A 284,470-nucleotide genomic window follows, 5' to 3' on the forward strand; every position below is an offset into this window, starting at 1 on the left:
TCCTAAATTACTCTGAATAGAGTCTTCGGAGTGGGATGCAGAAGAGAGGATCAGTGTATGTGAGAGCCTCTGCTGCTGGAGGGCTGTATGCAGAGTACTGCACACCATGGGATTTTCCAAGTGAGCAAGGAGTTGAGTACAGCAGTGAGGGCAAGTCTTGGCACCCCCAAAACTGAAAGCAGCTGTAGTTGCCTCAGTCAAATGGCCTTCAGGGATAACCGGTTGGTTTTTAGCAGTCTGGGCTTTTATGTTACAGAAGTGCATAGTTAAAGTTTGCCTTAGAGGAATGACTACAATCTCCTTCTTAACCAAACTTCTGCATTTACATAACAATAAAAATGCTTCCTATCTATTTTGTATCTGCCAGTTCCAGCTCAGGGGGTTAGAAAAATTCTGATGTGGTAAGTGTTGGAACAAAAGCTGGACTTTGGTACAGGTGGACAGGCTGTCTGAAGTGTGTCATGAATGTGTTTGCATTTCACCGTGGTAATTTGTTTGAAATGTCTCCCATGAGAAGAAAAACTGGTATATGCTGCTTATTGTTCTTTAAAAAAAAAAAAAAAAAGACGACAACAGGCTCTCATATTAAGTGTGTAGTCAACTTTGTTTTCCTTTTTTTTTTTTTTTTTTTCCTTAAGATCAGCTGCCCAGTTTGGAAAAGGTGGTTCATAAAGTAAGATTTGTGATGTGCTTAAAATCTCAACTCCACTTCATCTCACTTGGTTTCTCCTTGTCTATTCCCAAATGTCCACAAAACAGACTTTTTTTTTTACTGACAAGATTTGAAGACTTGATTGTTTGCTGCAGTGCCAGATTTTCCTTAATTCCGCGTTTTGCCTCTGAGCAAAGTACAGGCTCGCGTTTGCAGCATAAATATGTCAGTTTAGATTGTCAAGTCACAAGTGCTGATTTGTTTGCCTCTGTCCTTAAAGGATATCTTTCTGTGCGGTAACAGGGTGAAAATAACATGAGTAGTTGTTTTATTCCACAGCAGTGAAGAAATGCATCTGTTTGGAAATGTAGTTAAGTATATGTTGGTCAGAACTGTGGTTTGTGGGAATCGCTTTTAAAAATACAAAGATCCTTTCCTCACTGTGCTTATTGCTTTGCTTTAAGGAGAACTAGGGAGCAGGGGAATGAAGGTCATTGTGGTAGCAAAGTGGAGGCTTATCCAGGGTTTTACCCCCACCATGGCTTTGGTTGGCCTCCCTCATCCTCAGTGTCTCAGGAGTGCCGTAGCTGGCTGGACATTGTGGTGACAGGTCAGCAGGAACCCTCTCTATTCCCACAACCTGCCGATGGAGAGGTGATGCAGGCAGAGGCTCTGCATAAAATATAAATACACTATGTAAATTCCTGCTACCTACATAATAAATACACCTGCTGCTGCCCTGCTATGGAACCAGTGCTGCCAGTCTCTGCCATTATGTATCCTGGCTGTAATGTCACCATGAATTTTGCGTTGCTGTAGCTAACTTAGCTTTTGGGAGGATGTTATATAATTGAGTTTCAGTTTGAATAATTCATACATACACACTGCTGAAACTTGAAAAATTCCTAGTGTTTCTTCCTATTTTTATTCAGTTACATCATGGAGTGACTGACTTTTGATGAGTCTGCATGTTTTTAGCCAACATAAATTGTTTTTAAACACACTCCCGTTAACAGCCATGAATTTAGCTAAAAGTTTAAACCTCTATTTAGGCAAGATTCTTACTGAAGTTAGAATAAATCTTTACCAAGAACTTGTTCTGTTGAAACTCGATCTTTTTTTCTTTTTAGCTGGTTTTTTTTCCCTGAGCATTGAAGACTCCATTTGCAGTTCAGTCTGGTTTAGCAAAGCCTACATTTTTAAGGCTCTGAAGTGCAGAGCTGTGCTACGTGGCTCAAAAAGGGAGTGTGCAAGTAAAGATATATATCAAGAGCATTTCAATAAAACATAATGTTTTGTGCCAAAAATTCTCTTAATATGCAAGATATGTAATATGGAGCAGGGAGAGTGGGAGAACAGCGCACAATTGAAACTTCTTTGCCACAGTTGTAGAAGAATCCAATTTTTGTTTCGTATTGAGATATGACATCTAGCTTTATAAGTGTCAATTAATTATATTTTTCCATGACTTGCTTATAGAAGCTTGTAGGGATCTGTCTTTCTTAATGCATTGTAGCATTATATATTAAAAGCTCTGGTTTGATTGTCATTATGAGTTTGGATCATGAGACATCCCTCAGTATCTGTCAGTTTTATTGCCACTCTGTGCTAATGTAGAGCAATTAATGTGATTGCATTAATATGCACCAAATCAAGTCTCCTCCTTTCTGTGGAATAATGGTTGTGCGATCTGAGACTTCTCTATTTTGTGACAGAGCTGTGAAAAGGCCTTTTTATAAAAAGACCTTAAAATACGTAATCTTTCTTCTTGCTTCTTTTCAGTTGAGCAAAATAGAGTATTTTGATTTGAAGCCCATATTGTCATCCTGTTAGGCCTTGTTTAAAGGGCCTCTGGTCCCTTTCAGTTTTGCATTTTACTGCTAGTTCACAGGATGGTTTTGGTGTTTGCGGGTTTTCTATTCCTATTTTCAGTGGGGAGTTCTCGTTATACCTTTTTCTGTCATCCAGGAGCCCAAGATAAAGCTGAATCTTGCACCTAAACTGAGTTTCACAAGCAGCTGGTTTCATCTAGCTCAGTAGGGATGTGAAACTTCATGTAACGATAACCACTTACCTGTAGCCACCTATGACTTGAAACTGGGGAAGGTAATCAATGGTGTGAGGAGCCTTTACTGTAGAGCAATGTCCCCTCTACCGTTCACATCTCCACAGATGTGTTGGATGCTCTTTGCCGGGCTGACGCCTGCTCTGCTTATGTAGGTGGTGCACTGCCTCACTGAAGTGTGCCTTCTTGCAGGGAACAGATTCCCAATGTCCTGCCATGGATGATGAAAGCCAGGATGAACTGATAAACAAGAATGCTGCGCTAGGCAAGGGCGAAAGACAGAGTCTTGCACTCCTCAGTGAAACAGGTAAATGCAGCCTCTCTGCATGTGCACATTTGTAGTTCTAGGTCGGAGAATCTATTGGCTTAACCTCCAAAGAGAAGTAAAGACATATTTGTGACCATTTATTTCTTTTTCCTTGATAATTTTTTGGGTTTGCTTCCTAAATTCTATATCTCAAACTGCTGGTGTGCTTCCCTTGAGTTTCTCAGAACAGGTAGCTCTGATACCACTGAGGAAATCTGGGTTTTCATTTCATATATAACATCCTGACCAGGAGTTCTGGTATGTCCTTCACTGTTCTGCCTGTCTGTCTGCATTAAATAGGTATTTCCTCTCGTCTTTTCTTTTTAAGAAAGCAATGGTGGAAATAGCTGTGATTCAGAAGATGATACTGGAAGTGAGGAGGAAGAAGATGACACTGAGGAAGAGGGAGGTGAGGAGGACAAGGAAGAAAGTGAAGATGAAGAATTAGAAGGTAGGTCTGTTAATGTGCATTAACAGACTTTTTTTTTAATAATTGGAGGAAGAGTGGGGTGAAAGCTTTTCCTCTAGAAATTAACCATGTCATGTAAATCCACAGATGCTGCTGTGTCAGGCTGATGCCCAAATCCTTCAGTAATAAACAAACAAGTAATATTCCCCAATTTCTAAGTTTTTAAAGCATTTGTATGTTTGAAGACTATCCACTAGCCAAAGTGGTGTCGTTACAGTCAGGAGTGAAGTCTGGCCTAGCATGCGTGGAAGAAAGTCAAAACTGCAGCAATGGCTTATGCTATTTTTTCACTTATGAAAATCATGTTTGTTTGCTTTTGCATGGGGCTCAAAAGTGAATGTTGTGATAGGGAGTTTTTTAAATAAATTACTGTTGCTGTTAGGCTTAGTGAGGGGGGAAGAAGACTTGGCTAATTTCTCTTTGAAAAAGGACTGTGAATGTTACTTGGATTTGTTAATTTTACTGAAAACTTATTCTGTAGATGCATGTACTTCTGAAACTGCTGCATTCAGATGATTATTTGGATAGACAAAAATAGAGGGTTTTTTATAACATCTTAAAGCTTGTTGGGAAGGCAAGAGCACAGTTTTCCAAGTTACTAATTAGACTGATTTGAATACACCAAGTTGATGCCAGGTGCGAAAAAGCTTTATTAATCCATCATTTAGAGTATTCTCTGCTATGTCCAGACTGGGGAATTCAACAGAAAAAACAAGACAATTTTCATTATTTAAAAAAAACCCACAACAAAACAACAACAGCCGCCACCACCCCACCCCCCCCAAAAACCCCAAACCAAAAACAAACCAACCCCAAAACAAGTGAGAGTGTTTTTAGGTAACTTTTTGTTGCTTCTTGAAAATGTCAACTTGATTCACAGGTTTTAGGGAAAGACTAACACACACCTCTGTATTTTGTACTAAAAATAAAAACACCTCTTTCAACAGTGTGTGCTGAGTGTTTAAAATTTTACTCAAACCCAAGCTTCTTTAAGCTGCCTCCAGCCAGGCACCCAGCTTGCTTGGCTCTCAAAATCATATTTTACTGGTGAAGTCTTTAATCTGTTCTTCTTCAAGTGAGTGTACTGCTGCTTCCTGTCCTCTGGAGTGTCTATTTAAAAAAAAAGTTGGATACATGATAACTTTATTATAACTTTATTTTTTCACCTCAGTGTTCAGCGCTAGCCTGATATATCCTACTGTCTTGTTGTTTTGATAATCTGTTATTTTTCTGCTGTCTGTCCTTTTAATCTCTTGCAAGAGTAGTCACATTATCAGGCTTTATTTTTCACCAGAGTAATCCATTGCTTTTTAACAAAGGGATTTAGGAAAAAAGAAGATAGCAAAAATTATTGCTTCAAACTGGGGGGGATGTGCTTCACCCTTGCAGACCCATAAAATAAGCTTACTTGGAATTTCTCTGAAGTGGTACCATCCTGTCCCTGCGCCCCCCACCATCGCTGCTGAAGCCCTGCAGCACACGAGAGTTGTTTTTCATCTCTCATTTTTTAAGATTGCGAAGATGATGATGAAGAGGAGGAGGAAGAAACTGAGGCTGCTGTGGGCGGAATGACTGATTCTCTGAAATTAGAGCCACACATAAATGGAGCGAGCATTTCCTCTGATGAGGACGGTGAAAACTGCCCCATTTGCCTCAACACGTTTAGGGATCAGGCTGTTGGGACTCCTGAGAACTGTTCCCATTACTTTTGCTTGGACTGCATTGTGGAGTGGTCTAAGGTGAGCTTGTTTATCCCTGATGTCCTGTGGCCCTCTCGTGTGCTCTGCTCTCTCCCCTCTGATCATGCTGTTCTGCTGTAATGAGAACTAAACACTGTCGTATTTATATTTGCTATCTTAAGCTTTTTTTTACATAGACTTGGGTTACTGCTCTGTTAGGCAAGATTCATGTTTGAAGTGTGGATATGTTTTTCTTGTACCTGTCCAGATCTGTTCTGTTCTCTGAAAGCCGTAATGTCATAAGCAAGTGTGTTTCCAGGCATCTAAAATCCTTTTTTTTTAAGTCACTACACCAGTAATACTGGTTTTCTCTGTGTGTGCATATTTTTCTGTATATCTGTCTTTATCTCTTGTTGAGTTTGGTGTTATGGCTGTTGGGTGTGGGTCTGTTTTGACAGTGAACACATAAACACAGAAGAGATATAAAAGAATATTAACTAAATCAGCACTTTGTTCTGAATTCAGTTGTTAGTCAGAGTCCCTTGCTCTCTAACTGTATGGTTCCCATAATCATAATCCAGGGTGAGAACTACAACAAAACTTACTGTGCATGCAGCAGTACCAGTGGTAATTAAATTAAAAAAAAAATCACTATTACTGAATATATTTGTAAGTCATTTCCAGTTGCTTATTCATCCAAAAGAAAATGCCCTAAAACATGAGCACTATTTCAAGGCAATGTTTGGAAGAACTTTGATGTTGCTTTGGTAATTGAATAATACTTAAATTACTTTAGTATAATAATGCATGTTTTCTCTGATACAATAGGTTGTCTGTAAACCAGATAAGTCAGATTTAAGTACTTAAAATGTCAAGACCAATAGCTGTTAATACGATTATTACGTTAATTTAATGCTTGTTACATTAATAATTGAAGATTTCCTTTTTAAAAATTGAATCAAGAGATGTGCTCATTAACTGTATGGGGAAATTTTTTTTTTCTTTCTAGAATGCAAACTCCTGTCCAGTAGATCGAATCCTCTTTAAGTACATTAGCATTCGGGCACGTTTTGGTGGTAAAATCTTAAAAAAGGTAAGCTTTCCACTGCAGCAAACAACAGAGTCAATTGCCACAAAATAGCCATGCAAAGGTTTACACTTCTAGCATGTTTATCTGATATTTGGTATCCAGATGAATTATTTCTTTCCTATTTTGACATTGCTTTTTAAGGAACTGTTAAAATTTTTTGCCTCCTTAACCAAGTTTCCTGCAGTATTGTGTGTGGATTGAAGCGTGACATCATTTCGGATGGCAAAAAGGCTGGTTTTGGTAGCTGCCTTGTTTGCATAATGGACATTTGCCTCTAAGCTGTCCTGCATTGATAAGCCTGTCCACATGGAGAAAATGCCCCACGTACTGCAAGTGCTGTTATAATATAAATAGGAATAATCTGGGTTATAGATGATCTCTTCCTTACGTCTTGCTATCAGCTATACTGTGTAGCAGTTGGGTTTGTAAGGGGACAGAGACACAAGGCAATAGTAGAGCTCTTAAAGGCACAGGTTGAGTGTGCTAATTAGTCTCTCAAAAAAGAATATTGAAGAGTTGTCATTGCTCTTTGTTACTAACAGAAACGTGTTGGTTTTCAGGGGACGTTTAGGAGTTTGCTCTGTTTTCATAAACTGATGGTTTATTATCGAGTGTTTGCATTTTAACATAAGAGTGAATTAACATTTAAGTCATAGGGGTGGGGGGGGAAGCTAAGCTTGCTCTCTTTGTCTTGTGTTTGGGGGTGTCTTGTTTGACTACTTTTGATCTTATTCAGGAATTTTGATTTCGGCTGTTCTTAAAATGCAGTTTCCTATAGTTGTTGGTGTTTGACAACAGACAAGTTCAGATGGTTTTAAGCATTTGATCATGTTCTAGATGTGTTGAATGAACTAAATGAAGGTTCAGGTATGTAACAGCCTCTTGCTTTATTCACTTTTAGATTTTACTGCAGGTACTGTTAATGTGACAATGGATTTTAAAAAGTGCCAAATTCTGCATAAAATGTGAATCTCTCTTTTATTTAGATTCCTGTTGAGAACACGAAAACTCAGGGTAATGATGGAGAGGATGATCCAACCTTCTGTGAGGTGTGTGGCAGAAGTGACCGTGAGGATCGCCTGCTGCTGTGTGATGGCTGTGATGCAGGGTAAGAAAGGTTGAAATGAATGTAGCAGCTGCATGATTGCAGATGGCTCTGCAGGGCTGGCCAGTGTTTGGTCCACAGTCGCTGTCTGGTCTGCAGGCTGCCCCTTGCTGCTCTCTTCAGGCTCATCCTGTGGCCAGACTTACCCATGTGCTTATAGAGCAGACATCCCTGTGATGTGATGGATCCTTTTCTGGTCATGTAGCAGTGTATGCCCAGAGCGTTCTACACACATCAGTGCTGCTGACCACCAAAACAGGTGACCATACATTCAAGTGATGAAGGATATTTGTGCTCATCCATGCAACATCTGGGTTCATGGAGGGTAAAAAACATATATCCTTTATGTCTCCTTGAGAGGGTGCATGACTTGTCCCAACTGACTGGGCATTAGTGCTGTGTGGGAGAAGTGCTTAAGATGCACAGTTTTGTGAAATTTTGAGGTCTTTTCTTTATAGCCATAGATACTAAATGATTCCCCTACTCTTCCTTACTTCTGTGTCTGCCTAACATTTTTTTTCCCCTCCTTCATTAATAAAGTGTTGAAGTAGAGGCATACAGATACTTGAACACAACTTTGGGCCTGTGGTCTTCTGCTAGAATTTAAAGGTCTTATGCTGTATAATCAGTCTTGCAGCATTGTCAGTTTGATGTCAGAAGTTACCCGTTCAACAGAGAGAGATACTTGCTTGCAATGAATATGTAAAATAATCTTTCAAAAATGACTTCTAGCAAGCTAATTAGACATCTGGTAAATCTAATTTTGTCTTAGTGTATATGGACACCACAGAACACAGATTCACCTTCTGGAGAAGAAGCAAACTTCAGGAATGCTAAATTTTGTTAAGCATATCATCAGAACACTGAGTTTAAAATACTTAAAAACAGTGTTTCATAGGTCTTACCTGAAGTCATGTCTTTCAGTTCTTTCTGAACTTTCATAAGCCTTATCTGAACTCCAGATTTTCCTTTGTGATCTTTCAGTAGTTCCTCTGATTTTTTTAAATTTTTTTTTCAGTCTGATACAGTTTTTGATTTTTATCTTATTTTCCTAAAATAAGTTCCTTATAAATGCTTGACTTCTAGAGTTAGTGCTTCCAGCAGCACTTCCTGAAGAAAGAACTTACAGTCTTGATTGCCTCTCCATGGCTGAAACTAACACTAGAAAAATGTAGAATAGCTTGCTTCAACTACTAGTTTTATTCCTCTACATTCTCTGTCTGACCTGACACTGGAGTGAAAATTTCATGTTATTTTTGCCAACAATTCTAAAGGCAGTGGAGTCATCCTGTCTTTCCATTGCTTTTAGGTAGTTGTGGCTTTCCACAATGTTTAAACTGTGTGGTATAATGCTATTATCTTAGGAATTTGAGTTATGGTTTAAGTAATAAAATCTTTTTCCACTGAAACCATTTTTAGGGAAGACTTATTGGAATGTGACAACCTAACTTTCTGAACTGTGTAACAGTAGCATTAAGATGTGCATGTCTAGACACTTGAACAAACAATTGAAAGAAGGTTAATTGCATTAATGGTGTGACACATTAATGTATGACTTCAGAGATAGGTGTCAAGAAGATGAAGGACAGGGCTACCTTGATGACCAAAATTCCTTAATTTCATAGATCTCATTTTTCTTATTGTTTGTGAGGACTGAGACAAAATAATGAGGCAGAATGTCCCCCAAAGCATCCGTTCATTCTTTAAGGGTACAAGAAAGAAGGCTGAAATCAGTTCTTCACTGCCAGTCACAGAGCCCAAGAGATGTGTTGAGAACTTGATGGCCGGTGTCTCTTGCCCTCTGCGTTGCACACAAATAAGCCTGGGCAGACCCCTTGGGCACACAGAATCTTTGTGCTTGTGAGTGTGTGGGTACAAGGGTGCAAGTAAATGAACCTGAGAGAATGAGTGTGAGTAAAATCCATTTACTTTGAGGGGGTTTTTTTGTAAAACAAGGATCACCTTATCCTTCTATAAGATTTGGCATTGAGTTTTGTTATGGTTTTCTGCATGATGAGATTCTTTCCCTATCAAAGGGGCTCTAGATAGCTGTTGCAATAGGTTCTCCAGTGTCCAAAGTTTTAGGGCTGGAAGTCTTTGCTTGTCAAGTGGGTCATAATGTGACTTCAGAACTCCCAGGGGTAATTTGAAACGTATGTAATGGAGTTCCTGCTGCAAGTACTTTTATTATGACTTTGGCCTGAACCTAACAATATTACTTGTCAGAATACTACTTCGGGGAAATGATCTCATTCCTGGTAGCTGGCAATTGGAGAACAAACTATTCTTTCCCAGAGAAGGAAAATACTTTGCTACTCTAATTTTAAAGTAATGATTTATTTTAAACATTATCTTTTAAATTCATCTTCTTAAAGTCTCTGAAAGAGTGTAAAATCTCATCTGCTAAGGTGTAGTCTTTCATACAAGAAGGACATGATATTCCATTTTGTATTGACAAGTCATATATTTTAGTATAAAATATTGTTGGTTTTGACAGTTTAGCTGCAAATTGAATTTATCACAGTGTGGTTGGAAACAGGTTTGAAAGACACAATCTGAAGTTGGGGTGATGGGTGGAAGGTGGATTAACAGCTGTATTTTCTCTGTGCTTTTTTTGTACTGCTATAAAATGGGATTAGAGCAGCAGTTGGATGTTCTCTTTCCTTACTCTGTGGCCAGGCAGTGAGATACGTTATCAGGTAGTGAATTTTGGCATGGGAAGGTAAAACAACGCTTCACTCTTTTTCCTTTATTTATCTCAGAGTTAAACGCTGTACGACATCAGAAATAACAGTAGGGTTTCCCCTTTTAGAAAAAGAACAAAGTAGGTCATAGAAATGTTGCTAAATTGAAGCTCAAACTCTTACTTGAAGGCTGTGGTCTCTCTCCTTGCCTAGGGAACTTGGTCTAAGCACTTCGTTTTCATGGGAAGCATCTAATTTACTTGGGAAATCTGTTTTAATTCTTGTTAGCGGTGTAACTTGAACATGAGTTGCTTAAAAAATTTTGTGCTACCAAGACATGTTGCTTTGACTGAGGTTTAATTGCTGAAAATGGAATTGAACAAATTACAGAACCCAAGTTGGGTAATGTTGAAGGGCTTTCCTGTGTAGCTTCTCTGCAAGTGGCTGGTGAGACTGTTCAGTCTAGCTGCTCAGCCTGTTGAGTAGAGAACATTTCAAAAGGCCTACCTAAGGGAACATCATACTCTCTTCTTTCTCTTTGAGATTTAATAAGGATGCGCACAGTTCTCAGTCAGGTGGTGTTTGGAAGTCAGTGTGGTTAGTCTCCCATTCTACAAGCAGTGGTATGAAGCCAGTGGCTGACCAATGCCCTGTAATCTAGTTTGTGCAGTTACGCAGAAATCCTTATCACCAGTTGTCTTAATCATAGCAAGTATACGTGGGATGCAATGCATTTATTCAACGTAACAAGGCATTGCAGTTGACCTGTGTGTAGTCATGCAAAATAAAATGTTCGTAAGTACCGGTAATGTTAATACTATGTTGGTTTGCAGGAAACTGATGTTGTTTCCCAATTGCCTGTCTTGCCAGCACCTCAGTACTTCTCTCCTTTCTCTTTGCCACCATCAGTTTTGTCTCTGCACATTTCTTGCAGCTTAGGTTCAAAGACCAAGTGATACACAACATGGTGAGGGAAAAATGCTCACTGTTCTGAGCTTTTTTTCAGCCTAAAGTGATCAAAATACCATCTAGAGTTGAAGACCCTTATGTAACTGTCAGGTAGCATCGTTTCTCTGAAGCTTGGTGAAAGCAGATGCATGGACCATAGTTTCAAGCTTAAGAAAATGCGTCGGCCTTATGTAGCATGTGGATAGAGGTAAAAGGCTCCCTTCCCTTGGTAAGGAGCACATTGATTTTTATGTTACCTTTTTTTTCTTTCTCAAGGTATCACATGGAATGCCTTAATCCACCTCTGAGTGAAGTCCCTGTAGATGAATGGTTCTGTCCAGCCTGTGCCCCCATGGGTGTCAGTGCTGCTGCAGGTAAGGGTTTTGTGGTATCCACTGAAAGTAAATATTTTTCCTCTGACTTAAATTATGTGAAGCATGTGCTGTTTTGAAGAGATGTTTAACTTCTGGTTTTATCTGTTTTAAATAATTGTTTTGATAGGCATTCTGTCTTGAACCTGAAGAGTTGACTAACTTGAACTGTTGACTGATAAGATGATCTTGTTTATTAAGATTTTCATCTGCAGTTCCAACATGTGGAGCTGCTTCTTACAAGCATTCTTTAACCTTCCTGAGGGAAGCCCACCACCTTAGTGCAACTGCATTGTGTTACATTGGAAAGAATTTATTAGTATCCTGACCTCAGATTGCCAAGGTAGCAGCAATATCTGTTACCTAGAAAATCTTCTTTCTGTGTAACAGGCTGAAGCAGTGGTGTCTGTGCTCATTTCCTTTTGAGAGGATAAAGTCTGCCTTTGGAGGTGATTGGTTTGAGAGGGAATACTGATTTTTTTTTTTTGTCCAAAATTCTTGAAATGCTTTCACCTGTAGAAAGACAAGTGACTTGGGCATCTTTTCTTTCAAGATACAGATCATGTCAGTGAAGAAGAGGTTGCTGCCCTCATGGCTGATGTTGTTCCTACCACCAGTAGGCTACGCCCACACGTCCGAACGCGAGCTATAGCCAGGACTCGGCAGAGCGAACGAGTTAGGGCAACAGTGAACAGAAACCGGATAACAACAGCACAACAAATTCAGGTAGGGAATTTGGAAGGGCCTTGTGGAAGAGTTGAAATAAGTCCGCCCCTTAAGTAGCTCAGCTGTCTTGTGTTGACTGTCCATAGCATGATGGTTAGTAGTTGTTGAGTTCTTTTAAATTGAGATGTAGAACATGTGCAAATTGAGTGCAGCACATGACCAAGACTCTCTATTTTGAAATCTGTGGTAGCTTCCTCTCTTAATCTGCATTTTTATCACCTCAGCTGTGAGCAAAGTCGTATTTTTATTCCCAGTGGCTATTAATGCACAGTTTATGCACCACTTCTGGCGTTTTTTTAGCATGCTTTTTTGCAGAGAGAGGGCATGTTTATTTGACATTTGTGTATTTGCTTATTTATCCTTTTACCCCCTTTACCATAGCAGTAGAACCTGTTGGCCACCTTCAGCCAAACTGGAGAAAAAAAATTAGTATTTTTAAGGTTTCTATGTTTGAAAAGGTTTAAGACTTCTATGATGAAAATCGGCCTCTTGGTGAAGAGAAAAAACCCGGATATTAGTATCCTCAATGATGTGGCAGTGTGATTTCAATGACATTAACAGGTACCAGAGAATCTATGCAAGAAAGTATCCCAAATACCCAAGGTCCCTCAAATCCTTTACTCATTAAACTGTTTACTGAGGATGACTGCAGCTAGGATGTTTCTGGATGTTTCTGTTGGCTGGGATAATTACGATCCTTTAGGTAACAATTAGTATGCTGAAGACTGAGAACTTTCAGATTTGGGGATCTCCTGCCTGCTTTGCCCTCTGGTTTTAGCCAAAGCAGTCTACCTGTCACTTGCATAAATATAAAAAGCCCTAAACTGCACAGGAGCATATGGTGACTTAGTGTGGAAGTAGTAACTGCCATGGGACTAATGATATGTTAATTGGTTCTTCATTAATGCTGCTGTTGAATTTGGTAGAAGTGTGTGAAATTCTACAACTTTTGAAAGGAAGAGGAGGATCTGACTTGAAATAAGAAAAACTGTTTTTCCTCTGGGGATGGTCAACCATGGGAATAGGTTGCTTGGACAGTTTTTGAAATCTCTATCTTTGGTGGCTTTCAGCACCTGCCTGAAGAAAGGCCTAACCCAAGCTGGTTTGAATTCAGGGTTGACCAGTGAACAGAAAGGTCAGACCCTTCTGAGGGACACCCTGAGAACCCTTCCAACCTGAATTATTCCGTGTTTCTATGAAAATAAACTTGGTTTCATCTCTCAGTAACATGCCATTTTGGTTTTGATTGTATTAAATCAGTTTTTTTCCAGAGATAGGAAAATATGGAGAAGAGGGAGAAGGGAAGGGTGGATAAAACTTAAGTATTTCTTCAAGTCGGCCAGTTGGCTGTGGATTTCAGGTTGGGTCTACTATAAAGGCTTTCCTTGGAGTGTGAAGTGCAGACTGAGAAAAGACTGAGTTGAAGGCAGGAGGTCTGGCAGACTAGCTTTCCCTTGTACTCCAGTTGTAAAGGTCAGGTGAGAAAGGAAAACGAAATGCACTGGAGATTGTGAAGTGCCTCAGCTTCATAAGCTACAGTTTTATATGCTGTAACTTCAGGCAGAAGAAATAAAGGTAAATAACGACAGGTTTAAGGGAAGCAAACCAAAATGCTAAAATCTGGCGGGGGGGAAAAGTGGAGTTTTTCCATTATTTTACCTCCTTGCTGGTTGGGAAGAACAATCTACTATTAATTAGCTCCCCAGAGTTCACCTGTTAAATTTCTCATCAAAGTCATTGTAAGTGGGAGGAGAGAAATTTGTAGCGAATCCCAAATGATGGGAATTACAGCAGTAAGTACAGTTTGAAATAGGTGCTATGGACGAAGATCTAGCTTGCCTTAAGTTTTTAGCATGTTATTTTTCATGTTGACTTAAGGACTCCCCAGAGTGTTTTAGTAGTCCTTAAATTCATTATGTCCTCCATAGTGGAAGTCATCTTATTTGGCTGCCAACCTACCTGTCTCCAAACCCAGACTATTTTATTTCAACCTTGAAACGAGTAATAATATAGAAGAACTTGATGAATTATTTGATGCATTGTTGTTAAGCAATCACATCTGAGTTGTCAGGGCAATATGTGGAAAAAAATAACTGTGGAAGAGTGTTGTTTGAGGTGAAAGGCTGTGCAAGGTAACTGCTAGCATTTTTCTTTCTGTACCTGTTTTAGAAACAGTGGGTAGCTGTCTCCTGCAGATGAGAGAGGTGGTGCTTGGGGACTGTTGCACAGTAGTATAAGCCTGGGAGCACAGTTCTTCCCATTCAAGAAGCCATTCCTAGCTCCACTTCTCAATCTGCAGAGATTATTACAAACTATACCTAGAAAGGCACTGTTACTTATTCCCTTTATCTCTGAATAAAAGTGCATCTTATTCTAGCTCGTACCTTGAGTTGACTGAAGCTTAATTCCACTGTTTAAGGAGTGTGTAAGCTGTTGTCCTCAAAGCATAGAGAGATGCTGATTTCAGATCCTTGGAAAGCTTTAGTATTTGGGCAAGCAGTTTTGTGTTGTAATTCATCTGTTGTTCAGTAGGTGGTGAAACTAGTGGTACACTATTTTAGGTCCTTCTAGAAAAATAAATGTTTAGGCTAATTTTCAGGGCTTTCCTTACTCCAAATCAGAGAACCTTATGTAGTATTTATTGGCACCCATGATACTTAAAACAATGGTGTTCTAATAAAACTAGCTCAGTGAAATAGTTAGCAGCATGCATTAGTGACACTAACAGAGAAGCCTGGTGAAATTACTTCCATAGTAAGGTGAACTGAAGCATATATTTCTGTTGGCATATTCTATTTTCAAACATTTTGCAGTTTGAAGCTTCTTTGCCACTGCAAGATACTCTAAAGCCATTCTCCTCTAGTGTTTGTGCCACATATACACTTTGTAAATATACAAGGATCTGATGCATATGCTCTGGTAGAAAGTAAGCATGGTGAATAATCTGTAACATATCAGGTGCATCTTTGCATCTGCTATGCTCATATGAAACTTCATCAATTCTTAATGCATTGTAGTTGCTTGAAGAAAGGAGAGGGGGTAGGGAAGATGCTCCTGCCCTTGGCAGAGGGGTTGGACTAGATGATCTTTAAAGGTCCCTTCCAACCCAACCGTTCTGTGACATTTTAGGAATATGGTTGGTGTGGGCATGACCAACTTAACATAGTTGTTGAGAGAAACCTGCTTTTAACATCTTTGCAACCAAAGGAAGGAACAAACCTGTGCTATGTTTGCCCAGCAAGGAGGCTTTGAGTTCACATTCTGAGGTGGTGGTTCAGAATACGTATGCTTCAAATGTGTGTGTTTAAATGTGGTTGCCCCTTGAGTATAGAGAGGAAAAGGAGTTTGAACCTTGTAGGAGCAGCCCCTGCATATTGCAATGAAGTAATACTCTGGAGTGGGGGGACTCACCTGCCTTTTCATTGAGTTCCCCGAGGTGTGTGTTTGAAATGCTGCCTCTGGACATGTTTCACAGCAATAGATAAATCTGACCTAAAGAATGAGGAGTTTAAGACAGGGGACCTGTACTTATGTTGGCTTTTCAGTCTTTGCTCATCGCACTTCACTGCATGAGCCAGAGGTCAGTTAGATGGATTTGGGAAAGTTCTTAAGTGAACTTTTTAATAGAGGAAGTGTCTGTCTCGGGGATTGTTCTCATTTAAAGAGCCGGAGTTAGGCTAACCATGACTTGTAATACTAAGAAAGACTGAAGAACAAGGTCATATTCTCCTTAATATGACAGCCAACAGGTGACATAATTGCTTAACTGGCAGCTTGGTGACATGAGTGCGTCTCATTCAAATCTCAAATCCATTTTTCATCAAATGCTTCTGTAACTAATTTGTTGCTGACCTTTAAATATCTTTATCATGTAACTTCTAATCCCCCATGCAGCACGTGCCAAGGTACCTCATGTCCTCTCTTCTGGATGAAACGATTGAGGCAGTTGTAGCAGGCCTAAACACAGCCATCTACCAGCGTCCTCTTACACAGCGGGGTCCTACTAGGCAGAAAAGAAAAACAGGTAAGGGTATCATATACCTTCTGTGGTTCCCATCTGGAAGAATAAAAGCTTTGGGAAGATACATACAAATCATACAAAATACTCTATATCAGCTATATGCTGCCACACCTGTGCAGGTACAGAAGTATACCATGTGCATTTTCTTTTCCCATACCACCTCTGCCCAGAAGTATATTTTAAATAAATCCTAACGATTTCACTTTCTATACTGTTGCAGCTCTCTGAGCTGTTTTGTGTGCCATGGGGAAATGAAAAGCGGAATACAGGGGAAAATGCAGTGTCAGCACTTAGTCAGATACTTGGTTGTCTTTTGTCCCATCAGGTAGGAGGAAGAAAGTACAAGGCAAAAAAAGAACTCACACAAAATCTCCTGCTGGGAAGAAGAGTTCAGGGACACAGTTGAAGAGACACAAGCGACTGATAAAGAAGAGAAGGGGGAAAAAGATGAGAGTAAGATCACATGTGAGTTTCTACCAGTGAAACCATTTATCAGCCATTTTTCAGCTGTCTGTAAAAGCACTGTAACATAGGATTCAATGGAAAAAATACTGTCTCATAGTGATAGCAGATCACTTTTTTTTTTCTGGTGGGAGTATGTGCAGGATGTGTCCAGTATATTCCAGAAAGATGCTGCACATGGAAATGAATTGCAACTTGCAGGCAGGCCTGCTGAGTTTGCTGACAAATCCTGTTACCTGAACTGCAGGGATCACACTGTAAAACATGTCCTGCAGGCTTTGTGTTATGCCTTGCCATTCAGCTGTAGTGTTTACTTGGTACTAATGCAAGCTCAGTTAAAATTGCCACCACCTATTGTTTCTAATAGGCAATGGATGTTTGTGTCATTGCAGTTAATCAGCTGTAAGGGCTCAAAATTCCTCAGTTGTGGATAGTGTTCTCATGTGAACTATACTGAATATTCTGCACCAGCTTGACATTTATCCTCAGCTACCTTAACTAGAGTTTACATCCTACAGCTAGAACTGTTCCTCCAGCCTTTAATAAGGAATTGACAATTTTGAATGGCATTATTAAAGATTTTTAGAAACTTAACTTACCTGGTCACTTAAGTCTGATACATGCAGTCTCTGTATGAAGTGACATATAGGCTGTAGTTAGAAGTTTAATAAATGCTTTAAAACAAATATAGACAATAAATGCACACCACTTCTGCTACCAATGGTAGTAACCTGATGACTGCACTTAGCCTAAAAGAAGAATTTGTGGCTTTAAACCCGGGGTACGTACCTGCCCTAACATACAAATAACCCAGTCTCTTTATCTGTGCAGGTGAAAAATGAGGTTACTACTCGCTCCCGTATTGCAAGAACTCTTGGTCTTAGTAAACCTATGCGTGGGGCCTCACTTCCTTCCATGTACAAACCAACAGAGCCCTCACTTGGTCTGATGAGAGCAGATATTGGTGCAGCTTCTCTGTCTGTGTTTGGAGATCCATATGAGTTGGATCCTTATGAGAGGTATGATATCTCTGGATTATGACCTGGTAATTTCACAAGTGTCAGGTTGTTTGTACATGTGACTTTTTGCAGAGTGTAAATCTTGCATCTGAAGACAGCTTTGGATACACAACTCATAACAACACATTGGCCTGTTCTTTCTTTCCTTCTTGGCTGAGTTGCTGAGCTCTTAAAGAATCGGTGTTCTGTAAAGAGATTTGCTGAAATAATAAACCTCATGAAAAACCTTTAATAAGATCTATGAGGTTATTCAAAGGCTATAATCTGAAGGAGTTGGATCTTAATCAGTCATTTTCTATTTATTTATTTTAAGTGAAGGTAGCTATTGTATTTGGTATACAATAAACAGTGACTTCACATAGAATTAAATGGACCTGTGGAATCTTTCATGTTTCTCCTTTTCCCATCTTCACTTTTCCAGACACTTTAAATTCAGGAGTAATCTTACTATGCCATAGTTTGTGTCACTCTTTGGATTTTGGGGAGAGGACATCTGAAATTATCATTGATGAAATTTGATTTTCCACTGAATAATTCTTTTTTGATCCTTTCATAAAAAGTAATTACCCATTTAATATTTTAAAAATAAAAATTTACATTTGAATCTCGGTGGCTGAGTTATACTGCTCTAGCCACAGAAAATAAGTGTATTGCACAAACCTTTTTTTAATGCATCATAATAAAACAAACGATGTTCTGTAACCATATTTGTCCTAGTAGTATTATCTACTTCATCTATTTGACATGAAAAACATTCAGACAGTTTCAGGGTTTGTGTGTGTGTTTTACCCACAGTAACGAAGAGGTTCCAGCAAATCCAGATTCACCAGTAAGTGCCAAAAGGAGAGTTCTCTCCCAGTCAGCATTGAGGTCTCACCGTCCTGTAGCTAGACCTATTTCTGTGGGACTTCCCAGGTAAAAATCCATGAAGTTTTGTTTTTTTTTTAAATTGTCTTATGACCTTAACAAAAGACCAAACTGGGTCATCATCCTGGTTTAACTCTTTTCTTAGCCTGAGTATCTTGAAAGAGTGTGTGTGTGCATGTGCCTGCACATGTGTAGATGAATAACCACAGTATTTTATGCATTTTTATGTTGAAAGGCACACACTTAATCTTTCATAATAGCTGACTATTGCACTGAAATTTCAAATTGGTATTTCCACCGTAATCTGGCTATTCTTGCTTTCTGTTTTGGGATTGTTTAGTAACCCCATTAGTATGTTTTAAATCCCAGTCTCATTAACCTTTAAAAAAACTCTTGCTTATTTGAGGGTGCCAGGGAATCTAATTGCACATCCAGAAGAGGAGATGATGGATATACCCACCTCACCCAATTCCTTTGCTATTTGTTGGAGCTCAGAAAATTGAGAGAAAACTCTTTGTTTGATCCTGGAATTTAACAGTTGCTGCTGTCTGACAAATGTCTGTGTGTGTGCAGATTGTGTGCCCCTGTGCCTGCCAGGGCCAGGGAGTGTTGCTGGGTGCATCCAAACCACTAGCAGCCACAGCTGGTTTTCAGGACTGGGGTGTAGGATACAGTGTAGAGGGGTAGGACACAGGGAGCAGGAGTATGTCAAGAAGAAAAGGGATGGGGAAAGTGACTGAGGCAGGTACCAATGAAGTCACGGAAAACTGCCAAGGCTGAAGGAGCTGAGGACTAGGAGAAATGGAGGGAGCTCAGCTTAAGTGATTAAAGGCATGAAAGGTTTACATGGCTGTCCTCTAATGCATCTGGCTTGTGGCAAAGGTCGATTTTTTAGGATTAAGATTTCTGTGATAACTTGGAATATTAATCTACCTTTCCCATCTCAATCGTGAAGAAAGCCTTTTGGGAAGCTTTGCATATCCTCAGAGTTACTTGAGTAGCACATTGTTTAGAAGGTAGAACTGTTTAGCTGAAACTCACCTTTTCTGAAGGCTTGGTTTGCCTGGACTACAATGAGTTTCCTGGTCCGTTCTGGGCAGCCAATTCTCTTAGCCTTCTCATTTTGTCTTTTTGTTGTATGTTATTATGGGTTTTTGGTGTACATTATGTTTGGAAAGCTTGCTTTGTTGTCATACAGAAATGAAGTGTGTAGCTCTCTTGAAGACCTGGGTCCGTTGGTCCTTTTGAAGTTTGTTGTTCAAAAAAAAAAAAAAAACAACCACCGAACAAACCCCAAAAGCCCACCAACACAGAAGCAAAGAAAGAAAAACAAAAAAGCCCCACCAACACCAGAAACACTCAAACGTTTTCAGTCCATATTTCAAGAACAGAGAACTTAGTTAAACCATTTTCATGAGACAGAGTAATGCATAAAGCGGAGTGCTTGTCTTATCCCATGTATGGAAGCATTGCTGTTGTTTTTCAGTGTAATTCCTCCCGTGCCATGCTCTTGGCTACCGTACCAGTAGGCACCTATGTGTATTCTGACTGGTCTTAATCACTGGTTCAAGCTACATCAATTTTTTTAGATAGCAGTGTAGGCCTGAGGAATACATTTGTGGTCATGATTGGTGAGGGGAAGAGAGGCAACTGGGATGGAAACACCTCTGAAGTGCTGAACAATGGTTTATGCTTCAAAAATGCATCTTAAATGCACTGGAAAGTTAATCTAGATACACAACACAGTGAGCACCACTCTTAAATAAGATTAAAAGCATTTGTTTAACCAAAGGTCTAGTATGATTATGTGCTTTCCTATCCTGTGGTGTTCCTGTGGGAAGTCAGTAAAAGCTTCAACTTCTGTTTGTCAGAGAGAGATGGGGGCTGAATGACTTTAGTGAAGCCAAAACTACAAGTGAAATTCCCTGGCTGACTTCTGTTTATGCCCTTGATTTTGGTTTCTTTTTAATGTAATGTGTGTGTATAGAACAAGTGCTGTAAGAGTAAAGGAAATATAACCCCTCTGAAACATGCAGAAGCAGTGTACCTGCCTTGAGTCCGGATCAAGAAGCAGAAGCTGCTCCTGTGCCTGATCTGTTGGGAAGTATCCTGTCTGGACAGAGCTTTCTCATGATGAGTAGTTCAGATGTGGTCATCAACAGAGATGGTTCGCTGACGGCAAAGAAGGCGGGTAAGGGTTTGGCACTTCATAGTGCAGTAGCCTCTTTGTTTCATCCATGTCTGCCCTGGTCCGACAGACTACATAGCTTCAAAATCAGGGATGCTTTTACTGAGCATTTGAATATATAGGATAGAGTCAGTAGTTGCCAGCAGTAATCTCTCTAATAAGATTCTTACGTATGCTCTGAAATAGTGTTACTTGTTGCTGTTTTAACTACAGAGCTGAGATGTTACTGGAGGATTTTGGTTTTCATAGGTAGTTTTCTTCTTTCAAAAGTACTGTGCTGTAGTTTCATGCTTTGTTATAAAAAATGGAGGAGTCGACAGAGCAGAGATACCTTAGTACCCAATTCTTCTGGCATTTGTCATGCATTGCTGCCATGCTGTGAACTGTACATTGGTTTGGGTTAGCTGTGAACTATGTGAACTGTACATTGATTTGAAGAGCAGTGATGAGGACTTTGGCAAGAAGTTTCTTTGTAAAGGTAGAGCTCTAGAATACATGCTAGCATCTTCAGCTGTGTCTTCCCTTAGCATGGTCTAATTTGGGAGGAATCTCTTCAAATTGAAACTTAGAGCTTTATTCTTAAAATAAGTACTTATAACATCCTCTGCTATAGTCATTTTTATCAATCAGCAGCTACAGGATAATAAATACAAATCTGGTGATATCTACAGAACAGAATAATTTATTTCCTAAATATTAGTGTTTACCTCAAAGATGCAGTTGTCTGGCATTAAACATTGAGCATCTGACCAAAAGAACTACTGGACTGCCTTATTACTGTGCGGTATGTCTGCAAACCAAAATGGAACTTAAAATAATTATCCCAGTACTTCTTTTAATGTTGGGGGAAAATGTACAGATACATACGGAAAAGCTTAATTGTTTGCTTGTATGTCATAGCTCCACTTCATAGAAAATCAGCAAATAACTCGAGAGTGGATGATGGCTCAGGACAGAACACCCAACCGAGCACAGTGCACTCAGGGACTACAGCAAGCAGCTCCATTGCTGGACCTTCGGTTTCTTCAGGGCTGAGTACTCATACCAGACCTTCCTCCTCAAGCTTGTTTTCATCGCCTTCACCCTCCCGGAGCAGGATTGAGCCTGCAGCAACTCCTGCACAAACTACATCAGAAAAGGCGACTGTAAAATCAGAATATTCAATGACGCCCAGGTCTGTTCAGACTCAGAATATAGCTACTCTGAGCAAGCATGGCTCCAAGTTAGATGAAATGCCCAGATTTAATGGCAACTGTAAAAACTTTGCACCCACTGACTCATCTTCAAAGCCCCTGAGCTGTAACTCGAATTTTGGCTCAAAACCTGTAACAGTGAGGCAGCCTTTAAAACCACCTCCCAAGAGGATTGACATCTTTGAGCTTCCCAGGATACCAAAGATTAAAAAGGAAACCAGCAGCAAGCAGGTGGAGCCAGAACCCACAGGAAGCCAAAGCTGTGACATCCCCAGCTCCTGTATAACCCAGCTGACTGGCAAAGAGAGCATTAATCAGCCGGGAAAGGGTAGCAAGGTGGAAAGTCAGAAGTCAAATGCCAAGGAACCTCAGCAACAAACGTGTACAAGCGGGGCATCTTTTTCTACCAATACAGGCATGTATAGTAGTTTGTCGCTACTGGGCACTTCAAGGAGCAAAGGTCCAAGCTCTTTCGAGAGTTTTAAAATCAATATTCCTGGAAACGCAGGGCATCCCAGCAGACTGTCTAACCCAGGATTTTGTAACACTTTCCGCCCTGTGGATGACAAAGTGCAACAGAAAGAGAGTCCTTCACCTCTTTTCTCAGTTAAGAAAAAGCAGGTCAAAAGTGAAATATATGATCCCTTTGAGCCAACAGGATCAGACTCAAGTTCAGCAAGCAGCAGTCCTGAAAGGCTCAGCTCAGGCATCCCACTAACTAATATTACCAGGACTATTTCCATTGAAAATCCAAAAGTTCAAACATTTCAAACTGTCCGTCGTTTTACCCCTTATATGGTAGAAAATATATTTGGATCTGGGGCTGATTCTGACGTACCATCTAGTAACATAGAGTCCCATGATGACATGGTGTTAGAAAGCAGGATTGTGGAACAGATCTCCGATACAGAGGAGCGAGACAATATGGATGAGGAAGACTTTCTAAGCAGTCCTTGCACTTCATCTGCTGTTAAGCAAATTTCTAATGCAGAGTGTTTAGAGGAAAGCAGAGAGGGCCCTAATGTGTTCTTTAATGCTGAAGAATTGATTAGACCTAATATTAATGTGAAACTAGAACCAGATAGTCCCCCAAAGAATGATGGGCAGCAGAAAGTCCAAAAGGTAGAACAAACAGAGAGGCGATCACGTTCCAGGTCCTGTTCAAACTCCAGCTCCCGTAGCAAGAAGAAGATGAAAAGGAAAAAGGCGCTTGCCAAAGAGTGTAAGAGATCCCGATCAGGGTCTAGGGACAGAGCGCACTCAAGGGACCGAAGCTCCAGATCTACCTCTTGGTCAGGTGAAGAGCATAGCAAAACACACTCATTGAAACCCAAGAGCAGGAGGTCTTCTACTGACCGTTCTAGCAGTCACGAACGATCTAAAAAAAAGAAAACTAAGGATAAAACCAAGGATAAAAAGGTAAAAACTTCTTGGTCTAGGGAGAGAAGGAAATCTAGGTCACGTTCATGTAGTCCTGAAAGTACTTCTGAGTTTCATGAAAATAGGAAAAAGAAAAGACGGTCTCGATCAAGATCAAGGCGGAGGGAACGTTCCCGATCAGATAGCATTGAGAGAACTAAAAGGCGGAAACACAGGAGAGAGAAAAGCTATGAGAGGTATGATAAAGATAGTAGCTTGAGGTCAAGGGACAGAAAGAGATCGAGATCCAGGTCTCGGGAGAGGAGAAAGTGGAGGTCTCGGTCTCGGTCTGCATCTCGATCTCGGGAGCACAAAAGCAGCAAATCAAAGGAAAAAAGACCACGATCAAGATCATGTTCCAAAGAAACAAAACACAGATCAAAAGAGACCTCGCTTCTTTCTCCACCAGAAAAAGATCAAAAGCCTCCAGTTGAAAATGTGTCCAGGTGCCTGGAGCAACCACATTCCTTCAAACAAGAGCCAAAGGAGGAGCTAGTACTAGAAGAGCTTTCCATAACCATCCAACCAAATGTTAAACTTGAGGAAATACAGGCTGAGACCCCGGTTCAACTGAGAGAGGCCCAAGAAACTATAAAGGTAGAGCCCATCTGTCAGGAAGTGACCAGTGAAACTACATTCCCTGTGCCAGAGATCACAAACATTTGTGTTCCAATTGGCAATGTAGATTCTTTTGCTGAAACAGAATTAATGAGTAGTAGTGATCCAGCAGTGCTTGGTAGCTGTAGCAATACAAACCTTGAGATTACAGTTAAAATAGAAAATACTGCATTATGTCCATCTCTGATGGAACCACCCCCAAAGAAGGAAGTTATCATGCGTGTTCCAACTGAGGCTGCACCAATTCAAAGCTCGTTCAAAAGCAAAATAACAGATTGTGTGAAGGAGGCTAAAGATGAGTGCCTTGTGTCAAATGAGAAAACCGGTCATTTCAGTAAGCCTGATCTGGAGGTGGTACCTCAGAGTCCTGTGTTGAAATCAAAAGCACCAGTGAAAAGAGTTACCTGGAACCTTCAAGAGGAAGAAAGCGGCATATTGTCTGCTGGAAAAGCTCCAAGTAAGTGTCTCTTTTTGGAAAACAAACAGCAGTTGAAGCAGTCTGTATAAGGCTTAGGGTTTCAGTGCCTGGCTAAACCTAGTTGTAGTGTAACAGCTCTGTCATCTGAACTGGGGTGATCCTGTGGTTTCCTGTCCTGAGATCTGGCATTTTGCACTTGTTGAATTCATGAGGGGAGTTGTGTTAATGAATTGGAGAGGACATGCTGTGAGCACAGATCAGCTAGCGAGCAGCAGCTTGTTCTGCCATGAAGTGCGTATTGCAACCCAATTTCTGAACCAGCAGCCTGCGTTCCACCCTTTCTGCAGTTAACTAGAATGGTTGCTTTGCCTTCAGAATTTATAAATATTTCTTGGAACCAAGGAGTGTAACAAATCTCTGTACCTCACTCCTGTGAGCCCTGCTAAGCTAAAGGTGCTAGAAGCAGTTTGGCTTGGGACCCTGTGCTATGTGTGTTGACAGAGTTGCTTGTGTGGTTCTCGTTGGTTACTGTGGTGGATACCCAGTAAAACGCAGTTGCTCAAGGGGATGGCAAGTCCTCTATTATCAGAAGCTTTAAAATGTTGATGGCTGCTAAACAAAATCCTTCTATAGTTAGCATTGTAGTTAGATTCTTTTTATTTATTTTTTTAATATAATTGGCTTTGAATCTTTGACCCGTTAGGTTTATTTTGTTCTTAAATGTTTTCTTTTCCTTCTCTTGGGGAACCTAGGGGTGCCGTTTTACAAACTTCAGCGAGCAAAAGAAGGGGCCTGGAGAGCAGAGGACTTGAACCAGACGTTAAATCAGGTGCAGTTAAATGAGCCTCCTCCAACCAATTATATGATTCCTGAGCCTATGTTTCCTGATCTAGATTCCTCTCAGGTTGGTTCCTATTCTGGCACCCAAGTGTCATGGAAGGCATCCCACCTCATCTGTGCCCTCGTTGTGCAACACCTTCCTCTCATGGCAGAGTTTGCCGCCTTCTGCGTGTGATACATTTCATATAGCACATACACCTCAGTAATCCTCTAATCATTTAATCTCTCAGGTGGTCCTTACAGTTGAAGCAGCACATTTTCTTTTAATTCTGCTCTATACATGCAGCTTCTATTTTCAGCAGTAACTTGTGGAAAGATGGTGCTGTTTGAGAAGCTGTGAGCTTCTCCCTGATGGTGATCAGGCTATAAAAATTGGCCTGTTGGCATTGGTCCGTGCCATCAGTCTGTGCTGTCCACCATTTAAAAGGTGAGTGGGGCAGGTGCTAGTTCTTGATGCACAGAGACCTAGCTGAGGGATGGGATGTTGGCCTCCCTGATTTAAACTAGTAATTACTTGCCTGGGTAGATAAAAGGTGCTCTGAAAAGCCTGATCCGATGCTCTCTCTTGTAAGTACAAACATTTACAAAATTATATCTGTTTCACAGGTGTACTGTCAAAATATACCTTTGACGCCACCTCTACCCTCAAGCCTTCCCCCCTATGCCCCTGTCAGCCAGCCCACGGTTCAGTTTATCATGCAGGGTAGTCTTCCAGCACTTGGCTGCGTGGCAGGACAGAACCTCACTCCAGAGCCCGGCAGCCTGGCAACTGCATCTGAACCAGGAATCCAAGCTGCTTCTGTTGGAAATGCAGAAGAAAAGATCAAAGCACCCAAACTTCCAGTGGATAAAATGAAAAATGAGGAGGTGAGTGAATGCTATGAAGTAGCAAATGCATAATATTAATAAGCTGTTTATTTGAACTTTTAAAGTTCGAGAGTTTTTAACTTTCTGTGTGCTGTATTTTCCCAGCCCCTGTTGTCACTATTGTTTTTAATGACTAACTATGCTAACCCAGGAGCAACAGGCAATTCTTTCTTTGAATTCTTTTGGGATTTACTCTATTTGATGGTTCTACTTCCTACTGCTTCATCACAATAAGACAGAGAGGGATTAAAGCATCTAAAATACATTCTTAAAGTTCTGAAACTTTGTTGCATGAGTGTTTGGAAGGGACTTTCCAGGAGCCAGAATGTCCAAATTTCTCTGAACACCTAGTTTTCTCCTTTCCCCTCCCGCTTTGAAATGAATATCATTCTCATAACAGTCCTATGCAGAAGTAGGACTGTGCCTTGCTGCTTATCAGCACTGAAAATGCAAAGATAGCAAAATACTTTGGAGATTTTGCAGTGCTAGTCCCTTACTGATGAGTTCTGGGCTTGCTGTGTACAGACCATCTGCTCCAAGCATAGTGAATGTTAACACAAGAACAAAAACCTCTTAGCCAATTATTTTACTTTATACCACTAAACAAAACAGTAAGATACTTTTTCCACCAAGCCTCTATTTATAAGTAGCAGTTTTTATGAACTTGTTTTGGTAGAAGATGTTCTGATGTCATCTGTAATCCTTAATTTATAGGCAACTCTGCAATTTTCAGAATGCCTTTAGAGCTACCTGGAGCTTTATATTCACAGCTATGACTTGCTGCTTTTTAGAATCTGATGCCTTTGGATGAATGTGTGTTTACTTCAAAGCTGTTGGAAGGGAAGGAAGAGACCAAAATTAATAAGCAGACATTGTAGTCACTTGCTTGAAACACGTTCTTTAAGACATAGAGTAAAAGTTACACAAAACAAGGGTTCTGTGTAGCACAAACTGGTACTTGTTTCAAGGCTGCAATTTACAGTAAAGGAAATCACTTTGAGGCTAGCTGTTACTTGGGTCCTTGAAATTATGAAATGAGTATTTTCATTGTTAGACCATTTCTAAGAAAAATAGATTCAGAAACCATTCCCAAGATAGCACAAAGTAATGAACTTCTCTTTGCTGTGCAGTACATGAAGAAGCTTCACATGCAGGAAAGGGCTGTGGAAGAAGTGAAACTTGCTATTAAACCTTTTTACCAGAAGAGGGAGATTACAAAGGAGGAGTACAAGAACATTCTTCGAAAAGCAGTGCAAAAGGTAAGTTGACAGTGAAGTGGAGGAGCTCTGCAGATCGTTAAGTGGCAGTTCTTTGGATTGCACTTGCCAGCTTCACCAATTACATGCTGTAACTGAGTAGCAGATCTTTGGACTCTGAGTCATACTCTGCAGTCCACTGGTGAAGCAATAGTTGCTTTAAGCAGGACTGAGTGGTGCCATTGATGAGAGCTGTCAGACTGTTCCTTTTAGAAGATAGTGTACACCAGAACACTGCTAATCTTAAGCTGCCTGAGCTGAAATGTTACATCGTACATGCCTTGGGCAAGAATGGTCAAATCTCTCTCATTAAGAACTTCGGCCAGAATTATCAAGCTGTTTCTGATAAAGTGAGAAAATACTTTGTGCTTTAATTCCTTGAGCATCTGTGGTGTCCCTGGACTTTGGAAGAAGGCCTTGCAATTTGGCTGATGTTGACTTTTGTCTCCAATCTTAATGATGACTAGATCATGGTTAAAAAAGACCTGATCAGCAGGGAACTGTTGTCTTGTGAGAGCACATGGTCGTCAAGGCAGTTAAATGATATCCTGGAGAATTGTATTCTCTCCCTGCTCTGCGTTCTTGCTATCACTGAGAAATTCCATCATAAATCAAAATTCTTGAGATAATAGCTGCAATTTCATATCTTCTACGTGACCCATATGAATCTCAAGTGTGGTTTGTAGGAGAGCTGAACAACACCAATTGCTGCTGAAGTAACTGTGAACTCATCTCTGAACACTGATAAAGTTCTTTGGGAAAAAAAGAAGAGACCCTACATATCTTAAAATGGGCCCTCAAAACTGCCAGATTCTTCTAATCTGAGCATCACTTCCTCAAAATCATCAGAAAAATGGGAAATCAACACTTGATTACCACATATTGCGTAAAACTATCTGGACAGAAAAGCCTGTAGTAAAATTGAATAATTCTGCTTTCAGAGATGCTTCTGCATTCAGTTGGTGCTCAGTAGATAAGCCCTGGGCTGTTTCTGGAATGCTTGAATTAAAATATTACTCTTATCTGTGTTGAGTTTTCTGCTTTATATATCCTGCTATCAGACTCAAGGGCCTATGGAAGAATCGATTCCCCTTAAGCTTTGGGTTAGGAAGCTTTTTGGGTTTTTTGGGAAGCTTAGAGTTTCTCCATCATTTGTCTGTTGTCTGCCTGAACTGCTGTAATACTGTTAATTGACCGAGTGCCTTTTCTAATCCTCGTAGATCTGCCACAGCAAAAGTGGAGAGATCAACCCTATGAAGGTAGCTAACCTGGTGAAGGCATATGTGGAAAAATACAAACATATGAGGAAACATAAGAAATCTGATGGTGAAGATCCACGTGAAGTGGAAAACTGAGAGCAAGCCACAGCCAGCATGACTTGGACTGAACTTATTCTGGCTGTGAACACCTATGCCAGAGGGAATAATAGATCTGCAGTTGCATCTCATTGAAAATAAAGTGCAGAGAAGCAAGATTCTAATAGGACTTACCGGCGGAATGTTCTTTTGAATTGTTTCCATATGGGAATGAACTTGGGTTTTGGGTTTTTTTGATTACCTACAGATGTAGAACTAAATAACAATCAAATGCCTCAGACCAGCAGAGTAATTTGAGGGGGAACACAGAAGAGATTAAAGTTTGGGACTCCCAGATTGCTACAGTTTTCAGCGTTACTTTGATCACATTTTTGGGCTGTGCACCTGTCTTGCTAAAAGTTTGAAACTGGACACCACTTTTCATATACAGTATATTGAAAGCTGTATACTGTTTCCCTTGTGTTTGTTTATCAAAATATGGGTTGTCTTTAGAAACTTCTGATTTAATACTTGAAATGTTGTATTTTTAGCCCGTTCGATGGTGAGCGAAGCTTTATTTGCTCTGTCATTTGGGGATTACAGAAATGAGTTAACCTTTATAAATTGACTTCAGAAACACTGCTCAAGCTGTGGTGTTTATTTACGTTCTGTTGGAAGTATCTTGTTAGTGACAAGTTTAATTTCAGGTGGGAGGCTGTGTTGCACTTCTGTAAATAACGCACTGATGGCTGGTTTTGTGTCTGCCTTTCAGGAAAAAATTAAACAAAAAGCAAGCATTGTGAATTTTCAGTAACAAGCTGAAGGGATAAGGTTGAACTGATGTACAAAGCAGAAATGTGACAGAATTTATAAAGTTATTTTGAATGGTTTTAGTCCTATAGAAGGTGTCATTTGTTTGTCTTACAGCTGCCTCTTGCCCTGGTTATTCTATATAAACCTGCACGCTTGGCTCTCGCGTAAGGAATACTGTGTTTCTAGAAGAGAACTGGAGTTGCATAAGTAATTGTTCCTCCTCCCTCTGTAGGAGGACTGCTTTTCCTATCGCGAAGCAAAGGAGTCTGGCATACATACTGACTTCATCTTGCTTTATTTAAAAGCACTCCTTGTCTGCATTGTACTGCAGAGCAACCAATCTTGTAAGTGATCATCTGAAATACAGTCACTTACTTACATTCAGCACCCTTGAACCTGACAAAAAGCATCATTCCCCATCTAACCATGTTAGGGAGAAGACATTTAACAGGGAAGCTGAAGAGAAAACTGGTAAGTTACAAACAACTTTGGCTTTCCCTTCAGTGGGGACTAAATGTCCTGTTTGACTAAATGTCCTGTTGGACCAGATGGCAGCACCATCTCTTATGTGGGGGCTTTCCTAACCTCTGAAGAGTGCACTTGGGAACTGCTGCCTTTGAAAATAGTCTTGCTGCTTGTCTTCAAAGGGAAAACAGGCTCTCTGGGGTGAGTTTTATAAAGCAAATAACTGCAGCTCTTCTTCCCCCGCCCCGGTGAGCACAGGAAAACTCAAAAATAGCAAGACTTTTGATCCCTTTTTGGCATTCCTAACTTCAGTGACCACAGATTTTGAGCATAAGATTTTTGTCTGCATGCTGTAATTTTGACTGTGGTTCCAAGTAGCTGATTTGGGGACTTTTTATTTAAGCAAAACAAGCCCATATACCAGTGCTGTCTGGACTGGCAAAATGCTTCACTCCCATCTTCCAGCATCCTACACAAGTATTTATGGATGAGCTCTGAGCATTTTGGCGTTGATCCTCCTTGGCTCTGTTTGCTTCCCCTATGAAAGTGCAGCCTGAATGGAGTATAAGGGATTGATAACTTACTTAGGCCTTTCTTTGAAGATTTTGGAACAAAGGCTTGCTAAGATTACAGAAGAATAGCTGGAAGAGAAGCTTTAGTTTTAAAGCTAAATTGTAGCTAGAATATATACCTGGCAGATGGGTGTGTGGTTGTAAATACACTGCTGATGGATTTCTTGACAAAGTTCAGAAACTTTTATGGCACTGTTGGCACAAGGAGAGAATGTGATCTAGTTGTGAATACACTTAGGCTGGAAATAGGACACCTTTGGATGTATCAGAGGAACAATTTTGCAATACTCTGCTTTCATGAGTGAAAAAGGGTAGGTGGTGGTAAAAAACAAAGCTTGACCAAATAATGGAAGCAACTGCACTGTTGACCAGGAAGACAATGTCAGTCTGTTTTGTTCCTCAGACTGATCACTGCTTTAAATACTTGGTTGGTGTTAGCCTTGAATTAGCAGTAAAGATAACAGTCTGTTGCAGGATATATGAGGAGTGCATGTACAGTGAGGACTGTTAAATTTCAGTTACCTCTGCACCTGCCGTTGCCTGGAGGAGCAGTGAAGCTGAAAACTGTACCTTCTGCACGTGCTTTCCCCTTAAGTTACATGAACAAGAATCCTCATGCCTTCATTCTGTCTACCACTAAAAAGAAACCCATCAAACTGTAAACTGCCCCTTGGCAGAAGCAATGAGAAAGATAGATAGCTAAAAATGCCTCTTCTGGCATGTTCTAGAAAAGTCTTTCTCGTATACGGGGTATACTATGTGCATTCTCTCTTTTTTTTTTTTCTGGTTGACCCTGGGATCACATGCTGCCACCTGTTTTAAGGGGAGAAATCTTATTTATTCAACACGTGCAATAGTTGGGGAGTAGCATAACCTCTTGTTAGTGTTCTTTCCCTCCTCTGCAACAGTGGTAACACCAAAAAGCTCCTTTAGCCAAAGGCAGGGATGCTACTGTAAGAATTTGACTTGGGAGCTACTCTGCCACCATCTTCGTCTCGTAGGTGACCTCCAGAGCTGCTTTTGGGACATAGCCATGGCCCTGGTATCTGTCCAGAGGTGCTTGGGTGGTTGGGAGCTGCTCTGAGGATGGATAAAGAGAGGGTGGGGTTCCCAGGCAGCGCTGTGGGAGGCGGGGAGGGAAACCAGAGGAGGAAACGAAACGGGGAGGCTGAGTGTCCGGGAGGATCCAGCTGGTGCCACGCTGCAGGGCCATGACACAGCCCGGAGCCTGTGAGTAGCTGCCCCAGCTCTTTACTGCTCTGGTTCAGAGCAGTGGTGGGAGCCCTTTGGCTTGTCTCTCCGATGGTGCTGGAGGAGAGACCGGGTGTTTGTGAGCGGGGGAAAGCTTGCTTTCCCGCTGGGCTCATTGCATGTCCCAGGTTTAGGCGGTGATGCTGAGAACCGATGATGACTCGGTCCTGAGCAGGGTGCCTTGCGCAAGGGGATACCGTGCTTGGCATCATCTGCTGAGGAAGTGAAACGAGGGAGAGGAAAGCAAATCGGACTGTGTTCTGTTCTAGTATCATGTGATCCCTACCCCACATCCCCCAGCACTCTTCTCGCCTGCAAACCTCTCTGCTCTAAACACCCTCCTTTGGGGGATGTTCTCGGCCATCAGGGTCCCTTCTTGTGCACCCTGTTCTGCAGGGAACCCCACTGTCCCTGCGCTATTTGCCCAGTCTCCTGGGACTGGGAGCATCTCTGTGGGGAATTGCAGCATGCATCTGGAGCGGGGGGAGGATGTGAGAGAGGAAGTGTCTGAACTTGCTAGCCCCGGCCTCAACACATCTCCCCAGCTGTGGTCGAGAGCTGAGGGAGCACTGGGCGAGTTACGTGGAGAGCAGCTCTCCTCCTGATGTTGGCTCTGCCCTGCCAGCCTGCTGCTGGGATCAGAAACCTGCTGGTTCTGGGGTAGATGCATCTGCGGCTGGAGCTCTCAGTGCTTTCATGAGAGCAAAGCTGTTGTTAACGTGAATGCTTGGCCTGCAGGTCAATGTCTGGTGGGCACCATTTCTTCCTGTGTCTTCAGGCCCAGCCAAGATCCTTGTGCCATGGCTTTGAGAGGACACAGGAGCTGCTCAAGCAGCAACTCTGTCTGCGCTGTTCAACCAGCTCCTGTGTTTTGCCTCTGCTTTTTCTTGCTGGCTGAAATGATCCCGAAGTCATGCATAGCGCAAGGGGGGAAAAAAGGGTCTGCAACCCAAAGGGTGAAAGTCTCTCTTAACCACCTTCCCTGTCCCATGTGTCCAGGTCAGGAGCAGGAGGACGGTTTGTGTGAAGTGACTCTTTCCACCCAGAGGCTGCGTGTGCTGCCTCCAGCGGTCCTGAGCAACCCCACGCTGGAGAGCCTTGATCTTGACAGGAACAAGCTCAGGAGCATCACCGGCATTTCTAAGCTTTGTAACCTGAAGAAGCTGATACTGTCCAAGAATGAGATAGTGGACTTTCCCAGTGAAATCCAGAGCCTGGTCTGTTTAGAGAAGCTTGAGCTGAATCAGAACCAAATCCGGGTCATCCCAGAGGGGGTTTTCTCCCATCTCCCTAGGCTTAAACACTTGCGGCTGAACAACAACCGTCTCTGTGCCCTCCCCAGGGACCTGGCAGCTTGTCGAGGCAGCCTCCAATACCTCAACATCTCCAACAACCTGTTCCGGACCTTCCCCCAGTCTGTACTGCAGCTGGCACACTTACAGGAGCTCCACGTGCAGAATAATGCCCTTCGGCAGCTCCCTAAGGAGCTCTTCCAGGGGCAATCCCTGAAAATGTTCAAGGCCAATGGGAACCCTCTCCGGAAGCCACCCAGTGAAGTGTGCGCTGGTGGCATCCAGCAGATCCGGAATTACTTCACCCAGCTTCAACATGGTTTGGGGCAGGAAGACAAGAGGGTCAAGACCATGTTCCTGGGGGCCTCGCTGGCAGGGAAGTCCACCATCTGCAAAAGCCTGAAGCAAGGGCAAACCAAACTGGTACCCAAGGAAGAGCGAACGGTTGGGATAGAGATCAGTGAGTTCCGGATTGAGGACTTCACCTTTCTCTTCTGGGACTTTGCTGGCCAGCTGGAGTACTACATGACTCACCATGTGTTCATCACCCCACAGGCACTTGTCATCCTTGTCATCAATCTCCACATGTAAGGGCTGAGCTGGTTGGATCCAAAGAAGTGGAGTGGGAGAAGAAAAAAGGGGCTGGAGAAGGTTTCCCCTGGGTGGGTTCACATCATTTCCATTAGACTTCAAAGCTTGGTATTCTCACCACTGTAGTAGCTAGCTGTCCCTCTGCCCCTTTCTGCAGATCACTTTCAATTAAGCCACTAGATGTGTCATCACCTTACCGAAGTCCTGTTTTGATGGGTCAGATGAGCATTAACTCCTTATGTGACAACTGATCCTTGTCTAAACGGCTTTGCTTTCTGCCTTGGAGATACCTCTATGAGCCCTCCTGTGGTGCTCCCTGAATGTGGAGGGAGCATCAGGCTTCGGCTTTGTGGTACAGAAGGATGCTCCCACCCACAGCAAGGATGGACTCTGCTACACCCCTGGTTTAGCTTAAGGATGGGAAACTTCAAGGGTGAGCTTGGATACTGCCCATGACAGCTTAGGACATCTGAGCTCTTCTCCAGTAAGCCCCTGGGACAGTACAATGTGCTGTCAGGGCTCTAAGGTCAGGCCTGTGCTGGTGGAAGTTGGCTAGAGATCCAGAGGGTTTAGATGTGAATTTGGGATTTTCTTTCTTTCCCTCTCCAGGTACCAAACTAATGACAAGACTTTCAAGGAGCTCATCGGTTTCTGGATCAACAACCTGTCCATGCGAGTCCCAAACTCGGTGGTGCTTCCTGTGGGAACCCATGTGGACTGCTGCCGGGAGGAGGAGGTGGAGGAGAAAAGGTGCGACATCATGGCCAAGATCACAGCCATGCTGGCAGAGAGAAAAAGCAACCTCGCTCACTTCATCGACAACCTGGAGGGCAGCGAGGAGCCCGAGTTTTACGTGGACCAGTGGGAGAGGCTGAAGGAGATGGAGAGCTGCACATTAACCGTAGGACTGACCTGGTTCCTTGCTGTCTGTGGTAATCTTGTTGTCTCTGGCAGCCCAGGGTGCTACTGGTGACGGTGACCTGGTGCTAATGCATCAGGCTGCTACTGCAGATGCTCCCTGGGGATGGGCTGGGTGTGGTAATCCCTGGCTGTGACCTGCTGGGTCCTTGTCCCTGCTCAGTGATGGGCATCTCCTCCTGTGGCTTGTAGCAAGTGCCTGGGGAGGAGTGTGAAGGGGAATTTACCATCACCAGATGATTTTCCAGGAGCTGCAGAGGGGTGAAGGAAGCACCCTCTGAAGCTAAGCCAGCAGTGTGTCCCATCCTTGGTGATGCTCCTTGGCATTAGGTCCCTTCTTTACCTCGCAGGCCAAAAGACTCCTCTGGATGTGCTTTTGGCAGGTGCGTGCTTTCTCTCTTCCAGATCTTAAACTTAGTTGCTGTCAACTGCATGGATAACCGTGATATCAAAAAGCTCGAGGCTGCTATTCTGGAGCATGTGAAGAATGAGGAGCTCTTCCCCGAGGTCGTCCGAGTGCTGCCGCCCATCTACAGGCAGGTGGAAGCTGCCATCGTAGATATTGCACAGAGCGAGGAGATGGCATACCATGGTGAGTGGTCCATCAGCCCCACTGTACCTTCCTGGGAGGACCTGCTGTCCTGCTGCTGGGACAGGCTCTCCAGTTCTTGCTGCACCTTCTGGCCCTGCTCATGTGGTGGGGGGGTCACTGCTGAAGACCTTGCACTGTTATTGCTGGAGCATTGATTGCTACGACCCAGCTCGGTCATTACAACCATCTGCCCCCAAGGCAGGTACCTAGGGAAAAGCATAGGAAAAAGCAAACTGTGTCTTTACCAGGAGGCTCTGCCAACATCTACCAGCCTGTGGCTGTAGGTAGCCTGAGCTGGCCTTCTTGTCCGGTTTGTTTCTTCCCAGAAATGTTGTTCTTTCTCCCCTTTGCCCTATATAAGCAATTAAAAAATCTTCCAGGAAGGAGCTCCACAACTTTAATCCTTCTGTGTGATTTCCAAACCTATGTCCTGCTAACTTTATTTAACAGCCCCTACCCCTCCCTAGCCCCTTCTCCATGTATCCCGTGACTTAGCAGGACAATCCCTGGCTCCTCTCTTAGGTACCTAAAGCAAGTATGAACACCACCAGTGCCCGGCGTCGTGTCTGGCTCCCCTGGCCACTGTAGGATTAGAGAATGAGGAGCAAATGCTTTTCCTCCATGGAGATGAGATAAGCCAGGTTTTGTTGCCTGTCTCACTGCATGACTAAATGACAACCTGAGGTTTAACTGGCTGGAAACAAATCTGCTCTCTCTAACAATGAAAAAACCCAGTATTATTAGCCTAATTTTTCAGATGCTCCATTGAGGTCCTGGCAGGCTGTTGGCACTGCTGAGGCAAGGCAAGACCATGGGAGCTGCAGGGTGGCAGTGGGAAGCTGAGGATGGGCAAAGCATTTTGGGCCACAGCCACACGAGCATCACGCTGGCCCCAGCTGCTTCCTCAGGGACAGCACGGATGACACTGGGTGCTGCTGGTGTTTGTTGGCTCTCTAAAGCATCTACCTTGGAATGCTGGTGTCCAAGAGATGTGTGCTGAGCTCCTGCGTCTCCCTCTAGGCATGATGGACCTCCAGTACCTGCTCAGCAAACTCTCCCAGTGCGAGCACCTGGCCAACCTGGGCAGAGAGCTTCTCCAGGACATCTTGCGGTACCTCCACCGCATTGGGCTTGTCGTGTGGTACGAGGAAATCAAGCACTTGGAAAGCACTGTTTTTCTACAGCCTACCTTCCTAATAACTATGTTCAAGGTGAGCGTGGGGATCAGGACTGTCTTCCCTGCAGGGCCCAAGCTCTGCAGTTTTGATGGGCTCCTCTTATTGCCACCTCTTCTCTCCTTCTCTTCCCACCCAGCTCCTTGTGAGGTACCGCCTAGTACAGCAGCTCGAAAGCATCTCTGTGGACACGCTGATTGGAGAACATGCCACCATCAGAGACAGGTCCAACTGGGTGTGGACCTTCACATCAAAGGCAATGCTGTGCCACCGGGCTGTGCGTGCCCTGGTGAAGCACCAGCTCTGTTCAGAAGGGATGCGGGATGTATTTGAGGAAATCATGGGACACAGGCCCCACAGAGGTAGAGGGAAGCTCTTCAGCCTCCTGGAGCACTTCGAGCTCTGCCTGGAGGTGAGGCACGCTGAAGCACTCAACCCACAGGCCAGTGAGTTTGTGCCCGGGAAGCCGTGGGCAACAACACGGGGCCAAGGCGAGTCCTGGTACTTGTTCCCAACCTATCTGAACCAGACCGAAGAGGTCTCTGAAGTGTGGGGAGGAGATCACCCCGAGGACCTCCACATCCGTGCCTACTTCTCACCTGAAATACCTGAGGGTTTATTCCAGAGGTAAGCAGTAGCTTCCAGCCCTCGATGAGGTTGCGTGGTTCGGGATTTGCTTGGCACAGCACCAGTATGACTGTCGGCAAGTCCTTGGCTGTTGAGACCTTATCAGCTGAAGCATGAAGCCGGGACTCAGGATACCAGGGCAACTTCTTAGATCTGCCACAGATGTGTGGAGCCCTGGATGAAAGATTTTGACGTTCGCAGCCTGGACGTGAGCAAGGACCAAGCTCCTTCTGGTTCACCTTTCATCTGGAGTGCTTTTTGTCTAGTGTGTGCCTGTCCAGGCAGTCTGAGGTCTCCCAGCCCCACCTGAGGATGGTCCAGTTTCTACGGGTGCTGGGACTGTTCCAGTTTCTGGAAGGTCTCCTGTCCTTGTGGGATTCCTGACTTGTGTCCAGAGTTTCATCTGATGGCCAACTCTGGAAGCAGCTCTTGGCTTAAAAGGCTTCCTCTGCTGCTTGAGCTTTCAGTAGGTCCTCATTAGGTGTCTGCCTCTGTTTCTACTGAAATTGGTTTCATATTTTTCAAGTCCACCTGGTGCCATGCTTTCTCCCAGTGTTAGAGATGATAAGTGGGGAGGAGGGTGGTGAAAGCCATGGGCAATCTCCTTGCAGGTTCCTGGTGAAAGCTTGTTCCTTCTACTCCACGCACTGGGTGGCCAAAGAAGCCTGCCTGCTCATATGCAACGGCAAACCTATGCTGATCAAAGAGAATAACCAGAGGGCCTACAGCTACCTGGAGCTCCGGTGCAGAAAGCCAGCAGGAAGGACAGGTAAGGATCCCTGATCCTTATTTCATGACTCCCAACCACATGTCTCTCCTTAGCTCCACCCCTCTTTGGCAGTGTCCTAGTCTGGCCAGGGTCCACCAGCTGTTCAATTGAAGATTTCCCCTTTCTCCATGCAACCTGGTCAGAATTCTTCTTAAGGTATCACATGAAAGTAGAAAGTCAAGTTTTCAGTCTTCTCATGGAGCAAATGGGTTATCCTTCCCCAAAAGGTCCCAGCAGAGTACACTCTCATGCTGGGTCCTCAACTGATAAGCAAAAGGGCCATCTGAGTTGGGGAGCTCTTCCAACATATCTTTAAATTCCCTTTGAAGGCTGATGGGCCTTGGTTAACTTGAGAAATGGAGCTGGTCCAACTGTTGTGGCTGTGGTGTGGTGGGCTGGAAGTGGTGCGTGCATCGCCACAGCATCTCCTGGGCTGCCATGGTTGAGTGGCTGTAAGTAAGTGAGACATTCTCCTTTTGCCTGGAAGGCTTCCAGTTTGCCTGGGACTTCCTCATGGCAGTTGTGTTCATCGTCCAGAAGCTCGCTGAGGAGTGGCCGGGGCTGCACATGTGCATGAAGACCCCCTGCCGAACGACTGGCTGTCCTGCAGAGCTCATCTGGCCAGACATGGATGGCACAATCGCCATGTACGTAATGTGCTGTGACCCTCCAAGCCAAGGGCTGGAGCCGGGTGGTTGCTACTGCAATGCTGGAGGGGCTGGTCAGCTTCTAAAAGCCATGTAGAGTTAGTTGTGAAACTTGCCGGGCGCTATGTTGCCCTTCTCCTGACCATAGCAGCCTGTGTCCCACATGGTGTTAGCATTAACATGGTGGGAAATTCGATCATGGAAAGAAAGGTGAAAAAGCTGAGACTCTGGGGCTCAGGCACATAATGTCCACTCTGGTCAGGTGCCCCCATGTCCCCCATTTCATGAAGAGCTGAAAGTGCTCAGGCACCAGGGAAAGCAGCAGCTGTCCCACCAACAGTGGGACCTCAGGTCAGGGTGGAAAGAAGGAGCCTATACCATCATCTTGGCATTGTCTTACATGGGAAGTGCTGAGGGCAGCTCCTGCTCCTTCTTCTTCTTGGGGCTTTTTCTTCCACAGGACAAAGGAAGATGTTAAAACATGTGGGACATGCGGACATCGCTTTGGCGCAGAGCTGCTCCTGCCCAAAGGTGAGCCCAATGGTCTTGGGTTTGCACTGCAACAGTGCTCAGGGGGGAGGAGGGCTGAGGGTTTCATGTCGCTGAGGTGCTGCCAGTGTCCTCCCATCCCCACAGTGCCCAGGCAGCTGGAGGAGCCCCCAGCACAGCCTTCCGCTCACTATTATGTGACAAGCTATGGGACCACCACCTTTGGGCCCAGCAGCATCCACGTCAATCAGCAGGTAAGGAGGCTGCCACCTCCCCTTGCCCAGGGTCCAACACTGATAGCCAGGCTTGTCCTCTCCCCTCGCTCCTGAAATGAGGGGGTGCAGCTGCTTCCAGCCCAGGGAGGGGACACCCCATCTTGGGGCAGCACCCTGGTTACCACACTCCTCCCCGAGCTACCACCACATGTGCGCCCCAAAGCTGAGCTCTGGCTGCTTCATGTTGTAGTTACTGCCTTATTTTTCCAGAACATCTCAAGTGAGTAACTCTGGGCCATCGGGGAGGCACTCACCAAAGAGAGAAGAATTATTTTTGTTTAGCCAAAGCCAAGCTGTCCTCAACATGCTTTGCTTTCAAGTCACGTTTGCAGCCTTAGTGCATGGAAATAAATGAATCAATAAATGCATCCCTTCATGCATGGGAAGTCACCTTGTTTACACAAATCTAAAGCAGAGAAGGTGCTGACAAGTGCTCTGGTACAAGCCTGCTGCCAGCAGAGGCTTTGGGCCGAGGCTGGCCATGGACCCCCATGGTTTTGAGGGATGAGGGGGGTGAAGGTCTCAGATTGATAGTGGGGCAGATGTCTGGGCCACATCAGCAAGCAGGAAGCACCTTTCTATACATATATATTTAAACTTAGAAAATTTAAGAAAATAAATCTGTAAATGACCACACTCCACAAAAACAAACATTAGCAGCTGACAGAGTCGAAAAGCAACGTGTCAACTCTGGGACCAGCTGGTGAAGCTGTCCTTGGGGTGAGGGGAGTGGAGGAGGAAAGGTCCCCACCATAGGCATCCTGCCACAGCACTCCTGGGGGGGATGCCAGTTTTCCTGGACCCCCATGACCGGCGGTCGCACGCTGGCTGGTGCCTGTCCTGGGGGGCCACTGGGAGCGGGGGTCAGTCCATCTGCATGTTGCATTGCTCGATGAGCTCGAAGAGGCTGAAGGAGTCGGAGAGCTGCAGGCTGATGGTGCCGCTGTCGAGGGAGGAGGCTCCCTCCCGCAGCACCTGCTCGTGCCAGTACTCGCAGAACTTGGGCACCAGCTGTGGAAGCAAACCGCTGGGGTTAGGGGCAGCCGCCTGGTATGGCTGCAATGCCCTGAATGGCCCTGGCCTCCTGGAGTGGAGGAAAGAGGTGTGCAGAGCACCCTGTATCTCCCCCAGCCCCTGAAGCTCCCCATCCCTGGGCAGCTGCCTCCCACCCCATCCTGCCCACCCACCAAGGGTCCCCATCTAGGGTGGCCCTCTCTGGACTCCTGGCCATCAAGGGTCCCCTCCCCAGGCACCTGCCACCCTATATTTCCCCTGCTCCCCATGGGTTCTTCTCTCTAGGCATGCAGCCCCCATCCCCAAGGGTCCTGCTCCTTGGGCACCCAGCCTCCACCAACTCCCCGGGCCCTCAAGGGTCCCCCTCCCCTGTCACTCAGTTCCCCCATCTCTCCCTGGGTTCCCAGATTCCCCATCTCCCCTGGACCCTGAGGGTCTCCTTCCTCAGGCACCCAGAGCCCCATCTCCACTGGTTTCCAAGAGTGTCCCCCTCCCTGGGCAGCAGTGGAGCAGTGGTAGGTGTTGGCCCCTGCAACCTTGACCAGGATGAGCTTGGACTCCTTGGGCTTGGCCTTGGAGAAGGACTGCCCAAAGCAGAGGTAGATGGTGAAGTCGGGGGACCGCTGCCTTTGGCCGTTGCGGAAGTCTCTCAGCTCTGCAAGGGGAGACAGGGCTCAGTTTTGGGGTAAGCCTGGAGGAAACGGAGGGGCTGGGAGGGTTCGGATGCTTGTGACATCCTGGAGCTGGCTCCCATGAGCCCCAAAACCAGGATACCGGGGGGGACCACCCCTGCCCACCTGTGCAAAACTCATTGAAGTCAAAGATGGGGGTTTCTTGGTCCCGGTAAAGCAGGTTGGAAGGGGGGTCCTTGACACCTTCGAGCTGCTGGGACAGGGCCCAGAAGACCTTGCACTTCTTCAGGCGGGTGGCAAAGAGCTTGCGGGCGCGTTGCTCCAGCTGCAGCCCTGCACTGCCCAGCAGCTCCTCGGTGAAACGCCGCTGCTTGCTGTCGGCCAGCTCGGCAGGGCTGGGGAAGCGCACCAGGCGCCCGGGGCGCAGGGCCACCGCCGGGTCGGAGGACTGGTACGCCAGCAGGCACCGGCTGCCCCCCACCTCTTCCTGGTAGAAGAGCTTCCCCCGGTAGTAGATGCTGACGTCCAGAATGGGGATGATGCCATCTGCACCAGGCAGTGATCAGCAGCTGCATCCCCCAAACCCAAACACTCCCCGTCCCCAACCCCCCCCGAGCATTAATAACTATTAATAAGTATATATAATATTAATAATAATAATCATAATGATTTATATCTATTAATTATTAATCACCCTCACCTGTGTTATCCTCTGGCGGTGGTGGTGGCGGCACAGGGCTGGTGGCAGGGGCAAAGAGCATTGCCTCCCCTGGGGATGGCACAGGGACTGTAACCTCTGGTGGGTGGCATGGCAGTGGCATGGCCCCTGTGGCGGGAGATGGGCAGCATCGGTATTGCAATTCGGGGGGCAGAGGGTGGGGGCTGCTTTGGCATGGCGTGCACATAGCAGCACCCCAGCCTCTTCCCACCCCATTATGGCCTTCCCATGCCTGGGGCTGGATCCTGCCCCATAGCACTGACCTAGGTCCTCCAGCAGCATGGAGTCCGGGGGGCTGTAGGCGCCCAAGGGAGGTTGCTCCGCCACAGGCACCCATGGCTGAAATGCTGGCAGGGGGAGGCAGTTGTTTTGGCTGGGGTCTGGGTGAGGCTGGGGCAGGGTGTCCTGGTGGGGGGCATCCCCTGCAAGAGAAATCACCAGTGGGAAGGGGCCGAGGTCACCCACCCTGCACCCCGTGAGCGAGCCAGTCTCACCTGCAGGCGCCCAGGATGGGGTCGGGGAGCCAAGGTTGCGGGGGGAGATGTCGCACTGCTGCAGCACCCACTGCAGCAGCTCCATGTCCTCCAGCGGCGGGGGCCGTGTGGGGTCGGTGCTGCCTGGGGGCGGAAGGGCACAGCAAGTGGGATGTCTCACAACCCCAAAACCAGCCCTGGCTGAGCCTACTAGGGTGCTCCCCCAAAAAACTGGGGGACCAGTGCCTACCTGGGGGGACGACTTCTGGGGCTACATCTTGGGGATTGAGCTCCAGCTGCGAAGGGAAGTGGGATCGGGTCTTACTGCTGTGGATGAGGGGCACCCAGCTTCCCCCTGCCCTGCGTTTCAGCCAGGTGCTGGGTTCCAGTTTGGGAGCACCCCATGGACACGGGGGAGCAATGGCTGAGCAGTGGCAGTGGTGAACCCTCCCAGTCCACCATGCCCACACTGTTACCTGTGGCTGCTGGTGCAGCGGCTGCTGGTCCACCGTAGGGTCAGGGCTGCCGAAATCTCCCTCCTCGCCATGCCAGAAGGCGTCTGGAAGAAGAGTGGCATGACAGGGGTACCCTAGGTTCACCTGCCCCAACCCCAACACAGGCCCCCATGGGGCCAGGCTCACCTGGGGCGATGGCGAAGACCTTGTGCGGGTCATCACCACACTTGGAGCGGTCCTCCAGCAGCATGAACATGCGGGTGCTCCTCAGGGCACAGCGGAAGTTGGTCTTCCACTTGGCTGGGTCCTCGGGGCACCCCTCATACCGCCCACTCGCCTTTGCCCAGGCCTAGGGGTGCAGAGGGGTAAGCATGGAGACCTTGTTTCAGGGATGCCTGGTCTTCCCCCCTCCCCAATTCCCACATCCCATCCACCTTGAAGGCTTTGAGCTTGCTGCTGGTCCCCTCCATCCAACGCATCTTGAAGACCTCAGGGTTGCTGCTGGTCACCCCCATCCCACCCACCCTGAAGGCTTCAAGTTGCTGCTGGTCATCCCCCCATCCAACGTACCTTGAAGACCTTGAGAGCGCTGCCGGTCAACCCCATCATACCCACCTCGAAGGCCTCGAGCTGGCCCCCAGGTCAGCCCCCATTCCACTCACCTGGACGGCCTCAGGGTTGCTGCCAGTGACCCCCCCCAACCCACACACCTTGAAGGCCTCGAGCTCATGGCTGGTGAGCCCCATCCCACCCACCTTGAAGACCTCCAGGTCGCTGCTGGTGACATCCTTCCTGGCGTTGTGCTTCCAGGGGACGCGGAAGGCGCTGCGGGCCGGATCGGTCCAGCGCAGCCCGCGGTAGCTCCCGCTGCTTACGGCGCTCACCAGCCAGGGCCCGAACCGCAGCTTCTGGGCCTCCCTGCGGGCGCGGAGCCGTCACCGGGGGGCACCGGGGCCACCCGGGGACGGCGGCCCGGGGGGGCCGGGGGTGCAGGGCCGCCGCTTACCCCTCGCTCCGCGGCGCGGTCATGGCGCCGCCCGGACCTGGCCTCGGGACGCGGCCGCCACCGCCCGGCCCTTTTATCCGCCCCGCCCCGCGCGCCCGCGTTCCGGGAAACCGCGTCACCTTCCGAAAGTGAAAGTGTCGCCGGCGGCCGCCCCCGCCGGGGGAGTGGGGGGATACCGGTACCGAGTCCCGGCGGTACGCCCGGGGCGGGGCGTGCTCTAGCCCCAGCCCGGTCCACACTCCCGGGGGGTGTCGGCCGCGGCGCCCTGCGCAACCCCTCCCCAAATTAGTAATAATTAGCGGAAATAATCCAGGTTTAAACCTTGCCCTGCAGCGGCGTGGGGCGCAGGCCTCGGCGGGCGACGGGCAGGATCAGGCCCCAGGTGGGGCGGGGGTGGCTCCGAGAGGCCGGTGGTCCTGCGCTGGGGCTGTTCCCCGCGGGCTGCTGTGGCCCCAGAAGCGCTGGGGTGGGACAGCTGCACCCCCAAATTAACGCAGGTGTGACAAGAGCAAAGGGCGGGCGGGCGGCAGCAACACCCCGAAATGCTGGGGCTTGGCCCAAAAGCGGCTGTACCCACCGCCGCTGGGGCTTTCCGGGGTGCAGCGGGGGCACAGGCCAGGCACGCAGGGCTCAGCCTCAGGGCTGGAAACTCCCGCGCCTTCCTCATTTATTCATTTATTTACTTAGCATGTTTATTTTCATCCTTCTTCTTTCAGGCTGCCTTGGTTTCCACACTAAGGGTATGCTAGGGGAAAAAAAAAAAAAAAAAAAGCAAGCAAAGCCCAGGAGAGCAGCGTGCGCTGGCCGCGCCCAGGAGCCGGTTTTCTGGGTGCTCCCTTTTCCCGTAAGGCCAGGGTGCTCCCGTGGGCCTGGCGCTGCTCCTGGCACCGCACCTGCTCCCGGTTTCTCCGGCTGAACGTCCAACAGAGGCAGGCGTCAAGCACCCGGCCGCCCTTGGGAGCCGCTGGCACACGGCTTCAGCACCTCGCAGCTGCCTCGGCGGGGTCTGGGCCCCACTCCGGATGCTGAATGGGCATCACGAGCGTCTCTGGCCCTGCTGTCCAGCATGGCGGCACTCTGGTTTTATGCAAAAAAAGAGGGGGAAAAAAAAGGAGGAAAACCAACCCCAGGGTCATCCATCAGTCCCATGTCTGCATTTCAGGGCCGGCACCACCCTTGCAAAGGGAGGAACCCTTGTGGGGGTCCCTGCTGGCCATGCCAAACCCCAAAAGCAAGGCACGGAGCAGGCAGAGGTGGGAGCGGGGTCCCGGTGTCCGCTGCACAGCAGCGGCACGTCCCCCACCCCAGAAAGGGGAAGCGGCACCTGGCCCGGGCTACAGCTGGTTTCCAGTAACCTGGGTCCTGGGCCTGGCTGCCCGTGATGAAAGTGGTGAGCCAGTGCCTTGGACCAGTGTGGTGCAGGTTATGTAGATTTTTGTATTAAATTAGAGGAAAATTAGTGAATAACCATGGTATCAGGCAGGTCACGTGTGGCCCAAGCACCCATTTGAGCTCTGCGGGGAGCAGTAAAAAACACCAAAAACCCCCCAGATTTCCAGGAGTTTTACAAATCTCTTAGCCAAGGCCTTGGGTGGTGGTCATCGGGGCTGAAGCATGGGCTTTTGGCCTCTTCCCCCCTACGCTTTTGAGGAAATTTCCCCTTCTTTTCCAGGAACTTCTCCCTGTTGCTTACTAGAAATCCTGCATGGTTTTCCAGGACATTGCCCTGTTGTTTCCCAGGAAATTTCCCCCTTCCTTCCTGAGAAATCCCCCTATCACTTTCCAGGAAATTTCCCTGTCCATTTGCAGGACATTTGCCTCCCATTGCTTTCCAGGAAACGCCTCCCTTGCTTCCTAGGGAATTTCCTTGTTGCTTTCTAGAGTCCTCCATTGTTTTCTAGGAATTTTGTCTCTGCTTTCTAGGAAATTTCCCCTCCCTCGGAAGCAAGAAATTATTTCCCAAGAAATCTCATTCTTCCTGTCCAGGAAATCTCCCTTTTGCTTTCCAGCAATTCCTCCTTTGCTTTCTGGGAAATTTCCTCTCTAGGAAATATCACTGTTATTTTCTTAAGGAACTTCTCTTTTGCTTTTGAGGAAGTTCCCTGGTAGTTGAGGAAATTTCCTCCTTGCTTTCTAGGAATTTTCATCCTTTGATTTCTAGGCTTTCCCCTCTGTGTCCCACTAGCAAGGTCCTCCCTTGCTTTACAAATTTCCAGAATATTTCCCCCTTTGCTCTCAAGGAATTCCCCTTAGTGCTCTCATGGAAATTCCTACATTGCCTTGCAGTAACTTTCCCCTTCGTTTTCCAGGGTATTTTACTGTAGCTTTCTAGGATGGTTTCCCTTTGCTTTCCATGAATTCCCCTATTGGTTTCCTACAAAGCAAAAGGGAAAGTTCCTGGAATTTTCCCCCCACAGGGCTTTAGGAAATTTCCTCATTGTGTTCTGAGAAATTGAACCAGCCAAAACCAACCCATCTGCCTGAATCCACAAGGCAATGCGGCACCTCCACCAAAATGCATTTAAGGGCAGTACACACCCCACAACCCAAACAGGAGGTACAGGAGCCGCAGGCAGGGCTGGAGCAAGTGCCAGAGCTGACATGGGACAAGGTATGACTGAAACAGTCTGGGTACACAACCTTGGCCCCCTGACCCCATGCCAGAGGGACTAGGTAGGACACACAAGGAGTTGACCCCATGCTGGCTATTGTCCCCAAGGCTAGGGACAAGTGGCACATGCAGGGAGGGGACCAGAGTTGTGTTTCTCCAAGCACATTTATTTACCTTTATTCCTCAATACTGCAATCGATTCTTAGAGGTTTCTGCTCGTCAGTGATTAGTTAAGTCGAGGGGAAGTCTCCCATTTTAAACTCTTATTTTTTTGTCCAGCACCACCCTGCCTGCCTGGGGGGTCTCATGGGGCCACAGTCACTGCCTCCCTGCCCATATCCTCCTGACTCCGGGACATGGCCAAGCAGCTAAAAAAACCAGCCCCATTCAGGTCACCAGCTCTAATGAGATAGAAGAGCTGGAGGTTTCAGGATTCATCATCCCTTTCACAAAGAGGTTTTTAGAAGGACAAGGAGAGCTTTCCCTGAACTTCAGTCCTTCACTACAGCAAATTTTCCTCCAAATGTAACCCCACAGTACAAACTTGCACCACACACACACCCCCCTGCAAGCTGCAAATGACCCAGCTTCTGGGGGCAATCCTTGTAGGCAGAAAAGCAAGCAGAAAACCCACTACTTTTCTCGGCAAGGTTTCTTTTGGGGATCCTCCTTGTAAATCACAAAGCAGCAAGGAACAGGGTACCTTAAAAAAAAAAAGTCTTTCTCTTTTAATCCACCCAAGGGAATTCCAGAGCAAGAACAGCATCACAGCACTACACACAGCACAGACATCATCATCATCTTTGCACAGATTCCTTCCCAGATACACAGAAGTCATTAAGAAGAAAAATAAAGAAAATTATTCACATATGCAAAGTGACAAGTAACAAATCAGCCACAGAACAACTTTTTCAAAGAGAAAAAGGACACATCAGAGAAGAAGGTTTTGCAAAAACATAGCCCAAGAATGTTGAAACAGAGGTGGTTTTCTTTTAAACATTAAAAACAGGGATTTTTTTTTTTTAATTAATTTAAATATACATTTGAAACACAAACACCAAGCAAGCGCCTGGAGAACAAAGCAAAAAGAAGGAGGAATGAAGAGTGAATTCGACCAGTTTAATTTAAACACCAAAGTCAGGTGGGTTGCACCAAATGGAATAAATAATGGAGAAGATGACACTGGGCTGTTAATCTCACACTTAAGATCATTTAAGTTAGAATTAATTACACAGCCCAAGAGAGCACTGAACAAGGAAGTCCTCTGACAAGTGATGTTAGCTGGGGCAGCATCCCTTTGACAGAGCAGGTTGTAGGTGTGGATTTGCCCCCTGCCACCCAACGACAGTCACCACCCCAGAAGCGAGCAGGATGACAAGTTTCTGTGATCCAGAGACTCCACCCTGCTAATTGTGTACAGACAAACAGCTCCTCGCTCAGGATGCGGGAACCCTCTGCCTCTTTGACACCTGCTGGCTCAAATATCAAAGCCCAACTAAACCTTGCATTTTCACCTTGCAAGGTGAAAGGCTGTGCCCATGTGCTCTAGCGTAGCTCCCCAAGGCTGGGCACCGCAGAAGCAGAGCAGGCCCTTCCTTTCACCCACCTGGGGCCAGGCTGGAGAAAAGAAATAAATCAGCTAATCTACACCTGCAACCACCACTTTATAACACCAGGAGTAGGCAGGCTGAAGGAATGTAAGTGGTTTCTTGTTGTTTGGTGTTCCCTCCCCACAACCTCTGCATTAAAAAACAAAACAAAAGCCCCAAACAAAACAAACAAAAAAAAAACCCCAAACAAAAATAACTTGATCCCAAGTTTCTCTCCCTCCCCTGCCTGTAGCCAAGCAGTCAAGCACCTTTGGACATTCATGTGATCCCACAGACATGTTCCCTACAGAGCAGACATCTCATCTCTGCACCTCACCCAGATGTGCCTGTGACACCTAGTTAGGAGGGACATCCCTTTGCTTTAAAACAAGAATAATTACAAAATCAATAGTAATGATCTCCTTTCTCTTCCTCTGGTCTCCAAGAAGTTCATCTAAAGTCCAAGTCATTTGTAAGAAAGGAGGGGTGAAGGTTTACAGGCCAAGGAACTTGCCAGATCCAGCATGAGCCCCCTTTGCATGGTGCCTGCTCTCAACCTGGGGCCAGCAGAGCTGAGGAAGGGCTGAGGGGACACAACTGCCCCTCCAGCTCCTCTTCAGATAGCTGGCAACTCCAGGAAGAAAGAGGGGGACTGGGGTGGACAAGGGTCCAGCTTATTTCTTTCCCATCCCTTTTCCTCCCCAAGGCTGAGAGAAGACTTCTAGGTCTGCAAGCCCAGTCCATGCTTACCATTACTTAAGAATGACAATTTAAAAACAAAAAAGGAAAAGGGGGGGGGGGGGAAGAGATATGCATAATTAGGTATTGTCCGTGGAAGGAGTGGGAGAGGGCGGGTTCCAGATCAAGACAGGAAAGGAACTCTCTCCCTCCCCACGTTTGCTTGTCTGGAGACCACATCCCCTCGGCACCCCTGCGCGAACACTTTGTGCTGTTGCTCTGACATCAGTCGACACAGATGACAAACACGGGGATGAATTCAGTGCTGCAGAGGGCAGGAGGGCACAGACAGGTGCACTGGGGCTAGGCCCGGTGCTTGGGGAGCATGTCCAGCAGGAACTCCGCGATGCCGATGAAGTAGACAACTTGTGCGATGCCGAAGAGAGGAGCAATGACCAGGGCTCGGCAGTATGCCCCTTTCAGGAAGGCCATGGGCCCTTCCTTCTGCCAGATCTTCCTGGGGATAAATGGCACAGACAGGTAAGTGTCCATCCCACCCTGTCACCATGCCAGGAGAGCCTCTGGCCATGCCCTACAGGCTTTCTGCCTCCCTCCAGAGCCTAAACCCAGGCAAGCACTGTTGCCTGGCACTGCTTCCACAGCAGATCATCCACCATCCCCACCATGTGCTCTGCAAATGGCCATACAGGAACATACCCCATCCCTACATCTGGCCAGGAGCAGGAGCATCTGCTTGGGTCTGGGTGTACAGCTAAGACAACCCCATGCTTGCATCAAGAGGCCCTCTGTTCAAAAGTTGGGGCCAACTCCACCCCCAGTATGGGACACAGCCAGATGGCAAGAGACTCTGGCTACAACAGCAATACAGAAGCAGAGCATTTGTGTTTTGAAACTCCCTTCAGGTTTTGAAGCAGCCAGACTGCAGTTTAGCAAAGGGTCAGAAGAGAATGCAGCTGAGGACAGCCCACTCAGACAACACTCCTGCAGCCACTGTTCAGAGCGGTCCTGGGAGGGATACAAGACTTAATGCTGGAGCATTTTCAGACAGCAGGCCTTGGGAGAGACAACCATAGCATTGCCTCCCTTTGCAGAAATAAAATCTCAATGTTACGACTTTTGGGGTTCAGACAGAAACATTTAAATATAAATTCTATATTTACCTTACTCAAAATTGGATGAAGTTGTATCTCTATATATGAACAGTATATATCTGGTCATATATCTATATATCTGTCTATATAGATAGATAGATAAAAGCACAGGTTCAGAGGGAACCTGAAGCAGAGAAACTGCTGGTTGGGTCTAGAAGCTGCACTGACTTCCTGGCAGTGTGCAGCAGCAGATGCCATACATCTGATGTGGCAGCCTGCTTCATAAGGAGTCTTACTTGGTGCAGTCCAGGATTCCTGAGTAGGTGTCCTCATTCACTCCCCTCTGCAAGGACTGCAGCCGTGTTTTGATCACTGGGGAGAAAGAGAAAAGAGACAGTGGTGAGCACTGGGAACGTAGCATGCTCTTCAGCAGGCATGAGCCACCCTGAGAGTAATGTGTTTGGTCTGTGTTCTTGGTGATCTCCTTTTGACTGTGTTTCATTTTCATGTATTTATCAGCAAAACAGGGGAAAACAAACCCATTCCTTTACAAATAGATAAAAGAAAAACACAGCCAGCCAAAACCCAACCTCCTCCCCTCACTGTGACCAGGGTTTTCCAAGGCTGACTTAAGCTTCTAAACTCAGGTACCTTTCTGCAAGGTAGGAAATTATTTTCAAATACTCAGCTGCTTCTGGAAGAAGTATCTAAAATATACAAAAGTGCTCTTAGATTTCTTCACACCTTGGATCATATGCAATGTTGGAGAGAGAGGAGTTACTGTATCATGTGCAATGTTGGAGAGAGGAGTTACTTTCTGGTGTTTCTCATAGCAGAGAAACCGAGGTGGTATTTAAGGCAGCTGCTATGGAGCAGGAGAAAAGGACACAGATCTTAGGCTCCCCCTGGTTGTCCATGACCATATGCATGTGGTGTGCACACTATCACTCCACATGGAAACATGACTTTTCAGGGGCACGTTTGCAGTCATTCCTGCGAAGAATGACTGAAATGAATGACACCCTCTTCCTGACTTATCTAGCAAGTACTGCAAAGATCTGTGTAAGCTGTGGCCAAAGGTACAGCTCAGCTGAGGGAAACATCATCTGAGCTGGAGGCAGCTTAGACAGCAGAGCTCCTCTCTTGTACCTTCCTATGAGCTCATACTGCGAAGAGGCTGGCATGGTCACCCTCCTCCTCACCTAGCCCACCCTGACTCCTGGTGCCAGGCCACAAGCACAGGCATCGGACTCACCATCACAAGGATTGACAGCCACTGCAGCTGTACTACCAGCCACACATCCAGAGAGGAAGGACACGTAGAATGGAGCCTTGACATTGGGGTCTTTCTGGCCCAGCTTGTTCAGGTTTGCAAACAGCGGGAAGTAAACAATGGAGAATGGGACATCCCTGCAGTAGGGAGGGAGGAAAGGGAAGAAAGAACAAGAAGGAGCAAAGTCAGAGTGGGACACCAACAAACTGAGCATTAAAGGAAGGGCTGCAAGCATCAGGCACTGGCAGCAGAGCCACGAGTACAATGCAAACATCCCAGCTCTGCGATTGCAATGCAGACAGGAACCGAAACTTAGCAGGGGCAAAACTGACTGCACAAAGGACAACAGGCCCATGGGAGGCATGCAGTCCTGCAGAGTCAATGGCCTCCCCCTGATTTTTCAACACTCAAACCAAACATCCCAGCACATTCAATCATTTCATACACTTTAGTTAATTACAAGAGGTTGGCAACCTGCCCCCCATCCCACTGGGCATTGCTTTAACTCTGCCATTGTTAAAACTAGAGGAGAATCACTCTGTGAAAGCCCAGGTAAAGTGTCAGAGCAGGCACCAGTCCTTGTATCCAACATGGTCGATGGGCCAGAACCCATTTCACACTCTGGAGACTCAGGCTGACAGCTTTGCTTTGCTAGCTCACAAGGACTCCCCTACAGTATTAAAATATGGACCATGGGGGAAAGAGAAGCCTTCCACAGAGAACAGCAGAATTAAATCTTCCAGGAACAAAAAGGTAGCCTTTCTCACTTTCCTGACCTTCTCTTCTTTAATGAGCAAAACCCGTGCATGGAAACCAAACCAAATCAAACCCACAACCTTGAAGCCAACACCCCTTTTGTAGGCTTATCCCCTGGATGGCTGGTGTTTTAGGATCAAGACTGGGAACACCAGTGCCCTGCGTTTGAGCCCACACCATCCTACCTTAGCAGTGTGGCTCCCAGGCCCTTGTAGAGTCCCGCAATGCCTTTGCTCCGCAGCAGCTCCCTTGTTATCTGTGTTGCTGTGGTGCGTGTTTCCATCACTGGCTCTGCTGCCCCCACCGCAGAGGAAGAGGAGACCTGGGCCTGCGCTGCCATCAGCTTCTTCTGTGCCGCTGGGGAGGAGTAGAGAGAGCAACTGGTCTGTAAGATGCTCAACAGCCGTTTCTTGCTGCCCAGTGCCATGGGACAAGGAGGAAGAGGCAGATCTCCAGGTGCACAAAAACATGCAGACAAAGGCCAGCCGGGTGCCCTGCAAGCTTTTGCTCCCAGTCTGCCCATCTCCCTCAGCCTGAGACAACCCAGCGTGTCCCAATCTCAGAGCTGGCTGCTGCCACACCACAACACTGTCTGGTGCACTCTCCTAGTAACTGGTTTTACCTAAGCAGGAGCAGCCTGTCACACATGACCTCTGCAGTGCAGAGAAAAGGAGCTGCCGTAAGCAGGCAGATGACAGTACCTGCTTTCAGCTACATCCCTGAGGCCCCAGTAGGGCAAACTAAAGATATTCATAAACAAGAGCGGTTCAATAATTCTGTTCTTTGCTTCCTTCCCTTGAAAACCATCATGGACCTCAGCCACATTTATAAACACAACCTGGTTTCTCCCAACCTTTTCAAACTGAAGCACTTCTGGTCTTTGGCCAGAAGATGGAGAGCACATCAACCTGCAGGCAATCCTCTGGCTGCCACCAGCACACCACAGGTCTCTTGCCACACAGAGAAAAGGTTGTTCACAGCAGCAAAAACCTCTTCTGAACCCTCAAACCATGGCTTAATGCCTTCAAACATTTTAAAATAATACATGCAAAGAGGATAAGGTCTGCATTAAAAACAGCAAAGAGACAAAAGAAAAAGTAAATTTGTGATTGTTCAGGAATGCCACATCAAAGGAGAGATAAAGGACAAATTGGTCCATTTTCCCAAAAGGGCCACAAACGTGGTATCTGGCAGTGTCATGCAGGGCTCCTGGGGAACAAGGCCATACCCCGGGCTGACCTCTGGAAGAGATTAATGAGATAGCAAACAGCTCTTTCCCCCAGAGTCTCCATGCCAGACTCTCGTCTCCATTCTCTCTAGAAATGCCCCACAGTGTTTCAGGCAAAAGGCTTGCACTCCCTCGTGCCTCTGTCTGCCAGCTCCTGCCCACAGCCCCAAGAGCCTGACCCCAAACCTCTTCCAAATGTAGTGCTCTGGGTGAATTTCATTTACCATCTCAGCTGAGACAACTGCTGTTTTTGTCAGGAGGAAAAAAAGAGAGTAAGAGGGGAGACAAGTCATTTAGAAAGGACACATCCACTTGGGAAGCTGTTAGGGAGGTGTTACAGGGGGGTAGAAGAGAGAGAATAGACATCAGAAAACATGGAGATGGAGGAAGCACCACAGGAAAAGCACTGGAGGATGCTAATCCCTTCTTGTGAGCACAGTAACAAGTTATAATCACTCACAAGCTGACCACCCAGTCATCTCTCCTGCCTCTCTCCATCCATCAGCAGCATTTGCTGTTTCACTTGCCAAGCCTATCACTCTGAGAAAAAAAACCATCACTTTTTGTAACTGCAAGGGCCTCTGCAAAGCCAGGTGAGCAAAGGGTGAGTGGAAACAAGATGGGAAGAAGAGGAGAAACTTCTGCTACAGTCTGAAATACCTCTGACTTGGTAGAGCAGGGGCAAAGAAAAGGATTTTCTCTGCTCTTTACTTCCCCCTCTGCCTTGACAGCCCAGCCCCAGCCCTTTTCCCTCTGCCTGCTCAGTGCACAGGGAAGAGAAGCCCACATACCAATTCGCCCTGCATCTTGCAGCTGGATTTTGAGCATCTCCATGGGAGTGGTGACAATCACCTGGCAGGTACCTGCGCCGCAACCTGCCAGCATCTCCCTCATCAGTGTCAGCTTTTTCCTGCCCGAAGAAAAGAGAGAAAGAGTCAGTCAGAGGAGGCGGCCTGGAGTAACACCGGGGCAGCGGGCTGCAGGGGCTTGGGGCACACCTCTGACCCTGCAGTTACAGGAGAAGCAGCCCAGGAGATGGGGGAACCTGCTAGGCTTGACAGTGCCGCATAGGCCAGGCTTGGCACCTCTGCCAGCATCACCTGATCTGGAGGAAACGACCCATTTTGGCCCCAGAAACAGAACATTCAGAAAAAGCCACAAGCCCAGCCAGAACAGCCCCAGTCAGGATCACACAACCCTCTCCATCCCCAGACACAGAGCTGCAGCTCCCTTCCAGCCTGGCATTGCCCCTAGTCAGGGCACAGCCTTCAGAAACGGTATCCCTTCAGAGGGCAGCAGAGGACCTGAGCATTAAGGGGGATAAACAGCTTTCCTTTTGCCAGCCTAGTCTTTCAAACACCATCAACATCCCCACAAGCAAACAAACATAGACCACAGGACAAGGAGCAAGGGGGCAAAATATTTGAGTTGCTGTTTTGGAGTTTTCTGACAAAAGCAAAATAAACAAACAGCAAACATGAGAGTCAGGTAGGCAGTTCCCCTGTGGTTAGCGGCTTCTTCACCTCACTAGCCTTTCCAAAACTGAAAAAGAGTAGCCTTTGCATTAAACTGATCCTGCCTAAGAGAGAAGGGATGGGATAGAACCACAGCACAGCAGCTTTGTGCATCCTCTGCACTGGAGAGCAGGGATTATCAGCGACATGTTCTTGCTTAACAAAATGCAGCATTTCATAGCTCCCTCCATCCCAAAGCCACAAAACAGCCCAGCTAAGACTAAAAAGAAGAACTCAGGATGCAAATGCTCAGAAAACCTCAAATTTCAGAAACTGATGAGTTTTTGCCCTGTAAAAAAAATCTCACACCAGAAAACACGAACTTGATTTTTAAAAAAAGTACCTCTGATCTGCTCTTTTCTAAAAGGGCAAAAAAAGAAAAAGCATATATAAAAATCACACAGCCAGAGGGAAACAGCGTCATCTTTTTTCTGTTTTAAATGCAAGTACTATTTTTACTCCCCTCAGCCTTGCTCCTACAGCAATACCTCATTTTAACCCACTCAAGTCCCTACACTATGGAGAAGACAGTCCCACAATGATATGCTCTATTCCCTTGCAAAACCAAGCCACACTCCCTTACCAGGGGGTTTCATATGCATGCACACACAGCACAGCTGTGGCACTGCAGGCCAACAAAGAAGCTTCAGTGCCAACACTATGGGAAAGGGAGAGGAGATGCGCCATAATCCTGCTGCCCCACCACGTCAGCCAGGCCGATTTCTCCACCTCTCATCTTCTCCAGGGAGGATATCAGAGCAGGGGATTAGAGGCACAGAGCCACAACGGAGATTATCAGTGACTAAATATAGAGATGTCCCATGAGGCTGAAAGGAGGAACATTTCACAGTCTCCCCTTTCCAAATTCCCCCATAGATGAGAAGCTACAAAGAACAATCCCTCCCACAGAGTTACCCGAACAGGTGCTGAAGCGTGCTCAGCAAGCTTTCCTGGAGGTACGCAGGTATCAGGGTATGCAAATCCAGAGGTCCAACTGGTACTGACACCTGGAGGTGGCCAATTTGTGCCTCTTGGGTGGCCTGAAGCACAGCGTCAGTCTCTGCACAGCTTGATACAGTCAGCAGCAAGGTTGCACAACCCCTAGCCCAGCCATGGGAGGAAGTAAACCACCCAAAGAAGCTGGCTGCTAGTCCCCCTCTATAGCACACTAGAGCATCTCCCACTTTAGCAAGAGCCCTGGAGCATCCCTGGAGTACACGTCTCCTGGCTTTCATCCAGGGCAACCGCTTTGATACCCAGTTCAAAAGATCAGGAAGATTTGCCGTATGTGTTCGTCTGTGAACCATTATTCCAGCCAACAAAATCAGCCTGGCTTGATTGAACTCCATGGATCTATGCCAGTGTGACCCAGCAAAGGATTTATGTGTGTGGGTATGTTTTAAATATGTCAAACAGGTACATCAAAAGCATCTACAACAAGGGCTTTCAGCTTTTGGTTTGCATATCCTGGGAACTGGGGGGAGTCCAAGAAAAACACAGCCTAAGATAAGCAATCTTTTGTCACGTTTAAAATTTGCCATACAGCGGTCAAACTCCCTTTGCAAAACCTCATCAGCCTGCACATAAAAGGAGTTTGAAAATGGCTCATCTCTAGATGACAAAGGGGTTTAAATATTTAAGGCACCACAAGCCTTATCTTCCAGTGGTTTAAAAACTGGAACATCTCAACTAACTTCAAAAGCTGCCACACCAGCAAGGATCTGGTCCTACAAATGCAAAAAACACCTTTTATCACAGCAAGAGGGTGTTAAATATAATATATACACAATAGTCCCAAATCCTGCACTGGCAGGAATCAGTTGTTCCACTTTAACTGACATGCAATTAATTGACATGACAAATCAACAATGTCAAATGTGGAGGAGAGAAGATTCATGCTCGATCTAAATTAGAGTTTCAAACTAGAGCTGAAAGAAAAGAAAGTAAAAAAGCAGGAACTAGAGGTTTATGGAGGGCTTTTCAAGAGCAACACATGAGTCCAAAGTTAGCATCTCTGAAAGCATCTGTATATTCATGCCACAAGGGAACAGAGTAGGAAAGGGAAAACCTTGACCGTGTAGGAGTTGACTGTGCTTGGGCAGGGACCAAACCCAGCCATTTCAGAATAAGGATGATAAGATTTCCAAAGACAGAAAATCTTTGATCTAAGGAAACATCCATACGAAGCCATATGTTACTATTTGCTACCCAAGAGGCTACTGTCCCCAGCTTGGACATTGCCTTCCTCACTCAAAATAACCACTGCCTCTGGTCTGTCAACTGAACAGATTGTAGAAAGCTCCCCAACAGTTTCAAAACAGAGTCTCAGCTGCTTTCAAACAATTTAAATAGTGGGTTTTTGATATGGCTTAGGGGACCAACATACAGTTGTCATCCTTCAAAGGGAGGGCAACCTGTCTGCCACAGCCACATGGGGACGTGCACACAAACTGCCAGTCAGTCCCTTTAACACAATCCCTGGCCTTCCAAGAGGGAACAACAAGCTATTGCAACTGCACTTCAGATCCTGGAAATGTAAAAGCAAGAAAGTTCCCATTACAAGCTCCCTCTCATTTCTAGTGCCAGCTCAAAAATGCCTCCAACAGGCAAAACAAAGCACTGATGCAGGACAGATCCACCTCAAAGTAATGCCACCAGATTAAATATTGCTCTTGCAGGCATTACTCCAAGCATGGTACAACCTGCATCTGGCTGCAGGAGCTCTGCATTTTGTGTTTGAACGAAGTCAAGAGGAAGAGGACTCTGTACCTGCACCCATTACATCAGGTTTGCCCTGGTGGGAGATCCCAAGTGTTTTGTTCCTATACGAATGTCTGTGGAAGTGAACAACAGACTGAGTAACACATCTGGGCATGCTGAACCGACACAACCCATGTCTTCTCCCAAGACATGTACCTGGAATGGAGACAAGGGCAATACTCCTCTCATGGGTGTATTACGTGATTAAACAGCCCATCTCTAGCTCCTTCTAGATTAACAGCTGAAAGTGTATTTACTTTCTGGCTGACCTTTGATGTCTACAACTTCAACCCACTGTAATTCCCTAAGCCTCTGTGTGCTAAATAAAAGACACACCCCCCCCAATAGCTATCCCTGAATAGGCACGGTGAGATTATCAGCTCTTAACTCGCTCTTTCTCTAGGGGAAGGGCTGGATTCCCCCACCTACAACCCCTGGTGGGTTGGATGAGGGTTATCTGCATTAAAAAGTGTCTGGACATCCAGTGGATAACTACAAGAAAGGCTGCCGTGGCCCACAAGGGCTCCTGCCCAGAGAAAGACCAAAGCACAGTGTGCGCAAGGTGACAGAGCAGCTCGGCACCAGGACTAGTAGCAGTATCCCTCCTTCCTAAATCAAGAGCCTCACTTCACAGCCTTGTCTATGAGCATTTTGCAGCTCAAGGATCAAACAGGCCACGCAATGGCTACTTAAACAGATGCCACAGAAGAGATGGTCCAAGTATTTTAGGAGAGCCTGAAAGAGAAGCAGATAAAGGAAGGAGCCCTCAGGAGATGTATCAGCTGGGAAGAAAAAGGAGAACAAGCTCCAGTCTCCACATGTGCATGGCAAAAAAGAAAAAGTGCCTTGCTTGTCTCAGGATTACAGCTGGCTATTTCTCTTCTCTGAACAAAGCTACAAGGCAGGGGGAAGCAGAAAGGAAGAAAATTTGCTGGCATCAGCAAAGACACAATTAACACAATTATGCCGGTCCTCCTAGGAATCTGAGCTGCTAAATCAGCAGACTGCCAGCCTTTGCCCCAGAATAGCAAAAAAAAAAAAAAAAAAAAAAGTATGAAGGTCAAGATTAAAGAGGACAGGAGCCATAAGGGAATAACACACCTTGGAGAAGAACAGCAGGAAACTCATCCAGTGACACTGGAGAGTTTTTATGAGCAAGAAATAGCTTTTATAAGAAGCCACAAGACACGTTTTACTGCAGCCAAAGTACAGTATTTAATCAAGAACTTGAAAAATGAACAACAAAATCTAACAAACATGCCACACACAACAGTTGTCTGGCACTCAACACTTTGGAGATAAACATGAAACTTTGTAGAACACTTTAAAGGGACTGGTTTTTATGAAGTGTTTAACACCCAAATTCAAAGAGGACACAAAGTAGGCAATACTTACATCTGTCAAAGAGGCGTCACACACTGAGCACCCAAAAACGAACAATATATTTTAAATGCATGCTTGTGTACTACCAATTTAAACTGTTTTCTTAGCTTCATACCCAAGTGCTTCACACTGAAGTGCTTCACTTAGCCCTAGTGACTCCTCTTCTCACATCCTCTGCTCTGGACAATGAAGCTGCTGCTATTTTAATAGCAGCTGTGAGATTATGGGTCTCTCAACACATCCAGCTTCAGAAATCCAGGGGAAAAAAAAAAAAATCCTCTCTGTTTCCAGCAGCCTGAAGGTTTCTCTTCTATTTCTCCTGGGAATTGCAGGGGCCCTCAGACCAAAATCATCACAGGACAATGTTTGACCCTTATTGCCTTTCTTAATTAGGGTCACGGGGTGCCCTTCAGGTTTTTCAGTACCTTGGGTTTCCTTCTTTCTTCCATGGCATAGCAAGGGGGTTTCCAGCACTCTCACAACTCACACAGGCCTTCCTTGTTCCTAAATGTCCAGGACAGCTTGGGAGGACCAGCACAGTTTTGTTTCCTCATGAAACAAGAGGCTGTAGCAGTAGGTTGTCATAATGGTCTCAATATCAGAACAGAAACAGGCAAAGAAGCAGAAATCAAGCCCCTTAGCCTGTGAACACACATCCTTCCTGCACCAAAAGGAGGGGAAGAGCATTGTACAGGCCGGAGTGCCCAACCAAGCTACTTCCAGGGTGGAGAGGGCTGGAGGAACAGACATCTCCAGACTCAGGGAGATGGGTGCACCAACAAGGGCATGAGGTCCCACATGAGGTCCTGATGCCTCAATACTCTACCTCCAGCAGCATCCAAGAGCATGGCCAGCGAAAAGGGAGTCTAGCACAAGCCTGCAGTGATACATCCCCAGAATATTCTTCCAGCAATTTGCAGGCAGGAGCTTCCTACGCCACAGGTGTTGTTTTCAGTCTGGCCTTTCGAAAACAGGCTTTATGCCAAGTTTTTTCTTAGCAGTTTAAAAGCAAATTCATTTCAGAGGATTAAAAAAAAAAATATATGCCTGCACACTAAAAGTTGTTGTGTAACTTGAGACTATTTTGGGTCATGCTGGATTTGCTAGACTCTCTCTGGTCCACACGTGCTTCTTCCACTTGCACATGGAGGACATACTCAGCATATTTTAATCAGCAAATACTGATAGAACACACACAGTTTTTTGGACAAGGATCTCCAGTTCATGCAACACATTTCAAGCAAGACAAGTGACAGAAGCTTAACAACAACGGCATTCAGAGTCAAAGAGGACTAGAAGACTTTCGCAGCTCTGAGTCAGAAAAGCATCTTTTGGGATGCTGGCCTAAGAGCACAACATACTATGAACACACAGCAGATGGTTCAGCTCCACCAAAAGCCCTTTTTGCACAAGCCAGACTAAGATCTTGGTGGCTCACCATGAAAAAACAGACCCCAGCCTTACACTGAGCCTAAGTCCCTCCGCTGTGCTTTACACCATATAATACCTTGACTGTTGCAATTACATATCCAGAAATGAAACCACATTGACATGCCAGGCAGCTTGAATCGTCACCCTTCTAACCCTGGGCTGTTTTGTTGTTCATACCTAGGCTTTGACTGGAGTTATGAAATAAATAGCCCAACCTTGCTATGTGCTAACAGGTATGTACCCTGTTTTGCCCTGGCTAGGAGAAGTGTTTGAATTCCAGCACCGCTAATCCTGCTCTGTCTTACAAACACAACTGGAGTGGACAGAAGCATCTCAAGGGAGAAACCTGCAGACTGCAAACAGCTTGGAAAGAGGGAGCAGGAGCAAGGCAAACCCTTGGGTGACAACACAGCTTCATGACTCAATGAAATGGCCCCTTGCCATCACTCCTATTTGCTGCACGTGCTACACATAGGAAAAGATTCTGTGAACTGCTAAAGGCAAAGTAGCATGCAACAGCTACAGCATGGCCAGGCACAACCCCTCCAACAGGTTACATACACCATCCCCAGGCCTGGGATTTCGCTAGCATGGAAGAAAACGATAAGCAGCTGTCCTAGAGTTTCTAAGGGCCATTATCCTCACTAGTAATGTCATGCTCTTTTCCATCATCCCCTGCTCCCCATATACTAAGCAAGATCACAGCATGCACCAGACCTTCCAGCTAGATCTTAGGTTCATAGACTATGCCAGCCACAGCCAATCTGCAAGGCATCTTCTTTCACATCACATCTTGGAGTGACGTTTCTAGTTAGAAACACTTTAAACCATCTATCACAGCAGTATCAAGGCTCTGCCTCTCTGTTCAGCTCACACTGGCTATTCTCATGAGCAGAGTTGACCAGATTTCATTCATCCAAGCCACCCATGGTGGTTGAATGAGATGAGTGACCCCAACTCCACATGCTGCCTAGCTATTGTCACCTAACTGTGGAGGAACCTTTCTTTTCTCTAAAGGAGTTAAAAATGCTTCATGTCAAGACACAAAGGCTCCCCACTATGGTATCACACTCGTGCTTCAGGTTGCTGTAGTGCCAGTCCCATCAGGGCATACGTTTTAGGAGAACAGAGTGTCTTACTCTTGGCAAAACTCTCTAGCTCCTTCCTTCTGAAGGAAGCACAGCACATGATCCACATCATGTGTGATCAGCCAGGAACCCAGAAGTCAAACTGGAAGAGGTCTGGGTGAAGACCTCAGCTATGGGAACAGCTGCATGCTGCTTACCCAAACACCTGCTCAAAGCCTGCCTCAGCACTGAGAGGCAGACACACACATTTGTCCTATGAGGATGGTATCATCTCTCATGGTGCAGGACATCTATTGACAGGCATGTCATGTTTTAATGGCTGAAACATCACAGCAGTGATTGCTCTCACAGAACACCAAATATGCTGCAATGCTGCTCTAATTTCTTCCATGAGCCACTCTCTCAGTGGTGGTACAAGGCATGGCAGCTTGCCTTGCCTTTTGTCTTCCCTGTACAGCCTACTAAGTCCTCACTTCGTAGGTGGTGGCCATGAGCTAGCTGTGCTCCTGTCTACTGCAGTACACCAGGGCCCGCTGTATTGTCTGCTGCAGAGATCAGACCCAATGCTCGGCAGAAGCGATGAGCAATGAGGACATCATTACCTCCCACTGTCTGAGCAGAGCACAGAAGAGACACTATTTTAAGAGACACAAAAATCACAAACAGCTGCGAGCCAATGAGTCACACAAATGTCTGTTAGTTGCTACTTTGAAAGACTCCGGAACAAAAAAAATAGGTATATGAAAGAACTAGATCCTCAACCTGTGTCAGTCCACCGTCTCCACTGAAGTTGTTGAGCCACTGATCTGCAGCAAGCCAAGACTGACACGGTATGTTATAGGAAGTTGTTTAACCCATATCATGGGTAATCGTGGCAAAGCTTTGCATTTTCAGTGAGGCTCCACCCCATCACTGCTGATGGGAACAGTCAGGATCATATCCCAAGCAGGCTGTTTTCTAACTACTGTCACTGAGGACTGGAGACAGTGCCCTTCATTGGCTGTCTCTGGAGAAAAGTCTCATTCTGAAGGCAGACAAAATTGTTTTCCAAATTGCAAGGGAAACATCTTGGTGAAAACAGCATTAAATATTCAGGGCCCAGTCCCTCTCAACTGCTCACCTAGCATCTTTTACTCACATTTAATTCACGTGAACCAACCCCAACTTGCAAGCTAAACAGATCATTTTATTCCTTCAGCATTTATTTGCAAGTCAGCTGTTGAGAAATGCTACAAGTGTCCTTTGTCAATTCAGATTCACCACCTCTCTACAATTATTTTCAAGCTACAAAAGGACAAGAGGGATGCTAAGTTTGGGGTCTACAGAACTTGACTTGCCATCTGTTCAAGCCAGAAAGAGCATAACAGCTCAGGATGATGAGGACAAGGGTCCTCCCAGCAGCTGCTTCAGCAGTGATCCATGCCATTGGGCTCCTCTCAAATGTTTTGCCTACAAATTCTGGATCTTCTAACACTGGCTTAGATCTGGGACTATTTTTGGAAGCTTGAATAAAAAGCAGGCATCCAACCGAGTGCTTTTCAATTCCCATTTTAGACATTACATCCTTAGCCCAAATGTAACCACCAGCTGAGCTGTTCAAGGTCAACTCATATTTCAGTCATCACATCACCCTATTCCACCTTTGCCCTGACATTTCACCAGACTTGTCCCAAGAGCTGGTGTCTTTGAAGTTGAACGCGAAAGGTCTGCACCCCCTACTCACCCATCTTTGGAGAGGTGATGCCGGAAGAAGTCATTGGCTGCCAGTTTGATAGCCTTTTCTGGTGTCACTAGAGTCAGGTTCACTGCAGCCCCTGGGCAAGAAAAAGAGGAAAAGGCCATTGGAGACAGAGAATAAAGGAACTGTTAACTCCATCTTTCACGAATGAGTTGTAACTCCTGCTCAAAACCAAGGACTGCTGAAGGAGATCTCCTAATGCACCAAAAGGGTTTAGAAACACCACTGGAAATTAATAGGATTTCTGCCTCCCAACACCTTGGGTTTTTGAAAACATTCCCTGATGTGTTTCTACTCCATTTGCAATATGTTTCTGGTTATTTCTTTAGCTTCACTACTACCTCCCACCATGCATACATGCATCCTCTTCTCTCATCCAAGGATGCATTCCTATGAATCCAGAAGAATGCAGATAAGACCTTCAAGAAAGGAGTACAAGTTGGATTAATGGCCAGCCCCAACTCTTTTGCAAATATTTTGCGATGCTGAGAAGAAAAATCCCCCCGCCCCACCTTCTTGCTACTGTCCCTGCCCAACCACCACCAAAAGCAGAGCAGCTTGCTTACCAGGCAGCGCAGAAAAGGCAGAGCCATGGAAAGACCTGGAGGCTGGCTGAAGTCAACTTGACTCATCTACACAGAAGTCAGCCAGCTCTAGACCAATCCTTGGAGTTAAGTGGCTTCCCTTGTATATCACCACTGGGTGTCACCCTCAGAACAGCCAGGGCTGAAGTGGCTTTTTTTGTCCACCACAAGCTGCATCCTGCAGAAATTCCCCTAATGAGCACCATGGCAAAGCTTGCTGGGGAACCTGGGGTGTAAACAAGTCTTGGCTCCCCCACCACGTGCTGGAGTGTCCTTTTGTCAGGAGCAACAAACAGCAAATCCCTGTATTGTGCCTGCCACAGTGAGAGGTCTGTGTGGCCTGGTTAGCTGCTGTGGGCCATGGATGCCAGCATTAGTGCAACACAGCAACTTGGGGGCAGCTTTCAAGCTGCCCTGGGGGAAGTGGCATGAGGGGAGGGCTGGTCCCTTCTGAGCATACTGGGTTTTGCATCATTAGCTTAATGCTCCAGAACATTCTCCTCCCATTAAATCTTATGGCTCAAAAGTTCCTGCAGTGGATGACCAGAAGCTCTCCCTGCACTGAAGCGTACTGAGCCCCAAGCCCTCCAGAAGAGCTTCACTTGAGACTTGCTAATGGCCTATGAACACCTTTGCAAGGACAAACACAAATACTAGGGTATGCCTTTTGCATTTATGCTTGCTGTAGAGATTTAAACAATTTGTCCCAAAGCTCCGTATTCCAAAGAGAAGCAAAGAGAGAAGCCTGCACTCCCACTAGGCTCCAAAGACCTGGCGGGGTTCATTTTCAGGGAGGTTTGAACACAAGTTGAGAGGAGCTATAAAGGCTCAACACACCTAAAGAACAGCAACTCAATCCTCTGTTCCACAAGGATAGACTCCTCTCCCTCCAAACAATTATTGAGGAACTCCTAATATGACATGGAAAGACATAGGTTTAGGGGGACTCTCCTCAGATTAGGAAGCAAAGTTGCAACTGGGACTTCTGGGAACAGGATAACTGGGACCAGGACACGGGAATCCTTGGCTCCACATCCTCTGCTCAGAGGACACTTCTCCATCACACAGGAAATCGCAGCAAGAACACAGACAGCCTTTGCTGGGCAGGGCTTGGTAGCCCAACACGTTTTCCCCTCTTTTGAATGCCCTGTTTGGATTTTGCAGGAAATACAGAGTAACACTGCCTCGTGGCAAGCTAAGCCAACACATTCATTCCACACAGGCCATGATATCCAACAAATGCCATCTTCTACAGGAGCCAGGGAGCAGGGCAGCCCTCTCACACTCCTGAGCTTTTGCAAACTTTTAAGTGTACTAGTGATTGTGCTGCTTCAGTTTGATGTGCTACCTAAACATCATATCCCCACCACCACGTCTCTTGCATGTGATGAGAAGCCACACAGACATGACCTTCATGCTCTACCTTTTAATGTCAATCATATCAGGATCTACAAAGCAAATCCACACAGCCCAATTTTTAAGTGGAAGTGGCTATCCGTGAAGTGTTTCCTCGAATGCCAAGTTGATGACAACTTCAACCCCACTCCTAATGGCTAGAAAATAAAACAGCTGTACGTTACTGACATGCAGCATGAATAACTATTTCCTTGGAAAAACAAGGAGAGAAAGAAAGAATAAACCCACTACCCTAACACCAGTGCGAAGGATTCACTGAAAGAAAGAAAACGAACTCCAAACCATCAAGCAAGAACTTAAGCGAGAAGTATGCTTCCATGTGCTGACCTCCTCCAGGAATCAAGAGGCTTTCACAGTAATTTCTCCTTCAGTTGCAAATAAAGTAGAAAGTAAAAACACATAATATACACAGAAAAGTTAATGAACCTGGGTCTTCTCCTACATCTTTGATATTTTCAGTAAAGCAGCTTAGCAGAGAATGGATAATCCCTGTCCTCAATGATCTGTAACAGCTTCAACTGACTGGAGGAAAAGAAATTAGCTGCTGGCTGTACGCTTTCCACAGCGTTTTCTACCTTTTTACAAAAATCACATAGCTCTTCAATTCTAGCTGTGCCAATGACTATTTCCCTAACTAAAGCTAACCTTGGCCTATAGGCAACGTTACATGTACCAGAAGCAATGACAGACAAACAATGCAAAAATAAATTGCAATCATTAAAAAACAAAGTATTTTGAAAAGAAGTATGGAATCACTACAAAACCCAAAAATCAAATAGAGGCAAAACCACTTGTTTGCCAACTTAACTTGTAAGTGCCCTCTTCTCACCGAGCCTTGGGTTTTGTTATTAAAACACATTTCTCATAGAAGCCCTTATAGATCACCAGCAACCTACATAACAGGGGGATTGAGTCATCCCCCGTGCGGCACTGGTGTGCATGTGAGGTATTATTAGCAGAGGCCAGGGAAGGCTGCCATACTACTGTAGTTAGACTGCTGCTATCCTCCAAACGTCATCAACAGCAAAGGGCATTTCCCCAGCCTGATCTAGGCCTTTGGCTCCCTTTAGCTAGGCTAAACAGCTGGTCTGCAAACAGCAATGGGACTTTCCAGGACATGCGCTGGGATCTATAGGCAGCTTCTGGATGGACTGTAGCAGAGAGCAGAGACAACACCTCTCTGAGGTCCCCTTCCACTGGTGTCCACAAGGTCCAGGAGCACACAGGCACCACGGATTCATTTGCTTGGCATCACGTCTGAAGGCAGCACAGTGTCATCCTTTGAGCATAGACAGGGTTAGACAGCACCACGCAGTTTTGAGGCACTGCTGCTACCTAAAAAAATGTTAAAAACCCCTCCTCCTCTTCCTCCTCCAAACAAACCCAAGAACCCCTGTAACTTTTTGGAGAGAACTTGACAAATGTTGGGACTGCCTTATACAACACACAGTTCACTATGGTCTAGTCATACAGAGCAAGGACTGTCTGCCCACACACCGCACTTAAGAGATGATTTGCCAAAAAGCATCCTACAAGCTCAAGCCTCTCTCTCAAGCCTCTGTCTGCATGGAGGAGCTTTGATTCACATGTGAAGGAGACCTGAAGTTACACAGTGGGAATGCCTGCACCCAAGCAGACCCTTTCTGTCCTCCAACAGAGGCCAAGTGCCCTGCAGGGATGACTGATGCACTTGTGACTCCTCCATGGAGCACAGCAGCTGCCACTTTAGCACATTAACATACAATCCTCCCAGTTCAAGCTTAAAGGCTGCAAGTAAGAGCTTGCATCATACAGCAACTTCTGCTGGGAACTGGGACAGACAGAGGGAACAGGAACCAATCCCACCATCTGATTTCCATCTGCCCCTGTCCGCAAGGCTGAGCCATCTCTTTACCTTCTACCCAGAAAAGCACTCACATTCTTCATGAATCTTGGATGTATTTTACCCACCCATCCTCTCTCTTAGAGGGAGGGAAGGGCTGTTAACGTCAGCTCACAGAACTGAGGCACAGAGACCAGGACTGCTGTACTTATAAGAGTCACTTTTGCACCCTGGCCATGCTGAAATATCTATGTATTTCTGGAAGGAGCTGGAGCTATTCACAAAAGCCCTCTTTAAACCCAGCTCCCTATTTAATAGTCAAAGGTGACAAGTAAATTCAAGCCACTATCAGCTCCCTGAACAGAGGGGGTACAAAGTTAGTGGGTCATGGACCAAGCTGACCAGACTCATTATAGCTGGGAAAAGTAAGAGCTATGCAAAACCCTCTGCACCCTTTGAGATTTCTGCCCGGGAGTAAAAAGTGGCCTGGAGATGCATATCCCCACCACCACCACACACCTTACAGGAATAAGCTGTCTCTCTCAAGAACCCTGATGGGTCCTACAGTCTCGCCTGCAAGTTTCCAGGACCAGCTTCTTCCTTCTGCTCCCCAGTAAGCAGCCTGCCACCGCATATTTACAGCCAAAGTTAACGCAGGCTCCATTCCTGGCTAGGAACACAGAAGCAGCCAGCTTCTGATAAAAATCAAGGGGGAACGTGTCACTGCTAGCATCGAAGATGGAGCTTGCCAGGGTTCCTCGGGGTTATTTGTCTTGTTGCCTGCTCCCAGGAAAGCTGTCGTGAAGCAGCCAATCCACCCCCGGCATCCAATCCACTCCCCCAAAACGCCCACCAGCAAGTTGCGCAAGAGACGCTGCCTCAACAGCCAGTGCCTGCTCCCAGGACGGCTGGCTACAGTGTCTGTGTTTCCTTAGGAGCTACAGAAGAAGCGGCAAGAGACACTACTGCTGCCAACAGCAAGGCGCCGGCATCTCCGGACTCCTGCTTGAAAAAACAAAGAGCAAGGACTCACTTAATCAAAGCTGTACTTTAATCAGGCTTTATCAGTGAATGAGTGCCATGAAGAATGCTATGTGAAAGCCTCAGAGATGAAAACTGCATATTCAGTCAATTGAATAGTAGCATATAAAATGAATCAGAGTTCAGTGTCTACTAAGCCAGTTGGGACCACGCTGAAAGACAAGAAGATATTCCACATTTTTGCCTGTTATGAGTAAAGTCAGGATTTGGCCTGCTGTTCTTCAATCTTCAAAACCTTTAAAAACTTTCAAGGATTTTGTGTTTAAACTAGAAAAGGTATAATGTCAACTGAGGAACTCACTGCTGCAACAGACAGCCAGGAGATTTCTAGCAGGTTAGCACACAATGAACCAAACAGCTGAAGCTCCACCATGAGCCAACCTCTGATTTTCTTACCACCCCAAGGGAATTTTTTTCTGGAGGCAGATTATTTTTAACTTTTTTTTTTTAATTGCAGTTTGTCTTAATACTTGAAGCACTTGGGCATGCTTGAGAGACAGCTCGTTTTGGAGACAAGCTACCAACTAGATAGGACAGCAGGCCTGACTACGTTGGTGGTGGGCTTTGACATAAATTCAATCATCAACCACAAGCAAGACACTTCAAGGGGTTTGCTACTGCCCCTCTGACAAAAGTTACTGTGGCCAAGCTGGGAAACACATACAGTCCTGAAACAAAGTCCAGCAGCTTCATTTAAACTGCTAGTAAAGACGAACTTCAGTAAATGGCAAGGTTTTACACCAGAACAGCCATGGGGAGGACTCAAGTCTTCAATGGTGGGGAGCTGAGAAGACACCTGGCATGGAGGAGTTTATTTTCAGAAACAGCTGCACCTTTCAATGTCTTAGGATATTGCTAGGTTATTGAATTATAAGCCAGAGAATATGGGCTTTTTCCTCCAACTTATGCACCAAAAGCACTTATGCTCCAACGCAAAAGCTGCACCATGCCTGACTCAGCTTTACTTACCTCTGTACATGCCAAAATAACCTTCTGACCGAATTGTTTTAATGAGGCAGTCAGACCTGCAAATGAAACAGAGAGAGATAAAACATGGGAGCTCAAAGGTGGGTGAGAGCAGAGAAACACAAAACAAATCTCTTTGAGTGGTTTTCATTTATGATCTGTCAGCAAAACCCTGAGCCAAGAAGGGAACCACGTCAGCCGCTGAATGCGCCATTGTTCAGGCCTGAGTCCAATTTCAGCCCCTAATTCACAGGGGCTTTGAAACCCCTGGCTTACCCACACACACTGTCAGCTTTCTAGAAACACAAAAGGGAAAAGTGTCACTGCAAGGGCTGTTTATCCAGGGTCCCCTGTGGCAAATATGTATGAGATGCTCTAACTAGCAGATCCCCATGCACATGTTTTCAAATCCAGCTCTAGGAGGGAAATAAGGGGGGGGGCAAAACCCACAATACTGACTTGCTTGACTTATTCCATGAAATTTGACACAAGGCACACAAGCACTAGATGACCTGAACACTCAGTCATCTGTGACCTCCCACGCAGATTAAAGCACGCGCTTTTAACACATCGGGTCCCACAGCATGCAGCAAGCTCTAAGGATCTTGCCCTAGGGAGAGCACAGCAGTGTGCCGTGGAAGTCCACTCCAGGGGGGCACTGTCACCTTCTTTGTTTCAACTACATTTACTGCAAATGGGAAAAGTGTGCAGAGCACCAGAATGGCTCAAAGCCTTTCAGAGGCACAGACACATACTTAACAAATCCAGAGGCGCAGTTCAGGAAGGCAGTGCAGATCCCCTGGCAAAATTTCCCCTCACCGGATGGCAGCTGCATGAAGCCCAGGTGCTGGCTGAAGGTTGACTTTGGGGTCTTTGGGAAAGGACAGGTACTTGCCATGGCCACAAGGGAAGGGAGAGGTGCACATGCATGCACGTGTACATAATTAAGGAGCAAAATGCTTTTTAAAGTAGTAATAAGGGAAGTGTAGCTGATGAAAACAAGAATACATTCCTAAGAGATTTGGCAACACAAGGAGTAAACTTCAATCTCTGCTCTGTAGCAGTGCTGAGGTGGGAACTCTGTATTTTCTTCTCTCCCTTGAGAGCTTTATGGCCCTACTTGGCTCAAGACTGTTCTAGGGTACCCTGCATTATTTGTGAAGAGTCCATTCTGCATTGCTGCCAGTCATGGCAATGAGTTTCCACATCCTTTTGGACACAGTCTTTCACACACTGCACCCCAGCTCCTGCAGTTTGCATGCACTCATCTCATTCTTGGTAGCAGCCCCCCCCAACACATTTGCAAGCCCCAGAAATCTCAGGCAACCTTTCTCCCCCGCCCCCACACTCAAGCTCTTCCACTGCAATGCTGGAGGCAAGGCATTTTCCCCAAGGCAGTAGCGCACTGCTTTGAACAAACCGTGGCAGACAGGGGAGTGGGAAGAGCTGCTTCCCACTACACTCATGTCACCCTGCTGCCTCATCATAAGGTTTGTACGTCACTTCCAGCCCCTCAAGCTGCAGCAGAGCGAGATGGAGCCAAGGTCATGCCCAGCTCCTTTCTCTCCCTGGAAAAAGGGAGCCAGCAGCTAACTAAAATTATACATAACATACTTCGGGAAGCACAGCCCAAAAGCCCATCTCTCTCCAGCCCTCAGGGCTGCTCCAAAGTGTCTTTGGCTCTTTCAAGGGAAAGACTCCCCTGATGCCAAAGGTTTCTTGAGCTGAGCAGAAGCAAGGCATGCTGTCTTGAAGGCAGACAGCCAAAATTTTAAATTAACTTGCTGCCTTCCTGGATGTTCAGCAGAAACCTTTGAGATCTGGTATCTATGAGCATACATTCCTGAAAAATAAGCCCCTGTAACTGGTGATTTCAGACAAGCCCTCCCAAATTGCTAGCTAGCATAAGCGTGTCTCTGAAGACAAGCTCCATGCATGGCAAAAGCATCCTCTTAGTGCTTTTCCCTTGGTTGCCTAGGTAGGACACAGGATGGCCTGATGTTATCTAGAAGATGTGTTATCCCCATTACTTCTTTGTCCTTGCCAGCCCCTCGGTCCCCAAAAGACCTTTTCACTTATCCTCACCAGCCCAAGCTTAACTTTCCCTACAACGGCTGCCAATACCAGAGGAACACCTCCAGCATTACTCATTCACATCCAGTCTTTGTCATAGACTCTTAAGAGGAGCCAGCTCAAATACACAGGGTAAATCCTGTGTATTCCTTAACGGTGCTCCATCCCACAACAACTCCTGGCTACAGAGCAGATCCAAACTCTACTGCTGGAGGTTAAAAGACTTTCTCATACTGACTCCTCGTGTCCAGAGATGAGGCATCCTGAAATGGTCTCCCAAGGGGAGCCTACAAACCCTTCAACCTGCCCAAACTCCTGTTGCTGTCACCTATCAGGTCAGGGGGAGAAGCAATCTGCAGCAGCAGCAGGACACAACAAAAAAGAGACGCAAGGCAAGACAGGAGGCCATGCCCTGCCAGCACACCTGAGCACACAAACAACGCAGGGAGCAGAGCACGCTGTCACTGTCAAGGGAAGCACCAGTCTGCTGTGGCATGCCAGAGCCTACAGCCTAAGCTCATGCATAATTACATGTCATCAGCTAGAGCAAGGAGACCCAGAGACTAAAACCATCAACATACAGAGAATTTTTTTCCTATTCCCACTCTGCCTCAAATTCCTCTGGGCAGGAAAGAGGAAAATATTGGTGTGGAGGAGCAGGGAGCAGGAAACACTACTTCTGAAACAAAGTGGCAGGAGGACAGGACACATCATCAGTCCCAGTCCCTTCTCCCCCCGTCAATGACACCAGTACTTTTGGAAAACTAAGGCCTGACTCTGGTTCCTACTATAAAGCATTGTGTGCTGTGTGGTACATTCCCACAGCAGATACACAGCCCTAAGCATCTCACACAAATCCCAGGTGAATTTGGTGGGCTGGATATATTCATGCGTTCTTTTCCTGCAGCACTTGAATTTTTTTGGACATAGGACTGCTGGGGTAACTACAGCATGTGTCAACCTGTGACCCTTCAAAAGATTCTGCTCCAGAATGGGAATGGGTGATTGCTTCCTCTTTTTAAAACTGACACAGCAAAGGAAAGGATATTAATTTCCAATATGAAAGTCATGGAAAACAGAAGAGAGGTAGAAATTCCTTCATGCACCTGGTTGTGGCCCAGCAGAGAACCAAACAGGGCTCTATGTTTTGGTTTTGTTTCTGAGCCCTGACAGCAGCAAATAAGCTGCTCCCAAGCAAGGGATGCAAACAGATGTGCCCTCTGCAGAGATCTTGCCTACTGGGCTCAGCAGCCTGAATAGCTGCTTTATTTACTTTATCTGCTCTAGCACAGCTTGATTCAAGACTGTCCCCTGGGTTTCCTGGAGACAGCTCTGTTCCTAGAAATGCTGAGCTCACCTGAAAGGTAACAAAGTGGAAGGACTCCCCACAGAAAGCCCTGGGGGATGCTGCCTGTGCGGGCAAGTACTCACATGCTGGTGTACATCCGCTGGCCATTCTGCTGGTTCTGCAAGCGAGTTTTTGCTAGGTCAATGGGAAATACACAGGTGACCCCAATCAGCCCAGCTATGCCTCCATTGATCAGCTTGGCAGGTAAACTGTAAGGGGATGAGATGCAGAGAAACAAATGTCTTAGCACCAGCATAAAATCAGGGGAGGGAAAGAGGAAAGAGTGGAGCTCTTTTGCATGACCAGAGTTAACACATCACTATGCGACGAGGCTGTCCGCCCTCTCCAGCACAAAGGGAGCTCTGCCTCAAGGCAAAGCTTGGCCCTTGCTGTACATACAGGGGAGGAGGGGAAAGCAGCACATAGCATCAGAACAGATCACTGATGAGTGGAGTGGAGCCAAACAGCTAAGCCACACATTGCTAAGAGCAAGGAAAAACCCTGTTTCCCAGGACCCAAGGGCTTCTGTTGTCCCTAGAGGAGAAAAGACAGAGTGCTGCACCATCTACCACATGGACAGACTTCAGTTAGGGCCTGATGGCATCCAAGCCAGCAGGTTTACTGGCAAATGGTTTTCAGCACTGCAGTCAGATACACATCTAATGAGAGGTTCGTGACACATCAGCTGCTACCATCATGTGGGAACGAGCCCAGCAGAAGCACCCAGCTGGCAGCCAAGGAGCAGACAGCTACAGCTCCAGGAAACTGCTTCCAGACCCACTGCCTGGGGCAAGGGGAACACACACAAACCAATAGCCCAGCAAAACCACCGGACTGGCAGCCCTGCACAGCCACAGATGCAGAGATGTGAGCTCATACCTCTCGGGGAAATCAAAACCTGGCTGGCTGCATGTGCTTCCAAAACACGAGGCTCTTGCCTTTGTGCTTGCCTTTGTGTTCCCACAGGGAATTCTTGCAAGTGGCACTGAGTGAAAGCCAGATCATCTAAACATGGGTTCCCAGCAAATTCAATTATGAAAAATGTCCAGCACTTATATGCTCAATAAACCACTACAGACAGAGACAAAGGAAGCCTGTTTGAGTCAGCTCCCTCCAACAAAGCACAGGATATGGCTCCCTGAACACAGGATGTGTCGAATATTAAACTGACAACAGTCCTAGATTGCAGCTGGGAGAGCCAGTGAGGCCAAGTCCTCACACCGGGGCAATGGGCACCCTGCCTTTCACGATGGTGACATAATGCTCTGGATGGGATCACAGACTGCATTACCCACTGGAAGCAGCAGCAGTGAGGCTGGCCGTGGCATGGTGAATGCTCTGCAAACATGTGCCACTCCAGCAGCATTGCAGAGAGGATCAATAAGCAGCCATGCTGAAAGAGCTGCCTCTCAGCTCCAGGCTCAAGGGAAAGGCAGGATATGGAGACTCAGCGTTTCAACCTAAGGTCTCCCTGGGGGAAGCAGCAAAAAGAGAGGTGGAGGGGAAAAAAAAAAGTCTTTGCCCACAAGTGCTAAGCATGACCTTGACACCCCAGGAAAACTCCTTTCAGCCTCTGCTCTCCTGCAGCCAGAACTCCTTTCTCCTCAGCACCCACACAACACACACACACAGCCCCAGGGCTGGCACAGCTAGAAGAAGAGATGCCAAGGACAGGCAGACAGACCTGAGCTCAGCCCCCATCCCTAAACAAGATGGTGCTGACCAAGAGTAAATTAAGCACAGCATGTTAGGAAGGCAGGCCTAAATAAGTGCATAAGCTCAGTGCAGGGCCAGACTGCAAGATCTCACCAGTTTGAGACTCTGTTGCCTTGGGGATCTTTGTACCACAGTATGAGAAAGGAATAGATCTGCCTGCAAACTCCTGTGTTCAACTTGTTCTCAGGACATGGGAAAATTTCCAACGGTAAGCCTCACATCATGGCGCCCTCCTTATTTAACCCATAGTCACACTGAAAAAGGAGGTTATAGACCAGATAAAAGCATGTCAAGACGGAGGCACCACTGGGAAGGAGGGTGTTTCAAGACACGAGTGCATCAACCTCCCCAAATACAGCTCCAAAGTCACTGCTGGCAGGTCACACACTGCAAGGCACAACCAGTGCTCCTTTCCAGCCTCAGCACTGTCACTGCTTCTCTAAGTGTCCCTGAAACACCCACGGCAGGCAGACACTTGCCTCTCTCAATCTGTTCCAACAGTGAAATCATCACAGGGTTTATATCAGGTGGGAGTGAGACACAGACACAATGCAAACATCTTGCCTGCTGGCACCATAAGTGCAAAAGATTCCCCAGCTTCAGCACAGATGCCAGCAATGAAGTGGAATAGTCTGATGTGCCTGGGGAAGCAAAAAATTTGGGCAACATGGGCTGCAGAGAGCCTCCTACTCTGTGGGTGAGAAACCCTTGCTTCAACACCCCTATCGCATCTGAATCCAACTATCCAGGTTCCCCGATGTGCACTGCGGAGGGAGACTGGTACAGACGGACTATTCAACAGTATCTGGTGAGACGCTGAGATCAAGTTCCATGGGCACTGCTGCAGAAATGCAACACCCATGATCTCACCTCGCAGCAAAGCACTGCTGTAGATGTTAGTCTTTTAGTCAATCTCATTTTGCTCATGTATGACAGATGCATGCTGCAAGGGAAGAGGCATTCGGTAGATCCTCCAAGCTTAAACAGATCTCCTTGGCTTGGCTGCCTGTGACCACTGCAGAGTTGTGGTCACACAGATGGGAGAGATGACCTAAGTGGGAGATGTGAAGGATTTGAGGCACAGAGAAGAACTTGAGACAGAGGGCACTGCACCTGAAGCAAAAGCTTTTTCCCTTGTAACTAAGTCATCCTACTTTTCACCTCAGTGTTCTCTGCTCTCTCATGGGATGAGAATCCACTGTGTCTGGTCTCCCTGTCCTATTTAGCTTCTGTACAGCTACTGTCTCTCACTAACTACATGCGCAGGGCTTAGTGAAACAGGGACAACAGGCTAGCATATAAATAAAGCAATTTGCTTAGTTTAACATGAGAAGGGATAGAAAGGCATCCCAGTTCTCCTACTGCCCCTCAGCCCTTTTAACTAGTCCCTGTAGCCAGCAAGCTCCTTTTCACACTGCCAAGAGCACATCAGAGGGGCTGGGGGAGCTCTCTGAGGACGTGTCTCCCCTTCCTTCAAAATACCAAGCTTCAAATGGCCATGGACATCTGGTCCTTTTGCTCTGCTGAGGCTATCAGGGACATACACCCATCAGGCTCCATGGAGGTGAATCTCAGCATACCCTTCATGGGTGTAAGAGAAGAGTGCTAAGTGCTCTCCAAATTGGGTAACTGATGACGGACAAATCTAGGCACATAAACACTCCACAATGCTGTCTTGTTATCAGTGCAGCTCAAGACTATTTTCATTTGCAAAAGGCAGGCATGCAGGCCTAATCATGGCAAATGCTAAGAAGGGGCAGCCCTCTTGCCTTTAGCATTCAGGCACTACCAAGTCCTGGACCTCTGTCACCAGGTTTCATTCACCCCCTGATCCCTCCTGTCCTGAGCTGGTAGCCTAGAAAAGTAGGTGTTAGAAGGGGACAACAAAACCCCCCCCCACAGGAATCCCATAGTGTGTAGGAGTCATTTATCTGGGGCAACTTCACAAGCAGCAGAAAGTTAAACCCACATGCAGAAGTGCACAGATCCATCCGACAGAGCTCTTAGGAAGCTAAGGCTACAACTGTATCTTTCCAGAAAATGTATCCTAATTCATTTCCAGGGAAGACTCAAATCCAGCCTTCGCATATGCCAGGACCAATGCTCTTAAGTTCCTGTTGTGCATTTAAGTGTCACTAATTATTGTTGGTACTTCATGTTCCTTCAATCACTCAAGCATTGACTGGCTTTAGAGGAGCTGGCTTTGCTCCCTTGATGTCAGCAAGCTGAAGTTAGCAGGTCAAGCTGACCTTTGAAAGAGGAAGCAAAAAGCAAAGGGCAGAAAGGAAAAGGCCGTGAGAAAAAAGAACTGAGGAAAGCAGAGATGTGACAACATGGCAAAGACAGAAAATAAGATAACGTTGGGAAAAAAGCAGGTAAGAAAGGAGCAGAGAAGGAATCAGAACTATTTAAGGCCAGAAGAGATGATCAAGTGATATCCTCCAACCTCCTGTATCACAAAAGGGATTAAGTTTGACAGACTTTAAAAGAAAAATCTAAAGCACAACCAAGAACTCAAAAATTTTTAACAAAAGTTACCTGATCTGTTTATCAGCCATTTAATTCAAACTTGATCTTGTTAAGAAATGAATTTGTTCCTTCAAATCCTTCCTTAATTTCTTTTTCAGTCACTTCTTTTTCACTTCAGTTTCTTCCTGAGAAAGAAGAGAAAGACACCAAGGAGACAAAGTTGAGACACTTACACTCTTCCTGAAGCTCAGATCCTACTGGGCAGGCTGCAGGGTCAGGCCAGCCAAGGTACAAGTGAGCACCTTAAAAGAGCACCTGGTCTCCTCAGAGAGGAGACTGAGCTCCAGAGGGAGCCTTATAAATGTGTGTGTGTGTGTATAAGTATACAAGCACATATGGAGGGAAGAGCTGCCAGAGTCATCAGGCTCCAGCAGCATGTGAGGAAGGGCATCCAAGACAGCAGTACCTCTCACAGGTCTCTAACTCCAGGGAGCATTTCACACTGCACCATGGGGATCTCCAACCCTCTGCAGGTCCACCCGGCCACCTCAAGACAGTCACGTGCCATGCGAGACTCCTTCAACACTTTCCTCCAACACACGCGTGTTGTTTTTAAAGGACAGTCTTCAAAACCTGTCCTCCAGTGGTTACAATCTTTCCTCTATTTCCCAGCCCAAACTGACAGCCCATGCTCAGTCTTGTGCCAACATTGCCTTTTAAGTAGTGCCTCTCCCCCCCCAAACTATTGGTGCAACTTTGCCCTTTGGACCACTCCTTTCAGCTCAGTGCCTACTGGCACACCACTGAAGCTCCAAGTCTGGAGGAAACTGTTCTCTCTAAGACTCCTAACTGCTACTGTTTAACGAGAGCTGGTAGAAGTCACCACACAAAGAAATCTGGACACCAGAGAAAATTTCAGAAACAGCCACAACCTTCAGCTTTCTGGAGGTGTCCTTGTCTCCTCCTCACCTCCAACCTGGGAATCAGGTGCCCCATGCTTCAAGCAGGCATCTCAGCAGCACTCAGCCACTCTCCTCCCTCTCCCCTTCCAGCTGCCACCTGGGTGGCGAGCCAGAAGCAGAGGACATATCTTTGCCCTTTGCCTCTGGAATGAAATTTGCCCCTTAATTGCAGATTTCCTAAGCCACACAGAATCTCACATGCAACAAGGTGGCTTTCAGGTTGGCACTTCTGTTCTGGAGATACAGCCTGAGGGCCAGAGGCAGTCCTGAGAACAAAAGGTCCCTGAAAGTGTAAAGAGCTGGTGATGGTGCAAACAGGTACAGGAAGGAGAGGGCATGAGGTTACATGAAGTTCAGCACTGACCTGCTCCCCTCTCTCGTTACGTTAAGTGCCAAGGACAGGGCAGCATGAAAGTATTGCACAGTCCCACACTCGGACCACACGAGACTTAAAACTGCCTTTTCTGGAGTCCCACATTCAGCCAAAGCCATGAGAGACCAGCATATGGAGCTGACTAAGGAAAGGGGCTCCTCTCCAAAACACTGCACAAGAACTCCACCCACTACACCACACTATTACACCTTCCATCCCTTCCATGACCCTTCTTCAGACAGTTTACCTGAACTCAACTAATCTGTGGAAGCAGACCTTAAAAATCTCCAGATCAGCTAAGTCTGCACTTTCTGAGCGAAAATCGCTGTCATCTTTTGCTATGTGTGCTTTCATATGCGTGTCCACAAGAGTAATTTGTCTCAGGTTAATCTAATTCTCTTATCGATTTAACCAGAACAAGACCAATATACAAAAACATAGGGAGACCAGTTGTTGAGAGCGTAACCCTGGCATAAACAAGACCTGAACCATGAAAACTCACTTGATAATGTCTATACCCTCAACAGGATAGTTGTGTTTCTTGAGGCAGCAGCTCTGACAAAATACATGCATCAAGTGGTCCTGACAACCCACTCCAAGCTCTGGACGCCCCCCTCCCCCTTGTTGCCCCTGGTACATCCTGCCCTGTGGAGGGCCATCCAGGAGGCCATGCACCCATTGCAAAGAGCAACCCAAGAGAAGACAGTAAGGCTGCTAATATTCACCACTGACAGGTGGCCGAAAAAGTGACAGACCAAGATAGACACACAAATGTATCACAGGGCTGTTTCTTACCTGCTGACACAAGTAGTGTGATGGGAGTGGGAGAAGATACTACTGCACAAAAAGGGACTTGGGACCATCTGGGTTTAGCTCTCCTCACTTTTTTTCTTTTTACTTTTGGCTTCAGGTCTCCACTTGCCCAGTAACTGCCCTTTCCAGATGTATGACCCAGCAGGAAAACTGCTGCTGCTTCCCACCAGGGAACAGATGCTCCTGCTGCAGCTGCACAGCAAGAAGGGGTAACGACAAGCTTCCTGGGTTTAAAAGGAAGCTACCTACAAAGGAAAAGCAATGGATGTCATCTATCTGGACTCATGTAAGGCCTTTGACATGGTCCCCCACAACATCCTTCTCTCTAAATTTGATGGGTGGACTGTTCGGTGGATGCGGAATTGGTTGGATGGTCACATCCAGAGGGTAGTGGTCAATGGCTCAATGCCCAGATGGAGACTGGTAATAAGTGGTGTCCCTCAGAGGCATCAATACTGGCAGGGACCAGTACTCTTTAATATCTTCATCAATGACAGACATTGGTGGGGTCAAGCGCACCCTCAGCAAGTTTGCAGAAGACACCAAACTGAGTGGTGCAGTTGACAGGCCTGAGGGACAGGATGCCATCCAGAGGGACCTGGACAAGCTTGAGGAATGGGCCCATGTGAACCTCATGAGGTTCAACAAGGACAAGTGCAGGGTCCTGCACCTGGGTCAAGTCAACTCCCTGTATCAATACAGGCTGGGGCATGAAGGGATTGAGAGCAGCCCTGCTGAGAAGGACTTGGGGGTACTAGTGATGAAAAGCTGGACATGAGCCAACAATGTGCGTTCACAGCCCAGAAGGCCAACCATATCCTAGGATGGATCAAAAGAAACGTGTCCAGAAGGTCGAGGGAGGGGATTCTGCACCTCTGCTGCACTTTGGTGAGACCCCAGGTGGAGTACCGCCTCCAGCTCTGGAGTCCTCAGCACAGGAAAGACATGGACCTGTTGGAGTGGGTCCAGAGGAGGGCCACAAAGATGATCAGAGGGATGAAACACCTCTCCTATGAGGACAGGCTGGGAGAGTTGGGGTTGTTCAGCCTGGAGAAGAAAAGGCTCCAGGGAGACTTTATTGTATCCTTTCAGTATTTAAAGGGGGCTTCTAAGAAAGATGGGGACAGACTTTTTAGCAGGGCCTGTAACAATAGGACAAGGGGTAATGGTTTTAAACTAAGAGAGGGTAGATTTCAACTAGATAGAAGGAAGAAATGTTTCACCATGAGGGTGGTGAAAAACTGGCACAGGTTGCCTAGAGAGGTGGTAGATGCCCCATCCCTGGAAACATTCAAGGTCAGGTTGAAGAGGGCTCTGAGCAACATGATCTAGTTGAAGATGTTCCTGCTCACTGCAGAGGGGTTGGACTAGATGACCTTTGAAGGTCTGCTGCAACCCAAACTGTTCTATAATTCTAAAACTGGGCAAAGTTACAGGTTCCCTTGGTGCTGGCTGTACAGCCAGCAGATGCCAGGACTAGGATCATCTCCCCTAACAAAAGCTACTCAACTTGAGGACAAGTGAGGGGAAGTGAACGATGTGATCATTTTACAGCAGACACCAGCACTTGATAACTGTTTATACAGCACCTGGCACAACAGAGGCGTGAATGTCCATGGCCAGGGGATTTTAATGCATTAAGGGATTTTAACGCACTGAAGTGGAAAGCTTATTTGAGCTGTTTATTTAAACAGAGCTCCAGCGGAACGACCATTTGCAAAACAAACCCAAAGTCATTGCAAACTCTATCTGAGCACTTTGCTGTAATTTACAGAACTCCAAGTCCCATAAAAGATGGTGAATGATGAAGCCTCCAGCACCCTGGCCAGGGAGTCCCTGGGGAGAGACAGACCCCAGGTCCCTTCCAGGGCAGGAAAATAGCTTCTGCAGTCCTGCAATCTGAAAGGAGGAAAAAACAGAGTCTGGAAAGAGAATGCCTGTAATTTTATAAGATATTTAAAAAACAAATCCAGAACAACATTATACATTTAACCTAGAAAGGAAATAGTTTAAGTAAAGACCTAAGCATATCTCCCCAGGAACACAGTGCTCTTGGGAGCCAAAAAAATGCAAACAAAAGGGCAAGCTAAGCTTCTGCAGCAAAACAGGGATGTAGCTCCAGGGCTTCCTATGGCAGCAGGGCTTGCATCTTCCTGGGAAACCTCCCATCAGCACCTGCATTGGGGCAGCAGATGTGTCAGCAGCACCAAAAAGATGCTGATGCCTCAGAAAGTCTTCATATGGTTGAACTTCATGGTCAGGCAGACAACGGCGCTGCTGGAACTGGGGACCTGCATAGCACAAGGAGCAGAGGAGCCAGAAGGAAACCGGTAGTGGGTGGATAGAGGAAACGAGAGCCACCAGAGACCCACCTCAAAGCCAAAGAGGCTGGGCAGCCCTCACAGAAGGTGGGTCTTAAATAGAACATGCCTTATTTAAGAGAGTGAGAGCTGCACAGGCAATGAATTACATGGCGTTAATTCCTTCCTAGAGTGCAGCTAACACAGCTAGGCATGGATTAATGCCCCATTACTCGCACACCAGGACACCCTTTCCACATTTATTGAAATGATCAAGCAAATTAGTTTGAGTGACACACACACTGCAACACAGGGAATCGCCTCCATGCTAGGCGGAGAAGTGGTGCAAACAGCCCGAAGCTCACACTGCCACGCGTAGATAGCCCAGGAGCCTCCTCAACCCAGCCTCTCCCCTTTCCCAGCTCCCAAAATCCAGGTCCAGAGAGCAACACAGCAGCCAGATTGGGGGTACCACAATGCAAACCTAGCCAAGTTTGGATGTATCTGGTCCTCACAGCCTCAGCCACTGGCAGAATGGCACTATTTTGCTTCCCTGCCTTGCCACACACCACACACACTCACTCACCTATACTACCCAGACGGTAAGGGTTTCTCCAGGATGGCCAACCTTTGCATACTGCAGACCTGCGACACTCCTGATCAGCCTAGGGCATGGGGCTGGACTCAACCTTCAGTTCTCATGTTATCACCTGAAGGAAAAGTGCTTACCAGAGAATCACAGCCCAGCCTGGGGCATGGAGGGGAGCACACAGTCTCACCACGCGCCATGTGTGCCACCGGCAAGCTCGGATGGAGATAGAGGCACCCAACATCTCCACAAGCCAAGACACCACAGGAGAAAGAGCAGGTTAAGCTTATCCACACGTCCTTGACAACACTCATTACTTTTGTTGCCACTTCACTGCCCTACAGCTGTGGGTTGCCACCTCCACTCCCAGATGCCACTGCTTTGCCCACAGCCTGACTCCCACGGTCCCCACAGCTCAGCACTCTCCTTATTCTGCTCTCCCTCTGCCAGAGCCACTGCTGGCATCCTCCAAGCCAGCCACAGGCCCCCAGTCCACAGCTCCCCCAGTTTTGCCAGCAGCCCCCACCAGAGGCCAGCTCTTCACTTCTGCCCTCCACCAGTCCTCCTATTTCCAGGCTCTCTCCTCCCCAGCAGCCCCACTCTGCAGCTGAGCACAGCCTCTCGGGCACAAACTGTCAGACATGCTGATTTATCCAAGTGCACGCAGGCTGCCGTTTTGACAGAAAACCTTTAGCCAATGTCAGCTGGCGCCGTGGCCAAAGGAAGCAATCCTGTCCTCTCCCTAGACTCAAACATAGATTCCCATCCCTGCTTGCGTGCCAGCACAAACATTTGTACAGAGCGGTCAGGCAGGGATGAGACAGAACTGGAGCTGTCACTGAAAGCAAACATTCAAACTACAACCTTGACTTGAAAATAAACAGCAGAAGGGGAAGACAGGACTCCTTTCCACAGATTTCCATTTGTCTTGAGAGCAGACAAACTCAGTGCCCCAGCCAGAGAAGCAGACATCAAGAAGCAGGGCTCAGAGGGTGAGAGGAGGGAGCAAAGCCACACCAGCATCCACTGTGTCAAGAGGACACAGCCATGTGACCACTCACAGTCAGAGACAGGCAGGGGGGAAGGAGGTGGAAGGGAACAATCGGCAACCGGTACCTGCTGGGAGAGGAGAAGCCCTCTGGGATCAGCACACCACTTTCCTTCACAGCACAAATGCATTTGAATGTGTGGACACCCTGCCAAGTTTTGCTAACGACTGAAGCAGAGCTGCTATCACAACGCTAAGGTTTAAGGAGTGCAAATTGAACAGCAAATATTTCCTGATAGAAGCTTGTTTCTAGATGCATGCTGGGCACAAAGCGCACAAGGGTGTCATCACTAGGAAATCTCACCTGGGGAGAAGCTGTCAACTTGGCTTTTGCCTGCTCAGGACATTTCAGGATAGAGAGGATGGAGGGAATCAGTGGCAGTTTCATCTCTGCTGCTTGCTTGCCTTTAGACTCTCAAAATCAGGAACTGCCATGATTTCCTTGCAGCACCAGGCAGGGCATTAGTCCTCAATAAAACAAAGCAGCTCTCAAAACACTGGTGAATGCTCCCCCACCGTCACACTGTCACCTCTCCAGCTTCGTACAGTTCTGCCACCAGGCAGAAGCCCCGGAGCCGCAGACACAAACTCACCTGCCTTGCGGTCAGCGGCCAACGGTCCCTGTACAACGTCGGGCTTCAAAAGCACCAAGCCCAGGGCAGGTCCCCCCCCTTGTCTCAGGTGAAAGAAGGCCAAAGTCCCAGCGGGGAGGTGCCACGCCACCTGCCTGCACCATTGGCTGCTTCCATCCCGTGGGGATAGGCTCAGTGGCACAGCGCCCACTCAGCTCGCAAGACAGTGGGGATGCTGAGCCCCAGCACGCAGGGCGCTCGTTACTCCTTCCCGACAGCCCCCCGCAAGACCTCATGCAGCCTCTTCCATCCTCCATGACTTACCCCTGCCTTGTGCACCTTCCCTCCCATTGCTGCCCTCCTATCTACAGCCAAGAACGTCAGAGCACGTTTGCAGTGAAAACAGTCAGGCTGGCACCCTTGCAAAACAGCAGGCAAACTTTGTCCCTGTATCTGGCCTGCATGCTCCTTGCAAACTGGGCTCAGTCTGGGGACCCTTAACTTCTCCATGCTGTGAGACCTTGTGATGGTAGAACACCCCAAAACATCTCCCTCGTGCCACAAAGAAATAGGTAAGTTCTCTGGCAGAGCAGGCTGAGGGCATACTATAGAGGTGTTTCGCAAACACAGGTGGTGGCTGCATAGATTTACCTGGATGCCCACAGAGGAGGGTCAAAACTCCTGATTAGCAGCAAAGGTTCCTGAGCTCTCATTCCAGCTCCATCACTGACTTGCCCTTTACCTTCAGGCAGGATTTCCAACCACAACTGGCAGTCTGAGGAACAACCTACTCCCATAACAACATTTCAGCTTAGGAAAAAACAAGCCATGCACAAAAATAGTCCAACATCTTAGCAGAGGTACTTGCCCACCACATCCTTTACCCATCCAGACGAGTGTAGTTACCCATAACTATGTGACAGGAGAGGAGCCACAACGGGGCCATGGTGGAAGTGTTACAGAGGACAATCCTCCAAGCCCCTGGGACTACAGCAATATTCTATATTCTGATACTGCATACACAGTGTTGCAACTATCGTCTCCCCAGAGATTTATTTGAGATTACAGGAAATTCAGAGACTTCATTTACCTTCACACAACAGCAGTCAAGAAGACAAAGCAGAGACAGCAGAGACGGGCCTTGGAAACACAGCCACCTCCACCACTCTCCGAGGAGGGAGAGGGCTCAGAACTCAAGAGCTTCTTTTGAGCTGTCCAACCAACTCTCCCATCTCAGGAACAAAATGGCCTCAAGTTGCGCCAGGGGAGGTTTAGATTGGATATTAGGAAAAATTTCTTCACTGAGAGGGTGGTCAGGCATTGGAACAGGCTGCCCAGGGAGGTGGTGGAGTCGCCATCCCTGGAAGTGTTCAAAAAACGTTTGGATGTGGCACTTCAGGACATGGTTTAGGGGACATGGTGGTTCTGGATTAATGGTTGGACTTGATGATCTTAAAGGTCCTTTCCAACCTAGTGATTCTGTGATTCTGTGATTCTGTGATTCTGTGAAAAATCCTACCACATGCTGGAGGCAGCCCTCCAGATTTGCCTGCTGGCTTCAGTCATGGGAGCCAACTCGATGCAAAGCAAGAGAGTTACCAAAGATATCAGACAGACACTGTACTGCACCTAGCAACAGTCTCTCTGTCTTCTTGGCCTTCACCACGCTGGGAAAGCCGACCTACTTGCCAACTACAAAGCAAGGATCGGAGTGAGTAAAGCAGCAGGTATTACTGGAAAGGAAGAGGACAACAGAGCATGGAAGGAGGTGGGGATCCTCCTGCCTCCAGACAGTAGGAGCAGGATCAACAAACCCCGTTTTCCCATGCTCTTCCCTCTGAGTTCTTCATCCTGCTGGAAGCTACAGGCTTGCCCCCAACTCCCAGTACAGTATCATGCAACTTTGCCTGCTTTGCTGAGAAACCTTAAACAATAAGTCAAGACAACAAGCATCTTCTGATGAGATTCTAAGGCTTGGAGAAAGGCCTCCAAAAGGCACTGTAAGCAGCAAGAGAAGTGCCTTCCTGACCTGGAGAGCATCTCCAGGCCAAACAACCAGCAACTTGCTTAGATTAGTGCAGAGGCTGTTTGCCCTATTGTTTAACAGGGGGAGTCCCACAGAGGCCTCTCTTTGCACCAACATCATCTCTCTCCCAGATGAGTCTCCTACTCCTCAGCTCTACTCCAGGACAGCTTAGGAAGCAGAGTCCAGTTCACAGGTCCTAACACCAAATCACACTCCAGTTACCAGAACACATCCCACTTCACCCGGGCAGAAAGGTTAGCAAAGGACAACTGCCCAATGCCAAGCTGTCTGCATACAAGTCAGACAGACTTGAGGAGTGGGCTTGCACCAATGTGGAACAAATGCCAGACACGCCCTTCAACTTTGCATGTCTTGGGAAACTGCCCCAGTCGAAAGCCGGGAAGCTGACACATCTTGAAGCTGCACTTGGGTATCAGCACTGCAGCACACCAAGAGGCCCCAATGCAGATCTCTGACCTGTTATTTTAGGGGCTGCACAGACCTTCAGTCAAGGACAGTCCCTGTCCTGGAGGTTTTGCAGCTGAACTGCAAGACGGGATGAATGAGGACAGGTGTTAGAAGTGACTCACACAGGGCTCACACAGCAAGTCTTGCTGTCCAAGACATCGGCGCTGCTGAGCTGAAGGAACCAGAGGGAAGGTTTCAGTGGGACAAATGAGGTTGCAGTCATCTCACTGAGAACACATAGCAGAGTCCTGCTCCATAGGAGGGCAGCACATTAAAATACTCTCATAAGGCAGTAACTGCATTGCCTTCCCTCACAGGAAGGGAGAGACAACACATCTAAAAGTGCTCACAGCAGCCTGGCAAGACTGAGGGGAGCAAAAGAAACCCATGGGAGCTGTTGGTGCTCTTCCCATCTCAACTTGCCTCCTCTCAGAGTTCTACAAAAAGGCAATTGGGTCTAGTGGATGAGTCTCAAGAGACCTGGCTCCTCTGCTCTGCACAAATGCCACATCAGCATGCTACAGCCCAGCTCCCCTCTCATCCTTCTGAACACTTAAAACACTTATGGACAACTATTCATGCTCAAAGGCAGACTCAGTCTTGGCTCTCCATGGCTTCTACAGAAACATGGACCAAGAGGCATAGGAGCCAGGGGGCCAAAAACCCTTCTAAAATCTTCAGTGATGTGGTGATACAAGGTCAGAGCACGGCCATAGCAGAAACTCAGGCCCAGCATTTTGCTTGAAAATAGTGGTGAGCTCCAGCCTTTGGTCTGTAGAGACCTTCAAGTCCTGCACCAATTCAAAGGGAACTGTAAAAAGTAGCTACAGAACAACTAATCCATATGCAAACACAATGAACTATATAGATGTGGCAACTTCTAGAGAAAATTATTCATTAAGTTTATAATGGCCTACATTATTTTGCAGCTGAAGAGTCAACAGTGGAAGCACAAGCTAACGGACAGATAGTAAAATTGCCTGCACATGATCATGCTGGTGTACAAGCAAGCTTGCAGCTTGGACATCTTTGGATGACGTAAGTGGGTGCTTATTGCCAGTGAAGCCCCTTTCCAAGTGCCACTTGAGAAATCATGTAGTCACACATTGAACTGATGTTATTCTAATTATTTTTTAACCCACCTTCCTCTAGATCAGTTCTCCACACCAGTTTTTATGAAATTACAGCTTCAGAGACATACAGTATTAGCTGGAGAAAGAGGACAGCTTCACTGAGAAGTTGGAGTCTGGCAGATGGGAGACAGAGCTGGGAAAACAAACAAGAACTTATGTACAGCATTTCCTCATCAATAATCTCTGGTGGTCAAAAAAAGGCAGTGTCAACTGACAGTGACAGCCAGACCAACCTTTTGATCTGGAAAGACTTACCACTGAGAAACTAAATGGTGTAAACCGCTCAGGTGCAAGAGATCAGCAGAGTAGAAAAAAGATTCCCCCACCCAATTTAAAATAATCACTATGAACAAAGCAGTAATTAAAAACAACCAACCAAGAAGCCCAAGAGAAAGCAAGGGTGGAATTCTAGCTCATTCAGTAGGAATGAGGTAGAGTGCTGAGCTGAGGTCCCAGAGCCTGAAAGGGACCATTCATTCCCCACCAGCAGCAAAGCCAGGGCTCCTGGCTCTCAGCAGACTGATCTTCTTTGAAAGAAAGACGCACCAGTGGCCCTGCTGGGAGGAATAAGCATCTTTTTGGGCCAAATTGCAGCAGTACCTCATAAGAGCAACACCCAAACACCCACAGAGCTGTTCCTATGAGATGCTTTGAAGTGTGTCCTCCTGGGATGGTGCTGGCTTGCTGCAGCCAAACCTGAGGCTGCAGAGGGAAAGGACTTGACAGTACAGGTCAGTGCTGTACCTGCTGCAGACCCCCCTGCTGAGATCTGGTGGTCCTGCCTCGGGGCTAGCATGGGGCATGCAGGATGGACTTGATGCAATTCAAGGCCTTCAGGACCCTGATGATGGCCCACAAGTCATAGAGCTTGTCAGCAGCAATGTCAAGGACCAACTGTTATGCATGGCCACCACTTTCATGTCACAAGATGAGTCTGTTTTTTTCTCAGAACACTGCATGCAGTCCTAGAAAAGGCTTTTTCTCCTTTAAAGATGGGGCAGCGGGGCAGGGGCAGCATGCAGCACAGGGGAAATACAAACTCTTCTTCTTTTGAGAAGAAAGAAAAACAACCCAGAAATCCAAGTTTGTTTCCCCCTACATTGTGTTCCTTGAGGCAGATGTTGAATATGACACATGCCAGAAATAGCCCCAACTTCAGCTACTCCAGGACTACAAATTAAGCTCCAGCCCTTCCAGCCCAGCAGTCAGCAAGGGGCCTGCTGAGCCGGCTCTGACACATAGCTGCTCCCACAGTGCAGCACAAGGGAAGACCAATGAAGCTGTTGGGTTAAACTCCACTCCTTCCCTCTCCAAACTCACTCAAGCCAATGAACAGACAGAGAGAAAAGAGAGGGGAGGGGAAAAAAAAAAGTCTCACTAGCTAAAAAAGCTGGCCTGGAAAACACTCCGTGTCTCTCTGTGTGCCAAGCAGCCCACAGCTCTGAGCCAGCGGGCTGCTCTGATCCTGCATAGAAAGCCTCCTACCCACCAAGCCAAGCAGTGTCCCTTCCTGCCTTTGAAACAGAGAAAAGAAAAAAAGAGAAAAAAATATTAAAAAAACCCAATCACCACCTCCAGCCAGCATCTGAGGTACCCCAGCAACCATTTCTCTTTCCACAGACTTTTTCATTTTTTTATTATATTTTTCCCTGCAATGCACCCATAAGGAGCTGCACATGGGTACCTCTGTACCACCAGTACAATGCATACCATCACACCTCCTCACCCCATTAACCACTCGCAGTATCTTCATTCAAGCATTGGGCTGTCCTGGGAACAGGCTCTAAGGAAGGAGAAATAAATTCCTCTGCTCCAACCTGCTGCAGACAAGGCTCGTGTGCATCCCCTGTAACTCCACAGAGATCTCACAGAGACTTTTCTTTTCCCAGGAGGGCCAGGTCCTCAGTGGATGCAAGCCAGAAGAGTTCATTGTCTCTGATGGAGCCTGGGGACTTGGTCCTCAGCCAGCTGCAGTGAGAGGACACCTTATTACAAGCACATACACACTCCTGTCCAATTTCATGGCGTTTCCCTTGCCAGTCTGCCTCTAACAGCCTCGTCTTCTCAATGATACTCCTGCACAAGCTCATGATGACCAGGAACAGTTCACGCCTTGACAGCAAAAGCTTACTTGGCAAGGGGGAGAAACAGCAAATGAGAAAAGCAAGAACTGGGAAGGGGAGGAGGCAGGATACCTGCATCTCACCCAAACAGTTGCTTGCAGAAAAACCATGCAAGCACACCAGCTGCTTTCCAGCACCATTCTTCTGGCTCTTCCTTCCAGCTCATGGTCACTGCAAAGAGCATGGAAGGGGAAGAAGAGAAGAAATGCAGGAAGCCTCCTTTGCATGCATAGTGATCTTGGCTGAAGAGAGCCCCAAAAATGCTTAACTCGCTAGTTTTAGAGGTGGGGCAGGACCTTACTATCCTTACTAGCAGGACTACAGGAAGATACACACATGCCACCATCCTGGACACGCAGGCTGCATTATTCCATGGTGGTGGAGCACAAACTCGCATTCACCCCCATAACTTGCATCTTCTGAAAAAAAAAAACAACAAACTGCCCCCCCCCAAACAAAACAAAAACCTGTTGGCAAGCATCCTACAGGACCTAGCTAAGCTCTTGCATAGCTAAGTATGGCAAGATCCAGACCAGCAAGTGGGACTGAGGACCATAGCACTGCAGAGAATGAAATTGCTTGCAACTGGTTTTTGTCCTTTCATGAGCACCTTGCCCTTTTGCAGTCTCAGTTATGAGCAGCACCAGAATACACCAGCCTCTTCCTCTGCCCCAGGATTCACCAAGGGGAAATAGGGTAGACAACAAAGGAAAATTACTATCAGTACCTAGTTCATAACCCAATTGGAGCAGAGTTCAAGCACAAGATGCTGAAGTTTATTTCTGTATATTTCTGCTTCACAGCTTGCATCAGATCATGCTGATTCATTCTAGAGATCCTTTTCTACAGACAGCATAGAGTATAGGAAATATCCCGGGCAGGCTGTTTAGCAAACCTGCACTGAAAGCTTCCTTCCGTCTACTGTTCCTGCTGCTAATTCGCTTCACAGCTCTGCTCATTAATAAAAATACAACGCAATAAAAGAGAACCGCACACATACACACCTTGCCCAAATTCCCTCCATACTGGCTGATCCTGAGTCACCACCAGCGATTAACTGTTGCCGTACACTGAGGAGGACACAGTTATTAAATTAATAGGGGCTGCTTAACCTGGCTACAAATATACATGAGTTCTTTGTGCCTTAGTGAGCTAATAAGGCATGTGCTAATTACATTAATTCAAACAAGCCCAGTGTGCCCTGAGGGCAAAGGGAGAGAAGGGCGCAGCAAACCCAGGCTCTTTCATAATAGCTGTGGGAGAGCAGAAAGTACTTGCCTTGACACGGCTTTCTGAGGAGAAGCATAGGAGCACTGCGGCTTGCACCCGACAGATTGCTCAGCCCAGCTGCCTGGTTAATGTGCAAAAAGCTTTGCTCATTCACCCAGCCCTTGGTGCAACAATAGACACGGGATACTCACTCCAAACAGCCTGATGGCTTGTCCCTTCCTACCTCCATGGCCCAGAGCACACCACAAGCCCTTGGGATGATACCCTGCTGCTTTGGGACCTTGAGCCTGGGACTCTGCAGGCAGTCCCTTTCCCACATGGCACTGGCAGCCTCCAGCCATGGAGCAGCATCAGGGGCTGCAAGTCACCCAGCATCTTGTCACATGCCACTCCTCACATGGATCTGTCTCCTTCACATCCCCAAAGTCAGCCAGGAACAGGTTGGCCAGACAAGCAGCACACGGAAGCTGCAGTGTGAGCTCGACCAAGTTAAGCAATCACAACTGCCTCCCTGAACCTATCCAGCAATGGGGGCAGGCAGGCAGGACAGTGTGCACTTCCCATGTCAAAATAGGAACAGAGCCTTCAGAAATGGGAAGGGACAGACTGCGGCAGGGAGAAGCAAAAGGACAGCAGGAAAGAGTCACAAAATCCCAGCAAGGCTGAGATATGCTCAGAGAGGAGCCTCCCATCTCTCCAGCCCAGGGGTAACCAGATCCCTCATCTCTGCCACTCCTGGCAAGGAGTCTTCCTCAGCATCAGCTGTGCTCACACTAAAGGTGTCTGCTAGGCCTCCTAGCATGCAAGGGAGGGAGAAGAGGAGAGGAAGTCGGTCGTATTTCTTTGCATCTCCAAGGACACGTGCTCACTGAGCGCTTTCTGAAGCATGCGCTTGTTCCTGTGAGCACTAGGGGACTGTGCCAGAGCAGAGCAAAGGCGTGGGTTTTGGGGTTTTTTTTCCCCCTCTCTGTTCCCGCTTCCTCCTCAACGGCGTGCATCTGGCAGTACACAGGGCCATCCCCAGGAGGCCTGAAAAGCAACCATCTTTCTCTGGCAGCAAGGACTATGCCATGTGAATTGCTGGGTGTTTTAAAGACATGATGCTGACTCTCCTCCTCAAAAAGGGAATCTACAATCAGGCACCAGGCAAGGCCCTGGGCTGCAGAAGGGTAGTACAATGCAGTTTTTCCTGCACAAAGAGGCACTGGTACAGGCTCGATGCAGTCTTGACAGTGGGTTGGCAGAGAAGATGCAAGTATTTTCATGAAGGAAACCACACTAGGGATTTCTAGCCCCTGGAAAGGGCATCTCTCAAGCCACGCGATTCTCTTTCCCAGCAGAGGCTGTGGTTACTCAACCACTAGTCCAGCATAACTTCAGGCTAGTGCCAAAAAGGAGGGAGCTCATCCTTCCCCCAGCAACTAAAGAAACTCATTTCAGACCGGGCCTATTGGTAGGTCAGTGCATAACTGTGAACACACAAATGCTTGTGGTAGCACAAAAAGAGAAAGGCAGGAGTGAGAAGCAGGGCTGTCCCTCTCATTAGCAGCCTACAGCCTGACTGCTGTGGGCACTGGGAAAAAAACAAACAAACAAAAAAAACACCCAGTAAACAACAACAAAATAGAATGAGAATCCCTCCAGGGAAGTCTGGGACATAAGGGCTTCTGGGCCCTGAACAAAATTATTTACAAATAATTATTATTACAAAACATCTAGAAATCCAGAGCCCTACGGGACTATATGCCAACTGAAAGCCACAGTGCCCTGAGAGAGCCAGCCATCAACATGGGTGCCAACACTAAAATACCACAGGTTAATGAAACAAGACCCCAGGGTCTGAAAGGATGTAAACCCTCTAGAGTTAGGAGCTGGGCTCCACCTAAGGCAAGGTGACAGAGAAGCATTGAGCAGGATTTTGCATGTAAGCATGAAAACACAGGCTGAAAGCTCAGCTGCTCACTAAAGCCAAGACTGTATTTCAGGTGCCTTTTGTACAAGGGTGTCCCGATCCAGTGTCGGGGGAGGTTTCGATACGATCCCGAGAGCAAGATTAAGACACAAACAAGGTCAAATGCCATATACCCAAGACAGCTTTTATTATAAAAAGTAAAGAATTAGTAGCGATAGGACAGAATGGAATAAAAAGACAGAAGTCAAGCAAGCATTCGGGATAGAGTTGCAAGGGTAGTCACCACCATGGATCCGCAGCCTCCTATGTTATCTTGGCAGGGTGTTCTTCATCAACCAGAGGTCTCTGTGGCCTTGTAGCCATCCTTATCAGCCAAAGGGATTTTTGCTTAAACAAACAATCTTTTGTTGAGACAAATGTTTTATGGTTCAGTCTCTCACTAAGGGACCAGACATGGATAGTAGAAAGGATAACAAAAGGACATCTCTCAGCCTCCCAAACACTTTGCAACAGCAGGTAGAGACCTTTCCAGGGAATGAAACAAGGATCTAAAACAATTATAAGGTTTCAGCATGTGTCACTAATCAACTCTTAAGTTTTGCAAATTTCTTAATATATGGAAAGTTATTGATTACATGATTAGTTTGACTTCAGTATAGAATTCTTTAGCCTAGTAAGTATGTGATTATGTTTAATGGCCTACTCTCATAGTCCTTAGGCTGTATTTCCGCAATGCTAACATTGTGACTATGTGTAAACGGTTAATAACGAGGAAAGCAGGCCTCATGAAAATTAAAACAAAGAAGAGTTAAGAGCAAGGACTGAGAGATTAAAGAGAACAGAGAAGATATCTTAACCTTGAGCGTAGGGACAGAGTGGCAGGAATGCTCTTAACAAGGATGATAAGAAGGAACTGCTTGGCTAGACAACAGAAGGAGCAAACATCCAAGGAGAATAAATTATCCTCAAGAGACGCGTGACCATAAAAGGGAAAAAGGAGTAAGGGGCTAACTCCCCAAACAACCACCGACGACCACCCGAGACCCCCGCACATGCGTAGTGTAGTTTTGCAACACCAGCATTATGTAAATGTAATAGATAAGCAAGGAGGTGGTGATTTCTTGGGAAATGTGTGAATATTCATGTCTTTAAGGTAAATAAAGGATGAACTTTTGGTTCAGCGCACGCATGTTAGGAGGAGATATCCCCCATGCGTCCAGCGCTGCAATAAAGATGTCTGCTTAATAACACTTTGATGTTATTAAATTTCTTAAGTTTGGATTTCTTTGAATCACGAAGAAAGCTTATCTCATTACTTCCCACTGCGGAAGGCAGAATTTGACTAATGCTCCCAGTACACTGGAAGAAGTGCCAGTTAAATGACAGGTTAATCAATATTCCTTGCCTCTCAGCCACAGGAATGGTGATACAGGACACTACTGCTGCCTGTTCCTTTGCTGTGGGGGTACATGAACATACCTGCTCCGCGCCTGCATCACAAACAGCATTTCTCTCCTCCCACCTCAGCTGTTTGCTTACACCAAAGCTGTTCAGATCACAGCAAAATGGTTCCTCACAAACACACATCAGTGGCCACACACAGGTCACGTTGCTCCTAAAGAGGGTAGCAGCTCCTCCAGGGAAACGCGTACGTGCTCTGTGACAAGCGGAGGAATTGTCAAGGGGACTGCAACCACCACCTGATGGCTTGGGAGGCTGTGGCATAATCCATCCACCAGCTCCCTGCACCCAGAGTGCTGTGAATCAGCAGGCTGCAAGGCCCGCAATCCTTTCCCAGCAGGAAGACAATGTATTTAGGAGGCTACAGGCAAATGAAAACACATGCAGTCCCGCTCACTCAGAGCAGAAAGAGACAGGTAACACAAGAAAGTAAAAAAAAGAGAGGAAAAAAGTGAAATAAGTCAAACTTGGAAAGTCATTCTCTGGGCATTAAATGTCTTACCTGACTACTCTGCATGTGCAGTGCAGTGCTGCTACCTGCCAGATGTATCCACAAGAATTTACCTTACACATTAAGCATCCTCAGTGAAGCGATTCATCTTGCATTGCTTAAGAATTAGACCCATTTTCATAAAGTTTAAAAAAAAAACAACAAAAAATATCACCCCAGAAGCACACCTCACAGCCCTCCTCTAGCTACCAACCAACACCACTGTCTTGCCAAAGAGTGCGTGGCAGGAACACCAAATAGCATTAGACACAATGAATTGTTGCACCAGAAAGCAGTGTAACAGGCACGTTGTGTTGGGAGACTAACAATGGTTTGGCAATGCAGGAACCAGGCACAGTGCTCTGCTCCAGAGGTCCTCAGACAAGGACTTCTGGGCTCCAGCCCATGATCCCCACTGAAGCCTGCTGTGGCTAATGACATGGGAACCTGCCCGTCCCACAGCAGAGCCCACACAAGAGGTGGCACAGCACTCTGCTGCTGACACAGTTGGTGTTCAGACCCCAGGTCTTGTACCAGCTGGGAAAACAATGTTCTCCTTCCCCTGCAAGAGCAGTAACCTCATCAGGGGAGAGGGAAGGTTGGCCACAGCAGCCAGCTCTGCTAGAGTTCATTAGGGTCCCTGACCATGACATGTAGGTCCTCTCCCATCCCATGTCCTTTCAGGCTACTAGCAAGTTTGCCAGCTCACATATACGCACAGATGTGTCCAAACAGCACATGCCCTTTGCCATGGCTGACCTGTTTGCTTCCAGCTCCAGACCCCCTCAATTTGCACTGCCACAGGTCCAGGTAACAGTGCCAGCACAAGAGACCAACCCGGTGCCAGATCATGCTGCGGCCTTCCTGCAATCTCACCCGTGAGCCAAGCAACACCTCACAAGCAACAGCTGCACAGCAGCTCCACAGCCTGACCATGAGCTGGTCAGGCTGTGGAGCTGACCCCACACCTCTGCAAACTGGCCACGGCTCACCTCCACCAAAATGGCCCAGCAAGCAGGCACAACTGAACCTGACCGTGGGGGAAGCAGGAGCTCACTCCACGCCAGGGACCTGGCAGAGCCACAGAGACTGAGTCGGCAGTGCACAGATGCCTCCTGAGCACATAGAGGCTGCGGGAGCAGCACGCTCAGACTCCCTGGGAGCGTGCTGGCAGGCAGCACGCCGCACGGTGCACTCGGGCACACGCCCACACACAGATCATCAGCAGCCTGGCATTTCTTCCCCCCTTTCCAGAGCCAAATCCAGACCATCTGTTGAACTATTTATGCAAATCATCCCTCTTTCAGGAAGGGCCAGGGTCTGAGTTTAGTTGTTTATATAGCGTCTGGCATTTCTGTACCACTTATCACTTCAGCATCCCAACTATTTCCTTCAAGCTCTCCATTAGTTTGGAAGAACCAGAATGGAACAATGGAACGCCAATGAATCTTCATTGCAAGTTTCGGGGTGGGGGGAGCAGAATGGGACGCCAATGAATCTTCATTGCAAGTTTGGGGGGGGGGGCAGGGGTGGAGTGGGGGGCAACAAAAAGACAACAGCTGCTCAGGTCATGCACACATTTAGCTGCTAACAAAGCAAGTGGGATAATTCAGGGAAAGGGGTCAGGCCAACACAATGTGTTTTATGTCCTTCAAAAGAACTACTACCCTTAGAAAATAGCCTTCATAAACAACAGCTGCTCTCAAAGGATGAGATGAACCAACAAGTGCTCCTGTTGCCTTACAGAGAAGAGCTCAGCTTACCCAGAGCATGGAGAAGGAAGCTACCCTCACCCTTAAGAAAACCAACACAAAATGAAAAAGGAAAATGAAGCACCTATAAGAAGAAACCATTTACTACACCAAGTCATACTTTCTGCAACAACTGCCATTGCTATTGCACACAAGTGGCAAAACCCTGGAAGTCCTCTATTTGACTGTAGGGGACAGGGTCAGAGACAAGACACTTTACTGCTTGTCCAAGGTAGTGCTCTGAATCTGTGGCAAAGGAGAAAGCAGTACTCAAATTCACAGTTATCCCCTGGCATATCCTGTCCCTAAAACATGCTTCCTTCTTTTTTTTATAAAAACACCTATGACAGAGCAAAGAGCACAGCACTGAACAGGGCACCAAACAAGCTCCCAGCCTGCACGTGGCCTTGGAGAATGTGTTTCCATCCCACCCTACTCATCAGGCAACGGGAACTGCCCTTGCCTCCTCTGCCAAAGCGCACAGGCAGCACACACATTAAAGGCAGTAAGTAAAGTAAGGGGTCAGACACTGCAGTGACAAGGACACAGTACTCAGCAGCAACAGAAATGACAGATGTGCTGGTCCAGACTAAGCGCACCACATGCTACTACCTCCTTCTATATATTTATCCATGCAAAGCCAGTGTGCGCCCTGGCTAGGAGCTTTCACATCACACAGCACAGCCTCTTGTCGAAGCAAAGAGGATCCACTGGAAGCTGTGGCTGAATTCCAAAATGAAGGATCATGGCTAATGGACTGGCTCCTGGCTTGGTCCAAACTAAGAGCTCACTTGCACAGCATCTCCCTCTTACTAAAATGACTTGCTGAAAGTCTCATATCTTTGTGTTCTAATTAAAAAAGAAAAGCACACTCCAACTCTCTTGGCCTCCTCCAAGACAACTGGTCACTCAGTGGAGGAGTACCGCTGTCCCATGTAAGAGGGGAAGCTTTCCTTCTCCTTCCCTCTTGCCACTTTGTCCACGAAGCTCCTCATAGGCGGAACAGCCTTTAAATCAAGCGCATGAACCCCAACCATGGAGTCAAACCCCAGGTGGGACAGGCAGAGTCTTTGATGGAACTTCAGTCATATCCAGCTGCTCAAATTCATGCCATTCTGGGAAATTCAGCTGCATCAAAATCAACCTCCCTCCTCATGGCCTCTGGATAAATGTTGCAGACCCGGGAAAGGAAGAAAAAAAAATCCAGGCAGCTCTCCTGTTAAGCCACACATCAGCATCAGCACCAAAGCAAGAAGCAGGGCACAGGGAGGTTTGACAAGATGTAGCCACCCACCCACAACAGCACCACCAAAACGAGAACAAGAACTGGTTATGAAAAGGTTTAACAAAATAAAAGTATGACTGCATTCCTGTGAGCAGCTCACCACAGGCTGCATTAAAATCAAGATCAACAAAGACCCCACAAATTGAATAAACAATATCCCACCACATTTCTCCTGACACAGAACAAGCATTGCCGCCCAGCTGCCTTTCCCTTCTCCAAGCAAATAATCTCCATGCAGGCAGTCCTCCTAAGGCAGCAAGTATTCAAAGCTTTTACATTTGCAGATGTGTAAGAGGAAACTGCCAGACAGAAATCCAAGCCACCCAGAGTGACAAGGTACTTTTGTTGAGTTTGTCTGGGATTTTGCCTCGTACCCCCTGTTACTTTATCTTTCAACAACTGGAACTACCCGGCAATCAATACTGCAAGGTTAAAGCAACACCCAGTTTTGCGTTGGACAGCTCAATCCACTTCCTCCTTCCCACTATCGCTGCACTAGAAGGCAAACAGCAGAGGACAGAAAAAAAAATTATCAGCTGTTAGGATTAGCTGGAGCAACACAGTGTTAGCTCTAGCAACCTGCTGCGCTGTTAGTTGGATATGGCCAAATGATGGTCCCCACTCCCGTCAGGCACAGACCAGAGGACTCAGCCTTGCAGAAGAAAGAGGGCTTCATCAAATCACAGTGCCAGGGTATCCGAAACACACTGTCCTGTTAGACCTCAGGGACCTCTCCAACAGAGGTGCTTGCAGTCACATCCTGCTGTCTCACTGCAGGCAGACAAGACAACCAGCTCCCGCAAGGCTAGAGTCCATGCAGCTATTTATGAGAACAGCACAAAGAATGAAACATACACAGTGTGTATGGTATGTTCAGGAGTAAAAAATAAAAACAATGCACTGGCTCACACAGGCAGCATCTGTAGCTCATTTGCCATGATAAGTAATTGATAATTCCAACTCTCCTAACCTTCTGCTAGTGCAGATGTTTGGGTACTTGTAAGAAAGCCCAATGATGCAAACAGGGGCATCAAAGCAGGCTTTTGCATTTCCTGAAAACACGGTTAAGGATTTAGGTGAATGTATACACAAACGTAAAAGGAATAATAACCAGTCCTTAAGTACCTGCAGTAGAAGGCAGGATGCTGTGACCGGGCAGATCCTTCCCCATCCTGCACTGCAGCTGTTGAAGGAGCAGCGCCAGCACTTGTCCTTGCACAGTATTGCAGATTTAAACAGAGGAGCAGAGGCAGCTGGGAGGTAAGCGTGTCCAACTGGAAGCCTAACAGAACATTAACAAACTTGTAAGCAACAGGCTTACAGAAGCTGTGTGCCCAGGCTCTTCCTGTAACTTGAGGGCTCCTACATGACAGCCCAACCTCAGGTGGTGCAAACCAAATTTGCTCTGCTACCTCTGCCAGAGCTACATCAACTTAGTCCAGTCAATGGCCAAGGTGCACAGCTCTGGGACACCGCTGACCTGCCAGCAGCTGTGTAGAAACTTCATTCTGGAGAAAAACAAAACAACAGGGGAAAAAAAAAAAGACTCTGAAAAAGGACAGCCAGGAACATGGCAGGCTTAGGAGAAATGCTTCTCTGTTCTGAAACAGCCTAGAAAAGGGGAAACTGCAGAAACTCCCTTCACAGGACATTAGCATCGTACCATAATACACATGAACTGCAGCACTCAGGATCACAAGGAAACTCATTTGTCCCAGCCATTCCAAATCCAGTTTGGTTACAGATGACCTGCCCAGCACAGGATCTTCTAACAACCAAACAAAAATATTTTGCATTTTCCCCACCGCTTTTCCTTCCCCCTTGGGGCCTACTTCAGAGCTCATTTATGTCATTCTGGCAGCACAGTATGATTTTAGGCAGATAGAAACAGCCCATTAAGAGATACACCCCACGCAGGGCATCTGGCTGGCACTAGAAAGTTGGCAGTGCAAAATATTTGCAGTTCTCTGCCCCCAAGCGAGCCCAGGGACCAAGTGACAGAAGAAAGCATCACACTGGAACAAGGCAGGCATGCTGCAAGACAGCACCAAGGGACAGGCATCCCTCCATGTCTATGTTCAATGCTGCTAAACTTTTGTTCTCACCACGCAAGCCTTTCACCTCCCAAATTTCACCAGGACATACCACCTTCCAGCAGTTACTAATTTGGCAATTGCCAAATAAAACGCAAGAGAGTTTTATTTCCACAGTGGGGTGAAAGAGAATCCAGAGGTTTGCCATTATCTGTAAAACATGTAACCCCCAGCCCAGCAGCAAACCCAAAGCTCAGCCCTTTGGAGGACCAGGGATGGAGACCATGCAGCCCTACACCACACCTAGGCGCTCCTTGCCAAGAGAGGAGCAACTCATCAATCACTCCTCTTGCAGCCTCCTGGCTGCAGATTATTCAGATAAAACCTAGAGTACCAGGGATAATTAGCTATTTCCACAGCATTGCACGGTCATCACATACACTGCAATGAGGGTGTTCCTTAGATCAGGCTTTACCTTTCATGGAAAAACTGTTCTTAGCGGAATCTGCAAAACTGGGCCACCAGCCAGGGATGCCGGATCTAGATGTGTTTTACTCTCATTAAACACAGCATGTTTTCCCACTCAAAAACTCTCCTGCCCTACCCCAGAAAATCTCTCCCTCCTACTATTTCATAATTCTCAGCATGACAACAGTTACGCAAGAACAATTGTATAGGCACACGAAATGCTCACAGCTCCTCTGCAAGACTTCCCCCATTATAACACCCTCATCAGAGCACAGCCCCAAATCCTCACAGCTCCCAGGCTGTGGGAGGCGCGCCAAACCCCAGCCACTGTGTCTCAGCCCCTTCTCTCCGCCACACCTTCACCCTGCTAGAGACCTACAACACAACACACACAAGCCTCGCCACCGCACAAGCAAGCAGTGGGGGGGCTGCTTCCACATGTCTGTGCTGCTACCACCTTGGCCAACCAGGTAGGTATTTCCCCATCTTGCCTATTAATTTAAATCTTGGCAGGAAAAGAGGAGCAAGTGGCCCTGAGAGGCTGTCAGTGATTTCTGCCTCCTAGTAACTTAATACAGCACACCACCCTGTCTTAAAACAGCAGAAGGATCTTCTAGGGCCCTGGCATCTTAGTAAGACATTAACAAGATTGCTGGGCATCAAACAAGACTACAGACTTTCCTTCAGAGTAGTGCTGGGCTCCAATTTACGATACAGATTTGCTCCATGTTCCAACTTGGCCATCCATCTCAGCCACTGATCACCACTGCCCTCAAAACGTAATGATCCTTACTACGATGAGCACTCGGTGAACAAACGAGCCCAAGTGCACAGCACCAGGAGAAAAACTGTACCTGTGTGAAGTACAAGAAGTAGTAGTGCACAGTTAAAAAAGCCTACAGCCAAAACATTCAAAGAGATAAATCACTATTAAATACTGGTGTTTATTTTCTGATGAAGAGGTTAGAGTAACTCCTCCAATTAGACTTAATCTATGCCTTTATTTATAACAGCCTGGAAAGCAAAACACAAGCTGAGGACAAGACGACAACTGCCATCCGAGTCCCACATAATACAACGTTATCAGCTGAGTACCATTGCTGGCCATTGCCAAGAAGTGAGTTCTTGAGGGCAAAGCCACAGTGACTTGCAGCAATCAAAATCACTGCAGATATAATCCCAGCAGCAGCAGCCATGCCATGAGAGGTCAGATCCTAACAGCAGCGAGACTCTCGGAGATGAATGTGCTATGGTAAAAACATACAGGCTTTAACTGTCAACACCTAAAAGATATTAGACCAAATAAATACAGCTGGGATCCTGCTCTGATGTTTGTTACTTTGACAGCCTGGCAAGGTGTAGAAACCAAAAGTTGAGAAGCCCTGCAGGAGAGAGGCCCAGCGCACTGGAAAATCCAATTTCCATGACTGCACCCTCACTCAGTAGGAGTCCGGCAGCTCTGGAGGGTGCAGCAAGAGAGGAGAGGATGCTTAGGGTCCAATTCCCAGGGTGACCTTGAGGAAACCCCACAGCATATCCACATTTCCACATTCCCCAGCCATAGGAGGAAACGCACAATAACCTTGGCCAAAGAGGCACAGATCTGGCTTAGGAGAGCCTGGAAGGAGCTCAGAGGGGCTTAGATGCAGGACCCTGTCCTGTGACAGGACGGCCAAAGGCTACAATCCTACAAATCACCCCAAAAATCAGAAGCCCCAGAGAAACGTGCAAATCGCTTTCGATATAAAAAGCAGCAGCTCTGGAGCGCAAAAGGGCACGGCTGAAACCGCACACGTGTCGCCCGCAGCTTCCCTGGCGCGGGCAGGGATGGGAAGGGCAATGCTGCTGCAGTCCCCAGCGCTCCGAGGAGCCCGGGGCCATCTCCTGCAGGCTCGGCCTTGATACACGGGCTCCTGCGCCTCCCGCCCCAATTCGGGCGGAGGGACCCCCGCCCCAATTCGGGCGGAGGGACCCTCGCTCCCTGGGATGAGGGGACTGGCACTTCCCAGGGTGAGGGCAGCAGGTGGAGGGCCAGGAGGGCTTACAGCCCCTGGGGGCGAGGGTGATAAAGTGGGGGGCCAGGAGAGCTTGCACCCCCCGAGGTGAGGGGGTTACATGAGGGGCCAGGGGAGCCCAGCAGTCCCCGACATGAGGGGCCGGCCCCCCAGGGACCAGGGGTGCAGGAAGGGAGCTTGACACACCCCTGAGGTGAGGGGCCGGAGCGAGGGGCGAAGGGGCCGGTGCAGCAGGGGCCAGGCCGAGGGAGGCGAGCCGCAGCGCGGCGGCAGGAGGGTTGCCGGGACTGCCGGCGGCGCCTGCCGAGGGCCGGGGAGGGGCCGCGCCCGCACTTACCGGGCCGGGTGGGCGGCGGGTTCCCGCCGGGGCCGGAGGCCGGTGCAGCGTGGGGTGCGGAGCTCCTCTCCTCGGCGCGGCGCGGCCCGGCCCGGCTCAGCGCTGCCCCCGCTGGCCGCGCTCGGCGCAGGAAAAGCCGCTTGCCGCCAGGCCCTCCCCGCCGGGACGGCCGCCGCGTCGCCATGACAACGCGGGCCGGGACGGCCGGGCCTCGCGGCGGCCTCCCCCGGCCTGAGCCCTCCCCGGGTCGCAGCGTCCCCAGGGGACTAGAGCCACAGGGGGAAGAGGGGTGTCCCGCCGCGCCTGTAGCCCTGCCCTCCCCTCCGACAGCAAACACCCCCGGCCCCGCCGCAGGGCGAGGTGCGCTCTCCCTCACGCCGCCCGTCAGCCATCTTGAGGCCACCTGGCAGGGCGGCACACGGATGCAACAACGGGACAAGCGAAAATGGGACTGGGAATAATAAATCTATCATTCACTTCAAAATAAAGATCCTTCAAAATAAACACTAAGCTGGTTGTGGTCGGTTGGGTCACCATGCTGTGCTGGCTGCTGCCCCCTCTAGAAGGGCTCCAGGCCACAGGCAGTCATCACTTTCAGGTTTAATAGGTTTTGTCGTGGTCTGAGTCCTTGCACAAAAACATCCACGGAGACTGTTTCAGTGGGCTTTGGAAACTAAGCAAGAAGGCATGGAGGACAGCAGTAGCCAGCCTCTTGGGATGACGCCCACAGGTGTGACACCACCAAGGAAAGAGGGAAAGATCTCCAGGGCAATACATCTGTAAGCATACATCCCTCAGCACTTACGTAGGTGCTACACAAGAACACGTCGCGAGCGTGGAGTTACCAGCTCTGCACCAAAGGCGCACAGGAGCCAGGAGAGCATGAATACACAGCCTGTGCAATGAATTGGAGCTGATCAGAGAAGAGCAGCTACAAGTATGGTGGAGCGTGTCAGGCTAATGAGGACATTGTGTACACGGGAGAAGCGACAATTATATGGAGTCATGATGAACAGCCCAGAAACACCAGAGCTGTGCAGGAACCTGAAAACAAGAGGAGCTTTTTATCACAGTCAGGGACCTGTAACTGAAGGTGAGAAGAAGATGTAAACCAGAGGTTGGTGAAGCATCAGAAGCCAATGCTGACAAGTTGGATGTAGGTGAAAAAGGGAGCAGCTTGTGCACTTTTCAACCTGGGCTGGGTAAAGCGTGAGAAAATACAGCACAGGAGGTGACAAAGCTCACTCCAGAAAGGTGGTGCCTGGCCAAGGAAGGAGACTTGTGCACCCATGGCCGTTTTTTTGGTGTGTATTCGATGGGCATCCATCACAGGAACAAAATGCAAGTACTGTGGGCAGGGAGCCACTGGCATAGTCTGTCCAACCCCGCAACCTTGTCTCCACTACGTCCTTGGGAAGGTGCTGGCAGGCACTGACACAGGGCTTCCCATTTGGGAAACAAGGATACAGAGTGCCAGGGAGCTGTGGTCACCCTTTCCCACTCCCCAGCTGTAAAACTCCTCCCCACCCCCGTCCTTGGTGGTGGCCGGTCCCTGCTCCACCCTGTTTCACAAAGGCTTTGGTGGGTTTCACTGCGCTGTACCAGCTCAGACAAAAGCTGAACCAAACATGGCATTGATTGAGTGGGATAGATTTTACCATTTATCATAATATGCCATCCCATAGATGTGCGGGTAGGACAGTACCATCCTCTGGCAAAGAAGAGGTTAACGCTGTCCAGTTTTGCGCTGGGTTTTAAGAAGACTGGAATCATCTGTTTTTGTTTTTGGTTCTGCTGCATAAAAACAACTGCTCTTTGTAACCTGCATGTCGCAAAGGACCCGTTTCTTCCAGCATCCTTTAAGAGGGGGGATAAAAAAAGCGGAGGAAGAAAGTTTGCATTCAATGAGTGCCAGGTTGTCAAGGTTTCCTCTGCTCTCAGCCATAAATTTTTTCTTCTGACAGACACGAGAGAGATTTACAACTGCTTGGTACAAAGTGGAGCTTCAAGAGCAGTAATGACTGCATCTGATACAAGGTGAAGAGCAGAGCTCAGGGCCTGCTGTATGAGGCAACATCATCATCATCATGGCACACATGGGAGCACTCTACCAGGTTTGTGCTTGGCTTGCCACAAAGCTCCCCCTGCATGAATCTCAAAATCCTGTGCTGCTTTCAGCCCTGCTGACAGAGAGGCCGTGGGCCGGTTTAGCCTTGCCAAGGACACGGGTCAGGTTCAGTATGCTGGCAAAGAAAGAAGCTTTCACGAGGTGGTGTTTTTCAGCTCCTTCTCCATTTGTGTTTCTTTCTGTTTTAATAAATCATGGAGTGCCAGTGAAATCCCCGAGTGCCTGATGAGTGTGGGTATTAAACCAATGCTTAAAAAAACCAAATCAGGCAAGCTTGGTCACTGCTGCCTTGGCCGGGTGGCCATCCTGGACATGATTATCAGAGCGCTGGTAGACAACTTAACTGATAAAGATTGAAGAGGCAGTAACATATAATTAGCACCAGTCAACATAATTTTCTGGAAAAATCAACCTCAACTGAGCCTGATCTTGTTCTCTATTGGGACCACAGGATGGGTTTCCAAAGGTAACAGCACAGAGGTGATAGGAGAGGCATCCAGCATCCGGCTGCTGAGAGTACAACCAAATGGTATGAACAAAATTAAGAGATTCACAGCTGGCCATCAGTTTGGATGCTGGGAATCACCCAGAAACCACTGACCCAGCAGGTCTGGTTTCATTTTCTGTGTGGACATTTGTCATTACAGAAGTAAGAGGGGATGTGGATGCAGCCAGAGTGTGAAGGGGGTGCAGAAAGGGGACAGCTCTACCCCAAGACTGTCTCTGTTGTCCCTGAGAGCCCAAGGCTGCAAGACCATGCAGGTGAACCAGCATACATGATCTGTCTGTCCCCTCTGGCCATTGCTTCTTGGAAGGAGGCTGCAGACATCTTAGCAGCTGTTTGATTCTAATGCCTAACAAATAGCTGGAGGAAAGTCCCTGATGCTCAAGACACACAAGTGTTCCTCAGTTCCCACCAGCAAACTCTCCAGCCACTTTTCTCCAGCAAAAGCAGGGAAATCAAGGCTTGGCAATGTTAGTCTCTGGAAAAAAAAAACAAGCAAAAAGTGCTAACAGGTAATGTGTCATGAACTGGGCTTGCAAAATGGCCCAGGTACTGTAACACACCTCGCAGGGCTAGCAACCTCCAGTAAGCAACAGCATCTTGCTGTCCCGAGCACCTCTGGGGCTCTGGCCTCAGGGCTGCCTGACACCCAGCAGCCTCCATGCCTGCACGCCTGTCCACAGCATGTCCCACAGCAGCAATGCCCTGGCTCCTTTGGTGGCCAACCAGTGCTCCCACGCTCAGCACAGAGAGCACAAGGGAAAGCAATCTCATGCCCCATGTGCTTATCTCCTGCATAAAACAGCAAGGCACTTTTGTTTATTGAGTGCTGACGAATGGCGCTGTCTTGGCTGCGAGATTGGCCTCCTGATCCCACTCTGGGCACAGCTGCTGGCAGGGAGCCTGCAGCTGCAGCCGCTTATTGCCACAGGAGCCTTTCAGCAGGGTTTACCCCCTCATCCCAGCGAGAAATTTCCCCACAGCATCTCACCATCTATGTCTGCCCCCCTGCAGAGCTGGTGTCAGACTTATGGGGCATTGCAGGACAGGGAGCATCACTCTCTTTCCCTGGCGTGTGTGGCTGAGCAATGCCAAATGGTGCCATTTGCTCTTGGATTTTAGTGTTCCCTACTCTCCACAGCTCATTCATTTGTCTGCCCCTCCAGCACCAGCAAACAACTGAGGGAAACCTGTGGCCACATTAACTTATTTTGCTGTTTCTCAGGGGCAGAAAGGTGAGATGGCTCCGTGACTCCAGGATGAAGGGTGGAGTGGACACCGAGGACAATGCCATCCTGCCGTGGGTGAAAATGAAACAGCCTGACCCACAGGGAGAGTCATGGTTTCCTGGGCTCACTGCCTTGCCAAGAGCTGCCACCAGCTCCTTCAGGGCCATTTTGCGACCCCAAAAAGTTGATGGATCCATTTGTGACTGCCTCTGCCCTCCAGCCATCGTTGATGCACAGCAGTTGTCACACAAAATAGCCTGTTTAAGCAGCAGGATCTTCTTTTCCCTGCCCAGGCTGCGACCAAATCATTTGTTGTACGGGATTTTTTGGGGGGGAGAAACTGTGTTATCTTGCTCCTCTCAATGCACCAGGATGAAAGCCTCGCTGGGATTGTCACTCAGCCTGATGCTCCTGCAGCGCATGAAGGATGTGCCAGGCCCCAGGAGCCAGTAACCTGGAGTCTTGGGAGGGAGCATCTACAACCAGTGTCACAACCCATGCTTATTCTCAGCTCTGGCCTTGGAGGGAAGCTAAGAATCACAAGGGTTTCCGTTTTCTCCAACTGGAGAGAAGAAAACCAAATACATTTGTCCCGAGCCACTGCTTCTTCCAGAGGGAGTGAAATCCTCCGAGGACTGGGCTGAAGAAGCAGCAAGGCAAAGATTCATACCTAAGCTCATGTCCTCCCCTAGCGATCCTTTTACCACCTCCCTCGGCCGGCTCTCCTGTCCTACTTCTCACTGTAATTTAAAGCTTCTCTTCATCAGCCCAATAAAGCATAATTAGAAGCCTAACCACCCAGGTTCATCATCCAGGTCCCTTCTTCACACAGTGGGGAGCGATGGGCAGCTCCATAGGGGCTGCAGCCACCCTCTGCATGAACCTCATTCTCTCCTGGACACACAGATTTGCTGTTTCTAAACCTGGTGGTGCTAAAGACCTTCAGAAGACCAGGTCTGGCCCATAGCAGAGACCTGGCAGAGCCAGCATGGCTGGGACATATCTGGGGTTACTCAGATCACTGTGTATTGCCTCTTCATACCCAAAGGTTTGAGCTCTTGGTGCTGCCTTGGAGCCATCCCATGGGTGGACCTGCAGCACTCTGATACCTTTTTTTAATAAGGAAAAAATCTTTCCTGCATTAGGAAGGAAGAAAACTCAAAAATTTATCAAGCTATTTGTATATTTATTAGAAATACCAAGGTTTACCCTTGCTGGTTCAAGCAGAGGGCTGACAGGGTGGTGAAAGCTTGGAAACTTACAGCAGCTTGAGCAACAAAAAGATGAGGAATATTCATTTGCTGTTTTCCCAGGTCACTCACTAAATATCTGTAGACAGCATCCCTCAAGCTCTCATGTCCCATTAGCTAAATTAGACCTTCTCCATGATGTGTAAGGCTGTCCCGTATCCCCTGTGACTGACCTATATTCCCTGGTGGCCTCCTGAACCCACCCTGATGGCCACACAGGGCCTGCCCCAAGATGTGGCTCTACCTGGTGGCCCAGCGCATGGGACTTTGTGTGCCCAGCCAGGAGATGCCTCCAGCTGCAGCACTCTGCTGAGACACAGTGAAAACAAGGCAGAGCAGATGTTTTCAAGCTTAACATGTCCAGGGTAGAAATCCCATCTCTCCCTTTGGGCAGTGCTGCCTGGTTTGTTATGGGTCACCGTCGAAATTCTCAATCCAGCAGCGAAGCTTGGCCACATGGCTCTGAAGAGGGGTCCAGGCATCAGCCGCCTCCGACCCATGCAAACATGGTCTCCCCTTATCCACAGGGCAGCTTCAGCTTCAGCAGAAACAAGACTTGCAACTGTTTTGCCTTTCTAGAGAAAGCAAGCAGATACGTCTGATCTGCCTCCTCTGCTTGCTTTGTTTCTCTACATACTCTGTTGCTGCTGTCTTATTTATCTCTTGCTTGAGAAAGACAGCCCCAATCTCTCACTCCTTCCATGTGGGAATACATTCAGATTTCCGTATTCATTTGCTTTTTAGAGGATCTTTTCCCCACCAATTTAACCAGTTACTTTCCAAACACAACATTTATATTTTGGCCTCAAATGTCTCACAGCAATGAGTCAATGTTAAGAACTATGCACAGTGGGGGAAAAAGTACCTCCTTTTGCTTATTTGCTGGTGATGTTGGATTATTTCATTTGGTGCCACCTAGTTGAGAAAGAGTGGATGGCAACCATCAATTCACAGTCTCCATCCTTTCCCAGGAGATGTAATACACTGCTGTAAAAATAATTAAATATACTCTGTAGTACTTGTCTCTGAGCATCCTTCCCGGCCTTGCATATTTTCCAGTTCCACTATCTCCTGTCTGGAAAAGACAAGAACTGCACTGGTGTTCAATGAGCAAACCAAGCAGAAGGATCTTAGTCCCAGCCTCACAAAGCAACCTTCTGCATGGGTTCAACCTACAGACCTACTGCAAGGCAGGAACAGTAGAGGCTAAATTTTCCATCATCATAGTGCCTACCTGGTTTCTACATTTCCCAGTAATCGAGTTTCTTCAAGGTAGCTGAGAACTGGAACAAGCGTCAAACTCCCTGTGGATTTTCAAGCCACACAGATTTACAGAAAAATAGTGCTTTAAGAACATACAGTTTATTTCTGTGGAGTTCAGGAAATGGACACATGCTTAATTGTAGCAAAGGCTGTTTTCTTCATTTTAACAACATACAACAGATAAGCATGGTGGGCTCACTTCGAGGCAGCCCTGGGCTGGGGCTCTGATGCACCAGTGTCTGAAAATCAGCCCCACACCTTTCCCAGTGAAAGCTACTCTCGGCTTTAAAGGCTGAAAACATGCTGTGATTCTCCTTTTGGGGGAAAACAGTGAATTTAAGGACCATCAGATTTCCTTTCCCTTCTAAAAGCAATAGCAGCATGACACTGTCAAGTACGGACACTGTAGGGTATCAAACAGCAGGAAATCTTAATCAATTGTCAGGGTATCTTCTAAAGCTTCCTCAGTTTTGTATCAAGCTTTATAGGTTCATGGCTGGACCATCCAGTACTCAAGGCACCACAGGTATCTCCTTTCCCTTATCGGAGAAATCCTACAGAAGCGCTGAATTTTACTGTATTGTTGTCTGGCCACAGTAAACAGACAAACTGAACATAGCCCCTGTGGGCTCCTTCCCACCTTCATATTTCCTTCAGGTCTTTTACTGGGCATTATACAGCATTTTACTGCCAGGTCTGTATAAACAGTTTGACCCCTTGCAGGATATAGTCAGGCTTTGCCTTGTGTTTTTTATGGAATAAATAAACTGATTTGACCTTTGCCTGGGCTTTAATTTCTTAGCAATTTCTTTTATTAATATTTGTAGGGGCTGGAAGCATCTTACCTGAATCTGTCTCCTGGCAGCTAGAGGACTGTTGTGGTTAGCAGAACCTGGAAGTGGGAAACACATCGCTCACCTCCCAGGACCACTTGGTCATTCTGCTGGAGATTCGCAAGTTTATGAAGTAGAAAAGGGTTAAATGATGAGAGTTAAAGAGGTACAGATGGTACAGTCAAAAAAGGAGGAGAAAAAATATTCCCGCTCCTAAACAATTTCTCCCTTTATTTAAAAAAAAATTTATGAGAGGGCTCTTCCTGGTTGAAATTTATTTGGGGGAATTTTGGATGCATCAGGATCATGCACAGTAAAAAACAAAATCTGCCAGATCATCAGCAGGACACTGTAAGCTGCTTAATAGGCACCAAGAAAAGCCAGATAGCTGGAAAGGGAAAGAGGCTACTCCAGTATGTGATGAATTTATGAAAAAAGCCAGAAAGGAAAGCAAAAGATAAATAGCATGTTGGGTTTCTTTTGCTGCTTCAACCATCTACTGCAACTGTTTCCAGCCATACCAACTACAGGCTTATGAAGGAGTTACTGTGCCTCAAAGAGATTATTGATAAAGATAACACACCTGAAAATAACGTGCTTTCTGTTGACTCTCATCCAGCTCAAATATTTGCTGCCAAGTCAGCTGAAGGAAAGAGCAATCAGTGCTCTGATTTCCCACTAGCACCTCTGTATCCTCGGCTGGCTGATTGCTTCGATGTCACTGCAAGGAGAAAACTAGATGCCAGTGAGGCAGCCCAGCCCAGCAGCTGCCACTTGGCAGTGAAAGACTGGAGATAACAAGACTTGTCTGGGGTAGTTACTTAACCTTTCTTAAGTTATTGGCCCAAGTCCTGAAGAGCTGTTCTACTGATGATACTGTCTAGGGTTGGGTATCTCCTGTCACCTGGAGGAGGTATCTCCTGCCCATGCCTGGAGTAACCTAAACACCTAGCACTAACCTCCCTCTCTCCTAGCCCAATCTAATTGTTACATGGAAGAGCTGTAGCTCTGCTGATGCCTGGATGAGCCCTCTGTAGAGTCCAGCCTCCTCAGCCCTTATTTCGGCATTGCCTAACTCAGCTGTTGCCTGGCTGACACAAACAGAAAGCTAAGTACAGTCTAGCTTCATCCCCTTGTAGCTGTGGATGCTACCTTACACTACCTGCGGACTCCCTTAGCCTAGCTTTGCCTAGCCAAAAGCCTCCTGCACCTTTGACAGAGGCCAGGCTAAGCCTACGCACTGTCTCCTCTAGACTAGCCTTGTTGCTCCCTAGACCGGCTCCACCTGAGCCCTTGTCATATGCTCAGCTAGTCAAACCCATGCCCCAAATGTGTTTCCTGGCCTAGCCCCACTGCAGCAAAGCCAAGCTACAGGGATACCATTAACTCAGCTGCAGTCTGTCCTGTGCTTTGCAGCCAGCAGTACCCAAACAAGACCTCTTCTCCCATTTCTGTGCAGCATGGCCAAGCTAACCTTTGTCTTTCTGCCAGCAGGTTTAAAGGGACCTGGCTCTGTCTAACAGCTCGAGGCATTTACAGATTAGTAGACCATGTTGTGAAACTTACTTTATTCCCAGTGAGACCAATATGCCCAAATGCATTTCTCCAAAACTGGAGGAAAGAATAAATACCTTGTTGGTATATGTCAAAATTACAGACAAGAACATATGACACAGACTACCAGAGAAAACGTACATTCAAAAAATTTGAACCCAACATGAGACTTGAGGGGCAGCACAGCATAAGAAATCAGATCTGAGGAAGTCCCTAGGCCCAAGGTTACAGCTCAAGTCTGCAAGCCCTTGTATAGTGCTCTTGGACTGGACACTAATCACTCTGTGGCCTGAGATGCTAGAATGGCCTTAAAAAAAAATAAAGCAGAATGATTTTATGCCTCTCTTTCAATAGTACTGATGTCAGGTCTGAAACACAGCATCACGGAAGCCACTGATGGTTCTTCATAGGGGGAAGAAAACACCGGTATTTTTCAGACCTGCAGCTGCAGGTTGACTTTGGGTGTTGCAGCCTGGCATTTTTATACAGGCTTTTGTTTTTCAGGCTGACAACAGCCCTTTCAATATTGCTTAGAGAGTGAGATATGATGAATCCTAACCTGTCTTGAAGGAGTTGAATTTACGTATGTGACAGTAGTCTTTCAAAACATTTGCATGAAATTTCCCACTGTCATTAGTGGGTCATTAGTTGAGGCCCATTATGAGTTGGGGAACAAGAAGAGAAGGGCACCTCAGTAGTCAATGACTGAGCAGTTAAAAAGCAATAAATACTTCCAGCCTTATACAAGATGTTCAGACTGCAAAACTGGGAGGTTAGCTCAGCACAGTTCATGACAATCCCACAACAGTGCCTATTTCACAGCTAGTCAGACCAGTTTTTAAAATGCAAATTTAAGTCATGCTTTTCACAAAACCTCACCTTCACTACTACATGGGCATATTTCACTGGGAGGATGTGAGGGATATCCCTTTGTAACTGCAAGGGAAATTTTACTTTTACTTAAATTAGAATCTCTCCCAGAACAGAAGGGTTATGGATTTTTATTTATTTGTAAAATAAAACTGGAACTCTGCCAAACACCAGCAGCATGTAGGTCTCATCTAAAAAGTCTGGCAGGTGCAGCAGCCTAGGGACAATGTGAAATTTTATTTGTTCCAAAATAGCTTTTGGAGCAAAACCAAAAAACAAGAGCTATTTTGCTAGAAATTAGTTTTTCTCTTTTCCCCATGAATACTTAGGTTTTGTTTTGGGCTTGAGGGAACTGGAAGAGATTTGGCAGAAAATAGAAAACATTTTCATGGGGAATACAGTTCACATTTTCATGTGAGTAAAACACATCATTAACAGAAATAGCTCAACAGTCCCGACTACACCACAGGTCATCATAACACAGCTGCACCTCCATTTTCCCATCAAGCACTGGAGCACAAACAGACCCTAATGCTCACATACAGTTTCCAGCAGAACACAGTTTCAGGAATAAGTTATAAATAAATATACATAGCATCAGTATTAATTCATAAAGGCTACTTTAGCCACTACTCAACTGACAGATACTTCAGTCTCTAAATTTCTCCATGTTTCTGAAATGTAAATCTCAAGGTCGAGAAGTGGAAGTACAGAAAAGGCTCATAAATGCACTCTAGACTGCCTGGGAATGGCAGAAGTGGCATGTGAGTATACACCCAAGAGAGCTCATCAGTCTGCTCACAAGTAAATCAACATCCAGCTCCTCGGGAAGACACAGGCCCTTGAGGTGTAAGCAGCCTCAAGACACTGTCACTCTGGGTAGGCAGAGGGACCCAGTTCTTTCTGCTAGGTGCTACATCATAGCTATTGCAGAGTCCTGAGTGCTGCTTTCCTGCTCCAAGCCCACCCGGCGGATGGACTCCCTGTATTTCTGCCGTCCCAGCTCAATGATGGTTTCGACCTCATCAGCGATGTCCTGGCGGCCACTCTCTTTCATGGCTGTAATCAACTTGCTCACACAGTCAGGATCCTCTGAGTTTTGCTGAGCCCATGAGAAAAGCATGTCCAGGATCTGCTTATTAAGGTCCTCTCTGAAGAAAGGGGGAAGCACACAGAAGTAACCAACACACTCTCCTGACTGGCAACCCAAAGAGGCCTTACCTGAGTCCTCTGAACTTAGACTGAAGCCCCAAAGAAGCCATCCAGACACACAAAGCACTCAGTGGGTCTGCCTTTTCCCCACCCATCATACAGCAGTTGCAGTTCCTGCACTAAAATCTCTCTAGAAATTTTTTTCCTAATGAAAATAGAAAATTAAAGCATTCTGCTTATGAATGTAAATTCCCCATAGGAACAGTAGTTTGGTCATAACAAGTCTCATTCTGTCCTGCTGTACTGGCTTTTTGGTCAGACTGCATGTCCCATGACATACCACAAGCTCTTTTTGAATAAAGATGATATTCGCAATTAATGCCATAGACCACTGCTCATTGTCAGAGATGGAGTCTGGCCAGGAATCCAGATCACAGAACAAAACAGGAATGCGACTCATCTGAACTACAAAGCTCATCAGGTTTGTTATTTCCCAATTTTGTTTTTCAAACATAAAGATTTGTTTTATAACAGCAAGAGAAAATAATCAGTTTTCCATAAAAAAAGGTAATGTTTAGAGAAGAACCATAACTCAACCCATCTTTTATCCATTAAACAATTCCAGTAGGAAAACTTTCACCCAGCCAGGCATTGACTTATACTATTACACTGCAGACAGAGAGACAGACAGACAGATAGATATAATGCATCACTGTTGGTCACTGTGTCAAATCTTACCTGTTATTGTATCCTATGCGTTCAATCTGCTGATAGGTCAAGCCCAGGTTCAGGCCGATGGTCTGCCAGTCAGCTCCCATGCGCCTGGCAATGCTCAGCAGGTTTGCCTGTGTCAGGTAGCCAGTCTCAGCATTGCCCAGGTTCAAGGGAGGGAAGGAGAAGCCATTCAGGGGACCAGGGTTCTCACCCCAGCGGGGTTTCAATCGCTGTGTCACAAAGAAAGACAGAACATGCTAAACATATTGTTTTTGTAGAGGACAATGCCTGGCCATTCAGTCTCCACACTGAAATTCCCTTCCTCGTACTGGGGAGGAAGGAAGATCTTGGGGCTGAAGAGTCAGGCTGTAAGAAGCGAGCAACACTCACACTGGCAATGACCAGCAATGCTCACTGCCTCTGAAAAACATCAAATCATAGTGTTCACAGTCATAGCTCATACTGGAAATTTCCTTTCTTGTCTTTACAGAACATTTTTCAGTGAACCATCTCCCAAAAGTCTCAGTGGCAAGAGAGCACTTAGTCTAGATTTGTAGTTGAGGTTGCATGTGTCAGAAAGGGATGTGAGATCATGGCACATGATCTGAAGGGAAGCATTCAGCCTACAAAAGTATTTATTGTTTTAAACTTCTCAAAAATCAATTAAATTCCATAAGCAAAAGTTGCATTTTTCACTGTAACATACAGCCTAGCCTTTAAAGGCCTGTGGCTCACACCAGAATACTTATACTCATACCTGTATTCAAATCCAGCCTAACTAGCTCATCTTAGACCTTTCTTTCTTCCTGCTGCGTGAGCTATGTGACTAAGAAATTTATAAACAAAACAGACACTTCCCTTAATTACAGCAAGCTTCCTCCTGTTCTATATCCTGCATTCATTCAAAGGATCCACCCTCTCTGACCACCCATTCAACAAGCCTGTGCTTGACAGGCAAGATGAGCAGGAGAGATGGAGACCACTCCCAGCTATTCATGTTTCTCTTTTCAGAATAGCACACAGGGGGTGGGAAATCACCATGACATGGTTGGGCAGCCATTTCTTTCAGTCATTCATTGTATCCATTCTCGTGAAGGAAGACAAAATTAGCTGAGCAGGAAGGCCGTGCCCTTACCTCATCTAGATTAATTTTTCTGTAGGAGACAAAACAACTCACAGGCAGTTTGATGGGCAGAGTAGCGAGCCAGAGGGAGTCTGGTCCTTTCCTCCTCCTGCTGGCATCTTCAGGGATGCTCTCAGGAACTGCCCCTCGGTAGAAAGAGACCTTTGCAAACAGAAAGCATGCAGTGAGGCTCAGATTCAGGCAAAGTGGCCAAACCTGTTTGCACCGTGTCTTTTCTGTCTGGGAAAGAATGGATTCAGCATTTCTCACCTATCCTCAGTCCATAAATATGGCATCCCAATTAAGTGCAACTGGGAGGAGCACTGAGGTTCTGCCATAAAGGCTGGACTCACTGCCAACACCCCAAGAGTTAATGGCAGGAACGTAATTCAGAGAGTTAAGTGATGAGTGATCCTTCCAGACTACTCTTTTGTTTATTCAGGGTTTAGTCAGTGGGAAAGAAGGTAAGAAAAGTGTCATGCCCAGCGCTCAGAGATTATTATGAGGACCACTGTAAAAGCAATGATGATGATGAAGGAGGAAACAAAAAAGTGTAACTGTTGCTCACCTGGCCTTTTACAGCTTGGCCTTTTCTGTCTACAGGGGAGGTCACATAGATTTCCTTCATGTTCTTCAAATGGGAATAAAAAATAAACGAGAGTCGTCCATCCACGCAGTCAGGGCGATCTGTGCAGAGAAGCAGCACTCACCTTGTGCAGAAAAATGTGCAGCTTTTCAAGCCTGGCAAACAGCCCATCATCCACTAGCAGCCTCCATGCTACTATCTACTTCTACTCATGCCTGAAAGAATTGTAATCCCCCCTTCCTTGCTGGGTGACACCGGACAGCAGAAAACACTAGCTGTGGAGAAAGCAGGTCCTACAGGTGAAAAAGGACAATGGCCACGAGGTGGAGATCAAGTTCAAGAACAGAAAGCAAGGCAGGGCAAGATATTCAGGTGGAGTCAAGTCCATCCTTGGCACTCCCCTCCCACCCTTGGTCCATTCTACCCCTTGGAGGGTAAAATCAGCTGCAATAGCATCCTGTAATGCACAAAAATAGGTCACCTACCTCTTCACCATTTCTGCAGTGGGTGCAGAAATAGAAATAGAGCCAAAAGGAAAAAACATAGTCAAGTACAACATTCATATATATAATTATCAAGAAATAAAGTTAAGAGTCCAGCCTAAATCAGGACAGAGGGACAGACTCTGGCCTCGTGAATTCCACTGAAAGACCAATACACTTTATTATTCTTCACAGAGTTCTGCTTAATTTACACTAATGAAACTGAGCCGTACGTTCAGGTTTTGCAGAAAATGCCTCAGTTTGCAGCTGTAACAGGTCTTAGACACACTGAGGCATAAAACTTCATCTTGAGTTTTGGTCCTGCTCCCTCTTTTCTTCTCTTCTAGTGGCTCCATTAGGGGGAATTCTTTGCTCTGGATTGTTTCAGAAATACCTTCTCCAAAAACATATCTTTATATGTGTTCTCTCAGAAATAGGCAACGTTAATTAGACCACCATGGGCATTCCAGTGTGGTGTCTAAGATGCCAGGAAAAGGCCATAGCTGACTGCAGAAGCAGATCAGTCATAAACAAACACACTTGGCTATTGCCCTCTGCAGGCTACAACAGCTGGAGAGGAAATGAAAGCCTGAAAACAGCACTTTCATAGGGAAAAGTAGAAATGAAAGTTGGATGACCAGAGAATGTGACAAGTTCAATGCCCATGAGCTGGCTGCTGTGGGTAGTGGGCAAGCTGGGGACAGAGAGGAATGCCATGGAGGGGTACAGCCCCCAGCAGAAACATGCCTAGGGCTAGAGAAGCACAAGAGATAGAGGCAGAAAGTAGCCCAGTACGACCATACCCATATCGATGTTGATGCCTCGCTCAAAAGCTGCAAAAAATTGCTCTCCCTCAAACATCTCCACCATGTCGGATGGCTCAGGTCCTTGATAGCGGTCCTGCAGCTTCTTCAACACTGGGTCAACCTGACAAAGATGACAACACAGGACCCCATATTTGGTCTGAAGCACATCTGTCCCCTGACCCATGTCCCTACGCCCATGATGTTCCTCTCACCTTCAACAGGGAAAATCCATTTTACATGGAAAAGAGGTAAACAAATGAACAAACACCCACCCCCTCCTATCCCAGGTACATTCAGCACAGACAAGGAAGTGGTGCTCTGAGTTTTGCTACTTCCCTATTTCTCTTGTCAAGTAAAAAGCAGAAAAGCCTATGTGGACTAACAAAGATAGGCCATCCCAAAGCTGCCATTAAAAAAACATTTTCAGCAATGTCTCTATCTTTTTAATAGGTCAATAACCTTCAAAGACAGGGAGGGATTTACTTGCTACCTTATCGCCCTTCACAGTATGCCATTAAAAGACATTTTTGCTGCAAAAAGCCACATGCACACAGCTGAGGACACCAGAAAGCTCATTTTGGCTTTGCAGCCTGTGATCACACTGTCAGACCTGGGGTTTCAGAGGCAGTACAACAGTCAGCCTAGAGCTGAGGTGTCTATTCTTCTTTCTATTTGTAACAGTAAACCTTCTCTCTCACCCCATGACCATCCCTGGCAGGAATACAGAAGCCCCCAAATCCCAGCCTCACTGTGAGTGCCATTGCTGCCTCCTCTGGAAACAATTTTAGCCCAGAACCCAAGATAAAAAGAATCCTTACAAATGTTTATGCTCACAGGTCATTTTGATACAGGAGAACAAATAAAGAAAAAACTCCACAGCTGGACACACAGCCCAGTTCTGGCAGTCTGATACAGTAACACTCAACTCACTGAGCTGCACTTGTCTGTCAAGGTACATACACAGACACACGTGCTTTGCTAACATCTGAAGCAACACTGCTGAGGGCTGATACTCCTAGGGCAGAGGTGGCAGAAAAGAATGCATGTGTGCTTCCCATCTCCTTCTGTACAAAGTCAGACAGATTAGCTCAAACTAATAGCATAAACTAACCTGATGTTGCACCGAAGCAGATTAAGGGGAGCTCATATGTTCTGTTCCATTGCTTGAACTGTGAACAGCAAGGAATATTGGGAAGAGTACCATTTCTAACCACTCCAGCTGAAACCAAACCAGTGCTTCTGCCCACAGTACTAGCACATGTCAGACAAGTGATGTATTAGCTCTAATATCTTTGACTGAAGTTTAAGCCAACATATTTTGCCTCATGTTTGCTGGATGCTAACAACACACACATGGCCAGTTACTGTGGCTCAGCTGATTTTAGCAGCCCAGTCCTCAAGGTTTGCGGGGGAGGAAATCACTGCCTGGCATCCACCACTGCATAGAAAGAGTTTTCCTTCTTCCCCCATCTCCCAGTGAGCCAGCATCACACTAGCAACACAGTGTGGTGACAGCATACCCCAGCCATGACGCTGGGGCAGCGAACAGGACCATTTGATGCACTGCTGCCCTTCCTTACATCCTACAAAGGGATGCCCAGGAAACTCAGGAACAAGGCAATGCAACCCAGATCAGACCTTGTGCTTGGGTACACACTGTAGCAGGACTTGCTCAGGGTCCTTCTTCCTCTGCAGAGCAATGAAGTTCACCTGGTACATACGCAGCCGCTCATAAACTTTCTTGGCAATACCTCCGATGTAGGTCTTGGTGGTGTACCACAGCCAGTACCTGGCAGACAAGGAATTAAGAAAAAGGAGGGATCCTGCCTATGAAGAAAAGTCAGCGTCATACCCACAAGACTGCAAAAAATGATGGGTGGAGACAAAGTGCTAAACTGGGCCTGACTTGCAAAGGGAAAAGGGAACAGGTAGGGTTAATGGCATGACCCCTGGTCAGAGTGTGGGAAAAGCAAGGTGGAGGAACATCACATCTTTTTCTTGCAGGACTAATCCTGCACTTACCAGGAGAAGCGTGTGACTTCAAACACTGCATAAAGATGGGTGAATTCCAGCACCACCTGACTGGTAATGTCATCCCAGGTTTGGCCCTCCAGGTCGCCATGGAGAAGATGCAGCCTTGACCGATCCAAATTTAGCCCTGAAGACAACAATGATCAAGAGATGCTATACGCAGCAGAAGCCTTTATTCATGACTTTACAAACCCAATCACAGTATTGGGTGATTCACTTTTTTAAAGCACCAAATTAAGGCTCATGATCTTCTTTTCAGCATCCAGGACTGAACTTTGGGCAAAGAAGAGCAGCAGTAAAAGGATGAGGCTACCCCAATGCTTCCAGGATATTCTGGCAGAATATGCAGACTTAAACTGATAGCATGCTGATTTCCACCAACAGATTCATTAGACAATTCCCATCACCAATATCTAGGGTTATTAATTAAGTTCTATCTCTTTCTAAATGTACATCCCAAGACTTTGCAATCCTGATGCACTTCAGACATACAAATACCAGGTAGTATTACAATGAAGGCCAAGCCACACCCAAAAAAGATTTTACTTCTTCACAAGAAAGCCAGGGAACGTCAAAGAAAATAGGAATTAGGAGACACAGGGTAATCAGAATGCAAACAGAGGAATCCCTTGCAAGGCTGAGGCTGTTTATAGCAGTATTCAGAATGGGAGATGGAAGTGTATGATTGTACATAAGCAACTGCAGTGGCTTAGCACCTGATTCATGAGCAAGGAAGTAAGAGAGAAGGCAGACCCCTGGAAGCAGCACCTTCATTACCTGCTTCAAGCTATTCCCAATCATGAATCAAAGCCCTTTTACAAAGTGTCTCCTCAGTTGGCAGGAGCACCTCTCCAGCCCGTCATACCGAACCCAGCAGTCTAACTACATATACAGTTCAGCATAGAAAACCATTTGCCAAGGCCATTCTCCCAGCTTGCGCTGCTGATCTGTGAAGCCCAGCGCTGGTCTGCTGGACCTGAAATACCTTCAGCTCCCACCACTCTGCACCACCACTCACTCAGCAGACACACCTTGCTGTTCCTGCAGGAAAAGCAGCAAGCTTTATTATTAACAGGAGAAGCAAACAAAATTCCTTGCTTGCTATTCGTGGTTTTCCACATACGGCGTTTCTCTTTGCCAATTTTGGGAATAAACTGACCTGTGATCCCAGGCGGGAGGGGCAGCTGAATTCTCACTGGCCTGAGAAAATCTACTAGGGAGTCCTGAGAGAGGCAGAGTAGGGGACTGGCTCTGCACTCTGCATTGGCTGTGAGTTCCTCTATCTCTTCTGCAGAGACTGGCAGCACCTGGACATGGAAGACAGCGCAGTGAGCAGAGCAGTCAGGCACCCATATGCCCGCATCATTCACTCAGTCCCCTCAGCACCCAGCAGGCAAATGCTGGTTTTGTCTCAGGGCCCAGTAAAAAATGGAAGCACAGTGAACTTTGGCTGAGGTCTGCTCTAATACCGATGTCAACCTGGCAAGCTGGGACAGACCAAGGTATTACAATAGCAGTTAGCACGATCTACGAACTCTACAGAATAATTATTTTTAGTGGGGTGGCTCTAGAATTAGATCCACATAAATAATCCCCACCTAGTCTCACTCACTGAGCTGTTTTGCCAGGCTCAGTATGTTTTGCAAGGGAACAAGAGGCAAAAGCTTCCTTGGGTTCCCTTCACAGCAGCTACCTGCTGATCTGCTGGAGGAAGCACTGGCAGAGCGGTGAGGAGATCCCTTTCCCACACAGGGCAGCTTGGAGCACAGCTCATTTTGCAGGCAGGGAAGCTAAGACCAAATGTGAGATGGGTCAGCCCGTGAAGCATCCATGTCAGACACAAATTACCCTAGGGCAGACATCTCACCTTCAGCTCCCCTACTTGGCATGGGACAACAGCTGCACTAGGGCTTACCAAAGATCATTTTTTAAAGCATGCATACCTGCAGCTTGACACTGCGAGTCTCTTCAGTGACTCCAGAAGGAAAGGTCACTTTGATGTTTGGATCCACACTGGAAAAGAGCAATGTCCCCTCTGTTGGCACTTTGCATTCATTTTGCACAAGTCGAGATACAACAAGGAACCAGGAGAAGTGAAGGACACTACAGTGAGCCACATGCTTCTGTAACAGAAGACAGGGAAGAAGAGAAAACATGTAGGCATATAAGATAATACAATAAAGGCAGGAAAATAAGTGCCAGTAACAGCCGAGCAGATGAAAGCACTAGAACAGGGACAAAGCATGGCAGGCTGCAATTCATGACTTTCAGGAGACACTTCTATGTGAGAGGAAATCTAGAGCTGAAAACCACTATATTTTATAGCAGCTGGTCAAAACACAGCTCACGAGAAGTTTCAAATGGGCTCACTCTTGGCTGGGCAAAATGGAAGAGGGGAACAGGAACGATGTGTGTCACTGGTCATTCCAATCCGGTTACCTTTGATTTTATCTTCTGCTCCACTCTTGTACTCAGATCACTCCAGCTCTGTCCACTGAAGGTCCGAACTACCACCTCACGCTGATGAAGGGTTTGAGGGGAGGCATATGGCATCCAGATCTGCACCTCCTGGCAAAAAAGCATTCCCATGAGACACCAACAGAAAGGATAAAACCAAGCCTAGCTCTGCTTTGTGGCTTCCTGTGCAGACAAGAAGGGGGAGGACGAAGCATGGCCGGTATGCAGGGAGTGGAGGAGGAGATAGGACACCTCCTCTGTCCTGAAGTCTCCAGAGAGGTGACAGGAGACGTCAGGTCTGCCAGGTAGTGTGACAGCAGGAGAAGTTCAGCAGTTTGTGGGCAGAAAGGGCAAAGCAACTTTTGCAGTGAGTTGCTGTCAGCCATGATGGGGCTGGTGGTTTAAGTACTCACCAGCTTGAATGAAAGCCACACAATCAGACTTTTAGGGAAGGATGCGAACCACTCTCCTTGCAGCCTAAGGCCAAATGCTGGAACAGCACTTATCCTCTGGCAGAGCAGGAGGCTTATGACTGAGGAAGGTTATAGCTCAGCTCAAGGAGGAGCAGTGGGGAAGGCAAAGGAGCCACACCAGCACAGTGCCAGAGAAGCTGGCTGTGTCCTTTCTCAGTCTTTGCAACGGAGCTTCTTTGAAAGGCAGTCCTGCAGCTACTTAAAAGCAGCAGTGATGGCGGTAGCTGGCTCAAAAGTCCCAAAAGACTCTCTCAGAAGACTCTGCTGAGCTACTGCAGAGGCAGATTACTCAAGGGGTGTCCTGGATGTGTCCTCACCTGCTGGAATCTGACCCCGTGAGGCTGCAGCTCCAGGACTCTACTCAGCAGGACATCATGGTGTCTCAGCTTTACCCACTGAGGGTCTGGTGCAAGGGTTTGGAAGTAGATCCGCAGAGGGTCAGAGGCAGCCCCCGGTGGAAAATAGAAATGGATGCCACAGGCCAGGACCACTTTGCAGCCTTCAGAGGTCACAGTAAAGCTTCCAGAAGAAACACATGAATGTATGACACCATGCAATGACTTCAGCCCTCCAAAAATCAACAGAAAAATCTCCTACTGGCCTACTGAGGCCATAAGCTCCTATTTATACATGCAATACCCATCATGCATCAATCTTGTCTGGGACCTTGTTACACCACTGTAATATAGATTCTTAATAACAGAGGCTTACCTGTCCTCTCCTGATGCAAGGAAGAGTCTTTGTAGCCCTCCAGCACTGGGTTCATCTACGGCAATAAGAAGGTTTGGGTAAGAGAAGAGGACAGAGGTTACTTAAATCAGGGTAGACAAGAAAGGCTGAACTTACATTTCAGTTTTGGCTTAACCTGAATCTGACAGAAGTCGCCAACAACCCTGCTCACACTGCAGCGGGCTTCAGATCAAGCAGCAGCAGGAGGACAGGAAGAGGCCTAAGGGTCCCAAGACACACTGGAAATGCTGACTCTCCCCCAGAAAAAGTCAGAAGCAGGGGGAATTAGAAAAGATTTCAGTCTAATCTACCAGCCCTGCTGCTTTCAGGGCCATGTTTGATTGCCCCTGGGAATCCGCGCTTGCTCTTTGTGCATGTGAGCACCGTTCGGAAACCCTGCTCAGATTCCTGCTCATTCATCACCTTCATCTGGGACAAAGAGCTGCTCCCCTGAAGCCTGGAAACCACAGGAAAGCAGGAGGTAACTGCACAGCAGAATCACCTCTTATTGCTTTCTATGCTTCTTGCATGAGCCACCATAGCCTTAGGGCCATGCAGCAAGTCCAAAAACTGGTGCTCACCTCTGCTAAAAAGACTGGACCCCTTTAAGGGCCCCTCCTGATCCACTTCCTGGGAATCCCATTTTCACTTCCACTGTAAAAACTTTCCTAGCAAGCCCAATTCTAGGGACCACTGAGCCCTTCAGACCAAGCTTGGGCTCATAGAAACAGAACTAGTACTGTCTGTATCCTTACAACCTAATAATTAGTCCAGACAAACAAATACTGATCTGATTCCTCCCTGCTTGTCTCCTCTAATCCAAACCCATCCACACCATGCTGGGCATAGTGAGGGAACAGCTGGGCAGAACCCACAGCAGCAGAAGCCTTGCAATTACCAGCCTGTGGGGATGGCTCAGTTTCTCCTAAGGGATTGCCTCGGAGGCGCACAAATGGCGAGGTCTGGATCTCAGGGGGGACAGCACGAAGGCGGTTGTTCTGCAGATCAAGTCTGGACAAGTTTGGCAGGCTGGCAAGTGAGGCGGGGACCATCACCAGGAGATTGCTGTGAAGATGCAGCCGCTGCAGAGACTTCAAATTGGCTGTAGGTTAGAACAAGAAATGACCCCCCATCCATGCCGTTAATTGCATTGTGCATCAGCTCTAACCCCCTGTTGCTCTCCTCATCACACACGAACACACACATATAATAAAGGAAAACCACAAGAACCCAACATCTCTTTAGCTCACAAAATAAAGGGAATTAGCTGAGAGGCAATGCAGCCTCCTCTGTCCTCTGCTTCTCAGTACCCAGCTACGAGTATGGACAGAAGATGCTTCCATAGCAGCATCAACGACAACCCCAGGCTTGAAGTAATACAGGACCCAAGAGACAGGAAGCTGTGCAGCAGAAGTCAGAGCCTAGTTCCATGGACTGACCCACACCGGACAACCCGATTTCAGTCCCACATTTGCATCCCATTAAACCCCAGCTCTTCTGTTTCCAGTCCTGGGTGCTACCCAAAACCAGCCAGGCCAGATCCTCAGTTATTGTAAATTTTATTGAAATCTTAGCAGTCTTTCTGATCCACAGAAGCAGAAAGCGTGGTCCAGAGATTTGTTAATGCTCAAAGGGACTGACTGAACCAAGCGTGTTTCTTCTGGATATCCCCTCCATTTGGCTGTAACGTAATAGAGAGGTTGTGCTAGCAACTCTGGGGACAGAGGCCAAGGACCTCAGGGGTCCTAGACTGTACCAAAAGCTCGGCAAGCCCACATCCTTCTTTTTCCCTGGAAAATACTTACCTAAGGAATCTGGGATGCTCAACAAGCGATTCCCAGAGAGATCCAGCTCTGTGCAGTTGTGCAGATTCCCAACTTCTTCAGGGAGGAATTCCAAAGCATTTTCTGAGAGATCCAGGTCTTGCAGTGCTGCCAGCTCCCCAATGCTCTGAGGTAATTCCTTCAGCTGGTTTTTCATAGCAGAGAAGAAAGTCAGCTTGCTGAGAGAGCCGAAGTCCTCAGGGAGTGCCACCAGGCTGTTGTGGCTCACCAGGAGCACGCGAAGGCTGGGGAGGTGGAGGATGCAGCTGGGCAAGGTGGAGAGGCTGTTGAAACTGAGATCCAGGTGGGTGAGACACCTCAGGTTCCCAATGTCTAGTGGCAAACTTGTCAGGGAGCCATGCTGACATGAACCAAACTCATCCCTGGCATGGCCACCTGGGTATGGAAGGAAGTGGAGGAAGAGGTCAGTATGCTACAGGGATACCTCACCAGCCTCATGTGAGAGTCCTTAGCACAGAGACCCAGAAGATGGGGAATTGCTGATCACAATGAGTAGCACTGATTACAAAGTACTCATAGAGAAGTGGGTTTTCTGCTCCTTGCCTCAGTTTCCTGATCGGTGAAAGGGGTATAGTGCTGAAGAACTGTTATGAAATCAAGAGATGTCAAGGTCAACCAGTAGAGCTCTGCTAAACACATCTGGAGTCGAAGCTCAGAAAGAGCCAGGCCATTCCACACATCTACCATCCTTCAGCAGGTGGCCCATACCCCTCCAAGCCTCCCACTCTCCTTCCCTATCTCTTCCCCACCAGCACCAGTGGCTAACACACACCACTTTATGGACTAAGGAGATATTCCTTGCCCTCCAGGCTTTGCTCATACTGTTGAGGGACAAAGAGCCCTGAGGACTGAGATCTGCCCTTGCAAGACTGGAGAGCAAACGTGAGGAAAGCAGTGAAAATGTAGAAAAAAAAGTAGCCAATTCAGTATTGTGTAGGCCCGACAGAGAGGGAAGGATACAAGACCCTCACCCCAGCTTGTGACACACAAACGGGAGAAGGGCTGCACCCATGGAAAATAAGTCAAGCAAACAAAAAGAAACTTCCAGAACTCTCAAATTCTTCATCATTTCCTACTCTCCCTCCACTGTTTTCTATTTGTATACACATACAGCAGAGGGCACCAAACATTTTTTATGCTGTGCAATGGTAAAAAATAAGAACAATCAAACTAACAGACACATTGCACTTTGTACATAAGAAAACCTTAGCAAACTATTTTGTTGCACTTCAGGGTGCTCAGAGTGTGTGTACATCTCACAAAGCAAGCCTTATGAAAGGTATTGCCATTATCCTCACTTTACTAAACAGGAAAAAGACAAATTAAATTATTCACATGATAAATCTGCAGCAGATACAGAAATGAACCTCAATCATTTGAGTTTTCAGCTAGAACCTTGAATTCTGGCCATAACCCTGTCTCTTCTCTCTCATTTCTTTTTAAAATTCCACCTTCCAAAGAGCAAATGATTCAGTCTGTTACAAAAATTCTACCATTTATAGTGAGATCCTCCTACAATAAAGAGATGAGAAAGTCAAAGAATGAACTAATATTTATAGGCCTAACAGTTATTACATCTTGCCAAATTACGTGCATGCCCTGAGTCATACTTTTGATAAAATGTTGAGCCGCCTCTTCTGGTCTGTCTTGAACTCTGCTAAACCTACACTCACTGACACTAAAGAAGGGTTAAGCTAGGATTGATTCAGATGGAAATGCAGCAAAGATAGCTCATTATACACCCAAAAATGAAAGAGGGGCTGAATATTTACCAAAAAGTCAAACACCTTTCAATCCCCCTCTCCTTGCATAATTGTGTAAAGAAATGCTCTTCTTCTAGAGGATGGCTAAAGAAAATGTTGCAGCATCAACCCAATCAGACTCCAAAAACCGGTCCCCAGGCAGCTGTAGAAACAAAGGAAGAAAACAGGAGTCTAGAAGCTGTATCTTGTTGAAATCTGCATGCAGCTCTGAGCGAGGCTAAGAGCCAAAGCTATTGGAAGGGGCACTAGAACAAAGCAATTCCAAGGGCAGTTTATCCTGCAGTTGTGGAGAGAGGGATAAAAAAAAGAAAGCTGAGCCTAGAAAAGTTGGATGGTAACGGGCCCAGGAATTTACCTTTGAGTACCAGGGATTTCAAGTGCTTCAGATGAGGAAGGATGGCCATCGTGGTGCCAAGGAGGTGATCGTTGCTGCTGAGCCGGAGGAACTCCACCTGGACCACCTCTCCCTGTCGCTCCTCAAACAGCTGGAGGAACCGGCGGCAGCCGTCAGGATAAACATCCAGGTTCAGCCTGTTGTCCGCAAGGCAGGAGCCAGGGAGTGCAGGAGCCCCCAAAGCCCCCTCCCCACACTTGTCCCTGAGCCCCAGCAGCTCTGCCATCTTCTGCATCTCGTCCACGGCGTCTGGACATGCTCTGACTTGCCAGGCAGGCAGGCACCAGCAGCACCACAAGGCAGCCGGGACAAGGAGGAGGAGGAAAGATGGCTCTGAAAGAGAATACAAGTGCACGATGAAGGCCTCCTGCCCCAGTCCAGAGCAGCTGGAAACAGTTTATCATCACAGCAAGAGGGCAGGAGGCATTACACATACGTTACTGAAAGCTTTGTGGGCAGAAAGCATGGAAATGCAGGGTGACGGATGCCGCAGAAGCTGCTCCTTCCTAAGGAAAACCTCTGAGCTTCCCCAGCTGACATCTTGGCAGGGAATGGAGTAATTACCCACCATCAGAATAAATAGCAATATTAACTTTAAAAGATATAAATGTAAATGCCTATGCCTTATGCAGATTTCAAAGTGCCTTAGCAGGAAGCTTGACAAGCGGAGGGGGAAACCAAGGCAAGGCAGAGCTGAGCCAGGAGCAGAGCCCAGAGGCAGCTCACAGGCTGCAATGGGTCCTCATGAAACCCAGTTGTGAAACTGGGGGCCAACGGGATGAAAGTGAGCGTAGATGAAAATGGGCAAAGGGCAGCAGAGCAAATGTGGCAGGGCCAAGGAGGGGGTTATAAAAGGAATGTCCATGGCACAGGAGCATTGGATTGCGCAGTGGCACTGGGGCGCTTGCAGATTTGCCTCTGCCAGGATGCTCTAACGCAGCAAACCAGGCATGAAGCCATGGCCAGCTAGTTACCAGCTAGTCCTTGTTTCCTCCCCTCACAGTACCCTCCACAGATGAAGGGGAAAAATAGATACCACGTAGTCTATGCCAAGAAGGATTTAATGCTAAAGGAGCAGAGGTATGAAATTTGAACAAATTAATTATTCCTCTGCCTTCTTAGTGTGAAGAAGCCTTCATCCACCTAGGACTTTCAAAATCGGCCACTATCATCATAGCACACTGATAATGCAAAGACAAGCAGAGGCACCATGCTTGGTTCTATACCAGTAGTCATATACTTCCAAGTACCCCGTTTCTGGCTCTTTCCATTTCCTTTATCTTTTGCAACTCCTCCTGAGCTTGGCAATTAAACTAGCTTATGGTACGCATATCAGGAGTTCTTGTTAAACCCCACCATGGATTGAATAGGCAAATAAAAGTTTCTTTTGAGTGATGCAGAACTACAAAAAACTTTTAATGGCTTTAATGTCCAAGGCCAGCAGAAGAAAGCTAATGCCTCTGGTAACACCCTGAGAAGCAGGGCTTTTTACTGTTAACATGTGGGACATGGCAGCATTGATGTTCCCAAGGCATAGTCTAGGGGGAGGCGTCACACCCGGCTCCCTGAAAGAGCAGAAACGTTACAGACACATAAGGACAGGAAAACCACTGCTTTAGTAAAAAGGTAAGTATTTCTTACAAAAAGGCTGTACACAACACACACACAGATATGTGTAAGCAAAAAGACCATCTGCTATAGCTTTGTAAAGCTATTGATGTTGAAGGAACCAGAGGGCAGCTCTGAACTGGCCAGGCTGAAGAGGCTCAGAGACCATAAACACAGCCCCAGGTGTGCATACAGGACACAACGCAGGCACCCTGGTGCACCGGCATGCAAGCATGCACGTGTGCACAGACACACATGTGTGCACACGCACACAGACACACTCATCCCGGGCTGTCCTCACTTGCCCTACCACCAGCTGCAGCAGCCCCAGGCCCCCATTACCCACACCCCACAGGGCCCCTGGGCTGAGACTCAGCCCCTGGGGACACCCCGGCAGGACCTACAGCCAAGCAGCCAGGCCACATGCAGCATGCCCCGCTGAGCATGGCCACACGCGTCTCACCCCCTCCACACCTGGCACACAAAACCTGGGTCTTGAAGGCCTAGCCGCGCTCGGTTGGCTCGTCTCCGCTCAGCCCGGCACAGCTTGGCTCAGCTCAGGCACTTCCTGCAAAGTTTGCTGGCGAGCTGCACTGCCGGGGCGGGACGAGCTGGAGGAGGTGCCAGATGCAGTGGGACAAGGGGCAGGCGGCTCTGAGGAACCAGGCCCAGGCGTCCTGCTGTCACAAAAATGTCACCAAATGATATTTTCCTAACACCGCAACGGCCTCAGCACCCCAGCCAGTCCCAGTGCAGCTCCCCTAGGCCCAAATGTGAACTCAGCCTGCAGGGAACAGGAGACACCGGCAGCCCCTGGTGTTGTGCTCATTTGCTGCAAATTCAGGGACGGAAACGTAGTGGGAGCCAAGGCTGCAATCCTGGAAAGGCACAGGGCCAAGTGCTGCAGAGCCTGCCCTCGGTCTGCCCAGAGCCACCGGGCTCTGCCATGGCTGGGCCTTTGCTGCCCCATGCACTCCAGGAGCGCCTTGCAGCAAGGGACGCCATTTGGTCTAACACGGCACGCTGGCGAGGCCCCACAGCAATTTGTGCTGCTCTCCATTTCGCTCAGAGGGGCAAAGCTGGGTTTTTCTGTAACAGCGAGTTTCCAGCTGATGCCTCGATGCTGTGGCATGGCAGCGCTGCTGCGTTAATGCCCTGGCAGAAGTGCCTCTTGCTCAAAGCTAAACACAAGCTGCACAGTGCCCTGAGGGAAGTTCCTCTTCCCACGGGGAGTAAAACTTAACTGCTGACTGCTTCTCTGAAGCACTTCCTCAGCTATAAAACTGTGAGCCTGCCTGCTTTCCGGTGGCACCAGAGTTACCAGAGAAGTGGAGAGTGCTCTCACCTGCACAGGGCGCCTCTGAGGAGCCTCCAGGGCAGCAAGGCAGGGATAGCCAAAGCTTCCTCACAGCCCTGATGCTGCAACGGTTCTGGTTTATTTGGGTCCAGCTGGCACAATGTTAACTGGGTCCACAATGGCACAATCCAAACAATCCAGTTTGGATTTTGGCACAATGTTAACTTTTCACTTTTATTCATTTCTCCAATTCAGGAAGAAATCAAGCAAACCAACCACGGGGAGCAACTCCCGTAATCCCATGGCGAGACCCTGCCACAGGGTTACTAACTCCCGACCTCCCAGGAACAGGACATGCCACCCGCTCTCTCCTGTGGAGAGCTTTTCCTCAGTGGAGGGGCCTGCGCTTCCTGGGAGGCCACACCGACCCCGTGTGCAGGGCACAGCACGGTGAGTGGCATCACCCGGCCCGCGTGGATACCGCAGTCTGCGGGGAAAAAAAAAAAAAACGCTTAAGACGGAAAATCAGTTGCCGCAGCCTGGCGGTGTGGCAGCACACCCCGGCAGCCGCGGGCCGCGCCTGACAGCCCCGATCTGCGCATGCGCCACCGTCTGCGCGGCAAGCCGTTAGTGAGACGGTGGCAGCAAAACCTGCGGCACCCCATTGGCCTGTCCGCACCCCTCCTGTCTGGCCCAATGGCAGCACGCGTTGTTGAGGTGTGACGGGAAGAAGGTGTTGCTGAGACACCGCCTCTTCCTTTTCGCCGGCGGGCTGCCATTGTGAACGCACGTCCCAGGTCTCTGTCCCGTGCCGCCGTCTCTTCCCAAGTAAGCGCGTGGCGGTCCCTTCCCCAGCTCCCTTGTGGGAATGGTCTCTCCCAGCCCACCCGCTTCAGCCCGCGGCCGCTAGCAGGGCTTGGGCGAGACCACTTGGGGCGGGAGGGTAGGAGGAAATGGCGGCCATGTGCTCTCACGGCCTGGGCCAGGGCCTGTGGAGGGACGGGGCAGGCTTAGGGGAGCGCCGCGGAGAGTCAGGGTGGAGATGCCGTCCGGGGGGCGAAGAACTGTTTGGGAGGCCGTGGTGGCGTTTTCCTTCATAAGAGGTGTGCGGGGCCGGCAGTGGTAGGCCGGGCCGGCTGCTTGGGCCCCCGGCAGACGCTGCGGCATTGCGGTGTCGGGCAGCCTTGTGCGGGGCCCCGTGCTGGCAGAAGACCAGTATGCAGCTTCGCGTGTCGTGGGTTTTCATTTAAAAGTAGAGCAGAGCAGTTGTAGCCGGGAGGGTGAGGTTTGCTTCCCCCAGTGAGGAGATGAACTTCCTGCGAACATGTAACTAGATCATTAGCACTGAAGATCCAATTCTTTGTTTTCCAGGATGCGTTACGTTGCAGCTTACCTTCTAGCGGTCCTCGGTGGCAACGAGTCTCCCACATCAAAGGACTTGAAAAAGATCCTCGACAGTGTTGGCATTGAGGCGGATGATGAACGCATGAACAAGGTGGTGTTGCCTGTTAGTTCCAGATGGTCATGTCCCACTCAGCATCAGAGCTGTTTCCTTGGCTTCATTGTTTCTTTAGTTGCCTTGCTGTTGATCTAGTCTTATTTTGTTCAGATGTTTGCTGATTGTTACATGTGTGACTTCTAAAACACTGCTAAAACACTGCTTAACCAATCAGAACTATTTTTACAATGTTTTTGTAGAAGTTTTGCTGCCTTATTGAACACTTGTCCTCTGCAAAGATATTTGTCAGTTGTTGCTGACTTCTGACATTTTGATCTAATAATTTTCAATGGGATGGTGGCTACAGATAAGTATGTGTTGAAAATAAGTTCTGTTTTGACATAGTGTATGGTTTACACTTCTTGTTTAACTTTGGGTTTTGGTCAGTATTGATTCAAAGCTAACACTTTTGAAGGCCTCATATTCAGTAATAAATTCTTACTTAGTATACTGGAAAGAAACATCTGTTCTTTCACCAGGAAGCATAGGCAAGTTATAACATGGACATTAAAGGTATTCAATAATATGTAGGAAGATTTTGGAAATGAATGTTGAAATGGTTGTGTTGAAAGGCTTTTTAAGAAGAGAGTATCTTAATTAGAATGTGTCTTGTGATATAATAGACTTTCAGCCGTGTGGACTTTAAAATAAATGGCTACGGGCAAAGAAAAGAACCAAAAAACAGTCTTAACACCTCATTCATACTTGTATGTGGAGTCTTTCCAGAGAGGTGGAGGAAAAAACAAGTTACTTTCCCAGATGGAGACAGTGTTTTACTATAGGCACAACCAAATGATGGGTTGACTAAGCTGACAGCATCCTTGTTATGGTTTGGACTGTTGGTTTGAACTCGTGATGTTCCTGTTTAAGTGCCAGGTGTTTTGGCTTTGGCTTGTTTACAGTTGTTTAAATACCTTCATAAGTTAGTTGTTTTCTCTGATCCTTCAATATCTGCAAAGCAAATTCCAGAGAAGCTTTCGTCATAATTAATTAATCCTTTTCTATTTGCAACTGGCTGTTGCACACGCCAGTGTAAATCTAGTGAAGTCTTAAAAACATCTTCCTTCTGGATGAAGCCAGCACACAGGCACAGCATTTCACAGATTGCATGGCTGCTGTGTGAGCAGGAGGTGCCTGGTGAAAAGCTCTTGGTTAAAGTCCTTTGACCCCTGGTATCAGGGACTCACCAGTCTGTGAGACCACGTCTGTTTTTTGGGGTGGGCTGTTGGTTTGGTGTTTTTTTTTGTTTTGTTTTGGGTGTTTTATTATTATTAAATTGCTTACTTGCTTTAGCAATTTTTGGGTTTGTGTTTTGCTTTCCTCATCCCTGGTTATACAACAATGGTAGTAAAACTGAAGTTGGGACTTTCTGTTCCAGTGCGAGGATACAACAGCCAGCTCAGCTGTAACATTTGGTAATGCTAGGAACAGGACCCTGTGGCTTTTGGTCTAGGGCCCAGTGCTTCAGAGCCTTCCAGTGGGTATTAAGCAAGACATGTTAACAGTCCCTCAGTGACTAACAGACCATTAGTGGGGTTTCCTAATTGGCTCCACAACATCTGTGTATCTTTCTTTCTGCAAGGTCCTTGGATTCATTATGAATTTATTGTAACAGATTTCATGAAAAAGCTTTCACAGAAAAGTATGAAAGACTTAGCTGAAATTTTAATTTCAATGTCCTGTTCCTTCCACTGAGAAATAAGAAATGTTGGGGCTGTATAAGCAGCAGGATGGAGGCATTGCATATGATGGTTAATCAGTACTTGTTTAAATGTAGCTTATACTCATGCTGTTCTGAAACTATTAACATTCTAAACTTAATTTACACAGGTTATTAGTGAGCTGAATGGAAAAAACATTGAGGATGTCATTGCTCAGGGTAAGTACAGTCTCTGAGTGTCACAGATAATTGCCTCCACTATTTCGGTAACTTAGACCTGAGAGTGTAGAATTGCTGCCAACTCCCTGATTATTCATCAGTTTAGCTTTGCGGTTGAGGACTTCCATGCTGGCTGTAGGCTGAAATGACTGAAATCCAGGTCCATTCTAATTCCCTGCAGGTCGCTGCCAGTACCTGCTGGGTTTCGCTTGTGGACCACACTAAACTGGAAAACTTAAGCACATATGAGCTTACCGGTAGTCTGCTCATAACATAGTTTTCTGGACATGTTGATCAGAGAAGTAATTAGCTGTCCTTCAAGTTCTCTGGGAGATATTTTCTTTGTGTTTACCCACTTGTATGCACTAATTATGTAAAACAGGAAGAACGGACTGTTAAATAAAAATAAGTGTCAGTTCACATTAAGGATACAGTTACATCCTCTGCGATTAATACAAGCCTCTCCAGTACACATTTCTTCTAGAACTTCCCAGGTCTGGCATTTCCTTTTCTCTAAGATAGGACTCGGAGTGGTGCTGACTTCTGCAGAAGCTTGTGCTCTTAACCTGCTGGCACTTACCAAAGCTGGAACTTTTAACATTAATTGGCTGGGTCATAGGACTGAGGTAGTGCAAAGGTTTCTGATTAATTAATTTATTTTCTTGTTTTGGAAATGCCTAGGCACAAGGCAACTTTTAGGCATATATTTGCTTAAAGGTTGCCGGGACTTTGCCTGGCCTTGCTGTTACAAGCACCAACTGGACATTTCTATCCGTGTGGTCTGAAGACCTAAGGGAGCCATTTACGCATGTGCTTATGACACACTTATGGTATCTCTTTCTGTAATACTTTTTAAATAAATTTTTTCCTAGAACATACTGACATGCATATGAAACATGTTTGTTTACTTGGCTAGTTTATTGGAGCTTGAAGTAACAGGGAATTATTTAGAAATTGATTCCCAGAAATTGGAATACAGGCAAACAGTGTTTGTACGTGACCTCTGAATGCCAAGGGAACCTTGGTATGTGAAAGGCAGATGCCAGAGAACTAACTAGCTTTCCAAAGACAAGCATAAATCAGAAGTCAGTTTGCTAATCTCAAAGGAGATGCAATAGGGTTCATAGGGTGCTGGAGAATTTGTTTAAAATACTGTACTCTTTGCCATAAATACATCTTTTCCCTCACCCACTTTTCTCCTGTAAGTGTGATCCAGTCATGCCCTGAGAGTTCTCTATAACCTTAATAAAAAAGGCAGGGGGGGTGGGGGAAGCCATTGCTGCCTATATGTTATTTTTGAGGTATGTTGAAATTACCAGTTTCCGGGCTATTCCACTGTATTCAGAAAGCATGTTTTTTCTGTACATGTAAAATTGGACGTGTTTGCCACTGTTTTTAATGACCATTTTGTGGGGAAAAAAAAAAGGGGAGGGGGACTTTGTATACAGAAGAAAACTTACTAATGTGCTGTCAAGTGTTCTCAAGATAATAAGCCTTTGAATCTTAAACTCTTGATTTTATTTTTGACAGAATAGTTTATACTTTCTTATCATTGATGCAGCCTCTTGTTCCTTTCAGCTAATAGTGACAGGTTCGTTCCATGAGACATAGTACCTGTTTTTCTACACTCTCATTTCTCTTCTTTTTCACCTTACCTCTGTGCTTGCGATGAGCATTTGAATATTTTCTCTTCTGTCCCACTCAGGTAATGGAAAACTTGCCAGCATGCCAGCTGGGGGAGCTGTGGCAGTCTCTGCTGGAGGGGGTTCTGCTGCTCCTGCTGCCGCTGCTGCCCCTGCTGCCGGTGAGTATGGGTAGAGAGGCGTTGTTACAGGGCAGCTCTGTTTTTCTCTGGACTTGAGTCCAAATTTCAAGGCTTTTCCACTTTGGTAGTTCACTGTGTGATTGAAGTGTAAACTAAACAGTTACTTTTCCTTTGGGCAATCAGAAGCATTTGCTCTTTATCTGCCTTAAGATTGGTCTGTCTGAGAACCGAGAATCTAACAGACTTCACTGTGTAAAGCACATCCCTTCAGTAGTAGTGTATGTGTCCCCTCAGTGTTTGTATTTGGCTGTTGAAAGGGAATGAGATGAACCATGGAGGCTGAAATACCAATGATATGGAAGCTGAGAATACCAAAATGTGTATCTTGAAAATCTGGTGCAAAAATGTAAATACTGACCATTGGCTTGGTCTTCTTTTTTTTTTCCCCCTTCAGCTGAGGAGAAGAAAGAAGAAAAGAAGGAGGAATCTGAAGAATCTGATGATGACATGGGATTTGGCCTATTTGATTAATTGTTTGTTATAGAGAAAATATTAAAATTCTTTGTTTTAAGTGTTTTTTGAGTTTATTGTTATAACCGTACAAATGCTATTGGATTCAGACAGCTGTTCTTAAAATATCTTTGACAGAGCTTTGATTTTTATTTGTCTGAAACAAGTATGTGAATTTTATGACAAGCCATGGGACTCAACTCTCTTAAAATACCCAGGAAATGGCTAAGCTTGTGTGAACCTGTATGCTTGTTTTGACACTGCTGTTTCTTAAACGGTATGTGGAAGCTGAATCTACCTGATGTTAACTTAGTTCACCTTCTGCATACTATTTTGCCATCCTAGTTAATCAGGAAGCAGTTCCACCTATTCAGCAATAAAAGGACTTTATTTTTCAAGATCTGTTTAGTCACTTCCAAAACATGTGAAACTGAATGAACAGCAGGTCTGAAATAATCCAGAAACATTATCACTTCAGAGCTAGTTAGAGTAATCAGTTTGTGTAAATATCTGAAAGCACTGATTGAGATCGCTGTGTCAGATTTCCAGGGTCTAGGGACAACACCAATAAAATGCTTGGCTATGCTTGGATTTCATGTTACATCCCTATGCTTAACATAGAATCTATAACAAAAAAAAATACTGCAGCCAGCTCTTCATGAGACCGATCAATGCAAAGGTGTGCTTCATATGGAATGTCTGTTCTGGGGGAAGCTAACTATTAGGACATCTATCACCTGAACAAAAAAACTATTTTATGAGGGGAATGGTATTTTTGTAGAACTGAAACTGATCTCTGGTGTGCCCAGAAGAACACATCAGCTTGGGAGGACAGTAAAAGTGTCTGCTAGGAGATGGTTCTGGCAGGCAACTTACCCTGACTTTTACAGCAGGCTTTTACCTGTCACCGTAAGTAGGTAGAGTTCAAATAGCACATGTGATGATCTTTCCATGCCAGGTCTCCACAGGTAGTGTCAGAAAGATGTGTCCTGGAGCAGTCTATGCTGTGAAGCTTTTCTAACACAGTTGGAGGGGGCGGGGCAGGGAGCTATGTTGGTTATGAGTCATTGGGCAAAGCATAGCAAGTACTTCTGAGAGGAGAGGTGGGTGAAATCCAACTAGGAAAACTTTTATCTCTGTCGGGTGTAGTGAGAGAAAAATGCCCATTACTTCACAGCAGCCAAGGGAGAGAGCAGTTGAAAGTTAGACCTTCAGACCTCAAAATGGCTGTGACTTAAGCAACTAACCCTTGCTGCCCCTCTGTGCCTACTGCAAGAAAAAGTTACAGGAGGTAATAGTGCCAATACCTTTCATCTACTTTGTCTCTTAAGTCCTACCATGGTGATCTTTGTGGTAGTAACAAAAGCTGCTCGTGTTTGCTCTAGTTCGCTGTCAGAGTCATAAATGGCTGTGGTTTAGCACTGGAAGAGGTGCAGGCATACCTGTGTTTCTTCCCTTGCCGATTTCTCCATTTCAGATAATTGAAAAAGAGTGGTTCTCGGATGTGGTTTTACTGAGAGGTAACGTCGCCCCCACCCTGCGATATTGCCTTGCTTGGCTGCTGCAAGAGCGAAGTCAATGTTTTCACAGGAAGGAACTGCCCTGTCACACCACTGAGCAGGGCTTTTCCATGCACAATGGAATTTGGTTCAGTGGCACTGAGCTATTCCACGAGTTTTGCTGTGCCCAGGCCTGTGGGATAAGAGTGAAGCCTGTGGTGCCAGCTGCTAGCTACTGTGATGAGGGAAGGACTACAGCCACATCTAAACCAACTTCTTTCTTCCTCCTATTTTTCTCCTATCTTCTTCCTATGACCTGTTAGATCTGATCCTGTGCTGGGTGTCCCTTTAAATTCCTTCCTGAAAGTGCATAATTTTGATGAAAACTGTCACTCAATCTGCTTTTGAGAAACAGAAGGACAGCTCATTTGGTAAACTGTTTAGAGAAGAAACATTTGGGGGCAGCTTTTGGAGAAATCACTGCTCCCGGGAGCCAATGTATTTTACATAACCATCCTGTAGGTATTCCTTGTGAAGGTCAGGGAACAGGTCTACTCCAAGATTTCACACACATTTTACAGAATTTGCTAAAACCTCTGCATGGTGAACATTTCCTCTGAAGGTAGAATCAAAGCATCTTAAGCTTTCTTCCCCCATACCTATTTACGAAACAGTCGTTGCCTGATGGCTTTGTACATGAGTAATTATGTGCCTGGAAGACTGTTGCAGACCTGTTTGGTGCTCTGGATGGAGTTCACCACACTGTTTTGCTGACCTCAATGAGCTTCAGCTATGAAGGAGTTGGGATTCCCGCTCCTGTTCTGTGGACACTGTTCTGAATTTTCAAGTGTCACTGATACCTTTTCAGACTTAGCAATGATTTCCAAAGGCAAGGGGAGTGGTGTGGTGGACACGTTGTATTCCATGATGCTCTCAGAGAAAACTAGTACCTGCGAACACTGGGAGTGGCGGCCTACTCTGTCCCCTCTGTCCCCTTGCAGAATCAATTTTAGCTAGAACAGATTTTTCCTGACTTCTTCATAAAGAAAGGCTGAAAGTCATTGAAGGGAAAGGAAAGGATAGCCTTGTGCCTGGAGATTGCACTGGTAACTGATCATTACTAAATTGACAGTAGGGGAGAGTGATTTAGTCATAGGCTTGACGTTGAAACGTGAGCTTTCCTCATTGGGACACAAATGCTGCGCCATCTCAAATCATCTCTGACTGAAAATTGTTCCTTACAATCACCATTGGGCAGGGAGCGTGGTATGACATCTTCACTACTTGGAAAGCAGGGAGAATGTCCTGGACACAACTGAAAAGTAATAAGCAATGGCTCCCTGGGGCCACTGTTAAATTAAATGGTTTCACTCTTACTACTAAGGCCCAGTTGTGCAAGCTGCTACATGCAGGCGGCCCCACTGAACTCAGTGGGTTTAACATGTGTAGGGCAGAGATATCTGTAGTACCTTTCATAGAAGGAAAATTCAGTCCCAAAAGAGTAGGACACTCCGTTGCCTCAGGAGGTGCTCCTATGAAGCAAGCCCCAAGTGTTTGCCATGGAATTGTCTGATATACACGAACATCACAGGTAAGAAAAAGACATCAAAGTCAGGCTTTCCAGCAATGTTAACAGCACTTGGGTTGGGCTTCATGACCAGTGCCCCAGTCTTGCTGACCACAGGCAACAATACTAAAGTAAAATGCTGAAGACAACAGTGTAACAGTCTGCCTCTCAGCTTCTCTTTACAATTAATTCCCGTTGGCCGCCAACAAACAAGGTCTTACCCGAAAAAACACACAGGAGTTGTTTGCTTGTATGTTATTATCTCATATGTACTAACTGCTCACCATTCATTAGACTAGAAAATAAATGCAACAAAGAGAGATTGCACGAGAAGCTGCCCCAGTGGTATCACAACATGTAAGGGCACGAGTGAACTTGCAATGTTCTGATAGGAGTTTGATACACATGAAAAGCTACCATGTAAATCTTGCTGACCAGGCTTATTGCAGGATTATGGTAGTACTTTCTTATTGAGGAGAAAAAGATTAGTTGAGGGGGGGATAATTTATTTTTGAGAAAAACACAGTTGTTTGCCAGCCTGCTAGTGCCAGTACCCAGGCAGCACTCTGCAAGAGATTACTGTTCACATGGTTTATTTCATTAACCTGTTTCAACAGAGGAGTATTAACCTCTTCAAATAGGTAACCTTGAGGGCCAAGGCAGAGTGATGTAAACAACTCAGGATGAGATTGCTGTTGAGAAATCAAGTGAAACTAACCCCAGCATTGTCACAGCACTGTTGTTTCTATTTTCCAGCTATAGTAGGAACCTTAAGGTTTGTGAAATGCTGAAAAAAGAGGAAGTAGCATTTGCTTGAGAATGAAGCTGTTCTTGTGGTTACAAGTGTTAGGGAGGTATCTGCAAACAAGGTTCAGTATTCAGTTTTGCCAGAGATTTCTGCTAAAGTCACAGTCCATTGACTAGTTCTTCTGCAGCACAATCCCTGTTCTGGAAAATGCAAGACACAATGTTTTCTTTGGGTTTGGCTACATGGAAATACCTTTCCATGTCAGCACAGGGTGAAAGCACTATGATTGTCTTGGTGTAAAGGGCCTTTAAGAGGGTCAAGGCTCAGGTGTGCCAACACTCACCTCTTCAGGTGGAGGAGATGAGGGCTGACAAGGGTTATGTAACCACATCAAATGCCAGGGAGGAAGGAAATTACAAAAGCAAGTAAAGGTACAAGAGGAAGAGAAAGAAGGGTGGATATAGAGCATAAACAGAGGCCTTGAGATAAGTGGAGTTAATGCTTTAGGTGCTCCAGGATAGAGCTAGTATGTATCAAGGGTAGTTCCTGGCAGCTAGGTAAGGTAGTGGGCTCCAGGGTAAGACCTGGAAGAAAGGTAAGGCTGGGCTCCTGCCTGTCTGATGGAAGGAAAGCACAAACATTTAATGAAAAAGTACTGTCTGTAGAGGTTGGTGTATGAGGCCTAACTTGAGCTCAAATATTAGATTTATACAAGGGTTACCTGCTGAGTTTGGTTGCTGCAGTCAGCTGACTGTGAGGTGGTAGGCAGCTGTTCTTACAACCTGGGTGGCCCCTCTGTGTGGAGGGTACCAACCTCCCTTGTATCCTTTGAAAGGCCCTTTGGAGTGGAAAGAAGAGGAGAGGGGGCTACTTGGATGAATCTCCGCTGACATAAATAGAGAAATTCCTGACATAAATAGAGAAATTCCTGTGGGGAGGAAGGCCTAGCTTGGCCTAGTCTGAGAGTTGTCCTGTTAAGGACAAGTGTAACAGCATCCTGAATGAGAAACTTCTGACCAGTTATAAGTAAACTAATGCAAATAGGTTTATGCCAAGATTAATTTGGTGGTCTTTTTTTTTTTAAACTTTGGTAGAAAGTGCTTTTGCCCTGTGTTGATTCTATTAAGAAACTACTTAAGCTTTTTATTTTGTATCCCCCAAACCTCCCTGCTGCTGATGTTGCATGTTTCTTGCTTTGAGTTCAGCAGCTGCTTCTCTTGCTATGCTGATCCTTTTGATGTCCCTGTAAACTTTGACACTTATCTAATTGTTTGGATGACTATAGTCTGTATTGTTTATGGCAAGGGGATCTTTCCAGCTTCTGAAATCTGTTTTGATCTCCTAATAGCACTGGCCTCTCACCCAGTGCTGCTCTGTGGTGAGCTGGTAAGCCATGGGCTTGCTTGTGCAGAAGCACTCGTGAAAATTACAGTTTCCCTGACCAAAGGTAAGTGTTTTGGCAAGCTTAGCAGCACATAGAGAAAATTGTTAAGAGAAGGAAGCAACTGTGTGTGTTTTGGTGAGTTTAGAGGTAGAGAAAGCTGTTTAGAGAGAGGAGTTGCCTTTCTCTCTGTTCCCGCGCTGTGGCTGTGCTGAGCCTTGCCTCCCTCCGGCTCCTTGGCTTTTTATGAAAGGGGAAAGCTTTTCTTGTCCTTTCATGTTTCTTGCCCATCTCCCGAAAAACAAAGGACTGCACTTGCAGGGAACTCCAAGAACTTGGAGCAGAGGCCTCCAAGAAAAAGCGGGGGGGGGGAGATGGGCTGCTGCACCAGTACACCCCAAGGTTTGGGGTGCCGTGAAGAGCCGTAATCTCCTCCTTTCCCCCTTCTCCTTGAATGAACTGGCTCAGTCTTTGCTACTTAATGGAGGCACTGGTACGGCTTGCCGTGGTTCCACAGACCGTGAATAACCGCAATGCCCACGGGGGCCGGCCTTCCTTGGCTGACAGAGGGGGTTCACCGGAGGAAGGGTTGAAAGGAGGAGCCGGCTGCCTCTCGCCCAAACCCGGAGCCGGCGGTACGCCGCCCTTCAGCTCGGCCCCTCCGCAGGCCGAGGGCGGGCCCGAGGGCCGGGCCGCCTCATATAAGCTCGGCGGCTGCTGCGAGCAACCCAGCGGCAAAATCAGCCGTGCTACTGACTCCCTTCGTCGGCTCCCGGCTCTCGTCCTTCGTTCCGCCCGCCCAGGGGCGGTGTGATGTGAGAGGAGCCCCGCGGCTTCCCCTCTCCGTCGCTGCTGCCTCTTCCTTCCCGCCCTCCCTGCCTTCAGCGGGGCGCGGAGGCCATGTTCCCCCTGGACTCCACCTGGAATATCTCCTTCGCCGGCTGCGGCTTCCTGGGGGTCTACCACATCGGGGTAGCCAGCTGCCTGCAGGAACATGCCCCTTTTCTCGTCGCCAACGCCAGGAAAGTCTACGGCGCCTCAGCCGGGGCGCTCACGGCCACCGCCCTCGTCAGCGGCGCCTGCCTCGGTAAGCGCGGAGCTGAGCGCTCCTTCGCGTCTTCCCATCGTTGTTTTTAATTTATAATTACAAGAGCGTCGGCGGGGTGGAAATAGTGCTCCGCCTTCCTCCTCGTTCTTCCTAAATGCGTGCAGTGCTCTGTTTTTAAGGCTTTTACCTCAGTATTCACTCCTTCTCCTTGCGGGTGGCAGCGTGCCACAAGCTGAGGCCCAAGGGGGTGTCAGAGGCACCTCAGCCCTGTAAGGCGGTGAAGCACCCATCTGAAATGGACATCTGGCCCCTGTGGGATGGAGAGTGGGTGGCTGCTGCTGTGCCCCCCAGAGGGGACTAGCAGCACATGTCAAGAAGGCCCCTGATGGTGGTAAGTCTTGGTTTTGACCACCACCACAGTAACGCGGACTTGTGAGGGCCCAGTTCTTGGGTTTGGCTTGCTTGAATGTAGGTCTGGTAGGGCTGTTGGAGAGGAGCTGGCTTTCACCATGTGGGCACCAGCTCTTGGTGGCTGCGAATGGGAGGTGAAGCAGCTGGAGATGAAGATGTCAAGCAATGTGTTGCGTATATAGATTAGAGTTGAACAGCATTGTCAAGTAACTAGGAAATCTCTCTTTATTCTGTCTGAGCATCTTTATTTCTGGAAGAGGGTTATTCATGGGGGTGTAGGACACGGGGGAATTTTCTTGCTCTGCAAGAGCTAGATCTCCAGTTTAGCTAGATATTGTCTCTGCTTTGAAGTTACAGAATAAACCTTAAAAAGTCATCTCTGAAGCAGGTGCACAATGTAGTCTGTCCCTGCTTAAGGCATGTCTAGGGAACAGCTGAAGAGAATGGTGTGTGGTGCCTCCTGTTATTTTGCTGTTTTGAAGTTCAGCTGTTTTGCATATGGGGGGATGTCAACAACCATGTGCTAGAGTCTGGACTTGGAAGCTTTCATTCTGAGAATAAGTGCAGAAAAGGATCTTAAACTTGAAAGGAGCATGTGGTGTGAGACAATCAGATATGTCTGTTTAGTCTCAGAGAATTACGAACCTCTCCTAGAGTCAAGTGAAACCACAGCTGTTTACTGCTTGAACTCCTCTCACCTTGATCACAGGTGTCTTTTCAAGGCACTCCCTGTTCTTTGGGGACAGGTAAGAGTTTTGAGATGTAGCTGTCATGCAGCAAAAGTTAGCTTTTTCTATGTAGTTAGGTTTGAAGTTTTCCTCTCCTTAGCATTTTGTTTACAGAAATGCCCAAGGAAGTATAACCGTTGCTTCTGGAGCTTGATGGGAAGCTCCTACCAGATGTTCAAAACCCAGACTGGGATCTCAAAGGCTGTAGTCATCCCATGGTGCCAGCTTTTATCATGGACAAGGGAGAAGGTCTTCTTTAATCCCTCCTGCAGGGACCCATTTGCTGATAGCTGCCAGGGATTGTGTTGCTTTAATTGCTGTTGCTTCTGTTGAAGAGGTGGCTGCCCAATTAGTTCCCCGAGTAGTCCATGTGCTATTCAGAGGGTGGCACAAACATGAGACAGGTTGGTGGTAGTGCCCAAATCCTTTGCCTTGCTCAGATGCCATTATAGTGCTGAGCAAGTCTGTTGTCATGTCTACCTTGTTCTTGCTATTTAGATGTCCAGAGCATTCATGATGTGCTTAGGCATTGCCCTTGTGGAGTTACCCAGCCTGGTAGAGAGCTTTCTGTGAGTCAGGATTAGAATAGGTTTTCCCACAAGGGGAGGCATGATAAAGAGGACTGAGTTAGGGGCAGCATTCACCTCCCTCCTGAAAGGCCAAACCATGCTGCTTAAAGCCAGCTGAGGCTTGGGTCTTGAGTATTCAAATTTTGTCTTAAGTTTGACTTCTCTAGGATAGTTTCTTTTGACCCTGCCTTTGTGGCTGGCATATATATTAGGTAGAGAGCAGTTCTAAGGCAACAGAGCTGACTTCTGAAAGTAAAAGCAAATGGGGTGCTTGATTGGGGCATGGTATCGCTGCACTTTGTCCCTGTCATAAACCCTCCTGACAGTGCAGATTCTAGGTTGAGGTCCAGGGGTTAGAATGAAATCATAGGGAAGAAGGGAATTGGGCAGAAAGTACAGCAGCAGCCTGTACTAGGAGAGCAGTTTGTTCTAGTACAGGCTGTTGTAGGATCTCAAGTACCTGTGTTTGCTGTGTAGCTGGTTTCTGTCTGAGAGTAGGTGTAATAGCCTGTGGGCTTTGAAGCTTATGGCAACTGCTACCCTGCAGTGTCTGTTGCCCTGTCCACCAAATTGGAATGTTATATAGTGTCTCTTGATGAGTGACAAGCAGAGGGAAATTTTGCAGAAGCCTTGCTTATTTGCCTGTGTGTAGATAAGGTTAGTGCCTTCATGCATCTGTACTTGGCTCTGAACTCAATGAGACTCTACTGTGCAAAGATAAACACTTCCTGGGAAGGAGGGGGAAAACCTCTTCCTTTGGGGTTTTCTTTGGTTCCAATCTTTTGAGACCCTGATCAGAGAGAACAGAAATTTTCCTGGATTTCAGAGTGTAAGATCCCACTTAGTGGTTTCTTTTCCAGCTTTTTCCTTCTGGCTTTTGCATCTGTTCAGCTTGCCTCTCAGCTGATTCTGCCTTCTCCCTGAATTAAGACCATGCTGTCATCATTTGTATATGGCAGCAAAGCTTTGCTGTGGGCTAACACTGAACTGAAAGCCCTGACCAAATGATCTGCAGCCTTGAGACCTCACTGCGGACTTCAAAGGTGGATTTGAGAATACCAAATAAAACAACATTGGGCATCCATATTAGCTAAACAGAGGACCTTATTTCTACATAAGAGGCCAGAAGGTATTTACGTTCGGATATGACCTTGCCGAGCTCTTAAGCACTTTACTATTAAGTTGTAGGGATCTTCGTTTTATTCTCCAGTGCTACAACAGTCATAATTGTCCCACATCTGAAAGGCGCTCTCCAGCTTTGAGGTTCTTCTGTTCACTGGCATGAAAAAGCATTGCTGTTTTTCCACGAGAATAATCTGTGTGGCTATCAAGGTGCATTGGGCAAAGTCTCGCATGTTTACAGGTTAATTGATTGTGCATACTGCAGTGTTGTAATGTGAATCACTTCTTGTCCTGAGGGTTTTCTAGAAAATGGCCTTCTGTCATGTCTGTGTCTTTGGGCTGTTGGAGTCCAACACACCAGGAAATGCACCTTTATATGCAAAGCAACTGAGCAATCCTTTTGTGCTGGCTTTGTAGTCTTTCTTATGTGTACCTCAAATTCTACAACTTTTCACCAACTCTAGGGCTGGAACTCTGAGGATGCTTACCTGTCTGAAAAAAAATCCTTAAGTCACTGGGCCTGGATGAGTAAAACTGGCTTTTGTGATGTGACAAGACTCCTTTTTTTCAGTCACGAGTAACGCTAAAATGCAGCCACTGTTGGATTCTTAAATCTTTGATACAGAGTAGAGGATATATTTTTGTTAAGGGTCTTTAATCATCTCACTCTGGTGAGCTGTATGCCTGATTTGGTATGCCTGCTTTGGAAGCATAGCAGCCTGGATGAATGATGGGATGTGAACCTGTAATCACTGGAAAGCTGGTTTTGAGCTTATTAAGGTCCTGGACTGTGCTTGTGACTCAGAGTTAACCAACAGCATCTCAATTGTCTGTGTAGCATGTGACTATTGTCCTATACAGCTCTCATCTGAGGATGGATTGGAACTGCTGAACTGCTGCTTTTTTTGGGTGGAAGAGGAGGGTTCTGCTGTCAGAGGCAAAGCTGGCTATCAACCCCCCATCTGTGGGAGTTAGCTGTTTTCCTAAAGCATGACAATGCCAGCAGAAAATTATAAAGCAAGCTGAAGGGATGGAAAGGAGACCATATATCCGCTAGATTGAGCAGTGTTGTTTAGGGTGTCCTTTGGAGAGCAATTCCTGGGTTGTTTACCCAGGCTTGACCTGAGATGAAGTAACAAGTTATTTGACATTCAGGTTTGCTTGTCAGCTGTCACCATGTGACCACCAGGAAATACGCTACTGAACTGTAGAGACTTTTTCCATTGGGTAGCAGGAGGAAAAAACCCCAAACAAACCAACTTTCTTTTACCTTTTGTAATTTAGATAATGAATGGTAGCAGCATTTTCAATGTTGTGCTCCTGAAATTTGATTATGTTCATGCAAAACCTTAGGGATTGTTCACGGAGGTTATTTTCTCTCTGTGTGTGGAGTCTAACACCAAATCCCAGATTGAGAGGGGGAAATAAATCAGCTTAGTTTCTATGGAGTCCTCAGAGCAATGTCAGTCTATGCTGGCCAGAGCATGAATCGTGAAGCTTATCCTAGGGGAAGTGTATGTGATGCTGTCCTGCGTGGCTGTGTGAAGAGATCTGTAGATCTCCTCAGGTACATGAAGGAAAGCTTCATAGCATCTGTGGCATCTCAAAACTCAAGTCCCTCCCTGCACAGGAGATTCTCATTTGTACCTCCTGCAAAGGCTCTAGCTGGGGAAAAACTTGAGCTCTGCAGCTCCAACCTAGTCAATGGAAGGAGAGGCATCGCTGTGTACACAATGTGGAGATGTGGACATAATTCATGGGGAACATCCAGGCTCTCCATGGAAGCAGTAAACCTGCTGCTGCTTTCTCTGGTAGAAGATGGGGGGTGGGGTGGTGGGGGTGTGTGCAAGGGGTGTGTTCTGTGCTGACATAGTCAGAAATGCTCACTGGCTTGGTGGAGAAGCTGCTGTGCTTGGATCAGTGCCATCAGTGGTCACAGGGCTGCAGGCTCAGGATTCCAGATGAGTAAGCTGACAGCCAAGCAGCCAGGGCACCCTGCAGTACCTTTTGCTGGGAGGGAAGGAACTTGTTCCTGCTGTCTGCGTGGCTCTAATAAGGAAGTTCCCATGAGGAAAGGTGCTCTTGCAGGCATCTCATTGGATGAGTGCAAGGGAAGCCAAGCAGCTGCTTTTGGCAAAAAACATAGTCATAGCAATACATGTGTTTATTCTTTTGTCACCCCACAGAGACAGTAGGTGTGCAGAGCAGCTTGGTGCCCAGCCTTGCTCTGTTAGCTGCAGCAATAGCTGTGCCCTGACAGTGGCAACAGCACAAGTGGTCCTTGCATGGTCATTCTTGTGACCCATAATTCAGTATCTCTCTTGGACTTGTAGCATGTCCAGGCTGTTCCACCTCTTTCTGCCTCTTATCTCCCAAAACTCTTCAGGGACTTGCAGGTCCGCCCTATAAGGTATGAGCTGTCGTGTGTTCTTCAGGGTCCTATTTCTGGTTATTGATTATGTTTGAAATTTAAATTTAGTCTTGATAAATCAAAAACCTTCCTCAGGTTCCTTACTCTGTCTTCCAGTTACAAACACCTGCTGCTGTAGTGGTTACAGCAGCTCTGCCTGCATGTCCAGTAGGTGATGGTGTTTGTTTCCTGTCTGTCAGAGGGTTGCGCTGCCTTCCAGTGCAGCGGGCTTGGGAGCAACTGTGCTCTGATGCTAGCCCCCTGCTCACTCTGGGCTTCTCCATGTTTCCCTCTGTGCCTTCCATGAAGCAGGGATGAAATGTTCACTGGCCTTGCTGGAGAGGATTTTCAACTTTGCTGTGCTTGCTTGATACTGTACTTAAAGAGGACCATGCAAGGGCCAGAGAAATGGTAATTTGATCATCATTCCTTCTTTCTGGAGCTGGAATGGACAAATGTCCTAATTTCAGGCTTTGGAATTTTTGCCTTTGCAAAAGCTCAGAAATCTCCTACTCAGAGTATTGTGAGCGCGTGCCTCCTGTCCATCCACCTTGCTCTTCACAGGGCAAACCCTGCTGCTGACTGTATTCCAAACTGGCCACCACTTTCCCATTGAATCCTCTGCACTTCCACACTTCTGTAGCCCAGCTCTAATACTTGGCCTCTTTCTTTCTGCTAAGTGTTCCTGGGACTTGAGGTGAAAGTCAGGATGTGCCTTCAAGAATCTGGGAGTCAAAGGAGCCTGTATATGGGCATTGGAGGCTTTGGTAGTGTTTCTAAGCTGCCACTCCTGTGGATTGTCTAGTTTAGCATCCTGAAGTAGAGGAGGTGGCATCTGATGGTGTAAATGAATCAGGGAGCCCTTTACATATGTTAATTACAAGAGCTGCTCTTGCCAGCTTCACTGAGCGCTGCTGATTCAGGACTTGGCCTGGCAAGAAAGTTATTCCAGTGGAGCATGGGAGATGGGAGGCAGGGTGTGCATTCAGGCTGCCATGGTTCTGTCATGCATGGAGAAAGTTAGAGCCATGTTTCAGAGTGGGCTGTCAGCACAGGGGGAGTTACACTGACTTATCTAGCCCAGTGTTTTTATATAGTGGGATTGGTAAAAACTTATTTATGGGAACAAACTAACCATTTAACTACTAGCCATATTTCTGCACACAGAAGAGTTTGTTCTCTGTGTGTGAGCTTCAGGTGGACATTGCTACATCTGTCTTGCTGCTCTCCTTGCTTGTCCACTGCTCATCCTTGCAGGAAGGTTTGAGCAGAGGCTTTTCCCTTGCAGGGGTCTGTGCAACCCTCTGAGCAGCTCCTGTCTTGCTGATGTGGCTGCTTTCAGAACCCAAATCATCTTGATGCTTGGGGGTTGTGGGTGGGGGACTTCTGCTGATGTCATGGAATAAAGGTAATGTCAGTCTCCAGATATTCTTGTGTCATAGCTCCCAAGGAATGCAGCCTGCCTTGCAGTCTGACTCATGAGGCTTCCCAAATAAGCTTCATCATCATAAATGAGATTCCTTATAGAACAAAATGCCCATGTCTCTTCTGAGGACTGCTTTGGAACAAAGCTTCTAATTCTTGGTTCCTTGCTGGTAGCAGGCTCTGCTCATGCCACGGCTAGTGGGGAAGAGTTCAGGGGTGTAAGGTGATGCTTAACACGCCTGTGTGAGCTGGAAGGGCAAAGCGGGCACAGCAAACAGTGTGCTCACAGGTGCATGGGAAGTGCTTGGCATGGGTTGGAGCAGTTGGCTAGCTGTGCAGGCATGAGGGAGTTGGGCATGATGCAGGCTGAGGGCCAGTGGAGGACTGCAGAGCTGTTACTTTTATTCTGTGCCCAGGTGAGTCAGTGCTCTAGCAGCCATGCAAGTGTACAGTGAAGAAAGGACAGGGGAGAAGGAAGACGGGCTGCCCTTTTCTGCATGACAGAGCTAGTCATGTCTCTTGTAAGATCTCTGGTGAACACAAGACAATCACTGCCTGCAAGCATGCAGGAAAGCATTTAGCAGGTGTTAGACTGAAAACCACCACAAGCTGTGTGTGGGCCTTGCTTTGGTGTTGGTGAGACAGCTGAGGGTAATGGCTAGTGTGTGATAAAGCTGAAGTGATGCTGGCATGGCAGTTAATTCTTTAGGCTCTGGAAGCAGAAATGGTGACTGGTCACTCCACTTTGTCTTCATCAATCTGCAATGCAGGTGCCTGGTAAAGGTATCTGCTGTCCTGCAGCACTAGTCTCTCTTCTTCCAAAGCATCCTACCTCTAGTGATACCTTGACTGTGAAGTGGAAACTGTTCTTCCTCTAGGTGTGTGCTGCCATCCTGCAAACCAACCTTGAGAAATGAGTATGGAGAGGGTGTGCGTAACATTGTGTGTGGGTGAGACTTGATCCTTCTGCACCAGTTCTTGTTCAGAATAACAGCCACTGGAGGCTTTGTGTTAGTGGTTTTCACTTGGATGAATAAAACAAGAGTTTGATGTGGTTCCACTTCTGCCTCTATGCAGGGCAGAGGAAAAAGGCAACTTTGCATTATTATAGCATGTTTTTAGGTCTGTTTCTCCCCTGCACTAGCTTCCTCTCACTGAGTACTTCCTTTTAAAAAGTGACCCAAAACCCAGCATTGCTCTGGCTCAGAGTGAGCAGCAGGGATCTGAGCTGCACCTTCTCTTAGTCTGTGAATCCTCCTTTCTTGTCACCCCATGCAGTTTGAGTTGCACTGTAGCATTGGCAGGGATTGATGGACGGATGAGGACAAGTTCAGTACAGCTTGCCTACAGTCCTGAGCAACTTTTCCTTTCCGTGTGCTGTTATACCATTTAATTTCTCTCTAATGCAATGAACAGAAATGTAGCATTAAGCCTCGTATTAGGGAATTACAGTGGAGAAAGATTAGGCTAGTGGGGATTGCTGTTGTGGTTGTGACAGAATGATCCTGGCTGCCTGCCTGAACTGAGCTGCCTCTTGGCCTTACTATTGATTGTTTCACAGTAGCAGCTGCACTGTTCTCTGATTTGTGTTGCAAGAGTAAATGCTCCAGTTCTGGCTGCAGAAACAAAGCTGGCCTCAGTTTGCAGGACATTGTTGCCTGGTGAAGCTTTGGTGTGCCAACACTACATTAAGTACAGTGCAAAGGTTTAGCTTAGAGACAGAATCAAGCCTGGCAGTTCTTGTGCCCATTCTCCCAAAGCCTTTTTGCTTCTGTATAAAGCAGAGCAACCTGCCTTAAGGTGAGATGAGGTATGAATTGTGCATCTGCACTTTGGCTTGTGTGAGGGTCTTGCCCTGTAGGTACCAGGGTTGGACAGGCAGGCAGGCAACAGTCACTGTGGGCTGCCTGGTGAACTGCTTTGTGCAAGAGGAAGAAGCAGGGGCAACTTAAAAGTAAATCTTCTTTTTATGCTCCCTACATCCAGGATGTGGCAAGAGTTCTGATTCATCTGTTAACTGGTATCCAGAGCACACAAAATAACCATCTCTTGGCTCAAAGGGGGAAAATGGCTGCTTTTGTTTTGGCTTTATTTGAATATATAGTGACCAACAGCTTTTTTCCCAAATTTTACTTGAAATAGAAAAGTAAACATCTTGGGGACAAACATGTTAATGAGAGGGAGGCTTCTGGCTCTGAAGCAGTTGCAGGTGATCTGTATTTACTTAGCCCTCCTCCTGCAGGCTGTGTCTTGGCACTGTTTGTGTCTAGACTTTGCAATGCTGAGTGCTGAGAATCTGAGGCAGAAAGTGTTGTGGGCTGAGCCCTTCCTTCAGCATCTGCCTCTGGTTGTGAGAGCTGGCCCTACTTGAAAAGCTGTCTCTTCCTCTTGGTGTTTCCACTGCCCCACCTGTAAGGCCAGAACAGGTGTTGCTTACCATAGTCTGATAGGGTTTGGTAGGAGTTACTCTGATAGGGTATGTATCAGTGCCTCTCAGTCTTGAGCAAAGTGGGAGATAGACCATTATTTGCAGCAGGTGGCCAGGCTTTCTAAAAATCTCCTTTGCAAAATCATTTGCTTGTTGAGCTTGGGTTAAATCCCTGCCTGTTAAATCAGAGCCCCTGATGAGAAGGGTTACCTGCCACAGGGAACTAGTCAAAGCAGTAGAGCTGTCTGCAGACTGAGTGGGTGTGTGTTGTAGGGGTAGTTGTGTTTGCTACCTATGTATTGCCAAAAAAAAGAAAAGCTTCCTTCCTGTATCTCTTACCTGGAGCCAAGTCAGTGGAGCTGTTTGTTATCTGATGGCAAAATAGTAGGTGAGAAGGATTGAGTGAAAACATTAAAATAAATATACCTCAGAACAACAAAAATTAGGGAAGTCCCAGAAGAACAGATTGTTTTGGTACATGGTGTTTCTCAATATGACTGGCTTACAGGAAGATGTGTACAGATGTGAAAAGAATTGGTGCCTTTAGAGGCTCCACTGCTAGCTGCTACCCCCCAGCCTCAAATATTTTAAAATGGGTGTATTTAATTTGTGTTAAATAGTGGTAGTTGTACAAATTGTGGCAAGTGAGGGATAGATATCCTTTCTACATCCAATGCTTTTACTCATCTGTCTAGGATTTCACACTGAAACTAAAGAGCTGTCACCAGCTGTGAGGTACACCTGTCACCTGAAAATGTCTTATAAGGGCAGATCATAAGACATTGCTCTTGCTTTATCTCCTGCTGGAACGAATTTGTCCTTGGGCCCCCCTTTGACATCCATCCAGCCTCACTGATACGCAGTCAGAGAACATGGGTCAGGTTCCCATTTGGCACAAGTTGGCCTTTGTTCAGCTTAGCTCAGCTGAAGGTCTGTCTGGTTCTTGCTCTCTTGGGACAATGAGTGGAAACCAGCTTGCTTCAGTGTGAGTGTGAGAAGAGGAACAGAAGTCCAGCCAAGCAGTGGGATCTTTCACAAACTGAGGTCACTGCCCACAAGAATTGGGGTTGTCCTTGGATCACCGGTGTGCTGTTATGCACTGCTCCTTGGGGTGAATGAACTGGCACTTTCTCGCAGTCTGAGCTATCTGTGAGGAAACATCCAATAAAGTTTTCTGTTAATTATTTTCTAGATGTCAGTTTGCAAACTTTTGTTTTGGTGCCTCTTGTTTACAACTTTATGTTTTTGGGCTGGTCACAGGACTGTGTTATTATTAGGACTGTATCATGTCCTGGGAGAGGTTGGGCAGGAAAACCATGCATATTGCTCTTGGTATTCAGAGAAGAGGCAGGTGCAGGAGCTGTGTCTGCTGAGCTAGAGCAGCTTGGGGATTTGTGCTCAGGAAGAATATGCGACAGCTCTCCTGAAACCCATGCTCATCATTTGAGACTGGCTTTTAGCTCTTCCATGGGTGAGGTACAGGAACAGCTGCAACAGAAAGAGATGAGCAACCAAGCTAAATTCACCTTGAGGGTGATCATGCTAGTAAATTCCTTCTGACTCATTCCTAAATTCAAGCTTGGACTGGGATCTACCGACGGGAAATACGAGAACTCCAGTGATGCTCAGCAACTATCTGAATTGAAAGCAAAGTGTGAAGAGTGTCGGTGGGCACTCTTGCAGGAAGCATCTGTGCTGAGCATCACACAAACATTACTCCAACAGATAGCTAAGCAGAACTTAAGGAGTTCCAGAATGAGGTCCCTGGTACATAGGAGCTGGCTCCTGTCCTGAAAATCTTGCAGTCAAAATAGTTTGGTCATGCCATCCCAAACTAACAAGGCATTGGGCTTTCCAGGTGCTGGAGGAATGTCAAAAGCACCTGCACTTCCTTGTGCTTGCTGGCTTCCTTTTGAAACTTTTGATATCAGTGTGTCTGGCCAGTCTGGAGCCTTAGCTAGTTAATGGGACTGAGGAGAGAGGAGTGGTGCCTTGCGTGTTGCTGATGTGTAGGAAGGAGTCCATTTGAATTCTTGTTGGTGGTGAATGAGAAGCAGGTTTAGCAGGGACCTGCACAGTTCCCTGCCTGCTCCATTAGTCCAGGTGAGGTGCGGCATCTGCAGTCTAGGGTGTGACCTCTCTGTGTGTGCCTTCTACCAGGAGGGACAGGAGATGCTATCCCTACATCCATCCACTGTCTGTGCCATCCTCTGTTCTCCATCCCTGTTGGAGAGCCTTTCCTTTAAGCTTGCATCCTGTTTACTGCTGCACTAACCAGGGAGCAGGAATGTCCCTGGTGCAGAGCGTGATCTTCGTGCCGATGCAGAGCCCTTCCAGAGGGAGCTGCAGTATCATGGGTGAGCTGCAGTCACAGGAGCTGCTGGATGGAATGTCCAGAATGCCCCTCTCCCTCTTCAGCCTGCTCTGCTCCTATTTTTGTTTGTGTCTTAGGGTGTGGGTTTTTTTTCCCCCACTTGAAATACTTTATGGGTCAACTGTCCTTTTGCTGGCTGGCAAATGGATATCAGTGTGGTCTAATGTCAACAGCTGAGCATCGTGGTGACCTTGGTACAAAAGCCCTGCTGCTGAAGATATGGATCTGAAGAGATCCTTCTTCCCCACTTGCCTCTCAGAACTGGTAGCTGAAGTTAAGGGTCTTCCCAGGTGCCCAGCTAACATCAGTTTTAGGTGATTGATCTTCAGCTCTTCTCCTTTTCCAGACACAGAAGAGTAGGAGGCTGCTGTGGCTGGAGGTATTTGTATACAGTTATAATTAGCACATGGTGCTTGAATGCTTTTCAGGTTAGAGAAGGGTAGCTTAGGGGAATGTGCCTTCTGAGTAAAAGGTGACGAAGCCTGTGATGGGCCTTAGTTCCTTTGAGCTCTCCTTACAGTAGCTCTCTATCTTCTCTCTTCTTGCTTCTCTTGGGAATGGGTGACCTGTATCTTGTCCTAGGCTTTTTAAAATATATTTATATGTTGTGGTGAGCAGCTGTGCCCAAGAATGCAAGGCAATAGAGACTTAGACACTGGGTTATTTTGGAGTCAAGCGTGACTGGTGGGGTGAAAACCAGTTATTTATGGGAATGATCTTGCTATGTCAAAACTAATGTGAAGCTGGCTCGACGTAGCTTGAAAATGGAATGCGAACTAGCAGCTGCCTTCACGTCTTTTGCCACAGGTAACAGTAACTTGTCCCTTGTAGATGCTGCAGAACGATCACAGGATGAACCAGCAGAGGTGGAGCAGCTGGCCTCCCTTGTCTTGCAAGGCACATGTTGGGGTGTTTCAGGACACAACTGTCTGACGCTTCTTTGCGTCATCACAACTGAAATTCAGATAAGGATGATGGCCTTGCAGTACTCAAGCTCATGTATAACAACACCCACTGGGGCAGTGGTGGGGGCAGGGAAGAGGGGGGATATGGCTTTTCTATTGAGAATGGAATATTCCACGTATACTAATATAATTTTTAGAGGAATATTGGCTTAGTAAATTTGTATAGGGAGAAGTATTGAATGAATTGGTTGGTGGGATAAGAATTAAATGTTTTCCCAGCAATCAACACCAACTATTGGGGATTGTCTCTGGCCCTTGGTATGTACCTCGGTAAGGGAAGAGGAATTTACTTTAGCTTTTTCATGTGACCCTGTGTGCTGAGTCACCAGATACATCAAAAAACATGGGAAAGTTTTCTGTGGACTGGAATTGGCACTGGACTAGTCCCAATAATAATTGACAGCTTGTGGCTGACCCCTGTAGGACTCGTCTCTCTTGACCACCTCTCATTCAGCTGTTCCCTCTGGCAGGCTGTGAGCAGAATTTGAGCTGGTTTTCCTGGAATAGCTCTTCTGGTAGTAACGTGATTAAAACACTCTCACCTCTCTCTTCCCAAATATTTTTCCAAGAGGCCTTGTCATCTCTCATGGATCTAGCTATGTAAACCTGGCTCCTTTGGCTGAACTCTCAGCTAGCCTTATTTCCAGGAAAGCTGGTGGTGCTGCAGATCACCCTGTGCTCATCTCTTCCCATAGAGCCATTCTGCACTCAGCTTTGGTGCAAGTGAGCCAGCAAGTCCAAAAGAATCACAGCTGCCCTTAAATTGAAATACCTCAGAAGCTCCTGTGTGTATGCATGTATATACATGTGTACAAAACAACCAACCACCCCCCAAAAACCCAAATGTCCAGAAAGTATTCAAAGAATGAAATTGCTAATTAGCAAGAATTCTTATTTTGTTCTCTGTTCTTTTCTGTCCTGTTGCCTCACTTGGCTGTGAAATGGTGATAGAGCAGGCAGCTGCAACTGAAGTCTCTGCTCAGCCTGTTTCCTGGCACAGTTGGGTCTTTGCTGTTTTGTTTTTCTTAAGCAACTGCTGGCTCATATTTTAGCTCAAACAGTAATAAGCTCAATTTAATTGCAGTTGTTTTCAGTATTGCTATCAAATCTTTCTGCACACTGAGATACCAAATCTGAAAGCATCATTTGCTAAGCACCATCTCTTGGCCTTTGCACACAGGGTGTCTCCCTACAGCTGCACACTCAACACCCACTCTCCCAGTGGGTTTTTCAGCTAAGCCAGCAACTCCCTGCGGTGCATTCAGTGCAGTGGAGTTTCCTGGGGTCATGTGGCCAAGGTGCTTGTCTGGGATTCATTCAGTTTTTGACTCTGCTGCAGATTCTCTGTGTGTCTTTTCTCCTTTTGTCAGATGTGAAGGCGTCTTAGGGAGTGTTAAGAGTGCTAATGTCATGGTGCTGATAAAATGTAATTTCTGTGAGGCTGACTTCCTTCATGTTGTGAAGGATGTTGAACCATGTGGCTACTATCTTGAGCAGGCTGGGCTCAGTGGCTTACTGCTAATTGAGTAAGTGAGATCAGAATTAGACTGCTAAACATTGCTCTAGGACAGAGCAAAAGACTGGGATTATAGTGCTAAAAATTGCTTGAGAGGGGGGAACTTGGGTTTTCTACTAAGTTGCTACCTCACAGTGCCTAAAATCCTGACCCCAGAGTCTCTGGTCATGTTCAAGGGTCCAGTTCTGTATGCTTGAGCTACTGGTGTTGATGGGTTTCCTAAGCACAGAATCACATTTCCAGGCTGTGTTGATGGAAAACATGTTGCTGGCACAAGTGTATTGCAAAAGAGTGGGATGTGTCAATACAGCATTGAGGGTGTTGTTGCTCTTATCTCCATTGTATTGATTAACTAGCATCTAACTTGGGTTCTTTCATTCTGCTGCCTCCTTTCTGCAATTGCAAGACTGGGTGGGAAAGCAAAACAGAGGGACTTCTGGTTGGCTTGAGTTGATAGTCCTTCATCTTTCTTCAGGAAATGAACTTCAGTTTGATTGGAGGGAAGTCTTGATTTGTGAAAGCACATCTCTTTTTCTCCTGGTTTCTTTAATTCTTCCGGCATGTATATTCCCGATGTCCCTGGGAGTACAGTGATTGCCTGGTACTCAGAGGAACTGTTGTCTTTTATGTCACCACGGCTGGGAGATGCATGTGGAAGCAGCAGTCAGTGTGTGTGCAAAGGGCAGTATGCTAGATGCTGAGAGTTTGGCTTGGGTTGATGTTTTTGTTTTGTTTTCTCCCATCCCTCCTTTCCTACTGCAGAGCCCTGATGCTCTTGCCAGGTTGGGTTCTTAGTGACTGTGAGATAACAGGCTTAGCAGATGCCTTCCCTTTTGTGTGGATGCAATGTCTCCTCTTCTTCAAACCCAGCTGGGTCACTGTGTGAAAGGGTAAAGCAGACATGCCTTTGTGAGCCCTGCTTGCCATCAGGGCCTAGTTCAGTGCTGTGGAATCGGACGTGGAAGGGATAGGACACCAAAGACACTGCAGGTGGCACTAAGTTACCAATTCCCTAATGGAGCATAGTGTCTATCTTGCTCACCCGAGATGTGACTGACATTCACAGCAAAGCTGGGATAGCTTACCTGGAAAGCACTGACATTCCTATTTACTGGCACTTTTGCTTACAGGCAGATGACTTTCTCATGTCAGAAAAAAGATGATACTTACTAGAAGAGTTTTAATGGAAGATGTCTTGAAATGGATTTAGCTATAAGTTCAAAGCTGTTAAGGCATCTTCCTTGTTTTCTTTGTTAGTCTGTGTTTTCACCAGCCCTGCACTGGCCAGTGAAACAGGATGTGTGAGGCCTTAGCCAGATGCATGTCGTCTTTCTTGACTTTATAAAACATATGTAAGATGAGGGTAGCTCTTTGAAGGCCAAGACAGCAAACTTGGGTGACTTCTATAATACTGCCCATAATAGCCTCTTGCTTGAGTTATATCAGACAGTGGGGAGAAACTTCTGAGAAAAGCTGTGAATTGGGCTTTTCTATGCATTGTTTTGTAAAGGAGAAGGCTGGTTTTGCTAGGATTTCATGGTGCATTTTTCTTGTTGCAGGTGAGGCTGGCGCCAGCATTATTCGAGTATCAAAAGAAGCCCGGAAGAGGTTCTTGGGCCCACTCCACCCATCTTTCAACTTGGTGAAGATCATTCGGATCTGCCTGTCCAAGACTGTGCCAGAGAATGGGCATGAGGTTGCAGCAGGACGTTTGGGTATTTCCCTGACACGGGTCTCTGATGGAGAAAATGTGATACTGTCAGACTTCAATTCCAAGGAGGAGCTGATCCAGGTAGACAGAAACTTACTGCGGAGGGCTAGGCAGGAACTGCCTTGTTTTGTTTTGCCTTGGTCTCCAAATGTCCTTAGTAATGGTGTATAACTGTCAGCACGTGCCAGTGTGGTGTTCTGAGAAGAGTAATAGGTTCACTAGGCTTTGATCTGCTTTTTACATTTTGGATCTCTCTCTCCCTCAGGCTTGTGTCTGCAGCACCTTTATCCCTGTCTACTGTGGCCTGATACCTCCAACCTTGCGTGGAGTGGTAAGACGCTCCTTCATTAAATCATGTACTAATGAAGAGGAAGGCAGAAATGCTGGTACTCAATTTTGGCAGTCTTATTGCCTGTCTGCTGGCAGCAAATAGCCTGAAGAGGCATGAGAAATGCCCAAATAAAAAACCTCCAACAGTGGATGCACCTTCTTTCCACTGTTGCCGGCAGTTGGCTTTAAATATTCCAAAGACTAGAGGATTTAACATGATAGTAATGTATAGCAATCTGGGCAAACACTGCCTGGCTTAGCAGATGGTTCTCCTGGCTGCTTGGTGCACTGCTCTCCATCTGAGATAGCAACCCTCTGCATGTGGAAGGAACCTGGGTCCAGGATAGAAATCATGAGTGTAGTCCCTCTCCCATGTGCCTCACATTTTCTACAGGGTTTTAACTAGTGGTGCTGATACCAGACTTTTCTATGGAGTTTTTCTTGTCCTTCCTCTGGTCTTCTGCCTGCTAGAGCTTTCTTTAACATCCTGTCCAAGGCTGTCCAGAGCAATTTCTCCTTTCTGTGTTTGCATGTTAGAAACGAAAACGTTTGAAAGCTGCGCAGAGCTGGAGCATCTCTGAATATTGCAGTCATGCTTAAGGGCCTCAGCTGAGCTTGGATTCCCCTTGTGCTACATAGGCTAATATACGCATTAAAAGGCACTTTGTTTGCAAACTAAATAGTCAAAAGGGAGAGGGAGAACTGCTGTTAATGTAAGTGTGTCCTGGTTTCCCATAAGTGACCTGACCAAGATGCCTCAGTCTGTCAGAGCATCACATCAAATCTGCTCCTACTGCTACCTGTATCCTAAAAGCGAGGTCAGATTTGCTCCTGCATAATACACAACTTGGCTGGTTTTGTCTTGTACAAGCGTATTGGGCAGGGAAATGACCTAGAAGTGTCCAATGTCCAGCCCTTCAGAGAAGTGACAGAATCAGTAATGGTTTGGCATTTGCTCAACAACTTCAGGCAAGGTTTTTGTCCCACAGCTGGTGGGAGCATAGCAGTGGCTCTTGCCTGACACCTCTTTGGCACTAGTTGAGGTCAGTGCGGATCAGGCAAAATCTCAAAATTCCAAACCCATGTACAGCATTGGGGTTTCTGGAATGTGCAGCTGCCTCGGCACACGGAGGGGGGATGGCTTCTCATGTCAAGATTCCTCATGGGGAAAGGTGGGGAGGGAATAATTGAGATGAGGAAACGAATTCCTACCTCTTCCCCAGAAAATCATGTGTCTCTGTGTCGCGGAAGGGAGACTGAGGGGAGAGGTTAAATTAGGCTGGGTATGAGCCTGGGAAGAAGCTTTGAAACAGGACTGTATGGGTCCTAGTGAGCCTGTGATGACTGTATTTGCCACAGGACAGACTGACAGGCCTGGCATGAGGATCAGTTTTCAAGGCAGTATGATTGTGTGCAAGGTGTAAAATCCACATTTTGCCTGCCTTCTAATCTTTTTCCAATGCTTACTTCTCTGAGCTCTGGTAGGCCATGGAGTGGATGATGAAGGTGGGTGGCAGGAGGAAAAAGAAAAGAATTCTCAAATACTGAGAAATGGAAGGGTCAATAACTGACCTGTCAACACATGCACTAGCTATGAATTGTCTGCAGCACATGGGTGAGATGAACCCCCAACAAGGGTCAAAAAGCTAATTGTCAATAAATGTGAATGAGGGGCCCTGTGAGGGGGGAGAACGTAAAGGAATGGAACTGGGCACCCCAGAGTTGACCCCAGTCCATTAACCATCCTGAAAAGCTGCTGCTGCTCATTTCTGCAGGCAGCTGGGGGCTCCAGTCCATGCCTCTGTTCTCTTAGGGGCTTTGCAGGGGGTTGGAGAGTTTTTAGTCTTGGGTTGCTGAAGGTTCAGGCAAATCCAAAGAAGTGGTGGCTGATCTTGAATAAGGAATAGTAATCAGCATTGCTTGGGGAATGGTGGACCAGAGAGCGGGGTCTGCATGTGTATTCCTAGATTTCCATGCAGTGAGAAGGCTTTACCTGTCAGCCCTGTTGTAGTTAAGCCTTCTTTCTAATGGCATCTGTTCACTCATGCTGCCACCCTCAAGGAAACTTACGTTTCTGCATCCTTGACACAAAACTAGTGTTGTCTTAGCTAAGTGGCCAAAACACAACTCCATCTTTTTTTTTTTTAGACAAAGTGGGTGTCTGGCACTGTGCTGCCTGCTTTGCTCTGTCCTCTTCCTGCTCCGCCTATCATGGCCTCATCCTTGCAGACGGAGTCAGCCAGGTGTCTCTAGCTCTAGCTGTGCTTCATCTGGCTTTCAGTGGGAGCAACTTTGGGGAGATGATGACGATGACAGTTTGCTATGGTTGTTTTTAGCTTAGGGAAAACAGATGCCCACTTTAAAAAGGGATGAGGATTCAATTGATTTTTGGGGCTGCTTTTGTCTAGAAAGCATCCTCTAAGCAAGTGGAGTGTTCCTGTTTCCAACAGGGTGTACTTTTCCTTGAGTATAACCTATCCCACCCTTCCAGTTTCTTCACTGCCCAGGAGTTACTAATGATGTCTGTCTTGATACTGTGTTTGGTGAACAATGCCTGACATGAGGATGAAATGTCCTGTGCTATGAGTTGATGCTGCTATAGCCTACAACTGTAATCACAAGTCATCTCTCTTGAACCTGTAGGCTGTAAGCAGAGGTAGCTCTGAGGTTCAGTTTGCCCCCGAGAAACCATCTGTGCAATCCGACCTGACCCTGTTGCCTTGATGGGAGCTGAATTCCTATAGCTGAATTTGATTACCTGCAGCCCAAGAGCCTATGAACTGTTCCCCAGGCTCAGAGGAGCTGCTTGAAGAGGTGTCTGCCATCCAGAGCAAGAGAGAACAAAGTGCAAAGCACCTTCCAGGCAAAGCAGCTAACATTTGCCTAGGCATTGTGCAGCAAAAGACCAGTGTCAGTGGTCAATCTGCCTGTGAGAGGAGGCAAAACATGACACAGAATGGAGTACCTCCTCTTCCGATCAGCATTTTTATGCTCTGCATGGGTTCAGCTTCTGCCAGCCCAGCTCCTCACGCAGCAGAGATGAAAGATGTTACAGCTGCTGCTTATGGGGCTGTGTAGCTCCTCATGATGATTTGCGTTTGAACCCATCCAAAGGGAGGGGTTCCAAGTAGCAAATGGCAGAATCAACCCTGATACAAAATCAGCATGACTGTTCTGTAACTGAGGTTCATGAGAGCTTGAGTTCACTCTGCAAAAGTCTCAAACTTCCTGCTCTTTTGGGTTGACCAATGTACCCTTCTTTTATCTTCTTCATGTTGCTTGCTCTGCCAAAGGCTTGTGATAGGGATTGTCTCGCTCAGCTCCTTGTGCAATTACAGTTCTTCAAAGTATTCTTTGAATTGAGTACATGCTACTCAAGGGTTGCCCTTCCTGCAAGGGTAATGCAAATGTATTTATGGTACATATGTACAGAACACTCTCTGATAAGAGAGTGCCTGTTAGGAGCAAAACCCAAGTCCCTTGTACACTATTATCATACCCCAGCAAGTAGATTCCAAATGTGTATGCATGTGTTGGGATTGCTGCTTGATAAACCTGTTAGCAACAAATCAGCTGGTTTTACTCTTAGTCCACCCATGGGGACCCGTATCTGAGCTTGTTTGTTTTAAACACAAGTGAAAAACGGCACAATGTCACAGTGTGACAGCTTAGATGGTGCTAATTTGCACTGCAGGTGGTGGTTGGTATGTCCTATTATTTAATTGGACAGCAGTCAAACCCCATAGGAGATGTATGTCAGCAGTCACACAAGTGAATATACCTTTCTCATTGAACACTTGTGACCAACACACTTGGCCATAGGAAGAAAGGCACATAGCAAAAGTGTATTATAGACAATACAGCTGTGCTGTCATTGATTTTTGACTCCAGTGCTGGTGGATGTATTTAATTCTCTTCCCAAGTTGTTAGCACAAATATTGACAGGGACAAAGAGTAAAAAAGTTGCTTGGATCAGCTACGAGAATGAAGAGTGCTTTTATTTGTCTTGATTTCAGAGATACGTTGATGGAGGGATTTCTGACAACTTGCCACGATATGAGCTGAAGAACACAATCACGGTGTCTCCATTCTCAGGAGAGAGTGATATCTGTCCACGGGACAGCTCCACAAACATGCATGAGCTGAGAGTCACCAATACAAGCATCCAGTTTAACCTTCGCAACCTGTACCGCCTCTCAAAGGCCCTATTTCCTCCAGAGCCACAGGTGAGTTTCCTCACAAGCACCAGAATTTGGGTATAGTAGATAGGCACTGGCTATACTGTGCACATTAGCAGAAGAAGATTCCAGACACTGTTAGTTTTGTATCTCTTGCTTGTCTGTTTTTTAACCTTGACATTATCAATCCAGTGACTTGGCAAACCTTGACCATCTGCACAAAGTTGTATAGGTCACTTGATTTTCTTTTGCTACTTTTGCTAGGCGGTAGGAGTTGCTTGGAAAATATTCCCATGTGGTTCTCTCTAGAGTGGCATTTGCTATGAAGTCAGGCTGACTTGTAAACAAGGATGTATCAGCCATGGGAACCAATATGCTCTTGAGGTTTTTTAAGGTCAGAATGGAACTGCCAGCCTGAAGCCAGTGACTGTCTCCTAAAAAGTGCCAGTAGAGCAGGTGGCACTGCAAACAGCTTTGCATGCCTCTGAGCAAATGCAGCATCAGAGAGCCCTGGCATCTGGGCATAATCATGTATTTATGTGCTGAATTACTTGGACAAGTTTTTCCCTGCCCCCTCTCTAGTCTTAGCTGGCTTTATCTGCAAATGCAGTGGCCCTTCCTGTCATCTGCTGGGAAGTATTCTGGGCAGTATGCTTATCAGAGTGACTTGCTGAAGGCTGCCCACAGTAACAGCAGCTCTAGATGGTGAAATGAGGTGGCTGCAACTCTAAGCCTGTATTTAGGATTCCAGGTGTCCCTTACAATCTGATTTATCCTGTGATTCCTATATCCAATGTATTTGTGTTATACCTCCCATTCCTGCTCAAAACCTGGGAAGAGCTGGCAAGGATGAGACTTCTCCTTGGGGTAGCTCAGAAGTCAGAATTCCTCTAAAGCCAGCATTGGGCTGGGCCTAGCCAGACAATCTCCAAATGACTTGTTCTTGCCTTCTCTACCCACAGGTGCTGCGGGATATGTGCAAGCAGGGCTATCGGGATGCACTGCACTTCCTGAAGAAGAATGGTAAGGCACTGGATGTTTGTAGGGTCCACTGACTTGCCTCTTCTGTGCCAGGCTTAGTGGCTTGACTTTGAGAATAGCCAATGGTGCGTATGAAAGGTTCAAGGACAGAATTGAGCTGTGTGTCAGATATTGGAATATGGAATTTCCCTTAAGTCTATTTTAGCACTTCAGGAAGCAGAGGTGGTGTGAACACCTTTCCAGTGCAATGCATAAGGACTCTAACCACTCTGATACCAGAGCGGTGGCTTTGGCACTGAGTGTTGAAGCTGCTTAGCATGTGCTTAAGTGCTACATCAACACTAGTGCCGTTTGGACCTCCTGCAGGCACCCTGCTCCTTTTTATACACAGCTAGGGTATGTCTAATGTGCCTCAGCAGTGCAGAGTGCAGGCATGCCCTCAGCAGCCCCCAGCACCTGGTGGTTTGACACTATTGTTTCACTCCTACCTGCAACGCTGGACTTTCTGGCCTCCAACTGTTGTAGCAGGTTGAGTGTGTGTTTGACGCCACCTAGTGTCAATTTATAGCAGACCAAGCACATTTGTTGCTCTGGGATGTGGACCTTACTGGGCTAAGAGCAGTCATGCAGCTGTGTTTGTGGATTAAGATGCAGGACGGAAATTTTACCTGCAAGATTGGTGACTAGCAGATTACAACGAAACACTGCCAACAACGAAACACTGCCAAACAGCACACTGCAGTACTTAAACGGGAAAAGTTAGAATTTCTGGTGGGGAGAAAGAAGGTGATCTTAAAGCAGCAAGGTTTCTAACTCATTGTGGTAAGCATTACAATAGACATAACCTAAAGGGGCTGGGTATGATGTCTGTCTGTCTGAAGAGGGTTTGAGTGAAGTGAGAGCTAACACTCTAAAGGCCAGGTGAGGCAGGGCAGCTAGTCTGTATCATCCTTATGGTATGACTTCTTTTCTCAGGTCTTCTTCATCGTCCAAGTCCTGCCCGTCCTCTCCTTGCCATAGAAGCTCCCCCAGAAGAGAAAAAAGAGGAAGAAACAGAAGCTGAGGACCAACTAGAGGACAACACTGCCCTTGCTGTTGTTGAAGAGCACATCTTCGAACACTTGCCTCCCAGACTGAACCAAGGTATGATCCAAAGGGAGAGAGCCCAGGCAATCCTCCTGTGCTGCCTCGTCCAGAGGATTATTGGGATGTGGGTATTGCTTGTGGCTGGGCTTAGCCATACCCAGGGATTGAACTGGCACTTGCCAATGGTTAGACGGAGTTGGGGACTCTTAGATAAAGTTGTGGCTTACACTGTGGAGGCTGAATTGGGAGAGGGTGACTCATTTGACAGTGTTCTACATGGTAAGGAGAGGAGGGGATCTTGATACTTGCTCTTTTGGGAGTCTGATAAAGCTAAAAGCTGATGGTCTCAGCTGTGCTTATAGAATTACTACCCTGAGCAAGACTTCCTTAAGAAGTGAAATGTGGAGAAGGGATGTGTCAGGCTGGGTAACCTCTGGAGTATTGCAAGGAAAGGGATAGTCCCATTGCGGGGATTCAGCCATGTTCTCTTGTGTCTTCAGCTCTTCTGGAGGCTTGTGCTGAAAGAAGAAGTTTCTTGACTGGTATCACCAACATGCTGCCTATACGTGTAGCCACGGCAATGATGGTTCCCTATATGCTGCCTCTGGAGTCTGCAGTTTCCTTCACTGTCAGGTAGGCCTTTGACTAGTTCCCTCTGTTTTTCTTCCCAGTGTAACCAAGTGTTTGACATAGCTGGTGGAGCATGAATGGACAGAGTAGAATCCTCTCTAAGAGGAAAGTGTTCCTGTCACTTAACCAGACATATGAAAGAAAGAAATTCCTACTTTCATGTGTCACTTAGCTACAGCCAATAATTCTAGCTTGAAGGGAGATGGCTGTGTGCTAGAACTTGCCCTAGAAAATGGTGTTAAGTTTTGGAGCCTGGAGAGAGACTTCTGAACTGGGAGTGCAGGGATGAAAGTAGGAACCTCACAAGAGTTGGTTCCCCTCTGGAGCAAGGGGTAGAGTACTCCCAGCCATTTCCAGCTCTATACTTACTCAACTGGGAAGACAGGTCTGTCAGACTTGTCCTTAGTACAAAGTACTCTGTGGAAAGTTTGTGGAAGGAGATTGTGATAGAAAGACTTGGGGAAAAACACTTTTCAAATCTGAAAATGGATGAAAAATATGGAAAGTGCAGACACAAAATGTAAAGAATAAATTCCTGGGCTGTTCTTATACTTTACAGCTTCTTCCTCTTAATTCTGCGAATGGTAGTGTAAATGGCTCTTAAATGCATTTGTCACTAAAAATAATGAGTAGCCATTGATAGGAGGCAAAAGTGGCATTATTTCCACCCTATCCTTTGTGTGGCCCCACTAATGGTTGTCTTTTCTCTCTTCCCAGGTTGCTGGAATGGCTCCCAGATATCCCTGAGGATATTAGATGGATGAGGGAGCAGATAACTGAAATCTGCAACTATCTTGTGAAGAAAGCCAAGAAGAAACTGGGCAGCCATCTTTCAGCTAGGTATGGCTGCTTTCCTCCGCAGCACTATTTTGGAGGAGCCCTCCAAAAGGGCGGAAGGGAAATCCCCTTCCACCTTTACCTTGTGCAGACTCTACTCCATTGGCACAGAGCAAGTAAAGCACAAATTGACAAGAAGGATTTACTGCCCAACCTAAAATGCAAATCTGGTCCATGGTCTCTTGGCTTCATTAATCCCATGTTGGGATAGACTCCGTACATGGTCTCGTTCCTTCTTCCCGTTACAGGGCAGACTCTGTAATGAAGCTGTTACTGTAGCAATAGGGCAGAAGATGTAGGTCTAATTAAAACAATATGCTAGTTTATTCCCTGCTCCCTGTAGAAGACCGAGGTGCTTGTCTTTGTGGCATTTGCTGTTGCAGGGTCCCCTAAAAGTTCCTTTGAAAGTGTACTTGCATTCAAATGAGCTTTTCTGCCTCAAGATCTAGGCCTGATTTAGGGTAAGGGAGGCACTAGGGTGGCAAGGAAGGACCAGAGGGTTTCTAAATGAGACAGAGTGCTTTGGGTCTGTGTGTGTGTGCCTGTTTCTGAACTGAACTCCCTGCAGTAGGCCATGGCTTGAGATTGAGGCAAGACTGTGTTGCTCGGATGAGGATAAGAAACTCTGTACCACAGTAGTAGGCAGGGGGTCCCAGCTGTGATTCTGATCCTAGTACAAGGGGGTGATTCTTACCCACAAGAGCTCATGGGCTGAATAATCAAGAGATGTGAGGGGGGAAATGGGCACACACAGAGACTTCTGACTAAGATCATGCAGTCAGTGGTAGAACAAAATTGCTCTCTGGTTCTGGAGCTCTGGTCTGGTGACCTGCTCAAGTCTTCCCATGTACTGATTCTTTGAATGTGTGTGTTTGCCTTTCAGGCTTTACTATCACCTTGAGCTTGGAGGGCCCCAGAGCCTGCCAATTTCTTCTGCACCGGCTTGTGGTGAAGCACTGCCTATGTGGATGAGAAGCAACCGTTCCCTGTCTGATGTCATGATGAAATGGGAGGACTACCAGCGCCAGCTCATGATGGGCTTACTCTGCATCAACGTGGACATGCAGGCCTCCCTCTTCCCTCGGGAAGGGTTTCAGATGAAGCTTCCACCTCTAGACTGTGCAAAAGAGTGCCTGCCACTCTTCTGAGCCTGCTGCTGTGAGAGGATGAGGGTGGGTGGGAAGGGGAGCAGACATAGGGCGGGACCAGTCTCATCCCTCAGCAGCGGGGCTGCCCTGTGCTCACGAATATGCTGCAAAGGGGATTTCCCTGGGATGGAGACTGGTGGAATTGACTGTAGCCATTCATTGCCCACTGGGCTAGGCAAGGGATCTCAGTGTTCAAAGGCACACGTGGGCTGATACCTTGCTCTAGACTTGTGTTGAGGCCTGGACATTGCCCGTGACCAGGCTGATGCTGACCCAGCTGGGCTGTCCCAAATAATGCACTTTGAATTGCCGTTGGCTTTTTACCACCAAGTAATCAGGACGTAGATGATGCGCTCAAGTTCATACAGCTTTTAGCTTTCTTTGTTTTTTTAGAGCATGAGTCTTGTTCTTTTTTAAATCATCTGACATCCCTTAGCTCTTTGTGCTACTGAAAGTTTCAACTTTCAGTAGCCTCTTGCCAAACCAATTTTTCTCATTGTTTCCAAATCTCCTCTTGAGCTTTTCTTTTCCAAATCTCTTCTTTGCCTCAGTTCTCTCCCTTAACTGCATTCCCACTGGAAGCCAGAGCTGGACCTGCTGCAGACTGCACCGGGTCTGCAGAAATGTAGAAAAGTTATATATTTACCCTGGTTCATGTTGTTCTGGTCTCCCTTTTTTTTTGTCCTCATGGAACTTCTGCAGCTTGAACTCTGAGTGTTAAGTAAGTCATTGAGCTTATTTTAAAGAGGTAATTTGGACAGATTTTTTTTCCAGGGAAACATATTGAATTTGAGGCCCCATTCCTGTTGCTGTGAATGGAATTACTGTGGGGTTGCCCTGGAAAAGCTCAGCCTGACTTGTCTCAGGATCAACTTAGCAGCTGAAGCAATGTGAAGTGCTTGTAGGAAGGTGAGATTGTGCAGTGCGTGTTATTTTTGAGAGGTTTGTGGTGGAGTGTCACAGCAAGTGCTGGAGAAGTGGCTGCCTCTGATCAGGGGTCAGGCTTTGTCCCTTAAGGGACCACACAACTGAAGGAAATTCCAAGTGGGTGATATAGAAAGGATCTCCTGCAAAACTGGGGCTTGGCTCTATCTTTTGCTCGAAGTGTTTGGACATTGAGGCTTTGGAGTGAGAAGGATGTAGGCTTGTAGCTATACCAGCCTCACAGCTTGCCTTGTCTCATGTTGTAGCTCACAGGTACAGCTCCGCAGCTAGCAATAGAGGGAGGATGAGAAGTGGAAGTGAAGTTGGGAGTGTTGGTGCACATGCAACCCACTTGGAACTGTCTACATTTGCCTTGTCCCTTAAAAGATCAGAGCTAGTGGGCCTGTAGCAGAGCAGGACTCTGCCTTGTAAGGTACTGCCTTCTCGATGGTGGTCTGGTTGTGACTTACTGTGCAGAAGCATGAACTCTGTTCTTTGCAGGGTGAGACATGGCTTCCTGTGGGGAATGCGTGTACTTAAGCTTAAGTCCTCTCACTATGACACAAAACCAGCTCCTGGTATCTTTTTCTGCAGTGTGCCTAGCTGCATGAGGCGTCTTCTACCTCTCTTAGCACAAACAGTATGCAACTGGCCAAAGCAACATATGCTCTCTTTGCTGGGGAGCAGGACAGGGTATCTGAAGCTGATTACATAGCCTATAGTGATTTATAATAGACTCTCTTTTGCACCTTTGATTTAGAAAGGAAAAATAACCCCAGAAGTTCTACTAATAGCTGGAGAAAGTAGCGAATCTGCTTGAGCACAAGCAGTGTGGGTGAGGTGGTGGGTGCTGTTTCCTACCAACACAATTGTGCACTAGGTGTGGGTTTGAGTGTTTGTGGTGGAGACTGTGATAAGCATCAGGTCTTTTCTGCAGTGGCCATTGCAAGCTATGAGGCAATAGACTGGGCAGCTGTGGTGCTAACCAACTGTCCGGGAGATGCCAGTGCAAATACAGACTTGTGACTTAGAGTGTCACCCCGCTGCGCTTCCTGGATGTAACCTACCTATTTAAAAACACAAAGGCCTGCATAGCTTATGAAGCAGGCCTGCATTTATGCAGACAGATTTAGTCTTAAGGTTCACATAGTTAACACTATTAGGGAACAGGGAAGTCACTATGGGAAGAGAAACTGGAGGATTCTGAAACCGGAATTGGTATATTGGATTATAAAACAAGTCAGTCTTGTGCTTGTCTAAAGCCTGTGGAAAAAGCTTACTGATAAATTGATGTAACTCTAATCGAAGTGAACCAGCAGCAAGCTGCTGTCAGTCAGTGGGAGCATAATGAATTTCATTGAAAATTGGAATTGAGAGAAGGTGTTTATTTTGTGGTTTGCTGTGGGATTTCTTTTATTCCACTGCTTTGGGCTACCTTCTTTGGGGGAATGGCACATGCACAGCTGCTTAGTTTGCCAAATCTGTATTTCTTGTCCCACAGACAGAGGGGACAATGTATCTCTTCTGCCACAGACAGAATGCACACAGAGTAATTGTCAAGAACATACAGCTATTTAGTGGCAAGAAATAAGGTCATTTCATCCAGAAGCAAAACATTGGTGAGGAGCAAAGCTGGATGAAGAAAATCTTTTGCTTAGAAGCTGCTGCCCTTTTGACTCTGTCTTGTTTGTGTTAATATACGGGTGGAGAAAATGATGCAACTGTTTTTTTATCCCTTCTTCCTGGACTGGTAAAACCACTGAGTGATTATGTAAACCACTAAAGTATGAAACAAAATTCTCTTGGCAACAGAGTGTGCTAAGAAATTGGAGCTTGGCAGTCTTATCCCCTGAATCTCCTCTGTTCTCCTCTTGCATCAGAACCAATTGGGCTGGTGCTGCTGTCTTCCAGTGCTCTGATCCAGAAGACTTGCTGGTTCTGGTCCATGCATTTCAACAGACTAACCACTGTGCCTGGTAAAAGGCCTGAGTTCCGTTCTGTGTTTCACCTCATCTGTCATTTATTTTACTAACCTCTCAGTGAAGCTTTTGTACACTTCAAACTGTAACCACAAACCAAAGCCTGGCTTTAAATATAAAGGTCTAACTCTTCAGGGAGGAAACTCCTGTTTTCCCTACGCTAATTTGCAGGGTGTGAACGGATACTGGGAAAGCACCACTCCGTATTAATGCTTTCTTTGCCTGTGTTTATTCCCCAGATGATGTAATGTCTGTTGTATGATAGCTTATTGGCTTTATAGATTCAAGCTCTGATAAAGGAACTGCAGTTCTCTTAAAAATATCCTAAGCTACCCTCCTCTTCCTTAAGAGAAGTTTCATGCATTTGCTTGAAATTCTTGCTGCTTATTCATCACAGATTGTGAAGGATGAAGACAATAGGGAAGATCTTCTAGCCCACTGGTGCAGGAAAAGGACTGTGGCTGCTTTTGAAGAATACTTTTTGTTATGCAGTGCTGCCTTGTCTAGATCAGACTCCACTTCTCTGAAATCCCTGGTAACCTGGGAAAGGCTCTAGGTTGGACCTGGAGGGTTTTATTGTGATAGTGCTAACTGGAATTCTTCAAGCCTTTGTTCTACCATGTACCTCACAGCATGCATCGTCTTCTGGGCAGCAGCTGCTATTAACCTACACTTGTTAAGTTCATAGGAACAAGGTAATTGTCTGTAGCAGTTAGTCCCTTCTTCAGTAACACATGTGGCTGGGCAGCCCAGTGGGTAGTTGGCAGGGCCTGTCTGCTCTCCAGTATGTTGTGGCTGAGAGGTCAGGTTCCTGGAACAAAAGTTCATCTTGCAGTCCATGTCCAATTGTCCTTACAGCATTCACTTGAACTCTGCAAGAGTTCCAACCCTTGCAGTTTCCACGGTTTCACATAAGGGTCTGTGCATTCAGGAATCCACTTCTTTTTCTCCTTCCTGTGACACAGGTACTAGGTGCTTCTAACAAGGCTAAGGTGAAGTTCTTCTGCATCTAACCAGCCCCTAACCTCTACAACACTGTAGAGTTGTTTTATGTTGTGTACAACAGTCCGTATCTATGGCATGCTTTTTAAGCCACAATGCATGTGCTATGATGATTTGGTTTGCTGCCTGCCTGACTGTTAATATTATTGCAAGCTGATTTTTCAAGGAGTAGGAGAAAATGCTTCTCTTCTGACCACTGTCTATAGGACCTAGGAATTGTTTTCTCATGACTACTTGGAGGGCTGTGCATCTGCAACACTCAGACCAGAGAATAAAAGAGGATCTGCTGTCTGCCACCACCGGGGTGTCCCTAGTACTACTTATATATTCCCAAGTGGTTTTGCCCATTTAAAAAAAACTAAACTAGTATTTCACTCCTTCCTCCAAGAGAAGAGCTCTCACTTTCGCCAAAGTGGTTGTGGGAAAAATAGCTGAAATTCTGTGTGTGTTTCCCTTAGGGTTCTGTTTCTGCTAAACACGTGCTAGATCTGGTGGGTGGCAGGGCTGAGCATTGCCAAAGTCAGAAGGCCTTGCCAACAGGTTGGAGGTTTTTTTTTTCCCAAGCTTTGTTTCCTCTCTTCCCCTGAAATCAATGAGAGAATGGACCACCTCACCTGGCTGCCACATCAGCCAGTTCGTGCCAAACACACCCTGTGCCTTTACAGTGGGCTCTGGCCTGCCTGCCCTCCATGGCCCTGTGGTGTCTGCCTTTCTGAATGCAGCCGTGCTTGTTGCCCTCTCCTCTCCCTCCTTCCACTTTCCCTACCCATGGGACATTGCTCTGTTTCCAATCTGTAGGCAGCTCCACTAGGACAGTCTCTATCCGCGTCCGTCTCACTTGTGTGGATCCCCATCAGCCTTCCTGCACAGGGAGGGGAAACCTCTAGTTCCACACAGAAGACCAAGAAATGTAACTCTGAAATAAAAGCCTTTTTCTTTTGGGTTTTTATCTTGCTTTTGAAAACAGCACCTAAAGCAGCTCTTTGAACTAAATGTGTCTTGGAACTCTGCTGCTGTCACTGAGTTTGAGAAGACCCTTAAGCACACAACACACATGGAGATCTGGTGGAAATTATGGATGTCAGAGCAGCAACTAGACCAGCAATAGCATATGGAAGTCATATATTTACACGGCAATGTCACTAAGTAGTGTTCACAGTCACTTTAAAAGTTCAGTATTAAATTGTTGATGCTTTTTTTTTCTCCTGATTCTTTTTTCTAATGTTTTGCTGAAGAAAATGTAACTATTTATTTTGGCAGAAATATACCTTCTAATAAAAACTTTCTCAATGTATTTACCTGGCTGTGGTAGATTGCTTGCCTTCCTATTTAAAGAGTTATTAAATATTTTTTGAATGCACTGTATGCTGTGGGTTTGTTTTGCTGGGCCCTATCCAGTTCATCCTGTTCAAAATCCTCACAGGGTAAACATTCATCAGCATGCAATGAATGTGGCATTGACATAGAGGTGAAAAATAGTGCATTCTCCTCAAGACAAAATGGCCCACATGATATTAGTCTCTGTTTCATTGGAGCCTCGGGTAGACCCTGTTTTCCAAGAGCAATTAAGCACCATCTTGTGGGAGTTGCAGATGCTTGGCAAGTTAAAAATTATTCACAAATTTTAAACTTCTCCAATCCAGGGGCAGCATCTTTTGAGGAAATTGAACCCTTGGTTTACTACTTGGTGAAAGAGATGGTACTGGCTGCTGTGTATCTGTCTGCCCCGGTTAATCTCCACCTGGAGCCCAGGGAAACCACTGGTCCTTGGACTCTGGGCAAAGCCAGGGGAGCCACGCATCACCCCTCAGGTACTGCCAGCTGGGTGGGACAGGGAAAATAACACTACATCGGCTGGGGTTTGTTACTGCAGCTGTCTGATAGGGCTTGGCTTCTTTTTTTTGCTTGTTTGTTTTTTTCCCCCTTTTTCCAGTCCTTTGACAGCGGTGAAGTGTAGAAAGATACTTTTGTTATGTGCTATCACGGGACGTGTATAAGTTGTAATTAGTGTTACAGCCTGCAGCTGTTAAAGCAGCTTTTTCATCTCTAATGACAGCAAAACTAAGCGTCCCAAGTCGGTGCCGTTAATCGCTGAAGTTGATCTTCCCTCCACAAGCCAGCCTGGGCGCCGGGCGTGCGAGCCCCAGGCCGCGGGTTTCGTCTTTTTCGGGAGCTGCCTGGGTCGGGGCGGGGGGTGGGTGTTGCCGCTCGGCCCGAGGGGCGGGGGGAGGCGGCCCCGGGCTCCCCGGCCTGGCCCGGCTGGACGGCGGGTTTTCCCTCGCTCGCCCGCCCGCGGTCCCGCTCATTTCCGGGTCGGGGCCAGCGCCAGCGCCAGCGGCGGCTCCGCTCTCCCGCTCCCCCGGGCAGGGCGGCCGCAGGTGCCCGCTCGGCGCCCCCTTTGCCGGATCAGGTAAGAGGTGTGAGGATCTCCCCGGGGCGGACAGCACCGCCGGCGGCACCAGCAGCGGAGCAGCGGGCAGAGCGGGAGGGCTGAAGGCGCGTTGCCCCTGGGGACGGGTCCCCCCTCACAGGGGCGGCTGTCCCCCCGCCATTTTGTGCGGCCTCTGTCGCCCGGGCCGCCGGGCAGAACCCCCTCAAGGACAGGACCCCCACAGGTCCTGGCAGGAGAGGTGTTGGGGAGCGGCCGCCCCAGCGAAGGGCCCTGGCGGTGCCTTTTCCCTCGCCTCCTTGGCTTCCCCCGTCCCTCCCTGCGGCTGTGGGGAGAGGGGCACGGAGGGTCGGGGGGCTGGGTCTGCTGCGGGGGATCTCACGTGTCCAGAGCAACATACCTGCCTCGTCCTCAGCTGTCGGTGGTCCCTTGCTGGCGAGGGGTGGGTACAGAGGATCCACGTTCCTGTGCAGAGCCGCCTTCTCTACCACACACTGCTCCTGAGGCGTAGCTGTGGCTGTGGGATGGGGAGCAATGCCCTGGGGGGGTCTGGGCTGGGGAGCTGCTGTCCCTTCTGCCTTCTCCCCTCCTCTGTTGCTTTGAAGCCTGCAGGCTCCTTTGAGGTGAGGTCCAGGGGCTTTGGTCTTACATGCTGGACGACAATAGAGATCTTTTCTCATTTTATTTCAGCATCCTCTGTTGAGGGAATGTTCTTTCTTGCTGATCCAGCAAGATCATCCAGGTGCAGGTGACACTGCGCAGTAAAGATGTTGTGTGTCCCTATGGTAGCTGCGTTAGTGCTGCTTCTTCTTCCCTTTGGAAGGAGAAAATACCAGAGCTTTGCTTCTCTTAAGTCTGCAGTTGTCTTTAACATCCCGTGCACATGGGATGCACTTCAGTGAACTTGTGTGCTGAACCTCAGGTCCTTCCTGCAGGACTTCCTGAAAACAGCCAAGGGGAAAAGAGGCCAGCAATCACCAGCCTTGACACAGAGAGACGGCCGTGCTCAGGAATATCCTGAGGAGGCAGGAATATCCAAACACAGCCTGCCTGTTTAGACGTGACCTGTTGAGTCCTTGCTTATTCTGATGGAGATGATGGCTGTTGTGCATCAAGGGGCCATCAGAAAACTGGTAACTTCTAGCCTTGCCTTACCCAGGTTCAGGGGGAATTGCATCTTATTTTTCATGTTCCACAGCTATATTTATTTCTGAGGCTCATATAAGCTGGTATATACAGATGAAGATATATATAGATGAAGATACATACACATCTCCTGAGGGCTATGGGAATTGCTTTTCTAGATCAAACAGATAATCTGTTTAGTCTGTCCTTTCGCTTGCCAATTCAGGTAGTTCAGAGGAGGTTCTGAGAAACTGCAACGCGCTGGAGTAGAAGAATCCTCTCTTTGCCAGGGCATCCTCCTGCACAGAGACTTGATGTGAGGCCCGAGGAGTAAAGTTTAGGACCTTTCATAAGTGGTATAAAACCTCTCTGAAGCTACCTTGCTAGCTAAACAATGTTCTCGTTCTTCAAAGCATCACTCTTCTCTTGGTCTCTCTGCTGTGGCAAGCTAAGCTGGGTAGCATAAACTGTCCGACTGGAGAGTCTGCTTGGTGGTTATGTCCACATCAAATGGGAAGATTTTTCCCCCCACCCCAATTTGATGCATCTAATGAATCAAGACCCTACCATCTACTGGTCTGAAAGATTGTATTGCAAAGGACTCCATGTGGAGCCGACTTTAGCAGCACACAGACAGTGCTGGGGGTCTGCTGTTACTCATGACCTTGCCAGGCAGCCTCAGAGAATAAACTAATGGGATGAGGGCAATTGGCAAGAAACATAAATCATATGAGCACAGCTCCATGCACAATGTTCTTCATGGTCAGAGAGCTTTGCAGATATTGATCCTTATGTAAAATAAACTAGATTTGGTTTCCATAATATAGTCACCATGTAACTCTTTTTTATTTTATTGTCTTTTTGATTTAATAAGGCTGCTCTGGGGACCAAATCCTCCCACCTCTCCTTGCCTGCTTGCTGGAGCTCATCCCAGATTTAAAGACAGTGACAAGAGACTTCATCTGTAACAAATGTGTTGTCTTCCACTGCAGTGTCTTCCCTGCTCCTGCCAGACACCTTTGCTTGCTGTCCATGTAGAGTCTGAGGTTGAAATAGTTGGTTTGATTTGAATGCTGGAATTTTGAAAGATCCATTTTGTTGTTGCATCAAAAGAGCAGAATTGCAACAATTAGTGAGGCTTCTGTGCCTTGCCACTGAGTATCCTTTGAGGTGTGGCTAGCCCAGCAGCTTGAAAGGGAGATGCTGTCGATGATCTGATTACCCCTCTTAATGTTTTTCTAGCAGTGTTCTCTTTTTCCCATCCTGCATCCTAAAGATTTAATTTCTTGGCTGATGCCGAGGATTTCCCTATGCATGGAACTAATTGCAGCTTTTGCTAAGCAAACCTGACCTCTGCAGCTGTGCAAGGAGCACTGGGGTGGATTTGCTACATATTCCCTGTGTGTTTCTGCTGTGGCAAGGAGCACAATGTGCTCTTTTCAGGCCATATGTTCAAAAGGTTTGCCAGCCATGAGCTTTTAAAAAAACATCAAGCCAGACATCAAAAAAAAAAAAAAAAAGTGCCATGGGATGACACAAGTGTTTTGGCTTTTTTTGAAAATTATGTTCTTAATTTGCTTTCTCATGCTGATTTCTGATTGTCTTGGAGATTTCCACACGTTTGTATAAGCTGGTAGGAATGCTTCAATCTCAGTATTTCACTTGACTGCAGGACCTAGGGGCCTCAAGTGGAGTAACAAAATTTGTGAGCTTTGGGAGAAAACAATGCTAAATCTTGGGTTAATAGCTGTTGTGGGTTGTGTATAGGTTGTGGTACTGTGAACTTTCAAATGAAGTCTGGAGGTATGGTGGGCTTTCCTGTGCTTTGTTTGGGGTGGGGCAACATGACTGGGAAGCCCTGTGGAATTTTTAAGCAAATGTTTTTCTCTCAACTGTGTTTCACAGAGCACTAAGGCAGGAAAAAATACTGTCTTGTGCTCTTAGAGACCATGACTTTAATCGCTGGGTTATTTGGAGGAAATGGGGTATGGTACAACACTCTGGAAGGGTGCAGTGCTGTCATCTCGTTGGCATAACTAGGGAAAAACCTGTCAAGTAATAAGATTGGAGCAAAGAGGCTCATCATAATCCCGCTTTCTATCTAGCAAAGGGTGCAATTGCAGTTAATTTAGCAGAGATGTCATCTGAAGGAGGAGCTGTTGTCCCTGCTTCTGTAGTTTTAATCTCTGTGCTGGTACAAGACTTTATATCACTTTTCTGCAAAAGTTAATGGCCCCATCTATGTGAAAGGGACTGCCTCGTTCAGAAAGATGTTTGAGGATTACATACACCTGAAAGGAAAGGTTTTTGCTCTTCTGAGAGTGGTAGGAGACCTCTAAAAATGTGACTGGGAGCCCTGAACGTCCTGACATCTGCTGTGCTGGTCCAGCGCTGTCTGGGCATGGGGCTGGCCCAAGCTTGTTATGCTGCTAAGATGCTGGCAGGTACAATGATGTCACTGTTCACAGCATGTGATGTATCATGGGCTGACGCAGCCTGTATCTCTGAAGAGGACATGACAGGATGAATAAGGGGAGAGCTCTTAAGACCTCTTCTGCAGCTTTTTGAAAGAATTAGTCTTTATCTTGTGCTCGATAAAGGCTAAAGCGATGCAATAAAGGCTTGAAAAATGTGGAGTCTGGTTGTTGTATCCTTGCAATCAAGGTAACAGTGTCTAGCTGTTTATTGCTTCCTATCTCAAGCTCTTCAAAAGAACAACAAACAGGATATCTGCAGACTTTTGGAGGAGTAGGACTGGTAGCTGTGTGATGTTAAAAATAAAATTGTGGAATGCCTAAATATGTCATTTAGGTTACGGAAAGCAAACTTTTTGGGAAAAATCCAGCTATGTCTGGGCATAGCTAGGCGACTCCAGCCTCTGGAAAAGGACAGTTAGAAGCAGACTGCAGGCTAGCTGTAAGCCTTTGGTTGGACATAGTGGGAGCTTGGGAGAGGTGCAGGTGTGGGGAGGCATGTCTAACGTATAATACAGGAAAACTGTGTGTCCCTCACTGTTATAGTAGCTGAATACCTCTCCATCTCATTCAGCAAAATGTCTCTGAGTAAGAGTAGTGCTTTTATCTGCCTCAGTTTCCCCTCTGTAAAACAAAGAGGATGAAACTAAGCTCATCTCCATCTGGGAATTTAAGTTTTAGGTGACCTGTAGGTTGACAGCAAGATGGATGTTGAGGTCTTCTCTCCAGACAAATGGTGTGACTCCCTGTAAAATAAAATTGACTGGCTTATCTATTGGCAATGACTAGCATGGTGGCTGTGCTGTGTCTAGGGAAGGTGACCTATATGCCTGTGCTAGCAGCTGAGGTGAAGGTGACATGAGATGTGTAAATATTGTTGAGCCTTATTTTCCCCATAATCCTTGCTTGCAGACTAAATGCCCTGCTGTTTGTGGGGTGGGACTGTCAGGCCAGCAGAGCTGTCCTGCTCTGGTGTGAATCGCTGGAGGCTGAAGCTCCTGTCCTCTGCCCAGCTCCCCTCCTTGGCAGGTGCAGAGCTGCTGAGCTTTGCCCAAGAAGGAAGATAAGCGTCATCGACGCTTAGACAAGATAAAGTATGACCAAATCCTTGTTACCTTTGGCAGGTGTGGCTAGATGCTGTTTGGGATTTGTGCAATTTTGAGGAATAGCCAGGCATTACAGCTGTGGGGAAGGTTGCAAAGCCTTTTTAAAAGTTGGAGACTTGATGCCGGAGCCCAAAAGGGAAGGTGGGTGCACCTCAAGGAATGGTGACAGCAAGGGCCTGAGGGGTGTGAGTGAGAAACAGCCATTCAGTAACCCTGTGGGCAGAAAGACTTCTGCTGTGTGTTCCTGTGTCTGTGTCCTGCTGCAGACTCTGGGGTTAATGTCACTCCATGAGCAGCTCCATCAGCTCGGTGCCCTCTGAGTAGGGCTGTAGAGGTACCCTGGTGTCTAGCAGGGCTGAGGACCTCTTCAGCAGCAGCACTGCCAGAGCCTCTTCACCTATCAGGTTTTTGAAGTTCAGAGGTGTATGTTGTCCTGAACTGTGCCCTTCTGTCTAAGATCACAGGAACTAGGAAAAGAATTCAGATTTATTGGAGGGGAAAAGGACACATGCGTATGCCCCCACAAATGTACACGTTTCTTCCATCGCATGTTTTGCTCCTGTGCTTGAGAGCTGCCTTCCTCCTTCCCCTCTTTGCCTCTTAAAGGAGTTTGCAAGATCTCTGCTCTACCTTTCCTCCCTCCCAGACACAGAGCCAGAGGAGTAATCCTCTGCTCCAATACAGATGCATAAACCCCTTTGATTTAATGCATTTTCTATAGCACAAAAAGAGTCTTTTGCTTCCCATGCAAATCTGGTTGCTCAGTTGAAGCTGCTAAATGCAAATGGACCACTTGTAGCTGTTCTCTCTGGGAAGAATGATGTGGGCTTTATGTAAAGCATGAAAATAAGACCTCAGGAGCTTGGAGAGCAGAGCAATACCCAGATTTGTGCTGGAGAGAGGCCTTGCACAGCTGTAGTTCATTCACAACCTGTTTCTGGAATTATGAGGTGGGATACTAGGCAGGGGGATATTTCAGGCTATCAGTATCAAAGAAATGAACATTATAGAAATGGATTAACAGTTACTAGTTACAGGTGTGTGTAGGTTGGTTGGTTATTCTCCTTCTCTTTCCTTACCACCTCCCGGCTGCATCCAAGTGCAGAATCGTCACCAGCTGCGATTTGGTGACTCAACCCGTTCTGACGCCTGGGTCCATTTCCTCTATTCCGGTTGGGCAAATAACGTTCAGTCTGTAATCAAGCTTGAGAGCTCTTGCTATTGCCCTAGAGATGGGGAGCTGTAATGATGCTTAGATTGGCTTAATCAAATTTGATCTGAAAATCCTCTTCTCTGAACAATGTGTTGCATGTGGGGGGTGGTAGTCAAGTGTCTGTACTAAACCAAAAACCTTTTTGGCATTGGTGGATGAAGCCTTTTTCTTTTAAATGTGTACCACTAAATACGCAGGATGTGCAGTATGTTTGAATTAGCATTACTATGGGAACTGTAACTTTTTTCATTTCCTGACCTTTATCCATGTAACACTAAGGATTCATTAATGTGGCTCCAAAATGCTATTTATTTTTTGTGTTTGATAAGCTTTTTTTGTTCTGGTCAGTACTAAGAGAAGCTTTATAAAGAACCCCAGAAGAAGATTAGAGACAGGACAGGCTGCGAGGTACAGAAGAGCAGTTTGCTCCCTTTTTTGTGCTGTTTTAGCAGCATCCTAGCTGAGACCATGGTTCAGTGTTAAGCATCACCTCTGCAGCAACAGTAAACAAAATGGTGAGTAAACTTTCCTGCTCAGAGGCAGGTAACTCACTTGGTCTGTGTTTGTTTGGGTTTATTTGCCTCAGTTATGGAGCTAGAGCCTGCCCCAAAGGATATGTGGTCTTAGGGCTAAGGCAAAGCTGAGCCCATGAGGAGTGGAGAGGTGATCGTCCTGGTTAGAGAGGAGCAGAGGTGCCCTCTGGCAGCACAGAGCCCTCACAGACAGCTTGGGGGAGCTTGCTATCTCCATTAAACCTCTATTAAAGACAAATGTGATGGTTTGTAGTAGTCTTCATGTCCATTTTTTAATCTGGGGTTTGAAATAATCTTCTTAAAATAAATGGGGAAGTACCCACCTTTACCTTTGCTTTCTGCAGGTCCCATCAGCTGCTGGGAGGATGGGGCTATTTGCATCTCCTCTGTTTGCAGGTTGATGAGGTCTCTGCTGTTCAGATACCAGCTGGAGTCTTCTCAGTGGGAATCAGTGGATGAATGGGTTTTGCCCTCTGCAGAGGCTAGGCTTGCCTGCTCATGACTTATATGTCAAAGCTTGTTTGCTGGGCAAATATTATCCTTGAGGGCTGACACAAAGAGGCATTTGGGGCAGGGGTGAGCAAAGGAGACAAAACCGTAACAGGTGACAATGACCCAGCCTGCCAGGGTCTCCACATCTCTTTTTTTTCTTTTCTTTGTCAGCTTCCAAGAAGTCCTCAGGCCTAGCTAGGGGACCTAGCTAGAAGTTCTCAGGCACGGCTGAGGGCAACTTCATGCTGCCTGGAGGCCCTGGAGTTGCCATTGAGCAACAAATCCCCAACAGCACCTCCAACTGTCAGCGGGAAGGGTTTGCTTTCTTTTGACGGTACTGTGGGATAGAGGGGTGCTTTGGCAAGATAGAGGGTGGCATCTCTGGCTGCTTTAGTGAGAAAGTCCTGGGGTGTGCACCCCACCCCTGGGGTGTGTTTTACAATGCTTTGGAAAGATGTTTCTTGCCGTGTCATCTTGTGTTTTACCTGTCGTCTTTCCTAAGCTCTCTGCACTTCTTTTTGTGAAACAGGTTGCCAGCTATCTAAAAGTGGAATTAAACTTGAGGCAGAATTCACAGGGGTAGTTTCCAGCCCTGCCCTTGTTGAAATCCGATGTGAGGTAAGCCACGAGCTACCTGCAAGCACAGCTAGAGTTTCTCAGGGAAGGTAAGTTCAGCATGAACGAGGGATCATCTGCTTTCTTACCACTTCTTCCCCTCTTGCCTAAGGCAGCTCAGATACAAGCCCTTCTCTTTCACAGATGTGCGCAAGGCAGGATTACAAGGAATTTACCTTGTGAGCTTAACGGCAGGTTTTCTTGTGCAGCTTTCTGAACCGATGGCTACTAGGCTATGTTGGAAAGGGGATGAGATGCGTAGGGAGCATTGCAAGCCACACCTCCTGGCTTGGACCTGCTGATACTTCATTTACAGTGGTGGTGTTTGTTCTCCGCTAGCTTTTTGCTGTGGAATATACTGCCAGTTCCAGGGAAGGAGAGCGATACTGTCCTGCCACCTAAGGTATTTGGGGACACCTGCAGAGAGAGAAAATGAGGTTGTGTAGCAGGGTAGAGGGCAGGGAAGAAAGTCTCTTCTGGGCAAGGAATTATTTGAGTAGAAGGAAGTCTGAATGAGTTTGTGCGTTGCTGTGTCTCAGCAGGGTTTCTCCCTAGGAACTTTCTGTTCCGACTTCCTTGTTTTGCTTTAAAGCAGCAGAGTAGAAATGGGACATAGACTCGCTGAGTGCAGTAGCATCATATATCACTGTAGAAAACAGTTGTTCTTCCCCTGACAGAAGAGGGAAAATTTATTGATTGGTTTTCAAGAACTGGAGGTGCTTAGTTAACAGATGGTTAATGCTTCGGTTTGGATCACCCAACATCTTTGCAAATGTTGGACTGAAGAAACTTGCTATCAGTTCTGATGTGGTTCTGCAGGTCGCTTAACTAATTCTAGTAACTCATTGACTTAGGAAACTGCAGATTTAGAGTTATAGCTGCAATGGTTACGTTTTCAAAGTAAAGGGGAAAAAGTACATGCTTAGAATATGTGGTATTGTGATGTTTTCTTATGAAACGGATGTCTTGATCTGATTAGATTAAAAACTAAGGATTTTGTGCTGCATACTTTTTGAAGACTTTAAAAACATTTCTCGGGAAATTTTCCACTATGTCTCATAAGTATACCTTTATCTCCCCCCCCACCCCGCCCATTCCCGCGCCACCCCAGCCTTTTTCTGTAATCCTATGTCAGCGTTGCTGCTGTGGGCTTCTGACTCTGTGACAGGTTTTGTCAGAGGGGAATATTTCGCCCCCCAGTAATGTCACCTTCCCCTGAGCAGTCATACAAGTTGAACAAAAGCACCTCTCAGACAGCATCTGCTTCAAGTTTGCTTTAAACACTGTTCTTTACATTGATTGCTGCCTGCACTAAGCTGTGCCTGGTATGCAGGGAGCATGTGCTCTTCAATTGCGTGTGTAATCCTGCTTTGTGGAGGAGCAGTTCAGGGCTCGTGACTGCTCAAAACATTCTTTGTTTTTTTCTCTGAGGCTGTTAGTATTTTGTTGTGATTGTCCCCCCGAATGAGAAAGGGAGAGGATATTTCCGATATCTTGTAGGAGATCCTGGAATTCTTGGACATTCAAACTGATCCCTCCTAAAGAGGGAGAGGGAGTGTCGACTCCTTGATCCAAGACTTCACCTGTGGCACCCTCAATGGTCTGACAGCCAAGAGGTGTCTTTACTTGGGGCATGGATTTCATCCTTTTCCAGTGCACAGATTACACTGGCTTTTCAGGAAAGGTGTTTTTCATAGCACAGCCAGAACTTCCGTAGCTCACAGGAAGGGGTGAATATTTACCTTTATACCCACTGCGAGGGTGGCTCCTTAGCTTACAGGTAACCAAGTGTCACACACCTGTGCATATGGCCGTTTTCAGCTTTGTGAGGCAGAGAATGGGTTAACTGTCATCTTGGAAATTGGCTTCACCCAGCTGCCTCAGCTCTGTTTGTTGTTTTAATAGCATTTGCAGAAAGGTCAAACTGTCCATGAGTCCCATATATAGCTCCTGGGCAAAACCAATACATCACCAGCCACGGAGAGGCTTCTCCAGAGAGTTGTGGTGCCTAGAAATCCTCTCCATACTCATTCCTACTTGTTAGTCTTTGCAAACTGTTTTTGTCCTTTAAGTGCATCTTGCAGATTCAGAGTAGAGAGGTAAAGCTTCTCCCTCTGGTCCCAGAAAAGGTTATGGGGAGTGAGATCGATGTCCAGGTCTCGAGAGACTGGGGGTGCATTTCCAGTGATGAGGAAAAGATGGTTGAACTTCATGCATCCCCCCTGCGGTTGTAGCCCTCTGGATAAGGAGGTTTCAAGTGCTGCAGAGAGCTTGCTGGCTCAGCTGGACTATCTATCACATGTATTCAGTAAGCAGTGTGAGTGGGTGCTTTACCAAAAAGAAGTTTCTCCTTTGAAAGGGGATTGTGTAGACTGATGTTCTGGTTTGATAGTTTATCTGTGCAGTGTGTGGTGGTGGAGCTATTTAAGGACAGCATAAGGCTAGGAATTTTTGTTTGTATGAGTTTGATTTTAAGACCAAGGATCTTGATCAACAAAGATAAGGCTCTTGCCCCACTTCTGTGAATTTACACCTGTGGTACTCCAGGTGACATGGGATTGCTGCAGGATTTTTAGCCTTTGCACAAAGAGGGCACTGAAGCAGCTGAGGAAACCTTGCAGCTGGGCAGAAGGGGCTTGAGCTCAGGACAGTTAGTGGGTGTTGGGAAATTTAATGAAGAAGTTGACAGAACAAGGTTGGGAGCCAACTAGAGGCAGCAGTCAACACATTTCTCCTTCAGCATCCTGAGGTTGTGTGGCAGAGAGATCATTCTCCACAAAGCTAACGCCAGTTGTTTCCCTTTCTTACAACAGAGGTGAGAACTAGTGAAAGGTTGCCTAGAGAGGGTGACTGACTTAAACAGTGACTGTGCTGGACAAGGGTGCATAGGTAACTCTGCAGCCCAGGAGATTTCCTGCTGAGGTCAGACAAGGCTGTCATAGAGAGATTCATCTTGTTAGAAAGGAAAAACTTTGTTCTGGTATTACACAGACAGCGAGACTCTGAGGACTCAGAGGGAGGTCTGAGCTGAGTTTGGCACCCAAGTTATAGGTTTGATGGCAGTGATAGTTGAGGGAAGAAGCCTGACCTTTGGCTGTTGGAGTACCAAGTCCAGTTCATAGGACTCTCCTTGGTGAAAATGCAGAAAATGCTGTGGTCCTTTTGGCAGAAGACTGTGTACTTTGAGGGTGGTTCCTCCTGATGAGAAAGCAGCCTCTATTCATGCTAAGGAATGGCCAGGCTGAACAAGCACTGTCTCCAACAGCAACTAATGGCATATACACTCATCTTCCTGGCAAAAATGTGTAACAATACTTTCCTAGTACACTCTTTTGGCTGTTTGTGGCTCAGAAGATTTTCACCAAAACAGATATTTTGTGTAATAGTCCTTTATGGACAAACTTGGGGAAGAAAAAAACACCCACTTCTGCAGCACATGAACACCTGTTATCCTCAACATTCCATGTCAGCAAGTCCCATGCTCCAATGGTTTGCAGAGAAGTGCTTTCTCCTTTTTGATGTGCAGCTGCCACCACTCAGTTTTATCTGAGGCTCCTGGATTCTTTTCTTAAAGAAGACAGCAACTGGGGACAATTCTTCACTATCTCTGACATTAGGGAATTGGCTACATGGGCAACTCCACAAACAACAAATTTTTTGCATTTGAAGCTTTGTGTATCCATTAGCACCTTTCATCCACTTACTCAACAAATAGCTGTTTCTGCGTAATATAATGTTGTGCTTGAAGTACTTCAAGAACACTGACGGAGTGTGTCTCACTCTTCATCAGCACAGGACTGAAGAATGCCTCCTTTCAGCATGAATTTTCTCTGCAGGACACTAAGTGTGGTTGCATTCCTGAGAGCAGGGGAAGAGCTTTGTGTACCAGTGGCTCTGCTGCTCTCATGGTGTGAAAGGAACCTCCACAGCAGCATTTCTGCTAATGTGTCCTTGCTGAACTGCAGCAGCCAAGGTGGTGCTCGTCATGTGTTGAGTGTTCCTGGGTGACATCTTAGCTATTCAATAACTAGTGGCATGAGCCCAGCAGAAGTGTGCTGACTTCTGTCTGTTGTCTCTGGTGCAGTAAGCTCTGCACTTAGGTGCTCCCTTTACTGAAGGGGCTGATAAGGCAGGAGGAAATTCCCAGTGATGCTCAATTAAACAAGCTGATGAGCTGCCCTGGATTTATGTAATTTCCTGTAAAGACTATTTGAAGAGCTTTGAATGCCAGCTTAGATCTGGAGCTTGCCTTCCTTATGGGGTGTTCCTGCCTGCCTCACCAGCCCTTGGAAAAGAGGAGTAGGAGACAACAGGGATCTCCTTTGCCTGGGCTCCCAGTGTTAAGTGTTCACTTTGAATCAAAAATGATCCAGCGTGTCTGAGATCAAGTGCTAAGTCCTCTGTCTTCTCTCCTACTTTTCCCACATCTAGGCTGGCAAAGAAAGTTAATTTGCCTCCTGCCTACCTGCCTTGCCAGTAGGTATCACCAGCAGAGCAGAGCACTTACTCTGTGGTCAACACGCTTGGTGTTACGCAGGCGTAATCTGCCTACTGATTGCTGAACTCAAAGCAGCGTCTACCTTCAACTTCACAACACTGTTAGCAGTGTTCAGCTAACACGAATAAAGGCTCTATTATCTCTTCACAGCTAAAATATCCTGGCTTTCTCAATTATTTTCTTAAGCTGATTGCCTCTGGCCTCTAACAACTGCGTATTTGTGGTAGAACATTAACAGCAGTGGCATCAGCAGGAAACTTGATACTTCTCCGAGCCTGGTCTACTTGACTATGTGAATGGTATTTACTTATGGTTAGCCAGCAGTAAGTAAGTGTCCTTTGTGGATGTGCAGCATGATCTCCAGCCTATGGAAGTACAATGAATTATTCTTATTGAAGCCAAGGGGTACAATATTGCTGTTTTTTCCATTCCATATAAGATGAATCCTTACGTTGGATTGTATGAGCTGTTGCAATGTTCTGTTCTGTCTCTTTAAAAAAAAAAGTTTCAGGAAACCTGTAAGCCTTTATAAAGTGAAGGAATTTGTAAAAATGAGTTGTTTTTAAACTAGCTGTAGCTATTTGTCGTGTCTTATTGCAGGTGTGCTCTTTATTTTCTGAAAAATCAGCTGTGTACAAGTTATATTGACAGATCCAAGACCATTAGCTGTTTATGGAAAAAAAAAAAAGGTGGTTTGGATTTTGTTTTTAATTGCTGAGAAATAACTCTTGGCCCATATATTGTTAGAGGAAAAACTGATGCTTTCTCTCTCTGCTCCCCAAGCAAAACAACCCAACAAAGCCAAAAACCCGATTAGTAGGAATAGTTCCAGTGCAAACACGTGCCCTCAGTGTTTGCAGTGCCAATGTTGTGACACTGTGCCAGTGTGAGAGAGCTGCAAAGTGTCACTGGCTTGCAATAGGCATACCTGGGGAACAGCATGTGGGTGTGATGGAGGATTTGTGGCAATTTCTGGGGGAAAGAATATTGGGTTTGTATGTTGTGGATACCTGTCTGTGTTGAAGACTTATTACACTGATGGTTCTTGGCATGTATTGGTGCTTTCTGTTGTCTTGTGGAATCTGGAAGCATCAGTGAGTGCAGTTTTAAGAAGTTTATTTATTCACCTCTTGGGGGGGCAGGGTGGAGGGAGAGAGAGAACTATTACCAATCTTGAGTTGCTTTCAGATGGGAGCATAGAGTCTGATCAAACAAGTTTCTCAATGGCAAATTTTTTTTTGCAAAGATCAAGAAGTTGGGATGATAAGTCATAAAGAAGTGTTCCTCTTTGAATTTCAGTGAAGGAAACTGAATTGTAGCAGAGCACCTTTTTCAAGATGCTATTCAGAATGATGGAGCTCCTTGCAGCTGTCCTTGTTTCTGGGATATACTTCTCTATCGTCTTGGCATATCCCATGATGAAGTCATCCATCGATATTGCAGTGTGGGTTAGCTCAGGGCTATCAAGCCCAGCTTATCTCCTGCTGAGTAAACAACAGAAAGGTTCCTGGATTTGTTCCTGTTTCCTTAAAGGGATACAATCAAGTGCAGGCAATTAAAAGAGAGAGAGAGTGAAGTGTAGCTCTAGATATTACACCTGATTTCAGGCTGTCTGCACAGGGTGTGTATGGGTTTTCATAGTTTTTTTAAAAGGAAAAAAATCTTGTGAAACAATTGATGTTTTTCTAATTTTTCAGTGTTTTGGTTTGTTTTTTTTCCCCTGCTGTTCCCTTTGGGAAGGGAGAACCCAACAACCACCCAAACAAATTCCAAACAATGGAAAAAAGTTTTCTGGAGAAGGGAAAGAGCAAAATTAATTTTGAACACAGTAGACTGAGAAATAACTTTTCTTTCTGCTTTCCTCCCAGCCTTTTCAGGCGCCATGGCACAGCCTTTTAAAACAATTTCCACCAAGTAGGTGACCAGTTCCTTTGAGCAGCTTTTGGAAATTGAGACTCTGTGGAAGCCAGTTTGACATGGGGGTCAGTGTTGTTCCCTGGCAAGACCTTTGCTCTACCTTCATCTGGTTGGATTTGTAAGGCTATAATTTTGTCAATGCATTTAGAATATGTGCTTTTTGCATGCAACTATGATAATAATTGTAAATATGTGTATTTGATCACTGAATCTCACAGTACTATAAAACGTGGGATGTGTAGATATGACTGTGTTCTACAAGGAGCACTTTTTTAGTAATTATTGTCTTTCAAAACATTGGGAGAGAAAGGAAAGAGCAAGTGGCATATGTTTGATATAAAATGGCATAAGGACTTGTGACTCTTATATTGCCCTTTTCTTTTAAAATGTACCTGTTACCTGCTCCTGAGTGATGCTCCCATTCCATGAGCAAGCAACAAATGCTTTGTACTACTGCATTCTGGCGTGCATCTGCTGTGCATTTGTAATTTGCTGAAGCAACAGGCTTCTGTCGCAGGGATCCCTTACCCCAGCCCTTCATCTCCTTCTCTTGTGTAATGTCCTCTCGTGCATGGGATCAAACCTGTCTCATTCAGCTTATGCATCAACAGCATAATCAATGCACACCTAAACACCCAGTGAATTCCTTCCCTTAAAGTCTTAAGACTTCTGCACCAGGAGTAGAAAGGAAAGGGTGTGTGTTCTTCTGATCTATTTAAATAAATGGCTTAAATATTTAGCTTTAGTATGGAGGTGTTTTTATTGTTTTTAATAATATTGTCTTAGGTAGAGGTACAGGAGGATGTCTTTTTGGAAACTTCTCAGCAAGTGTCTGAGCACTTTATTTTGTGGCGTACCTTGGACACCTACTATGTACTTAAAATGATTCTTCTTTAATATTCCCTTCTACCACCATGTCACCAAAAATTCAGTGGTACAGGAAGGCAAAAACCTGCTTTCCCTTGTAGCTCCACAAGACTCAAACACTGGACTTGCTTTGTAATCCTGGGTAAGCCACTTAGCCAGTTGTGTTTAGTTTTTCCTCTTTCCTTAACTGTTGATTCATTGTCTTGCATTGGGGCAGGACTGCTAGGAATGCTCTGTTCAGTGTACAATACCCTGACGTGAGTGGGGACATCTGAGGACCAGCTGCGCAAGATTTGGCTGTGCTCCCCACTTTCCTTTCCTCCTAGTCATCAGGCTGTGGGGGGGGGGAAAAAAAAACAAACGAAAAAACACCCAAGTTGTCACATGCGCACGGTGGTCACGGTCAGATAGATAAAGGCTTGGCTGTTGATAGCATTTTAGCCATAACTTTTCTTTACCTCTTTAACACTGCTTACTGCTACCTTCGGAGACAGTAAATTGGAAACCATGACACTGTAATGCTACCTTGAAAGTAGTATCTCCCCTTTCCAGGAAAAGCACCTTGGGTCTGTTCTTCTGTTTGTTGAAATTTGCAGTTTCTTTAATTCTGTGTTCAAGTTTTTCATTCTTCAGCTTCAAGGCTTTCAAACTATTTTGATGCTTGAATTTCACATGTAATTATCAGTCTCCAGGAACAGTCTTAAAATAAAGTGCCAGCTGTCACAAGCATCAGAATCAAATTGGAGGAGCTGACAATCTACAAGCATAGGCAGGTGACATGACTTACACAGGGCCATATGGCAAGTTGAGTCAGGATTAAAATTCAGATCTTGTGATTTCCCCAAAGAATGCCATGCCCATGGGATCCAGCTGACTTTCTGGCATAGCTTTGCACAGGACAAACTGCAGTTTATGCCTCAGGTGGTTAAAATAGGCACGTAAGACTGGTCTGAGTTACGCCGTGTAGAAATGCAAGACCTGGTGTTAGCTGTCTTTACTGGCAGTTGAATTTCCCGTGCTGTGTCTGAGAAGATCTATGTTTGCTTTCCAGGCTCTGGGAAAGTTGTTTTGCAGGAGCAGGTGAATTTTTGCTTGCTGGGCCCCCACACACACCATGGCAGGAGATACCTGGTGTAATCCACAGGTCCAGAAAGACTGGCTTTCTCTCAAGCTCTGTATTAGGTTTTTCAGATGTTGGATACTGCCCAAATCTGGACTGTGCAGTGTCAGAGCTGACCTGGAGCACAGACAGCCAAACCCCTGAGGTGGGGGAAGAGTGGGCTGCAGAAGAACAAGGCTGGCCAGGGTGATCGGGGCCTGTTGGCACTGACACTTCTATCTTCCTGGTAGATCTCCCAGGCCCAGTTTTGTCTCTGCCATGGTTCCCAGATGTGACGGTGGCAGGAAGCACTTGTTTGAGCTGAAGCTGGGACTCTGTCTCTTGTGGAGTGGGTGCTGGTCAAACCATGTATCCAGAAAACTGGAATAGTCCTGTGAAGCTTCGTCAGCACCCACTGACTGCCGCAGGCATCCCGTTTCTATCAGCGCATTCATGTGAATAGCAAATGTCATATGGACTCAAAGGGAGGCTGGACAAGTATCTTGGAAGATGAGGGAGGACCCATGTCTCTCAGGAATTGCTCCAAGTTGACAGTGGCTAGAGGCTGTCGGATCTCTTCAGGGAAGCCTTCTCTGTGCTTGCCCTGCTGTTACTCTTCCCTCACCAGCCATTCATGGCCACTATTGAGAGCAAGATGCTGGGCTAGATGAACTGTGCCAGGACCCCTTGCAGATGTTCTTATGATGGAAATCAACAGCCCAAGATACAGAGGTTGTCCTGACTGCAGGCTATGTGCAGAAATTAATTCTTAACTGGTGCTGACTCTGACTACCTTGTCCTGGCAGAAGAGACCTGAAAAAATTAATGCTGTCAGGAAGTTTTGTTATTTACCCCTGGCTTTGTCACTGGAGGTGGCTTGGCTACATCTCACTGGGGGAGCCTGGCAGGTTTGCCTGACCAAAAGCATTAGATGCCCATACCTACCTTCTCTGTATTCTCCGCTTGTGTCAGGCAAGCATGGCTTTTCCCAGGCTGATCTTTCTGCACCCAAGCCAGCTCTGCTGACCTCACTTTTGGCTACCAGTCCCCAGTTTTAGTACTGTAGTGACCTCAGCTTCTTTCAAAGTTGTCCTTCAGTGATGTTCTGCATCTTGCTGATGAAGCTCCTTCCCCAGTAGTCTGCAATGATGATGTGTAACTGGGGAAAAGGTGTGACAGCACTTTTTAGATTGAGATCTGCTTTGTGCCTCATCTGCATTCATACCATGCAATGCCCTTACAAACAGGGATGGAGACGAAGAACTTCTCAGTCAAAAGCCTCTGGGACAGAAGTCCATCAGAGCTGCTTACTGGGGCTCTCGTTTGCCACTTTGTGGCAAAGTGCTCCTCTACAAGTGCTGTCTCACCATTGACAGAGCCACATCTGGCTTGAAGGAGCCTGAACAAGAGACTGCACTCCCAATGTTGAATTAACAGGCTTGGTCTGTTACATGTGAGTGAAACCCTCTCAGACTCTTGTCCATGTCAGGCTCCCAGCTCTTCTAATTAGGAGACTTTTAGCTCAGACAGTGTTTGGGAGCTACAGTACAGCTGGGCTTTTGATAAAATGAGGAGATGCTAGAGGTAGTGATGTAATGGGTCCAATTTCAGCTTGCAAATATGTCTCCAAGAGAGAACAGAACATCCTCCTCGTATAACCTTTTGTTTGCAGCAGCAGAGTTGGGGAGACATTGTCTGCGTGGGCTGCTCTGGCTTTTGAAATAGAAACAATGAAGCTGCTAACAAGAAAGTAAGATATCCTTTCTCTGGGGACCTCAGTGTCTCTCAGGCAGCTAGAGGGATGTTTGAGAAAACATATTTCTTATTTGCACTTTTTCTTATTCTGGCTGTTTTCTGCAATCCTATCATGGCTCTTGCTTTGAACTCCTGTTTTGTTTCCTCCCCCGTTGCCGCCTGCACTTACCGTCTGGTACAGGGTGCTGCTTCTGCTGAGATTGTCTCTGCAGAAGGAAAGGGTCTGGCAAAAAGCTTCAGCAAAGTGGCCTGTAGCAGCCAATAATTATCTATGCGATTCCTCACTGTAATGACCTGTAAAATCTATACAGCATAAGATATTTGGGTCTTTTTTTTTTTTTTTTTAAGCTTTCATGGCCAGCTTTGCAACTTTTAATTGAATGTGGGAAATAAGCTGGGGTTCTTTCTGACCTCTTTACTACTAACACATACAGACTTGTCATCAGAAGCAAGCTGACTGTCCAGCTAATGGATAGAATCAAGCTTTAGTCTCCAAATTTTGCTGTGTTGTCTCCATAACACAAAAAAAAAAAAGCTTGGTAGGAGGGGTGGCTTGGAAAAGAGCAAGAGAGAAAGACACCTCCTGCCTTCTTGCTTTTCATGCCCTCTTCCCTTCTTTCCTCTGCAATATTCCCCAAAGCTTGTGGCCAGCTCTGTGTCCATTGCTTGCCAGGGATGTCTACTTGATTAGAAACATATAATAGTACCCATTTATAGGTAGTTCTGTGCAGAGTTTCAAGTAAGTATCTTCTCAAGTGACACTAAACGGAGGTGCCCTGAAAAAACACTGATTTGAAATGGGTAGTGAAGCGTTCTGCTTGTTCTTTGAAGCAGAACCACCCTCTGGCTCACAAACCAGCAGTAATAGACGGAGTCAAGTACCGTGGTGCATAATTGCCTTCTCCTTTTGTGTCAGCTTTATATAGTTCTCGCATGTGACATTCTTCCTGGCCATCATGCTCTTTATCCTCCCATTGTACTAAAAGTGCAAACAAAATTAACTTGTTTGTTATCACGGCATCTGTACGTGGCTTTTAATTTCTTGGAGATTAAAAAAAAAACAAAACAACCCTCAAGCCCTCTTTGTCTAGTACTGTTTAAATCTGCTCTCAGCCTGCTTGTACAGCTCACTTCTGCCCTGCAATGCAGAACACAAATCTGCAGAAGGAGAAGTCTAAAGCAATCAGTGCAACAAGGCTTAAAAAATGTGGCAGTGTTGCCGAGAAGCGTTGGAGAGTGTTACGAGGCATCAGTAAGTTGGAAAGTGGGTTGGGGCAGGGATGTGTTGTATGCATCTTTAGAATTGCAGTGCTGTGCTTAAAGGGGTAGTCTCATTCTTAGCCTTTTTGTTTTAGATACTTGCAATTGGGAATTGTTTTCTTTGGCCTCTGAAATCTCTCCATAATCATGTGGTTTCCTTCCTATAAAGGTGAACACTTCAGATTAAAATTTTGTTTGGCAGTTTATGAGCTCACAAAACAGAGGCCGGGAGGCAGGAGTGCCCAGCTTATTAAATTTTTCCCTGTGTAGGAATTGATGGACCTTTCTTTGTGCTGTAATAACATGAAAGAAGAGGGAGTTACTATTTGGGAAGTGTTAACAAGAAAATGTCATAGGTGAAAGGCCTGCCAGGGGACTTGGGCAGCACAGGGCTGGGAGAGACATTCCTTCTCTTTCCTCTGTCACTTGCACAGATCTTCCTCCTCTCTGCCTTTGTCCTGCTCTGGGTTCTTGCAGTTGTGATTCAGGTTGGGCGTTCAAAGGTGGTGCAAAAAAGTAACAGGGGAAAGAAAAGCACATGTTATTACCAGAAGAACCAACACCAGAGGGAAGCATCCCAGGCAGGGCATCCAGGGAGCTGTGTGAGAGCTGTGAACTGGCCCTGCTCGCAGTGTTTTGAGTCCCCTGTCTCAGCTAATGTAGGACTATCACTGTGCTCCCATGCAGGTTTGCCTGCATGCTATTCCCTTCCTATCCCCTCATCTTCGCTGAAACCTTCCCTGAAACCTTCCCTTGGCACCTGGCTTTTACCAGCAGAGAACTTTGCCCTGTAGGTCTGAGCCAGAGAAGGAGAGATGGCCAAAAAGCATCGTTGCCTGGTGCAAGATCTGGAGCCCATCACAGCGTGGAGGGTTATGGCTGTGCGGTAGGCTTGGTTATGCCCATGTTGTGTACGGTGTGTACCTATGACACAAACTCTTTGCACACCGTCTGTCTTGCCCCCTCCCCTCGGTAACAGATATGGGTGCTGAATATTGTTCTTTCAAACCAACAAGGCACATAACTAGATGATGTGTGGGGTGGAAGTGGAGGGTCATGTTTGACTGGGGTTTCTCTGTTTCCTGCCCTGCAGCTCTTCGGTTTGCCCCTGCCCTGGGTGAAAAGACTTTGAAAATATGGAGAACCAGCGGGGAGCGCTCTTGGGATACGTCTGCTGGGAAGGAGAAGGGGAAGGGGATGAGGAGGATGGGGTGGCTCCTGGTGCTTCTCATTCCAGCCAAATAGGTGAATTGGAAGATGTGCAGGTGGAGATGCTCGAAAAGGCAAGGGAGCTCTTCCAGCTGTGTGACAAGGACGAGAAGGGTTTTATCACCAAGGTGGACATGCAGGTGAGGGAAAAAGTCCTTCCCCTTTCCTGGGAGGAGCTATAGAGTCATGGGTGGCAGAAGAGGGGAGAATGTGGCATGTCTTTACTTTTGGCAAGCGTGGGTGTGCATGTGGTCTCATTCAGATTTCTGGGAACCAAACTCTGCCACAGCCAGCTGCTAGGAAGCAAAAATCCTAAGGAGCGCCTTGGACCTCCAGGCAATTCCTGGGACAAGTGGGACTGCAATTCCAAGTTTTTAAGGAATGCATACAATAAAAAAAAACTTGCATCAGTTCCTACAAACATTAAGCATGCAGTGGATGGGAAATCTGGGAGGAAAAAACCTTTTGGTTTAATTTAAAAAAGCAAAACACCCCACCCCCCCCAACCCCACCACAGTCAACAATGAAAAAATCCATCAACCTTTCAACCTTCTAACAAAGAAAGCTGTAAAACTTTTTGTCTCAATCATAGCCTGGTCTCAAAAACTCACTTTAGACCTGAACTATAACTTTGTTCTAGAATAATGTGTTTTGCTGCTTTCTGTTAAAAACAGTATTTGTTAACAGTCTCTGTAGTTCTTTGTGAGTTTTGTTTTAATGGTTTATCAGGAAGGTTACACGCAGACTGTTTTTGTTCGGTCTCATCTCTCCCTCCATTGATAATTAACACTTGGCAGGTTCATGCTTGTTTAATTATTGACTCACTTTTTTTAGGCTGTGTGATGCCTAATTTTGTACAGTTACATTAATAAATATTTATTAAGCTTTTATCTAAAGCTGTGTGTTTAATGGACAGTAATGAGATTTTAGTCTTGTTATTTGGAAGCTTCTTTGGGTGCCCCTTCACACTAGGTGCTCCCTACATGTATTATGAAGGGAAATCTCTCTGCTCCTTGTCTGTGTTGTGGGAATAGTGATACGGTCCCAACAGGCTGAAGATGATAGAAGAAACCTAACTCTCAGTTATGGACCGAACACTTTGTTTATGATCTGCAAGATTTCCTGTAAGAGCTGGGAACTGAATCCAGACGCTCACAAGTCTGTCCTCCCTTTCTGGTCAAAGAGATGGAGCTGGTACCTGATGTGCCCATGGAGAGCTCTCCTCGGAGCAGACATGGTCACAGGAGGCTGGCAACGCCCCTGGGGTGCAGCCACCTTTGGGCAGGGCTTGAGCAGGGGTGGAGGGAGGCAGGCAGTGAACTAAGAGACAGCGGTTGTGAAGTGGGGGAGGAAAAGGGTTGAGCTCCCTCCAAACAAAATGACCCAAAGTGCTCTCTCTGCAGTCCTGGTTGAATCATCCAGTAATGGAAAGCATTGCCGTATCAGTGGGTCCAAACAGCCATTTGTGTCATCACTCAGCTGTATGGCAGGCTGTCACATCCCAGCCAGGATGCAGTGCTGAAAGGGTACATCGCTGTGGGCCAAAGCTGAGGATGGCAGGGACAGGAGCTAGTCACAGGGAAGACTTGAGTCATGTCTTAATTTTGTTCATTCTTTTGACTCTGCAGCGGCTCCAGAGTGAACTCCCCCTAACTCTTGAACAGCTGGAGACTGTTTTTGACAGTTTGGAACAGAACAATAACGGATACCTGACACCTGTGGAGTTCAGCATGGGACTAGGTAAGGACAACACAGAGCCATAGGAAGGAAAAAACCTGCCTGTAACATGATGTTTTATGTTGTTAAGAAAGAAAGTGCAGTGCTTCTGCTGAAGCTGTACTAACTATGCAAGGCAATGCCCCATGCTTATGGGAATATCATTGGAGAACGTGTGTGCAATACTGCTATCCCCCTTCCTGTTGTCTTCTTCCACAACTGTTACCTGCCTACCTGGTGAAGCCAGCCTCTGAACGTCTTCTACTGGAGACGGTACATACTGCAGCCTATATCTGGCCATGTGATCCACAGTTGTTTGTCTGGATAAGGACCCTTATGAAGGGACAGAAATATTCCTCTTGGCAACTGTCTTCAGCTGTTTTATGCAGTGATGTTCAAGGATATTAGTAGCAGTCCTGTTAGTAAGTCTAGCACACTGGCAAATGAGCTTTTGCTTTCCTCTTGGCTGTTGCCTTTTACAAACAATAGGAGAATGCTAATCCTATACCAGAGTTGTTATCCAGCAGCACAAGCAGTGCAATAGGTGTTAAGGAGGAAGAATAACCATAGCACTAACAACCTTTGCCATGGGTGCTTACTTGTCTTGGCTGGTTGTAAGCTCTCAGAAAATCTGCACCCTGTTAGCGCCTTCCTTGGACATGTAGATGTGTTCATGGGATCAGGTCAAAGCAAGTGAACACAGGTGGCCTAGGGTTTTCAGAAGTGATTGAGGAGGCTCTTGAGTTGCAGTGTCCTGATTGTGTAGACTGTGGTTGCTTTTGGCTTTCTCACAACTTGGAGAGAGGGGGATCTTTTTGGTGCTTCAATTTGAATGGCCAGAAACAGCCAGCCCTGAAAGGAGAAGCTGTAAAGATTTCCTCGAATGAATGTGGAAAGCTATGTCTTGGGCCAGCCTGTTCTGGGAATGTGTTAAGGCACTGAGTGCCTGCTGACCGTGCCTGTTTCTGCCTTGTGTCCCTGCCTGTGGGGGTGAAGCCTTGTTGGCTGGCTCTGCCCTCTTTGCCAGGAACAAAAGTCATCCCTGGAGCATGGGCTTTCCTGCCCAGCGCTGTGTAGAAGGTGAATGAATGCCATTTGGGCACCTTGGCATCCACAGTGCCCTCTGTGTTATGACTTGGTGATTCCCAAATCTTCTTGTTTGATGTTTGAGAATCACCAGAGCCATAGATGGACATCATGAAAGTATCTGCCTTGGTGCCATTGCTGGCAGAGGTAGGCAAGATTTCTCTTTGTGTCAGCCACCAGTTGTCAGGTACCACCCTGTATTGGTAGCCTGACTCGACGGGACTTGCTCCAGTCTAAGCAAAATACTTCTTTTCTGTATTTCTTTTCTTTATGATTGTTCTCTGTGTCTGGCTTTATTGAAATCCTTTTCAGGCTTTGCCCCTAACTCAAGAGTTTGACCTGGCATATTGCTGTCTTCCTTCTGGAGTGTGCAGGGGGTAAATCAAGGGAAGTGGTGCAAGCTGCAAGTGACTCTGCTTCTTGAGAGGGCTCCTTGCGCAGCTTCTGAGAGGTTACAGGGTGCATCTGCAACCGACAAAAGAGCATACATTTAAAATGTTCAATTCAAAGCAACCTGAGATCCTTCTGGGGTGTCAAAACAACCTTCAGATCATTCTTTACCTCAATTTTCCTCTCTGTAAAAGTGAGATAATGAGAGATAACGACTCTTTCTCTAGACATCCAAAGTGCCTAATCTAAGCCCATCTCCCTAATAACTGTCTGAGCCTCAGGTTTTAAGCTGAGTAGGGCCTGCATCTCCACACTGCAAGTTTTTTTTTTACAGCACATTTTAAGAGCAGGAGAGTTGTGGCTAGGTTCTGGACATACAGAGCTAAGAAGTGGTCGAGTTAAGTGACCTGAGGTACACAAACAGTGGATATTTTTCTCCTTATAGCAGCTTCACGTTCTCATCTGTGCTCTGAACAACCTTGGATCCTGGCCCTGTAGCTGGGATGTCATTTCTGCCTTTTGAACCAAGCAGGTATGTTTTGGAAAGGAAGAGTAGCTGCTAATGGCGGTCTGACCTCTGTATACGGGATGAGTGCCTGCATTTTGGATAAGATTGCTTGATTTGTTTCTTTGAGAAGAATTTGTTCCCAGCACCAGTATTTGTCACATGCCTTGCACAGCTTGAAGTTCTCATGGCATTAGTGTCTCAGCATGAAACAGGATCCAGATAGCTGGAAGCCATCTGTATGTGGGATGGGGCAGGAAGACGTGTTTGGAGAGTAAGTTAATTTTCTTCAGACACTCTACACAATCCTGGCGAGAGGTAGTCCTTGTCCCACAGCACTTGAATCAGAACAGATGTGACACATGAGAAGGCAAGGGTAATGATCTCCTCCTCACTTTTTTTAAGCTGGGGAACTGAGGCATGGTACTATTCAGTGCTGGCCTTGCAGTCCCAGAGGGAGCTTATGGGATCACTGACAACTGAATCCACAGCACTGCTCCGTGGGAGTGAAGTGACCTAATGCCGCATGCTTCACATGCTGAGAATCCAAGGCCGTGGGTGGTAGATCATCTTCATGCAGATGTGAGCAAAGACCTAACAGCCTGTTGGTGGGCTGGGAACCAGTTTCAGTCCCAGTGTTGCAGACTGGACACTGACATCACTCAGGACGTCAGAACGGAGGCTCTTTACTGACCAGGAGCTGTATTCTACACCAGCAGTGTGCAGGCAGCTTCTCATGGAGCTCTATCGGGCTGCCATTTAAATAGCAGCTTAGTAAATGACATCCAGTTTTACTTTATTCTCCTTCCCTTTTCCTTCCACCAGGAAAGTTAATAGGGGTTGAATTGTGTCAGGGGGCTGGGAGAATGGATCACTCCAGACATGAGGAGACCTTTGAGTCAGGCTGGTCAGATGACTTGGACCCAGCAGATGATGATGAAGAGAAACGATTCTGTTCCATGATGGAGCAGCTTGGAGCAGCCCGCATGTTTGAAGAGTAAGTAGGGGAGTTGCATGGCATTACTTCTACCCTGTTTTGATCTTGCAATACCAAAACTTCAAAGTACGAGCAAAGACCAAAGAGGTGAACTGAGCTGTTTGCTCTCTGAAGCAGTGCTTGGGCTTTCTGTACTTCTGTCTTGGGTTTTCATATGCTTGGTAACAAATGCAGTGAAGTCTGGGTTTTCTCATCAGTTTACAATTACTTTTAGTTCAGTGCTTTTCGCAAAGAGTGTCTCAAACTATATAAAATGTAGCAGTTGGTGGCGTGGAAGCCCATCTGCACACAGCAAATGAAAAGAAGCATGTGGGGGTTAGACAAGGTAAGGAGTATGCATGTGCTGTCTGTTCCAAAATTGTTGGTGACTGTTCACATATGTTCAGACAAACTTAGTTATAAGAGTCTCTGTGAAAGATCTGTGTTCAAGGGGCTGTTTGGGAGTCGGCTGATCTTGAAGAGTGTGAAAGGCTAAACTGGGCAAGGGATGCTCACGTGAGCCTTGACATTTAATATTAATGCCCTGGAGTCTGCTGGCCCCAGTGTCATCCAGCCTTTTTTTAGGGCCTTCCCAAGTGAAGGATTATGCATAGCTGGTTCTTACTGATGCACATGTGCTGGGGCTAGGGTGCCCAACAGATCTGTAGCAGCCCTTTTTTTCAGGCATCATAGTCCAACAGTGCTGCCAATTTGCAGGGAGCTGCCCAGGCAGGGTCAGGAGACTGACAAGATCAGAGACAGAAGCTGAGAGTGAAGGAGTTTGCTGCTTTCAGAGCTGCATCTGCCATGAAACAGATTTTTGTGTCTCCTTTGCATTGTGATGTGACGCACCTGCCTGTTTCTTTTAATGCTAAACAACTTCTTCTGTCCTGAAAGTTCTGGAAAGCTGTTATGCCTCAAATAATGGAATGACACTGTGAAAGGCCATAATACTGTTCTGGTAAAATAGCCTCTGCTGTTTATATCTCTGCTTTGAGAAGCATCAAGTCTTTAAAGTGCAATCATCCTGTGTTTTGTTTTGACCACTTACTTGCAGTTTTATGCAATGGGTTCAGTCATGTCATGCCTTTGTTCCAAGCCAGCTGTTGTAAAGAAGTAATATAAAAGAGAGGCTAACTGAAGTCAGAGCAGGAGTCTGAACTAGCTTCACTGTTTTTGCTAGAAAGACATGGCTTTGTTTAAGAGGACTCAATATGGCGCTTTATCTAAAACATGAAGCTTTGATGAAGCGCTAGTAACTTTTTCAACTTGGGACAGAAAAAGGAGGTTATCATGCAATGGTGGCAGGGGGAATCAAGAGCTTTTGGGGTTTTTTGTTTGTTTTTTTCACAAAGAATATTAAGGGAGAAAAATACATAGACAAAGAAAAATATCTATTTGGATAATGTCTACAGGTATAACTATTCTGTACATTTCAAGGCAGTTCCTCCAAAGTACGTCATGGATTTAAAAAAAAAAAAATTAAAAAAAATAATAAAAAGCTCTTCCCAAAAAGAAGCATGATATGTAAATGCTGTGTTTAAGTTGCGATGAATTAAATGTCAAAAGAGTGTAAACATTATTGGCAGGCTCAGAAAAAGAAGACTCGGTTTCCAGGGCTTCTTCCATTATTATCCTGATGTGACACCTGGGCCAATTTGCTTCTTTTGATTGTGCCTCAGTTTCCAACCCTGTAAAATAAATAAATAACAAGGACAGTAGCATCCACCAATACAGTCCTGGTGTGAGAACACCACTTATGTGATGTGTGCTAAAATTCCTGGGCTATAACAGTTTGCTGCTTGACCATAGCTCACAGCAAATTTGCTGAATGTTCATCTCTCTGAGTCTTGGTTTAGACAGCAAACATGTTATTGCTGAATACTTGAAAAACAATCATTCTAGGTTTGTTTCCTAGATGACTTTTCTTTTCCTCTTTCAGATGACCTCCTTTATTTTAACCTTGCAGTAGATAATCACTCCACATGCACGCTTTCACTGTCCAACTTCCCTCTTTGCTATGATGGTGTAATGGAAGTCATCACTGGAGAAGGGCAGTTTGTCTGTCCCGACTGTATGTTGGAGTTGGAATAACAGTCCATAAGATGACACAGAAACTCATTTGCTTTCCTTCTTTCTTGTATGCTTGCTTCAGTCCACATGAGATTCGGGAGCTCTGGGCTCGTCTACGAAAGGAGCGACCGGAGCTCTTACCCAATTTTGAAGAGTTTCTGTTGCGTGTTTCATCGTACATAAGGGAGGTGAATCATGAGAAGGAGTCTATGGAACAGGCATTGAAGCGGTAAGGATAATATCATGGTCGTTCACTGTCAGGAACCAGCTGATGCTTGGATGCTGCCTCAAATGCAAGGAGAGACTGGATTACAGGACGCAGAGATTTTTCTTGCTGTAGTAAAATTAGTCTTTATCTTGATCTGATCCCCACGGGTTTGTTTTGCATCAGTGCTGACCTATAACATTTAGTCTGGTTAAAATCCCACTCAAAGCCACTGTTTGTGGAAATATGTTTCCACCCTCCTCGCCTGTTTTCTTTCTGTATTCTCTTTCTGTCTCCTGACCTGTGCACACCCTGCCTTTTGTAGGAAGGAGACAGACCATGACAGAGAAGTCAGGTGCCTTTATGAAGAAATGGAGCAACAGATCAAAGCAGAAAGGGAGAGGCTGATCTGCCAGGTACCTCATCTCTCTTGGGTGAGGTCAAACTTTCTCTGGTCTGAAGCAGAGGTGGTGGCTCATCTGACGAAGGAACAGCTCTTACCGTGCTGGGTATTGTATGCACAGCTGTGTATCTTTACCTCTGCAGGAAGCACTGAGACATGACAGGAGTAACCTGCTCCAGAAGGAACTGCGCAGCAAAGAGCAGGAGCTGGAGAAAATCCTCTACCGCCAGAAGAAGGTAGTAGGAGCCAAATCTTTTCTAAAGAAGCATGTCCCCTTCTACTGTCTTTCTGCTAAGGCCTTTTCTGACTGAGAATGGTTTTCATCTGCTGAGGGTTGGTACTAGCTAGTCTAGTTCTTTCCTGTCTCTGAAGGTGTTGAAGTGGTTTGTCAAGCGATTGGTTTGTCTTCAACTGTAATGTCCTCCTGTGAATGTTTTGTCCATGCATTTTCTTATCTGCTTTGTTTTCTCTTGGCACAATCTTCCTATAAATTGTACAGTAACTATTTGGCAAGGAAGACGGGCTAAAAATTTGGAAGTTGTGAGTTTGGAGCCTTTTGTGGTGTGTAAGAAGGCTGTGTATGGACGTACAAGAGCCAAATTTATCTAGTTTGTGTTTTCTGGCTGCTCCAAAATAACCCAGAGTGAACAGTTCTGTGACACTTAGAGCTATAACATACTGTATATTTGCATTTCACCATCTAATGAAGTCTTGATTAATCAGTCACAGGAAAGATCAAAGCTGAAACTATCCTCTAGTCTGCCATCCCTGGCATGGACATTTGTATGGGATGGTCCATTCTGGATGTATTTTTCCTTTTTGTCTGAAGAACTGAGACATGACCCCCACAGAAACAAGTCATGGGAGGTACCTTGAAGATGTTGGCAACTGGGGGTATCCAAGTTGGATACTTAGCTGTGATGTGGATGAAGCAGCACTTCTGTGAAATCATCAGCATATTGTGCAGCAGCTGGAAAATCCAGCAAAACTTAGGTGCCCTCAGGATGGATACTGAGAATAAGATAGAGAATGTAATTTTCCTGCTGCCCACACCTCAATTGGTCTGTGCAGTTCTGGTCTCCTCTAACTCCACTGTGTCCTTCTTGAGCATGAAAGTACAGAGAACTAACATGATAAAGGAAAGTGAGCATCTGCCTTAGGAAGAGAAACTAGGAAAGCTTAGACTTGATTTTGGAGAGGAGGAGACTGAGGGAAAAATATAAGGGAGCTTTATGGACTCAGGAAGGTGGTGAATAAGGTCCACATAGAACTGTTATTCCCTAAATCCTGCAACAGCAGAGGTGAGGGACAGTCAGTGAGACCAGTATAAATTTAATTTAGAAGAACATACTTCTTTGCATAGCGATTAGTGCTGGATTTTTTGCCACAGGAGGCAGGCAGTATCAGCAGTTCAAAAATGGATTGGACAAACAAATGGAAACCAGGTTTGTAAATGTTTATTAAAAGGAGGAATAGTCAGGGATGTGGCCTCTAACATCCCTAGAAACCATCCAGGGACCATAGATGCTGGGGGTGTATGATGGGAAAGGACCATATTTAGGTGTCCGGGCATGCTCTTCCTAGGTAGCATCTCCTCTTGCTATGGGTCAAGGCAGAGTACTGGGCTGCATGAACACTTACTCTTACTCAAATGGTCATTTCTGACACTCTTTAACGCTGAGGCTTGTACTAAGTTACATGGATAATCAGGTCCCTCTTGTGGCATAAGACTAGTATTGTGATCATGTTATTCGTATTGCTTCCAAGTACAGACAACATAAAGGGGAGAGCTGTGTGTGATAGACTTAGGGAGGGGCAGGTTCTTTACATAAAACCTGTCCCCTGGCTTACTGAAGGATCCAAAGGTTGTGGGAAGCAGCTGTTGTTTCTTAGTCTCAACTCCATTGCTCAGCATACATGGTCATGCTCAAATTTTCCCAGATGCCCAAAGAACTGTAAGTCTCCAGACAACACCAGCTGCGACTTGTGCTTCTAGCCTCAGTGGGGAAGAGATGTGGGGCTTATGGCTTGTCTTTCAAGGAACCTAGGAAGGGTCAGCTCTGTTCACTCCTGCTTGCATGCGACTGTTGCATGCATGTGCTGGCAGAGAGCAGGGTAGCAAGGAAAAAAGCACTTTATCTTGTGCCACAGTATGCTACTTTACTTTCCCTTTGAGAGTCTATCTGAAGGTGCAGAGAAGGCAGGCTGAAGGTAAAAACAGGTTTCCACAAGAGTCACTGCTCTGTGGTGAGATCACATATATCCGTGTCCATGCATTCTGTCTATGTGGCAAGAACTTGTCACATGTGGTATTTAAAGGGCTAACCTTGGCTCTGTGCTCAGAACTTTCTGGAACTTTTAGCAAATGTGATCTCCTGTCCTGTATTCTGCTTGTGCTGCTGTGTCTGACACAACCACCTAGCCTTGAACACCGTGGAGGCCGACTCTGCCCACCTACTACACTGGTTAGAACTGGTTCCTGCTGTTCCCCTCTGGCTGCTAGCATGGATTGTATCATTTTATTTTGGGGCAGTAAGTTCAAATGGTTACCACAATTTCTGCATAGCACCAGCTTCAGCAGAGGGCCCAGGTTAGCTGGTATGGCTGGCTAGATACTGATGTGTCAGTATGATCCTTGTTGAGATGCCCTACTTGTCATCTGAGATGAGGGGTTTGACTGCTGCGTCTGTCTTTGACTCTTTCCCAGACTACACCAGCCATTTGTGAGGAATCACATCACTGGTTGAGTACATGACAGCAGTCTTTGAACTTCCTAAATCAGACTTGTTGGTTGTGCTGGGGTATTGTGCTGTCTAGAGTGCAACTGTGCCCCAGTGGCATTTAAACAACATCTCTAGCTTAAAGTCTGTCTCCAACAGCAGTAAAGGCCACCCAATCACTTGACTTTCCAGGTGTAGTGTAAGATACCACTAGTACCTTGATACCCCTTTCAGCTGCCACGGGCTCAGGAAGCCTCCAAACTAGAGGATGCATTTCAACAACTCAGTAAGTCCTGACAGACACACCCCTGCTTCTGCCCAAATTTTTCCAGTCTTCCTTTGACCCTCATTTGCACTCTGATTTCTACAATGCCTGATAGCAGCAAGCTCCTCACGCTGCCTGAATCGCTTCCTCAGCTTTGCCAGACTAATTGCATTGCTTGCTCCCCAGTGCTGTCACAGTGAGAAGTAATTGCTTCCAATTCACCTTCTCAATGCCACTGGTGGTCCTGTAAACCTAAGTTGTGTTTACCTCCCTTCCACCTTGTTGTTTACATCTGCTTTTTCAGCCTGAGTTTACAGGCTTGATCGTAGCACAAAACCCTTCCTCTCTGTGTTTAACCCCTCCTCCTCCTCTCGCATTGCAGCTGGAACATCAGCTACAATCTCTGAACTCACAGCAGCTGGAGACCCGTGTGCAGAATGAAAGGCTCCGGCACCTGAATGAAAACCTGCTGGAAGAGCTGGAGAAAAGCAAATGGGAGCTGGAGGCAGTGAAGGGGCAATTACAGAGGCTCCAGAAAGAGGCCCAGCTTGAGCAGGAGCAGAAGGACAGGTGGGAATGGGCAGGGAAGGGGATGTCAGGGCAGGGACCCAGGCAGTGGAGGAAGGGTGGGCAAGCAGTTAAAAGAATAAGGAACTCTAATTAGAAGCCTTGGTCTCTTCAGAGGATTGCCTGTCTTTTCTTGAAGAAAAGTAGTAACATCCCAGTGGTCTTATGGGCCTAAACAGGGAGTGATACTGCTACCTCCTGCCTGCATTTAGTGGGAAGGGAATATGTTCATTGATATTTGGCTATAAAAGCACTGTAAAAAATACAGATGTTCCTCCGCCTAAAGCAGGCTGCTTCTTCATGTATTTTCCAGTTCACCATTGCCCCTAAAGTTCCTACAGATCCTCTTCTAATCACTTGTGTTCCTGTTTCTGGGCTTAATCTAATAATACTTAGCTGAAACACTGGCATGTTTCAGATCCAGATAGCAGTGAGCATCATTCCCATTTCTAGCAGTTGAGGAAACTGGAGTGTGAAAGGAGAAAATGGGTTGCCTGCCTTCACGTGGAAGGAGAGCGGGAGACCTGGGGTACAACCCAGCCATCCCAGCTCCCACAACAGTGCTGCTTCCTCTGAATCCTCCTAGCATAGGGCAGGCCCTTATCTTTGAGAATACCATGAGCATCCCTGAGAAAGGGATCTTTATATTTCCTCTCCCATTAACTTATTTACCCTTTTGAAATCCTCTTTGCCCAGGGATGTGTTTAGAGTCTCCAAGAACATGCAGAAGGAGAAACAAAGCCTCCTTCGGCAGCTGGAGCTCCTCAGGTAAGAACAGGGCTGGGGAGAGATGCTGAGCTCTTGTGCACGTAAGGGACTGAGGTTTCGGCACTGTGCTTGCTTCTCCTGCAGAAAGCTATGGGAGTGTATTCAAGCAGTGCTCAGACACTGCTTGTTTTTCTAGGTCCAGAGACTTGTGCAATCTGGCCAGCTCTGGCAGAGTACAGGCTGTGTTATTTCACCAAGTAGTCCCCCCACTGGAAGAATGTAGTCTTTCCTGCTGGCTAAGGGAACCATATGGAGCCCATTACCTGAGCTGGGATCCATGGAAATCACAACATGTCTGGCAATAAATAACATCTTTAGTGGTGTCCCAAGCTCCCTTTCTGTCCTAGCTTTTAAATGTTGGTCTTTACTCCATTTTTGATGGGTGATTCATTGTGTCTCTCCTGTGTCTTCCTTTGGAGCAGAGAGATGAACAAGAAACTTCGAGATGAGCGAGATGCTTTTGAAGCCAAGAAGCTGGTTAGTCTAAGAAAGAAAATCCTAATTCCCAACCACCCTTCTTTCATCTGCTGCTGTTGCTGTCACCACTCTGGGGCCTGTCACTTCCACGGGGGACAATGACCTGAGCTCACAAGGCCTGGTGTGGTGCTTAATACAGACTTCACAGCACCTCTCTGCCCATGCTAGAGGCGAGCTCTGCTGGTTGCTGTTGCCAACTGCCTGGGTTTAGCCCAAGGCGTGTTAGTTTGTGACTGCCACGCAGCCCCATGCAGGGCTGCAGCGGGTGCTGCCTGCTGCTCATGTGGGGTCTGTACGTTGTGACAGGCACTGAGGAGGGGACTGAAGCTGGATACATCCCTGGAGCTGGGTGGTGAGGAAGAAGGTGGATTCCCAGATATGCTGCTGGCTGACTGGGGGTGGAGGGCCATGGGAGGGTTTTGGAGTTTCTCTGACCCCTTGAGTTTGTAGCAGATGTTTTCAGATGTTCCTCCGGGGCAGCTCCCCATTCCTGTGAACTCTGCTGGGGTAGAGGTGCAGCAGTGAGCCTTGTGTCATAGGGCTAGGAGAAAGCAAGGGACCCTCTCTGACATCTGGACCAGTCAACTCCATCTCTGGCCTTTCCCAGTCTCCAAGATAAGTACAAATACGTGATCTATTTTTAATTCTTGCTATTTTTTTTCATTAAAAAGTCTTTGTGTTCCCAAATGTCACTGGCAAGGCTGCTCTGTGCTCTTCTTGAACCCATCCCTGCCACCATGTGTCTTTGCCTGCTCTGCCACCATGCCCCACTTGAAAATCTGGAAGTAGCTGTGTTGCAGTGAGGACAGGCAGTGGTAGGCTGCGAGAGACTTTCTGGCTGGTGTGTAAGGGAATGTGGAAGGAAGCACAGGGATCATGCCCAGATTGGAGATGAGATGCCTCACTGGTGGAGAGGCTGGAGTTCTTCAAGTGGAGCAGCAGCTGTGTAAAATAACTTCAGTTAGCTGTTTTAGATGGAGGTGAGGTGTGTGTGCATGTGCCTCTCTGTGTTTCTGAAATCTGAAGGAAGATTTCTTTTTTATTTATTTAATTTGTAAAACTACTAAGTGTGTGTGTGCACCAGAGCTTCCTGCTCCCTCTTGGAGAAGTAATAAACACAGTCACTCTTGTAGCAGAGTCCAGTGCAAGCAGGCAAAGAAGGTGGTTTGTTCTCCTCTTTCCATGCATAGTGCTTCATCAGCTTCTGGGTTCTTGTGTGTGGGGCGGGTGGCCTGTTGGAGACCGCGGTTCAGGTATGTGCCTTTGTGTGTGCAAAGCTTGTCCGTCTCTATTCTCTCCTTTTGCCCTGCTAGGACCTGCTCAGGGCTGCTCTGAAACATGACATTTGTGGTGGACCCAAGAGAGAGCCTAGCAGAGAGAGTCATAGCACAGAGGAGCTGCTTTCTCCCTTCTTCCTGTGCTGGCAGTAGGGATGGGGCATCACGGTGAACACCTACCATCATTGCTCATCTGGCAAGCCTGTGTCTGGCTGGGCAGATGAAACCTGTACTGGAGTAAGGTTTTTTCCTTTGTCAGCCAGGACAGCTTGTTGGCCACTCTCGTTTCAGTCCACAGGAAAGCAGGCCTCCAAGGGATTGCTATCATCATACACCTGCAGATCTGCTGTGCAGCCTGTCCCACTGTAAGCGGGAGAGAAAATAGCCATACTTCCATGCAGCAGCAAAAAGGAGAGTTCAGCCTTCCGATGGGGATCCCTAGTGTGTGATACTCTGGCAGAGAGTATCAGTGCTTTTACAGCCTAAAAAGAAACCCAAGGCCTTAATACCTTCTTTTAGCGCTGGGAAGAGTTGTGTTATTTCTGTGAAATGAAGGTGTGATGAACAGTGATTCTTTCATAGCAAAGATTTTGAAGTGATTGGAAGGAGGAGGTAGGCTGTGCATGGCTGATAGCAACCCAGCCGCTGCTCCTTTGTACGTGTCTCTGCCCAGCTTAATACCTTGCTCTTCATAAGAGTTTCTGACCTTGCCAGGGTGGGCAGACCCTGGCCCCATGGCACTGTGGGGCACTGTTTTGCCCCAGTGGTATGTGGCTATTTCTGCCTATGTGCAAACCACTGCTAGGTGCTTTTAAGATTCAGGGGTTGTGGGTTCAGTTTCACACCTGTGACCCATCAGGCTATGGAGTTATGCTTTCATGCTGTATGTTGACAGAGCAATTTTCATGTCTGCTTATCATGAAAAGTGTTTTGGGACTTTGACTACATTGGACACGTATTTGTATTTCACTGATAAACCAGAATTTTTCCTATCCCAGTGATAAACCAGAATCTTTTGCATCCAAAATGCTTGTACATGTGCTGTTTTTGTTGTGGAATCCTTGCCATCATGTGTTGTACAGCTGTGATGTCGTGTCTGTCCCTTTAGCAGCCCAGTGAAGAGCCAAATGTTGCACAAACCTGGCAGGCAAATAAAGCATGGCAGAACCAATGGCAAAATGTGCCCTGTTGTTTCTCCTTTCTTACCTAGGTACATACTCTGCAGGCTGTTTCCTCTCCAGGTAGGGTGGTGCAGATTGCCTAGGAGTCTCTTTGGTCCATAGGTGACTTGAAGCTTGTGACTTGGCTCCAGTGGGCTGGAACATGATTTCCTTGTTTCTGTGTGTCTAGAGAGTGAACCTGCTCCAAGCCTGGGAACTTCCCCACTGGAGAACCACTGGTTGGCTGAACCACAGCCTGATAGCAGTGTTGACCGAAGGGTCACTATGCACTTGGGGGTCCTTTGCCTTGGAAGATACATGCTCCACAGTTGTGAACCTCTCAGTGCTGCATTGTTTCTGAGGCTGGAGCTTCTCTTGAACACCAGTTTTACATGTAAAAAATGTTCTGGGTTTTTTTTCCCATCAAAGTTCTTAGTTGGGTGAGGTTCTCTGTGGAGTCCAGAGTATCTCCTTTTGTTGGACTGCATTGTGGTAAAGGTGTCCTGGGAGTTCTGGCCAACAAAGCAGCTTCTTAATTTTTTGCCTTTTAAAATAAGCCAGGGCTTATTGAAGAAATAATCTTCGTAGTCCTCCCCCTAGGCTGTGGGCAGCATGAAGGAAGGCCTGTCCAGAGCTGCCTGCAGGTGTTTGGTCAGTTCAAAACTGCTGCCAGAGGCAGATCTGGCAGGCTGCAGACTCTTCTTTCCCCACCTTTACCCCCAGAAATAATTTGTGAAGACATGTCAGAAATCTCCAGAATTACAGAGCGAGTACATCTCCCTTCCCCTAGCTGAGGCTGTCTCTCACTTGGTGTTTTGTGTGTGTGGCCAGAGCAGTTAGCCAGTCCGCTTGGGTGTGAAGGGGGGCTAGGCTTTAGCATGGCATTTGGGGGAGCTGGCAGGTCAATCCTCTCTCTGCCACAGCTTTTCCTGTGTGATCTTGGGCCACTTGCTTAACTTTGACTCTTGCGCATGACAAAGCTGCTTGTATGGGGGGAAGAGGGTTTCCCTTCTCTGGGGAGCTGGTAAACACTGGCTGTAGGAAGTGTGTAATCTGAGGTAAGTAGGAGGAAAGCATGAAGAGGGACGTTTGTGTAAGCAGAGCATGTGCATGCCCTTTGCAGAGCAATCTCCTTTCTTTCCTATGGTCCATGTGCAGCCCTTGGTGAGTAAGTACCAGTGGAGGAGGGGTACTAGTGCCTTCTGAGGAAGGGGTAATTGCTCTGTTCCACTAAACATCATCATAACAAAAAGGCAGGTGGGGAAAAGAGACAGACATTCAGCTGTGAGACCAAGGGGAAAACAAGCCACAGAAATGAAAGCTTTGGCTGGCTGACGTTCAGTTTGTGTCACCACCATTTTTGATGGATTTTGCTGCAAAGGAGATAGCAGCATCAGCAATGCCTTCTTCCATCAGTTAAATGAGCTGAGCTGAGAAAAGGAAGCCCTGTGCTCACCTCTGTTCAAGCCTGCTGGCAGGGCACTACCACTGCATGGTGTGGGGCTGCAAGGGCTCCAGCTGTGCCTCCCCGAAGTGGTCTGCAGAGGGGACGAGTGGTTGAACTGGGGTGGTCAGGTTCCTGGGTCCTAATTACATTCTTCATCCCTTCTCTTTTCAAATTCCAGGCACCTCAGAGCAAAAAGACTCTGCTGAAGAAAGGGTCAGTGCTAGGCAGTTACCTGTTGGATGACAAGCCGGTCAAACGGTTAGATGGGTGTCTGTGGTGTGTTCGTGGTGTCAGTCTGTGCCTGCTGGAGTACCCTGTCAGTCAAGCTGTGTCCTGTGTCCTTGGTGCTGGCTGGTTTTGGGAGCATGGAGAGGGGTGCAGCTTCACTGGCTCTACCTGCTTCTTGATATCAGGTGGTGTTGGCTCGGAGTGAAGCTGAGGATGCTGTTAGCTAATTTCCACAGGGGGTGGTCCCCTCTGGGCTGCTTCTACATGCAGCAGTGGGTGAGCAAACCTGAATGCCATCAGAAGCTATGGGAGTGTTCATGGGATGGGATTCATGAAGGCTGCCTCTGAGTCGGGCAGCTCTGTTAAAATGACTGGATTATCTCCCAGGTGTGCCAGTTCCTCCTCAGGCAGAAATCCTGTCCATTGGCACCCCATGCCAGAGCCTGGGGCATGGGAGAGGGCAGGAGTTGCACAAGGCTTGTGTTCTCTCTGGCAGCTGAAAGCCCTGAGGAGAGGGCCCAGCTCCAGCTGGGTGCATCCTGCCCATCTCCCTCCACACCCTGGCTCACCAGGTCTCCCTTCAGCCAGGGCAGGCAAACATGTCTGTGTGGCCAAGGCCTCCCTCCCAACACACACACACACACACTCTACATGCAGACTGTACAGTGGCTTCAATACCCACGTATACCCACACTAGCATTAAGCATCAGCCCTTGCAAACTAGTTGTGTGACCAGCACACTGGTACTGACCAAAAGCCTGGTTCTTCTGAGAAGCAGGAGAGGCCAGCCCAGCCCTGACCTAGCTTGGGCTGGATCTCCCCTGCAACTGCTAGCCCCAAACAGGTTTTAAAGGCAGCACGCTTCCCTTTTCCTACCAGGTCTCTGCAGAAGGTTTTACCGCTTCCCAGTTTCTCCTGGTGCCAACTGGAAACATAGGTCTATGCTCAGAGTTTCTTCCAGCTTCAACTCACCCTTAATGCCTGCAATTCTGGTAGTGGCATTTAAGAATTGAGCTTCAGGCTCCTGTGCTCGTGGACTGATGGAAAACCAGGTGGATTATGGCTGATTCTTGAGCCCAGGCTGGGAGGTTGCTTGGATAGGTCTGAGGCAGAGCTCTTTCATGGCTGTGACTGGCAGTCATGCTATCCATAGCATCAGACAACCAAGTTCTCCCATCTTCCTCCCCAGCTATTTCTTGCAAAGATCCTGCTAGCTGCTGCTGGCATAAACCCACCAGAAAGGTTTAACAGGTGGAGAAGTCTGGCAGTGAGGGTGATTTGAGAAGGGGAGAAGTATTTTTGTCCTGTCTCTGTCCCAGTGCTGTGTCATACCATGTGGTTTGAGAAACATGAAAAAAATGCATTAGAACTGGAGTCACTGTTGAGAAGGTTTTGTGTTTGTCCCTTCCCTTCCCCCCCGCACTGCCCCCAAAGAGGCTTTTGAGTCTCAGACCCTCATTGCTGCTACTCCTGCCAGCCCTGGGAGATGGGGACCTGTTTATTTTCCATGGGGAGAGGTTCCAGCTGGCCTGGCTCTGAGCTGTCATTTGGGGCAGATGCAGGAAGACAACCAGGAATGTGAGCTCCCTTTCACAGAAGAAGTGTATGCATAGCAGCAGGTGAATTTTGCAGCCCTTAGGAAGTGTACTCGCAGGAGTGAGAGAGGAGAGTTGTTGCCTTGATTCCTGTGCTGGTAGCAAGAGAAAAATGTTGTGGAGAGAGGTGGGATGTGCTGCCTCTGAAGAGATTGACTGTGGTAAGCCTCTGGTCTCTCTAATTTGCTTCCAAATGTAATCTGGCCAATGAAGGAAATGGAGATACCTGTGGTGGATAAAAACCTTTGAGTTCTAAGCCTTCTCACTCCCTTTGTCTAGGTCTTTAACCATGGAAAGACAAGGCTGAGCTAAGATGCTGCCTCACTCCTCAGCTGTGATTCCAGTAGTTTAAATCTGTTATTCTAACTGTTCTTCTGAAGACTGTTCCTCCACTTACCATGTCAGCTCTACCCCCGGAGAACAAAGTGCATCAGCCTACTCTTGTGTAGGCATAGTCAGTGCAACACCTATTCCCCACTACCGCAACTTGGGCAGGGATCCTGGGGATTTTTTGCTGTTGAGAGCGCAGCGTGGCTGCTTGGAAGATTTATAAAAGAAGTATCTTTTGGGTCATGGCTCCCTTACCTTGGGCCAGGCATGGATGCAGGCCAGAGCAGAGCCAACACCAGGCAAAGTGACCCTGGTGTGAGCATTTGCACACCTGTGTGGCAGGTTGCTGCTGCCTGAATTCAGTAAGCCTGTGCCACAGCAGCGTTTGGAAGTGATGGGCTGGTTCCCTGGAGCAGGGCTGTGTGCCTTCGGCAGAGGGCAGTCAGCCTCCCCAGGATGGTCAGCCAGCCCTTGGCCAACTGCCTGCAGTCAAAACCCTTCTCACTAACCTTGAAACCTTTGTTACTTCTTTTTGTGTTGTATTTGGTAACAAAAATAGAGGGGGGGGGGTGTTGCTTTTTTTTTTTAATGTTTTTCCTGTTGCCCCCTTTGGATGCTTTGCCTCATTTTTCAGTACTAGGGGAAGTAAGAGGCAAAGAATCCTTGTAAAATCCAGAAGGTGGGAATTTTTATTAAAATTAATGAAAAATATGTCAGCATATATGAGTACAGCATAGCTCAGGTAAGCTGTCTCTCTTTCCCTAGGGGTGCCACTGAAGCCTTAGTCACAGGGAGTACGGGGAGTGTATGTATGAAGTGGAGTTCCTGCAAGCATTGCATATGCACTAATTGGATTGCATTGGTTGTTTTGGGAATTTGCAACCTCCTCCTTTTCCCTTCCCCCCACCCCCCCTTTTTGGTGCCTGTGGGCTTTAATACAGACAACTGGCCTCTGCGGACCTTCCCTTCACCTTCCCAGTGGATGTGGTAGTGGAAGAACCCAACAGAAAGACCTGTAAATACTTCCCAGGCATCAGGACATGGCTGAAGACAGAAGAAGGAGGCAGCACAAACTTTGGAGAGAAGAGCAGAGACAAGGAGAGATGGTCATTGGCAGAAGATGCTGAGTGGTTGAAGGTGACTTTGAAGGGTGATGCTGACTGTAGAAAAAATGCAGATGGATTAGATGATGCTCCATTGCCTCCTAGAGGACAGCCTGTTGGCACCGAAACCAGGGTGAGTCTAATTACTTGGGGTTCTTCCTCAAACACCTGCTACTAGGGACTTGAGGGTTTCTGACTCTGTCCCCATCTAACTCCAGCTCCATAGGTTTATAGTGCAGGGGTCCAATGGCTAAATCAAAGCACAGTCTGCAGCTGGGCATTTCAAAACTGCATCCCTTTCTTCCACTGTAGCTCCAGGCACTGGAATCAGCTAGCTGTTCCCCAGACCGCATCTTTAAAGTGGTGTTTGTAGGGAGCTCTGGCGTTGGGAAGAGTTCCTTCATCCACCGCTTCTGCTATGACAGGTTCTTGGCTGAGCTCAATGCAACCATTGGTAAGTAATAGGGTTCCTGACCCACCTGGCTAAAAAGGGTGGGAAGATCAGCCTGGACACATGCTTTTTGCCTGTATCTTAGTCCAGCTAAAGGTAAAGATGGTCCCTTGCCCAATTTTGAATCAATCTTGCCATTTCCCTGAACTAAATAGTGTTGATATTGGGCATTGGCCTTGCAATGGCAAGCTGCTCTCTCCCCATCCTATTTTATGATCATTGTTACCTTCCTGACAGGTATTGATTACCAGGTGAAGAGTCTGATGGTGGATGACACCCAGGTTGCCTTACAGCTATGGGATACAGCTGGACAAGAAAGGTAAGAAATTTCTGTGAGGATGCCCTACTGCCAGGCTCAGTGTAGGAAACAGGAGGAAAGGGAAAGAGTGCATGCACCTGGTTTCTGTCTCTGGGAAAATTGTTAGCTTCAGAAGGACCAGAGGAGTCTCAGCAGCTATTCCAGTGCCCATCCTGCAGTAAAGCTCTGTTCTGGAGAGTTCTAGAAGCTGTGGCTGCGAAGCAGGTCCTGGGGACATCACTCTGAAGACTGATGGAAAAGTAGTTTTCAGTATGTCTGACCTGCATGCTTGTGGCTTCAGGTAGTCTATCCATAAATCACTGTATAGTGTGGGATTCAAAGCTCCTCTAGCTCTCAAAGCTGTCCTGCATCAGTCTGCTTCTGGCAAAGCTGCAGGACAAGGCTGCAGATTAGGACAGAAATGGAGGCTCTGGATAGACATCTTGTTCTCAGATTCAGTTGTACTACTACTACTATCCCCAGCTGCTCACCACCACTTGCTCTCCAGAGGGTGCAAAGGAGTGTGTGAAGCTTTCCAGGTCTGATTCAGACAAAACCATCTGAATTAGCTTGACCTGTGGGGAAGGTGATTTGAACTACCCTGCTGGACTCTCTCAGTGAGGTTATTGTCCCCTTCCACTGTCCTTTGTGCTGATAGTCATGGAAGTGATAATCCTTGGTAGAAGGGTAGTGTACTTTTTGCAACAGTGAATATAGGTTCCCCATTTGAAGGCCTCTAGTTTCAAAAGCATGGATCAGCACTGTTGGTGAGGATCAGAGTAGTAGAGGACAGACTTTACCCTTATCTGCTACTAGAGATGTAGGTCCACCATTACCTTCATGTAAATTAGACTTTATTTTGGATGCACTTTGAAGCTGAAGATGAAAGGCTATTTCAAGGGGGCCATTAACCTCAAGAGCCTGGCAAAAATAAGTACTGGATATTTTGGGCTAAATATGTTACGGGGGCAGGCCTTCAGGAGGCAGCTGAGGTCATGGGAATATTATAATCCTGAGCTGTGTCAACAGAGTAATGATGCTGTCTACCTCAGTCAGCAAGACCATGCAGACCTGGTGGGAATGTACTAGGTAGGAGTATCTATTGAAAAGCGAAGTATTTATTCTAAAATCGAGCTTCATGCTGAAGAAATAATGATTTTTGAGGGGACTCCTGTGGTTATTTTGGTGCTGAAGCTGAGCAATAAGGGGAGCTGTTATAACATGAAGTGTGACATTTTATGGAGGCCAGATTGCATCAGAGGCCAAACTCAAGATATTGTCTCTGCAGAAGGACCTGTAGGGTAGGCCCCTGCAGCATTACCAGGTCGGACGTGTACTTGCAAGAGAGAACTTGGCTCAATGCAAATACTGAATAGGAGACCTGGGAAGAAGCAAAAGCTTTTCTTACTTCTAGAGAAATATTAATTACTTCTAGCTGGAGGTGTCCAACTGGGAATATCCTATAGAAGAGATAGAGGAACTCCTTGGAGCATGCAAGGGGAACTCCTTTGTGACTTCCCCGAGACTAGCGCATGCTACACGTGATGTTTCTTCTGGAGCATCTAGCCTGTCCTGTAGTTCCAGAGGTGTACCTTGACCGCCAAAGATATAGTCTGTGCTTTCTCAGTTGGGTGGTTGCCAGAATGTCATGCCCTTGTTGTAGTGACAAAGAACGGGCTTTAGGCAATCATCTGAAGACTTCAGGAGGGTCACTACTTGCTGTAGGTTTTCTTGGCTCTTAATAGAATAGGACAGCTTGTTACCCTGTGCAGGGCTGAAATACACAGCTCTCCAGTGAGATCTCAGTACTTGTGTTGCATTTAATTCCATCAGTTTGCAATCAAATGTGCTTATATCATGGCCCTGTCACAAACTGCTTACAGATTTTAAGGGAGGGAGGGTTGTTGTTGGAATATATTCCCAAAATACATGTCTGTGGTTCTAACTGGTATCCACAGGACAAAGCAGATGTTTGGTGGGAGTTTCTCCTGGAAATTATGTCTAAGTGCTGATTTTATGTATGATGGCATTGCTTTATAGATTCAAAACTGGAAACAGACTGTATTGATGCTGAGATCTTAATTGCTGTTTTGGCAGCACTGGGGCAGACATTATGCACACCTAGTTTACACTGTGTTATAGCTTGGTCTGCATATTCTTCCAGACTCTAGAGAAAGGTAATTTTTTTTCCATCCATTTCCCTTTTTATAGGCAATTACCTTTTCCTATCCCACCTAAGCAGATTCTTTTGTTTCTTTCCTCCTACCTGCTTCCTCAGCACCATGCATTTGGAAAGACTCCTCCTTACCCATGGCTGCCTGGCCTGCCTCAGAGGTACAAGGATCTGACCTGTCTGTCTGTACACACCAGCCCCAGGGACTGCCAGGCCTTGCAGAGAGCCTACACTAAAAGACAGATAATCCCATTCTGTTTCTTGTCATTACACCGTCATGGTTCTGAGCGTGCCTTTGGTTTCATTTGGGCTCAGGTTTCGGAGCATTACCAAGCAGTATTTCCGGAAGGCGGACGGGATTCTGGTGATGTACGACATTACAGCTGAGTGCTCCTTCACAGCAGTGCGGAACTGGATGAGCAGTGTTCAGGTGAGGGTGGGGTCTCGGCTCTCTAATGCTGGTGGTGCTGCTGCTGCCTTGCCCCAGACCACCTCCAGCAGTCTGTCTGGGAGCGACCTTCTCTGATGCCCCAGGAAGTCCTATTGACCATGGGAAGATGAATTATCAAAGCAGATTCTATGGGTACTGCCTGTGGTAGTTTGGGACCAGACGCTTCTTGTTGAAGGTACCAAAGGCAGTGGTAGCCCCTTAAACGAGGGAGGGCTGTTTCTATGGCAGAAGGTGGTATGACCTGCCAAAACAGTAGTGCGTGTTTGTAAGCAGCCCATGGGCATTGGCAATGTCTCCTAAACATGGTCACATCACACCTGTGCTCAGGCAAGGGCATCTTCTGGTGTCCAGCCTATGCACCAGAAAGGGAGATGCCCCTGGTGCGTTTAAGCTCAGACCTGCAGCATGTGTGCAAAGCACTTTGCATAATCACACCCTGACTCTGGTTTGAGATTTCTAGATAAGACTGAAAAATTAGTAATAGCTTATTTTTTTCCTCGTTTGCTTCAACTTTAAAAGATTATTTTTTTTTTCTTTTCTTTTTTATTTGGTGGCTGTGTTTTAATACTGTAGTCTGCCCCTCTGATTTTTATTTCCAAACTCTCAATAAAAGCATTCATCTGTGGCTTGTATCTGCTAGTGGAGACAAAAATACCTGTTTGTATAATTTAAATAAGTTGTGTGTAGATGACTCAGAGCTGAAGGGAAATTAAAGGGTGGTTTTGTTTTGATTGTGCCGAGTCTCAAAAACCAAGATCTGAGTGAAATGAATACGCATAGATTGGAGGTTTCTAATATTATTAACTTCCACAAGCCTGTTGGGGGAAAGAAACAACCACTTAGCTATTTCTTTGGGCTCTAAAAGATCAAAGGTTAAGATTTTCAAAACCAATCAGGCTCTGAAAATCAGGCTTCTTCTGGGAAGGTTAAACTGAGCACACAGAAAATCAAAGCACCCGAAATCTGTAACTTTTAATAATATCTCTTCTTTTCCTTTCCCCATCTTAGTATTGATCTTGCTTTGAAGCTGTTCAGGTACTGTAAGTGATCCAGGGCAGTCAAGTTTGGAAACAACTTGGAGTCCCATTCTGCAGTCCTTACTCTGGTAATGTTCTAGGGAGCCAGTGGAACTAGAGAGAGTTTTACCAAAGGTAATGGGCTCCAGGAATCACCTAGAAATAACAGTTCCTACAGAGACCCTATACAAGAGCTGAAAGTTGCTTAGCTTGCTTGGCCAGTGGATTTTCAGCAAGGAACAGTTGAGTTTAGGACAGCACATCAGATTAATAGTACTGTACATACACACAAAAATTATTGAACTTACTAAGAAGCTCTGCCTGAACTTAAATTCCAAACAGCCTATGGGGCAAACTGCTTTTCTTTAGGCTTGTTATTTCCCAGAGAGGAACCTATGTCCTGTCTCCCCTCTCTCAGCTTCCCAGCTGTACATACCAAACATTTGAAATACATTCCCATAGTTTAAGCTTCCTTCCACAAATCCCTGGGGCTATTTGAGGAATGGCCCTTTAATGAGCTAAAGGGGCTGATCCTGCTGCCTCTGAAAGTCTTGTCTGTGTGAGCTGGAACAGGATCTGCTCCAAGATATTTCCTTCCCTCGGCTGAGTCTCTAGGGTGTTTTACTCTGTTTCTTTTGCAGGAAGGTATCGAGGATGGAGCTGTGGTCTTTCTGCTTGGAAATAAACTGGATGCTGCACAGGGAGCAATGTGGAATGTGCCCAAGGTGGAGGGGGAAAGGCTGGCGAAGGTGTGACTCTGTGCTGTGCTGCTTGACCTGCTCTGCAGCCTCCTTCCAGCTGTTAGCAGGGCAGCCTGGCTGACAGGAAGCCCTTCTTGGAGCCATTTCCCAGTATGGTATCTTCCCTCTTTCCCCCTGCCCCCCGTTTCTCTAATGCAAACATGTATACTGAGATCCCTCTGGTATCAGGGAGGATGAGGTGGTGGCCAGCATGTGGCAGACAATGCCCCTTGAGGCATGCTCATGTATTTCTCTTGAGGCTTGATGCCTCCTTACAGTCTTTGAGGGAAGCATGCATGGCTGTTCTCTCATTTGAGGATGCTCCTAATGCACACTCCACAAAATTGTCCTGCCTGCTTCCTCACTCCCTGCATCTGTATGCCCACTGGTACCTTGGTCCCTGGGTGGGGGGAGGCAGGGTTTCAGAGGTGTTCCCCACCTTCTGGACTCTGCAGCACAAAGGTAAGGGAATCAGAGTACTCTGGACAGATGTTTTCTCTTCCCGTTTAACTCCCCCAGTGTTCCCTTTCGAATATTCTGGCTAGGCATTTCCTTTTCCTGGGTTGGTGATCAAATTGTGCGCCCCAGCAGCTCGGTAACAGCCACTCTCCTTGCCCCAACTGCTGTTGGCGGAGTTCCCGGTGGCAAGGGTGGGCCAGCTCCCAGGGGTGTGGGTGAATGACGGGGCAGAGCTGGTAGCCAACATGGGTGCTAGCTGTGCTCTCTGGCAGGAATACAAGGCTGTCTTCTACGAGTGCAGCGCGATGACTGGCTATAACATCATGGAGCCCATGCTGCACATGGCCAGGTCAGTGAACAGGGACAGTCACCCTGGGATATTTCCCCAGCTGCAGGTGATTGGTGTGGGCTCTCCTGGGGAACGGGCAAGAAGAGGGGGTTGTCAGACACTGACTTTCTGCCCATGTCACAAAGAAGACCTGGAACAATGTACTCTTCCCCCTGACTCCAGGTCCTTGTCTTCTGTGCCTGGAGAGCATCAAGTGTAGACTGGACATTGTCGCATTAAAGCTTCACCTGGCAGAGCTGGATGTTGAAAGATTGAGAGTTTAATTTTAGTATTTCATCACAAAAACCTGGTGTACCATCCCAGATTTTAAGCTGTCATTTTCAGTTTGAAGTCCACATGCATCTCTAAGGGTTTTTTCTTCCTTATCTTATTAAGCATTATACAGAATGTGATATTTTGGTGGCAATATTTTTAAAGGGAGATAAGACATTTTGTAAGGCTGAAAGAGGTTTGTCCTAACATTTTTAGTTTTTTTGAAAAGACAAGTAGTTTTGAAAAAAGTCTGAAATCTAGCAAGAAAAATATCCTTTTCTTTTATCCCTTCACCTCCTGCTGCATCATCTCTGTTAAATTCACAGCAGGACTTAGCTGTTCATTAACTGGGATGATTTACTCATGTCTCCCATAGTATGTGCCTTCAGCATGCTTTATTACCATGCTGCTGCCCGAGATGGCCCAACAGGTGAAGCAAACAGCCTGGAATTCTGCCAGTGTGGGAGCTTGGGAATAAGGCATAGACCACTCACACCCCAGTCTGGTGCTCTGACTACTAAGCCATGCTGTCCCCTCTGGTATGTGTCTAGTTTCTTTCCCTGTTCCCTGGAACTTCATGCTCATTTTCTGTGTGTGGTTTATCTAGCCCACCTTCCAGAGAAGCCCGGTCTTTAGGCTAGTCACTTCTTACAATCCTAAATGTAAGATTACCCCTGGCTGATGGGGAGCAAAGGGCAGAGCCAAATGCCTTGGCAGGAATATCTCAATAACTGAGTTGTGTTCTTGATCTCTGCTGCTTGTTCCAGGTTGCTGACAGCACAAGAAGACAAGCAGAGGGAGAATGCCCTGCAGCTGGAAGATGTCAGCAGGAGGAAAGGGTGCTGCACATAAGGCACATCAATGTGTCAACAAGAGACATGTGCCAACACTGTTTCGTGAAGCTAGGGTTACTTTTGAGCAAGCTGAATTTGATGGTATCAGCTCTGCAGAGACTTAGGGAACCTGCAGCTTTTCCCCATCTGGGAATTTCAAGGCACCAAATCAACCCGAAATGTGAATATGATCTGCACTGTTCCAGTTCCCAACTCTGCCCTCGTCTCTGGAGGCCTCTGCTTCTTTGGTGGAATTTGGCTGGTCTGGGCTAATAGCACAAACTAGACCTTCTATCTGGAGAAATCACTTCCCTGTAAAAAAATGGAAGTCTTGTTCCTTTTCTTTCTGGCAAAGAAGTTGGCTAGCAGCAGAGAGTGGAGGACACAGTGGGTGCTGTATTAAATAGAATTTTAGGGTAAGAAATAAAGAAATTATTTTAAATTTGGGCTAGCTCTAAGTAATGATCCATCCATCTCAAAGAGCAGCATGTCCTATTGGTTCTGTAACAGTGGAGTCCAGCTGACAGCCTGCTGTGGTAAGCAGGAAAACCTGCATCAGTTCCTGTAAGATCTGGATCAGGTCCCATATTCACTGCGAAATTTGGTTTGACTTGCCAATATTGTAGTTAACTGATTCCATATGTGGATATAGTATGAACTGATAAAACCAGTCATCCCTATGGCTTTCGTCACTTTTGTTACCCTAATGGGCCTTGTCACTGTCCCTTTTTTACTGTTTACAGAACACAGAACCGTTGCCCTGGGACTCGTGGGCACTGGGACATGCTGCTGATTCATAACCTGTAGCAGGAGCTGTGCTGTACATAATAGGGGGGCTGTATGTAGCCTGTTTCAAGGCCAAATGCTGCCTGTTTCCTTCCATTCTCTTATCCTTTCCTGAAGAATCTCCAGCAACTAGGAACTGACTTCTCTGCAGTACTGAAAGATCCCCCCCTGCCTGCTTGACCACAGTGCTTTCAAATGTACCCAGCTGGAAGCACAAGGCAGTGGCCTGTGTGAAACACACCTAGAGAAGCTTTTTCTCTTGCAGTAACCTTGTGCGATAACCTCGCTTTGCTGGTGAAGAGCCTGAAAAAGGGCAGAACCAAACTTGTCCCCATAGGAGTGGGGCAAAGCAGGGTGAGGGGAGGTGCGGGATGAGGTAGGATCGGGCCCAAAAGCATACCTTTTGGCATAGCTGCCACTCTGCATGGGCAGGAAGCCCCTCGTGTTCTCTGGGGTGTGATGCTTTCTGTTTTGTAGCTCAGTTGCTCTTAAAGCCTTGTGGGACTAAGTGAGCTTTTTTATAACGCCCTGTTCCCTTTCTTCTTTGAGCCTGTTTCTATATGTGACTTTGACATCTTAGGCGCAAGATGTGATGCTGCAGCTGTAAAGCACTCCCCCCAACCTTGCAGCACAGGGGAGGCCTATATTTATCCACTGTCTTTCCTCTCTTGGGATAAGGTGGTTTTCTCTGAATGTCTGTTTATTGCACAAATTTCTCCGGGAATGTCCCACACAGGAAAAGTGCTCTGAGTCACCTACAGCCCATCAGTGTTACAAAGAATTTCTGTGGTTCCTCCCAGTGCCCTTTACTCCTGATAGGAAAGAGGAAGGTTTTCTCCAGAAGAGCATGATTCCTGACTACAAGGAATAGCTAAAAGTAACAAGCTCCTGCTCAGTCCTTACTGCTGGCTGGCTGTGGTTCACGCTGTGTTTAACTGCAGTAATGCCTTCCAGAGACTGGGAATCAGAAAGTTAAGAGGTCCTGAAAGAACCAGGGCTGATGGTGTGGAGTCTAGAGTAACACCAGCAGTGCTGCCAGTGGAACTGCTTGCGTTTGGAAGAAATGGTGTTTGGGAAGGGAAATCCTCTCTGTTTTCAGAAGGCACCTGTAATCTGAACACAGATGTGGCTTTCTGACTTTCTAGATAATGTAGGCATGAAGGAGCACAGACATTATTGCCTGTTGAACAGGTCAAACCCACTACCTGAGTTGGGGGAGCTGCTGACAATGATTCCTATGCATCATGCTCCAGTAGCAGGTTAATAAGGAGTGGCGCTGACTAAGAACTGGCATCTTCAGTCTGGGCACATCAGTAATGCTGACATTTCCTTATCTGCAGCAGCAGGGTTTGGGAAGTTGCTGCAGAAGGGAGGGAGCAGTATTCAATCTGCTAACGTGGTCTGAATGCATGCCTCCCACACTGTGTACAGAGGACATGAAAGACAAAGGTGTGAAATACAGCTGACACAAATATGGGCCAGTCTATGTATTACCTTCATCAGTGCTGTCACATTGCAACAGCAAGAACTACCATGTGGTTTCTTAATGTACAACCTTAAGCATGTTTTCTTAGTGTGCAAGCAGAGTACAGGCAATAAAGAAATGCTGTCTTACAAATGGTTCTGCTGAGAGATGCTTTTTTCAGGCACTGCAGGAGATTCAGCCTCCCTTGTTCAGTCTCTGATGGTAGCGTGACCTCACCTTCTCGCTTCTCAGGAAGAGCTGAGAAGCCTGTCCCCCATGGTGGCACACATGGGCGGTTTATAAGTAGAGAGTGAGTTGATCAGGAACCCATGTTTTGGGGGCAGCACAGGAGCAATTAATCTCCAGTCTTATTTTTTTCCCCTCTCTGAAGCAGCCAGAGTCTGGCTGATCAGAGAAGGCAGATCAGGGAGGACAAAAAGGGGAGATGCTCCCTCAGTGTCTGGGGGCAGTGTAGTGCTTTCAAAGAGTGCTTGTTGGCACCTTGTACCTCTATTTGTAGAATTAAACATTTGTTTTAATAATGTTCCAATTCACCAGATTTAGGAATTTGGTTGGTTTTAATCCTTATGCCCTGGCATGTCTCCAAATGGTATGTTTGTGCACTACAGAACTAAGCTCACTGCAGCTTTGAATAAAGAAATTATTACTCATTTCCCTTGCTATAAATTGATAGCACAGGAAGCAGTTCACTGTAATGTCTTATTTTAGTAGGAACAGGGTGGACTTTGTCATGGTTGAAACAAAAGTGGCACAGAGTCTGAGCAGGTTGTGCTTGGGCAACAGTAAGCACTGGGGCGGGTTTTATTACTGCATGGTCTTTTGTTGTCTCTTTGCACAATATTGAAATGTCCCATTGGAAGACCTAGATGCTCACAGTCTACAGGGGTATGTTGTTAAACCTTTTTTATACCAGAACAGACTGTCCACAAAATTCCTAATTTTACTACACCGTTTCTGTTTTTGTCAGAATCTCTCCTGTCTCTAAATGGAAACCCTGGGAGCCGCCACCCTCTGCAAGCAGCTGCTAGGAACTGCAGCATAAATAAAAATCAAATAATGGGGATATCCTGAGGTCGCATAAGACAAGGGCAGGTGCAAAATGGACTCTGCCCAAGGGCTTATTCCTGTGTCATATCAGCTGCAGTCTCTTAGTGGACAAGTGACTTTTTGCACATAACCTGTAAGGCATTTTGAAATTGTATCACAAAAAGGTACTTTTCTTACACCCTAGGTTGCCTATCCTGGCACATGCAACAGTGCAGCTGTATATACAGTCAGATCTAGGGGCAAAGGCGAAAAAAACAGCAGCTCTGATAAGCAGCCACAGTCCTACAAAGCTCTGCAGCCAGGCAAAGGGACCCCACTCTGCCTTGTGTTTCATTTGTCTCTCATGTTAATGTGCTAAGGATAAGCATAACAGGATTAGCCTGACAACACCTCCCTGAAAAGCCAAAACAGGGCTGAAGAGAGAGCATTAAGCCACAATGTTAAGTTTAAGGCTTTCCCACAGACAAATGCGGGAATTGCAAAGGTTTGGGATGTTGGTTTTCTACTTTCTTTATTCCAGCAGCCTGAACTCCAAAGGGACAGTTTCCATTTACACACATTTAATCAGTTCCTGCTATGGGGATCATGCAGTGTCTCATGCATTATTTTCTGTCCTGTCACATTCTTCTGTTTGTGTCTTTTCATGCTCTTTTTATTTGTTAATTGCTTAGTCTGTATATATATTGACCAAGTACTGAAGCTTCAGGTATAAACGTATCTCATAGCTCATGCTGTACACCTTTAAATGCTCTATATGGAAATCTCCCGCTTAGCGCCAATAGATCCACAGTCCTGCAATTCAGAGCTTCGTTAGCTCTTTGAGCCACTGTCAGTCTGCTCATTACTTATCTGGCTGGTTATGAGTCACATGGAAATTTCGGTTGGTGCAGCTACAATAATCCAGCTCCAGCCTCTTCAGGCCTGCAAGGCATGCTTTATATGCATATCAAGCCAAGAAGGTTAATAAGGCCCTGATCCTGCAAACACAAGTGCGCTGCTTCTGAAATGACTAGTTCACAGGAGACCGATACTTGTTTTTTCAAGGTAAACACATATCTATCTCCAGTAAATATATATTACTCCAGTAATAAGACAAGAATTGGGGTGCGGGGGGTCCTGTGGTAACTCTCACCTTTCCCAAACACACGACTGCCACGCAGGCAGCAGTTGTGCCTAATCATGCCCATTTGCTGACCCAAATCTGCCAGGGTGGGAGGTTACACTCTTTCCTGTTTGTACATGAAATCTAAGGACACGGCAAGAAGGCAGCAGCCCAGTGTGGCTACCTAGGACTCCACTGGGCTGGGGCCTGGAGTAGGGGCTGACGTCTCTTTTGTTGCCTCCTGGTACACGCTCCCTGCAAGAAACCTCTCCATGTGTAAGTGTGAGCTGGTCCCCTAAGGCTCTACTTAATCACTTGGCTCTCCGGGGGCTCTAAGCTAAAGCTTAGGTAGGATCTCTGTGGGCTCAGGGAGATCATCTGTGGGATGAGTTGGCTTACTCATTGGGAAGGATGAAGTGATTTTAGAGTTGGGCACACAGGCAGGAGAGGTTAAGTGTCACAGTTGAGGCAAACGCCCAAGAGGACCTCAACTGGCCTTTTCCCTCCCTCTCCTCTCTCTTCCTACCCACCCCAAAAAATCCATGCGAGGCCACTCGGCCACCGAGTGAGCAGGCGAGGGTCTTCTGAGACCAGCCTCTGTGCGGGGCTGTTGCTTAGCACAGAGGCATTTGGACTGAAGTTGAAATGAGGTAATGGAAGGATGAGGCAATGTGCCAGTCAGGGCTTGATCTTGATTTACAGGATGTTTCATGGAAAACTCTTTAACAAGCAGGTCTGACGCCTTAAAAAGACCAAAAAAAAAAAAAGAGAGAGAAAGAAGCTCCAGCTCGAGTTTGCTGTAACGTGTTGCCTGCAGCAATAGAAAAGCCAGCGTGAGGCCCAGGTGGCGAGAGCCAGGGCTCACCGCTACTAGAGGCACGGCTTGGCAGGCTTGCACAGCACCAGCAACGTCAAGCGCTCCGCGGCCGCCCCGCCAGCTCCCGGGGCCGTTTGCTCCGCAGGAAGCGAAAGACAGCGCACCGAGCCGTGCGCGGGGCGCCGGCGGCCGGAGGGAGGCGCCCCCGACGAGGCACCGCCCCGCGGGGTCCGGGCGTCCCGGGCTGGGCGGGTCGCACCGCCCCGCCTGCCGCCCTCGCGTCCGGGCTCTGTCGGTACCTTCTCTTCTTCGCAGCGCGGCAGGTCGGGGCGTGAGGCGGTGCGGCGCGCTCCGGTCCGGTGCGGCTGGCTGCGGAGGGGTGAGGTGGGGCGCCTCCGAAATGGCGGCCGCCCGGGAGAGGGAGGGAGGGAGAGAGGGAGGGCGGGGGCGCGGCACGCGGGCGATCGTTGGGAAGTGAGGTGGGAGTAAGGGGCTGGGGGCAGTGCGGGATGGCTGGGACGACGGCGGGTGCTGCGTGCGGCAGCCTCTAGCAGCCCAGCCTGGCAGAGGGGGGCAGAGCGCTGCTCCTGGGCCCCGCTTGGGGTCTGGTGACCTCCTCACCCGCCGCTCCTTCCCGAGCGGCACGCCGGGCCGTCAGGCTGGCCCGTCCGTACCTGGCGGCCGTCAGCGAGGGCCAGCTCAGTAGAAGCGCTGCTTTGCTTCCCCGTCAGCGCCCAGTGGCATTGTGCAGCTTCACAGGGGCCTGGCTTTTGCATGTTCTTTTAAAAAAACTGTTTTAACCTGTTGCGGGGGGTGTGTCAGAAGCTTTGGACAGCCTGTGCGTTAGGAAAGGTGTTCTGAATGCTACCATAATCATGTGAAACAATGTTTATCTCCCTCTGCCTTTTGTTCAGTTAAGCCTCCCTGTTGTACACATAAGACTTGGCCTTTATGTTGGGCTTGTAGGACCCTTAGGGGTGGAGGAGGGGGAGAGTGAGCCCTTGTTTACCATGAAATCCAGGCGATACTCCATTTCTTTCATTTTCTGGAAGCTGAATCTGATGGGAAGCTGATGGTGGTGTGTTATGGGTGCACTGCAGCGTTGCTTGCCATGAGGAATCTTCCCCAGTAGCGTTTGCTCTGTGTCATCTCATGAAGAATGTAAACTGCTGTAAATTAAAAAAAAAAACACAACTGACTCTTCCTGAGGGCCTCTGTAATCAACCTGTTGCAGTATCCTGTTGAATTTTAGCAATGACATATCTTTATTTCAGGCTACTCTATAGCATCCCTTAAATTAAGCTTCTTCACTTCCTTCGTTCCCCTAGAGCACTTACTGGCTTGCTCTGAGAGTTCATGTGGTGTCTGCTAGGACAAGAGTTAATTAAAATGGTGTCACCCGTCAGAGGTAATGCCCAGTGGTGGCCATTTTGTTGAATCCATTTTGAAACAAGTCCCTTTTGCCAAAATGTGTTTCTTTTGCCATCTGCGAGGCCATTGCCTAGGTTCTTAGAGACACTCTTGGTGTGACGGGATATCTACCACCTGGTATTGTTGAAGCTGAAGAGTCTCTTAGCATGTCATCAGTCAGTCAAAGGTCCATCCCAGTCTTCCTACGTGACTGTCACTGCTACTAAAGATGACTGCCTGTGGTGGAGAGAGGAGAGCATCTGTCTCTTCTGAGCTGTTTCTAAGGTCAACAGAAACTTGAAAAGTTTCAATGTATTGAGATTCTCTGAAGCAGTTTGTGTGCCTAGAAAAGGTAGTCCCTGATCTGCAAATTGTTGGAAGCTGGGCAGCACCACTTAAGCTTTACCTGAGGCATCTGGTGACAGATGCCTGTCAAAGGCATAACGCTGGCTTGCAGAAGCGGCTCTGGGCTCTGGTTTGCTACAGCTGCTCTTAGATGCCAGTACTTTCAGTCAGATGTCCTTGCTGAAGGCTTGGATTGTGAGTTGGAGGAGATGGCAGCCTTTGAGCTCCTCCATGTAGCTATCCTGAGTTCACATCCTTGCTCTGTATTTTCCTGATGTGTTTTTTGAGTTCCTGACCTAGATGTCTTTCTGTCCATGTGCTGTATTTCTGCAAAAAGCACGTTTTATTCCAAACTGTCACGTATATTCATTGGCCTATGGCTTTTTTTAAATAATGACTTACCTTCATGGTGGAGTCCTTCTGCAGTGGAGGAGAATGACTCCCCCAGTTGCCTGGTAAAAGTCCTGGCTGTGTGTTTACTCCAGTAAACAATAATAACATGCCTTTTCCTTGTGCTTGAGATAGTGTCCCATGTATGATGTCTCATTTTAGTCTGGAATCTGAGGTGGTTATTCTGTTCTGCGGTACGTTTTGTGGGAGCCTAAAAGTCAAATTTTCTTTCTTCTATCTCAAGGCAGGTGTGTTAAAAGAGGGTTTGTTCTTAGTGCAGAGAGATCAGAGCACTAAGAGGAGCTTGAATAGCCCAGTTGGGGCTGTGGCTCTCCTCTTGGATCTAGTACAAAAGCCATCTTCTGAGTAAGCAGGGAATACCAACCCAAGAAGATTTTTCTCCACTGCTTTAGTTTCCCAGCCCCCTTGTGCAGAAGAGACGTGCCAGTTTGGAAGCGAGCAGGATTCTGAGACTTCTCTTCAGGTACAGTAAGGCACGCACAGCTGAAATCTTGGCTCTGCGAAGGATATTTTCAGTGCAGCCTCCGAAAGTCTGTGTCGGTTGGTGTGAGAGATTCTTCAGCAAGGGGGTGGAAAAAAGCTGCTTGTATTCCCTTGTCAATCAAAAATGCTAGGTGGGAGTGGCTGATGGAGTGCTATCTATCCCTGTTAGGAAGTTTCCAGCAGGCGTATTATATTATTTCCTGCTAATAAAAGTTGTAGCACAACTCTAGCAGTTCCCATTGCACATACACAGATCAGGCAACAACTCCCTTGCTCTTGAAACCGCTCTGAAGGGGCTGACTAGTGAGCTGTGTCTCCTCTAGTTGGGTCATCCCACCAGTAAATTCACTCGCTTCTAAAAAGTTTGACTTCTGCATTATAAGGAATATGTTGGGCTACTTGTTATGCACAGAAGGAAAATATGTGTTTACATGTATTTGTACATGTAACATCTCTATCACCGTGTATATCTGTATGTGGCAAACTATCCTGTCTGATGTTTACAGGTGATTTATAAAGCAGCCGTGCTGTCCCTCAGTTTTTCTTGTGCCTTCTGTTTAAAACAGAAGCTTAGAAAAATAAAAGGTGGATGGACTGACTCTGAAAAACAAATAGGGAGAGCTTTGCTTTTTCATGTCCCATTCTACTACTACTTCTATCCCCAGTGGCCTCGTCAGTCTTGCTCTTGAAACCTCCTGAGAAGATGCTCTCCTACTCCCCTCCTCTACTCTTTGCTGCTGGGCTCGACACTGGGTAATCTCCAGCTCTGCCTGAGCGTGTGCACTGACAGCTGAGGTCATGGAAAGCCTGAGGGAGGGTGACTCCTGGAAATTGCAATTTGTCTTAGTTTCCCTGGCTGTGAGGAACAGAAGCCTTAGTCTCCCGGACTGTTTAAAAACCTTCAAGATCCTGAAGGTGAAGACCAGGTCAGACCCTAAACATGATTTTCCTTTTGCCACAGCAAGGCCAAAATGAAATGAACAGTGTCACTGTTTATAAAATTGCCCCTTTTTCCCATTCTTTTTTGCATGTGCACTTTGGCAGAGCTTTGCCCCAGCATGGTGAGCATCTTCCCAATCTGTGAGAAATGTGCTTTTCCCTGCCACCCCATGCCTGAAGCCAGGGTGTGTGGGGAGAAATGAGAAACAGCAGGGCTGCAGGATGGAGATGAGGTGTTTTGTTAGTTGTGCAGAGAGCACCTCATACTGTCCCTCCCCATGGCATAAAACCCATTTGCTGCCAGGCCCTCTGGGCAAGGATCAGCACTATAATAGCAGCACTGCTGATGAGCATCTCTCTTGCCAGTGCTCTGCTCCATCCCGCCTGCCAGGCTCCTCTGCTCATGATCTCAACAGCCTGGCATCCCGGGGAGTGAATTCACTCAGTCCTATTAGTCCTGTGTCCTGGCTGCTGTGCAGTAATAAAACTCTCGGCCGAATAAGCAGGAAGATAATTGCTATTTTGCACTCCTGGCAGTGCGTGGCAGAATAAGAGGTGTGTTTGGGGGTCTGGGCTGTATATGGGTATGACCAGCTTGGTCCATGTTTCTAACTTAAAGTTCCTTTTGCTGGTAGGGTGGTTATGGCTCTCCAGTCCAAGCTGGAAGAGTGCAGTGCGGTTCAGTAGGTGCATTTCAGGCAGTTGTGCAATAAACTCTGAAAGTGTAGCTGGCTCCTTAGAAGGATGCAAGCATGAGCAGCTGACATGACCTGCCAACTGGGGTCTTCATGGAGTTGTTGAGATAGATGATATATATACACATATATATTTTTTGTGTGTGTGTATTTCGTGCATTGTTTTGATGTCAGCAGTGCTGGACACTACTGGAGGCAGAATACTGGTTTAAGTGGGATAAGGAAGGACATCAGGAATTATGTTCTACCGAGGTTAACAGAGGGGCCATTGACAGCTATTTAAATTCATTTGGGTGTTGACCCACAGCCACTGTTGGAGGGTACAGCCAACCAAATGCAGTTTTAATTATGCAGTGAGTTACCCAGGGTGTATTGCCTGCATCTATGTAGGCTGCCGCGGAGTTGCTTTTTCTACCCGCTGAACATGTGTATAAGGTGCGAGTGCATCTGAGTGAGGGAGCGTGAAGGATGTGGGATGTGGCATGGCCTCTTAAGTGAGGTGGAAATGAGACATGTGGGAGGTGCAAGAGGGGATGTTGCTCAGACCAACGGGTTGTTCCTGGCAGCAGTAATGAGGCTTCGTAAGGAAAAACTGAGACAGAAGTAGGTGACATAAAACATTTGGCATTGACGTTTGTTTCTTATCTATTGCTGGTACCAGATCTGAATGCAAAAGGAGCAAAGTTCACTTTTCCAACCCAGGTTCTCTTTCCTTTTATAGGAAAGAAAACAAAGCAGTGGGGAGCAGGTTTTAAACAGGGCAGTGGGAAGCTGTGGCAGTGTAAAGAGTTGTGAGGGTCTATTTAAGTGCTTGTGCTTCAGTGGAGTTTGTCCCTGTAGCTGCCAGGTGGAAGGTGCAAGCTCCTAAGAAGCTGTGGAGTTGGGCTGAAATCTGCAGCATGTTTCCCAGATGTCTTTGCCACTGTCGGAGAGGGAGCAGGTTCAGAGGAACAAATACCACCTGGAAATGCTGTGGGGGGAAGATCTGCCTGTGCTGTAGGAATGGGTAAAGTGAAACTATGTCTGATAGCTCGCCCTGGAACAGTCTGCCCCTACAGGGAAGAAGTAGACAGGAGAAAGACCAAGCAGATAATTACAGTTTTGCACTCCTGATATTGCATGGCAGAATAAGATGCGTGTTTTAGGATCTGGGCCACATTTGGGTACGACCAGCTTGGTCTGTGTTTCTAACCTAAGTTCCTTTTGCTGGTTGGGTAGTTATGGATCTCCAGTCCGAGCTGGAAAAGCGCAGTACAGCTCAGTAGGTGCACTTCAGGCAGTTGTGCAATAAGCTCAACATGGGACTGAAAGTGTAGGCAGCTCCTTTATAGAGATGTAACCATGAGCAGCTGCTAGTGGGGGCAGGATACTGGTCTAGCTGGAGAAGGAAGGGCAGTCAGGAATTGCGCTCTGTGGAGGTTAACGGAGGGTCCTGGGCAGCTCGTTAGATACAAGTGTATGACTTGCCAGTGTAGCTGGAGTATGAACAATGGATTCTTTGGCTCCTTCAGTGATGAAATCCGGTTAAAACTGGGACCAAGAGTGGTTTGAGGTAGGAATTTCTGGGGGAGAGGTTTCTGTTTTGTGTGAAGTGGATCATGTTGTGAGCCTCACCGACCTGTTATCTGCCAGAGAAACATCCTCAATGCCTGTGTGGTTGTGTTTTCAGAGAGTGCTCTGGTCCTCAGTGGCCACCACACTGCAACAATAAAGAAAATAAGGGGGGAAGACAGTTTTGGTCAAATTTGTAAGCTAACAGAGCCAGCTGGCAGATGCCAGCCAGTGAGTGGGACTTCTGGAGTGCTGGACAAGGCAGGCGTGAGTCATGGCTTGTGAATGTCAGTATTTCTTCCTAGCTTCGGTGAAATCCAGAAGGGAGGAATTCAAGTCCCGTATCTCCCTCCCCTCTCCCCCTCCTTGCTCTGGAAACAGAGGTGATTTGTTATTTTTCTCTGTGGTCGCTATAAGCTGCATGCAGAACTCCCAGGGAGGTGGTGGGGAGCTGTATGTGCAGTCACAGTGGCATACAGCAAGTGTAGAAGCTGGGCACGCAGACACGTGTGTGGTAGGCACAGCCTCGGAGCAGCTGGTTCTGGAGGAAGAAGGGGTCTCAAAGGGGTGTGTCGCATGCTGTGCGCAAGGAATGTGCATATGAGAAGGTCTTGAGCTTCGTGTTTACGGATTTGGCTGTTGTAGCATAGAAGGGATGAGTCCAGTCCTGTGTGGAAGTACAACTTGCTGAGGAGTGGAGCTGCCAGCAAGCTGGAAGCTGTGGTTAGTTGCAGGTCCCCCCTTGCTATATGGAGTACTCCTCTTCCATCTTTGTGGGAGACTTGGCTTGGGTGAGAGGTCTGCCAGAGGTGAAATGAGAGATTTGATGTGGTCTCCAGTTTACCTTGTCTGCTTGGAGGGGTTTTGGAGGGACAAATTCCCTGTTCTCTGGAGTACCTCTTTCTGTATTTGGAGAGGAGGAACTGTCAGGCTGGTTTCTGCACCTTAGAGTCCATTTGCTGTTTTTTTTCCTCCTCCTGAACAGGGAAAGAGTACGAGCATCCTGCTGAGCTCCTGTGCCATACGTGGGGAGTGAGGCAGCGCTTTGGAGAGCCTAACAAAAGCCTGCTCTGTCCATTGTGCGCTCCCCAGGGCTTAACCTCCAGTGTGTGCAATGTGTCCCAAGACAAGAAAATAGGGAATTTAAACCACTGTGCTGAGACCAGGAAAAAATCATGATTGCTGGCTCCACTGGGCTGTTTGGCCTCAGTGTTGGTCAGGCACTGGGGAAGTGTGGATCCTGACTCACAGGTGTGCTGCAAGAAGCCTGGAAGGAGGGAAAAGTAGACACCATTGCAGAGTACAAACTCTGCCTTCACTGGTGTCATGAGCTTTACTTTGGCTGCATCTGTCTCTATATGGAAGAAAACCCCCTTGTAGAAAAAAGGGGTTTTATTGTTTGCTACTTCATCAGGAATTTTAACAAGTTTTTAGGAAAAAAAGAAGTAAAGAGGAAGCCAACGTAGGTGAGAGCAGTGAGAGTATCCCGATCGAATTACTGTAGTTATATCAATGTAATTCTTACAAACAGTATATTTACAAGTGTGTAAGTGGGAAGCTGGTTTCCCCGTGTACAAAGGGCATAACTGCTGCAGATCAGCAGTATCGTCCCAATTTTTGACATTGATAACCATGTCTGGCCAGGCCAGGTCCCCTTTCTCTGTGTCATCCTGACCAAACTGTCTTTGTTTTCCTGTATCTGTGCGCACGGTAGTGGTTAGCAAGTCAGATGCTGCTGCTGTATGTGCATATACCACTGCACTGAGGGGCCTTCTGAGGGGCTGGAAGGTGGCCCTGGCACCAGAGCGGTCAGTGCTGAAACACCCTTTCATCTGAGGTCAGTAATTAGGAGGATTATTTTCGGTGCTAGAATTGCCCTGGTTACTTCCAGCATGAATTTTAGAGTTTTATCTAAATTCTCCAAAAGCAAGAAGTGACTTTTGTTTTCTTGGTTCCTCTGTCCCTTGATGTCCTAGAGGGACCTCATTTTCACAGTGGGTATTTAGCACTGGCCAAAACTTGGGTCAAAGTGAAGGTAGTTACTCAGTTTCCTCAGAAGCTTTTGGTTGTGTTGTTCCTGAATCTTCTCTGAGTATTTTTTTATTTTAATGTTCAAGGACTTACTGACGCCTCAAATAACATAAAAGTGAACCATGTGTGGACTGCTTTTCCCCTCCTGCGCACTAATGGCATGGGGTGCACTGAGAGATGGGTAATGAGTCTGCCCAGCGCCGGATGTTTGCCATGTTCCAGTCTCCTACACACAGAGGAAAACGGTCTGCTGCTTTCTGCTGAGCTCAAAGTAGTCTGAATACTGAATATGTGCCAATAATGTTTGGAGAGGCTCCTGAGGGGACGAAGCATGTGGTTTCTCCCATCTCCTGAAGTCTGCTTGAGTCTTCCTGGTATTTGAAGGTTAATCCAGGGTGTCCCAGAGTTGTAGAATCGACTACTTTTAGCCTTTAAAATTTTAACCTTTAAAGTAACAACAGATCAGATGAGATGATACGGTCCTTCTTGACTTGAAAATCGAGCTCCAAGGTGGGGGGGGACACGTGGGAAGGATTAGGTTTCAGACTCCTTTTAGGCTTTCCTTTAATGAAGCTTGTTCATACCGTGCTAGGGTAACCTAAGGGTGGGTTGGAGAAATCCCCTGCAGGATTTCCCAGCTTGGTTTGAAGTCCAGCTGGTTTGTGCTGGCATCTGTTAGAGAAACCCTTTTCCAGTTACTTATTCCTGCCAGCTCTAAATGAAGTGGGTGATATGCTGAGCCAAGACTTCTCAAAGTTTCTGTACTGGTCATAGTTCTGTACCCTTTATGGAGAGCTGCCCTTTGCCTGGGCGTTTTTTTGAAGCAGTGGAGAAGACCGGAGCAAGCCCAGGTCCTGGTGCCTCTGCGTTGCAGGTCTGTATGCAGACCAGTGGAGCAAAGTGTTTCATGGAAGTGGTCGATAGCTTGGGGCTAGGGGATTTTTTTAGAGCTTGTTGGCTTGTGCTCAGGGGTCAGGGACTTCTTTTTTTCTTGTGGACAACCCTTGCCTCCCAGTTATTTATTCACATGCTGGTGCCTCGCTGTCAAGTTTGCAGGCTGGTCTAAAAACAGCTGCGTAAATGGTTTTGGTGTGGCCATTAAAACCTGCTACACAAGAGCCAGGCGGAAGGGGGAGGAATGCTTTATTTTTGGCTGGGGGCAGTTTAATTTTTACTGGAAGAATGGTCCTTTTCGAGGCAACCTTAAGCAGCATGGATTGAGCATTGTTTCCAGCATTGCTCCTATAGCAACCGCAGAGAGACAGCTCCTATGAACTTGGACTTAGAGCTCTGGGAAATGAAATGTCATTTAATTTGCCCTTGACTGTGCTTGATATTTGATCTGACTCTAGCAAAGTGTTTTTAGCTCTGGAGAGGAATATAACGCTTCAAAGCATTCAATGATCACTCTGAAACACCCTCAGAGACACAGACATTGGGGATATATAAGGACCAACGGTCAGAAGAGACTTCTTGGCCATTCCTGGCACTGCTGTTATCAAAGTGGGTAATTCCAGGTGCGAGAACATTCCTGCATGAGGTGGCTGTCCTGTGTTGGAAGGGAGGCTCCTGAAGATGTCGCTAGTATCTCTCTAGCTGCCATGCTGAGGTGAGAGCTGCTGTCACCCCATTCTGTGGCTGCATGATGTTCCCTTTTCTGTTGTTGCACTGGGGCACTGCAGAGTGTGTTGCCCCATTCCTACAACCACAAGTACCAGTTCCATTGCTGACTCTGGCATGACTGGCAACAGTCCTGAGCTAATCGGCAACATGGCTGAAGAGGTAAGACTGTTAACCTTAGTTTCCGCTGTCAAATCCCTTCTTAGCTGCTTTGTGGAGTTGGAACTGAGGCAGGCTGCCTGGGAGAGATCTGTGGGCTGACTCCAGAGACTTTTGCTTTGCTTGTTTACACTGCAGAAAGGGCAAATAGGAGGAGCCTACTCAAAGCAAAACAAGTTTTTTACAAAATTAATGCTGGTGCTAGCTTTTTCTGCACTTCTTGCTTTGTGCTATCTGCAAGTCAGGTGTCTTGGGCACAGGCAAGGGCAGTGCTAACAAGTAGCTTGAAAACTTTTGCTTTTTACAGCTTTGCGTTCTGCAGTGGTCTTCCAAAGGACAGAACAGTTCAGCGGATGGAGGATGGGTGTTGAGATGCGAGGAGAGCAAATCCACCCCTTCTCTCTGCTGGGAGAGTCACTTGGTATATCTGTGCTCCTATTATAACATGCTACCTTTTTTTCTTTGTTGGGATGATTTGTGGAGGCAAAGGGTCATTCATGCAGTGAGGTTACAGAACATTGTGTCATTAAGAGGCTAGAAATGTATCCCATGATGACACACTACATTCCTGCCCTCTCTTCCAAAAACTGCTGCACCTATTTTTGACAGTAGGATTTAAAGTCCCATGATTTGTCTGTGAGCTCGGTGAGGTGAAGATAATGGCCTGCCATGCCATCATGCACCTGATACTGCCGGTAGGTAGAAGATTTACCGGCTTTTAGCTAGCCACCTTTTCACTGCAGAGATTTGTAGGGAATTAAACTGAAAGTACCTCTGCAATGAGACTGCAGCCAAATTTTGAGTGACTGTGCACTAGCTACAACACAGCATGTGTTCTTAGGTTAGTCTTTGCCCTCAGCTCAAACCACTGTGTAAAAACCTAGCTATTTGTAGAATGAACAAATGGTTATCATTGCTGCATTATTTGGAGAGCTCTTTGAATTCATGTACAGCATTGTCTGAATAGGCTTTTTGGGGGCTGGGAGGATTTTTGTCCTCCCAGGATTTTTAGCGCCTGTTGGCTTGGTCCTAGTACTGGCATGGCTACAGGGCAGGGAGGTTTTGTGAGCACTGCCGGAAAACACTGAGGACCCAGTGGCTTCTCTTCTGAGAGCTGGGCTGTAAATGAATGTAATGAATGGGAAGGTAATGAATAGGAAGGGATCAGGCGGAAAGCTGATTCTGCACAAACTGTTTTGTTTAGAAATGTGGTTTAATACTACTGGTAAGTTCTCCAGTGCAGACAAAGCCCTGCTTTAAAAAACAAAAACAAAGGAAAAAGAACAACCCACAAACCCCACAATCCTCATGGACAGAGTTGGGAAAATAGAATTTAAAATACTAAGAGCAGGCTGCAGTGAAGCATCTGTCTTGTCTGTTGGCCAACCCTGACCTATCTGAACTATTGTTCCTTCTTGTTGTAAACCCTCATTGCTATGAGGTCTCTGCAAACACACACCAGGCACTGATTTCTGGTGCTTCAAGTGAGAGAAAAGAGATGGTTATTGTTCCTCTCCTCAGTTCAATGACTAGTGAAGTGGTTCCTGTGTATAAATAGCGTAAAGTGCTTCGGGATTCTTCAGGATAAAGGAGGCCTTATGATATACAAGAGGATGTTGTTTGACGCAGAAGGAGTACCATTGGTTGTGCAGTGCGTGCTGGTCTCTGGTCTGCCTTCCAGCTCCCAATGGGGACTGGGTGCTTGGAAGGGGCTGTTTGCTGCTCCCAGAGTGGATAATCAGAGAAGCAGAGAGGGGCTTTCAGCTCTTGGGGTGTGGCTGGCTGTGTAATGATTTTTTAGGACCAGAGAGCCCTACGAAGGGGGTTTCTTTTGTTTTGTAGTAGAACAGTTCTGCGCACAGACATACACGGTCCCCGGCGTGCTTGATCACTTTTTCTCTCTCGCACTTTCTTAATGGTTGCAAAATCGGTTTTACGATAAGATCCCTTTTATCCTCATGGATCCTGAAGCCAGCCATCACCTTGCCCAGGTTTGACTAACTCCCTCATAAAACACTTAATTCACAGGTATGTGTGTGGTGCTGAACATGTAAATCCTTGCTGAGTTTGAAATTTATGCTCATTATTATTTATGCTTCAGTAAGTCCCTCCCCTGGGGAGTAAACAGTCTCGAAAAAATGAGCAGAAGGGCTAAGTGCTCTTCTCCTGAGAGACAGCTCTTGTATCGAAGAGCAGGCGGCTTCTCAGGTGTATTAGACACACAATTCCTCACCGGATATCTGACTCTCATCAAAATTAGCAGGAGTTAAGTGTTTATATCTCTCCTGAGGGGTCTGTTTGACATGCAGCAGCTCAAGCCAGAGTAGAAGAAAGGAGGGATTTGGCAAGCGTCCTGAGGGGTGACAGCAGGACTGTGATGTGCCTGTGGAGATGATGCCTAGACCCAGAGAAAGTTGAAGCGAGATCTTCGCAAACTCCCAGGATGGGATTTTGCTTATTCTCTGTAAGTTCGTCAGAAAGATGCTCTCCCAGTCGAGAGGTAGGGCCAAGCAGGTTCTGCCAAAGATGGCCAAGAAATCTTACTTCTTCTTGAATGTAGGCAGCTTTCTAAGTTGTCTCCACCTCTCCCAGAACCACCGTGAACATTCCTGGTAGGAGCAAGTGATGTGGCTGGAAAACGTTGCTTTGTATTCCGCACTTCTCGGCAGCCCCTAAAAGGCTTGGGGCAAGATCCTTTTGTGCTAGGTACTGTACAGTCCAGGCAGATGACTCCATGTCCTCAGGAGCACATAATCAGTTTAGACAAAAGGCAGAAGGAGATAAAGGCAGTTTCCAAGCTGTGGTCTCAGGGAATCTCATTCAGCAAGTGCCAAATGAGTTCAGCTTCTGTGTGAAGGGTCAGGGAGGAGGGTTTTGGACCCAAATCTGTTCTGTGTGCCTGCCCCACACAGTATAAATGACAATTCTTGAGGAGCTTCTTTGCTTCACTGCATTTCTGGCTCATGTTTTGCCTTCTCCTCAGCCCTAGAGGCACAAGTACTTTGACTTTCCAGCATGTTCCAACGTGCTGAGATGGAAAGCAAAGTGTTCAGCTCTGCATCCTGGGTCAGCATTCAGTTTTGCATCCTGGGTTGGCTTTCTCTTCTGAAAGGGCAGGAGTGTGGGAGCAGCATGAAGCAGATGGATAGATTGTAGGGCATAAGGGCTGCTCGAGGACAGTGAGGATGTTTCAGAGCTATAGCTTGCTTTGCAGGTGGCTGTGCTGCCTGTGCCTTCCCTCCTTTCCGCAGTTCCTCAGAAAGCTCCATTGTCTGATCTTTACTTTAATTAATGATTCCAGGCCTTTGGCCTGCTTCTGAATGGCTCAAGTGCTGGGATTTCCACTGTTTCTCTCGAGATGTTTTTGTGGTCTAGGAGGCTACACAGTAATGTGAATCAACAAGTTTCTAGCTCTTACCAGAGCATTCCTTTTCATAGGGAATGGAAGCAGGGGTAATCTAAACTGATTATAAATGAAGGTGTATCACCCATACTATGCTAGGTAAAGGCCTGCAGGAACCTCCCCTTGATGTTAATAGGAAGTTAAAACGTTACAAATTGTGTTAAATTTGATCTGCTAATAAAAAGTAACTTTTTTCTCTTCCCCGCGTGCTTTGCAAACACCCCATTATCCCACCCAGGCAAGTCAGGAAGTATTTACTGCTTCCATATTCCTGTACGGGCAACAGATAAGAGTTTAAGCCTGAGGCTGTGATATAAGTTAGTGTCAGGGTGTAGATCAAAGGATCATTAATTCGGTATCCAAACAGACAGATTAGGGAGGGAGAATTGCTATTCTCTTCCCCTCTCCATCCTGCTGCCTGCAATGCCAAAGGAAACATTGCAGGGGGAATCAAACCTGCCTGCTGTGTGATGAGGGTGAGATGGCTGAGGATGTGGCAGTACAAATGATTGCAAAAACTTTGGGGCTCTCTTAGACCACTGTCTTTAGAAAAGCAGGGGATAGAGGGGATGCTAGAGGCCATTTTCAAGTACAGTAGCCTTACGCAGCCTAGCTGCCTCCACAGAAATGGCAAGCCATGGGACAACACACCAAGGTTAGAGGTCCTCAGCCCGTTGCTCTGTGATGTGCTGACTACACTGGAGCACACTTGAAGTCTTACAGAGACTAGAAATACCAGTGAAATACCTCAGAGGAAGTAAGGGATGTGCCTCTAAAAAGGTGACATGGCCAACAGCCCAGCTGAAGTGCCTCTACACCAGTGCACACAACATGGTTAACAAACAGGAGGAGTTGGAAGCCACCATACTGCTAGAAAGCTACAACCTAGTTGCCATTACTGAAACTTGGTGGGATGAATCCCATGATTGGAGCGCTACAATGACTACAAGCTGTTCAGGAGGGACAGGCGAGGAAGGAGGGGCAGAGGGGTTGCCCTTCATGTCAAGAAACGGATAGAATGTGAAGAGCTGTCTCTGAAGAATAGCCATGAGCAGGTTGAAAGCTTATGGGTAAGAATTAGACACCAAGGCAACAAAGGGAACCTTGTGACTCATGTTTACTACAGGCTGCCCAATCAAGGAGAGCCTACTGATGAAGCCTTCTTACTCCAGCTACAGGAAGCACCGTGCTTGCAGGCTCTCATCCTGCATCACTTCTGATCCTTTAAGCACCCTGACATCTGCTGGAAAAGTAGCACAGCAAGCTGTAGGCAACCCAGGAGGCCCCTGGAATTCATTGAGGGTAACTTCTTAAGCCAGCTAATAGGCAGCCCTACCGCAAGGGATGCGATACTGGACCTGTTGTTCACCAGCACAACTGAGCTAATTGGTGACATCAAGATTGGAGGCAGCCTGGGCTGCAGCGATCATGCACTGATGGAGTTCTCAGTCCTGAGGTATATGGGTCAGGTGAAGAGTAAAGTCAAGATCCTGAATTTTAGGAAAGCACACTTCCAGCTGCTCAAGGAGTTAGTCAGTAGGACCCTGTGGGAAGGTGCCTGCAGGGACAAGGGAGCAGAACAGAGCTGGCGGATCTTTAAGAATGATTTCCATAGAGCACAAGAGCTCTTGATCCCCACATGTAAGAAATCAGAAAAGGAAGGCAAGAGACCAGCATGGATGAGTCAAGACCTGCTGGTCAAACTAAAGGGCGAGAAGAAAATGCACAGGCAGTGGAAGCAGGGACAGGTATCCTGGGAAGAGCACAGGGTCGCTGCCCAGTTGTGTAGGGATTAGGTCGGGAGGGCCAAGGAGTGGCCGGAGCTGAACTTGGCAAGGGATGCAAAGAATAATAAAGGCAGCTTCTGTAGGTATGTCAGCCAGAAAAGAAAGGTCAAAGAAAGCACACCCCTCCCAGTGAACATGACTGGCAAACTGGTAACAGTGGACGAGGAGAAGGCTGAGGTACTCAAAAACTTTTTTTTCCTCAATCTTCACTGGCAGTCACTCTTCCCACACCTCTTGAGTGGATGGACCTCAAGGCAAGGACTGGAGGAGTAGAGTCCCTCCCACTGTAAGAGAAGATCAAGTCCAAGATCACCTGAGGAGCCTGCACATGCACAAAGCTATGGGACCTGACGAGATGCATCCCAGAGTCCTGAGGGAACTGGCTGATGTAGTTGCCAAGCCACTATCCATGATATTTGAAAAGTCCTGGCAGACAGGTGAAGTCTCTGGAGACTGGCAAAAGGGAAACATTGCACCCATTTTTAAAAAAGGTAGCAAGGAGGACCCTAGGAACTACCGACGCGTCAGCCTCACCTCTGTACCTGGGAATATCATGGAACAGATACTCCTAGAAGCTATGCTAAGGCACATGGAGGGTAGGGAGGTGATTCGGGAGTGCCAGCGTGGCTTCACCAAAGGCAAGTCCTGCTTGACCAACCTAATGGGCCTTCTGTGATGGAGTGACCACATCAGTGGACAAAGGAAGAGCTACAGATGTCATCTGTCTGGACTTCTGTTAACGCCTCTGACACAGTCCCCCACAACATCCTTCCCTATAAATTGGAGAGATATGGATTTGATGGGTGGACTGTTAGGTGGATGAAGAATTGGTTGGATGGTCGCATCCAGAGGGCAGTGGTCCATGGCTCAATGTCCAGATGGAGATCGGTGACAAGTGGTGTCCCTCAGGGGTCCATACTGGGACCAGTACTCTTCAATAACTTCATCAGTGACACAGACAGTGGGATCGAGTGCAGCCTCAGCAAGTTTGCAGATGACACCAAGCTGAGTGGTGCAGTTGACACACCTGAGGGACAGGATACCATCCAGAGGGACCTGGACAGGCTCAAGAAGTGGGCCCATGTGAACCTCATGGGGTTCAACAGGGACAAGTGCCTGGGTTGGGGCAACCCCTGGTATCAGTACAGGCTGCCAGCTGAAGGGATTGAGAGCAGACTTGCTGAGAAGGTCTTGGGAGTACTGGTGGATGAAAAGCTGGACATGAGCTGGCAATGTGCGCTTGCAGCCCAGAAGGCCAACCATGTCCTGGTCTGCATCAAAAGAAGCACGGCCAGCAGGTTGAGGGAGGTGATTCTGCCCCTCTGCTGTGCTATGGTGAGACCCCACCTGGAGTACTGCCTCCGGCTCTGGAGCCTTCATCACAGGAAAGACATGGACCTGTTGGAGTGGGTCCAGAGGAGGGCCACAAAAATGATCAGAGGGATGGAACACCTCTCCTATGAGGACAGGCTGAGAGAGTTGGGGTTGTTCAGCCTGGAGAAGAGAAGGCTCTGGGGAGACCTTTTTGCAGCCTTGTTTTAGTACTTGAAAGCCGCTTATAAGAAAGATGGGGACAGACTTTTTAGCAGGGCCTGTAGCAATGGGACAAGGGGTAATGGTTTTAAACTAAAAGAGGGTGGATTCAGACTAGATATAAGGAGGAAATTTTTTATAATGAGGGTGGTGAAATACTGGAGGAGGCTGCCCAGAGAGGTGGTAGATGCCCCATCCCTGGAAACATTCAAGGTCAGGTTGGATGGGGTTCTGAGCAACCTGATCTGGTTGAAGCTTGTTGCAGGGGGGTTGGACTAGATGTCCTTTAAAGGTCGCTTTCAACCCAAACCATTCTATGATAAATGTAGTAAGACTGTAGAGAAATAACTCCTGTCAAGTTAAAGGCACCTTCCTGTAGCTTCTTGCTTATCTGAGGCATGTACTGTGCATTTATGATGGGGGGTTTGAAGCCTTGCTGGCAGTGGCAGATGAATTCAGGGGAGCTGTTTTACAGCAGAGCCTGCCTTGGTGCTTAGGACCTGTGTCTTGATTATGCTTCAGCAGGGATAGAAGCTGAAGAAAATGGTGACTTCTTGACGCACTTTTCCTCTGCAGGGGCCCCACTCTGGTTTGTGCTCTATATCCTGGGGCTCGTAAGACCTGGGAGCAGAGGATGGACGTATGCAATGAATTCTGGTACTGTCTCCCCACTTCTTTCGTCTTCCCAGGCAGTGCCCATCGAAGGTCTAGGAGCAATGATGCACTAATTTCCAGTTTAATCAAATGCATTCATAAGGTGTATTCTGATTAAAAGGAGGACTTGATGGTAAAACATATTATCAAATATTGATTCCTAGAATAATCTTTGACATAGTTGATGGTTTTCTGCATCTCTCTTCTCTTCTTTTTCAGCTTTCTGCTTTCCTGAATCCAGCAGAGGACCAGAGCCAGCAAGAAGAGAGGGTGTGGAAGAAAGCATTCGGAGAGGACTGAAATTTGCACTGGTGCGGTGAGCTGCTTTGGTGGTGAAAGGTCAGTGTCAAGACTGATAACCCGTGTTGGCTATCAGTTTGGGGTGGGTAACGGCACCTGATAGTTCTATAAATTGGAGCTCTTCACCTGCAAGCTTTAGAGTTTCTCGCCTGGGAAGGCTTTACTTAATGACTTCTGCCTGCTTTCTGGGCTGTGTGAGATGTGCTGGCAAGTTGATAAGCAGCTGGAGGCCTTTTATGAGGATGTTCAGGTAGGTAAAGCGGTAGTGGTAATATTTTCATCTTACAGAGAGGGAACTTAGACATGTCATGCTTTCAAAGGCTGGAGTTTAGCCTTGCTGGAGAATGTGGTTTTCAGTCAGTTTGCTGAACATAATGGCCCACACCTGCATTGAACACACCAAGGGGAGGACGTCGGCTTTGTTTGCCAAGAGCTGCCTCAGGGCCAGGGTTATCTGGCGCAGCTCAGATAGACTCCAGCGTAGCTGAACCTTGCCTTCCAGGCCAGCAGTGTGCCTGCTGGGTGTGTGAGGTGGCTGTATTGGCAGGGGGCTGACGATGTTGGACTTGTAGCCTTTTGGGAGCTGCACTTTCACTGCAGCATAGATGCAGCGGGATTTCCTGCAGCAAGTCTTTCTTGTGTGTGTTGGCAAAGATGTTGGAAGTTATCTAACTTCTGGCATACAAGTTATGAAATAGACGTCACTGATGGGTTGGATACCAATTTTCTTGCTGTCATTCAAAAATCAATACTTAGAAATAATGATGCTTTTAATGGCCTGGGAGCTATTTCGTTTGCTTTGGCATTGTTTCTTCCCCATCCGTCAGACACTGCTTTAGGGCAGGTTGTGCAGAAGAAGCCTGCAGGCCTGGCATTCTTTGCTGTTTAATTAAGTACTGTTACTGTGCAAGTCGAGGCAAATGTACCAAGCAACGTCTGTGATGACTAAATGAATGTCTAGCCAGCAGGAGTATGTGTGTGCGCGCATGCCACGTACTTTCTGAGCTGGTATGTGGGTGCGTGCCTGTATGTGCCCTTGGGCCTGCAAATAAAAATACAGTGGTGCAATGTGGGATAACCAGAGCAAGTCCTGCCATTGAGATTTTAGGTGGCTCAGCTCAACAAAACAGCTGTTTGTGCAGTGTTTGTGTTCCTAGGTGCTCAGCCTCTGGAACTAGAGCCAAACTGCTCAACTGCTGGTGCATTCCTGCTCTCTGGTTTGTCCTAAGGGTTCAGTCTCAGTAGGATGAGAGCCCAAGAAAATCAGGACATGGAATGGTTTCACTTTTGAAGTGACCCCTACCTTTCCTGGCAGTCATGGACTGTGTGTTCTTACCCAGCTGGGAGGTTGTGGCTTGCAGTCAGGGAGGGCAGGATGAGCTCACTCTCTTTTTTTTTTTTTTCCTTTCTTCTTTTTTTGAGATGTTTGTGTAGGTGGGTCATCCTTTCCTTCTTGCTCTGCATGTAGATGCTTCACTATTACTCCATTCTCTTGTACTTCATTAATAGTATCTTGCAGTCTTTGATGTATTTGAGCCAGCATGCTTTGTAAATGGTTGCCAAAATTGCTTTACCAGACAGTCTTGTCATTACAAATATGGATTTTACTAACCCCAAAAGAGGTTGTTCCAGTTCACTGGCCAAAGTAGCCTATACTGGCAAAAGCATTTTTGAGGCAGTAAAATTGTGTTGCTGTAGGGCTTTTGCCAATATGCCAGACCTGGAGCCTGTCATGCCTCACAGCTGGCATTCCTCTGTCAGCAGGGGTTCTCCATGCATATCCTTACAACATCACTGGGTTTAAAGAAAGATGAGGGTCCTGCACTGGGGAGGAAGAGCAGAGGCCAGGGACAGACTACGGGACTTGCCGAAGGCCATGCAGAAGGTCTGTGTCAGAGCAGAGAATGGGATTCAAGCTGTTCAACTATGCAGTTTCTTGAATTAATCTTCAAGCTGTTGCTCCTCCCCCTCCTCCCCGCCTTTCATGTACAGGTTCAGTCGCACTGACTTTGTCCTTGCTTTTTCCTCCCATCTTTGTGTATTTTGTTTTAATTAGAGCTTTATTTCTCCTTATCACTTACATTTCAGTGTGTGTAGGCACAGTGGGAACCTGCTGTTGATTTCTGGTGAATTACATAAAAATACATCTCTTCATTGTATACTAAACTTCACAACCTATATCCCATGATTGCTTGCTTAAACTTAACTTGCTGATGAAGCTACTGTCTATTGGACTGGACCAAGTGAAGTTCATTATGGAAGTGCTTTTGGTCTTCTAACCACTTTTTCAGCTAGCAAAGCGCTTCCCATTATGAAGCTCATGTCTAATTAATATGGTTTTATGCATTTGTAAATGCACCCCTATGGCATAGCTTGCCATTTTCTGTCCACTAGAAAGCTTGTTTGTAATTATTAATGTGATTCAGAATAGACCTTTGCCTCAGTATTTTAAGATAGAATGTAACTGAGTATGCTAATTAATGTTGCTTGTTCTTGTCTGGTTTCAAGAGTGATTTGTGTCACTTCTGAGGATCTATTATAAAGATGACTTGAAGCCGAAAGACCCTGGTCACATAAGTGAATTCAGGATGAGGACCCCCATGTTCATCCCAGTGCTATGGCACAGATCAATACCTCTGTGCTTTTTGGGACCATGAGGCTCAGAGCCTGAAGTCACCCTTAGCCTGAAAAGCAGATTGTGGCTCACCTCTCCACTGCCTGGGCTCCACAGGCATCTCTGCCCTCACGTGCTTTCCCTGAAGACCATCATAGCTCCCTAAAGCCTGACCCTGTCTTTGCAGGCAACTGGAGGTGGCAGGCCACCCTGTGTGAGCCAAGGAGCACAAACACATGACTTCCAAAAAGAGGGTCTGGAGAGAGCTGCCTTTCCCTAAATAGCTCTCTGGATGAGTCATTAAGCGTGCCAGTGCCATCAGCTCTGCTCTTGGCTATGAAGGATAGATCAAACAGGAGACAGCCCCAATTGCTCTCTGATTCATGGCCTGCCATCCCTGCGTGAATCACCGTGCTTTGTAAACCTGCAGCTGTTCCCTGCCAGCTTTCTGGAAACAGCCAGATCCTCTCCTCCCAGCAGCGAAGCCCAGCTGCCTGAAAGGCCTGTACGCAGTGCTCAGTGGAGCAGGACCTGCAGTCTTGAGGGGAATTTCAGACTGTCTGTCATCTGAGTGCAAGTACAGTCTCAGCTGTGCGTCTGCCCAGTCCTCACCCAGAACAAGATGCAGCTCGGTCTGGGTTTAGGAGCTCTCAGATCAGAAGGAGGGACAAGTTAGCATCCCTTGCTAGGGCCCCGCACCTGCTATATGGTGATACGTGGAAATACCTGTAGTGGCTTTTTTTTTGCAGGGGATGTACTTTGAGGGGAAGGGGGAAAGGTTCCTGAAATTCTCTGGAGCAAGAGGGGAACTGGGCCAAGGAGCCGGCCCAAGGACAGTAAGCCTTGTTTACCATCGTCTGGCTATCAGTGATATGAACCAGGGTCGTTGTTGGCAAACCTGCGGGGTGCGCTTTCCTCTACGTACGACCCTTATGTTAGCAGGGGTAGGCAAAAAGCCAAGCGCAGAGTCTGTTACTGCAGGGCATGTCCTGGATCTGGGCTGAGGTACCTGTTTTGGGTTGTGCAGGTGTGTGTGGCTGTGGGAGCCTGCCTTGCTGCTGCTGTTCCTGTTCTGTGGCTAAATGAAGCCTCTGGGAGCTGTAAATCTGTCACCTTCCACAAACGTTGCATTCACGGCTTGTCTTCTCATTGGGAATTTACAAGTCTATTCAGCACATAAGGTGCCACCAGCATCCATCCTTCCCCGCTGCCCTGGGCCTTTTTGTGCTGCAACGTGGTAATTAATCTGAGCATTGCTGGTTCTGATCTCTTCTGAAGATAAGATAACTCTGAAGAGTTATTTTCCTTTATATATGCCACCATCTCAGAGCTGCTGCCTTTGCCAGTGAAACAGCTTTCTGCTGCCAACTGTTGTTGCCAGATGTTGTTCTAGAGAAAAATATTTCCTTGTGAAAGGGTGAGAGCAGGACAGGCATGGGTGGGACTGCTGGCATGTTCTCACCCTTGCCTTCCCTGTTAGTTTCATTTGTTAGTTCCTAAAGCACAGGCCTGGCTGGGGTTTTCAAGTGAGCTGGCGTGAAGCAAAAGGAAACAGTTCCCTGCAAATAAAATACAGATATGCTGCAGAATGGGCAGCTGCTGTTCCCAGCCTTGGTTCATCTGACTCTGAAGCCGGATCTTGGCAATGTAGCAGCAAAGATAATACTGACTGACTGACTCAACCTGATAGCCACTTGGTGTGTAGCCTGGCTCTGCATATCCATTGTTTGCTGTCAGGTGTTTTGCAGTGAGCTTGCCAATGTAGATGAGTGGCTGTACTGCATGGCTGGGTTGCAGCTGCAGTGGGTCGCCAGAGGAAGCTCACATCTCTTGTGGGAAGAAGTTTTGTAATCTAAGCGAGCATGAGATACATGCCTCTAGAAAAAGGGAGAGGCTGTTGCCTGCCTGCTTCCATGGAAACTGCTGTTTTAAGAAAAGATTTTCTCTGATATGGGTGCAAGATGTTTGTATCGTTCCCCGCTGGCTGGTAGGGGATGAAAAGGATGAGTTTTTAATTGAGAGCAGGAGAGGTGGTGTGGATTTGGTTGCACTTCTGCAAACTGCATCACACAGGTGATGCTGACAGTGATGTTCTGGGCAGTGCTTTTATCCCATCTGCTTGGTCAGGCATTGGTGAGAATTTTTTTTCGAGAGGTTCAGGCCTTCTGGCATCAACAGGAGGCAGTGAAGTGACATGGAGCTACACTTGCTGCAGACTTACTTCTGAGAAACCTGCTCAAGAGTGTAGCAGATCTGTAACTGCACTGGGACTGACCTGCGATGAACTCCCATTCATTACGTATCTGCAGTGGCGTTTTATGCTGTCAGATCATCTGAAGCCAACGGTTATGTTTCTTCTTCTTAGTAGCTGAGACAGCTGCCCTAGGAGACAGCTGGCCGGTGAGAAGGGCCATGAGAAATAAGCAGAGTGAAGAAGAGAATTAATTACTCCAACATTGCTGGGGTTCAAAAAGGGTAGGGCATTTGAGCGCATAGCAAGTATGTTCCCGGTTGCAGTTGTAAAGATTAAAAATACCCCAAACTTACCGAGGGATCTATTTAAGGCAATTGTAACTAATGCCAGGGAAAGAGTATTCTTTGGAGACAGATTATTCCGAAAAGGTCAAAGACAGAGGTTTCTGTCACTGTCTTCAGAAGCAGCAGTTACAGGCTGCAGTCAGGAGCCAGATACTGAGGTTTTCTGAATCACAGGTCTGGGATTTCATTTATTTCAGTTCAGATAGGAAGAAGTGAGCATGAACTATACTGAAGTTTCTTCACCATAACATTGATCACAATTCATTGTTTTGGCTTGACTGCTTGTGCAATGGTAGGTCTGATCCCTTCACTGCAAGTATTGTTCTAAAGAAAAATGAGTCTCCAGAAGTGACAGCAGGATGAGGAGAGAGAAGGAGGATGAAGGCAGTACAGGAAGGCCACATGCTGGTACCATCTGCCTCCATTTCACACCATGTGAGGTCTCATGCTGTGTAGGTCACCCAAATGGATACAAGAGCTCTTTATCTAAGCAAGCACTGTCTAGCACTCCTGAAGTCAGTTGAATGGCTTCCTCACTCACTTACTTCAGCAAAAGGTCAAAAGTGTGAGTTCTTGCAGGAGGAGAGTAGTAATGCTGGCCTTTTGGGAGAAGGGGTGTGATGACTGACTGACTCAAGCTTTTCTGACTTTTTTTTTTCAGGAGCTTGCTGAGCCAGAAAGATGCGTGAGTATACGGAAAAGAAGGAAACATGTGGGACCATCTGTCTCAAGTACCTGCTCTTCATCTTCAACTTCTTTTTCTGGGTAAAAAAACTTCAGATTATTTCAGAGGCACTGACATGGCACTGCAGTTTTGGTGTCAGGGATGCAGAAATCTTGGGCTTGATGAAGTCTTTGGCAAAAAGCACTGACATTAGTAGCACACAGATTTTGTCCTGTGGGGTGAAATCCCATCCCTTGGGCTTGCCAGCCCAGGCAGCAGAAGTTATGGTTTGACACTGTAGTCTCAGGCTGTTTCTAGGTGATGTTACCAAGTATAGAAAATAAGAGGGAGCCTGAAAACATGTTTTGTTTTCTCACCTGGCTTGCTTTTTCAGGGAGCCTGAGGACTCCGCTATCTCTACTCTATTACTCCTCTCAAAATGGCAGAGGGAGTCCTGGCAGTGGACTGGAACAGCTAGAGCAAGGATAATGAAAACCTTCTTGCATCTGTGTCCACACTAGAGCTTCCTAGAGTCATGCTTTCTACCAGAAAGTTACTGATGCTGAAGGATTGTTTTTTCCTCTGCTGCCTGGCACAGAGCATTGGAGTGTTCAAGTCAGACCTTTAAGGAAAATTATTTGAGCTTACTAGAAGCTGCATAAAAGCCTCCAGAAACACAAGGCTTGCAAAGAGAGAAGGGAATGCTAGGGCGTCTGGTTGCCTTCTCCATGTTCATTTGCTGCAAGGCTTAGAGTTTAACCAGCCAGACTATTTAGCTCCTTGACTGCTTTCTCCCCAGATGTATAGTCTAGGAAGGAGACATGGTAGTCATTTATTGGTAGTATTGTTCGCTGACAAACAGTGGAAAGTTTGCTGCTGTAAAGCTGTTTTCTTCCCGTCTGCTGCTAGGCAACAGCCCAATAGATTTGGCATTTTTTCATATTTGCCCTGATAACAGTATGACTACGTTTGGGAAGGCTCTGGTCCAAGTGTGGATTGTTGTGCACAGGTAGATGCTCCAGATAGCTTGCATTTCAAGCTGCCTGGGAAGCTAAACTGGCTGACTTGAAGCCCAGCTCCTCCCAGGCTTACTCGTGGTCCCAGTGGGACCTCTGGGAGTCCTTCCTTTAATGTAGATCATCTTTGGCTCAGCTTACAGAGCTGAGGCACCTCCTGGTATCCCAGTCCAGTTGCTCCAGGAGGTGAGGAAGTTCACACATCAGATGCCCTTCATTTGCTTGCTTCTTTCTCTACCCAGCTGGCTGGCGGGGCCGTGATGGCAGTGGGCACTTGGACCCTAGCTGAGAAGAGTGACTACATCAGCCTCCTCTCCTCCAGTACATATTCAGCAACTGCTTATATTCTGGTGGTGGCTGGGGTGGTTGTTATGGTTACTGGCATCCTTGGTTGCTGTGCCACCTTCAAAGAGCGTCGGAATTTGCTAAGAGTGGTAAGTTTGGCTTGGTTGTTTGGGGGAGGATTCACCCCATTTTCTCTTGAACCATACTGGGAGGGAGGGAAATATCTTGGTTGTGCTCTGCACCAACTTTATTTTTTTGTAGTGGAGCAAATACCACTAAGGCCTCCAGCTGCTAACAGTAGTGCTGCCCTTCTTGTAGGGGGCATGTTCTACTGCAGAGCATTTCCTTTCATCCATCCAAAGAATGTGCTTACCACTGCATGATTCACAAGTACAAAGTATAGTTGTAATACCTATACCTCGTGTAAGAATGTCTATTTGAAACTATTCAAATCAAAATCTCATGGCTTGTGTCTTTTCCTTCTTCCCTGCCCATCCCATATTCTCTTCCGGGAAATTGGAAGAGAGAGGGAAATAGGAGAGACCTGTAACAAAACTGGCTTTTAATGATAGTAGATTCAAGCCAAATTACCATGCTTTTCCACTTGGTTGTCAAAAATCAGAACATTTCCAATTAATATTTTCTTTATTTGCAAAAAAATTACTTTGGTTTTGCTTCCACAAAAAACCCCACACTGTTTTGATAATCTGCTGCTGCTTTTATGCCTTTCCTTGTGTTACTTCCTGAGCTTCCTGCTCACCCACCACACTGATGTTTTTGACCAGCCCTAGGGTTTCTATTCTGCTTCCTCCCTCTCAAATATCCCTTTCAGTCTGGAGTGCAGCAGTCCTGTTTAGTATCTGGGCTACAGTGATGAGTGCAGTGACTGAAATAACAGTCAGTGGCTCTTCGCTTTCACAGTTACAGAAAAGGATACTTCAGCAACTTACCACCAGAGATGGTAAACCAAAGGATTTCCTTTGCAAATCCTCGTTCACCTGACTGTCCCATTTCCCCTTTTTTGTTCAGATAGTGGAGCAGAAATAGGAGTTGTGAGCAAGCTTGATGCCTGTACCACTACTTTGAAGGCCAGGTAATCCCTGTGAGAGGCAGAGTAGGGCCAGGAAGGGAGAATAAAACACAGAGGAGGACACAGTGAATGCATTGCTAGTGCTTTTTCATTAGGCTCCTGGTCTGTAGCAGTCCATTTTGGCCTTGTTTCACTTACTCTCCATACCAAAGAGATCTCCCTTTGTCTTTTTGCCTCAGCCAGAAGCTACAGATGAAAATCTGGTGGTGTTTTCTTTGTTATTCTGCCACAGAAAACTCATAATTGTCTCTGGAACAAAAGGTCACTCTGTGTCCTTACACCACGCATCCTTTCAGAGTGGCTGGTTGCGACAGGCCTATTGTCTCTTCTTGCTTGTGCTGTGCTTTGGTTGCCGGTGAGTAATCTGCACAAGAAATAGGGCTGTGCTTGCCAGGGCTGGGTGAGCCTGGCTGGAGGCCTTTGCCAGCTCTGAGCTCAGACAGTAATCCTGAGAGCTTCACAGTCAGTTCCCCTGGGGTCTGTGCCAGCTTGTCCCAATTTCTGTCTCTACCAGAGGCCCACATAAATATGGGAGGGAGTACTGTAAGTAGCACTCTCCGCTCTCCCCAGTGCCTCCTTGCAGCTTTTGAAAGTGAATTATTGGTAGCTTTGGGTGCTGTTTGTAAAATGCTTATCTATTTTTTAGTTTGTTTTTTCTATTGAAGACTCGGGAAGCTGTGAAATTTTTTGCTGCCTTTCTACCTATCGAGGAGTTTTATGGGACCACTTCAAGGCTTTTCCTAGTATTTAATTGCTCATCACTTACAGCTGTGCTTTTTTTATGTCATGGCTTATTTGCCTTCCTCATGTGCCTCCTTAGCCAGGTGATGTGCTGAGGCTTGGGCAGCAGATGTGGAGTTTCTCTGGCTCCATTGAGAAAGCATGGCAGTAGATCTGCAACCTGGCTGGCCATGATGCTGCAGTCCAGCTCTTTGCAAGTATACAAACCGCTGCTATATTATACTTCAGTCAAGATGCACACTTTCATACATAAAAGTATGCAAGCAGGAGTCTCGGGAAAGGACCCATCCAATAGAAGGCATCGCATGTAAAGAAAGAAGGTGGCTTTCCTCAGGCTTGGCCCCTCACACTGCCACTTATAGTTAGCTACCTTGGATAGGGAGAAGGGAACACACATTGGTTATGATTTCTGTTCCTGCTGCATTTCAGCCTGGAGCCCTCTCACTGAAGTGAGATTCCTGATTTAGGAGTATAGTTGCTATATATCTCTCCTTCAGGTCGTGGAAGGGTCTCTCCAGAGAGCAATTTGGATTGTAGGTGGCTTGAACTGTTCTTTGGGTTATTCAGAGAAAACACACTAAAGCTTGGTGCTTTACTTTAACACTTGAAGCTGGATGGAAGAAATCTGGACTGTGTAGATCTTGAGGTGACACCAGGCAGACCTGACTCTGGCTTGGAGCTAGAATAAGTAAATTTTGCCCAGAGCCCACCCAGGTCCAGGCATGTGTCTGCTACAGGCTTTTGGGTGATCCCACATTTCTGACTTGTTCCACAGCCTCTTGGGAAGTGAGTAGTGCATGTCGCTGCAGCTCCATGCCAGAGCTGGCCTCTTCCTCCCAGAGCAGACCTCTGTAAGAAAGCCCTGGAATTCCTGATTAAGAGCAAGGAGAGCAGCCCTGTGCTCTGTGTGTATCCAGAGTGCAAGGTCCTCTATGTCAGCATGATACTTGGAAGTGGCCCTGAGGAAATGATGAGACTGAGATAAGGATAAGGATGCAGTGTATCAGCAGAGACAGGCTGGATGCCTGGGTGGCAGATGCACTAACCTCTTTTACAAGGTTTTACAAGGGCCATGTGACTCAAATTTTTTAAGGTCTGCTGGATACATGTTTGTTTCTATCCACCATAAGCCATCAAAACAAGCCGAGCTGTGGTGACACAACTCAGCTATACGTGAATGCCTCTGACATGACAACACAGAGCAGGGAAAAATAAATAAAAGAAACTTTCCAGTTCATCGGTTCTTCTCAGCATCCTGCCCCCTCCTTGTCAGAGAGATGATGTCAGAGCAGTTAGGGCGTAACTAGGTCCCAACAAAAGAAAGCCTTTGTGTCAATGCATGCCGATCTTTTCTTGCCCCCTTTCAACCTCCTGCGAGTGTTGGGACCAGCCTTTAGCTATCCCACACTCCACTGTGTGACTCATTCCCCTGGTACGAATGGGTACCCTGTACAGGCGTCTGCAGAGATGGTCAGTGTTCAGCCACCGGGGGAGAGTGTGGGGCTGGAGAGTGAAAGCCTGAGATTGTATGTTCAGATTAAAGCCTGGTCTGCAGATAAAACCCAGCTGCCTGTCATTTGCAGCTGCTGAATCCCAGCAGAGGCAAAAGAGGAAGCCCGAGTGTTTGTGTTTGTGTTGGTTTACTCCTGCAAAGGGACTTGGAAATAACTAGCAAAGAAGAGTGCACAGCGGGAGCGTAATCGTCATGCAACGAAAGGCATCCATGCTGTGTAGGTCAGCTTGCTGTGTCCAGGTCTTCATTGTCCTTCTTTGGGCCAAGGAGAGATGGCTTGATGTCCAGTTAGATTTGTAGGGAGCTGTTTGCTTCGTCCCTTGGGAACAGCTGTTTCTTAAGGTCAGGGTAAAACAGAAAATGGGAGATATTTTCTTTGTTCTGTCCTGGGGAGGCCAACTCTTGCAAGGACTTAGCGTGAGGTCCTTGTTATGGCTGGAACTGGTGTCTCTGCAGCTTTATCTACAGAAAGTAGCAGTCATAGAACAGCCTGGATCTGTAAAGAAACTGTTCGTTGCTGACTAGCAAGTCAGGGGTTGTGTGTCAAGACAAGGGTTCTCCCTGAAAAGCTCTCTTTGACCCTAAGGAGGAAGTGGCCACATTACCCTCTGTCTTCAGGCCTTCCTAGTCCTTTTGATGTAGTATACATGTTCCTTCTCATAGATTTGGCTTCCCTTCCTGTTTGTGTATAGGAATGGTGCTTCCAAACAGTTGTCTGTACTGTATTTGATTGTCGTTGTGGTAAGCAGGGCAGATCCCTTTCCATTTCACTGCTATTAAGTCCTTTTAAGAAATAATCATGTTCTCCTGTTAGTCTTCTAAGAGCTCTTCTCACTTTGGTTTTGAGATACTGAGCTTTTCCCTCTAAATCCTAGTTCAGCAGAACATACAGTCACAGTCCTGAGTGTCAATTGGTGCTAAAGTCCATCCACTTCAATAGGGCCTTTCAGCCTGTGGCTGAGCCCCACAGAAGTCACTGGGAACATAAATCTATGGTTTATGCTTATACTAAGCAGGTCTGCTAAGTATATATACCATATCCTTGGTGAAATAGGCCCTCTGTTGCTTTATTGAATCATCATTGTAACATACATTGCTCCTTAGTAACTTGGTGAAATGCCCTAAACAATATCAAAACAAGCAAAAGTTTCAAATTTTTTTTATATTGATGCCAGAATCAAATGTTTTCTGTGATACTGAGTGTAGTCATGAGGTTATCTAGCAACCACCTTCTTTTGTCCAGTGATCTTATCTCAGTTGCCTGAACTTTCCATTCTCTACGTACCTTTGGCTCAAGGGAAACTCACATTTGCTGCTGCTTGTCTTCAGTTATCCTGTGGTTTGTTTGTTTGTTTGTTTTTTAACCTGTGGGATTGTTCTTTTCCTACCCTATTGAGGTCTTAATCCAAGCCCCTGCCTTTGGACACTGCCACAGAAAAGCATTGATGAAGACGGTCATGCATTTTACCAACTAATGAAAAGCTGGCTCCTGGCATCTCCTTACATTCTGTTCTAATGTCCTGCTATTTCCATTATTTTACAGTACTTCATATTGTTGCTGTGCATCTTTCTCCTGGAGATCATTGCTGGAATCCTGGCCTATATCTACTACCAGCAGGTGAGTACACATTAGTCCTTGGAGACTCAAACCAGGGAGAGAAAACAGCTGGTTATCATCCCATTTCTCCAGCCAGAATTGGGCTTGGAGGTTTGGGGCCTAGGGTCTGCTTGTGGTTCACCTTTCCACATGTCTGTACTCAGTCCCCTCCCCATACAGAAGACCTTGGATTATTTACTGTTCTTGACAAAGTTGTGGTGGTTGCTCTAGGGAGGCTGCTCAGTCTTACTGCTCGGCTCCTTCCTGTGGTTCACCTTTGTGCACTGTTTTTCTGCAGAGCCTTGTAGAAGACAGTTTTGTGAGGCTGTGTAGATCTAGGAGCTCTCCTAATGCCCTTCAAGGCACAGTGCAAGCAACTGAAATCATGTTAGTGCCACTTAGTATATTCAGGACATAGAAACAATTCCTGCTGCATCCGGCAAGCTAGCTGCCATATTTTTAAACTGGCAAAGATAACGAATGGTCTAGACGAGAGGTCCTTTCAGGTCAAGAAGTTTTCGAGAACTTTACTTAACCAGCCCAGCTGAGGGGCTGGAGAACAGGCTGGAGCACAGGCTCCCAACAGCTGCCGTTCTAAGCTTGGCACTTTCTGCAGTTGCAGAGGCTTAAGTCATCACTTTGTTTTCAAAGGGAGTTTAGCCACCAAGGCACAAACAGCCTGGGAAGTTGCTTTCATATCTGGAAATTGATTGGAAATGGCAAATTAGGATTGTTGTCAAGTGGCTGTCTGAAAAGCAGCTGGACATCCCATCTTGTTGGCTTCACTACCAGGATTCCTTGCCATTCCTTTTTCTTTTGGGTGTTCCATGCTTTGCCTCACTAGGATGGGCACTGGCAGTTTGTGAGGAGCCAAAGAACTGTGCTGGCTCCTACCAGGAAGGATCAGTAGCATGAGTGTGCATATTTAAGAAGGAAAGATCAATCCTGGCAGGCGTGGCAAGAAGCCGAGGCCTGTCCATCCATCTGTGCAAAGGCACGAGGTTTATATATGATAACGGATGAAGAGGAGCTGATCCTTAGGTTGATATAAGAGACAACATATTCAGAGCTGTACCCTTGAGTGCTTCATATTACTTGAGGGCATCTCTGATCAATAGCTGCACTTCCCCTTGCCCTCTGGCTGACAAATCCCCCCTTCTTTCCTGGAGGCAGGCTGCTTGCTCTGTTTGCCACCGTTTTTATTTCAGCCCTTGCTTTGGTGTCTAAGGCTTGCGTGTGTGTGTCTAAACTGTTTCCTTTGTTATCTCTATTCCATGCTGCAGTACTTCCCCGTGAGCCTGCAGGTAACTGCTTTTCTCCCAAATAATAATTCTGCTAATGGACTCTCCTCTTTATTTGCCTCTGCCTTCCAGCTGCTGAACCTTTTCCTTTCTTTTTATTACATTAAGTCCTTTGCACTTCTGTAGAGCTTTCCAGCCCAGGATCTCAAAGCATTTTGCAAATATTAATGAATGAAGCCTCATATCGTCTCTGTGAGGTAGGTGTTATCCGCCTTTGACACATGAGGTTGGAAAAAACAGTGTTTCAAAGGGAGAATAAACTGCAGACTGTATTTTGCACAGTTCAGCATAACCAGATGCTTGACCTCTCATTTACTACTTGCTGTGTAGAATAAAAGGTCTATAGAGAGGCTACCCACCTGTTTCATTCATTGACCCCATCTAAAAATGCATGTTGACGTTGTTTGTTGGTATAGGAAACATAAAATTTCACAGATGTTGGACTAAAGCAGTGTTGCTGTATGAACCAGGATAACCAAAAAAAAGATGCAGCTCTTTGGCACTTTTTGGCTGTCACCTGGATAGGTGAGAAGAATTCATCTAGTTTAAAAGAGCCTCCACAGGAATAAATGTTTGAATCCAATCACCTGAACAAGCCAGGGGTTTATGATGATGCTTTCAGAAATTCTGTACTTGCAAAAATCAGACTTCATCTCTCTGTCACTGTTAGCAAGAAAAGCCTTGCAGTACTTTTGCAATTGCACACTTAATTCCCTCCTGTGGCATCCTTTTTGATGCCGATACAAGAGCTATTCAGACTACATGGCTTCAGTCCAGCATGCCCAGGGCTCTGATTTCTTCCTACTCCTGCACAGAATGATTTGATTTTTAGTATTTTATCACATGTTTCAGAGGGAGAAGACTGCACGTGGTCTTATGGGCATATTCGTATTTAAGCAGGCACAGTTTTGTATTCTCTTTTGATGCAGTCATGTCTTGGCAATCTTACATACTCAAAGTGAGGATCCATATATTGATGTGTAGCGCAGGCTGAAACTTGGTCCTGAAATGCCTCCTACCAGTTATTAAAATGGAGACATCATCTGTAATCAATTGGAAATAAGCCTGTCCAGTTGAACCTTGGAGGATTATCTTGAAGGAAACTGTAGCTTCCACTAGGTTCTCTGCTGTTCTCTTGGAGCAAAGGCAGTGAAACGTATGCAGGGCTCTGGGTTGCTCTGAGGGTTGAGTTTGCCTGGTGATTTTATCCCACTTGTCTCTTCCATTCAGCTGAGCATGGAGCTGAAGGAAAATTTGAAGAATACCATGACCCAGAAGTACCGGAAGGAGGGAGAAGAGAGTGTTACCAGCGCAGTAGACAAACTGCAGCAGGAGGTAGGTATCTCGGGAGACAGGGAGAATTGATACAATTGCAGGGCTTAAAATCAGACACACAAAAGGCACTGTCGGCTCTTGACATCCAACATGCAAATGTTTCTTCTGTATGTCGAGTGTATGTTCTGCTGCTTCTGATTCAAGACAAGGTTGGGTGGGGTGCAGGGCCTGGGCCATGCAACCAGCCGAATTGCATGGTGTGATCTCTGAATTGCATGCCCAATAGCACTGGGGAAACAACATTTCCAGAGTGAACTCGAGCTGCCAAGTCACTCTGACAGCTGGTTCTATTTCCCACTTCAAAGCTTTGGAGAAATTGCCGACATTTTTCATTAAGCTCCTCAGTACCCTAGAGAGCAAGATGTAATGAAAGAAGAGCCTTCCTGCCGCTGTTGCTAGCTGTGCCTGGATCAGGGGTGGTTCAGGTTAGGGCTGCTGCAGTTCTGACAGGCTTTCCCACAGAAAGGACCCTTGTGCCCAGGCACTTTCAAAGCATGGGGCCCCCTATACACATCCTGCTATAGCAGGTGCATTTATCATGGTAACTGGTAATTAAACTTACCTTGTTACTGCCAGTAATGCTCTCCAGTCCGGTGGTTAAGAGCTGAGCCAGCTGCAGGTTCGCTCTGGTTACAGTTCATCCTAGCAGCAACCAAAATTCACAGCTACTGGAAGATGGATGAAGCTGATATTTAATGGCCCTTTTGGGGACTCTTAAGAGAAAAGTCGCTAATAATTAAAGTAGCCTAAAAAAAAAAAAGAAGCCCATGAGATAGCTGGAGTCTCTCTGCAAAGGAGGGTGAGGCTCAGGGCTTGGTGTGGGAGGCTGGAGGGAGAAGGAGGTTGCAGTGCTTGCAGGCTCAGCCTTTGCTCTTGTGTGCATGTAGTTCAAGTGCTGTGGGAGCAACAACTACACTGACTGGGCTGACAGCCTGTGGATCAAATCTCCAGAGGCCAATGGACGGAAAGTCCCAGACAGCTGCTGTAAGACAATAACTGACCTGTGTGGCCGAAGAGACCATCCTTCCAACATCTACAAGGAGGTAAAGAGCAAAATGGCTTCAGAGCCACCTGTCACAAAGTATGTAAAGGAGGTGTGCAGGGTGTGAGGGTGTTGTGTGGATGCTGCAAACTGTCAGTAGGCTTCAAAGTCAGTAGGATTCCTTAGAAGGCAGAATTCATTTCTCTAATTGAGCATTCAGCCATCTAGGCTATTATTTTATACGTAGATCTAGAGAAAAAGAATAAATCATAATTGTTACTACAGAGTATGCTAGTGATAGGGGGAAGTGGGAGAGGTGATTGGTTCTGGCAAGAGATTTGGATATGAGCCCTGCATTTGAAAAAGCTTCCTGTCCTTGGAATTACTCAGTGAGGTGCAAATGGAAATGCTTCTGGTCCTGGACTGAGACAGTGGCATTTGACCTACAGCATGAAGAAACAGCATGTAGGGAAGAAAGAGGGCCTTATAGCAGACAAATTAGGCCAGTTCCAGTGGGCTGCAATTTGGGCTGAATAGAAGGCTGGAGTTGAGATAGAGGAGCTTGTCTCATTTCTAGATGTAGCAAATTTGAATCCCAGACTAGCTGAGTAAGTAAATAGGTAGCTCTCAGGCCATTTATTCACCCAGTTTGCATAAGGCTGGCAAAAGTTCTTGCATTTATTTTGGCACTCTCCAGTCCTGTCACCTGGCTTTAACTTGCTCACTGTGACACTCTCTGTGGGGTAGCATAGTCCTTTTTCTCACTGGTGGAACCAGAACCTTGGCTGCCTGCACTGAGCCTGGGGAGCAGCAACTACAGCTTTTTCCTTGTTCCTGTCCCCCTGACAGTTAAGGAGGGCTGTGGATGAAGAGGTGGCCCCTTGAAAGCGGGTATTTCTTCTCAGTTTGTGCTTTGAGCAGGACTCAGGAGTGTGAATAATATCTGCCATTAAGCCAAGCAACTCCAGCAGCTAAAAGGAAACCAGCTATCTGTCTTTGGGGAATTAATAGATCTTTCTGATCTACTGAAGCCCCTTGAATGTCCAGCTGCTTGGCTGGGTTTCCCCTGTTTGGGGGGCAGGGCTGGCAGTTCCCATCCTCTCTCTGTGCTGCGTGAAGCTGGAGGCGGCTGCCCAGCTACATTATTAAGAGAGGCCCTGTAGGCTGCCAAATATATTGGGCTAGTTCTAAAGGAGAAAAAGCTGTAAGGGGAGGTTTGGATCTACAGTCAGATGCTGCATATCGTGATATGAGGTCTCAGTCAGAGTTTAGAAAAGATTTTAGTGGCTTTGGGGAAGAAAAACCTAGAAAAGGGTCAGCTCAGGGAACAGGAGTAACTGCTTCATACCAGGGCAGCTGGGGCTGACCCTAAAGCCTAATGCTGGCATGGGAAAAGTGAGGCCTTGGCTATCCCTCCCTGGAGGGCTGCGTGCTCACCCCTTCCCTCTGCCTGCATGCATGTAGGTGTCTGTGTTCAGTGTAAACTCCTGGGGCAGGAGGGCCCCCAGCACCCTTGGGGCACTGCTGTAGCCTACACAATAAATCCCCCTGATGTTACCATGGAAAACTTGCCTCAATAGATTAAACAGTTTAATTATTTAAAGGAAACTCTTCCTGAAAAAAAACCCCACCAGAGAATGCTCTTACTGATTTATTTTTGGCTTATGACAACAAAAACTTGGGCCTGAAACAACAGGGAGGGGAAGGCCATGCTGCCAGCCAAGGATGCAGTTGCAAGGCAGAGGCAGGCAGAGCCTGGCTTTCCAGGTTCACACTGAAAATCATTGCTGTCATAAATAGCAGTGGGAGGATTTTACTCTTAAAAGGCTTCTGTCATGTTTGAGGTCTTGGTACTCGATCCACTCAACAGCATTTCCTTAACCTTTTGGCCTGACGGGGGTAAACACCCTCTCCAGGCATGTAGTAGGCAGTGAGTGAAGGAACCTTTAAACTCCACATATCTCAGAGAAAAATTACGCACTCCCATCTGTGTGATGTGGCCGGTTCTTCTGCATTTCTCCTGTACAGCTAGCAGCCACCTTGGGTTTGTTCAACAGTTCCTGAGCCAGTAGGTCCAGAGCAATACAACACATGATACAGTTTACATTCTCTGTGTAGCTTTTCCCGTGATGCCAGGTGAAGAGGTTGCTTACAGATACTGCTTTTTGTAACGTTGCTTTCAAGGGTCGCAACCATTGGATTAAAGTGAACAAGAGGTTAAAATGAAACTGATTTTCTGTGTCCCTCCTTTCACCCTGCAGAGCGGCTGCATTACCAAGCTGGAAAACTTCATTCAAGAGCATCTAAAAATTATCGGGGCAGTGGGGATCAGCATTGCTTGTGTGCAGGTAAAAGGGCTGAGTGGAGTTTTGGGGGTGCTGGGCAGAACTTAAAGGAACCCGAGAGCTGAGGGATGAAAAAAATCAAAAGTTTTAGGCTCTTCCCTGCCTGGCAAGGAGAAGTTGCTAGGTACTTCGGGGACGCGAGGATTCACTAGCTCCAAAGCAAAAGCCCCTTCTGCCAGTCTGTAAAATTTGCTTCTGGTGAAGGAGTGCTGTCATAAATAGCGAGGTGGGCAAGGGGGAGAGACTTCCCTGCTCCAGAGCTGTGGGAAAGGCAGTGCTGGCCATGGCAGGCAGTTTGGCAGCCTGAGAGAGACCTCTTGTGGGGATGTGCCGTGGTTGCCCACGCAGCTGAGGAGCTGGGCTGGAGGAGTTTCCTACGCTGGTTCATTAGGATTATTTTAAATCATGCAGTTTCTCCCTCGGTTGTGTCATATTGAGGAATGGCACTGTGGGTCTGCAAATGATTTGGAAGAGGGTGATGAATAAAGGGGTAGGATGTGGATACCCTCCACTCCCATTTTAGAGGGGAGGGCACAGGATATTCTTTTCTTCCAGATGGAGATGTCTCTGGGAGTCCCTCATCTTGCCCTTTATCCTGACAAGCAGACAAATTACACCCCAGAGAAGCTGCTGGTGATTAATTCGGAGGATTAGCCCAGATTATATTCTTTCCAGCTGCTTATTGCAAACTGGAGTGCCGTATCCCCAGGAAGGAGCTAGCTGCCACTCCAGTCTAGGTCCAGGCTGTTAGTTTGCAAGCTGCTGCCTCCACTGCATCCATCTGTTTTTTCATGCATTTCTCTCTTCTCTTTACACCGTGTAGATCTTTGGGATGATTTTCACCTGCTGCTTGTACAAGAGTTTAAAGCCAGAACCATATTAATAGCTGTGGGAACTCTGTCGCTCCCCTTCTGCCACTTCCCTTAGCGCCTGCCAACCTGACCACTATCCACCACCACCACAGAAGTGTCTGTAACCTGAGGACTTGGCTCTGTAATTAAATGCCTCTCAAACCATGCACCGCCTTCCTGCCCCTTTGGGGGAAAGCCACCCTCCTTGTTGTGCACAAGGCAGCCAGGAGTTCAGCAGGTCCTCCTCATTGTCAAGAAACAAAAGAGCTGTGGATCTTCTGCTAGAAGCTTTAGCGAAACAGTCCCTTGATATAACTACAAAGCAAGATTTATCCAGGGCCATTTCTCTTGAGGCTTTTCCTGAGCCAACATGAAGGTATGAGGATGCTATACAAGAACCACAGTTTGCTCCCTGAGAAGTGGCTCAGCAGCATCAGGCATTGACTGTGAGGACAGATGATGTTTCTGTGCTGAGCTGGAGCCAGAGCTGAGTCTCTCATATATGGAAGATTTCTCTTCCTCGTCCCGAGTGTGCACCGATGTCCTAACACAGCTGTCCTCTGCCTGAGAGGATGCCTGCCTGGTTGCTTGGGGCAGGAGCTACTCTCCCTGCTGATCCGGAGCACAACTTGGTGCAACTGAAATCTTATCATGACTCTTGGATGTTGCCAAGATGTGGGTGCCTTAGGATTTCTCTGCAATCCTTCCTCCTCTTCCTTGAAGCTTCCCCAATACAGTGCCATTAGAAGCCACAAGAGGCCTTTTGCCTCCTAGGAATTCTGGAGCAAAGATGATGGACTACTTTCTAATTCTTTTGGGTCTAGTCTGTTTTATTAAGTGGCTTCCAGTGTGAGTGAGAAAACTTTGTTTCCTCCTGCCTATCCCCTGCTGAGGTTTGGTGAATAATAGGTCTGTTTTTGGACCTGGCATATCTTGCTGCTCTTCGGTCCGTTTGGTTAGTGGAAGTACCTTCCCACATCTCTTATGTGTTCAGAGATGCCCTCAGCTTGGTTTTTCTAATTAAAACCTCCAGGCTTGTCTCTCTGGGGCAGGAAGTGAATATATACAAATGTTTTATCAGCCTCCAGAGGGTTTTCTGGCTTTAATGATTTCTGGAAGCCCACTTTACTAGTTACTGCCGAGTAGGTCGGGACAGTCAACTTCAGTGAGTTGCCCCAGTGTGCTTGGTAGATTGGTAGTGCTGGTGGTAAATTGGTTAACTGTCTGTTTGCTGCAGAGGAATAGGTTTAATTAAATATTCTCTCTGCATTGGGATCCTGGATAGATACAGGACATAGACAGCCACTGCCGTGGACTTGGTGCCATCACGATGCCAACAGGGTCTTAGCCTGAATTCATAGGATCTTGTGTGCCTCTTGTCTTATTCTCACTTTCCTGATAATGCCTGTTACACCCACGAAGCAGAAAGGGCTGTGGGGTTTTGATGTTTCTAAGCGGTGAAGACAGGCCCTTTTATAACAAATTTCTTCCCTCTCCTGGCCTTTTAGTTGTGCTGGCTGAGCCCTGTCCCTTGGCAGCAGACAGTTAACATGAGCAAAATCACCAAGACCCCTAAACGGTCTTGCAGCATCGTGGGGTTTTTAGTTCACCAAGCAGAAATCTTGGACTTTAGCACCAGTCCAAAGTGTGACAAGTTAAAATTTCAGAGCAGGTCAATCTGAAACTCCCCCATAAACATCAGCCCTGTGAAATAATCCTTAACTAATGCAGAAAGAGAGGTGGAGGAACTGAAGTGTATCCTTGATTCCACAGCAGTAGGAAAGAGGGAAAGCTAAATTATTGTGTAATGATCTAAAGGAGAAATCTCTAAATTATTTCTTGTTTTATAATCAAGTTCCTGACAAGTATTGACTAACTAAGAGGAAAATATTGAGCATGTTGCTTGAAGCAATATTTCTAGTTTCTTAAGCATATCTTCATAGCTGCCTTCACCTCCATTCCCTTCAAATACATTGTACAGGGTTGGGAGAGGCCAGGAAGAATGAGATATGAACAGTAAGTTGGCTTGTGTCCATTGAGTTGTTTTATACTTTTTCTCTGTGTAATAATATTCATTGCTTTTTTTTTTTTTTTAACCCAGTTTAAGTTGCTGGCCAATAGAAAAATAAAGCTTAAGATTCTGTACTTATTCTGTGTAGCAAAACTGAAGGGGTACCGTGGGCCAGATGGGTTATATGGATCCCTCTGATCCTTGAGGAACTGGCTCCTCAACAAGCAGAAGCAGCTGGCCTGCGGTGCCAGGCTGAGAAAGAAGCTGGGAAAGAATCTGCTTCACATCACTGATCCTGCCAGTCTGGTCGTGATCTCCTGCCGCGGGGTGCTGCAGACTGCTCCTCTGTGTGGCACCCTGAGAGCTGAAGTCGCAGGACCTCAGGACACCAGGTGTTGCACATCAGCCGCGGTCTGTGCACGGAGGCGTGCGCACCCAGCACTGCTCCAGGGGCTGTGGTACACCTAACTGCGCTCGCTGGGGTGCTCGGTCTCTTGTCACGCAGGCTACACTTTCTCATCAGGTGCAGAGCACCGAGGCAGACAGAACAGGGCCTTTGCCATCAAGTAACTTGCATTCACCTTGCTGGCCCAGCTGCTGCCTGTGATTACGAGTCAGGTCTTTAAGAAGACCAGCTGAGGGTAAAAATTGGCCCAGGGCTCTGCTGTGCCCTCCTACACCCTGTTTCCACTTACCCTAAAGATAGTAGAAATCTGTCCATCTTGACTGTAAGGACATAGGTGAGCTACTGCAGCGGTGCTGCAACCTCTTCCTACCACTGTGGGATAATGGGGAGTGTCTGGGTGCCATGTCCCAGTGTGTGACAAGTGTTTGCTCTACGTGCTGTGGAGTAGCTTGTAGCCACCCTGCATCGCGGACCTGTCAAAAAGAGGGAGCAGATGTGTGCTCTTTTTTTATTACCCTTTGGGATTCAATGTTGAAAATTACTCGTAACAAGTCTGAAATAAGCCTGTATCCGGCCAGATGGAAACGCCCGCCTGCAGCTAATGGGCATGGCCATTCAGCAGCTCTCAGGGCTCAGCATAGTGTGCTGTGAATTTGCCTCCTGTAATTCAAGTGAGTCTAATTCAAGCTGCTTGGCTCTGTGGGCAGGAGGGCCATGGTGTCAGCAAGCCCCAGGGAATCGCAGTACAGGTCACGCTGTTGTTCTCTCGCCTGGAAGGGAAGATTGCCCTGGCAAACGTGCCTGATTTTCATGCTGCAACAAGGCACCAGCCATGCAAGACTGAGGCTGGGGGCTTGGCCTGGCGTGCTCAGCGCAGGGACATCCGCTAAAAAAAACCACAAATGTGTTCGCATATGCCGAGAGGACAGACCTGGGTGGCTCAGCAGTGGTGAGATGAGCCAGCGCCACTGCTACGGTGCCACTGTGCAGAAGGCAGATGTGTTCTTGAGATGCCTTGGGTAAGATGGGGATGTGGTCATACTTGTTTATGAGACCTTGTCCCAAGACCTAGGCTGCCCAGGGAAGTGGTGGAGTCGCCATCCCTGGAGGCATTCAAAAAACATGTAGACGTGGCACTTCGGGTCATGGTTTAGTGGGCATGGTGGTGTTGCATTGATGGTTGGACTTGATGATCTTAAAGGTCTTTTTCAGCCTTAATGATCCTATGACTCTATGACCTGCATGTGGAGCTCCAGCTGCCTGTTTTCAGGAGAGGTGAGTTGAAGGTGGAGCACATACGAAGAAGGGGGGCATAGAGGTGGCATAGATGGCTCTGTGTTAACAGTATGTCCCAAACAGCCACCAGGCCTCCTCGGCTGTTCTGCCACCACAGAAAGAGAAATGCCTGTGACTCCCCTCCTCGTGCCTTGTTCTGTTCCCCTCCCATGTTATTAGGGGTGCAGTATGGCTCCAGTCGCCCTTTCCCACCCTAAGGGGAAACTAGCCTCCCTTCTGCAAGACTGTCATGGGGTGGCATCTGTGAGGTCTGTAGCACAGTGCTTTTTGGCGTGAAGCGATTGCTTTAAAAGCAATTTCTCTTCTTGTTTGAATTTGCTTCTTCTGCAAGTGTCTGTGATCAGGGTGCAATTATCATCTTACAGCATCCCCGTGGGCCATGCAGCCTCAGGTCTTGGGGTGCTGCTGCCTCTCCCATTCCGGGAGTGTGGATTTCTCCCCCTCCGGACCTGGAGATTTGGGCTGTGATAATTGCTCTTCATAGAAATTAGCATAGCCAGTGGTGTGCTCTCTTGGGGTGTCTGGATGGTCAGTACAATTTGCTCAGGAATAAAAGGCAAAACAGATGCAGCAGTAAATAGTTTCTGCAAGGGTCCAGCTTTGGGGCAGTCACCCTGTTCCTGCAGTTTCAAATAAGACACCAGTATTTCACGCTCCCCTGCTGGACTGCTTCTAACCAGCTCACAAACGTGCCCTTTCTGCTCCTGCCGTTTAATTGGGAGGAATTTTCCCCCCCGGGAGGCCTTGGTGCCCCTTTCTTTACCCATTTATAAAGCCTCCCTTCAGCAGTGGTTGTAATGTCTTTGTTTTCCTGCTGGGCTGGGGCTGAGCAGGGCTCTGATGGTGGAAAGACAAGGAGCAGGCAGCGACACTCTCCTCCCTGGTGAGGAGACAAATGCACCCTGCTTGGGAAATGGCAAAGGGGAATGCTCTCTCCTTTCCTGCTGTGAAACCTCCCCGGGTTTCCATGTGTAGGTGTGTGCACGTGCCCCTGGGAGAAGATGCCGGGTGGTCTGTGCCGCACCGAGCAGCGACACGAGGTGCCTCAAAGCAGCACCGTCACTGGGCTGGGGCACGGGTGTGTGTGAGCAGAGACCCACAGCTTCTCACGGCGTGGTTGGTTTCGCTGTGGGGCTCCTGGGCTGGCTCCGGCACTATTAAAGAGCGGCTTTTCGGGCCGCTGGCCGCACTGCCCCTTGTCTCCCCGGTGAACTGCTTCTGCGGGAGGAGCACGTCTGCCTGCTGCTTCCCTGTGCCGAGGTCTGGTCGGGAGAAGAGATGGTGGTTGCCATGTGGTGGCTTCAGAAATGACAAATTCCTTGCGGGGAGAGGGCATGATGCTCTCAAATGAGCTATAATCACATGAACAGCAGGGATGCTGGTGCCTGCTAGATTCATTCAGTGACTCATTCCCGCACAGCAGATCATCAGGCCCACTGGGGTTTTGAAGTCCTCTTACTCCCTGCAAAGGAGGCTGCTCCTCCTGCTTTCTCGGCTGCCTGCGTTAGCAGAAAGGATGCTGCACATGCTGGGGCCATCGGGATCAGCAGCTTTCTTCTGATTACTGCTCCTGCCTGCAGAAAAGGAGCTGCTGAGCATCAGGCATTTCCAGACTTCATTTTTTTGAGTAGTGAACTGTTACAGGCAAGAGCAGAGCAGTTTCTGCCTGCACAGAGGATAGAGAGAGCCCAGTGCCCCAGCAGGGCCTGATCCTGTCAACAGCTGCTGTGTCCCCTCATTGGGACACCAAAATCCATCCCTCCCCCACATCCAGTCCCAGAGGTGGCTTCTCTGGCAGCTGTGGGGGGAGCGTGAGGTTTCCTTGCACCCCCCTGTAGTTAGAGGCCAGCCTAAACCAGGTATTGACCCCTGGGTCAGGGTGCAGGGTGTGTGGAGCAATACCTCATAACTTTGACCGTGTGTGTGTACGTATAGCTATATATGTGTATCTCCTCCTGCCATGCTGGAGCATTTCCACTGCCTGCAGGGACCCCTACAGCTGAGGTTTATATTTCTTTTTTGTATTCTTCTTTATGTTTCTATTTTTATTTTTTTTTATATATATTTTGCTTAGAAATGCCAGAACTCCTTTACCTCAGAAACCTGCCATCATAGAAGCTTGTTTGGTCCTTCCAGAGTCACGGTGTCCCCCCCTTCCCAAGGGAGGGACGTCTTCACCCCGGTGGGTCAGCCGGCAGCCGGGGATGCTCCCTAACTGCCAGTAGTCACAGCCTCAGCCTCCCTTCTTCTAAAGGGCTCCCCAGCCCAGGATTAGCGAGGGACCGAGTAGAACTGTTGTACCACACAGCAAATGGCTTTCTCGTTAACCCAGCGGTGCCCCGTTGACGTTCGGCTGCATGTCTTCTGCCTGCCGCGGGCTGTAAATAAATAGGCATCCACCTAACGGCACCTGGCTGGTGGCAGGAGGCAGGTGCCCGCATCAGTGCACAGCCATCGTCCTCGGGGGAACGCGGGGCAGTACCAAAAAGCTTAAGCCCGTTGCATTGTTTTACAGGAGAAACTGAGGCGAGCGTTTCATCCGCACTCATACGGCAAGTACATGATGGACGCTGGGGGACCCACGGCGTGGGGGTGTCTGTGCAGAGAGCTGCCGGGGCTGCTCAGTGGCATGCTGTACTTGTAGCACGTGTTTTAAATAATGACAAAGCCTCCTCTTTCCTGGTAGAGCTGCCTGTTTAATCACCTTTTAACCCTCCCAAGCAGTCTTTACTGACTAGTTTTTTCCCAGGTTGTTTTACATGCTTTGATTTCTTGCTGCCCATTATGGGATGTAGCATTAAGCAATGATGGCCTGACATGTGAGGCAGCAGGCTCAGGTCTTGGGATTGGGACTTCAGCCACTATCTCAACTCCTGGAGGATGTCAACTCAGCCCCCCCCAGACCAAAACAACAGCTAATATCACTACAAAATGACATCTGAAGGCATGTCCCTCCATGCCCAGCTCTTACGGCTCCTCTCTCACATGTTATTCCTGTGTTATATGCTAAGCATTGTCAGGTACTACTTCATATTTAGCTAAATTAAAACTTGTCCTATTTAAATGTGCACAACTCGCTAAGATATCCCAGGCTAATTCCCATTTTGTTCTTCCTTGTGTTTTCCATCCTTCCTCCCCATTGATCCATAAACGTGATCAATGTTATAATTTATTTCCTTTTCCTCCTTTCTCCCTCCCCCATTGCTCTCTTTCAGGAATTTAATGAAAGTTTTTAACAGCACTCAGTTGAAGGCTGACCTGCTCTTTCCTTTGCTGAATGCCTTGTGCTCCACAGATGGGCTCATGAATGATTCAGGTGTTTGGGCTCTAAGCTGGCGCTGTGGCAGAATTACTCAAACATTTCTGAGGTTTGTCCACACTTCTAAGTTGAACAATCCTGAACTCCAGAGCAGGGAGCGGAGCCCTAAATCGTAGGACAGCAAAGAATATGCATTAAATATGTTTTTCAACCAAAAAAATAACCCCAAACCCCAAATGTTATCCAAATGTATTTTACAGTTCACTTACTGTAGTTAATGGCACTGGATGGGGCTATTAAAATCACAGTCCCAAGAAATGTGGTCCCTTTTTCACCAAAAAAACAATACTGCCTTCTGAATTTAAAGGAACATGGATGAGAACAAGCAGCACGTCACAAGTAGAGCGGTGGGTCGCCAGGGATGCAGTTAAGGTGCTGACTGGGAATGCAGGAGCTTGGTGTTGGTTGCCTGGAGGTTTGAGGACACCTCTTGCATTTGGGTTTTTGGCAGAGCTCAACGACCCCTTTAGCAAAGCGACCAGCTGTTCAGATGTTACCTGTGCTGGTGCTGGGCAGGAGCGGAGGAGCACGCAGCACCGCAGGAGAAGGCTGTCCTGCACCTGCCTGCGCGAGGGCTGAGCTCCTCTGCGCCTGCGGCCAGAGGCTGCTAAGCACGGTGGACAAGTTAATTCCTATCAGTGTTTATTTTTCCCCTCTAACCATATTTCTTTTTCCCTTGTCCCCTTGGACTGAAAGCATCCTTTCAGTGTCTGTACAAGCTGTGCTAAGCTCCACGCAGCCCCGGTTGCATCTGCACCATTTAAGTTCTGCCTGTAATCTAAGTAACAATAAAAACATTGCTCCCAAGGAGTTATGACCCTACAAAACGGCTGAAGCCTGGTGGCACTCTTCTTCTGAAACCAACAATGGGAAATGCAAATCGAACTGCAGCCTCTGGTTTAGCATCAGCATTTTTTCCTGTTTTGCATAGCCCAGAGCTTCGAGTAAACTTGATTCTGCTCTTGCAGGCAGGGATTTCTGGAACATGAATGCAAATAAATTCTGCTCTCCATGCACCACTGAAGAGATGCTCTTGTTTCACTGCTTTAGGATGCAGAGTCCTTCTGGGAGGCAGGGTCCAAGGACGCTTGTTGTCTCCTGGTGGGACCACAAGCTGCCAGCCTGTGCGTAAGCTGGAAGCAGGAACTAGGCTAGAGCAGAGGAGGCATTTAGGGTTGGGGAAGAGGGAGGCAGTTCCCACTTCACCTGCTTAAAGCCAGGTCAGGGGAACAGGTTCACTTTTCTGGCGCAGTTTTTAATGCCACTTTTTCCCAGGAAAGGGTCCTGGAGGGAGGAGGCAGCGAGCCACAGCCCCCTCAGGCGCTTCCGCCTGCCCGGCGCAGGGACCCTGCAGGCAGGGGCAGCCCCGCTGACACCATCTCCTGGGCACGGGTCAGAAACAACGGGCTATAATTAAGGCAGTTATGCCTTTAATTAGGCATAATTGAGCTAATGGCTTTTTTCCAGTCTACATCCCCTCTCCTGGATAACCTGTGGCCAAGCTCTGACCTCCCTTTTAGGGCTTGTAGGAGGCAAATATTCACCCCTTATTCCGCCCAGCTAATCAATCGTGTCCCCAGTCCCACTAGAGGTGGCAGGAGATGCCCCCAGTTGCTCTTAATGAAGCCAGTTGGTGCACAAGGGTTATTTGAAGGCCTGAAGGGGCTCCCAGGAGGCTCTTTGCAGGGCTGGGTCTTCCCCTCTGCACCTCTAGCCCAGGAGAGGGGCGCTGGCACCAGCCAAAACAGACGTGTTGGGGCCGAGCCCAGCAGCGCTGCCCTCGGCACGGTGCCTGAGCTGTGGGCAGAGGAGATGCGCTTCGACCCGAGAGCAGTCCCGACCAAGGGCCAGGCGCAGGGCTGCGCGCTGAAGGAAAGGCTGTGGGTTGGGAGAAATGAGGCTGCGTGTTTTGTTTTCGTTGTAGCCCATCCTAGGCTGCAGAAGTGCACTAGCAGAAAGCCAGCAAGATGTCCCTGACGTGCCACCACCATCAGCTGTCTCACATGGTCGAGGGCAGGAGCAGCTTCCTCCCTGGTGCCCTGACCCAGCAAGATGCATGTCTGGCTCTGCCTGGCTCATCCCAACCACCATAGCATCCCTGTACCTGCCTGGCAGGAAAGCAGCAGCTGCCACAGCCCCTTTTTGCGCAGCATTTAGGTGTTTTGGGCTGTAGTGCTGCAGGTGGACAGAGCCCTTACCCTCTGCAAGGCCAGAGGAGCAGCAGCAGGATGGCTGCACTGCCAGCTTTAACTCCAGCAGCTCCACAGGCAGCTCCTTCCTACACAGGAGCTGCGAGATGAGCCAGGAATGGGGGATGCATCCTGCATGCTGGGAGAAAGAGTTAAGTAAACCCTGCAATGAAGAAAACAAATGTTGCCTCCTCTCAGCTATGGCTTGCTTCAGTTTTTATTTCCAAGAGCAAACCCAGCCCCACTGTTCTGCTGGTAAGTGCTAATTTGGACATCTCTGACGCTAGAGCGAAGGGAGCAAGAGATGGTTCCAGGGCCAGAGTAAACATTGCTCCTGCTGGGCAAGTGACACAGAAATGGAGGGGGAGAAAAGGCAGAGATGTTCTTTGCTTCAGCCATTTCACAGAGTTGCGTCTCTCCCTGTGATGACTTTTGCAGCTGCCCTCTTCTGCAGGCAGGCTGAAACATCCACTTGAACTTGCTGTTGAGCATTTGCCAACTGATGAGACTCATTCTTCCCACCTCACTCAACAAAGACAAAATCTCCGATGTCTCCTGGAGAGAGGAGACCTCATCTCGGTCTGTTCTCTGACGGTTGACGGACGCTGCCTCAAACAGGTCTGAGGAAAGTGGATTGGAAAAGGGCAAATGGAAAGTGATGCGTGGGTTGCAAAGGGGGTGGCCGCACTGGAGCAAGAGTGGGGTCCCCTCCCGAAGGGGAGCAGTGCTGCCCCCTCCTTGTGTTTCCCTCCTGTTAGTGCTGGCATACCTTGGGGACCACTTGCTCTGCATCCTGGGTTGCAGTGGCTCAAATTTATGGGCAGGAATAAGCCATCAGAAATAGGTGGTATCCAGGTAGAGGCATGTGAACAAGGCTTAAGGTGCAAATGGGTCCCAGTCGTGCCCTTTGGTAGAGTTGGGTGGCACAGTCCATATTTCTGACGTCTTCTAAGCCAGAAGACCTCCCCCAAGACTAGGTGTGTAGTTAGGTGCCGACAGACATCTCCATGTTTTGAGCCAAGATCCCTGATATCATCCACCCCTCACTTTGGAGAGGTCACCCAACCTCCTGAAGCTGGGAAGATGCCTTCTTCCTCACCACAGGTGCTGGTGTGTTGATTTTATACATGCATACACCCCAAAACTCCCACCTGCTGCCAACTGCACATTTCAACGCCAGGTCGTACATCAGCTGTTGCTCCCTGCTGCCTCAGCATGTGGTGGGAGATGGGCAACCACTATCCTCTCCAGCTGCTGGGGTCCCACCACTCAGGCCAGCCTGCAGGCTGAGGTCCTTGCTGACAGAGCCTGGGCAGCCCAATCGGCAGGTTTAAATTTGGGCTGCTGTTTGCTGCACTGACAAAGCTAAGGCTGAGGAATCACTGGCAAGTGAGGTTGTCCTCAGACCTGCTGCTCCCAATTCTGAGCTGTTTGCAGCAGCCCTGAGCTTGGTGGGGATGCTGGCTTCTCCCCACTGGTGAGCCAGCGTTGGCTGCTCTCTCCAGCAAGTCCTCTTACACCAGTTGCAGTGGCAGCTCGCTGGTGGCTCTCGGGGAGGCTCCTGCCCAAGGCTGGGGAGTGAGCGGCAGAGCCAGAATCAGGCATGTGGCATCTGGTCCAGCACCCCGTTCATGTGCTGTCCCTGTTCGTTGCTGAGGAGCACCACAGCCGTGCTCCCCCGCCCTCAGGGGCAGCTCTCAAAAGCTTGTCAGTGCTTTCTAGGCATCCAGCCCCAGTCATCTAGTGGGATTAAATCCAGCCTGCATCACATCTGCCTAAAAGTTTCCTGGGGACCTGGGGCTCAGCTGCTCCCTGGAGTAGCATCTCACATTGCCCCTGTAACTCGGGCACTGACACGACTTTAATACAACTTTTTGAACTATGCATTTGTATCTAGTAAGCCCTTGAGTACAGAAGAGTCCCTTTTATATTGAAATTCAGGCTCCTCAATAACATTTTATTATGAGGCTTGCTATTTTTGGAATTGCTGTTACTCTGTTATGAGCAAGGCACCTAACATCCTTCGATATGAAATCATTAAGGGCACAGCAGAGTTCATTACAGGGGCATTTCTCTGGATTAAGAACAAATCAATATCTCATACTAATATCACAGCCCGGTACCTGGCTTCAGTTGTGAATAGCACATCCAGAGGCAGATACTCTTCTTTTGGCCTCTTGTGCTCTTCTTCCAATATCTTATTTACTGTTTTCCCCCAAGCTGTTGTGATGGATTTATGAGCAGACAAAATCCAAAGGTTGTTTTTCCTTGAGCTACCTGAATATTGTAGCTTTTAAAATAGAGAAGAAAGAAATAACCAGCTTAAGTTTGTGATACCGCAGTAACCTCACATGCAATATGACTTCCCCACTTCTGCCAGAGGAGCTCCCTGGAAGCAGCCTTGCAGAAGCAAGCAAAGGCCCAAAGCTCTCTCTGATTATGTTTAGCTGATTACATTCAGAGCTTAGAATCAGATGTTTTGAATTGGAAAATGTGGGGGGGAGGTGGGTTGGGAGGGAAAAAGGGCAAGGATAATTTATGAGAAGCCTTCGATAGAAGGAAGAGCTCTGCTGACCAAGTATCCTCTGGAGGAGTCGCCTCCTTTTGTGAAAATCTATGCTGGGTTGAGATGTGGAAGCAGTTAGAGTTTGTTAAGCCTCCTGGGCGTGCTGTGCTGGCGGGGCGTGAGGGTAAACACCACTGTCTGTGAGGGTCTGGGGCTATAGCCACAGCCTCCATGAAGGACCATCACTCAGGCAGTGCCGTGTCCACCTCGATCCTGGGTGGAGGTTCCAGCTTTGCTCCAGACAACCCAGATCTATGTCCCGGACCTGGCCCAAAGCAGGTTTGCCCATTCGTGGTTTGAGACAAGGGCAGGATAAAAGGGGTTTAACTGTGCCCAGCATAGGGCTGTGGGGTGAATGGGGGATGCCAGGCTGTCAGGAACCACCAGCTGCTCCGGCTGTTGCTCAGCCATCCAGAGCTCTGTCTCAAGATGCCTCCTGCTGTAGCCAAAATGGGAGTTCCTCCATGTTGCTGGTCCCAATGTTGCAGCACATAATGTTCATTTGGTTCAGTAGCAAGTAACTGACATGAAAGCTACTGAGACCAATGGCATTTGTTTCTATTTATTAGAAGCAATTATTCATCAGTGGAATTTAATTATTACTTTTTTGCCTTTTTAGAATGTTGCTTAATGGAGGAAAGCAGCCATTTGTCTAGGCAGCATTTAGTGCTGAGCGGATCCAGAGGAGGTTTTCTTCAAGCTGTTTTGACAATAATAATAAAAAAAAAAAAATCAAGTTGGTGAGGTGTGGAGCTGTAGGCTGCCTCTGTAATGATCTGAAGCACTCAAGCCCTTATTAAGTTAATGCTTTCATTTACTAGCTCATTCCTGGAGGAAGACCTCCTGGTCAAACTGCTATTGCTCCTTTAAAAAAGTAAAGTTAGTAATTGCTTCAGCTGCACAGCTCATTACAAGGCAAGGCCTACAGCTGAGTGAAGTACTCATCTTCTTGGTTTTGTTTTTAAATGTTCAGGGGGAAATTCAGCAAAACCTCCTGTTATACCTCCAGCCCAAGTGTTAGCTATTCCATTGCTGTGTATAAATTTATAAACTCAGTTATAAGAGTTCTGCATTTCCACTTTCTTTGGAAACGGGAGGCTTGAGGGTTTGGTTGTATCGCAAACCATTACTGTATTGATGAAGAGTAGGGCAGAGCCTGTCAGCTGGTGGGTAGTGGCTGATCAATGTTGGTAGGAGCACATCCTATTTCATCAGCGTAGCCTTTAATCATGAGTAGCTGACACTGCTCTGATTACCACTTACCCCATTTTTCCATTAAGTGGATGTTTTCTCCCTTCCCTCTCCTGGCACTCTCTGGGAAGGAGCACGCTTTCACACACACTCCCATAGGGAAGACTTAGTTAAAAGGAAAAAAAGGTGGGGAGGAGCAGTTGAAGGCAGCTTTGAGTAAATAGGTGGAAATAATTGGGCTTTAGGGGCGTTCTCGTACCTTCTGGACTGCAGGGGACAGTGATGCTGCTGATCTCTGAATTGCTGCACAAGCTCAGGGCAGCAGCTTTCCACCAGCCGTTCCTGCACTGCGCTCTGCTCACAGTCAAAAAGCACTTTTTAATCTATTTAAAGATATTCCATTAAGATGTGAGGGCAGTATATGATACGGGTCCTTGATAAGAGGGAGGCAAGAAGACACCAGGGGTTGAGTGAGATTAGGCTTCTCCTTGTTGCTCATCTGTGATGGTTTCTGAAAGGTGGGGTGAGTGCCATTGCAGAGGTACAGGCAGGGAAACTGAGGCACCGCACCAGTGGCTTTCCCAAGGCTTGTGTAACAATCCTATTTGTTCTTGTCGAGGCCTGTCCCTAAATACACACCTTAAAGTGAAGCATTTTTCTGTCTTCGAAAGACATCAGCAATGACATTACACAGAGATGAGCAAAAGGCAGTCTCCCTTGCTGATGTGACCAGCCCAGAGAAAGCAAAGAGCTTCATCCACTTGGACCAAGTCTCTGGAGAGATGTTGGTAAGGACAGTGACATTTATGTTAATCTCTGAAGCAATTCAAAGCTTGTAGATACCACTGTGATGAACCAAGAGCAACCACTAGAAAATGTGGAATGCAGCAGCTCGAGAAAGGTCAACATCTAAAGGTGGGTGCTGAGCACAGCTGTCCTACTGCTGGCACTGATTTATTTCATATTTTTTTAAAAGCAGTTCATTTCTTGGAGTGCTCCAACTAGACCTGCTTTTAAAAGAAGGAGGTCTGATTCCCAAAGAGAGGGTATTCAGTATTCGATTTTCCTAGCTCCAAATCCCGCCCTTGAGGTGGGGTGTGGGTTAATTCAAAAACCATTAGTGCCTACAGAAAGTCTTGACCACAGCCTTTGCTGCTTGCTTTGAAGTTTGCTGTTAACTGCCAGTTTCTTCTGCTCCCCAAAGGCTTTCACCTTTTTGTGTGTGGTTCCATGCCTTTCTATGATCACTATTTGTTCAGCTCCTGAAAGCAGGAAATAATGAACCCTTTTTATTAAAACACTTGCTTCATATTTGGGAGGGATAAATGAAGGACTTTCCTGCATGAATTTTCTAGCTTGGTTGTTACAAGACACAATGTTCGGTACAGGAGTAGATGCATCAGGAAGGAAATTGGGAAACTCATGTGGTGCTTGGGAGCTCCATGTCTTCACCCCAGCTACGTGTGACCTGAAAGCACAAGACAAGGTGTAGGTCACCAAAACAGGTGACTGATGAAGTCTGGAAGACATGCATTTGTGGAGCAAGGAGAAATAAGATTGTGAGTAGGAAACCTAACACTCTCTGCATGTGTTGGCTCTACATCCCCTATATATTGCTGTAAGGTGGTGTCAAAGAGAAATAGATGAGGGTTTAAATGAGACCTACTCCCATGTAAATATTGTGCTGTTTCCAGGCGCTAGCCCAAAGCAAAGCCAGTTGCCTTGCAGGTCCCCTTGGGGTGTCTGGAGTTGCTGAAGCCAAAGATAACTTTTTTTTTTAATGGCCTTATGCGCTGGAGGTGCACACGGCTGAGGTCTGCAGTAAGATCTGAAAGCTCTTTGAGTTTTTGAGTCTTGGGCACCTCAAACAGTTTTTCTTAGCAGAACTTAACAAAATGAATAATCCTGGACACTCAAGTGGTGTAAGGCACCACATGCTAGCAGGCCATTTTAAGTCACATTGAAGTTAATGAAAAGACTCCCACAGACTTCAGTGGGTGACACATCAAACCATGCAGCACAGCAAAAGGGAAATCTCAGCCACGTGCTCCCTGTCCTTGGTTTTCAAACATCTCTACTGTGCTGTTCCTATTGAAAAATTAAAAATGCTCTCTCACCGGCTGTAGACATTGAGTAAAAATTGGATCTGAAAACAAAGCCACAATGTAAATCATGGCGCAAACATGCTGAAGGGAAAATCAAAGCTGTGTTCATCATCTGGGCAGTCAGAGCCAGGTGGAAACAACGTTATTGTGGAAATGTCTCAAGTGAGAAGTTCCAGGAGTAAGAAAATCTCACTGGCTAATTAAGCTCAAACGGATGTACATGGGTCTGCTCAGAGAAGGGACTAAGTAGAAGTGGTATTTTCTTACTAGGATCAGTACTGAAGTTAGAAACTATTTGGAATTAAACTGCAAACAGGCTATTTGTTTTTGTTTTTGTTTTTTTTTTTTGGCAGGGTGTGGGGGTGGGATGGGACTTGTTTTTTCCTGCGGAGCTATTTGCAGTGAATGAGGTCGCTCGTGCTCTGGATCCTCACAGTTCATTACCGATGAAATGTAGATTTGTAGCCACAGGGCTAGTTAGGCATCTCTATGGAGATGTACAGCTATGGGGTTTGTGCACTGGTTGTAATCAGGGTTTTCGGAGCTTTCATTTTTCTTCACATGGACAAGAAGCATATACAAGAAGTCAGACTTTAGTACCCAGTTCCAGGCTGCATTTGGGGAAAAGGTCATGGGAAGAACAAAAACCAGCACACATCTCTCAGTAAATCACTCTGGGGTGAGACCCTCACAAGAAGTTGTTTTTCAGAGCAAAACTCCTTTTGAAACATAAGGCTTGAGGCTTGTTATGGATAGGCACAAAAGCACTTCCTTCCTGCAAATGGACTCAGAATTGTGATTGAGAGGTTTTTTTGTTTGAAAATGTAATTTCAAGAAATGTAACACTTTACAAGCACACACATACCTTTGTGCCGATGCTCCAGGTAAAAGCAGGATCCTGGACTCCACAAGCAGATTCCTCTGTACTTTCATGACCTCGTCTCCCATCACATGCTTCTCGGGCACCACTTCATTATTTTTATATGATAGGGATGTGCGAAAGTCCTGCCCGAGGCTGCCCTGGCCCCAGGGAGGCGGCAGCCTGGGTGATGACTATTCTCCCGTTACACTTCTGATTGTGCTTGCTTGCTTTTCCAATACCAGGTTAGTGTGATCTTTCAAAACAGACTTGAAAAATTTCCAGAGTGCTTTATATATCAAGTGAATAAATGACTGCAGAGGAGTGGCGGGATTTTTGGTTTTTTTTCAGCAATCTTCCAACTGACAGATTTCTGCATGTAATTAAAGGCTGCATATTCAGTACAATTTCTCTTTTTTTGGCCACTTCTGCATATCTGTTGATTCTGCTAAGGGCTCCTTTTTATTAAGATTCAGGGAAAAGAGAGTTTTGGTTTTTTTCCTGTGTGTATTTATGTCTTTTACATTAGCTTTAAAAAGTACAGTTGTTGTGAGCATATTTAATGGCTCTTCTCAAAGAGATCTGGCAGGTTAGAAAGCAGATCCAATACACTTAACGTTATTAACAGCTGCAGAAGCAAGCACAGGAGAAATGTCAGTGAAAAGGGAATTACTTTCCTAGTTACCAAAGAGCAGGAGTGAAAGCTGGGATTTCTAGAAATCCACTGAAAAACTCACTGACTCTTTTTGGAACAAGATTTAAGCTCTGCTTCTGCTCTTAACCCTCCCAAGGACAAAACTCTTGAGACAGCCTTCCATATGAACACGATAAACGGTTTGCTTCATCACATTACAGAAGTCGCTTTTATTTTTGGTCAATGCTGCGTTTGCAAACTCCTGAGGAAAAGCTGTGATGCAGACAGGTTGTCATGTGCTGCATGAGCTAATATTAATGCCTGCTGTGACACTTAGTCTTGCTACTGGGGTTTTTTTGCTGTTCCTTGTGTAACATCTGTCTGACAGAGCGATACCAGACTGTCATTGGCTTCCGCTGCACCCTGTTTTCTGTCTGAGAAACAGTAATGAGAGCAATCAAGGTGTTTTTCCTTTTTCCTTTGAATTTTTGAATGAGGCCTGTTGTGTTTTTGCAAATTGCATCTTCATTATAAGTATTTAAGAGCCATAGCTCATCATATCAGACAACTTGGCATCAGCTTTGAAAAGAAACATGTTATTCTAAAGCAGAAAACCAGATTAGAAAATTGCTTTTGCAGACAGAAACAAAGTCCTGTTGGCTCATCTAATCCGGTTCTTTGGCACTGATGCAGGACAGCTTTCCGCACGGCATAATGCACGGCTGCCTCTGCCAGGCTTACCCGCACGAGCTGCTGCGCTTTCTCAGTACAGCTCACGGAAGGAGCGCTGGGCCCGCTGTTTTGATCTTTCTGTGAACGGGCTGGCATGTATCTCCATGTAACGCTCCACTGTAACATGGAAAATTGTCCTACAGGAGTTCAGTCTGGAAAGGTCATCCTATATTTCATAGCATCCCTTTTAAAAAAATAGCCTGAAAGAGAAGTGAAGGTTGGTTGTTGCTTTTTTTTAAAGTACATTTAGCTAGCTAATACAGCAGGCATGCAGAACATAAGCTATCCAACAAATGCTAGAATTAATTCTCTTTGCATTAGAATAAAGCATATGGTTTTAAAATGTCTTCAGTGAAGAACTGCTCAATATGGAAAACATCTACTATTGCCTTGTACTAAATTGAAAAGCAAGTTCAAGCATAAAGATTGGTGGGGCGATAGCCAAAGGCAGGCTGTCCTGCAACTTACTTTGTGAGACAATCTAGTTTTAAGGTTTGTGCATACAAGTTTGACACAGTAAGCACACTAAGTAATTACCATTTCTGGAAACTCAGGTTTTGTTCAAACCAACTTCTTTGTAGTTCTTCAGCTACAGAAAAGAATCCACAGAGATACTTCTTACCTAGCAGCTGATAGGCAAGTGCCTAAAGTTTAACTGTACCAAGGAATAACAGGATGCAAGCTAACCGATAATCCTGGGTTCCAGCCCGTTTTCTACAAGGCTGCTGTAACCATGATTTGTCCTACATTTGCATTCGGGATAGTGCTGCATTTAAACAATCCTGAGCATGCACAGATGTAGGAGCTGACCTCCTTCGTTTTCAGGTAAGACAGGTGGGTGCCTGTGCACACACCGCCCGGAATGATGCATTTTCTGGATGTCAGAGAACAGCGTGAAACATGGTCCAGCTTTCAAGCTGACAGTGCAATGGGAAGGTAAGACCTTTTGGCAGGGTCAGTTCCCGTCTCTCAGTAGGTAACCTCCAGGAGCCCTGCACATACAGCTGACCTCTCTGTGTTTTATTCCACCAGAAGAACACCGAGCACTCTGGCCAGGCAGTATCACACCACACGTGCAGCACAACGTGAAGCCAACGAAGTGACTAACAAGTGGAAAGCCTGCATGTGTACCGGCTGCAGAGCGATGCAGGTGTTTGGCAAGATGAAGACTTTGATCCTGTTCACACCAGCATGCGTAAATTCTCACATCCAGTGCTCTCCATGGGAACACTCATACGTGTTTTACACAAATGAAGGGCACTGCACCATCTGAAACACACTTTTTTATAATACAGCATCCCGCGTGTTTTGTAAGAATTGCGGTAGAGACCGCAAGTTGACTTTAACTGCAGTGGAAAGCACGCTCTGCTAGGTCCAGAAGCTTTCAAGAGTAACGCCACATTCTTACCAAACAAACATACCCACTTCCCTGATGCTGGAACCCCGAGCTTCAGGTTTCTAACCCCCTTGCCTGCCTCGCAAAACACTGAATCAATTACTTAATAGTACTCCTAACATCAAAGTAACCAGCACAAGCAAATGGCAAGATCCAAGCATACACTTACAGGCATAAACTGCAGGAAGGCTGCAGGGAAAGATGTCCTTTATTTCAACATTTTAATGAAATATAATAATTTTCTACATTTTTGCTGGCAGAAGCATCTAAAAGTTCACAAAACAACTCCAAACACAGATTTAAAAAGAAGCATCCAAACTTTTAATTTAATCTCCAAATTTTGGTTAAGTGGACTTCATCTTTCCTTTCTTTCCTTGAAAGAGGTTAGTGGCTTGGGGCAGTATTTCCTCCAGACAGTAAACATCTCTCAATGGTTGCACTACAGGTGGCTTTCATCCTTTACAGCCTGAAGTCCAGTTTCAAGTTTAGAATTAGAGATATGTTCCACATGGCTTGCAGCATGGTACTTTTTCCTCTCATTTCTCCAGGGGTGCATAATTCAAAAGCTTCTCAATCAGATCCACATGGGCTAGGAGCATTCTGCGGCAGCAGTATCTCTTCAACCCAAGGGCATCCAGGGCATCTCTATTAAAGAATGAGAACAACAATTAAAAAAAAAAAAAAAAAGGATGAAGTGAGCCAGAACCACTTTCAAGTGTTCCTAAGCAACATACTGATTACTTTGAGCTTAGTCATAGAGGAAAACTTGTTTGCAGTTCAAACTAAGAAACAGAAATTTAGTATGTATGTGCTGTTAATGTTCTTTTCCATTTACTGCTGTTGACAGGGTGTTTTGCCTGTTCTCTGGCCTACAAAAGCACATGATCTGTTGAAGACGGCGTCTAGCTGAAACAACTACCAAACTTTCAGAGGAAAGTCTGCAGAACTCCCACCGGAACAGAACCATAACGGACTAACTCTTATGACTTTCCTCTTCTGACCTACCCCACTTGTGAGGGCATATTTGGTCATGCAACAGCAAGGTTAAGTGAGATGCAAGTATTTTGGTTTTGGAAATGAAATTTCAGTCTTCACAGCTGGAAAGAGGCTTGAAATACTGTACATTTCTAACCTCAATTATTTAGTTATAGTAACTCAGTCTTCCTTTTACAAACACCAGTCTGTAGAAAAGAAAGGAGCTGATCTGGTTAAAAATCCAATCAATCAAGAGGTGTGAATGCAGTAACAGGAACACAGTTCTGAAACATGGGAAGTAATTCCACTCCTCTTAAAATCCTGGACAGTCCATAATTACCTGTGCTGGCTACAGCTGCTGCTAGTTGTATGGGAGAGGGTAGCACAGAGGCACTAGACAGTCTCCTGATACAGGAATAAGGAATAGCATCTCCAAGCATTGTTATCCATGCTATTGTTAGCATCTCTAAGCACTGTTATAACACATCATCCTCAGTTTTACAGAAATGTTATTTGTCTATTTCGCAAGATAAATTTGTGATCTAAGCCACGTTAAAAGGGTGAGAGAGAGATGGAAACTAAAATAACTCAAAATGCAAACTACTACTCTCATCCACCTATGGATGAGATACTAATTCTGAGGAAGGCTAAAATCCTTTCCAGTTCCCATATAAGAAGGCATCCAGTTATACACCCTGTTTCCCACAAATATACAAATAAGGATGTGCAGACTGCTCAACAAGAAGTTTGGGTTTTACAATCTTTCCACTTAATTCCTTCTGAGTGACTGCTTGAGAGATTGTTACAGTTGGGTAGAGAATGTGTGAGTCATTCTAGCCTAAACCACTGCATGTGTCTTCAATGGATATCGCTATCAGACCTCTTAAAGGTAAGTGACACCACCCAAACTCTTTAGCACCAACCTATTACTCCTTCAGAATTTGACATTCATGAAATGCAACTGATCTCAGGTCTTTAGATCTATATGATGCAGTGCAACGATCCAGTATTTGCTTGAAACAAGTGTACTTTCCTGAAACCTGTAATTCTCCTGTAGGAAGAAGCTGACAGACAGTTTTCTAAAGTACAAATGACTGAAAGGAAGCCTCTGCATAAGCTGGACCACGGTAAAAGGTTGTCTGGCTACAAGTACAGTCCAACTGCATGGAGTCAAACTCCAGCAGCTTCTCTGATGACATCAATTAATCCTTTTTTCCTATCAACAGTTCTTTAAGGGCTTAAATAGTAGGGGTATTCATTTTAGGACTAGCACTTGCAAAAGTTATTTAAGAGAAGTATATGAACAGTGTATTTTTTAAAAAAGAATGTTTATAAATAATTTCACAGGTATCTAAACTTTCCAAAGCACTTGAGAACAAAAGCATCTGATGTCTGTGGATATCTAAGTTTTAAGAACTATCTGGAAAGTTCTGAACTTTCAAATGCAGTTATCAGAGATGCAAAATACTAACACTAATCACAACTTCTGAAGTCATACTATACAATTCAGCTAAAACCACTTCAGTTGTATTTCCCTTTTCTTCTAGCTTCCAAGAAATTGTGGAAAAAGAGTAATTTTGAGGGACAAACAGAAAAGTGTGGGCCTTTTTTAACTACAAATCGTTTAAACAAGTTTATTTCTTCCATTTTGCCCATCCATTTCTCAAGCCATTATTAATAGTGATTCTGACACTGCACTGTAATATTTTAACTATTTGGTATCTGTAAACTCAGTTTCTGATCTTACAGTACCATAACTGCATTGAACAGGCATCCCAGAATGACCACAGCAATCATTTTCAAGTAAGCATTTATCAATAACAGCGTACATCATCTTGTCCCATACAAAAGCAGAGGAATAATAAAGACAGGAAAAATATTAAAATGTAATACTTGGAAAATAAGTTAGAAGTGCTACCTGAATAGCTCTGATAAATTTCAGTATTAGTGAGAAAAAAATAGCAACCCGTACTATTTTAATGCTTTTATCTCCATAAAGGAAAGCAAAAAAAATTATTTTTTTTTTTTTTTAGGAATTTTCCAAATACCTTTAGTTTAGCAGCTGCAGTATTCTATTCAGCTATGTTTGACAGGTTCTGGGATGTAAATGCACTCTAAAAAGGCCATTCACAGAAGTAATGAGATTTAGGAAAAGCCTTGAATGATTTTCACTGGACAGTTTTTAATGAAACTGATAACTGGTGGGGGAACAGGACATCTTTCCCCTGCAAACTCCATATCAAACAGTGATAAGCATAGAGAATAATCACAACTTCCTACAAGTTTAGATGAGGCTCAAAACCCAAAGCTTTCCTTCCCTTTTTGTTCTGTGCTCCATTGTTTAACATTTGACAAAATAGTATCCTAAACCATGTTTTCAGATTTCCTTTAGAGAAAAGGCAGTGAAATCTGTGTTGTTAATATATTCTTCTGATAGTTCATATACATAAGTCCATTTAAAAACCTATTAATAACCCTAACGATTTGAATGCAAAGCAAATCCTCTTTTCTTTCTACTTAACAGTTTCAACATCACTTCTGGAAGTCTCAAATGTCTAACTTCTCTTTTTTTTTCCCCACTCCTTTGAATTGCAAACATCTGTGTTTTTTTTTCTTCATACTCAAACTTGTTGACATTATAAATATTTCTCACAAATTACCTTCTCAAACCCTTCTGAAGTAGTCCCACCACAGCTAGACCCTCCTTGAACTACTGAAAGACAATTCTGGCTATGCAAAGCATGCACAGACTTCTTAAAATAGAACTGTTAGGACTATCAGTCAGGTATCTAGAGCAATTAAACTTCCCCTCCTCCCCCAGCAAACCAGTGCTTTCAAGTACGGTTGGCAATTCTGGCTAGTAAATATGAAATGCTTTTAAGAAGACCTGAAAAGAGCTATACATTGTTAACAATGTTAGTTCCTTCTTATACTTGTAATTTCTTCTTCCCCCCTCCCGCCTTTAAAAAAGAAAAAACTGGTGTCAAAGTTGACTGTACTGCTTGTTTCTTTCCTTCCCGTTCCATACAAAGTTAAATATTTGAGACTCTCTTGTGTATAAAGGTTATGACTCTGTAACTTCCATACTACTACCCAGAAAGATTCAGTAGGGGAAAAGAGTACTTTCTTACCTATTATAACTTCTAACCTCTGGTTAAAATAGCTTCAGAATATACCTGTAGTTTTTAGCCTCTTTGCAGCTAGTTCGTAATGCCATGATCCTGCACTTATTATCTTATGCACTGTGCCATCTCATCTAAAGTCTGAGTCAAAGAACATACAGAAATAATACCCACCCTTCTGTGTACTCTGCTTGCAGAAGGCCAAGATAGGCTTCCCACTTGTTTCCAACTATTTTGCCGCATGTGAAACATCTGACTGGGATGATCATTTTTGCACTGTAGCTGTAACATTAAAAAATACAGTCATTTTGCAAAGGCGTGACACTAAATACCATATTCAAATATAACAAAGGAAATTCAAAACTTGTACAAGACTCAAACGGCAGCGCAACAGACTACCTGCCAGTAAGCAAGAGGCCGCGTTGCGGAGGTGCTGAATTACACCGGCGCAACGCGGCTTAGGTCGCGCTTCCCCACCGACGGTCAGGCCCGCGCCACCTCCCACGCGAGGCAGTTCCGAACAGGGCAGTGGGCAGCGGGGCTCTGCCAGGAGCTACAGGCTCAGCACTCTCTGGCTGGGAAAACCGGACAGCGCCCAAGCCCGGGAGCGAGTTACCCCTAGCCTCACGGCCAGCAGAAACAGGCCTAGAGGTGGCCTAAGAGGCCGCGGGAGCCGGGGGCTGAGGCCTCGCTCTCTGAGCCTCGCCTCGCCAGTGGAGACCCATCCCAGTTCGCCCGTGAACCCCACGTAAGGCGGCGAGAAAGCTCCCAGCCCCGGCCAGCATACTGAGGGTACCACAGCCCCCAAAGGGAACTCCTACCGTAACGGCTCCTCCGCGCTCTCCTAAGGGCGCTACCAATGCGGAGAGGCGGGGGAAGCCGTCCCGCCGCCGGGAGGGCAGGCGAGCGGGCGGCGGCCCGGCGCACCCCTGTTTCTGCACAGGGCGGCGGGATGGTAGCGGCCGAACGTACGGCGTCCCGGGCGGCTCAAGAGGCTGCGCGCGCGGGGCGGGTGTGTGTTCGCGTTTCGCGTGCGGCGCGCTGAGTGGCAGCTGGGGCGCCGGGAGCGCAGAGCGGCGGCACTGGCGGTGCGAGCGACCGAGCGAGCGCGGCGCCTGCCCCCCTGCTCCTCCTCCCCTCCTCATTCCCAGGTGGGTGGACACTTGTTGCATTGCGAGAGGGTTTTTGTAGCGACGAGACTTCTCATCCCATCCTGGCTGAGGTATCCGAGCTGTCCGGGGCGAGAAGCGCAACTGGTGGCTGTAGCCCGGCACCCACCAGTCCTGTCCGGGGGGGGCGGCGGCGGCGAGCGTGGTGGGCATCCGGCGGGCAGGGCTGTGGGACGAAGTTGGGGGATCTCGCGGCAGCCCGCCTGCAGGTCTGCTCCCTCACGGGCAGGGGCGCCGGTATAGTGGTGCCCGTGGTGGCTCCGCGGCTGGAGAGCTCGTCCCCGCAGCGGGCAGAGCCCCCCACCGCCGTGGCTGAGGAGCGGCTGGCCGGGGAGGGTGTGCGGAGATCTGTGGGGGGCAAGCGGGCGGCGGCTGGGCCCCCCCCCCCAACGATCGGCGGGCGGCGGCTGGGCCCCCCCCCCCAACGATCGGCGGGCGGCGGCTGGGCCCCCCCCCCCAACGATCGGCGGGCGGCGGCTGGGCCCCCCCCGCCAACGATCGGCGGGCGGCGGCTGGGACCCCCCCCCCAACGGTCGGCTGGCGGCGTCGCTTGTCGCCGTGTGGCGTCTCTGGAAGCGCGGCGCCGCGGCCCCTTTTGGGGCTGTTCCTCCGCTTCTGTTCGCGCCGCCTCAGGCGGGAGAAGGCAGGAGCGGCTGCCACCCGGGTTCCTAACCCGCCCCGCGTTCCCGCCGCCCGGCCCAAAGGGTTGTTGTTTTTTCCGCTGTTCTGCACGGGCCGGAGAGGGTTTATTTCTTTGAAGGCAAACCCGCCCTCGAGTCCCAGTCGAGTTGTGGGCGCTATCGTGGCTGCAGGTTTAAACGCCGAGAGTTTTTAAACTCTGGGTTCAGACTCGACTTGACGCTGTCCCGTTTAACTTTTAATGTTACTCCGTCTTGCTGTGACCTGTGCGTGGCGAAAATTAAAACGGCAGCGGTTCGACAGAGGTATACGCTGCCCTTGAGGTGTTGCCTGCTGTCCAGGGGCAGTGCCACAGAGGCAGCCCGCATGAACAGGAGCGTCTTCCCCGGTATCTGAGGGACGAGGGAAGCTCCCCTTGCTCGGTGGGCTATGGCTGGTTGTGGGCAAAGCAACCGGTACCCCAAGCCGGGGAGGTTTGGTAGCATAGGATAATGCATCTTGAAGCTG

The 284,470-nt window shown here is 46.9% G+C and overlaps 10 protein-coding genes across 10 annotated transcripts; 6 read left to right on the top strand and 4 right to left on the bottom strand.

Moving 5' to 3' along the window:
* Positions 1-2,930: 2,930 nt before the first annotated feature.
* On the top strand, positions 2,931-28,619 carry PHRF1 (PHD and ring finger domains 1; the record flags this gene model as incomplete). The annotated part of the gene is made up of 17 exons (XM_082000730.1): positions 2,931-3,024; positions 3,353-3,475; positions 5,006-5,232; positions 6,182-6,265; positions 7,249-7,370; positions 11,276-11,373; positions 11,924-12,096; positions 15,991-16,120; positions 16,443-16,582; positions 17,411-17,598; positions 18,394-18,513; positions 20,502-20,656; positions 21,554-24,340; positions 25,054-25,205; positions 25,748-26,008; positions 27,139-27,267; positions 28,485-28,619. Exons 1-17 carry the CDS (start codon positions 2,934-2,936, stop codon positions 28,617-28,619), a joined length of 5,115 nt encoding a protein of 1,704 aa, XP_081856856.1. The 5' UTR covers positions 2,931-2,933.
* Positions 28,620-31,008: 2,389 nt separating this feature from the next.
* LOC309405410 (malignant fibrous histiocytoma-amplified sequence 1 homolog) lies at positions 31,009-39,263 on the top strand (the record flags this gene model as incomplete). The annotated part of the gene is given in 13 exon segments (XM_082000180.1): positions 31,009-31,067; positions 31,506-31,578; positions 31,582-31,639; positions 32,660-33,539; positions 34,153-34,444; positions 34,867-35,053; positions 36,074-36,264; positions 36,368-36,855; positions 37,467-37,624; positions 38,112-38,271; positions 38,732-38,802; positions 38,908-39,014; positions 39,246-39,263. Coding segments are annotated over 13 exon segments (2,742 nt in total).
* Positions 39,264-39,709: 446 nt separating this feature from the next.
* IRF7 (interferon regulatory factor 7) lies at positions 39,710-43,356 on the bottom strand (the record flags this gene model as incomplete). Its single annotated transcript, XM_082000181.1, has 11 exons — positions 39,710-40,046; positions 40,586-40,704; positions 40,847-41,227; positions 41,382-41,507; positions 41,663-41,821; positions 41,894-42,016; positions 42,123-42,168; positions 42,349-42,431; positions 42,514-42,676; positions 43,083-43,263; positions 43,334-43,356. 11 exons carry the CDS (start codon positions 43,354-43,356, stop codon positions 39,900-39,902), a joined length of 1,551 nt encoding a protein of 516 aa, XP_081856307.1. The 3' UTR covers positions 39,710-39,899.
* Positions 43,357-48,574: 5,218 nt separating this feature from the next.
* SLC25A22 (solute carrier family 25 member 22) lies at positions 48,575-73,684 on the bottom strand (the record flags this gene model as incomplete). The annotated part of the gene is made up of 9 exons (XM_082000182.1): positions 48,575-48,728; positions 49,620-49,695; positions 50,579-50,733; positions 51,538-51,709; positions 53,372-53,490; positions 62,480-62,570; positions 68,327-68,382; positions 71,828-71,953; positions 73,680-73,684. 9 exons carry the CDS (start codon positions 73,682-73,684, stop codon positions 48,575-48,577), a joined length of 954 nt encoding a protein of 317 aa, XP_081856308.1.
* A 38,179-nt stretch (positions 73,685-111,863) lies between these two features.
* PIDD1 (p53-induced death domain protein 1) lies at positions 111,864-125,739 on the bottom strand (the record flags this gene model as incomplete). The annotated part of the gene is made up of 15 exons (XM_082000456.1): positions 111,864-112,101; positions 112,841-113,046; positions 113,994-114,101; positions 114,508-114,626; positions 115,811-115,934; positions 117,452-117,602; positions 117,836-117,971; positions 119,004-119,151; positions 119,788-119,967; positions 120,284-120,412; positions 121,092-121,293; positions 121,486-121,540; positions 122,402-122,605; positions 123,309-123,722; positions 125,466-125,739. 15 exons carry the CDS (start codon positions 125,737-125,739, stop codon positions 111,864-111,866), a joined length of 2,688 nt encoding a protein of 895 aa, XP_081856582.1.
* A 3,111-nt stretch (positions 125,740-128,850) lies between these two features.
* On the top strand, positions 128,851-134,122 carry RPLP2 (ribosomal protein lateral stalk subunit P2). Its single transcript, XM_082000339.1, has 5 exons — positions 128,851-129,237; positions 129,781-129,904; positions 131,738-131,786; positions 133,492-133,590; positions 134,006-134,122. Exons 2-5 carry the CDS (start codon positions 129,782-129,784, stop codon positions 134,080-134,082), a joined length of 348 nt encoding a protein of 115 aa, XP_081856465.1. The 5' UTR covers positions 128,851-129,237; position 129,781; the 3' UTR covers positions 134,083-134,122.
* A 6,034-nt stretch (positions 134,123-140,156) lies between these two features.
* Positions 140,157-165,153, top strand: PNPLA2 (patatin like domain 2, triacylglycerol lipase; the record flags this gene model as incomplete). The annotated part of the gene is made up of 9 exons (XM_082001098.1): positions 140,157-140,343; positions 155,812-156,044; positions 156,229-156,294; positions 160,310-160,519; positions 161,434-161,494; positions 162,428-162,595; positions 163,039-163,171; positions 163,886-164,008; positions 164,889-165,153. The coding sequence occupies 9 exons, from the start codon at positions 140,157-140,159 to the stop codon at positions 165,151-165,153; spliced, it is 1,446 nt and encodes a 481-aa protein (XP_081857224.1).
* An 11,857-nt stretch (positions 165,154-177,010) lies between these two features.
* CRACR2B (calcium release activated channel regulator 2B) lies at positions 177,011-217,942 on the top strand (the record flags this gene model as incomplete). The annotated part of the gene is made up of 18 exons (XM_081999961.1): positions 177,011-177,054; positions 191,495-191,750; positions 193,239-193,350; positions 196,133-196,304; positions 198,439-198,585; positions 198,887-198,977; positions 199,108-199,200; positions 202,332-202,519; positions 203,213-203,284; positions 203,707-203,761; positions 207,824-207,903; positions 210,740-211,034; positions 211,214-211,355; positions 211,590-211,671; positions 214,139-214,253; positions 215,932-216,039; positions 216,762-216,838; positions 217,858-217,942. Exons 2-18 carry the CDS (start codon positions 191,538-191,540, stop codon positions 217,940-217,942), a joined length of 2,127 nt encoding a protein of 708 aa, XP_081856087.1. The 5' UTR covers positions 177,011-177,054; positions 191,495-191,537.
* Positions 217,943-246,315: 28,373 nt separating this feature from the next.
* Positions 246,316-259,386, top strand: CD151 (CD151 molecule (Raph blood group); the record flags this gene model as incomplete). Its single annotated transcript, XM_081999872.1, has 7 exons — positions 246,316-246,399; positions 247,557-247,748; positions 252,487-252,561; positions 255,072-255,176; positions 256,064-256,219; positions 258,420-258,506; positions 259,327-259,386. 7 exons carry the CDS (start codon positions 246,316-246,318, stop codon positions 259,384-259,386), a joined length of 759 nt encoding a protein of 252 aa, XP_081855998.1.
* An 18,770-nt stretch (positions 259,387-278,156) lies between these two features.
* Positions 278,157-282,430, bottom strand: POLR2L (RNA polymerase II, I and III subunit L). Its single transcript, XM_081999962.1, has 2 exons — positions 282,330-282,430; positions 278,157-278,703 (listed from the first exon to the last, which is right to left on the bottom strand). The coding sequence occupies exons 1-2, from the start codon at positions 282,422-282,424 to the stop codon at positions 278,595-278,597; spliced, it is 204 nt and encodes a 67-aa protein (XP_081856088.1). The 5' UTR covers positions 282,425-282,430; the 3' UTR covers positions 278,157-278,594.
* Positions 282,431-284,470: the final 2,040 nt, after the last annotated feature.

This window comes from Phaethon aethereus, assembly GCF_964289735.1.
Source record: "Phaethon aethereus genome assembly, chromosome: 5".
In the NCBI taxonomy this organism is placed as follows: Eukaryota; Metazoa; Chordata; class Aves; order Phaethontiformes; family Phaethontidae; genus Phaethon; species Phaethon aethereus.

What these genes read in the sequence shown, in the direction of transcription:
- RPLP2 (XM_082000339.1), top strand. Translation starts at nt 129,782, where the DNA reads ATGCGTTACGTTGCAGCTTACCTTCTAGCGGTCCTCGGTGGCAACGAG. An exon ending in TGAGGATGTCATTGCTCAGG is followed by an intron (nt 131,787 to 133,491) that starts GTAAGTACAGTC and finishes TGTCCCACTCAG; the next exon opens with GTAATGGAAAACTTGCCAGC. An exon ending in CGCTGCTGCCCCTGCTGCCG is followed by an intron (nt 133,591 to 134,005) that starts GTGAGTATGGGT and finishes TTCCCCCTTCAG; the next exon opens with CTGAGGAGAAGAAAGAAGAA.
- POLR2L (XM_081999962.1), bottom strand. Translation starts at nt 282,424, where the DNA reads ATGATCATCCCAGTCAGATGTTTCACATGCGGCAAAATAGTTGGAAAC. An exon ending in CAAGCAGAGTACACAGAAGG is followed by an intron (nt 278,704 to 282,329) that starts GTGGGTATTATT and finishes ATTCTTTAATAG; the next exon opens with AGATGCCCTGGATGCCCTTG.